This window comes from Athene noctua, chromosome Z, assembly GCF_965140245.1.
Source record: "Athene noctua chromosome Z, bAthNoc1.hap1.1, whole genome shotgun sequence".
Classification (NCBI taxonomy): Eukaryota; Metazoa; Chordata; class Aves; order Strigiformes; family Strigidae; genus Athene; species Athene noctua.
In genome coordinates this window covers 23923242-24169120 of record NC_134077.1, presented here as the reverse complement: position 1 = coordinate 24169120, position 245879 = coordinate 23923242, and the positions used below count along the sequence as shown (strand labels likewise).

Here is a 245879-nt window from a genome sequence, read left to right as displayed (position 1 = left end):
CTAGTCTGAAACTAAAGTCCTGAGCTCGAGAGCTGGTCTCCTTGAAATACCGGGTCAGCAGTCAATACCTGAGACTTCCCATAGTTCTACCTGGGTGTAAAAAACAAGCAGGTTTCAAGTACTAAGCAGAGTTATGTTCTCTTTGGATTCCAGGGGAATTAGGTGCTGTCTTCAGGCACTTCATTTTTGTTTGTAAGGATGGGCCAATGTAGCAAGAGACTACTTCTGCATTATTTTGGTTGTGAGTTGAACTGCTTTCAAATAGGATTGTCCCTGTCTGTCTTCTGCCGTCCTACAGCCTAAGACTAAGTTTGGCATGAGTGATCTGGAAAAACACTTGTAAAGAGAAAAATGTGACATCAGTAAAATCCATGCAATAAGACAGAATGTTTAAAACATGCTTTTCTGTTCTGTCTTCCTCCAAGACAGTTTTTGGCCAAAAAACATACCCCAAAACAAATGTAACTACTTGGTAACAATGACTTCTAATATCAAGTCAGTAAAAATAATATCATATTAGGTAAAAGAGAAGCAACTTTTTCATGCAACCGGTGTATAAAGAAGTAGTGCTCTTTATTTCTGACACCTAGTGATTTGCTCTAAACAAGAAAACAATGTTTTTTCAAGGCACAACAGCAAAGCAGAAATGAGGTGCAAGCAGACAGAGGACTTAGCTACTCTGTTTGAACCAGCATGCGAGGGTTCCCAGCTAACACAAATTGAGCCTCTGTCATATGCTTCTCAGAAGCACAGCCCAGAATGCAGCTCTTGTTTGTGGCTATGTTTTGCCTGACAGGTTCTAAGCTCTGCTTGGGAGGGGAGAGGCTGGTGATATAGTCTGACTCCAGTTCAACCCTTTTCAGTTACGTAAAGATGAACATTTAATCTTTCTCTTTAGACCCCGAGAAAGATTTTTTTCTGTGGATCCTATTGTGGAGGGTTTCAGCCTTCCTTGTCATGTTAAAAGTCTTCTCATTTCAGAAAAATGAGTCTAGTGTGTGTCTTTTCAAAGGGATGCATCCCTGACTGTTGTTTGACCAGCTGTTTCTTATTGCCCTGGGAACAAAAATTTGGAGACCTAAGGCACAAACTATTCTTACAATAGTCACATCTGTTCTGATTAGGTAATGCCCACTGAAAAAGAGTTGTTGAAGAAATGCAGAAGTGTTCAGTTAGTCAGATGAGATTTTATTTGGGTCTGAGGAAAGAAGTGGCTCTTTTAAAGAAGTGTCTGATTGAGGAATGGTCAATATTTTGAGCATGGGATGGGATAGTCCTACAGAAAGCATCAACAGCAGAGCACTAAGGATTATATTGATACCAACAAGTAACCACATTCTAGTATACGTCTCCTAGGAAACAACTATCACTCTTTTTCATTTGTACCTTGTAACAGATTGCTCTACTAATTCCCAGGTTTAGAGCAGTATATGGAAACACTACTCCCCTAGAATGTACTGGTATGCCAGCAGGACAAGAAAAGGCAATTGCTTCCCGGTTCAGCTTACTTTTCAAGACAATACGTATTGTTTTTCTTGAATTATGTTTAATGAACAACCCATTCACAAAAATACGTCCTTTGACCCTGAGAAGATAGCCAAATCAAGCTATCTAAAGTCTCACTGATGTGCAGAAAAAATAAAGGTGCCAGGATCAATGTCTAGATGATAGTAAAGGCTGCCCTGCACAGGACAGATATATTTGAACCTGATTAGTTACAACAATTTAAATAGAAGATGAATCCTAATTATGTGTCCAGTATTTCAGAAGATAAAGACAAAAAATTCATGCTCAGCCTGACTACTTACAGATTCTGTTTTAATTTGCAAAGCTACTGGTCTTTTTAGAGAACATCCCATTATCTCACCCTAAGTCCTACTGGCTTTCTCAAACGTGAAATGCTGTTTTACATTCACAGTCACCACTAAGTATTTCACACACTTAGCATCTCCCTTATCTTCCTTCTCTGTAGCACATGGGCTTCCTCTCAGTGGCAGTACACTTGACTAAAGTGTAAAGAACCATGTGAAAATCAGTCACTTCCTTTGCGCAGGCATCACAGATCACTTAGCAAATGACAGATGAGAATGATTGTTCTGACACTTTAATTCTTTGCCTTTTCACCTCTTTCCTCAGTAAGAATTATAACCATTCATATGTAGACATATATGAAATTAAATTGTTTTAATTATGGCATCTAGATGACACAATTTGCCATGTCAACACAAGGAAGAAGCGTCTACAGTTTCCCTTTTTTCAGAAGGAGCTCTGTAACCTTGCTGACGTAAAAAGATTGAAAAAGCTCAGTAGTGCTTACCTCCATCATACCATCTGTTCAGACCCAGACCTGGCTTTTGGTTCAGTTTCACACATTTATCCAGCTAGTTTAAAGGACTTGAGGCTTGGGGTATGCATATTCTTCCAATTTGCAGCCAGAGGTTATATTGCTAGTCTTCATGACACACCTGGGGAAAAAGACATAACTATGACTGAATGGATAATCAGGCATTAAGCCCCAGCTCCGTGTTGACTTGTTTCATGCTGCTGGATTTAGTGAACTGTGAAAAAACATTCTTTATCTTACATAGACTATATCATATTAAGGATAATATGCATTTCAGCAAATATTTTCCTTACCAGTAGATTTTTTCACTTCATAATATTCTTCAAAACATGATGAAATTGCACTTAGCTTTCATAGCATGAATTTACTTTGATTACCTAATTTATTCTAGTGTATAGTGCTTGCAGATAGCAGAGAGGTAATGTAAATTTAATTGTTTGATAGCTTGACCTGTGTCATATGGCATTCTGATAAGCTCTCTAGGAAGTACTGCCTAGGTGAAACTGGAGTTAGAAGGACCTGCAAGCATGCTGGAGAGTGAGAATTCATAACAATTGCAACTAATCAAAAAACCCACCCCAAAATAGGGTGCAGTTCAATACAGATGAATACAAAATACAACTCTTGGGAATAATCTATTGTTAAAATAAAAACTTCTAACCAGTAGGTTACTAGTAAAGGATTTGAGAATTATAATGGTTCACAAGCTGAACTCATTAAAAAAATTGTGTCAGTGAGGAAGGCAGAAGCAAAGCCCATGCTTTGATGAACAGACAGGGGTGCTGTAAGATAAGATTAATTCCTCTCTTATTACTAGTAAGGCTTTAGCTAGACTTCTGTGTCCAGCCTTCTTTAGGTAGCACAGTAAAAAAGAATGCAGACCAGCTGGGAGAAGAGCCAGAGAAGATCAGTAAGTATGATGTGGCAATATACAAAACATGAACATTAAGGAAGGAACTAAAAATTTGAGATTGTTTATTCTGGAGAGAGAAATGTTGAGAGGAGACATGATAAATCTTCCAACACATAAAATATTGCTGCAGAGGAAAAGGTTATTCATGTAGAGTGGTACAAGAAGTTATAAGCCTAACTACAGCAAGGGAGATGTAGGTAAGATTTTAGAAAAATATTTCTGAAGACAAGAATGGTCATTCATTGGGAAAGACCATGATGGGGAATTGTGGAGCACTGTTTGAGAGAGGTTAGACAAACCTAACAGGGTTTGTCTAAGGTACATTTGGTTATATCCTGTCTGTTCTGACCTGAAATCATGCTTAGTGGCATGTTACGTTATTTGGAAAGCTCTGTAAAAAAAGATGCTCTGTGTAATCACAGAGCCAAGAAAGCATGAAAAGAGAAGCTTCAGGAATATTGTCTTATATGAAGCCCCACTTGCTGTCCATGTAGCTCTGGTAAGGTTCTTGATTAATTCACTACTGTTAAATGAGTCTAGACTTTGTTCAGTCAAGTTTGACCTTTGTACAATATTATCTTTTTTTCTATGATTAGAGTTGCTGTCTGTATTCACCCTTCCTAATGTTGCCTATATTTCTGAGGGGTATGGTGCCTATTTATTCACTAGTCTGTAAATAAATATCACCTTAGCCTCCAAGCTCTCTTTTTAGATGCATCATACCATGCATAAAATATGTACTTTAGGTATTGAAGATGTAAGTCAATAGATAACTTGAGGCACTGATTCTTTGTGCAAGATGTCTTTGGACTTGCCCTTCAGGTGAGTAGTTTAGCATATTTTTCTTCTAAAGCTACATTCCACACAGGGTGACCAGCAGCCACACGCTGTCAGTCCATACCTGTGTCATATTACACTGGCTTGCTCAAATGGATCGGAATGCTTGTGGTTTTCCATGGTCACAGGGGGCCACTACTCCAAAAGCCACATGGTATTATTGTGGAAGTAGCAAATGGTTTATCACTATTGAAGCTCTCTCCTTGCTTCTCCCCCTCCTGTTTGGAACCTGAATGTTTAGCTGCAGCCAGAACACTGAACTAAACCTATGATGTGACAACTGAAAGGCCAACTGATATTTGTGAAATATAGATCAGACTAAACCCTAGAATGGACAAATGTGGGAGAGCTACACTTCATTGTCTGCTGCCAGTCTCTTGGTAATGTAGCTGCTTTGACTGACAGTTCACAAAAAACATACTCAAAAATGAAAAAAAATGTTGCTTACCCTTCTGTGGTTTTTCTCATATGGTAAAAAGCTCCACATTTCTGCATGTTTTGGTGCTGTCAGAAAGCATGGACTTAAATGGCACTGTAACAGAGGAAGAATGGCAGCTATTCCACAGTTCTGTAGGGCAAATAAATATTAATATTCTATAATGAAAGCAGAACTATTATAGAATATTATGTAGTGGATATATTATGTATTGTGATGCCTCTTATGTCATGCACTTTTACTCAAAATGCCTGGCTGGGTTTTCCCATGCCTAGGAACCATGGTTGCCTGATTAAGATCCTTACACAGTTGCAGTAATTTTCCAGCTCCTTCCTCAATCTGTGGGGTCTCCTCTTGTGCTTCTGTTCCTCCAAATCTTACTTACATTATTCTAATGAGTTTGATGCACTGGATTATTTGGATGTAATATTCTGGTGCATATGGCAGTGCTTATCTAGTGTGGATTTTGTAATCTCAGCCACTCACAGCATGAGAATCATGATCCTTCTTGGAGTACTGAAGAGATTGACAGTGAACAAGTGGCCTTCTTTAAGGAATAATGCCAGTGTCTTTGGTAGGAATGATAGAGTCACAGGAACAAACACCTTTTCCAGTTTTAAAGTGTTGACCTTTATGAATAGATAAGTATTTAATGAAAATGCCTGTTACTGCAATAAAACACCATACTTTCTGAATAAATTAGCCTCTTAAACAGCACAGGTTACAAGAATCAGTACTAATATCTAGACCAATTTCACACCATAAAAATATGTTGCATTCTCACCATAATTTTAGTCAGTAACCTATAATGAATTTGCAGTGCTAGTTTCATGCCCCTGAAGAAGTGTAGTTCACCAGAAAAAGTATTACAAATTGACTAGAAATGAAGTCCATGGACTACTGTCTTCTAAGAATAGAGCTTGAGAAGAAACGTGCTTTTTTATTTTACTTTCTAATTGCTTTCTGAGACACTTGGTCTGGTACTAATTACTTCAGTTATGAAGAGTGTTTTGTCTTCACCTCGGTATTTCTAAAAAGTTTTTTACCATAGTTCCTGCTATTCCTCTCCTGTCCATTCCCTGTTCTAAAACTGTAGCTGACAATATGCTGTCCTGTCTGCCTTTAAAAAGTCATATGCCTGTGTTAAAAACTTTCTTTTGAAAAATATCTTTTGCATTTTGAATATCCAGTAGCTACTGAATTCAGATGTATTTCTCACTTGTGCACTCATATTTCTGGTTAAGCTCAGAAATTCCAAAAATAATATCAGAGAGGAAAACTCAAAACCTCATTGCTTTTGTGGCTTTTTTCACTGAGGCCAGTGTTAGGCCCTATTGCCAATGATCAGTCTGTACTTTTTAGTTCTATATTATATACATAAGCTGTGTATGCAACAAATGATATTTTCTTAGTCTCTCCATATAGCCTATTAAACAGTATTTGGAATACTTCCATCCCTAAAGCAAAATGTTTGGCATAAATAATATTGTCATTTGGATAGGCTAGACATACTTTTGCAAAGTGACCTTGTAAAAATATTGTCTGAGGTATGACTGAGCCTAAATTATATGACAGTGAAGTAGTATATTCTGGTCCCTCCAGTATACGAGGTCTCATCTTGTAGCACTGAAACCACCTGAAGTGAAACAAAAACCACTAGTGTGCATCAGATTTAGAGTTTGAAGTAAGCTGGTTTGGGTTTTTTTTTTTAGTTGTAGATGTTTATGTAAATTCTTTGTTTGGCAAAGGCAAACACCGCTTACTGTGGTTTTTCTGTCTGATTATTTTTGTCTTTGTAAAATAAAATTATATAAGACACTGGAAGGAGACTTTTCTGCCTTCATTACAAATATAAGTAAATCTGGAATTGTTGGGTCAGAATTACTTTTTCCTCTCTCTTTTACAGCTCTCAAACATTTTTCCATGTCATTCAGGGATAACTTGATTGTTTGGGTGTTCTAGATGACAACATCTTGTTCTCTATTAAAACATGCATAATTCTATTTCCTCTCAAGGGTCAATCATCTTAAAAACCATGTTCCTAGTCTGTAGGGCAGGGATAGATATTATAGTTGACTATCCCATTTACCAGCTCATCCCCCTGAATCATTATTCAGATGTTCATGCTTACAATAGCATGTTGTCAAGCTGATTCCAGTTCAGAACAACAAATGGGACTAACCTATGCTCTATCATTTGAAATATTCTTGTGCTTAATATGTAAACTTTTTGGTTTGTATAGTCTGTAAATGTAAGGGCAAGTATAGTATAGCTGTAATGGAAATATTTTTTAAAATGACTATGCATACAGTGACTGTTATTCTCTGTCATTCCCATAAAATGACTTCAGAGACGGTACAGCACAATACCCGATAACACAGGTCAGATCATAAAGGCCTTTCATACAGTGAAGCTGCAAAAAAGAAGACATGGAAAAAATACAAGATCACTTGTGAATTAGTGTCTCTTACTGCTTGCCAAGAACATAGAGAGGCACTCAGCCCAAGCAGGTGAAAAAAGTATCCAAGTGCAATGTTGTGTTAAAAGCTGTTTGACGCAGAAGTTACTTCTGAAGAAAAGCATACATAATTTTGGAGCCAAGTTTTCAATAGCTGCTGCAAAAATGTGTTCTTCCAGACTGTGTTCAGTATAAAGATCTTTAGCTTTTCATGCTTTTCTGCTGCCAAAATGAACCTGCCAAAATTAAAGACTATCCTAGGGCTACTCTGTGACTGTGCCCTTTTAGTACTACAAACAAATCATAAAGGGGCGCAAGTGTACTGCTTAAATAACCTCATGAATACTGAACTGGATTTTCAAGTTCATGACTGATGAATATGACTGTTGTATCTTGCTTTGTTCTACAGCCAGAGCATTTTATAAATTAAAAATAGGAACCATAGTAGAAGCTCTTTATATCACACTTGTTTTCTCTTCCATATGATCTTCTAAGTCAAGAACATTATATTTTCCCTCTACCTTCCCCATATTGCAAAATTCCTTCATTTAGGTTTGGAGAGTCTATTCATAAAAATGCAATTTGTTTTTTTTTTTAATGCATTGAGGTTTAAGATTTTTTTTTTTTTTTTAAATTTCAGAAATTGTTCTTTTTTGTAGTCCCATGTCTGTAAATTTAAAGTTGTTAAGGTAGGGTTCTCAGGATTTTTTTTAAACAGTGCTTTAGGAGTAGAAGGTTACAATCAACCAATTTAAAAAAAAAAAAAAAAAAAGAAAAAGGATAGGTTTGAACTTTTTTTCCTAAACATTAGCTTTCAGACTTCTGTACTGCTTTGGAGGAGTAACAGATACCAATTGTAGGTTACAATCAGAAGTTCCTCACTGTGCGGTCATATTTTTCTGAGTAGCAGACACTTCATATTTAAGTAAAGTAACATCAGTTTAGTGTAACAGTCTGGCATATTAGGTATTTCTAGCGGCTTCCAGATTTCATCCTTTATGTATGACTTAAAAGTAAGATCAAGAGTGAACAGAGAAAGCATTTTGGTTACAATGCTAATATTTTGGTATCTGTTTCGGCAATAAAAAAGTCAGTTACACAGAGAAAATGTTTTAAACATAATAAAGTTAAAATATCAACTGTAAGTCCACTCACTGAAGTTTGACTTGAGCTTTTTTTGCATTTGTAGTATGTACAGAAACGACACTACACATGCACATAATAAAATTCAGCTTAAGTGTGACTTTTCTAAGGGTGCATGGATTCTTCAGCTCTGCATCGAGAAGCCAAGCACAGAGACATAAAGATAGTTTGAGAGGACAGTGGGGCAGAGACTAGCTATAACTGTAATAGCTATCTGTTTTGAAAAGTGGAGGAGAAAGCTATAAATCCTTCCTCTGGTCCTTCAGTAATGGTGGCTGACAGGGAAGGCGTGATGAAGACAGGGTGGTGGTGAAGTCTGGAGAGGCAAATAGCAATTCTTACACATCTGAGTGAGATGCATAAGAAAGACCTGCAGAAGTGCAGAAGTGTGCACTAACTTTTTAAGCTCTTCCAATGTGTGCCTTATAAATGAAATTTGAGCTGTGTGAGAGGGTTCTAAAAAAAAAAAAAAAAAGGTATAAAACCAAATGGAAAAACCTCATTGTTATGGATACAGAAGCGTATCTGAGAAATCCTTTCAAGAAATAGAAATCCTTTCAAGACAATCAAGTATTTGTTTCACAGTACTGTGAAAATAAATTCAGAAAGTTGTTCTGTTGTGACAGCAGCTGAGATGCACAGGCTGTCGGCCACAGACAGGCAGGATGCCACCTGCCTGGGGTGCCCTGCAGATTTTGCTCCAAGGTTATATTGACCAGAGAGCCCCACCATCAGTACGAGGTTTTTGTCTGTCTGCACGAGGAATTTGTAACTAGCAAGTTGGAATATGGCATGTCTGACCAGAATAACTGAAGGGGAATGACTTTACAGCATTTGACTGGGCTATGGTGAGCTTATGGCACTGTCAGGACAGGAGTGTGTTATCAAAGGATGATCATCTACATTCAAAAAAAAGGATGAGAGTTGATGGACATGAGCATGCAGTCACCAGGGGACTTCTTGGTCTGAGGTGCTGCCTGAGGAGGGTAAATTAGCTGTTGAGTTGAGCCTGGGTAATGTAGCTTCTGGAAGAGGAGGCCACAGGAGCAGCAACAGCACTGCAGTAAGTCAGTTCCTCCTGCGCAGCCTGAATGACTTCACATGTATGCTGAGTAGGAGGGCCAAGCAGGGTGCTGGAGGCTGCACTTCAGGGTAGGGCTAAATACTTGTTGCCAGGGCTCCCAGTCCTCCTCAAGGATCTTCAGTGTCATCTTTTTTCAATGTATGTCCTGGCTATATAACGCACTCAGCCTCTTGTGTTTAATTGGCAACATCTGGTGGATATGCATGGTTGGTCTAACATTCTATACCAGGATAGAAAACATCAGGAGTTGTGGGCTCACTCTTTGGTTTATATCCTCTGTGCTGTATATAATTGAGCAGGAGCCTTGTAAGTGTAGCCACTGTATGATCAGCTCGTTTTGTTACAATGAAAGGTGTAAGTATCTACTTCTTTGACCAGAATACACATGTAGGAGTCCCCTCATCTTTTAACGGCCCAAGTCTGTCATCATCTAAGTAATGACAGACACACATGTCTCTGCCAGAATGAGGCAGAGTCTGGAGCTATCTGTTCTGTCTGAGGCTAGTTTTATGTTGCCAAAACATAACTGTGTCTCCTGCAAACTTGAGGTCCTCCAGACCAAAGCAGACAACATTGGTGTGCAGTTATTTTAACCATTAGAGTTCAGACACGCTTCTACTGGAGAGACAGCATGGGAACAATCCCTTCCCAAACCTGCCCATGCTGCAAGCCAGCAGATCAAGGAAAGCTACATAAAGTGGCATCGCAGACTACGCCCCTAGGAGCCTAAGCGTAGTGGCTATTTGGCAGAAATAAACCAGCTCTGGGGTTTTTAGCTCCAAAGCAGAAAGGGCACATTGTACTAGATGTTGGTCACTGACAGGATTCGTGAGGCAATCCTTTAAACTGTTCTTGAGGATCTTGCTATTAGCTGATGTGGCCCAGAAAGACCTTATCTACCTGAAATCCAGTTGGTCTGGAAAAAAAGAAGGCAACTTTGCCAACAGAATGCTTTGTGCAGGGATGTAAGACCTTCCCCTGACCCTTTCTTAACATTTAGGAGAGTTAAACTCCCTCTAATGAAAGTCCCCATTACATGAAAGGTACAACTGGAAGGATTCTTTGTCTCACAGACTGTCAACACTGGCCTACTGTGTTGGCAGCAAAGCTAATGTACTGAAATTGCAAATTAGCTGCCACTAAAAATAGGTAGCACTGACCTTTGTGCTCAAGCTCAAAATTCAGTCATTGTGTGTACTTACACCATTTTTAGCTTATTGAAATGAGTAATCAAAAAAGTGGGGCAGGGAGGAAGCAGAGCATATCCTGCCATTTTAAACAGTGACTTTTTCACAGAAATTATTTACATACCAGCATTGTGGTGTGCATCTTCAAGTTGGGTGCTCTGTGCACACAATTAGCATCTTTGAGGAAGAAAAACTTCACAAGTGTCAAAACACTGGTTTTGTATTACTAGTGCACAGACAAATGTTCCTAGCTGTATGTTACAGCTATGTAGAAATTATGCTCATATTTATACAGATGGGTGAGGTGCTAGACACCAGGGTAGAAGATGGCAGCTGATTAATAAAAAGATTCAAGAAAATATATTCAGTGAAAAATCTCACTACCATAGAACAAATTCTTTCTACAGCCACAAACCCTTCCGTTTTCAGCCACTAACCTAGCACAAGACTTCTGCTTCACAGAGATGGGGACACCTGCCCACATTGCATCTCCCACTTGCTTTTCAGTATTGACAAGTAAAAGGTGTTACATCTGAGCATATGTATTTCTATATAGTCTATAAAAAAATACTGCAATCCTGTAGCATTCATCTGTTCATGTAACTATAGCAACACCAGATGATGAATGAAATGTCTGAGTCTAAAGATGCTTTTGCTAGCCTAGCAGTATGGGACACAGGCAGCATTGTTACTGGCAGTACAGGACCTAGCTCTGACATTGCAAACTAGTTGTTGCACAGAACTATAATTTCAACCTCTTTCTTTGAGGTTTTTACTCTTTCGTGTTGGGCTTAAGGAAAGCTACTTGAGAATGTGCTCCTGACATCAGCTTTTCATAACTTTGCTGCATGTCTCCTAAACGAAACGCAGAACTACTTTTGCCTTAGTGAAATTAATAAAATTTAGGCAGCCCATTTCTAAGTGATTTTTGGTTGATTAGCTGACATCATCTGTCTGCTAATACGTTTTTAAATTTTAACACATTTGATTTGAACACATTTCTAATGTTCTCACAGTGTAGTGTGTATCAGTCCTTTGTGCTAGGAAAGTTTTGTCACTGGGTTGAACGAAGACAAAATAAGAACAGGGATGCAAATTAAAATTGTCTTCCTTAAAAATAGAAGGTGACTTTACTGAACAGGTGCAGTTTCTTTCCCACAAGCATAGTTTTGTTCTTTCTCTAGGGAAGCAATAAAGGCAGGTCCTTTTCTTTTCTTGAAGAAATATTTATTGGCATTAAAACAGGTGAACCGAGAATGTTGAGAGAAGCTTATTCAATGAATGATGTGAAATACTATGCAAAGCTGATTAACCCTGAAGAATAGTACCACTTGTAATTACTAAAAACTCTTTAGAGACTCTGTGTTTCTAGGAAGCAAGTAGTATAAAATATTTTAATCACACAGAACTGATAACCAAAAAATGCTTGAATTCATTTATTTGTAGCATTTCTTATTGATGCTCCCTCATGGCACCAATCCCCTGTGCTATACAGGCCTGATTTTAGACACAAGTAATCCAAGTATCTTCATAAAGCATCTAGGGCCTGGCACTTCCAGCTGTCCTCATCAAGGTAAAGTGCATTTTCCATTCACAATCATAATAAAATTGAATGACTTTAATCCAAATATCCTTACCCTTATCTATGGGTTTGGTACAAAGCAAAATGTAAACTACAGGGAAGTTGGTCCCAACTCTAATTTAAAAAAACCCCAAACTGAAACTAAACCTCGCTTCCTCTTTTGTATCCCAATAGACAAGCCTTAGTGCAAAGCACATGCCATCTTACTCTTAGGGAGCTGGGTTTAATGCAGGAAATGGACATGACACCTCAAGTGACATTCATTAGACATAGGAAAAAATGGCTGCTTGGGGTAAGCATCATCCTACTGGGGCCAGTCCTTGTGCTGTCCTAGCACAAAGCAACAGTGTACCACTTAGAATTAGCTAAAAGAGCCAATACATTTGGTTTCAACTGCAGCATTAATTACACAAGATATATTATCCCTAGAAAAATGTTTACTGATTTTCGATACACACTTCACTTACCAAGAAAATGTCAGCATAGCTACATGCTTGTTCTGGTGACATTATCAGTCCTGTATGCATGCAAGATCCAGCATTTCAGACCTCTTCCTGATGAGCAGAGCCTTAATACCCGAGTTAAGCTTTTCTCCCTGTCCTTGTCTAAGTGCTTAAAAATTGGAATCTTCTAATACAGCACACACAGAGCTCAGCTCCTGCAGGTTTTCGGTGAAAAGATTCAGCTAAAAGGGGTGTTAGTCAACTTGCCCATTCATTGACTCATGCATCCTACTTACAGGAAAAGTATGCAATAGAACATTTTTCTATTAAAGGGGCAATAGCTGTCTCCTGGAATTGATGCTGAAGTTTTTGTCTAGCCCTAGTCTTCACCTTCCCCATGCTGACCTGCTCTGCCAACACGCACACACACACACTCATTCTCTCTCCCATCCACATCAGAATATGCTCATTTCCTGTAATGACTGTTTTAAATTTTTCTACACAAAGCAATGAATAGAGATAACAGCATGTGACATTAGATGTTCTTGATTTTGCCAAGAACAGCCCAACAGAAAATTACTTAATGATTAAACAACTTTGACTCACTAGTTTGTGAATTGCTGTGTTTAGGAATGTAACCCCTCTTAACTTCTTTACACCGTGGTACAGTATAATTCACTTGGCCTAAGAGGAGGATAATGACAGCTTTATACAGGATCTCACATCACACCTCCCAAGTTTTCTTCTTATCTCAAAGGTTGCACCACACATTAAAGCAATAGCCTGTATTAATCTAACCTCTGACATCTAGGCCATATTAACCCACCAATGCAGGTTTATGTATCTCACACCTCAGACCCTATCAAGAAATTTGGCAGTGGCAGCTTGATAAGGACACCATACCTTACTGAACTTGTTCTAAAAACATCAGCAAAACACTCCTCTAGTTGCACTTTTTAATGACCTTGCTCACTTCTTTAGCTATTGCCCACAGGGGTAGTCCATGCTTCTGCATCATCAGAAATGCTGTAAGGAAGGAGCATTGAAAACTCCCATTTTTCTGTAAAAATATTGGCACCCAGGGGGGAAAATCTGTGGAAACTCTATAAACTACAAACTTGAGCTGTTCATTTTTAGATGGTAGAATAATTGTTAAAAACAGGGTTACAACCCTTTTTAATGAGATTGATCATATTGTTTTTGTTTCTGTACTGATTAACAAACCAATCTTCATTACCAGCTACTTTACAGCGAGAATTCTACCAAAGGGATGTTTCTGGTATTGCAACAGGTTAAGCAACCATTACAGTACATGCGCATTCTTTTTTTGTTCATGTGGTAGAGCTAGTGAAATAACACTCTTCAAATTGTATATTATTGCAGCTTCCCAGGCTGGGATCTGTATTGGAATATGAATTTCAAAAGAAGGAGAAAACAACAAAATTTTCAAATTAAACTTAATTTAAGAAAGCTGGGACCATTCTAAGGAGTTCTGTCACTGCATCACGCTTAACTGTGACAGAGTGGTTCAGGCAGGCAGTGTTTACTGTTGTAATGTTTATATGCCTTTTCAAAAAATAATAATTAAAATTATACTTTCAGAAAAAAAAAAAAAGGCTGCAAATGGGGTTTCTCTCTTCTAAGTTCATCCTTATTGGACAAATTCTCATTCATTATGTTGATTTTTGATTACCATATGTTACCATATTTCCATGGTTTGATTACCATATGTTGATTAAACCATGATGGTGACATTGTAATTGAAGTACAGACAAAAGTCAGGTCAGCTCTTTTACTAAATATATAATTCTAAAAACCTTTAGAGAGGTTGGATAATGAATGTACTTGACTGCACAACTTAAGAAACAAATGATAGCTCTGCTTCAAAACTGCATGACAGGTTCTTGAGAGATTCCTTTTCACACTTGTCCAGTGATATTTTTAGGAACTACAGCTAACAAAAGAGCCAGTGCTTTATTGCAGTCACTTTCAAGGCAGCTTTACATTCTTTTTATCTCCTTTCCTTTTTTTCTCTCATTATCTTCTTGCTTTCTTCTCTTCTCCTCTTAGTTACAGGATTCCGTGGATCATAGATCTCAAAAGTGTCTTCATCCTGCATGCTTGCATCTTTCACCTTTCTGCTTCTATCTTCAAACTGAAGTACATGTGACATCCTACAAAAATAAAACATAGCTCAAACTCAGCAAAAGAACAGAAAATTAATATTTGTAATTATGACATGCATGGCAAGATTTTAGCACAGTAACTTGGTTTTGTGCACAGCAAAAAATATACAAGTTCTGGTGGGGTTCTTTTGTTGCTTGTGTTTGGTTGCTTTTTTCTTTCTTAATAGATTGATATTATAGGGTAACCACTTTTGTGAAGACCCATTTCAAAAAATAAAGCTAGAGTTTGTTCTGCTGGATTTTATTTCATGTACTGAACTCTCTTGGTCTTCTGTTTCACATATCTTCCCAAATGTACTGAATAATTCTCCCAGGAACAGGGAGTGTTTCTCAAGGTTTCCTATTAGTCACTTTGGACTTCCTTTAACTATTAGGGTTTTACAAAAGGGGGGCAAGAGCTTGCATGGAAAACGCTTGAAAAATGCTTGAAAAAGGTACACAGAAGATCAAAAAGGGAATGATTCACATCCTGCTGCTCCACCTTAACTTGGTTCAGATCATGCTTTTAAATTTTTTGAATACAGACTAAACTAATGCTTTGTTCATCCAATGTTTTTTCTACCATTGATTAAAAATTTTTCCCCAATTAGGTATTTCCCCATTTTAGCAAATGCTAGTAATCAGAAAACATCACCATTACAAGCTTGAGAAGTGGGCCTATGTGAACCTCAGGAAGCGTCAAAAGAAGTGTGGCCAGCAGGTCAAGGTTGGTGATTCTGCCCCTCTACTCCACTCTGGTGAGACCCCACCAGGAGTACTGCATCCACCTCTGCAGTCCTCAGCACAGGAAAGACATGGGCCTGTTGGAGCAGGTCCAGAGGAGGCCACAAAAATGATCAGAGGGACGGAACATCTCTCCTATGAGAACAACTCTGAGAGAATTGGGATTGTTCAGTGTGGAGAAGAGAAGGCTCCAGGGAGACCTTATTGTGGCCTTTCAATATTTAAAAGGCACTTAGAAGAAAGATGGAAACAGACTTTTTAGGTAATGGAAACATTACTTTTTAGGTAATGGTTTTAAATTAAAACAACGTAGACTAGATACAAGGAAGAAATTTTTTATGATGGGGGTGGTGAAACACTGGGACAGGTTTCCCAGAGAGGTGGTGGATGCCCCATCCCTGGAAACATTCAAGGCCAGGTTGGATGGGGCTCTGGGCAACCTGGACTAGTTGAAGATGTCCCTGCCCATCGCATGGGGCTTGGACTAGAGGACCTTTGAATGTCTCTTCCAACACAAACTATTCTATGATTCCTTGATAACCTGGAGTCAAAAGTGGTTTGTTAGCTGTAGTCAGCGGCACAAAAGTCTGAGGCTTATCAACTATGGCCTTAATAGAAGGTGTTACTGAGGTGAGAATTAATACAGAAGCTGTCAGAAAACTACAAGTTTCAGTTTGGACAAACAAAAAGATAAATTATTTATTCTACTTAATGAAAAACAGAGGTGGGAGGAAAAGAAGAAAACTAAACTAAAGATGCTTACAAGTTGACACACTGTAAACCTACTGAGCTTTACTGACATGTTAGCAAGACTTTTGAATATAGTCATAGTAAAGCTGCTACTTATGAACCAGGAGAACAATTATAAAGTTCATATGTTCAGTTAAAAAAAACCCCAACAAAATGGAATTAAAAGATTTTTCACTGGAAATAAATGTAGGCAAAAACCCCATTTACATTTGGATTCTGTATTAATCAATTACAAAAATGACTTTGATGGGACAACTTAAAATAATAAGAACTATAACAAACTAAATCTGAGCATATCAGTCTTTACAGCATTAGATGTCTTTGTCTCCAGTCTTTTCGACAGAAAATCCAAGAAAAAAGCCAGTATCAGAATGAAAGTTTTGTGTTCAATAAAATACTGCTTTATCAGTCTCTTGCAACATGTAAGAGGTCTTATATTAAACAGGTTTTTCAAAGACCTCTAGTGCAAATCTCCATACATAAAGGGAAAGAGAACCAGCCCAGTTACTGTAGATTACAATATAGTACTATTGAAGAAACCAGACAAAATTCAAAACTATAGACTATATGGGACCTGTCTGAATGCTTAAAAAAAAAATCTTAAAAACAAAAATCGAGACTTTTCATCACAATTGATGCCTGACATGTGGGTTTCATGAATCTCTTATTGTACAGCATTGTCAGCATGCCTGCATTTTACCCTGTCCTATGGAAATACTTAAAGAGTTGTTTCCAGTGTATAAAAGTTGAGGAGTTTATAACCCTGTACACACTACTAACACTAAAATGTATTTTAGTCATATCTACAATTCAGAATAACATAATGTACCATCAGAGTGATTCACGATTGCGTATTTGTAGTCTAATTATAAAAACATTGTCTCACAGTAGAGGGACTGAAGTAATTTATTTTAGTTAACATGCTTTCTGAATTTGTCATATTCTTCTCAACTTATTAAACATGAGCATCTGAGTATTTTTTTAAGTAAACATACCAAAACACACTATTCTAGTCTGAATTAAAATATAGGCCTAAGGGGATGGAATCATCCCTTGGTGAGTGGTTTCAGAGTGTGTTACGAGTGTAAGTAGAAGTGCAGTCACCCGTAGCCATTTCAACAACTTGGGTTTTCAAAGAATGTCACAGCACACTTGCAGGATACAACTAACAGGAATTAAAAATAAATACATCTCTAATTCTTGGGTCAGGCCATACTGCATCCCAGGTAGTTTGCAAATTAGATGCCGCAGATTCAGACTAAGCAATATTTACTTCTCTCCAAAAGCTGAAAGAAGTCATAGTCTCTGACTCTTATTTATAACTTTCCACTGAGGTGTTTCCAGCTGTGATTAAAAATAAGCCAATATTAAGAAACTCTCTGATATTTCAGAATCAATTTCAGATGCAGCATCTCATAGGTAAAGCAAAATAAACATAGACTACAGTGAAGATTAAAAAAGTATTTTCCTGATGTGAACTTAAGCATATTTTTTGCAAGTCACACATCTCCACAGGTAGACTGTTTTGCATCTACCTAAATGGTAAATCACAATACCATTAAAAAAAAACACAACCTGTTTTCTTTTTTAAAGAACATGTGAAGTGTTTAAGAATTATTTCTATAAGAATTATTTGAATTTACAGTAATCTTACTCAAGGTTCTCTTAACAAGTTTGCACTTGCATAATTTTCGAAGTGTGGAGTTAGGGCTGCAATTCCACAAATACAGGCTACATGAGACTTTTCTTTGTTCGGTTTATAGCTCTATTCCCTTCTACAAGGTTCTGGGTTCAGTAGGGAGCTGGCTATTCAGTCATGCTTCCGCAGTCACTGCACTGAAAGTTCTAACTTCATCTCTTCCTGTCTGGTCTTTGGTAACCTACTAACTTGTGCTTATCACCACTTGGTGATAGTTTATTTTAAAAGAGTGAGAGATACAACTCTAAGACACACTTTTTCTTCCTAATTTTAAAGGATGAAAGGTTGCAAGTTCTCCAATGCAAAAGGCAAAAGAAAAAAAAAAAAGTTCTCCAGCTTAGTTTTTCTGCTCAAAACCCATTTTAATAAAACAGCTTGCCAAAACTGATGATTTTGTATCTACATGTGCAAATTGTTGACAATCTTTAGAATAGCCAACTCTTTATTAAGATAGTGCTGCAAATCAGAACCAGTTATCTTAGCACGGATTTATTGCTGGACTGATTTTTACTCCAGCCAGATTACAGCATCCTACAGTTTAACCGTTCTCCTACCCCACGTAATGGGGGAACAGCTGTTCTGCTGTGCTGCACTTCTTTCCTTCAGTGTTACTAAAGGACATTCAGCAGTTGGCTCTCTTTCGTATTTCAAAAATGAAAGGTCTTGAAAGATTAAACTGAAATACCTGAATTAATTTAAGATGGTTTCAGAGACAGCACAGGATTTCAAAGGTACATGGATGCTCTCCCGGTCCAGTTATATTCTCAGATAACAATTTTTGTGATAGTCAGCAAACAAGAATGCTGCTTTACAGTTTCTAGCAGAGTAGCTCCTGTATGTCTTTAAACTGTGGTTAACTAATAAATTACCTTGGGTGATCAGTATGCTTACCTTCTAGTAGGTAACAAGTGGGAGAATGTTGGCTGTAACTGAAGCTCAAAAAGAAACTTTAGCACACCAGAAAGCATTCAAGAACTATTACAGTAAAATTAAGCTGTGTGTCTAATAGTCTAGCATAGGCAACACTACATTTGCCAGCTGTGCATCTAAGAATGAACCCCACCTACACAGTGATCTCCAGGCAGTTTATTCAGGAGACAGATCATGTTCTTTTGGACTAATCTAGCGAGATGGTACTTGTAAGAAAAGATATGATATATAGCCATCCCTCTGATTTTGACACTGGGTCTGAACTATATGCCAGCTGTGGAGAGGTGGCAGTTGTGCTAAGTGTAGCATAAACAGAAGTCTGGTATCATAACAGCTCTGGCCTTTTGAGAACTGCCCTTTGGAAGAAACTGAAGTGGCAGTCAGTGAACTGAATCATGTTGAATCCCAGCAAGAGCAAGGAAGCACTATGCTTTTGCACTAGTGATGAAGCTCAGATCTCCAGGTACAAATGCACTGCATGCATCAGTGATTTTTATACTAGCTGAAAGAAGGTGTAAAGCTGCACTGCTTAATTCCACTCTTGCTTCAAATTGACACAGCTGTTGGCTCTTCCAGCTCACCTGCTGCTCAATCAACCTTCCTTGCACAAGTGACTCTACTACACAGCATGCCCTCTGGTGCCTCCATCATTTACTTCAGTGGAGAGCCTGGGATGTTATCTTGCACTCACCTATGTCAGCACTTTAAACAGCTGAGCTTTGCCATAAATCAACAAGTGCGGACAAAAGTTATGTTCTGCCACCTGTGCTGTGAGAGTAGTGGCTTTTGACAGAGGCAGTAACTTCTTAAGCCGTTTTAGCCACAGACATGTGCCTGCATAAAACATGTCAGCTAGCGATATATCCTTTGTTTCTGCAATCAGTAGGCACCAAGAAAAAGTAACACATAGCTTTTCACTTTCCAGATGCAGAACTGTATGTTACTAAAAATGCACTACTTACAGACAGTACATTTAAACTGGTGCTCAAAACACAGGCAAAAATTACATACTGCTGCTAAATGAAGATAAAATGAATTAAGCAACTAATCACACTGCTGTAAAATTTACAATATCAGAATTTTGCAAATTATTGCTATGTTTTATGAAAGTTATAGTTTCTCTCCAGCAGGATACTTAAAATAAACAAACTAGGAGTAAGTATCTGTGTCAAGAAATTCAGTGCTCCTTCTTGTGCTGTACAGGCTGTCTAAAAAAGAAAGAGCAAGCAATATGGACCATAACTATTAGTACTACCATTTGTTTCTGAGTTCAACAATACATGCAAGTAACATGCTACCTACTTTTCTCAATTATTACCAATGCACCATATACTTAAAAGAAAAATGAGAGGTATTCAAGCACTACTGCTTTCCTTAAATTATATTCTATTTGCAATTAATATTTTCCTTCAAATATTGTAAATGTGTATGTAAACTATAAGCATTAATGTAGGAAACACGGTAACACTTCCCTCCCATCACCCTCATGATATGCAGGCAGTGGACAAAAATGTAGATTGTGTAAACAGATGAATGAATCCACGGATCAAAGCAAATGAGATCTCTCTCCCAAGGAAAAAAAATCTTGGCTGTTCTGGAAGAATGAACTCACTGGCACTCTTTACACTTCCAGCAGAGTAGTGGGTGGCACAAGAAGATGAGAAACAGTTGAGAAACACTGAGACAGTTGAGATACTAAAAAGAAAAATAAATTGAGGAAGGTAAAGACTAAAAAGAGGATAGGAATGAGAAACAAAAACAGAGAAAATGAGACTGAACAAAATGTAAATAAAATGAAGAAAAATGTCAAATAACAATTGAAAACAAGCAAAACTTTTGAATCAAGACAAGAGAACAAGAGTACGAACAAGACAAAAAGAATGACAAAACCATAAACAAATGGGAATTTTGAAGGAGGAAGTATGTTAATAAGATCTAATCCCATTTCCACCCTTTTCCAGAACTGAGATGCTACAACCAAAACAAGCATTTTGGCTCAGGCTGCTGTCACCATTCCTTGCATCAGTGTCCAAGAACTTTACTAATAATTTTGTAAACACAGTGCAGCAGGAGAAAGGAAATATGTTTATGTCTCTAATGACACCTGCAACCATCACTAAGTGCTCTGCGCAACACAACTCTTTACGCATTCCCTGGTTCCTGTTTTCCCTGTCTCACCATCCAGCTTTTTCTTTTTGTGTAAGAGATAACCCATCATCTCTCTTTTCATGCAAAGGAGTCCTGTAATACAAGTTTTTCTCTCTTAGAGATCATGAAAAGAAAAGCAATTCTTTCCCAAGTACTTCAGGTAGGTTCTGATTCTTATAGCAATGAGGGTTCATAGCTTAAGTACTGCTATAGACAGTCTCAAACATGGATTCAACTTTTTGTCAGTTTCACACAGCTGCTGCTACCACAAGAAAGATGCGTTCAGGAAACAAGATTCCTTGAGTATGTTTTGTATCATTACATAATAATCTCATAGTATCAGAGCTGTGCTACATTACCTATGGAAGTCTGTACTCTTCTGCAGCACTTGGTATTTGAACCTTCCCCTGCATCACACACTATTCCTGCTTCAGCCTAGTTTGCCAAACTGGGTTTGATTTCACTTTAAGGAAGTTTATAAAGCCTCCTAGTAATAATCTGTGGTCACAGGTTTCTGTAGTGATTGTTACTGCTAACAGTATCACTCTTTCTTGTTTCACTGCTTGTTTCCACCATTCCACATTTCTCTGTTCCTCTTTCCCCATCTCCTTTCCTAATGATCAGACCACTTGTGTCTCCAATTTTTTGTGCTTTCATAAAACCTTTTATTTTTCAAATTTGTTGATTTGCTATTTAAAAGGAGAAATAAGATTTGCTATTCAGGTCTAGCCAAATTCAAATCATTAGTTATTCCACAGAAGTTTCTAATATTAAAAAAATGCTTAGAAGGGTATTGAGAAAATTGCTGTAAATACACATATTTGCTGTATTAGAGTCAACTTCACAGATTAAGTATTTAATTCTACATCAAAATAACACTGTTTCAATCAATATTAAATATGGTACAGATCACAGATTTTAGACTGAAATTTAACATTTCACTATTGCTATAAATTCCTCCATCCTCAAGCACTCTCCTGAGGTTAATTTCATTTCTGCAAGACCCCAAAGCCTATATAACATATATAAGTATATATATGTGTATATATATGTGTAGTATACATATATATACCTATACCATTAGCCTATAATATTTCAGTATTTGGATGTTTACAATGGACATAACATATTACTGCTGCTTTTGCACAGAGCAAAAATTTTACCCATTCTAAGCATGGAAAACCTGATAAAAATATCCTTTTAAGAATACCATACAAAGTCAGGCTGTATACTCTGTTTACTTTGACTAGCCCTCTGAAATTGTATTACAAGTACTGGAGGATAAAGAAGTTGATTTAGCCTCTTCAGAATAACCAGCAAGTTGTGGATCCTCCATAGGCCAGAGAATGAATTGTTTACATTTTCTCTTGCTGTAGGCCTACAGCATGATCAAATGATCAGAAAAGATCTTTTGCAGGTATTTCTAACATGCTACTTTTTTTAGATATTCTATTAGAATGCTATTAGATACATATTCAGTTTTACCCAACACTCACTGCAAAATCAATAAGAAACTAATAGTTTCACTAAGTATGGGATATTCAGGTTGAAAAAACCCCAAGATACTTAATTTTTTTCAAAGCTAACAATAAAGTAAACTATTCTTGGTGAAGATCAGATGTAACAAAGTATCCTTTCATTGTTCAAGACAGTACTAAGACTTATTTTTCTCTTGAAAGATTTAATTGTAAGTAACCTTTAGAGAGAAAGGGAAAAATCAACTTAACTATGAAAAACCTCATCCAATTCCAAAGATAATCAAAGCACTACAGGAAAATGTGATTAGTTCTCATAGTATCAAAATTAGAAATATGTATAACTGTGATGACTTACGATTTTAAGCAATAAATATTTTTCTATTCAAAATTCACTTATCCTATTTCTATATTGCATCTGTTCAGTAACAATTCATATATAGTTACACTATATATATACACACACATATATATATTTACACTATATCCTTTTCCCCTTCACAAAAATATTAAGTAGTTTGATGAAAGAAACTGGGTGCTTTAAATAGACAGCTGCTCATGGTAAACTAGTATGGATGATTATAATGCAAAATCCAGATGTTGTTCCAGACAGTGTACCCGTGTAGAAAAACTTTACAAAGCAGGTACTATAAGGACATGGGAACAACCATACCAGAATAGATCAATAATCCATGCAGTGTAGCATCCCCTCTCTGGTGATAGCTTGTATAATACTCTAAAAGTCAGCAAACTGCCTCCCCAAGTTAACACAGACAGTATGGTGTCACCAGAGCACAGAGCTGGAGTGAGGGGAAAGAGAAGAGAGCATTTCTAGCACAAAAATACTCAGATGTTCATAACATTCAACATTCCCTGGCTACTCTCCCTTTTCTTTTGACACTTTCTCTCCCCATTTTGAATATGTCCAAATCCTTACTGTTTAAACATGTTATTTAATAAGATGAAGTTGGGGTGCTTGAAGAGGTGTAAATACATAGGAACCTTAAGCTAGCCTATTAAAGACTTAGAAGATTATTTCTTCATTCTTCACTAGGTTTGCTGGCAATAAATAAAATGTAAGATTTCCAGGCAGTAAATGAATTATTAGATATCCCTTGATGTGGCAGGTGCATCCGCCCAGTGAAAGCAGGGCTTCTTGGCTGCTGAGGTGTAGCAGCTCCGGGCTGCCTTTGCTCTCAGGGCCTCGTGGCAACTGGGGCTTTTGGCCAAGGGGAGCCGCTATTGACCACAGGTCAGGTTCGGCCTGGGGATCAACGGAGCTCATCCCCTGGGGGGCTACTTTGGAGCTTATGCCCTGGAGCAGCAGCTGCGGTCGAAGACTCTCCCCTTGGGTCAGGACGCTGCCCAAGGAAACTCCTCGAGGGGCCTTGGGTCTGGACGCTGCCCTGAGCAGGTCCTTGAGGGTGAGAGCCCTCACTTGTCAGGTGAGTGATAAAGCATTCTGGGTTGTTGATAAGCCCTAGGTAGCAGGGCTTTGTCTGCGTTTTGGGTTGTTGTTAAACCCTATAGAGTCAACCCTAGAAAGCTGTTCTGTTCTCCTCTCACAGACATTCGAACCTGTAATTTACAGAGAGCTAGTTACCTGTGTTAATAATACATTTTTATTATTTTTGGTGGTTGGCTGTTTAATTGAGAGCATCCATAACAATTGGCATAGTCGGCAGGATGTTGATAGAGGAGATATTACAGAAATATAGTTGTGCCTCTTCTCCCCCAGATGTGCAATGGGCGAAGGAGAGGTGGTTTGATCCAGTGGAAGCTGCGAGAAAACTGGAACAAAGCCGGGGAAGCTGGTGGATAAGCGGAAGTGAAGGAAAAATGTGCGCCATATTAGGTGCCTGTTTGATTCAGGCGCAAGATTACTTTGTAATGGTGGAGAAAGATGTCTTACAGGAGCAGTTGGAAATTGATCATTTAAAGACAGAATTATTACAAGAAAGAGAGATAAGGCAGTTATTAGAAAGAAAAATTGAAATTATGCTGGCACGAGCAAAAAAACCCTCCTACTGTTGTTCACATTCAGAAGTTAATTACAGGTGTAGATCTTGAGGAGTGGGATGGAGATATTTGGGAAGAGTCTGATGAAAGTGGCTCGGAGGAAATAGAGGAACTGGAGGAAAGACCGGTGCGACCTGTCATTAACAAAGAAAGGCACACAGGTCCACAAGGTGGGAAACGCCGAACCACGGTCCGTACAACCCCCTGGACGGGAGCCGAGCTCGGTGAGCTTCAGGTTAAATATTCGCGTAAGCCGGGTGAAACTGAAACTGGGTGTTTGTGGAGTTTCTTTAACGGGGAGGGGGGGGGGGGGGGATCGAATTCTGTGGAGTGATGACGAGGCACATGGTTTCTGTGTCCTGGAGTATTTTTAAGTGATGGACCAGCGGGTAACCAGTCGATAACATCTCGAGTGGCTTACTGGGCTGGGGGTGTGGACCCTAAGGAGAGGGGAGAACCTGTTACCATTAAAGTGAATGGGATGTAGGAGCTGGCGGAGGCAGTACAAAAGGCCGCTTGCCTTCAGGCGATGGATGAGAGGGGGCGGCGCGGAATCCCGCTTGCGGCGCCGGTGGATCCCAGCCACCTTAGAGCTCTTACTAGAGGGCTCCCGGATTCCTTAAAGATACATGTCCTGTCCCTCAGAAAAAGGGTGCAAAGAGCTACTGAATGCAACCAGCGAAAGCCCCCCCAACCCTCATTTACACGTCTTAACGTGGGCAGAAGTGTTATATGATCTGGTTGCTTATGGGCGAGAGATGGGCTGGACTGACCCGGGTGTGGGTGAAGATGGAAGCCGGAGGGTTTGGCAAGTCAGTCGAAAACTTCCCCCCGGGCAGCCTCCTCGTAGAGAGTTTAAACTGCCCCGGGATAAATTAGGTGGATTTTACGATTCAAGAAGGAATCATCTTTGGCGGAAGGTGTTGGCACTGGGGCTACCCTGGGCAGTATTACATGGGCAATCTACTGGTAACATCTCGAAGTTGGTGCAATTGCTGGAAGGCAGAACTTGAGAACAAAGGAAAAATATTGGGGTTTGATGTTTTGGTAGGTGTTTACCAGTGGTGTTTACCAGACGGCAGTGTGGAGTTTTGGAGTTTAGGGGGGTCAGAAACTGCCTGTGTCTCTCAATATCCATTCCCAACTGCTGCCAAACAGGGTATTTTTGAAGTGATTAATGCTACTGAAAAATATTATAAATTGTACACATTTTCCTTACAGTTCTCCGGTGTGGCCAGTCCACAAACCAAAGGTGGCAGTTAACAGCCAATGATGGGCGGCTGAATGCCCATCCGGGCCTTTTGTCAGCGGTAGGGCCTGGCCGAGCTGGGCGCGGCCTGGGCTGGGACCGGCTGTTTGTGGTGCCTTTGTCAGAAACAGAGGGAGCTTTGCTCCTACGTGGGACAGCGGGCAATTTACATTTGTAAATTGGTCTCTCCGACAATTACTTGCTACGCACTGGCTCAAAAGCTCGCTAAAACCATGCCCCGAGAAGGGGTTGAGATCTCTGGAAACACACACACACACACACACACACACCTCCAGTGAGAAACTGCGAGGAAGCACTGTGTGCAGTGAGATCATTATTGCCACACACGGCAGACAGGGAAGGAAACACCCAAATCAATTTAATCAGGTAACAGGAGCCACTTTACTGCCGGGGTGGACCAGGAGTGGGCACACAAGGCATCAAGTGGGTGTTCCATACACCATATTACCCTCAAGCTAATGGCATGGATGAGCGAATTAGTGGCTTGATCAAGAGACATGCCAGTGTTTCATGACCTAACTAAGATATAAGGTTGGCACAAGCAGTTTTTATTATTAATAACCGCTGATGACATTATGTGAACCCAAAAATACGAGCATTTTGTCCTATGGGATTATCGAGTGATGGTGTTACTACATTTGACAATCATAAGGGCCAGTTCCCCCTGAAAATATATGCAGGCAAACCTGCCATGGTGAAGTTGCCCTCAGTTGAAGTGGAAAAACTCACTGAATCAGTGCCTGATGGATAATTCCTGATGTCTAACTTGATGCCCAGGTTTTGATCTGAGGCCTAGTTCTGTTTTTTGTTAGGATCTTGAAGGAAAAGATGACTTTGGCATCCTGCTTGGCCATGGGGATCCATATGGACAATCAAGACTTGGACGACAACATGGTGGTGAATGGATCTTGTGAAATTGGCAGCATTCAGAAGAATGTGATTGAACTTGGTGCTATTGTGTTAATGTCAGTTCAGGTCAAAAAAAAAAAAAGAAGAAAGTAGCAAGAGACTTGAGGCAATTGTTGCCATATTAAGCATTAAGTGATTATCGGATATGTTTAAATCTTCCCTGTTAGAACGGTTAATCAGCTTCCTTCAATGTTTATTGTAATACATTGTATGGTTGGAGGGTTGGTTTCTTTAAAGATTTGATTGTATAATCATGTAGGGTTGGCAATCCACAATGCATATGGGACTCACCAGGACCGCACTCCCTTTTAACCTTGGAGGCAAGAGGTGACTGCACCACCACTTCAAGGAAACCAGCTGAATCATGACTGTAATCATGGGGTGGATTGTGGCAGGTGCATCCGCCCAGTGAAAGCAGGGCTTCTTGGCTGCTGAGGTGTAGCAGCTCAGGGCTGCCTTTGCTCTCAGGGCCTCGTGGCAACTGGGGCTTTTGGCCAAGGGGAGCTGCTATCGACCACAGGTCAGATTCGGCCTGGGGATCAATGGAGTCCCCTGGGGGGCTACTTGGAGCTCGTCCCCTGGAGCAGCAGCTGCGGAGGACTCTCCCCTTGGGTCTGGACGCTGCCTCCTCGAGGGGCCTTGGGTCTGGAGCTGTCCTCAGCAGGTCCTTGAGGGTGAGAGCCCTCACTTGTCAGGTGAGTGATAAAGCGTTTTGGGTTGTCGTTAAACCCTCTAGAGTTCTTTGTTATGCATTCTGGGTTGCCGTTAAACCCTAGAAAGCTGTTCTGTTCTGTTCTCCTCTCACAGACATTTGAACCTGTAATTTACGGAGAGCTAGTTGCCTGTGTTAATAATAATTTTTTATTATTTTTGGTGGTTGGCTGTTTAATTGAGAGCATCCATAACACTTGGGTAAAGCATGGATCATCTCTGAATTTAAGTCAAACAGTAGCCGATTCCAGGCCCAGCTGCCTAGTCCAATTAAACTTCAGACATGAAGGAATTACCAAAAAATAAACAAACAAAAAACTCACACCAAGTACTCTGAGTTTCTCAGGCATGCTGTATAGCTAGAAGGGATAAATACACAACTTCACCAGAAGAACAATTCTTTAATACAAAATTACTGACCGTAGCAGTGGGCTAGCAGCTAGCATCTACATATCAAGGTCTGACTACATTCTAGCAGCAGAGGAGTGAAGGTGGAGAGAAAAAAAGACAGCAGAAGGTTTGGGGTTTTTTTCTTTCTTCCTTTAAATGTTAGTGGGAATACTAGAACCCAAACACTTATTTTTTGACAAAGAGAAAAGAAACCCCTCTTTCCAATGTGTTTTTAATACAGATCTCTGGCATTCATTTATCCTTTGTAACAATCAAGTAAGTATTTTGTCAACTTTTTAAAAATATAATTGGGTAAATCAGTGGCCTTAGCAGGAGAGACCTAATATAGAGCCAGTTTTTCCAGACTAGTAGAAGAACATTGGCTCAAGTCTGGATGGGAGGAGGGGAGCAAACATGGCTTCAATCCATCTTTGTGCCTCACTGGCATAAATTACCACAGACACTTTTTCTTTCATTCCCCAAGCTAGCACCGGCATGCAAAAAAGATTGCTGCTTAGGTTTCGGGAGCTTACTGTGTTTGTCACATTTAAGCTTCTGCAACTGAATCTGCAGAGACTGGTGCTAATCTTGAGGAAGCCATATTTCATAATCTTCAGTCTGAGGTATTATAGCAAAGAAAGAGAATACATTTTAGAAAATGTGTATAAAGGTAGGTTTATGAAAGAAATATAACCAATATTTTTAGGTGTTTATCCAGAGGAATTTAACTATGCCAAGTTTAAAGGTAGATGCTGTATTAAATAGGAAATCCTTTGAAATAAAACATGTAAGGCATCAAACTTATGTGGAGTAGATACAGTGTGTATCATGATTTAGTTCTTAGTATAATCTTGCAATATAAACCCAGTCTGGCTAACTTCCACATTTACCTGATTCTGAAATTGCTATTTCAGTTTAAAAAAACCCCAAACCCAAACCAATTCTAGCCTACTCTCTACAACACACATTGGAAAGGTGGTGCCTTGATACTTTTTTTTTAGACCCAATTCTATCTCTCTCAGCCACAAATTCTTTTACTGGAAGAATACAAAATAAATTAAATACTGTGTGTTCCCACTCCTCAGGCATCCGATTTCTCATGGAAACCAGTGCTAAATATTCTGAAAGAAGTTTTCCTTGTACTATCAACAAAAACATTTTTAATCAGGTGATCAGATCTATGCAAAACATCCCTGTGCAAACCAAAATAGTATGTTGTGACCAAGAAGAAGATATATTTAAAAGCCTTCTATGAGCCACGAGATTTTAAACAGTCTAAGTGAACAGTGGTATTAAATTTCCACTTCATTTGTTTTTAATACTCATCTTAAATGAGGTTTGCCACAAATAAGTAAGATGACAACAGTCATGCCAACATTAGTAATTACACAACATGCACATGAAACAATCTATTAAGCAAGATCTGAAATGCCCTTTTGAGATGGAAGACCTTTACTCACATAACTTTCACAACAAAGGACTGTGAGTTGAAAGGTATTTTCAAGCACTGACTTACACACTTTGATTTTAAAAAATGCCTATTTGTCCCATCCCTCAAATTAACCAACATTTAGAATAGCTCAGACTCAACAAAGGTAGCTAACCATAAGAATTTAAAAACTGAAAAACCACATGAAAAAACACCACATCATTCCAAATTCTCATTTTACTCATTCTTTCTTGTCTCACAGTATATCTGAAAGCTGAATGGATTTATATTACCTCATATAAAAAGAAAGAGTAAGTTTCAGAGTCTAGACATACTCCCAAAATACTTAAAAGACTGTCTCATTTACATTTGTCGCTTAGTTACAGAGATGATAGTGTTCCATGGGGGAGTAAAAAGTTAATCTCTTCTAAAGACTAAGAGGCTTTGTAGTTCACATCCAACACCTTACACTTCATCCAGGTGCAGTGGTTCACTTACGAAGCACTGGCATCATGTGCTATTAACTAAATAAACTATGTAGAATGCTGGCAGTCACAGTCAAATTCTAAATGGCTGTTAAGTTGCATTACTGAGAGCAGACAGAGGCCAGTGACAAGATCTGAATCGAGAAGAAGAAATTCTGAACTTCTAGCTGGGTGTAGTATGAAGGAAAAATTATTGGGCTCCACTCTAAAACAAACTCTAAAATCAACCGGAAAGTCTACTTGCACACCTGACTTGTGTATTGATGGGATTAGTAATAGACCAAACCCCTCTACTGAGGATCATACAAACTTTGGCTGCTTCCCTAGCGGCAACAATAGTTGAAATGTACTTCACATGATCATATTCATCTGGTAATGAATAGCTTTCACATGTTAATACTCCAGTTTCTACACAAATTGAAGGTCCAGCAGGATTAATCTGGCATCTTTCATCAATCCAAACTGAAGTAGTAACAATAATGTAAAACTATACTTACCAGGACTCAGATTACCACCATGGAAACAGTGTTCAAGCAAGAACAGAATACTGCCTCAGTGTAATCTTCATATACCAATACTTTCTGGTGCTCTTCTAGTATTTGCTGCCTATTTGCTATTATGTACTTACGACTAAGAACTTGGTTAGTTTAGAAGTGAATGGATGGGCTTATCTTTTCAACCAATCCACAAAAAATATTCATCATGATTTGCTATCCTATGTGACATCCAGATTTTATAAGGTACTGTAAACTCAACTGGCTCAGAGTATTTGTGGTTTTAGTGGTATGGAGTGCTGATTCTTTTGAGTTTTGGGTTACTTGATCATGACAGTTAAGCTTTAGATTCACGAATGGTACTGGAGTTGGTTTGTAAACTTCCTCATGCATTTTATCTGTGAGGATGCACAAACAATGGTGAGCCTTCATAAAAATATGGTAAGTTGACTTGGCAACTAGGTAAGCGTTGAAGAAGAAAAATGATGCGTTCTTTTGTGCAGAAAATTCTATCAGCTCAAGAATTGTCAGGATTGTAAAATTTATCATAGGAATAGAAATACTTCAGTATGTCAATAAATCTAGCAGTTTCAGGCAAAGATTGGAGAAAGAAGAGCAGAAGGTAGTCCAGAATTTTGGTTAAGGATATGACAGGTGGATTTTCATAGCAGAGAATCTGGTCCTTCTGCAAAGACCAATATTCCATCTGGAAAAGTGTAGATATATATATTTGTTACATTTCATAAGGATGTAAGGCTGGTAAAAATTCAGATGGAGAGCCCTCTTTTTGGGAGTAGAGAGCCAAAGTTAAATGTAAAAGTGAAGATTAATGTGGTTGTAGGGTTGGTTAGTTCACTTCCACTGTGACTTTACTGGAGAAGAACATAATTACAGAAAACTTGTATATTATGAAGTTTTGTGAGCAAGTGTTTTGAAAGTTTACTGGAGTATTTAGAATTTATGTGATTTTGGCAAACAGGAGTAGTATGAAAAACAGGATACAATTCAAAAAGTGTAATGACTTAATTTTAATAAGGGGAATCAACCACATGGGTACAAGGACAGACCTAGGTTAGGTAGGAAAAGATTTGTGGCTTAGAAGGGATTGAAAACCAGGCATGAAAGAAAAAATGACAAATAAAGTAATCTTTCCACTCAACACTGACAAAAGACTTAACTGAGTGTTGTATCTAGTCTCAGAATTCATGCTTTGAAAGAGAGATGAACCACTCAAAACTCTCAGAAATACTTGATAGGGGGGTGTTTCAGCATACTAAGTATCACTTTTACCCTCTTTGAAGAGGGATATTTTGCACAGATTAATTTAAGCAATCCAAATCTTTGATTATACTTGATTGCACCTGTGTTTTTTTCTCCCATACCTGGATTCTTTCTAGGGAAAGTATTTTATGGCGTGTTCACAGGATCTGCATCATCAGTTTTGTTATTTGCAGTGACCATAACAGTTTCTGGACTGAAATTTGGGGTCTACTATAGCTGCAACTGTTTGAGCCCTGAAGTGGCACTACAACCAGACTGGGTGCCACATGCATGCAACTATATGTATAAGCAGTCCAAATCCTAAAGATGAGGATCAGCAGTACTTTGTATAAGGTGTAGCCTGTGCAGTGTTTTCACTTTCAAATTCAGGCCTATGCAGTAATCCATATGGGAAGTACCAAGTAGATGAATTATTCCAGCTGGGTCTTCTGCTGTGACATATTTGGTTTTCATATTGAGATGACACCTCACTGCCACTGTATTGGATCTCATCTACATTCTGGGGAAAAGGCTTCTTTGGTAAGGCTTTAAGCCCAGAATAAGCGACCGAGTTCTGCCAGATCATCTTGACCTACCTCTGCTGCACTCTTGTACAACATTTGTGAAAGAATGAAGTCATGCATCTCATTCTTATCTGGACTGTAAACAAATAAATAACTAATGACCAAATAGTACTGAAGACATCTGACAAATCATTGAAAGAAAAGCATAAGCAATAATTCTCCACATGGAACCACAGGGACAATAATGCTTGTGCCTGGAAGAACTAGGATCAAGCATGTCTTCCTTAGGTACCGAGATGCTGTAAAAATGTGTCCATCTACTTCTTTGCAGACATTTTTATTGTTATGAGTATCCTTTCTGGCAGTACATACTAAGTTTATTTTGATACTTTTGAATTCTGTAGGGGAAATTGGATTTTGATTGCTGCAGACAGATACATATAACTGTTCTCACACAGCAGTAGAATTTGCAATAGAATGTCTCAGCAAAGATTCTGGTATTTCATGTTAAAACAGTATTATGCATTTCTCTTCAGCTTTCTTCACAACACTTCCTCAGATGCCTTCTTAGACAGTAAAATCTGGTAATAATTATCAAACACACTATTTACAATAGCGTCATATTTCTTCTTTTTTTTTGCATAAAAAGTAGAATGCTGCTGAAAAGTGCCCAAACGTCTGCTATGCTCCATGCCAATACAGCAGCTCAGCCAAATATGCAGAGAGAAGTTTGCCAAATAAAAGAAAACATAACGAATTGGTAATGGTTTCTGTCTTGACAGAAAATGAAAATTATACCTCAATGTGTGGCCACTCATGTGGACACATAAAAATGTCTTAGAAGCAATCATTTTACCTCAGATAACACACCCTGACAGTAGAGCAAAGCATACTGGCAAGCTTTCACTTCCCATAAAAACAGCAGCCATGACCTACAAAACGGCCTGGAGGAATCACACAAGTTGTGCACATCATATAGGCATTTGCCATACACTAATTATATTTAATAAACATCAAATAAGGTAGAATTATTGTCTTCTGAGGAGTAGATTCTTAAGAAAGAATTTAAAACTGTAAAGTCACTATAGTTATCTCAAATATTCCACCACAAAGACACTGAAAAGTAAACCCTGATCCCATAAGAAATTTAACTTTCCAAGTGATTCTAACAATCATGAATAGCTTTTAGACTTTACTGATTTGTTAATGTTGTATGTGTTTATAGCCAATTTGTGTAACATGTACCTTTTACAATTTATTTAGCTTCAAAGTATATTATTGTAAATACTGTCTCATCTGTCTGTAAAGTTAACATGCACATCTACTGCGCTGTAAAATTAATAACATGATGTTAATTAGTAGTCTATTATGTAGTTTCATATTTTTCTAAGTCTTCATTTTAGTGCAATTCTGAATGTAATATTTTTCTGAACAAAAACACAAGTTCATAACCTGAAATTGCAATCCTTTTACTTGCAGAAAAAAGGATTACTGCCAATTAGATGTCAGTAGTTACTCAAAAAGGAATAGGAAAGATAGTGATTGGACTTCTGGACTTCATAGAAGTCTGGTTATACTACTGTGACAAGAAAATACCAGACATGAAGACCAGTGCTTCAGACTCATGGAAAGGCTGCATAAAGGAGGTCTGACAGTGTTTAAGAGGCATTTGGACGATGTCCTTATTAACATGCTTGGGCAGCCGTGAATTGGTCAGGCAGTTGGACTAGATGATTGCTGTCAGCCACTTCCAACTGAAATAGTCTGTTCTAGAATTCTTGGAGAACTCAGAAGCATAGTGGTAGCTCAGAAGGAAATCAAAATATCACTTAAATTCAAGGATCTCAAAATTTATGCTGTATGTTATCCTTCATCCTCAAAGAGCCTGAGCTAGGAAAAGGAATGAAGGAAGAGTATGTGGTTTGAAAAAGCAAACAGATAGTGACAGGAGAAAACTTTTAAAATAAGACTAAGTTATTAACAAGAGTTATCCTGAAAGGGGAAAGATTTAGGAAATGATTTTCTCTATTGTGTCAAAAACATTACTCCAAAACCAAGATGTTTGTGTTTTGATTTATCTGTTAAAACAGCCAAAGAACATAAGTAAAAAAAGCAAGGTTATATTTCCAGATAATGGAATTAACATTAAAAGTAGAAAGAAAAACACTTCAGAAACCTAACTTGCATTTATATTTTAAAATATCATGTTCCGTTCTTCTTAGGTCTGATAAATAAATAATGAGACACACACAGACAGAGGGGCTGTGAGAAATGCTCAGTTCTTCCTTGCAAAAGAAGAATTAAATATAGAATATAATCAATACAATAAAAAGCAAAATATTTGAGTTGCTATTGATTTGAATGACAGGATTTTTAATAGCCTACTTTGTAACACTTGGGTATCTGTTAAGACAAAAGCAGACTACATTAATGCCCACAAAGAAACACTGAAAAAAATCAATGCACTCATTACACACTACTTATATAAAAATGGTGTTTTATAAACTTTTTTGCAAAAGGTTTTTGCAAATCCTAGAATCTTCCTTGTGAGGTGTCAGCTTGATTCAGTTTTCACTTTTGAGTGAGAAGGTCTGAAGGTAAACTTGTAGAACATGTGTAGCTTTATCTTACTAAATTAAAATATATGCAATGATTCATTGTGTGTATCATACAAAAAAGAAAGTGTCTAAGAACGATCTAAAATTTTAGTCTCATCAACATAACTGATCTCAGAATTTGCAATTCAGCTTCCCTTTCATGGTCTATGATATTTTTTTTTCAATTTTTATGGAGTGTATATTCAAATAGTCTTAACATATTCTGATTCAATATATAAAGAAATAAAAATTTTTATAATACAGCTTACTGTAACTTGATGTGTAACAGATAGCTGAAGAATCTAATTTATCAATATATGGAAAAAATGTGATGGAAAAAACATTTTTCTTTCTATATATTATCTTCAATCACAACCTTACTTTTTCTGTCTTTTCTCACTTCAGTATTCATATCTTTTTGTAGAATGACAGTAAAAATATTTAAGTTATTTAGACAGTCTGCATTTCCTACCAATGCTACCTGTCTTTTCATCTGACAATAACTTCATTAACATGCTTATTTACAGTTTTGTCTGAGTTCTCTCAAAACAGATGCAGGATACTTTAAGCACATTTAGTTACACCATTTATTTTCTATTTAAAAAGGGTGTCCAGTGTATATTTTCATACATTTTATTTATTTTCCTATTGTAATTCAATTTCTTTCCTGTCTAGTAACTTACTGGTGCTAGTTTGGAGACTTTGGGGAAGACAGGTATCCTACTGGGAGCCTTTAGGAAGATTATAAGGGTACACCTGACATTTTTGCTTAATAATTTTAAGTTATATGATATACAGAAATATTGGTTGTCTTAAAACACTTGCCTTTCAAGAACTTGTTAATGTTTCTATTTCAGTGGTAGTTTTGCTGTAGCTGTGATGACTTATGCACACAACTAAGGAAAAAGTTGTAGGCAGAAACAGCCCATTTTATTAGATCAGCTATATTGCCTGCCTTATGAAAATGATCTGTCCTAACAAAACATTTTTGTTATGATTTTTTTTTTCTTTTTTTCCTAGTCATTTTATGCGATTATTATCATCTAACAGCTTGCAGTCTAGGACTTCAGGATCACACTTCGAATCATACTGATTTTCATCCGCTCCCCTACCTACGATGGATTTTCTTTGGGTGGAAGATGAACACAAGACAACACCGTACAAGTTGCTTCCTTGACTGGGAGACACTGAGGTCGTAACTTCTGCAGTGCTTTATCAATTCCAGTGCTACTTTGGGGTCACCCTACACTTCAGATATACACACTGAATACACTTTTAGTAGGCCATACAACTACGCAAAGCAAAATGTCTTCTACTCTCCAGCGTTATTTTCCAGAGTGATAAAGCAGTACATTTCAGATGACTCCTGCTGTAGCAGCTGTCCTCAGATTTGGTGTTTCTGCTATTCATTAAATTTACATTTAACAGTGAGACTATCTTAGTGCAGTATGATTTCCAGCAGTAAACACAGAAATCCAAATCCAAAAGACTCACCATCCTTCGTCATTATCTACTTCAGGTTCAGAAACCTCATTTTCAGGAGTTTCTTCAATTGCCTGGGTTAACTTTGATTTAAATTGGTCCAACAGTGCCAGTGTCTGAAATTAAATACATGGTTTTAGAGAAGTTAATATATATTTATACATAGAACAGGTATATAAAACTTCTTTAAACTATTATTTTGAAAAATGGAACAAGTGAGAGAGAAAGAGGCAGTCAGGGGCAGGGGAGACCCGAGAGGGCAAGAGTGCATTGAGAGCACCCATCGAGAGAAAAGCAAGGGGCAAGCAATGTTAAGACAGCAAGAGGAAGTGTGGATGGTGCCCCACAGGTGTGAGTCTGGCCATCTAGTGAATTCCAAATGCATATTTAAGGAACAAAAACTTGTGGCTACTTACAGAATAGAACAGCTGACTAAACAACACTGACTGCTGAGAACAAATTTTACTGTTTGTACCTGCTATTTTCTTCTCACAAAGCAATCCATTATATAAATTACAGATCATTCAAGCTTTGAAGACCCAGTTTGTTTGATATTTATATACTTGACTTTGCTGACCTTTTAAATTATGTACTAACATTGAAAAAAATTCGAAGGTTTTGACTCAAAAACATTGAACCAGCTTAACTAATTGTAGATACAGGTTCTTGTGCTGCATACATTAAGCTCATACTGATTTATATTTGGTATTTTATTCTCCAGAGGTGACACCTGAAGATCGTACTGCAGCTCTTGTTTCTCATCACCTGGAATGAGATTTTAATTATACAAGAATTAGATGACTGAGCCTCGTGATAAAGAGAGGACTCTTCAAAAAAAGGGCAGACTGTAAGAGTAATTTGCGCAGCCCACAGCTTATTTCTTGCCGATATTTGAGACATTCCTGAAAAGGAAAGCATCAGGGAATAAGCACTTGACTAAATTTAAATGGCAGGCTACATTTGATCTGTAGGTTATAGGTTGGCCACCTATGTTGTAAAACACCTCTGTATGGCTGTTTAGCTTTGTTTGGTCAAGTTTTTCAAATTTAAAAGAATATAAACAAGAATAGAAAACAGAAATAGGAAATACCAGGAGTGTTCACTGGAATCAAATTTCCTTCTGGGAGCAATCTTAACTTTAGGAGTTTCCTGGCTTTTGAATTCTTTCACAAACATACTTTAGTTCTGCCAAAGGCAGGTTTTGGAGGTTCTTTTTGCATTTATTTTCCTTATTTTCTGTTCAGTGTTCTGTTTAAGATGGGGAAGAGGAAAATTTTAAAGATATCTGGACCTGCAAATGATTGAAGTTCTATAGCTTTTCATACTACTGCAAACAAACCCCATACTTGCAAGGTCTGAGACAGCAAATCTTTGCCTAGGCCGTCAAAAGAAAATAAACTAACCCTTTTTTACATTAAATTGTGACCAACCAAAGCCACATTCCTTGTGTCTTGTGCCAGCATTCTTGTGAACAGACCCAGTGATAGAAATAATTTCAAAATATCTTAGTAGGCACTTTTGCAGTGAGTGATTAGATGCCGTACTGTGAATCAAATAACTTTATAAATTGCCCTGTAGAATTATAAGGTTAGGACTTCCAATATCTAGTATTGTAAGGAGACACATACCTTTCCACCTCTTTAACTCTTGAGGATGGAAAATGGTATTAGTCTATAACACCAGATAGGAGGGATGCAAGGCTAGAAGAGGCTCTCCACAAGTGAAATGCATTATAAAGAACTTGATTAATTATTGTTGAATAGTTCCCAGCAGGGTTACATAAATAAAAATTAAGATCTACTAAAACATACATCCTTGTAATCTCATCTCATTTTCCTGTGATGTCCAGGATAGGGCTCATAGAAATTAACCAGAAGTGGTTTTAAGTCCCTTGATCCACATCGCCAACAGAGCTTTCGTACTCTCCGATTCAAAGTTAAGGGGCTTTTGATCGTACAGTTTCCATAAACTCCTTAGTTTAGAGCTAAATCAGCTTGCTGCATGTATAAAGGTTTGCCAACCTCTGTTTTGAAGTTACTAACCCTCAAGTTTCCAATCTCTTCTAGTTTCAACAGTTGAATATGAACATCTTCGTAGCTGAATTGGCATGCACTTATAAACCAATGTATTTGATGTACTGTACAGATTTTAAGTTAATGGTACTTCCCCTTCACATGCAGTTTCATATATTTAACAGATTCAAACTTTCCTATTTTAGAAAAAACATTTATGTAAAACTTTACTTTGTTCATATTTGCATACTAATGGCTACATACATACTCATTTTGAAAAATAATTTTCATTATATTTAAAATGGTTTTACTTTACAGTACAGTTAAAAACTATTTCTGTTCATTTCACAATAGCAGTAGGTATGGATGAATTTAATCTCTTTTAAACATAATTTAAAGTGTTAAAAAACCCAGTCTGGACAGAGGCCAAGTATGAAAACTTCTGCCCAATGTTATTTTATGGCAAGATGCAGAACCAAGGAAAGCAGTGTATAGAAATGCAAACTCTTGTATATGGGTAGCATTTCCTTTTGGATGATTTTACTGACTAAACTGGTAGCACTTTCATATACACACTGAAATTTCACCTACCTGTCTGCCTGGGTAATCAAAATAGGGCATCAAGGAGTACATACTCACTTATACAAATAAGATTCTTTTAATGGAAAAAAGAAACATAATGGATTTCAAAACTTTAACACAAATGAAGAGAAACATTTTCAGAACTTTTTCTCAGATTTTTTTCCTCTGGTTATCAAACTATTACCTGATCTTCACGAGACACCCCTTTCTTTGGCTGCTGCTTCCGCTTGTCTTCGTATTTTCTCTTCTCCTGAAGGTATTCTTCAACAACACTGTTTGGAGCAGCTTCTTCCTCTGAATAAGGAAACATACTCGATTAAACAAATTGAATTTGGTTTTATGATTTAGTATCATTTTGGAGCTCACTTGTGATTTCTCAAATACTAAGCAAAACACGTCCATAAAATGTTTCAGTTCTACTGCTTTCTCAGGAAGTAGAATGATTTGCTACTTGCTGAAATGAAAAACTTAACATTTAGTGGGCAGATGATGAGTTAAAAAATTTTTGATTCCATTTTATTTTACTATGGAGCCAGGGAAAGCAGGGTAATGGAAATAAAAACTCTCATGTTAAGACGAGAAATGAAAATTGTTGAAATTCCTTTAACAAGTTTACCTTAATTCCCAAAGATCTTTCTTGGAGTAGCTGAACTATTACGTGTATTAATTTTCTGTGACTATTTGTTAGACAGTAGACAAATATAAACAAATACCGCCTAGAGACAAATTCACAGTCTTCCTGTTTTGTAGGCTGAAGTAGCCACAAATCAATTCTTTGATCTTGTAATAGGGAAAAAATCCCATAACATTTTTACTTTAAACAGAGTCCATCTTGTCAATCAGGAAAAAAACTCTAATAAAAAAAGTACTATCTGGACTAGTCAATAGCTACTCTCTTATGTATTTTTTTAAGAGTTTCTTCTCTGCAGAATATCCACTGCCATGACAAATTAACAATCTAACAGGAGAAAAAGTCAGTTTCAAAATTGATCAACACTATGCTTTCACATTTTATTCCTCTTGAATAGCATTAAGACATTTCACATATTGATTTAGTATACTTGAAATTTATTTACAGGATTGTTATTCCTGATACAGAACAGAAGAATATAACCTCCAGATGTCCACTGCAAATGATGAACAAAGAATATTTATAGAGGAAATTGTTTCAAGAAATTTCAGGATATATAGCCTGATGAACTGTGAATTTAAATCAAACCCTGTACTGGTTTTTTTTAGATGTCTGCTGACAGCTAGACAGAGAAAATTTCTGATCTCAAACTAAATTTCTCTTTCATCTAAAGTTTTCTATAAAGTTTATAAACATAGTATTTCATAACAAGAGAAAATAAATTTGTATATCTACATATAAAATATTTGTTTATATGTTTAAACAAAATATCATATTTCCTTTTAATCCTGATATACACATTACATGCATGTATTTAAAGAATACCAGGGGAAAAAATCAAACCTACATAATACCATTCAGAGCTGTTTTTTTCCTGTTTTATAGTTGTCATGTTGGATACAATGAAGACAGAGTATTACAGGTACCAGCAACATAAAGAAAAAGCCATCCTCTAGAATGACCAAAAAAGATAAATGCATATACACAGACATTTAGGGATGATTAAACAGCTGAATGAATGACATCAGATCTGCCATAAAAACTCATGCAGCATAATATCAGATGAACTGAATAATGAAGTACAGTATGGAAGTACAAATCATAGTGGGTCAGCTCCATCTTTTTCCCTATTACCTCAGTTTCTTCTGCTAATAAAACCCCCCATTCTTAATTCAAGACTAACCCCTTGTGAAGGCAAAACACCAGCTTTTGCATGAATGCATGTATCCCATCAAACTTGTTGGCTGTGTAGAAGCAACATACTGCCTTGTTTTACTAACGTTTAGCCTCTACAGAAATAACTTGAACTACAAAACCACTTCCTTATAGAAAGCAATCTTTCAGGTGACATTGACCTAAAGGCGTGCTTTGAAATTAATCCCATTTACCCAGTGATAATTACCCATCTATGGCAAGCAAAGGAACTGAGAAGAGTGTTCTTAAAAACTGATGAAAATGCCAGTCTCAAGCTGGCCACAAACATTTAAACCTGTGATACAAACTTCAATATACATACATTGAATTAAAGAACATGTGATCCTTAGTCATACATGTCCTTTGACTAAGATTTTAGTTTAATCTAGTGCAGCTCAAATATAATTCTCATACAAATAGGTTAAATTCCCCTGCAGTTGTGTGTTTGTGTACTTTTAGCACACTCATATGGTTGTCACTTAATGTTAATGCAAATAATTTAAATTTCAGTTTAAGCCTTCTCTTGAGATTATTGTTTTCTTGAGGCTTTGCCTGTCAGAATTTTTCTAATCCTCAACTTCATTCTCTCTGCCTCCCAGGAAAGCCTTTTCATAAGTCAGACAAAAGATAATCAGAGCCACCTGAACTAACTTCAGAGCGAGTCAACGAAAACAGTTATGCACTTGTATGCATCACATTTCTGCACCTTTCATTAAAATGACTTAAATACATGCTTGTATTTCTCCACGAGGTCTTACAACCTATTACTCACTTCACTTTAAAAGCAAGTAATACAACTGGAAGGATTTTCAAGAGCCCCTAAGTTAGTGGGTTTCTAACACATTTTAAAACATTTGAAAACTCCAATAATTTCAAAACCACAAATAGTGTCTACTTTTTAAAATAAAATATTCAGTTTTGATAAGAAGAAATTATTTGATTAAAATTATTTCATGTCTGCATGAATAAACTCATGTAACTAGCAAGCAAAAAAAAACATCTGGAAGAGAGTTGGTGGGAAGAAACCTTTTAAAAATGTAAAAACTCTTTTAAAATGTAAAAATAGATTGCTGGCTACTACTTCATATCTCTCAGTCAGCATCCCAAAACCCCTCCAAATCTTTTGCAATAGAGTTGGCAAAAAGAGGAACCACAGCACTGTATGATGGACTTGACCTTCACATCAAGCTTGACAAACTGAGGTCCAGCTAGCCAATCTAGAAAAAGTATAAAGATCATTACATTGGTATTAAAATATCTGAGCTCCAAAGTCCTTAATCTGAGGGGATTTATTCAGACAAACATGAATGAAACATGACATGGATGTACAGCAGTGAAATAAAAATTGAATGCTTTAAGTATTGCAGGATAGAATATAAATTACAGGGATCTTGCATACTTGTGCCCTAGACCCATCTCATCGCAAAGTATAAATAGCATCAGGCAAAGAATTTTACCTTAGTTTGAACAAGTTGTGTGTATTCTATCAGTAAGGAAGGTGAGGAAAAAAAGAAGACAACCTTCCTTATTGAAAATACACTTCACCCTATTCTTAACAGAATTTCCAAGTATATTGCTACTTACCTCAGCTAGCTTGAGCTACTGCCAAGAGATCCTTCATCTTACTGTGACAAAAAATTTAGCATTTAAATAATTAATTTTCTTTCAGATAGATTCTTCTATCCTGAAATATTCCTTTAAGGAGTAACAGATGCCAACCTGATTGCTAGTAATCTAACCTAAAACTGTTTTTGAGACATGGTTTCCAATGACAGCCTGAAACTAAGGAGATTCAGAAGTCTTTAAACCAGAAAGGAAGGGATTGATTTAAAAAAAAATACAGAAGGATTTATTTTGCTTACACTTAAATCAGGAACAGTTCAAATGATGTCAGTTTTGAACTACAAAATTGCAGAACCATAACAAAGACATAAGAACTTGATCCAAGGGTGTTGAGCTGAACTGAATGGCAGTCTGGATAGGTTTCGATCAACTCCTAAATAGGAAGTGGAGCAGAAGAGAAAGCTTGATAGTTTTAAGTTTAATTCCTATAGAATCTGATACATTTAGTAGCATACTCAACAGAAGTTGCATCAGTCATACTCTATTTTGGAAATGGCAACTGAATTTTATCTTCTACTTTATGAAAACCAAGAATTATGAATTCTAGGCCTGCTGACTGTGATATATCAAAAAAGTACAATCGCTGCTTATGCTTACATTCATACTGGCTTTAATAACTGGGCTTCATTTCTGGCACTGCAGGTGGGGTAACTTTGGCTTAGCGTGTATCAACTGTGGCACAGGTAAGGTACACTGAGACAAATGTACTTCTGACAGTATGCATACAATTTTTCACAGTGCAAACTTTATTATTTTGTTATTTGTATCAGTCTTGACAAACCATGTAATAATGACTGTCCTTGTAATAAAGGGGCAGAATATGTATAAAATCCAGAGATTTTGTTTCCTTTTCAAGAAAAAGATAATGAAGCTGCACATAAAACATCTGATGAAAAAAGAAGCTTGGTTTGCAGAAAGTATTACCAGAAACATGCTAATCCTCAGAAAGGCAGAAACAATACCTATTGTGACAGAGAAAAAATACATGCTGTTTCTGAAGGTTTAATGTCTATAAAAAAGCCTTCAGTACTGACAAGGATCATTGAAAGAATTCTGGTTTATGTATTTTCTTTGATACGGTACAGCTAGCATGAAAATTTTTACATAAATAGACGTAAGTATCTTATATTACAAAACATTCCTGATATGCTGAACTTCACAAAACTAATCTCATTAACCCTTGTAATGCACTTTGCATATATAATAACAAGTTCATGCAAAACCAAGGTAAAATAAGGAGACTGTACAAAGACATCTGTATTAAAAAGCAACCCAGTTTATTTAGCAGGGTTTGTTAATGTGATGACCCCATTAACTTTTGTCACTATCTCAACTGCATTCTTTAGAAACTCAGATGACACAATTCATATGATGAAAGACCTACTGGACAGAAATTTCAAGCAATTCATGGTATAGGTAGACTAAATACCAAAGCAGACAACAAAAAACTGAAAAACCCTGGACAACTCCTTGCTTGAAATGAAGTTATGACTGAATGTTTCTGTTCATTAAAATAAGAGGCCTAAAAAGTATTCCTGTATTTGTGCAGTACATTCCATTTTTAGCTATTCATCTATATTCATCTTCTATTGCGTTCTTCTGGAATTAGAGAGATATGCAGTACTTTTAAAAAAGTTAATGATACTCAAATCTTGAAAAGAAAAACTATTTCTGTTCCAAAAGAAACAAAACCCTTATGAATTACGAAAGAAATTCTGATATACTTTAATATTTAATGAATTTAAATGGAATTCCTATCAGAAGTGACAGAAGAGAACATAGAGTCACTTTCTATAAATGAGATCTAAGATAGACAACATACTTCTTCCAGAATCTAGGAAAAATTTTTCTTCCAGCATTAAATACTATATGAAAACAAAACCACTAATTTAGGGTAAAGTAGTATAAAAAACCCGATATACCAGAAAATACAATGAGAAATAATGTTATGCTTGAAAGAATTTATAACATACTTTTCAGTATATTTTTTTTAGTACTAATTCTACCGCTAGGGTTTTTTTGCATCTTTAACTACTATTTAGTAACTGCTACTACACCTCTGGCCTGCCCAAGTTCATGAAGAGCCCTGGTTTGCTTACAAGATAGGTGAGAGTCAGGAAATATTTAGCAACTGTGAATAACTGAATAGATTTGCTTACAGAATGAACTTCCAGGGTTGGACCGACTACTGGATTTTCAGTTTGCTACAGTGAAAAAAGCAACAGTTCTAGAACAAACTTACTAATTAGTTCTTTTAGCCAACTCAAATAATACAATCTTAGAAGTAACTCCTAGAGCTTCAAAACATTTATTTGAAGGAGCAGAGCTCACTGACTTTTAAATCAGGGTAAATTTTAATATACAACAGTGGAAGTTTCTAGTGAATCTATTCTGAACTTTGGTAGCTTTCAGACACAGTCCCCGCCTAAAATGTGGTTAATTTTCTAATGTTAATTGATTTTCAGCACATGCTTAAGATTACTACTAAAATTAGGGCTGGCTTACAGTGAGGCTTTTTTGTCCTCTTTTGTTCTGAGACAGAGAGACAAGTAGAAAAAGCATTCACTTTAGCAAGGAGGAAACAGAACAGGGATGCTGGGTATTATTTTATGAGATTAAATGAGAAAAAAAAATGGTGGAAGAAAACAAAAAGTTTCAGAAGTGACAAATTCAAGATGCATATTTTGATACAATGCAGCTTTAATTTATATACTGCAAAATCTTCATACTTAATATATGCTGCAGAGTTCCCAAACGACCAAAATTTGGATTTCGTTGTTTTCATGATGTTCTCAAGGGTGCATAATTCTGTTAGTCTCAGATTTCAAGAAAGTATCTTTAGATGTAAGACAGGACTTTAAATAACACTGACAATACCCAAACTTAATAATAAAACAGAAATAAAATATATTCTTAAATTGGCATCCTTGCTAGGTTTTGGTCAGACAGTGGAATAGGCTGCCCAGGGATGTGGTGGAGTCACCATCCCTGGATGTGTTTAAGGGTCATTTAGGTGAGATGCTGGGGGATATGGTGTAGGGGAGAACTTTGTAGAGTCGGGCTGATGGTCGGACTCGATGATCCCAAGGGTCTTTTCCAACCGGAATGATTCTGTGATTTTGAGTTCTCTAAACACTTCAACCATTTGCTTACCATACCACAATTAAAAACAAAGTAGAAAATACTTCATGCCTCAGTAGAATCCTACACTTGAATGTTGGTTTTTAAACTAATTGTTAGGTTTCTCTGCTCAGATAAATTTTGTAGCTTTTCTGTTTTCTCATGTGACAATTAAATTTCACCATCCACAGATTAGCAGTTGACAAAAATGCTCTAACAAGAACAACTAAAATACTACTTGTTAAATGCTATTGATATTTAAAAAACAACATATAGTTCAACAACTGGACAGATGGTATTTGTCCAAAGCAAATTCACTGAAGTATTTCACAGATTAACCCTACAGAACTTTGAAAAATGTATTTTAAAAAAAATTTTTATTAAGTACTTCAAATTACTGAAGCAATTCAGCACTCAAATTGTAGCATCTGGTGTAATTTCTGGCATCAGAACAGCAATTATCACATCGAAGAAAACCAACTTACTTAGAGTAAGGTCTTGACAGCAGTCTGGCATGGTCAACAATCTTATTCACAAATTGAAAGGCTGATTATAACTGAACATGTACAGAGGGAATTAGGTTTTTACTTTGTCCTCTGGAAACAATGTAAACACTTAAATTTTCACCCCCAACCTTCCTTAATTACTCTAACCTCTGAATACAGAGAATAGTTAGATAGGTGTGAAGTGCTAAGGCTTGGACAACCAGCCCAAGCCAGAGTTGACTTGTAGATGAATCCTGTATATTTTATAACTAATAACCATTGTGCCAGTAGGTATTGTACTAAGTTACAACAGCCCATTTATGCTGATGTAAGAAGTGCTAAAGCTTTAAAATACTGAAGCCTGAGCAACGGGCCCCAAGCCGAAGCTGCTAACTTAGTCTGTAATCATTAACCAAGTATATAAGGTCACTAGTGAAAGATGCAGCTTAGACAAAATATAACCAGTAGTGAGGAGAGAATGTATCCAACTTCCCTTCTTTAGCCTTGTTCAAGGCTGAGAAGCCAAGTGTCTGGCCTTGTTAGAAACTCCCCTGGTCTCCCCCTCTCTGAGCCCTGGCCAGGCTTTGGGTGGAATCCAACAGGAGAATGAAACCAGAAATTTTCCGCTCAAAACAAAGGTGCCAGCTCTTCTGGCTTGCCGATCTCTGGTATATAAGGCTGGACCCGCTCACAGGGGCTTTGGAAGCCTCACCTACGGATGGACGCACCGCGTAGGATTTCCCCCTGGCCAGGACAGGCTCTGCAAACCCTCCCTGCAGCTGGGGCTGCCCAGAGACTGCGGGTCTGGATGATGGTAACGGATGCAAGTGGTGATGTATTTTTCTTAATTTCTGTTCTCTCTCTTGTGTAGTAAAGATTTGATGCATTACCCTGTATTTTACTATTTGTTGCTTTAGGTGCATTATTCTCCCTTTTCTTACTGCATGTTTTACTCTATTGCATTATTTGGTTATCATCATTAAAATAGGCCTACTCCTTTCACTCTGGTGTCTGAGTTTAATTGGTATCCTTAATTAGCAAAACATAGGTGTAATATGTAACGAGCAATTTGAAGTAGTGATATTAAATGTGATACCAATACTAATAAAGATCTGCCAATGGATGTAAAATAGATGTCTTGTGTTGCCACCCCTTCATTAGTGTCCTCTTAGAATTAGCTCAGACCCTACAAAAAGTCCAGTATGACTTAAGCCTTATTCTCACAGCTCTGTGGTCTTCAGTGAATTTCTCCTGCTAGAGTTGCAAGTTTTGGCTCAGATGCAGTGTTTATTAATCAAGAACAGAATCATATCAATGCTGTTACATAGCTTCAGAACTAGATTTTTTTCCTAATGCAGCCAGCTCAGAGCATAGGTAGACACTTTGGAAGTGCCTGCACCATGACACAATTCACTCTCCATTCCACATACCTGTCCTGATCCAATGTTGGGGAGGTTTTGATACGATCCCAAGAGCAAGATTAAGACACATGAGGTCAAATGTCCTACACCCAAACCAAGTTTTTAATATTATAAAGGGAAGAGGGGTAGAAATAGGACAGAATGGAAGGAAAAGACAGAAATAAAGCAAGGATGTGGGATAGGGCTGCAAGAATATTCACCACCATGGATCCAGCAGCGTCCTGTTGGTCCTCAGTCTTCAGTTCTTCAGTGGTGGGTGCACATGATCTGGCTTCAATGGTGGATGCACAAAGATTTTCTGCTACCTTTGTAAGTTCATCGTACCAGCTGATCATCATATCTGCTTGCTTTAGTTTATTTTTTCTCTGGTCCAACAGGTTTTGTTGCATCTGGCTTCAAGGGCAGGAAGGTTTGCCTCTTGTCAGTTCATTAGCAACGCATGCATGGGGTCTGGCCTACACAATGGAGCCACAAACGGCTCCAGGATGGGGCCAGCTCAGCACACCTCTCCCCTTTGAGGCTTGTCTAAAGAGTCCGGACAATGCAACCACAAAGAAGTGTGGGGGGGTGCGTCCTTCAACACACTCCCGCTTCTCTGGGAGACACTCTCCAGACCAATTCACAGGCCGCAGCAGCTTCTCTTGGAGGTTTGCACAGACACAAGCAAGCTTTGAGACAGTCATATGACATTTCAGCCTCTCACAATTCCCCAGGAGGATAGGCAGAGAACAACAGAAAAATCTCCTGCTACATATACATTAGTTTCCTGATAGTAGTCTGTTTTAAATATGTGCAATTTCTTATATCTAAACTAATGTGGAATAGGTAAACTGCATGTTGACAGCTATATTACACTAATTCAGGCCAGTAAACAAAAAATGACTGAACTAAGTGAGATATAATAAATGCTTTTAATTTGGGGACAAAATTACTTCCTCAGGTACAACACTGTTTTAGTACTGTTAGATTTCATTATATTAAAACTACAGTGTTTCTAGAGTGTCTTCTGTTATTCTTCAGATGTAAATGGCTGTTTCACAGTAAAGATATCCTTCATTCCTTTCACTGACCATCTTTACATACTTAAGATTCCACTCTTCCATCCCACTCCCTACCCGAATTAGAGATGTCTTCAAGTATCTCCTAATAAGTCAGTACATATAGTCTCCTGCTAGTTTTGGGGTGGGTTTGTTTGGGTTGGGTTTTTTTGGGTTTTTTTTTGTTGTTGTTGTTGTGTTGTCTCCCCATTTATATCCAGATTGAATATTTGTTCAACATCTTTTCTGCTGGTATAGTACTTGGAAGCGAGTGCAGCAAGACAACTGTGCTTTTACAGTTAATGCCTTTTTATCAATGACCATACAATCACAGCCACATCACAATGTAAAGGCATATTCAGTTAGTTTACTAGAACAAACCTGATATATCTTTCACTATTATAGCTTTCCCAGTTTATTTTATGTTTGTAAGTGAAATTATTTGTCCTTAATACTAAGGAAATAATCTTTTAACATCCCAACATGAATCTCAATTTATATTCAGTGACATTTTTCTTTTTCTTTCCTCCCCCAGTCTAGTACTTCCTGTACTAGAATCTAGTATTTAGTGACATTTACTTTTGTTTCTTGATGATTAATAAATTCACAGTTTTCTAAAAATGTTTTTCTAATAGTCTTAAGATCCAGTGTAAATACTGACTCCTGTTTCAGTTTTGGTAACACAGCAACCATAAAGTACAATATGAAGTTGATGTTACACAGACCAAAATGAAGTTTAAGATACATCATCATGCTAATTTTATGACTACTTACAAATATTTACAAATAAGTATTTTCACAATTAATATTAAGGAAGTTTAGAGGCTTAATGAAGTTATGCTTCTTCAATTACTATTCCAACATCACTACAAGACAGTAATATTATTAGGTTAGCAGTCAAAAGCTGCTACTTAATCCTTCTAACATATATACTAAATTTTAATCTGTATTTTCTTCAAAGCTGATGCTTCAGAACTGAAATGTTCCAACAGACTTTAGATAAAAAAAAATTACTATCTGGCTAGAGTGAAAAAGGGAAATTTCAGAAAACTGCTTTCAGGTCCATATGAACTATGACAGAAATAAAAGCTTTGTCATATTGTCTGTCTGCAAACAGACAAACATTTTTAAAATTTAGACGCTTAGCTCTGGATCACTTTATGTCTTTGGGTTACCTCTAGTTATAAGGCTGAAATTCAAAAGACATGAAAACTCTGGCTATTTCAACATTACCCAACAAAACCATGAAACATGAGCAAAACTGCCATGCTGAGGCCCTGATAATGCTCACTGTCTATTTTAGACTACCAGTTGGAGCTCGTCAGTGTGCTCCCAGAATGCATTTTCCAGCATGGCTTCATCTAAAAGTGCACATCTGGTCTGTGGTAAAAGGTTACACCCACATTTAATGTTTTACTTAAAATTCCTATTAAAATTTCTGCAGGTATTCTTGAAGTCTGCAAATTCTTTCATCTTTACCACAAATACACATATCATGCAACTGTACTTGTTCTTTTCATACAGAGAAGTTTTGTACAATTCAAATGACCACAAATTGATAGGCTTGTAAATGACATATGGAGAATGATTTCTAAAATGCAGTGGGTAGTATCTAGAAGCGAAAACTGACCATTTTAAACTTCATACTAACTTCATAACTTTAACTAACTTCACAACACATACTAACTTCAAAATTTAAATAAATCATAGCAACTAATCAGAAAGAAAGCATTACAAGAAAGAGATATTTAGCAAGTACCAGTTGATACTGCCAGCATTTTAATACTTTTTTAATATATTAGCTGAAGTCAAGACAAAGGCAGACAACAAGAAAATGACAGTTTCATCACCTGATTATTTTAATATTACTATCAATTTAAGCATGTTTTTCAATCATCAAGTGTCAATGTTTGAGAACATTACGTGGATTCTAGTGTATCTGATACATTTTATTTACTTTTAAATAAAAAAACCCCAAACCTTTTCCTTTTCCCTGAAAACTCAAAAATGTATTTCTAGAATCTTAGTTTTTCCTGTATGTCACAAATGTGGACCCAGTGTACCAAGGCACAGAATGTGCTATTGTTATTCTTGATCCTTACTAAACAAATTTAGACAGTAAGTTTATTTACTAAATAAATCTACTTCCTTACTAAATGATCTACTTACTAAAAATAGTAAATAAAACTTCAAATGACATACAGAATGTGACCTGTAAAATGCTGCAAAAGACACCCTACGTTTTAAAATCTCAGTTCCTCCCTCTTAGTGTGAATGTTGGCAATACTGCCAAGAGAGCTGCTGATAAATTAGCAAAGACAATCTAACTCCTGAATTTTTAAGGACAGATTAAAAAAATTTACTTGAGCTTCAGTCCCTACCTTGTCCTGCTTTGATTGCTACTGACTCTGAAAAAATACCCAAACTAAGATCTAGAAATGGATTTAGAAGTAGAAAAAATATTAAAGCATGGATGAAGAAAACCAAAAAAAGTAAACTTTTATTATCTACCTAAGTATTAATATATGGATTTCATTAGTCACCACAGAAATCCCTTAGAAGCAGGAATAGGAGATTACGAATCTTATTTATAAACAAAACCTTTTCCAAAAGACTATTTGTGGTTATCCCACAGGGCCATCCCTCTTGGCAAAACCAGCTATTCACAGATGAGACCATGATCATAACTACATATTTTGTTTACATGTTTTCCCTCAATGATCAACATTTTAAAAATTGTTACATTGGTTTCATAAATTCTGGTGTCAAAATACATGGTATTTATGACAACTTCATGGCTATTTTATGCTACCAGTGTCAACATGCATCCACAGCTAGACAGAGGACCATTAATGATTTTTCAGTTAAATGTCTAATGACAAGACCTTGTGGTAACGCTCAGTAAATTCTAATACTTCACAACGGAGTTTTGATCACTTTTAAATCTCTGGCCTCAAAAACACATCTCTTTCTTAAAGATGTTCTTATATTTCATCCAGAATCCTTTATAATACAAATTATATGCCAGTCATACAGTAAATCAGCCATATGCCTTTCAGGCATCACCTTTAAGAACTGTTCATTCTAGTTAAATGTAGGAACAGTTTCCTTTCCTTCAAGACCATATTAATGATGTTTAGTAAGTATTTTACATTTATTCTTTGGGTACGGATTCTGTAATGGTAGATTCTCTACCACCAGAAATTTTTTTAATTCCTTTGATCATATGGTGAATTACCTTTCTTTATGCAAGACTTTCTCAAAAAGGGAACCGTCAGTACTGACTTTCTCTTTTCAGGGTATAGACAAAATAACATACTAGATAACCAGAGTAAGTTATTTGAAGAGAAAGCGAAGTGTAAAGAGACTACCACCTTACTGAATTATTTTGGCAGACCTACAACCAAGCCTTTATTTTAACTGCTTGATTTAAAGACTCAACAGTGATGGTAAATATAATGCTTTTGGTAATGCTTCCACCTAACTACTATCACCATTAACAGGATTCTTAGTTTCTCCTTCCATTCAAAACCTTATTTTGGGCCACATCTTACATTTCTTTTGATTAAGTTGTGCTTCACAGAATCCTGAAAAACAGAACAGCTAACCGTGCCCATCCCCCCCACCCCACCCCCCAAGGCAGGATCAACCCTTTATGCATCAGTCCTAAAAAGTATTTGCCTAATCTGCTATTGAAAAGTTTCACTTTGTAGGTCAACTATTCCAACACTTTAGGAAGTTTTCCTAACGTTTAACCTAAATCTCTTTAGCTGCAAAGATTATCTCCTGTCTTCTCCACAAGGATTACACAGAAAAATTTCCTCTCTATGGTAGTCTTTAACATTCCTGATGATCATTAATATGTCTCCTTGTTTTGCCAGTTATTAGGCCTAGCATAAAGGACACAGCCAGCATAAAGAGGAACCAATAACCAAATTGGATTTGATACAAAAGGGTCAGTACATGGGTGAGTGCTGGGGGTACAAACAAGTCAGTCAGATTATACATAATCGACATCAATCCCACTGACCCCAACAACGACACCACACGACCAACAATGGATGGAATAAATGGTGACATGCAGTCTCCCATAGAAGGGACGGCAGACAACCAAGTCAACAACCAAATACATAAGACCAAGGAAGCCACACACTGAATCTCTACACAGCCTGTGTTTACAAAGGCCAGACCTGACTGGAGCCCAGTCCCAGGGAGGCGGGAGGTCCTTCCCCAACAGGGAACTCTGCACAGGGCATCCCCCTCACAGACAGACACTGCCCCTTCCTGCAAGTGGTCCCAGCTTTTATCCCTCAGTGGGACACCGGACCTTTGTTTACTTACTGCAGACACCCGGGGCTCATTTACCCAATGGCTCTGTCTGCCAGGCCGGCACCACCCTGGAGGAAGTCTAAAGGCAAACTCACCCCCCTTTGGGAAGGGCTGTGGGAATCATCCACAGGTCAACCTTAATTTGGGGCTTGGGGTTGAAACCCCAGCATTTCACTCCTTTTACAAAGTCATCTCTTTTCTGAACTGAACAGCCCCAGTTCTTACAAGTTTCAAATACTACATGTTCCATATCATCAATCCCCTTTGTTGCTCTCCTCTGTACTCCCTTAAGATGCCTCCTATCTTTTTTTCCAATGCAATCATCAAAACTGGGTAAAGGATTCAGGCTGAAAAGAAAACCAAGTCTGTCCATTTTATGAGTGTCCACTTTAGTTTTCTTCAACAGCATGGCACTATCAGTTTGCTCGCAGCTTTCTACTTATGTTTCCTAGATTTTAAGTTGCCTAAATGCTATCTAACCTCTTGTGTTTGTGCAACTCATAATTTGTGAGAGACATACAAACCACTTACTGTAATAATCTTTTCTTCCCCGAGATGTCCCAAGGTAAACATATTTTCTTTACTTTGACCTAGCTTTTAACTTCAATTAACTGACTCAATCTACCAACCCAGCATAAAACTATCCTACAAAAGAAAAAAAAATACATTTCTTCCAACTTAAAGTGAACCAGATCAGTAAAAGCTCCACCATGGATTAGTGGAAGGGAAAAGAGTGATCCCCTCAGCTCTTCACTCGAACAACTGCTAATGAAAATGTAACCTTAGCATGTAAATTTGCATTTTTCTTTCATTTTCCTATTTCCTGTCCCATATATTTTTGTTGTCTGCAAATTTAACAAAGGTAATCTGTTGTTTCCTCCAGATCGCCAATAAACAGATTCCCAGAATCCCGCTTTCCAGTTTGATTACAAACAATTCTCTTAAAGCATTTTGTTAATGTTTTGTTAAAGTTTCTGAGACTGCTTTAGCCAACTCCCTGTTATGCTTCAGTGAATGCCATCAAGTTCAAATGATATTAACTCACCTAATTTATCAAAGTAGTCTAGTTGCTTGTTCTGTACAAAATGCTTCCTTCTATGTCACTGATCATATGTAACCATATGATCAAAGTTGACCACTATGCTAAAGACGGAATGGAAACAAGCATTCAAGCTTATTCCCAATTTGCTTAGCCAAAGGCAACCATCTTCTTGCTCATTTGTCTCCTGTTACCGTATTTTCATTAAACATTTTGCCCTTCACCATTCGCATCTCATTTAATATCATTTTAATTTTGTCTTAAATTATGGAACATGGTTCTTTTCAGAAGTTTTAGATAGTACTCTAAGAACTTGTTGAATAGGCTCTTTCCTGACATATATCTTTCTCAACATGTACTGAAACAGACCCTTTCTTATGCTCTGATTGTAATCACAAAAAGGAAAACCAAGATTTTTCAAGATTATTTTCACCATTAGCTGTTACCTGCAGATTTTCAACAGGTTTATCTCTTATCTGCTACTGATTTTGAAGAAAGTAAAAAAACCCCAACAACACTGGTATATATAAGCTCCTTTTCCTTGAATAAAAGGTATCCTTCAAACCCCACAGTACTAACTGTGAGTATTGTCCAACTATTAATGTATCACTGTAAAGGTGGATTTCCTCAAATTACTCCATAATAAGTCCTCTGACTTAACTGGCACCAGAACAGGGATAATGTTCAAGTGACAGTATTACAATTGCCATGCACGACACTATTCAAAATCATTTATCATATATTGACATAAGGACTACCTTTACCTCTTCTATACTTCTACTTGCAGTTCTTTATTCACATGGCCAGTGACAGCATTCATTACCTTGCCAATGAGAGCTTATATTCATTCAGTGATTGAGCATGATTCCCAGAACTTTTTCAGAGCCACTACTTTGTAAAATTTCATGCCAGATTTCATATATAAGTTCAAGTTCCTGTATTTTTTATTTCGCCAAACTGGTTGTTGATCAAGCTTACCTGTTATTCAAGAGAATGAATGAGTTTTTCTAAAAATCACCTTACACTTTCTACCACTCTTCTAAATTGTGTTTCATCTGGAAGTTTTAGTGAATAATTTTATGTTTTCTTCCAGATTTCTTATGGTATTGAGAACTGGACAAAGAATCCACTCCAGAAATGTGACTAGCAACTTCAGAGTGCTTAAAAGCCAGTCTTTCTTTTTTTCAGATCAGCTAATAAAGGGTGTTACATTCACTTGCACTACAACACACACCTTATATCCTAGTATAAATTTAGCAAATTATGCACATTCAGAAATAGAATACAAAATTTGTCTGACAAAGAAGTGGGTATATGAAGATCCCATTTTGTTAAGGTTTATAGAAAATAAACATGGAACTGACTTTCTGAGTTTGTGTTCCATGGGTGTCATAAGATGCATGAAACTTTGAAGTCAGTTGAGTTCAAAGTTAATAATCTGCATTTAAGTACCTTTCCAAGTCCAAAAGTCAAGATGACTTTCCAAGTTAGAGGTCAGAACAGGTACATCCTCACCAAAGAATTCAATCCTATGCCATAATATTTCAAATCCAGAAGCTTGCCCAACTACACAGATGTAACTAAAGAACATCTGGAAGGACAAATACTACCTCGCTTGAAAGAATGAATGCTACATGTACAATTGATTTATATATTGGCATCCTTACATACATTCTTAAGGACGACTAATTTTATTGGGAAACACCCCCCCCCCCCCCCCCCTCACCATTTCAACAATATAGTGTTCACATCTATCCACATGAAACACAGACCTACTAAAAAACTTTAAAACTGGAGTATTAACTGGAGATCTACACAACACCTGCTGTAATATACTCTTACCTTCCTTTTCTTTGGGTTTTAAAGCTCTTTCATCTTTTTTCTGCTTTGCTTCCAGCAGTTCCCGTTTCAGCTGTCGTACTTCTTTCCGTAGCTCCTCACTGCAAAGAGGAAAGTATTTACAAGAATTTAATCTTCTGGGAATGTTAAATCACTCAGGATAAACAGAATCAAAGTTAAGGGGTAATAAATCACTGATATAAACAAAGGGAAGGTATTGACTTACTGATGCTAGGAACATGGCTAAAAAATCAACAGAACCTAAGAAAGTTTGTATTTTCATTAGTGGAGAAAACAGAAGAATATAACAGATGTTTTATTTTAAGACCCCATTAGAAATATGTCAAGGAGGTGAATAATAAAGCATAGAACCCTCATTTGTATTTTTAATTTAACATTGTAATATTTAACCATAAGAACCACACAAAGAGAATCTGAAACAGATTCTATTCTACTGACAAATAGATGTTACATGTATTACGAAATTCCATTTACTGAGTAATAAATCTTAGCGTCCTGGATTTCTTAGACAGACTGGCAATGCAGCTGTTAAGTGACAAAGACATGATATGTAAGTAAGCATAAATTATTGCATATGAAAATTAATTTCATTTTACAAATTTTACGAAAAAATAATCAGGTGATAACACTATGAAGAAGAAGAAAGCAAAATTTGCAAGTCATTGTGCCAGTATCAGATGAAATATCTGTCTTCATAGAATCACAGGTTGAAGGGGACTTCAGATCAGCCAGTCCAGCTCTCCTGCTCAAAGAAGGGCCAGAGTACGTTGCAGAGAGCACTGTCCAGTCAGGTTTTGAATATCCAAAGATAATCAAAACTCCACAATCTCTCTGGGCAGCCACTGCTTGACCTCCCTCAGTGCAAAAAAGCTCTTTTGTATGTTTAAATGGAATTTCTTGAACTTCAGCTCATGCCTAATTGTGACAGTCTAATGGTTACCAGTAGAAAATAACTGATAACTGCCTCAAGTTTTTCTGGTGTTAGAATCTGTATGTCCCACTTTTTTTCAAAGCAAAATTAAGTTATGATTGATTTAGTATTCAAAGTCAATGAATAGCAAAAATTATTACGGTGCAGGAACATGGCATACAAGCTCGCCGCAGCTGATTTCTGTACCTCAGTTCTCACCTGTAATACCCTAACTCACAATACAGCAGCCTTTTTTAAGCAAAGATTTGAAATCGTGGGTGATGACTTCTTTGGAACTTAAATTTCATTTGTGCATATGCACATACAGCTTGTGAAAAGCACTAGAAAAAGAAGACTGCCACTGTAAAGGTATTCAAATTATCACCTACAGCAGTAGGTCTGAATTTTCAACAGCATGGAAGAAGCCAGATCACCAGCTTTAACATAAGAGTACAGTTCTACTTTTCTATCCTGAGGAGAAAATCATAGGCAAAGGATAAAGAGACATTTTTAACCCAAGTAGCTCCATTGCTTTTATATAAATTGGGGATAGTATTCTAAGTAAATTGCATTACAACACTAATCAAGGATACTGCAATATTTTCTTATACAAGTTGTACAGCAGGAACAACACACATGTAAATAAAAGTTACACATTTAAAATACTTAAGAGTGCTAGAATGTCGTGACAACACCACAGCAAGAGGGGGTTATGAATGGCACTTATGAGTAACAAAGCCTAGCACATCAGAAGTTTTCCTGTAAGAGGGACATGCTTACTCTTAGTTATGTTAAGCTGTTGTGGAATGAAGAACAAATTAACTAGTGACAATTACTCACCTCCCCCCCGCCCCTTTTTTCCTCCCAGTGGAAAGAGGTTTTTGTACAGAACACAGAAGCTCCTCCTAGAGAGCCTAATTCTAAAATGTTTTTTCAATTCTGTCTACGATTAGCACTAGGTCAGTAAAGGACTTTGATACTTGGCTCCTTATAAACTCCACATTTTCTACATTTTTTATTCCTAGGCTTACTTCAGAAGTTACGTAGACGAGAAAGGTAATCCAAAAAGCCTGCGTGCTAAAGATGAAGACACAAGGAGAGACTGATAGAAAAGCCAGGCTATACTCACAAGCCAGATTTACTGGAACAGAACTAGAAATAACTGACTTTTTGTAAACAGGAAAATGTCAAATTGATAAGGTACAGCAGATTCAAAACAAGGGACTACAGATCAGTCTGTACATGCCCCTACATCTTTGAAGCATAGGTCTTTGCACACAGTAAATCTGCACTCAGGTTTCATATAACATAGCCGTTGGTTTTTAGTCAATTATGCAGTTGCCTCCAGTCCCTGGAAAGTTTTTGTTACTACAGAGGCAGAGCCCTGTCTGCTCCACGCTTGTCTCGGTGCTCTCTCTGTCCAACTACTAGGCTGCAGGATCTCCTCTTGCTCCTGCTCTCTATTCTTCTTCTTGCCACTTCCTGCAGCCTGGAACCTGTCCTCCCTCCTTCAACACAGAGAGGTACTTCCAGAGCATGTGTTATCTCCTCCCCTGCCTATTTACCACCATTTTGAAGGGCCAAAATGCACAAGTAGAAAACAAACAATATGCAATTGCTTTTTCTCTTTCAGAAATAGCATTGCCAATGTTGCATACAAAACCAAAAAGTATTTCCATCCTAAATATCATATTTTGAAAAGTAGCTCATTCTCCAAAATGCTAAGCTTTTATCTCCACAGTTTCTGAAGAATGTTTCAGTGAAATTGCTGAAGTACCAAGTTGGATTCCATGTTGCAGTTATTTCTTCTAAAGCTTGGCAACATGGACCAAACCCTAACCTCTTAGTCACTTCTCTCCAAAATGATATTCAGCAGTTGTACTATACTGCAGCTACAACCTGCACTTCTGATTTCCAATTATATAACCTGGTACTTAGTTGTATTACAAGTTTGTTGGTTTTTTTTTGCATTGTGGCCACTTAGGTATTAAATTAAAATTATTTGTAGTCTGTTCTCATGTACCCTATTATTTTCTTATAAAGACTTAAAAAAATTAAAAATAAGAATGTCAGTGGATTTTAAAGAAATGTTTGATACAAATCTACTACACACTGTATCAAATCAGTTATTCTTATAAACCAAAAAAGTCAACCCTTTTTAAACCCATATCATCCTCTCCCTCCAGGTTCCCCAAGGCAACACAGTTACCTACTACCTACAAAATCACACTAACTAGCATTAGTAACAAATTTATTATTTTTGCTGAAGAGTGTACCAGACAAAGCACTGTGTTACACCTGGTTAGGAGTGAAACAAGGCTAACCTGTCTTTATTTCTCTACATCATATCTCTTGCCATAATTAGTCTCTGAAATAGTAGTTTTGTTTTTTATAATTCTCATAGTTTTCCAATTTTTATTAAACATTCATTCAGTTATACAGATTAAATGAAATGCTGCATCCAGAGAGTAGTGGTCAATGGCTGAATGTCCAGATGGAGATCAGTGACGAGAGGTGTCCCTCAGGGGTCCACACTGGGACCAGTATTATTTAGCATCTTCATCAATGACACAGTGGGATCAAGTACACCCTCAGCAAATTTGCAGATGACACTAACCTGAGTGGTGTGGGTGATATGCCTAAGGGAAAGGGTACTATCCAGAGGGACCTGGACAAGCTTGAGAAGTGGGCCCATGTGAATCTCAGGAGGTTCAACAAGGCCAAGTGCAAGGTCCTGCACCTGGGTTGGAGCAATCCCTTGTATCAATACAGACTGGAGGATGAAGGGATTGAGAGCAGCCCCGCGGAGAAGGACTCAAGGGTACTGGTGAATGAAAAGCTGGATATGAGCTGGCAATGTATACTCACAGCCCAGAAAGCCAACCATGTCCTGGGCTGCATCAAGAGAAGTGTGGCCAGCAGGTTGAGGGAGGTGGTTCTCTCCCTCTACTTCGCTCTGGTGAGACCCCACCTGAAGTACTGTGTACAGCTCTGGATTCCTTAGTACAGGAAAGACATGGACGTGTTGGAGTAGGTCCAGAGGAAGGCCATGAAAATGATGAGAGGGCTGGAATACCTCTTCTATGAGGACACCTCTGAGAGAGTTGGGGTTGTTCAGCGTGGAGAAGAGAAGGCTTCAAAGATCTTATAGCAGCCTTTCAATACTTAAAAGGGGCTTAGAAGAAAAATGGGGGCAAACTTTCAGTAGGGCCTGTAACAACAGGACAAGGGGTAATGGTTTTAAACTAAAGGAAGAAAGATTCAGACTAAATGTAAGAAAGAAATGTTTTATGGTGAGGGCGGGAAAACACTGGAATAGGTTTCCCAAAGAGGTGGCAGATGATCCATCCCTGGAAACATTCAAGGTCAGTTTGGATGGGGATCTTAGCAATCTGGTCTAGCTGAAGATGTTCCTGATCATTGCAGGTAAGTGGGACGAGATGACCTTTACAGGTCTCCCAACCTAAACCATTCTATGATTCAATCATGGACACTACTTGACTGCTAATCTCTAAGCCAGCAATGAATGGGATGAACATATCTCAAACAATTCATCTTGCACCTAATGACTGAGAAGTACCTTTTCTTAACTTCAATACAGCAGAAGTACCTTCATGATTCAGTTGCAGTTTGATGTACTTCATGGTGAAGCAGGCCTCAGACAGGCGAAAGTATTGGTCTGGAAAACTTTCCTCTAATTTCTATGATCCCAAGGTCAAAACATTATTTTCATTTACTGTTTCAATACGTAATCTGTTATCTTTATAACATCATACAGTACATGCTTCAGCTGTCTAATATATTTATTTTTCTTTTATATTTAAATCAGGAATTAATACTTAGTAAGGAATAAAATCAGTTGGAATAAACTCATTTCTAAGTGCCATTACTGAAGGTGTCTTGCTGCAATAAGAGGTCTTCTGAATTTACAATTCAAAAGGACGTTCTATATTCTACTTCACTTTGGCAGAAGAAAACAACTGTTTACAGAAATAAACACTAATCGTGACTTTGGTGTAGGTGACCATATGATTATACTTGCTATGCACAAACACAAAAACCATCCTTCTTTCTCTATACACATATACATGTTTCTCTGTACTTGTACGCTCATACACACACACATATATAAATCATAACTGACTGTGTTTATTTAGGCATAAAACATCTGAAACTAATAATAGATGGTACACAGGCACAAATAAGGCATAGAGGGGCACAGTACACCTTATTTGGTTGTTATTTAGGGAAAAGGTGGTTGCATATGTTCAGAACTGGAATTTAGATACTCCCCATCCAGTGGTGACAAAGCTCAGTAGATGCTAAAATTTATTTGATGCCTACATTTCGATCACAAAATGCCTGAAAATTTCACATTTCCAAGTTTATCTTAACTCCAGTCTAAACTTCACTACATTTCAGAGTGCTCACCAATCCCCCTCTGAATTCCACCTAAGCCCTGAGAGAAGCCCAAACTGCTTAAGGTTACTCTAGTACACAGTCATTCATTGATCCTGGTACAAACAATATTAAACAAAGCCACATTTTTTTCAAAAGTTTTGTACTTAGGTAGTGCCAAAACTACACAGACAGCTTCACAGTCAGAGGATTCACCTAGACAAAAACTGCATTTATAATGGAGGAACTATTGAGTGACTGAACAACTGAAAGATTATGGTGTATTCTGCATCACTGGACCTGGTGATTTTCTAAAAGGTATGTTGTAGTTGAAACAAGAATTAATCCAGGGAAGCGCTGTTCTTTGTAATAATGAGTATTAGATTAAGGTATTATTTCTGATAAAATAGCATGCTATTTCTCTTCCTCTTTTTATGGTATTATAATTACATTGCCTTTTTTTTAAAAAAGGCCATTTCCTTTCATTTGCTTTTCATGTCTTCTCATTCAGCAGCATCAGACGAAAATTACTAGCTGGCTATCCTTAAATGGTAACATTATTTAGTAAGTTTTATTCAAAGTAAACATATCAGAACAAGAAAAAAAAGAAATACTCTTATTCATTCTTATTCATTTTACAAAGTAATTTTAAAATGTTATAAATAATAAAAGCATGTCAAGATTGTCACATAAGTAATTTTTACATAAGTAGCATCTTTTAACGTCTTAATAAAATAAAATGAATGCTGAAGTATTTTAACACCACTTATGTTAAGTTCATAGCAGAATAAATGTTTCTAGTTTAGGTTAGATACACCAAATAAAAATCAAGCAGTAGTACAATATTATCCCTTCATAATGTAAAGTAATAGCCTAGAAAGAAGTCAAGGATTCAATCCCTGACTATTACAGTCAGTCACACTTTCTTGCCCAAATTTATTAGTTTTGTAAAAAGCACATTCCATATTCTTTCTTAAATTAATGATAATTTTCAATGCCTATTATATCCTTATCACCCATGATTTATATGGAAAGGTCATTCTAGAACTGACAAGTGAACAACTTAATAATACCAGGGGAATGAGGAAGAATCCCTAGTTCGATGATAGCTTTTGGTTTCCACTCTTGAAAAATGTGTAATATTCTGTCTGAGAATTCAAATTCCAAGTTAAAATACAAATATTATTTCCAACTAGAGAGCTGTAATGGTAAAACAAAACAATATAAAATGTCATGTTTGTACAACTAACTGATTTGTGGTACATGTTGAAGAATCAAGGGAAGCACCTGCTCTACAGTGTCAGTTTTGAATCCTCTTCTGATATTCTTCCTTCTGCCCCTTGGGGTATCTGCAGAACCTCCAGCTCTTGGAATGGATAGCAAATTTCCCCATTTGGCATGTAGATCTAAGACTTTTCTAGGGTTCAAGAATCTTATTTTTATCTAGATTACATTACTGTTTATCTCTGGTACTGCAAGAATTCTACAATGGTAAAATGAGAACAAAAATTACGAGTCTGGAATATGCACTGTGTCTTTTTGCCACCTGGTTTTGCTGCCAAAGTCAGACATATGTCTGTCTTCTACAAACAGTACACCACAGTCATGTCTCAAATAAGATGATGATATAAAAATGGTAGAAGACATATTCACCAGGTCTTGACATTGGGAACATCTAAACAAAATATTTTAATTTAGTTGTCAGGCCCTCTATGGACACCTGTGCTAATGCTAACATTTAATGCTGGTTTTGACTTTAACAGTACTTGGTATATTACAGTTTGCAATTAGTACTGTAACTCTTTGTTTAAAAAACTTCTACACCGAAAGAGCTTATGGATGAATTTCCAGTATTTATGTATTTCATCTAGGATCACTGAAAGATTTCAATGCTGAAATCTAATAGGACTGGTATGTTTATTAAAGACTACGGGGGAACCATTATGGTCTTTCCATTTCCATAAACCTGAGTGTAAATAAATGGATTGCATAATTAAAGCATTGGATAATTGGCACTCTGTTTTAATGTCATTATGCATAGTGGACTATACATGGTATGTCAGCAGTCTCAGTACTGAGCAATGAATTCTTACAGGCTGACACTGATGAAGAATGTTACCATTTTACTCTGTTGGGAGAAGCTTAAAAAACCAGCAGGCCTTCAGAAGCATGAAGTATAAACTTGTGCAACAAGAAGAAAGATATTAAGGGAGAAGCAATATATTTCATTACAGCAACTAAGACAGAGAAGGAAAAATGCCCCACAGGTTTCAGGGCACATGAGCTCTTCTTCAGCTAGTTTATTTTTCTTCCACAGTTTGCTTAATAAAAGGTATTAGCTTTCTCTACAAACTTGCTTCGCTTACATTGTTCAGCCACCAGCTACACTGCCAGAAACTGCAGATGTATAAATTAGGGCATATATAGAAGCCTATATCATAGTTTTAGCTTAAGGCTGATTTTATGCACTATCTGTACTTTTGTGTTCACAGCAGATCCTGGAACAGATAGGACTTAAATTCTTCCAATATAAGAGAAGAACCTAACTTTGGCTAATGTAAGATAGGCCACACTGCTAAAATAAAACATATAAACAGAAGAATTGGAGGAGACTGCCAGCATCACTCATCCAAATCAGTGGCATATCTATCTGGATTGCATATGCCTATCTTAAAGCTTGATAGAAATACATTTGCCTTTTTTCTTTTTTTTGTAATAGCACACCACATTGGTCATTCACAGCTGTTGTAATTAAAAGGTTTTCCTCCTCCTCTGTCACTTCTGAGTGACGGCCTGCAGGATGAATTCTTGCTTTAGTTCCTTACTGCATGATCCTATGACTGTTAAGTTTCACTTTATTTCTATCATTCAAGCTTTTGAGATCATCCAGCTTTCCATTAGGATATTCCTATCTAAGTTATTCCTATCTCATTAACATTACTTTCTAACTTTGTATTATCGACAAGTTTCTTTAACAAACCTTCTTTTTCCCCATATTTAATGTATTACTGAAAACCTGAAATAAGAACTATCCTCATAAATTTGACCCAAAACAACAGCTCTCTCCTTAATTTTAACCATTTCTCCCAGAATAATCCAGAGTATGTTTTATCATATACCTTTAGCCTAGAAAAAAAAGTTACTTTTGCCCAGGAAATACCTAAAGACAGGTTAGTTTAGCAGAATCTCTTTTAGAAAACTAATTCAACATATTTTTCTATTAGCCCCTAATTGTTGTCTTTAATTGTTTTAACTTTCAAATCTAGACCATGGTATTATATTGTTCTACCATCTTAGAGGAAGCAAACCAAATCCATATGTCACTCCAAAAATTCAGAAGGGTGGTTTCACTAGGTAAGTCAGACAAGTTCTAATGTCTTTAGATAAAAGTACTAAATGCTTCAACATGGATGCTTCCTGTAAAACAAAAAGCAATGCAAAATTCACAAAAAAGGGACCAGAAAGGCCACAAATTAAACAGTGTCACTAAGCAACAAGGTTTTGGAGGTTATCCAAACCAAACAATTTTGTATCTGGAAACCTAAAGCCAGGGCTGCCAGAATAGATTGTAGAAGGTCATATATGATATGTGTAAAAGGGGATATGATGAGTTTTAAAGAGGAAACAGCTGAAGGTATTAATGCTAAAATGATTGAATTAACTAAAACAAGAAAACATGAAAGGAAGAGTTCACTATGTCACATGGGATTAAAGGGAAATACATTGAAACAAAGCCACTGCTGTTAAGATAAATAATTGACTTGTGTCAGCCTTCTCAAAAGAAGATGCTAGGGAGATAACTCTCTAAGAACCTGATCTGATTTGGACATAAAGATGAGACAAGACCACAGACAGAGATGTTAGGGAAAGAGGTATCAATCAATTAAAGTGTGATAAAGCTCCAGAGTACATCCTCTGGAAGGAACTCAGGAATGGCTAACTTTCCACTAACTCACCTTAAAAACAGTTAACGGATGACCAGATAGTAAAAAACATTATATCTCTAGCACAAAAGGGATGACCAAGGAAAGCACACTAAACCTCATGACAGCTTCTGGTGAGTAGTTCTAAGAAACTAATCAAATAAACACCATCTTGAACAGTGAGTCTCTATGTTGTCTCACTTATCTAGTAGTTTCATTCTATTATGTTGGAGAAGGTGTTGATGAACAGAGTAATGAATAACAAGGTGAATAGCTTTAGATATTCAAAAAGCCTTTATGATGAGCATTTTAAAAAAGAAAAAGCAAACGGTGAGAAATGGATTCAAAACAAAGCACATGGTGGAAAAAAAAAATTAGCTAAACTGAGAAGAGAATAAGCAATTACCTTTCAATATGGCAAAGTTAATACTTCAAGTTAAATACCCTGAAAAAATGGTGGTACATGATGGTAACATTTCTGGAAGATGCAAAATCAGGACATCAGTCAAACCCAGAGACAACATAGTGATTTCTCATGTGTTTAACTCAGGAATGGAGAACGGAAGAAACGGCCACAGTTAGGTTCTCAGAAATTCGGATTAAATTCTCTTACAAAACTCTGCAGAGGGAAATCCTTGTACACCTTACACAGCTCTAAAGTAACAGAATGAGATAATGAAAAGCCTCTGAACTTTACTAGTGACTAGCTCAACGAAGACCTCTACTAATATGTAGCTGTGGAAGACAGTAACATAAAATGTACACTTAAGGAGAATAATACAAAAAGTATTATAGTGGTACTGTAAAAGACAGCCAACACTGCTCATTTTAGAATAGTCTAAATGAAACTGAATATCCTATGTCAAATAGTAATACAGGAAATGCCAGAAAGGATGATAAATATTATTCTCACCATGAAAAATCTCCCCTGACATGACAATGGAGAAAAATTGAATTATTCATTTCAGAAAGAATATGAGACACAGGAAACATGAAAAAGGGGAGGAAAACCACAACTACTGCAGACTTCTAGTATTTGAGTAAAGGAGACACTCAGTAGAATCTCAGTAATTTAGAAAAAAAGAGAAAATATTTTTCCCTCTTCAGATGAGATCACATAATTTTTTTGCAGGCAATTTTTTTTGCACCTTTTTAGAAGGTACAGAACTCCAATGCGTAAAAACCTTCACATTATTACAAGTACCCTAGTCATTTACATGAAAACCAGGAACATCTATTTAGAAAAATTAACACTAAAAATGAATTTCGTAAGAAATATAATACTTCATTCTTTGGGACAACCTAATTATAAATCAGCTTATGTATATTGCTGATGGATCCTCTTCCACTTCCCTGAGGCAAATGGTTCTGGCCACTGGCCAGCCAATTGCACTTGCAGATTCCTACATCATCAATGGAGGCAAAGACACTTAAGACAGCTCTGCACGCCTAATGGAGATTTTCTTCTCCACACCTCACTCTGACTCTCTATTTTATGAAAATGGTATCATCAGTGCACGTGATTCCTAAGTACCAAAATATTTATGTCAGCATCAGAGCCTTCAAAACAAAATAGTATGAGGAATGATGGATAGGATATTGTAAATATCTAAATGGATTAAACTAAGAGCACAATACATGCTAATTAGTTATCACCGTTTCTTGGAAACTGGATAAAACACTTACTCTGAGTTTTGCCTGCTGTTTCCCAACATCTGATAAAAATTTATAACAGATGGAAATGATTGCAAAGTAAGCAGCACTCCCTTCATGTTCTCCATTCTGCTGATTTAATCACATACTGAATCTGATAGTAATGAAACAATAGACTTCTTGTTGATGAGATCACCAAATGGCTTCCATAAAAACCTATCAGACACTGTAAAATATAGTCACCACAGACATACAGAATCCTTTTCTGACTCGTCTATACAAAACAGTAAATTCTGTCATAGGAGCAGCCTTAAATAAAGAAAATAGTCAACTTTACTTGATTTGTAATTCTACTGAAAAGTCATATTCAAAAGAGACAATCTTGCCAAAAATGTTGCATAGAGTCAGCTGGCCTAGACATTTCTAGATTTTAGCATTCTTTCCTATTATGAAATGGCAACATTACTCTCAAGTGAGTCTGTTCTGCAGCCTCTCCATGATGCATATTTTAAACAAACAAATCATATTCAAATGTTCTGCTACGACAAAGTACAACCGAGAACTCTGAACACACAGTAGTAAGTAGTTCTAATAACGTAAAAAAGGGCTTGAAGTTAAGCTTATGTGCTGAAGGTGTTTGCAGGATCAATGCCAAATTGCCTGAAAGATCAGCCAAACATTCTACCCAATCTACCTGTTGTATTCCTCCACAAGCAAGTACAGATTCTTTTTTACTAAGACTCAAAATAAGCAGATCTCTGAAGAGAAACAAAATGAAATTCTATAACCTCAACAGAACACAAAGTTGCTTTTCTATATATAAAAGTGTCATCAACTTAATGTAAGTTTAGAGACTGATTTGCAAAATGCTTCCAGTCTAGAAACTGTCACTGAGCCTCACTCAAAGCTAACAAAAACGTCCTCTTTCCAGTAGTGCTATTTAAACCTCAAAGGATCCAACAGGGTGATTCATCCAGCCTGAGATCCTTCCCGGCTACCCCCTCTTCTAGGGGCTCCTGTGATCCAGACAAGAGAGGGCAAACTGGAAAGAATTTTTCTGGCAGGAAGAAAAAAACCCTAGCTGGAGCACTTGCTTTCCCAAGCCATCTTCTGTCACATGAAGGGACCACATGTACATGATGTGACAAGGGAGGGATGCAGGACTCACTGGGAAAGTCAAAAGTGATTTCCACTGTCAGAACAATTTCACTGACTTACATTATAGTTCTTGTCCAGGTGTGAGGGGCTCCTGAAGACAAAGAGTGCTAGGTAGGGGCTGGATGAGATGCTCTAGCAGCAGCATCTTGCTCATTGTTTCCCGTTTCCCGTTTAAGGCAGAAACCAGAAGTATACACAGTAAATACAGCACTTCAGAAAATCGTCTTTAGAGATTCACTGTACAATGCATTCACAATAAATGGAAAAACTCCAGAAAAACTATGTAGCTCACTCACCCGACAAGTACCATAGCTCAGTCTACAATTGCTTCTGTATCAACACAAGGGTGGCGAAAAGAACCTTTGCCTTATTTTTATGATTTGCTCTATCTAAATATGCATACAGAAGGAGCAGAACACTTTCAATTAGGATTTCAGCAAGAATGAGCCACAAGTCTCTCTGTCTGTCCACTGAAAGAAGAGATCCCTCATGTCTCACCATTTCCAAAATCTGTTCATGATTCAGAATCCAGACATAGAGACAGGATGTGATTAGAGATGCTGGATATGGACATTTCATACGGAAGGAAAATTAGAATGTTAACAAAGATCTGAATGAGTATGAAAATTATATCCAAACAAACACAGGACACAGATGTCTTTAACAGAATGTAAGGTACAGATATTATTCACTATTTTTCATATGACATGGATTTGGGGTTATAAAGTGAAACTGCAAGACAGCAGATGTAAAATAAACAAAAGGAAATATTGTCCATACTGTTTACAATTAAACTGAGGAACGTACTGCCACAAGACATCATACAGACCAAAACCATGAACAGGTTCAAAGAAGTTAGATCTATTCACTGAAGAAAAATACACCAAGGAGCATTAAACACAATAGGCCAAATGAACTTTCTGACTCAACAAGCCTTAAACAGGATTGTGGGAAACGGGAAACGTTCCCCAGTAGTATCTTAGAACTACGAAAGACAGGATATTTGGCAAAATGGATTTTTGATCTAATCCAGCATAGTTTATTCTTAAATCAGTTGTGACTTCTAAAAAACTGACATTTATTACTTTGACTTAGCAGCACACAAATGTGGAGTGATATTTTCCATACCAGAGAGGTCCATGTCTAGAGGTGCACAATTTTTTTGTTTTTTGCTTGATTTTTGGATAAAATATCTCTTATGCAAAAACATTCCTCAGAGAAAGTAATATCTCATTTTCTGTTTTTGAATGGAGGGAAAGTAAGCTTTTTCACAGCTCTAAAAAAGATCACTGGCTTTTTTATGTAACTGGAAAAGCCTGATATAACTTCAGAAGCAACAACTATGAGATATGTAAAGATAAAACAAAAAGAAAAGTTTCTAATTTTTATATAATGCATGAATGGTTAAATAAGGAAGTTTAATAATCATTAGATGGATTTTGAAATATAATCAAAGCCTGACTCAGTATTTAGAACCTGCGTAAACTTCTTCCGTATTGAACAGTTAATGCATGACTGCTATGCCACTGCTGATGTAGAGTTAACTAGCAAATGTCTGATGACTATACAATTAATTACACAGATGAATGCACAATCAGGAAAACTTCCCCAGCGGGTGATCAAGCATATATTTCAGTGTGCCTAAAATAATCTGTGCATCTGATTTTTTTTATTTCAACCATAAAATTAGTCACAAACTTCACCAACATATTAGCTTAACAGTAAGACTTTTAAAAACATTCAGTAAATTAAAGTCCATTAACTCAGAGTTACAGAAACACAGTCTAAGCTCTAGGTTATTTTACAGCAGAGTATTTGAGGACCTAATCTGCTCCTTACCGCAGATGGATTTCACATTCTTATAAAGTATCTTAATCTCTAAACTCTTCCCTTTACCCACTCCCTTCTCCTGTGAAGAAAAAATGGCTAGAAAATGCCACTTACATTAGTTTCCCACATCTGTACATCAGTTAAGTATGGACAGTATGTGAGCCAGAAAAATAATTCTGAGACCTCTTTAAACTGAATAAAAAATATATCTAAATTGAGCTAAAACAAGTCTCATAAATTCAAAGCAAATAGCAAAGATCTTTTATTTTTGCAGTAGATCTCAAACTGGACTTGAATCATATGATAGAAGTCCACTTCAGATGATCATCTCACCCCCAGATGTGACTGAAAACATCTATTCTGATTTAAAAAGCAAAACAGGTAACTGACCAATAATGAATGATTTGTATAAAATCTATTTTATGATGATCAACATTATTTTTTATTTAAGTAGCCATAGCAACAGAGATAGTAGACTGGCATAATTAAAAAAGTTATTTATTTCTAAAGTACAGTCTCCAATTCTGCACGTTTGCGTTTTGCTTTACATGTAAATAATTCCACTGTGTTATTCAAAGTACAGTTTAATTTATTATACCTGTATCTCAAAATTAAATAAAATGCTAAAAAAAAATTTGCAAGACTATTAATCATGTGTTACATAGACTTGATGTTGAGGCTGAAACACTTCTGAGTAATCAGCTGTAAGCATCCAAGTTATACTTGAGCATCTGTAAGACAGGTGCAAGTTAACATGAATTTTATCCCATGTACAACTGCATCAATCAATAAGTATCCTGCAATTTTCACCTTTTTAGGTTTCAATTAAATTTTTGTCCTTACTAGTTTATTATAACATAATAAATAAACTAATAAATAACATAACAGTTGCCTAAATTTTATATTTAAGCTGACATACATAGTATTTTTACAGAATCACAGAATCATCAAGGTTGGAAAAGATTTTGAAGATCACCTAGTTCAACCATCAGCCTAACACTGACAGTTCCCAACTACACCATATCCCTCAGTGCTGTGTCAACCCGACTCTTGAACACCTCCAAGGATGGGGACTCCACCACCTCCCTGGGCAGCCCATTCCAACACCTAACAACCCCTTCTGGAAAGAAATGCTTCCTAATATCCAGTCTAAACCTTCCCTGGTGCCACTTGAGGCCATTCCCTCTTGTCCTATTGCTTGTTACTTGGTTAAAGAGACTCATCCCCAGCTCTCTGCACCCTCCTTTCAGGTAGCTGTAGAGGGGATGAGGTCTCCCCTCAGCCTCCTCTTCTCCAGACTAAACACTCCCAGTTCCCTCAGCCGCTCCTTGTACGACCTGTGCTCCAGACCCTGCACCAGCTCCGTTGCCCTTCTCTGGACACGCTCGAGTCATTCAATGTCCTTTTTGTAGTGAGGGGCCCAAAACTGAACACAGGAATCGAGGTGCAGCCTCAGCAGTGTCAAGTACGGGGGTCAGATCCCTTCCCTGTCCCTGCTGGCCACGCTATTGCTGACACAAGCCAGGATGCCATTGGCCTTCTTGGCCCCCTGGGCACACTGCTGGCTCCTGTTCAGCCGGCTGTCAATCAACACCCCCAGGTCCCTCTCTGACTGGCAGCTCTCCAGCCACTCCTCCCCAAGCCTGTAGCGCTGCTGGGGGTTGTTGTGGCCCAAGGGCAGCCCCCGGCATTTGCCCTTAGTGAAACTCCTCCAGTTGGGCTCAGCCCATGGCTCCAGCCTGTCCAGGTCTCTCTGCAGAGCCTCCCCACCCTCGAGCAGATCAACACTCCCACCCAACCTGGGGTCATCTGCAAACTGACTGAGGGTGCACTCGATCCCCTCGTCTAGATCATCAATGAAGATGTTAAACAGGAGTGGCCCCAAAACCGAGCCCTGGGGGACACCACTCGTGACCGGCCGCCAACTGGATTTAACTCCGTTCACCACAACTCTTTGGGCCCGGCCATCCAGACAGTTTTTTACCCAGTGAAGTGTGTGCCCATCCAAGCTGCAAACAGCCAGTTTCACCAGGAGAATGCTGTGGGAAACAGTGTCAGAGTCCTTACTGAGGTCAAGGTAAACAACATCCACAGCCTTTCCCTCACCCAGTAAGCAGGTCGCCCTGTTGTAGAAGGAGATCAGGTTTGTCGAGCAGGACCTGCCTTTCATAAACCCGCTGACTGGGCCTGATCGTCTGGTTGTCCCGCATGTGTTGTGTGATGGTACTCAGGATGAGCTGCTCCATCAGCTTCCCGGGCACCAAGGTCAAGCTGACAGGCCTATAATTTCCCAGATCAACCTTCTGACCCTTCTTATATATGCACGTCACACTGGCCAATTTCCAACCTGTTGGGACCTCCCCAGTCAGCCAGGACTGCTGGTAAATGATGGAATGTGGCGAGCACCCAGCCAGCTCCTTCAGCACTCTCGAGTGTATCCCATCTGGTCCCATAGACTGGTGTGTGTCAGTGTAATGCAGCAGGTCACTGACTATCTCCTCCTGGATAGCGGGGGGGGGTTGTTCTCCCAGTCTCTGTCTTCTGGCTGAGGAGGCTGGATTCATATTTAGTATCACAAGAACAGTTCTTGTAGCAATGTCACCACTGGCAATAACTTGATCAGTGCTGTAGAGGGCACTTATTTGTCAAATACAAATGTTTTATTATGGAAGTAAAGTAGTATTTTTATCCTGTGTAAATATAGTACTTGATTTAAAAAAACCCTTCTGAATGATGTAACTGCTTTTCTATTGCTTAAGTAATATAGTACACAATACATCTCATATACTATGAACATCATACACAATAGTCCTCATACACTATCAATATTTTAAGGTTTTACACTCTACAAAGTAACGCAAATTATTCTTAGTACAGATGAGTTCCATTAAACAGACAAGAAAACCAGTTCAGCTGTAACATGAAATATTTCTATGACCTGCTGAAGACAGTGCTCATTTGGGTTAACAAACAAAAAGTTAGTAACTGGACTAGTGCATCCCTACCTGCAGAATAGGATAGGCATATGGCTTCATAAACAATGTTTTCAACAGTGTTTTAAATATATAATGTTAAGGGTGAGCTTTTTCTGGGGACTAAATTCCCACAGTTGATAGGAGTCTATCTGCCCAAAAAGCTCTTGGCATCAAACTACACACTATCTCTAAACATCTTTGAATTTACATTTATTTAATCAGCTAAAAATATTAAAGTCTACCAGTAACCAAGAAGACTTAGTGCTTAAGAAGTCAGAAAGACAGCTGAAATAATAATGATATCTGCAATTAAGATACAAAGGATACTCCTTCCTTTCTAAAAGTTTTAATTTTCTTACTAAAATTACTGGCAAAGAACAGATTGCCAGTCAAGATCAACAAAGAAAAAAATGGCATAAAGGAAAAGATAAAGAGATCATAGCAAGAATTAGTGTTACCGAAAACGTAAAATTAAAAATTTTACCAATACTCTTTTCCTAGGGTGGATCTTCTACTTTAGTTTTTACATTGCACCTGTTATTAAGAATAACAAAGGTCACTGGAACATGGAGAACAGGTCCCATAGTCCTCAACACTACTTCTCCCTTATAATAAAAAAAAAGAAAGCATTTTTAATAGGATTTCTCCTTTCTGGCATAAAGTAAATGCATAAAAAAGTAAAAAACAATACATGTATAGTAATTTAGGGTTTTTTACTTAAAATTTCATAGCTATGCACAGGAATATTAGTTACTTCCCTTTTATTTCTATTAGCATTTTGGGATCTGGTTTTCATTTATTCATTAGGCAGTAAATCTTATTCCTGTTTTCACTGTTCTACTAATGATTATCACTAAATAGTCTCAAATACAGAATGCCAGTTGAATGTTTTATATAAAACTCTCTCATGGCTTTTAAATTACCACAAATCAAATTCTCACAACAGTTATTTTTTTAAAACTAAAAATACTCTGATGGTTGTAAAATAAAATCAACAGTCACTCCTCACTAAAGATGTGTACCAAAATTTTATCCTAAAATTTGTTCTCTGTAATATCCTTGTATTATCCCCAAGACACTTAATCTCATTCTTCTTTATAAAGATGTCAGATAAAAATGGAAAGATACAGCTGTATGCTCAAGAGTTCACATTCTAAAGAGTTAAATGCAGAAAAAGAAAGTGGGTAAGACTAAGCTGAGGGATAGCAGTCATTTGACTTGAAGAAAACAAATTCATGGATTTAAGGAATACTTCAGATTTAGTAGACTACTGAGAAGAATAGAGGTCTATTCTTGAAATTAACAAGTAAGTATTAGATGATATTCAAAGAGGGAGTTTGTTGTTGCTTTTAATTTGTAAAAAGTTAGAAATATGTGGCAGACAGCCCCAGTTAGAAGCCTGCAAATGGAGAGCAGGGGATTCAGCACATATTTTATTAACTCGATTTTCTTTTCAGCTTTGCAGTTCACCTTTAAAATAAAAGCTTAGATTCTGCTGAAAACAGCAAAATTTGTGGAAAATCCACAGGGAGGCTCCAAATCCTTTGGATTTGTGGATTTTCTGTTTGAACAGATTTTTTTTTTTTCTCTGTTGATTGCCCTAACGCTCACTTTCAGGCACCAGGCAGCGTGAGTTATATTATCTGTGGGCATTTAAACAGTACCAGCAGGTAGCTTAACTTTCTAAACTGATTTGTCCTAGCAGGTAGAATGTCAAATAACTGTTTGAAGAGACATGAAAATGTAAAAAGAATTATTTGATCAGTTTTGTTAATTTAACTTTGTTTAATAATTGCCACTGCCTTGTTAGATATATTAAGTTATAAAAATATTTTTGTATGGACTGACACCCCTATTTTCATTCTTTTTGTTATTGCCTGGTTGCATACTATAGGAAAAATGGCTCTGTCTGGGCTAAATGCCCAGAATGTTTGAAGCATCTCACACTGAAACAATAGTGGTCTTTGTTGGACACCATCTGCTAGCAGATTTTTTTTTTTAAATAATTGTGTGTCTACTAGTACAGATGCATTGCACTTCCACAAACTGAACTACATTTATGCTCCAACTAAATACTATTCACGTAAAAAGTGTTTCATTTCACATTATGACTGAGTTGGAGTTATACTGATGCAACACACATGAGATAAGCTTGTTTCACGTGGCCAGATTACTTCAGAAATATTTGCTCTTTTGGTTTTTACAGTGTCTGCCATGCTTTCAGTACCACAAATCTTACCTTTCAATGATCATCTGTGCTTTGGATTTGCTCATCACTCTGTTTCTTCACTAGCTATTAGAGATGGGTGAACTGACTTGGCTAAATTATGAATCAGACAATAAACAGAACATAAATAAAATCTGCAGACACTAAATAATTGTTATGTCCAGTAAGAACTGAAATGAATTAGCAGACATAAAAATTAAATATGGGCAGAAATTAACTCTGCCTTGAAAAGCACAAGAAAAAACAGCTGGGCACATAGTTAAAAGTACAGATAGTCAATCTGAAGAACTAAGTAGTAACATGAAACCCACAGACAACGCAAACAAACCTAATTAAAGCCAGCTTGTGGCTATATTCACAGTTCCCTTCAAAAAAATGTGTGGAATTAATATTCTGGTCATAACAGTCCTGGCTGAAATTTCACTGTGAATGACATGACAAACATTAAACTGATTTTTGGAAGAGCTAAAAAGGGATACTTCAAAATTTATAGCAAGCAATTTTTAAAACTGGAGGAAGAAAATGCAGAAGATATACTAGGCTACTTAGTTTACCTGCTTCCTCATTTCTACAAGACACATACCATGTTGTGGTACTCTTAGTTTAAGTATCTGAAACAGTAATTTCCTTATGCTTTATAATTTGGAAAATATACCTGATATCCAGTTCAAATATTCTGATTCCCCCTTCCTTTCAGTATCCTGAATCTTTTCTGTACTTACGCTTTTAAAACTCCCATAGGCAACATGCTATTTTACACTCTCAGACCTGAGTAGATACCAAAGCTTCTGAAGTGACCTTCTGTTCACTGACAAGTTATGATTGTATATACACTCAGGCAATCACAAATACAAAATAAGGCATATTACCTCAAAATTAAATTAAAATGTCAATTACAGCTACTGGAGGCAATTAATCTTGTAGTTGCACCATATCAATTCTATTCTTAACACTTCTGGCAAGCAAAGATATACAGAATGTGCTTGGTTAAGAATATTCAATTGTATTTCTAAAATGAATGGAATCCAAGAGATATCAAAAGATGCACTGGTACTTTCCCAAAAGATTTTTACACAGATTGGTACTTGAAATGCATTAAAAAATCTGAATGGATAACCAGCTCCTTCTGAAGTTTCCTTATTCCGTAGTAGGTTCTGTACTTTTCAAAAAATAAAAAATAAATAAATAACACAGTTTGTAAAGAAAAGCTAGAGAGCTGTTTTCATGAGGTTAAAGCAATTAATATTTCTAGTGAATAGAAAGAGAAGTTTCATGATCTACAATTTTGTGTGGTTATGGCCACTGGAAGACGAAAACAGTAATAAAACAATAGCAAGTAATGATTAACAGTCTATATAAATGCCTTCCAAAACATAATCCCAAATGAGTTTACTATTATGCCATCACATCCTTAAAATTCTGACTTCAAGACAAGGCTGGTAATTATATTTCATATAATTAGGTGAGGAAAACAGCTTCATGGTATTCTGAAGTAATGTATTAATAAACAGACTACAGGCCTACAATTGTCTCACCAGTAAAATATTACACATACTTTTACAGTACCCTGTATAAAATAATAATTTCACTTGCATATCTGTTCCCAGAAATGACCAGTCGTGAACCATAGCACATTTTGTTTAAAATAAGTCTCACCAGGACAAAACACAGAAAGGAAATATAAATAATTATTTGTATTACTGACATTTATATTGCAGAAAATGTCACAATTAGTAAAACTAAACTGTTAAACAAAATTTTAATAACAAAGCAATAAATGCAGAAACTTCCTAGTAACTCATTACTTTCTAAACAATTGCCCTACTTCAGAATCTTGCTCAACAAGGTATTTGCAGAACAGCCAATATTGTTTTCAAATAATACAGTAAAGCAATCACTATAATAGAAAGCACTAATAGGAAATCTCCAAGTTAAAAACCTGGAAAGTATTTTTTTGAAACCGTGTATAATACAAGGCCTTAAAACCCAGCAATATTGGATTTTGGTATGCATAACACGATCAAAGTATTCACAAAGCCATAAAAACATAGAACCATTAATCGTATGTTCAGAGCATTTTTAAAGTACACTCCAAGTAAAAAGCGTGCATGGAAAATAACAGAAGAATTGAACTGCACACTTACATGGAAGCTGATGTGTTTATGTCCTACTGCATAAATCTGTCCTTTATGTAGGTTGCCTCCACCTCCTCTTGAGGTTTTGTTTTGGTTTTAAAGTTTGTTCACAAGTTATTTTGCAGGCTTTCTTTACTCAAAAATGTATTTTATTGTGATTATGAACTCTGCACTAGGCTGGCTGCTAGCCAGCTACTTTCATGAACTCTTTCTGTAGGCATTTAACATCAGCTATGTGTAGCTCAGATGCAGAAAAAGAATTACAGTTCTCACAAGAATAGCATTGATTGTCTTAACAGTCTGTCTTCTGCCTCAATGCAACTGCAGGAACTGCTCAACCCTTCTATCTCACTGTGTTAGATAAGAACAACATCAACCAGACATTTTTGACATAAATACTTGAGTCAAAAAAACCCATGCGAAAAGTAAATATTGATTCAATCTAGTTCTAGACTTATTTTAGGTACAAAAGTGCTTGATACTTACTTGGTTATTCATTAGAGTCAAGTATTGATGTGTCTGACACCAGTTTTGGCTAGCAGCTCATTAGTTTTCGGGTAGTTACTCTTGCAACAGTTTTTCCTGACTTTCTATCAGTTATTTTTCTTTTCAGATTGTTCTACTATCTACTTTTTCCTTTTAACTGTTCACCCTCAGGCAAACTACTGCCAAATACTGTCTCTTATACATTTACCTTATCTTTCTTGCAAGAAGATTAAGCACTTACTAGAAGGAATGGTGCAATCTTAAATTTACAAATTATTGCATAATTTGTGGTGTGGTATAAAATACATGATAAAAAAGAGAATGTATTCATTTAACATTTATGATTCGTATATGAGATACTGAGGAGCCATACTGCTTATACTTTTATCAATGCATTTATTAAAACTACTTTAAAGGTTAAAAAGAAAGGTTACTTCATTAAGAACAATTTTTTACACAACTAGTTGAAGGTATAGGGAAGAATGAAAACAGCAGGATCTTCCTGAAGCGTATCCATGCCTTTCTCTTGCCAGGCTTCACATCTGCCCTTCCTACTCACCCCTGACACTAAGCAGATATGCCAGAATGTAATGACAAATGAAAATAATTTCTTTAACATTCTGGAGAAACCAGAAACTGTTTAAGAAGGTAAGGCAAAATATTTAGAGGGATATTTAAATATAATTTCTTAGCTACATTTTATATAGAATTAGAAAAAGAAAGTTTTCTGATTACTTCTGCACTTTCCTGCAGTTTACAATATTCAGCATTGTCTAGATAAAGGATGTGATACTAACAGAGAACACTACCTTAAAAATTCAGGTGTTAAGTTCCTCTAGCAAGCAAAGGAAGTATAGTGAGGGCTAAACAAGGAACAGATTTCATATAAATCCCACTAAAATAAAGTATCAGATCTAACCAAACAAACTAGAGAATGAATGCATTTGGAAAGAAGCATAAATAATAACTGCATCTCACACCTCCGATAGTACATGGTAAGTACTACCTTCAGGTTCAGTAGACAATATATAATCTGCTGCAGAAATACGGCCTGTGTTCAGAGCACATGCTAGAGCATTTAGAAAAGCAAATATGAGTGGGTATATTGAAGTGGGTATATCTGAATATATATTTTTAAAACCTAAGTTTCAGAGAAAACTGACTGCAACTGTATTCTTAAAGTAATGGAATTTAGTGCTTCTGGAGAGGACTGATGAAGTTACAGAGGTATACAGAAACATTAGATGTGAAAGAAGTAAAAGAATTGCAAAATTAAGTTTACAGTAAGCAACGATTAAAATCTTGTCCTGCTTTGTGTTAAAAAGGACAACAATCAGAATGAGAAAATAATGTCAGTTCTTACTGGTTTTCTTCCCAAGGATATCTTAACTGGTACTACAGAAACCTACAGAGACTGCCCTGGGTATAGGTAATACAAACTATTAGCTCAAAATGCTGCCCTGGCAGTTTTTCAGTACTCATAAAATGAATATAGAACAGTACATGTTCAGTGCTGATAACATTTGTACAACAGGGTATCAGTCCTACACAAGCACTGTGTTTGAACTCCAATCAGACTATATGAGCACCAGGAATATGAAAATTTGGGTTTACTACAGAGAAGTAAAAAGACTTCAGGCAGCTGCCTTTCATGTATCTACTACAGTAAAATGATACAGTTAATCCCTTTCTCACATGGTTTCTGTAATAGCTGTACCTAGCTCTGTACATAAATACTTGTCAGCTCCTCCCTTAAATATAATTTTGTTTTTTCTTTTACTGCCTCTTTTGTCTGGGTTTAAATTCTGTGATAAAATCCAGACAGAGACTGACACTTCTTCCTCAAAGGCCTCCTGTGTTACTCCACATCTGCCAAAATAGCCACAAAACCCCAACTGATGCCACGGGCAAACAGATGTCAGCCACTATCTGTCCTCTACTTTTTCCCCACCGTCTTTCTCTACTTCCACTTATCAAAATAGTAAAAAAGAAGAGAGGAACTCCATTACTTTCTAAAGACAACCTTATGATTTGGTGCTCAGTATTTGTCTGCTGTATTCCTCCTAATACCTACTTTTCTGTTTGCCCATAGCTTGGAAGTACACTAGTGAATATTGTATCCTTTCCTGCTAACAGAGAATCCAGTCTGAAACAACCTAAATCCAGTTACATATGGTGGCATCAGTACCTTCACTGTCAATACTCATCAAGTCTATTAAAAATAATGGAGAATAAATTACTTTTTTTTAAATAGCAACTTTGCTGAGTGCTTCGAGTCCAGCAGAAATATTTAAACAGTATTTTAAAAAATATTATCATGAAACCACCTTCCAAATGGATAACAGCATCCAGAGGCAGCAAAGACAGAACAGCAATTTACAGTTTTATTGTTAAAAATGAGCATGATCTACCATCAGGGTTGTTTTCTCTCTAGTATTTAATTGCCAAGTGCATTCAGATATGAATACAAATAAAAAGACTTCTTTCTACAGAGTTGACTATGTAAATGGAAAAAAAAACCCTGCAGTTCAAATATGCATCACAAAAGTAAGAATATTACATGGGCCAAATTCAGTGCAGTATTAAGCTCATACTTAACAAACCTTTATGTTGGAACATTAACTGAATACAGCTCATGGTGTTAGTCTGTATGAAACCGCTTCTGAGATGACTGGTAATCTTGCTTTCCATGCCAGTACAAACCAAACTGGTTTATGCAGGCAAGGAATGAATTTAGGACTCCTGTAAAATTATTCCAGTTGAGTGAAAAAAAAAAAAAGTAACTTTGAAAAAACCTGCATAGCAGATTATTATACTGATTATTTTAAAGAATTAAGCCACCACATTTCAGAAGGTGCTACATACATACAGAATGTCTAAGCGTCAGTTCCCAGGGCCTCTTGGAGCCCTTGAACTTTCTTCACTAAACCACAAGAACCAGGTTTCAGCCACGGCAATTTTGGCATGCAATCACAACCAGTAATTAAATAGCAAAACACTTGATTTTTGGTTTGAAACTGTAATGCTATCACATATATAATCTCAATTCTTACGTTCCCCCCTGCCTGCTCCCTCTGACTTTTTCCAGCCTTGCTGAGACACTTCCATCCACCTATCCAAACCATGCGCATCCTGTTTTGCCTTAACTCCAGCCAAACCAAATTGATGGTACTCTTTCTTTAGCTACTCCCTCCTATTCTGCTGTATAAATCCTGATCTGATCAGATCTATGACACTGCCAGAGATCTGGAGCAGGGGAAAAGAAACATCCTCCAATTGCAGTAAGGGTGGAGATGACACACAACTGCAGCACCCTTGCTAAAAGATACACTCACTCCCTTTAACCTTAAAATACTTACTGATTTCCTTTAGAATGTTTTTCTGAGTGCCTAAGAGAGTTAGGGGTGGAGACACACTTGCTATGTTGAGAAATTCAGTAATAATCTTGTTTGCGAAACTAGCAGTTGCAAGGATGGTTAGTTAATGGCTTGACATCGAATCGGGCTAGTAGACAGAACAAGAGGAGATGGTATATATGGTCTCTCACATATACTTAACACTTGAAAATGTTTACATATTAAGTGATGGGTAGAGGGAAATCAAGGAGAAAAGGTAGTAATTCATTAAACAGTACTTCCTAACTGAGTAGTCTGACTTATAAACATATTCCATAAAACATTTTGAGAATACTGCAACACATGCATTTTGACTCATGTTTCAGGGCTTGCTTTGGGTGGGTTTTGATTTGGTTGTGGGTGGTTATTTTACATTTAGTAGCAGTAATATTACAGGTATTAGGTATTTGCTCATGAATCATTCATGATCCATGATACCACTTGCAGGTGATTTTTACTGCTTGGGGTGTTCTCTGTTCCTGAACTCAGAAACTAAAATTTAAACTGAATTAAACTGCTATTACATGTTTAGCATTTTTAAGCACAGAAACAACAAAACAAAACATTTGCTGTATGGTTGTTTGCTGTATTTTGAAGTCCTAAAAAGATACATTGGGAATACAAAAAGTGATTAGTTGTTAACTGTGAAGCTGCACCACTGCTGTACAGATCAGTAGCATGTGAAGTGCTGGGATGAAAGGAAGAGTCATCTGCTGGATGTAAAGGTGATTCTTTTAATCTCCACTCAAAAATAGTAATTAAAAAATCAAAATCTCAAACTCAGAAGTATCTCTGGTATCACACTGAAATGGAAATTTTTGCTGCTCTGACATTTTTAACATTGCAGGAATGGGTATGGGATGTTAAAGCATTTAGAACTGAACAATCTGATTTTATGGCCTGAAAAACAATGACATAACTTAAAAGCACTTTGACATAAAAATAAAATTCAATGTTGTTCTGTGTCAGCTGGTTGGTGTTTATGGGTATGATCTTCTCAATGCAACTTCTAAGTTTTACTCTTAGGAGAGCAAGTTTTAAATTTTGCAAGAAGTTTGTTTGATGGGTTGTTTGTTTGTTTGGTTTTGTTTTTTTGGTTTGGTTTTTTTTTTTTTGTATTTTTACCTGCTTCATGCATGCATTAACACAATTCTTAAATATCTGGTAAGAAAAATCAGAAGAAAAGAACTTTGACAAAAAAGTATGCCTATTCCTTGTTCTATACCCAAAAATACAGAATTTCCCGACAGCTACCATTTTTCTAAAGAATAAGGGTAAGAAGGAAGAAGATGAATAAAAGGCTGTTCTCTGACATTTTAATGTACTATTTAACAATTCTTTTATTCTCCCACAAAAAAGAATATTCTTGTTCAGATGAAAGTTTGATCCAATGACAAAGAAGTTTATTATATTTGTACCTCTACATATTTTGTGGGGCTTTTTTCTTCCTATAATAGGCTTATGAGATCATTACAGTTCAGCCAGTTAAACAATCCACATACTTTTAAGACTTCATACTGAAGACATGCCTGTCCTTGTTATTTGATACAAAAGTAGCCTACCCCTTATATGTTAAATATTTATGCTAATTAAAAACATAGGTAATATATGCTATCTGACCACAGAATTAAAGACATGACATTCAACCACCACTGTACTGTCTCACAGAACAACAGATGTAAAACAGTATCAAACACATAGACCTCACTGTGCTCAGCAACCCAGCTGCAATTCTGAAAGAATTATTTTCTTGGTCATACAGTAAATGTGCCTTTGCTTGTCTTGGTGATCAAACTACTCGAAATTGGTAACTTCTGGGTTGTCTATGTTCTTCTTCATGCCAGTGTTAGATTAACTCAATATCCCATATTTTTTTCATGCTACCTTTCAATACAGATAGGCAAGAATTACATCTACAGAACTTCAAGTCAATAACCTAAAACATAGCAAACCTAAAAATCTGACTTTTTTCTTTTTTTAAAATAAAAAGGGAAAACACAAAAATCATTATGTTAACTGTTTAAGTAAGCTTTATAAAAAAATGTTCTGGAAATATGTGCAAACATAACAGCGAATGTCTCGAAGCATTGCTCACTCAGACTCCCTCCCTGCAGACAGCATTAGCAGTCTTTTTCTGACCACACCTGTCCCACAGGAGTCTCCAAGTGGAGTAGTGATGTTATGTTTTGGTCTCAATTCATGAAAAGAAAAAAGCACCCTTTCATCTGCTTGGGGGGCATATAAAAGACATTTCCAGAACACATAGTGAGTTTTCATTAAAATGTATCCTTTCCCTATAACTTAATTTCCTTGAGATACCTCCAAACTCCTTCTCCCATGTCCATTCTGTGCTACATGTTTGTGTATTTCACAAGAAGTTCGACACTATTTTGTCTGCCTCCTGTTTCACAGTCCTAATAAGCCTCTACTCTTACCCATAACCCAGAGCCTAGCCTCTTGAATTGAATGAGTCAGCAGCTTTTACTGTCCAAGCAAAATGTTTGAGAGCATTCTAGGTCTCCACCAAAAGGCAAACTGTAGACACTACACATAGAAACAACTATTAAAATAATTTTAAAAGATGCAAATACAGTCATTATCTACTGCCATTTAAGATCACTGAATACGTAAAACAATTCTGTGAACCGTCTGATTTTTAGAACTCAAGACTACTACAGCTGTACTGTTGCAATTTCTTACCTGCTACCAGGGTATAAGCTAGTGATAAACCATGCACAGAAACTGCCAACTTTTCAAGCAAACTTGATGCCTAGCACCAAAGGAAAGAAACAGACAATGACCAACTATGTAACTTCTCATTACAATATGCCAGGGTTTTGCACTGAACCATTCATGATTAACCCATAATAATTTTTAACAATAAAAACTGTAATTGTTTAGGTATTTTAAATATACAAAACCAATTTGGACCAACAACCTAATGAATAAATTAGGATTTGACTGTAGGGAAAAAGGAGACAAAAACCATTCCAAATATGGGTATATGAAACAACTTTTATCCACACATGTATAAATTATTTTTAAAATAAATTAAAATAAATTAAAAAAATAATCACACACACCCCCCCCCCCCCCCCCAGCATGTTAAACCCCTAACTTTTTAATATAATGGTATTTTTGATACGTGCATGACCTTCTTCTTCCTCTCCAGGAGTATGATTACATATTGATGTAAAAAATCAGTACACTAAGAAGAATTAACGATCAACAGTGAGAGACATAACGAGGTAAGTAGAGTTTGACATTCTAGTGGAAAACATAGTGGCTAAGACACATGAACTCACTTACAGAAGTACTCTTCATAAAACTAGAACATGCTATGAGAATTGCACAAAAGATTCCTGTTTAGGAGAATCCATGTAAGCTGAATTTTAGGAAAGGGCACACCAATCTAAAAGAAGAATAGGGCAAAAAGTAAAAAATATGCAACTATACTGCTGAAACAGTTCTGCTTGATCAAGACAATTGCTAGTACTTTAAAGTTCAGTTACTTAATAATCTATTAGGAACACAAAAACCCAAAGAATTTTGCTGACAGAAGAAATATTTGTCTGTGAAGTAATTAAGAGAAGTGATGGAAGTACAATTACTCTTAGTATTTTGTCCTCAACACAATTTTAGGAATGTGTGAAAGAGTATAATCCCCCATGGATGACATGACAGACTAGATGACCCAATAAATCCTTTCTGCCTTTAGATTACATGAATTTACTATAATGCCTGTATTTTTAGTAGAAATGATTCCACATACCAAGTGCTTACTGAAATGACACTTGGGTATTATTGGCTAACTGATGCAACTGACTCTTCTAAAACCTACACCCATGGTTGGAGTGTTGAAACTCTGGAAGAAATTTAGTGAACAGAGTTCTAGTTAAGAAAGATATGTTAAGAATGTTAGGAGGGTGAAACCAGTTTAAAGACTTTTGGAGCTGGAGAAATCTTCAGGCCTGTACACTAGTCCACTAGCTAATAAAAAAGGAATGCCTTGAAAAAACAGAATCTTGATAGATACGGTCCACAAAACAAAACCAAAAATCAAACAAAAACCCAAACAAAAGAAGCAGAATACTTTAAAATTATCTGCTAATGAGACAATGAGGGGAAAAACCAGAAATTGTATTGGGAGTTCCAATGAAAGCAAAGTTTAACAAGTATCATATGACCTCTTAACATCATGATACTGGATCCACCACAAAGTATTTTGGACTTCACTATGAGAGACAAAAGTTAGTTGGTTACTGAATTGTGAGTGACTGCTTCGAGACCACTGATTACAAAGAAAACAAAGAGAAAATAAGAGCAAACTCTTTCACAACCATATTGGGCTAGTTTTCCAGTACTGGTAAAATTTATGGGATTGTAGACTTACTACAAAACAGAGAACAGTAAAATGCAATGAAACTGTGATTGCAATTAAGTCATTAAAGACAGCAATTTAGTTGGCCCAAAATGACAATTTTGCAACACAGAAAAAAGGACAATATTGGTAGAAAACCCAGCCAGGTTCACTGTCATGGTGAAGGCAGCAACTGGAATTGAAAACCACTTCATGTAACAATGAGATGAGCACATAAGTATTTTTCTCTTGCAAAATCAAGAATTGCCTGATCATACCACACAAAAAATCCTGCAATATTGTTCAGGCCATCACTTTTAAAGGAAGTTGTTAGACTTGGAATAATAAACACATCTTGATCTGTCAACTTCTATTTAAATTTCTAAAAGACTTAGTTGAGAGACTCTCTGTCTTCTCATCTTTCATTGTATCATATGAATATTAGAAGACTGAAAATTCCATGTCAATCTTTGCAAAGTGAAGTTAGGATTATTCAGGGGTTTTATTGATCCATTAGCTTGGTATCAACAAACTTTTAAAAACAAGAAAAAATAAGTGGGGAAAAAGAAGGTATTTTGTAAATAGTAAGTGGTAAAGTTTCAATTATTAGAGAAGGTTATGGAAAATAGATCTTATTTAACAAGTGCAATTTCTTAGACAGCACAGAAGTGAGCCAAAAAACTGCTCATCTACTGGAGAAAATACCTTGTATAAAGAGTGCAAGACCACCTACTCCAAGAAAAAAAAAAATAAATTATAAGATAGACAGTATAAGTTTACAAATTAAATCAGAGGAAATAATACCGAGAATTGAGAAGGACCTAACCTTAGCAGCAAAAAGCAAAAAGACCCATTTGCTGGTACCAAATTGGGCACAAATGCTTAACAGGAGGTATACCAAATCACTAGAGGAAAACTACAAAAAGAAGTAGTACATTCTCCACATTTTCTTGTCTTTGAATCAAGACAGTCACTTCTCCAAAATATGTTCTGCAACAGAACACAAATTCTGCCTTCAAAAACATGGATTACTGGATTTATAATAAGGGTAAGCGGGAGAAACCATGGTATACAGAACTTCAGACTAGATGATCTAATAGCTCCAAAAATCCATGCTACTTTTTTCTAATTCTAGTTTACATGATGGAAAAAAGGAATGTTTCACATGTTTCCACATTCTTAGCCAAAATAAATATACTTCCTTGCCAAGCATTCCAAAATTTCTGGTGCCCCAAATTAACTAAGATTCACAGACCTTTGCATAAAAATGAAATGTGCAAATCATAGACTCCTAACCAAAGTCTCCATCATGTACTATTCTCTTTGAACTATCATTAGTATGAAGGTGAGAGAATCAGGCACCATCTATTACTCACTTACACACCGAGACAGCATGGTCTACTCTAACACTGTAATTCTGGATAGTTACCTACAAATAACTGGAAAGAAAATAGGGTAAAAATCCTTTGGATCTACTGTACTTTCCAAAACCATTTTAGAATATTTGAGCTCAAGTATTTGGGCAAATTTAATAAACCTGCTGGCTACTTGAGTTAATGCCAGAATCATGCAGACAAGGAAATACTCTCTTCCCAGTCTCTTCCAGGCTCTGCATAATCTTTGAAGGATATATGAAAAGTATTTGGCTTTGTAACAATGACTGCAAGTAGATTTCATTTTCTTAAATTGTTAGATCTCACTCCTGATCTACATATTTTATGGATGCACAGTGGACTTTTCTAAAAAAGACAGATACAATCTTTTTAATAAACAGATAAAACTCCTATCCTCTTCTGCATGAATCTGATGTACTTAATGGCAGAAATATCCTGTCTCTAATCATAACTCTGAGTCAAAGAGGACCGCTGGACTTTATGAAAACAAAACAGTCGTTGTATTTGTAAAACAAAAGAATGAAGATAATCTCCAACATGTAAGCAGCAAATTAAGAAAGCAAGTCTGCTTTCATTTTTCTTCTTTTTGTTCTTATACTATCTCTAGTTCACAGATGTCAGTCATATAAACGAAGGATATAATGACAAAGTTGGAATAAAACCCTAGTCAATTTTTTCAGATATTCTGAAGAAAACTGTAGACTTCTGGTCTACTACTACTTCATGGTAGTAAAGAATGTATTTAGAAAAGCATGTATAGCCAAGTGAAGAGACAAGCAGCAGAATAAAAGACAGCTTTGTAAGCACATTACGGAAAGAGAAGGTAGCCAGCTGTCACATTTCTAAATGAAAAAGTCTGAAGAAGTCTAATTATATATAAATAACTAGTTTCTGAGAGTAGACCAGTATTTCTCCAGAAAATTATGTTCAGGTAAAACTCTGACATGACAAAAAGAAAAATATCCAAATATAATGTGAAAATATGTGTACGTGGTAGTACCTATCCACATTAAGGGAAAAAAAGGCACACTCTTAAAATAAATCTTGATAAATTAATGAAAGGGATCCTATGATTTGGTACCTGTGATAGCAGGGGCCTGTTCTGAGTGTCCTCAAAGGTGGCTTTCATATCTCTCTAGACTCCTAAATGCTCCTCTGCAAGCAGAGTAGGATAGGCCTTTGCTTACCCAAGGATTTCCTGGTAGTGAGCATATATTTATTAAAAGCACTTCCCATGGAACAAAAGAATAAGCACAAACTTAACTATCCTAACAGAATGTTTGCTTCTGATCTATTTTTACCACTCACTCACAAACAAATGGCACCACTTTCCCTGAACATACTTTACAACATACTTTACAGTCTATTGTGAAAAGCAGAAGGTTTGCAGTTTTAACATGGTCATGACATTAGCAATTCTGAGTTAAGACAGTAATAATAATCATATATGACACTACACAAACAAGGCCAAGCAAGATTTTTATCCAACTTTTATACAATTTGTTGTTATTTTCTTTCCTTTATAGGATCAATGAGTGAAAAAGAATGGGGATAAAGTATCAGAGGGGCTATATCACTTTTCTCAGATAGTTTAAAAAAAATTCCTATAAAATCTTGAGATAAAGACTCAAAATGTCTAACTGGGTATCACAAGTGACTTTCTTCACAAGTCCAGCTGACATGAAATTTTGGGAGTTCATCTTGCTATGGACTGCCCACTAATATGAGCAAATCTTAATACTTTCTCTAGTATACTATCTGTTTGAGTCCTGGTGATATATCTCTCGCTACAACCTTCTGGCTGTGACATATGACAATTTAGGGATATAACAATTTACTAACAATAACTGCTTAATGACTAAAACATTAAATAATTAGCTTCAGTACTGGTTAAATGTGACAGTGAATGAGTGGTATGAAAGAAGTCAAGATTACATAATCTATTAATGGTTTCTGGCCTTCAAAAACTAGCAACAAAAATATTAATTCATGTCCCTTTATAACAAGTCACTTCTGTCTGAAGATTTCACATATTTCTGACACACAATAGAGTCTTGTATGTTATCTATGTATGCTGTACTAACAGAAAATTGAAAAAAAAAATCTTATTAATTTAATACACTGAACAGAACTTCCAAAATTAAAATTTGAAAACAGGGTTCTTCTCTGAATGGACATGGTGCCTTAATGATATTGGGCCTATCCAACAAGTAGAACCTGGCCTAACCTTCCCATACTCTGTTGTGCTGAAGTTTTGCAGTTGCAAAACTCCATTTACCGAGACAGAGAGACAAAAAACTAAAACAGACTCCTTCACTAAGAGAAAGCATGCATGGGTTAAAATAATTCCTGATTAAGCATAACTGGGTTTGTATCTCTTTTCAATCATAAGATTAGACCATTTGAGACAGATTACAAAGTGCTGCAGGTCATCAAGAGCAAACAGTATTTATCATAAGCATTTCATACATGTATGTAAACACCTCTCTTCAAGACCAATCTGTATTACAAAGCTTGGTTGCATATGTTGCTTCTGCAAAGCAGTCTGTCCTGTCTAAAAGAGTTAGATATCAAATTATGAGACACTGGCAATGTATATAAACAAGTGGGAAAAAAGGAGGCTTTTAAGGTAAAAACAGATTAAATTTCTAAACCATTATTTAATCTAATGCAGTTTTAATTTATGTCCCTGAAGTTATTTGAAAACCTTAGTTCTAGCTGAATTCAGGAACCACAAAACCCACAGTGTTTTTGCTATTTTAGTTTATCGTATTTTCAAAGCAAAATAGAAAACAGCATTTATTGATTGATCATCTGTTTAGAATCAACAACCATGTATGAGGTCTTTCTTAGATAATTTTTAAAAGTTAAGAGCATGAGCTGAAGTAAAAGGTTAAAGATTACAGAAATGCAGTGCAAAGTGTCATAAGACATGGTTTTTTGTATTAAAAAGTTCAAGCACTTGACTCCACCAAAAATGTAAAAACCCCTCAAAAAACAGAGTGGAGTTTGCTCTGAGAACCACTGCATGATCTCAAACAGGAACTGCTATATAGTTACTGACCTTTCTAAGGAATAGTATAAAAAACTTCCCATTCTTCTGAAGAAGTGGAAGCATAACTACCTCTAGAAGAATTAGGAAGTTCTCACTGAGAGTTTGCGTGCCGAATGCTGTGTGTCACTTCCCATGGAGCTTAAATCTTAACTTGGCAGCTATGAAAGTTCTTACTGAAAATGGTTCAAACTGTTTATCATCACATCCTCCACACGCACACGCAAAACCCACAATGTCAAAAGTCACAGACATTTTTAAAAACATGTTAAAATCATGGAATCTGTAACTCTTATGACAGTCATGACAAAAATGCAGTTTTATTGATGGGTCAGCAAAAAGTTTATGTAACGCTAGACTCTCTTCTGCGGAGGGTGAGTTGAAGGGCACAGTACAGTTCATCTTGCATTATGGGATTTTTTCCTGTTTTATTAGTTAGAAGCACTTAAAGCCTGAAAAGAGCACTGGGTGCACATGAATTCCATTTTGGCATATTTTTCAAGAAATCGATATGAAATAAATCAGGTTTTTAGATATCCTGCTATAAAAAAAAAAAGACTTTAAAACAATGGAAATATTTAGAATTTGTGGTAGCACACATTTAAAATCTTAAATCAGTCTAGGCAGTGAATAATACAACTTAGCACCAGCTGGAGAGAAGTAGGACAAAACAGAAGAAAGAAACGAAGAATAAATCAATCTAATCTGTGACAAGGCTCAACATGAGGTCAAAGTAAATCAGAAAAATTAAGTAGGAAAGAGGAAAAACTAGGGGAGAGAGAGAGATGAACTATGCAGATATGAAAAACAGGATAACAAGATCTCACAGTGGCAGATTGCTACAACAGTAGGTATGCCACAGAAAAGAAAATATAACTAACGAATTTCTCTAGCTTTCTGTTCAAAAACTTTCAGGGAAAGAGGGAAATCTACTTTCAAAAATTTCTTCTTCTTCAAGTCATTTTGAGTCTTATCTGAACCCAACAAAATGAGCAGAAACAATGTTAAGTCCTAGAAGGAGAGAAAGCATCTGATGATGTATCTGAATTTAGCATGTTGGATTCATCAAGTAAAGTAACTTCCCAAGGAAACAATGGGGAGAAACCTGCTGTTCTGCATTAGGCTATTCTCCTCACTACAGAAAGAATGGTACTAATGGAAGAAGTGACAAAGTATAAGCCATATAAGCTTCACTAATCTATCCTTTTATTCATACTGAAGTAGAAAACTTTGTGGTTGGCAACATGCTATGAAAGAATGTAACGTCTCAGGTTCTTACAAGTGTGTCCCTCAATTTCTAATGGCAATAAAGCAATAATTTTTAAAATAATTGAAAAATATTATTTCCACACAACTTTCTATTTCAACTTTCTATTGAGAAACTGAGGTTTCCTGTCCTTCCCAGTACATACTATTACATCCTACTACTGCAGGACTGGCAGACATAGCAGGGAGAGAAAAATATACAACTGATCTTATATGAGGGTTTTCAATACCAAAATAACTTTGGCATTCCTCTTTTTTCCAGGGTGAGTGCTCCAACAGTACCACTTCTTACAGAAATCACACTATTTCATGTTCTTTCAAAAAGTATTTTCTACCATAACATCACAACAGTCCACATTTCTCACTCACAGTTAAGTAACAACTCTACTTGTAACTCTAAGTAACTAAGAATTAACGGAAAGGTAAAGTTCAGAAAATATGAAAATACTGAATATGCTTCAATACAAATTGAGAGCTGGAAACTACTATCACAAAATACTATAGAAACTGAGACTTAGCAGTATGTATAGATGAAGGTCTCATGAATAGCTCAGCTGATTTAATAGTCTGCTTACAGTGAAAACAGAAGTACTGCACTACTGTTCCCTCCTAATCTGCTCCTCCTTGCTCTACCATGACATATAGTTTAGGCAGCCTTACTCCCTGTCCAAAAGCATATTTATGGCTTTTGCTCAGTTAATTTTCTTACAGGAAATTGAAATAAGTCAGCGGGATTCTGATGAGGGCTGGAACAGGTGCACACAGTAAATGGTAAAGATGCACAGTACATAGAAAGAGCCATTAAAAAGAGACAGGTAAATAATCCCATCTACAAAACTGCAGACCTGCTCAGTGTTATTTGGAATTGCCAAATAAATTTTCATTTTCACTAAGTAATGAGGTCACCCCTTTATCATTTAGGGTTTTAGGTCATTCTTTAAATACTCAATATCAATAAGTTAGTTAATGGCATTTGCCAGATTTTTGTCTGTTTTGCTTCTGTGTACCACCACTGAGGGAACATACCCTTTAGCATACAACCACAAGACTCAGAGACAAAAGAATATGTGTAATTAATACTTAGAATAATACATATATGCTATTGTGAAGTTCACTTAATTGCATGTATTTTACATCTTTAACGGTGAAAAAAAAAGTTTATATTTGAAAAGATCCTCTTCTTTTTCAATAAATATAAAAGACCTCATGTCAATGGAAAACCTCTTTCCTTTAATTTTAGATCCCTAAGAATGCAGTAAGAATGTTTTACATCAGTGCTGGCACAAAGTAAGTTTCATGGCTGATTTGTGAGGAGAAAAAGGATAGATTGTAGGAACAGACCTTATGATATGAAATACATTGTTATACTGTGAAATAAGAGCCCTAGAAACTAATACTTCTGTTGAGAGTTCCTTAACACACACTTCCAACAATAGTCCTCTGTAATTCCATGTAAGAACCCATTCTGAACATTAGTTTTTTCCTTTTGTGACAACTATAAGGCTTCCAACAGGAAACTGATATAATCATGACTGAAATTAAGCATGAAAAGAAAGTGCAAGGGAGCATACTTAGAGGGCTTGGAAATGATGGTGCCAAATCTCTTGTATCAGAATGACCAATTAAAGATCTCACAGTATGACACTGTTTTTTTTTGTCTCAGAGAGGAATGAAGCCTGTATATGGCAAAAATTTTGATTGGTGTGGACAGTATGCATTGTTCAGCTTGCAAAGCTTAAGATGTTTGACCCTCCCCTTGCAGGGGATGCTTCATACAAAGAATCTCAGCTGATATGCAAAGGTATAACTGTAGAGTCTCATCTTCTAGCAATAAAAAACCCTACAGATTTGAGGAAAACAGGTCAGAGTTCCCATAACTGCAGTTTTGGAGAGGTTCTCCTGGCAGATCATAGAAACTTTTAGGTTGGAAAGGACCCGTAGCGACATCAAGTCCAACCATTAACCAAACATTACCAAGTCCACCACTAAACCATGCCCCTAAGTGCCACATCTACAAGTCTTTTAAAAACCTCCAGGACTGGGGACTCAATCACTTCCCTGGGCAGCCTGTTCCAGTGCTTAACAACCCTTTTGGTGGATTTTTTTTCCTAATATCCCCCTGGCACTACTTGAGGCAAATTCTTCTTGTCCTATCTCCTATTACTTGGGAGAATGACATCCACCTTGCTACAAACTCCTTTCCGGTATTTGTAGACAGTGATAAGATCTCCCCTGAGCCTCGTTTTCTCTAGACTAAACAACCTCAGTTCCCTCAGCTGCTCCTCATAAGACTTGTGCTCTAGACCCTTCACCACCAGATCAAGTGCACCCTCAGTCAGTTTGCAGATGACACCAAGTTGGGTGGGAGTGTTGATCTGCTTGAGGGTGGGGAGGCTCTGCAGAAAGACCTGGACAGGCTGAAGCGATGGGCCGAGGCCAAGTGTATGAGGTACAAAAGTGCTAAGTGCCAGGTCTTGCACTTGAGTCACAACAACCCAGTGCAACACTACAGGGTGGGGGAAGAGTCGCCGGAAAGTTGCCTGACAAAAAAGGGACCTGGGAGTATTGGTTGACAGACAGCTGAATATGAGCCAGCAGTGTGCCCAGGTGGCCAAGAAGCATCCTGGCTTGTATCAGAAGCAGTGTGGCCAGGAGGACTAGGGAAGTGACTGACCCCCTGTACTCTGCACTGGTGAGGCCACACCTTGAATACTGTGGGCTTTGGACAAGGAAGTAATGGGTGATGTCATTCTAGTCATACAAATGACAGAATAGCAGGAGGTGCTTTATCAGTACTACATTCAGACTAGTCTTAAAAGTCAAAGAAAGACTGTGTTAGAGCTTCTTTCTGCTTAGCTAGAAAAAAAGGAATTAAAAGATTATGCACAGAACAGGGGCTTAGTCTACAACTGACCACTATTACAACATACATTCCCCATGCGGATGCAGTAATTTTTTGGAAAATAAAAAGTTTTGTCATGGTAAGGCTCAAATTAGTTTCAAGGAACTTCCCTCAAGCAGAAGACTTAAGAATTACTTGAACCCTCAGGTTCAATTCTGAACAATCTTTAGTATTTAATAAATTAAAGGTATGCAACCCACACACTTTAAGGCTGGGTCCTGAGATTCTGAGTTATCCAAGAAATCAGCATATCTGCAACAATGGAAGCTCTAAAATACATTCACCTGCAAGTACTTACAAAAGGTAATTTTCACTACACTTGTTTAGATTACAATATGCATTATTTGGATCTCAAAGGGGTAGCCTCACAAATCTGATGGAATTTCACAAATGTAACCAAATAAATGTCTACGAAACTGACCCTAGTTGGAACTTAAAGTGTATGAGATTAATTCTGTTATTCATTCCATGTGACAACAATTTCACTCTTGAAAAACAACCCTGAAAAAGGGAACATCTGTACTTCACTGATTTCAGTACAATATACATTTAAGCTTATGATGATAGAAATGAATGAACAATGTCTGATGATTTTACATGAGACATCACTCAAGACAAAAAAAAAGAGAAATAAAAGGTTATTTACCATATTTTCTTCTTCAAATACATCTGAATCACAGAAATACATCTTTAAGAATTACATTAAAATCTTAGTTCCTAAGAGTCTGGATTTTTATCTCATGTTGGTTATGCATCATTGTATTTATGGACAAGATGTGTAGATGTGGCACTTGGGACATGGTTCAGTAGTGGACTTGGCAACATTAGGTTTATGGTTGGACATTAGGTTTATGGTTGGACTCATTCCTCATCCTAGACCCAACCTAAATGATTCTAAGATTCCAAGTTAACAGTTTCAACATCCGTTAGAATATTTCTAAAAGCATACATTATGTAAAGATGAAATATCAGTCTCTGTGAATTCCAATCTTCAGTACACACTAAAATGTCTCAAGAATCACAGAATATTTTAATTCCAAAGGTATTTAGAAGCATGTATTTTTATAACACTATATTAATCACAAAAAATTCTGTTATAAATGTATTTAAATCAAGTTGAGTATCTTTTGGAGCATTCTAGCAGAACCTGATGAAACAATGATGGCACCTACCCTTGCCTACAGTTAGTCTGAATGTAGGAATTACTCAAAGATTTGGAGGTATGAGAGAGGAACTTACTATTTAGTCTTTTGGCATACAAGTTTGAGTAAGAGTACCAGAAATGTACCTACTTTAATAAACATCACATAATTCCTTGCCTTGTAAGGATTAAAAGAAGCCTTAAACATTCTGGCATCAAAAAAATAACATGAAAGCAAAGAAATAGAAATAGAACCTCATGATTTGTAATTGTTTCAAGAATTATTTTATAAACCGTAACAGTACAAATCAGTATAGTGTGCAAGATGCACTTCAAAATCATACTTCCTAATAGGCACTAATGGACAAATCTGCTTGTAAATAAGAGTTCTGCTGACCAATACGTGAAGTTTAACATAGCTTTTTGCACCCTTAAGGCTTTTTCTACTGTCATAGTTTATCAGCGAGTCATTCCCATGAACAGGCGACAACACTGTCACTTTATCTTAGCAGGCATTCTTGCTGATCCTCTAGCCAGAGAGGTCTAAGGTTAATAGAACAATAGCCACTATTCAAAATCATACTTTTCTGCCAACAGGACACAACTACCATTTCAGCAGTCATTGAAAAAAAAAAAAGCACAAAGGTTACTGGTCAGTGAATTTGTGGAGGAAGTGCTTGAACAAAAACAGACAATCATGAATGCATTTTCCCCCCACCGATATCCCACAACCTTATTGATTACACAGCTATGAAAACAGCTGCTTAATCCTTTAAACCTCCCATCAGAAAATGGCTAGAAATACAAAGCTTTGCTATAACCTTATAACATACCTGCAATGGACAGACTGCAGATACAACTTTGCAGATGACTATTTTGTGTGCCTTTGAACAAGTTAAACTATTTATCTAACAGTCAGTAACAGCTAATGTTTTGTCTGGCCACTGGAAACTTCACAGGTGAAATTTCTGATCATACAAATTATGAACAGGATTTAAGGGATAGCTCATAAAACTGACGTGAAGGGCAATATGTGACGCAAAAATTATCTCCTGTTAAGGATGATCATATTATTTTGACGATCTTTGTTGAAGAATTGCCAAACAAACCAAGAAGATTATAACAGTTTTAACACTAACAATAGTCCTTTAAAATATCACTGGATTGTGATTCATACATAAAGCAGTATTAATACTGTTTTCTTGGTAGGCATAAGTCTTTTCTCAAGGAGGTTTGAATTCAGTTATATAAGAAGGATATAAGATGGTGTTTCAACGTTGCTTTAACATCCTAATAAAATTCCACCAACTACAACATTTTCTTTTGGGCAGTGGTGGTATTAAAAAGACAGCAGCTTCAATTAAAAAGATTGTTTTCACTGGATCATGCAGCTCTTTTTAAAAAAATGATTTGCTTTTAGTTAAATTTCTACACTTTTATAGCAATTGAAGATTATTGCCACATTTAATTCAATGACATTTTCCACTAAAAGTACTTATAATGATATCATTCTCAGAATGAGCTATGAAAGAAAACAGGACATAAAAGTTACAGCTATTTTAAGTAGCCAAAGATTTATTTTTCATTTAAGCAGCTACTTTTGCAAATGAGAATAATACACTTTGTTGTTGAAAGGTTACTTTAACTTCAAATATATTAGAAACCTGATATACAAATCGCATTTTATAGGGCTGAAGTGATTTATTTGTTTGGTTTAAATCTTACAATCTGTTTTTCTTTGGGCAATTTAACAAAATGGCTAGTTTCAGATACCATACATTCTAATCAAAACATCTGAGTACAGGCTAGAAACTTGAACATACCTAAGTAATAGTTTATTACCTATCTGTCTTGGGCAACTGTAAATGAACAGTGAATTGCTCAATGTTGAATTGCAAGAAAAAAAGCATAAAGCATCTATGAAACAATCTGAAACCTGGATCACATTTTCATTAAAAATAAATCACCAGAATACTCCAAAGTAAACTGTAATTAATATCCCTAAGTAACTCTTCAAAAAGCTATCAGCTTGAATGTTTCAGGCATAATATGCACTACAAATGAAAAAAAAAAAAATTTGCAGATCAGAGTACACTGGACATTTTAACTCCATCCTCTTTTCCTGGAAGTGATTATGCAACTGTTGAGCTCAATTCACAACAATTTTTTTTTTTTTTTTCCATTTTGTGTTGCAGTCACTGAAACAGCCACACAAATTACTTGTTTATGACTGCTATCTTAAAGAGGGTAAATATTTCCATAAAATTTAGCATGGGCCCTATCTTCTACCACAACAAACACATCAATAAATGATTGATTCGCTATTATTGTTTCCATGTACAATAAATTACAGTACACATATACTTTTAAAGGGAATATTATCATAATGCCATTTCTGTACCAATGACATGCTATATTTAAAGTCACTGCTATCTCTTGCTGAATTTTTTTCAGAAATAGTGAATCACAGACACTGTTACTAGGGTAGTATTTAATGTACATGCATTCAGAAATATTCTCCATTCCATATACAACCAACCACTTCCAAATTAGATATTATGATCTCACAATTAATATTCAAATGTTAATTCCATCATGAAAAACCTATCAACTTATATCCTTATATGAAGAAATATGATTCCTGTGTCCCATAGTGCCATGAGACTCATCTCAGAACTGTGCATGTGAGAAACAGAAGGAGAATAAACTCATCCTGCCCTCAGTCAAACTGTCCATAATCTACCCATTCTCATTCTATCCTGTCAGTCAGCAGATTTTCCTTTCTCATTCTCTCACAAGCCCCTACCTACCCCAGTCTAATCCTGCCATTCTCATGTGCTCCTCGCTGACCTGGTCTTCATATTCTTTTCATGTCTTCAATCTTCCTGGCTTTCTCTACCATGCTCTTCTGACTCTTCCCTTCCTTGCCTAATTTCTGTTGGCATCCCCCAACCACTGTCATTCCCACCCATGCTCCTCTCCTGTTTCCTGAGAAGATGAAGTCATTTCAACTTTCTGGAGAAGACAAAGAAGTGACATCTTTTCTTGAAGAATCTTCATTTGCACCATCTCCATACATTAAAGGAAAATGGGGACCATTTTGGTCAGATCAGGCTATAGTTTTAATATTGTTTACAGTGACAGAATATGGCAGCCGATCTTGTTCCATAAAGCTTCAAAATTTGAGCAAAACCCATTAAAATTCCTGTGGAAAAGTTTAAGGAAAAATTCAGATTCTGCAAAGGGCCTACACAGAGGACAAATCACGTCCTATGCTCTAAAAAAAATTATTACAGATTCATCTGTTCATTGACTTTAATTAGTGGCCTAAGAACACTGTATTAAATTTTTAAGGGAAGTGGCCAAGGCACAGTATTTGAAGACCACTCTGGTTCAACTTACATACATTACTTAAATACAATAATAATGATCTACTGTAGGCCATCTATATTAAAGTGACAAAATCCAGTTTCAAAATCCAGTTTCAAAAATTGCTCTGAATTCTGAACCACACCAATTGAAGGTATTAATGAAATACATTCAACAACAGAAAAAAAAAGGGAATAAGAACCTAAACAGGAATCACCAGTCTGGAGTGAGCTAGACATAACATCCCATACCTATTAATGTATATTACACTACTATGCTGTGGGCAGTTCAGGGGACTCCTGGAGTGCATCAAGGATAACTTCTTGAGCTGGGCAACAGACAGGCCTACCAGAGGGGATGCAATACTGGACCTGTTGGTCACCAATGCAAGTGAGATAACCGGTGACATCAAAGACTGGATGCAGCCTGGACTACAGTGATCATGCACTGGTGGAGTTTCCAGACCTGAGGAAGATGGGACAAGCAAAGACTGAAGTCAGGACCCTGAATATTATGAGAGCAGAATTCCACCTGTTCAAAGAGTTAGTCAATAGGACACCCTGGGAAATGGCCCTCAGGGACAAAGGAAGAGTTATCAATGGTATCTATCTGGACTTATGTAAGGTGTTTGACACAGTCCCCTACATCATCCTTCTAACTAGGAGCGACTGTTCGATGGATGAAGAATTGGCTGGATGGTCTCATCCGGAGAGCAGCGGTCAACAGCTCAATCATCTGCTCAGATCCAGATTTGCAATGAGTCGTGTCCCTCAGCGGCCTGTACTGGGAGCAGTACTGTTTATTATCTTCATCGATGACACAGACAGTGGGATCGAGCGCACTCTCAGCAAGTTTACAGATGATGCCAAGCTGAGTGGTGTGGTTGACATGCATGAAGGTCGGGCTGCCAGCCAGATGCAAACCTGAGAAGTAGGCTCATGTGAACCTCACAAGGTTCAACAAGGCCAAGTGCAAGGTCCTGCACCTGGGTAGGGGTGACCCCTGGTATCAATACAGGCTGGGGGATGAAGGGACTGAGAGCAGCACTGCGGAGGACTTGGGGGTACTGGTGAATGAAAAGCAGGACATTGTCCTGGTTCAACTAGGACAGGGTTAAGTTTCCCCAGCAGAGAAGGGGGAAGGGATCTCCAGCCGGGTTATTCATACCATACTGACGTCAGGTCCGGTTATGGGAGTGCGGGAACATTTTCCTTTGTGGCTTTGGTGGTAGGGAGCACACGGCAGGCTTGTTCCGTAACCACTGCGATATTTCTCTGTATATCTTTTGTCTTGCTTACTGTTATTGCTGTTTATTGTTTTTATCATTGCTACTGTTGTTGTTCGGGTTGTTATTTATCACACTGTTGTATTAAATTTCTTCTTATTTTAACCCGGGGTTTGTGGGGGAGGGGCAATGGCAACATGGTCTCTGGTCCTGGCAGGGCTTAAACCAACACAGACGTGAGTCGGCAATCTGCACTCACAACCCAGAAAGCCGACCACATCCTGGGTTGCATCAAAAGAAGTGTGGCCAGCAGGTTGAGGGAAGGATTCAATAGCTCTTTCTGTTCTCTGAGGAATCCAGATAAGACGTCTGAAGACGATACATTTTTCTGTCTTCTTGAGTTATCCCAAAATAGAAGGAATAGCTACTAAAAATTATGCAGTACAAAAAAAGCAACAGGGTCAGACAGTTTGCATCCAACTGTTTTTTAAAAGATGTTTAAAGAGATTTCTGAGCCATGGGGAACACTGGTTGTGAATAACAGAGGAAGGAAATTCTAGAGAAGTAGGGGGAGAAAGAAGGTGAGAAAACATAATGTTGTATCACTATTTATAAAGAGAAAATATAACCCAGATAATTATAAGCCTGATAAACTGTTCTTGAGCAAAAATAATGGAACCATTAACTTAGAACCATGAAAAAACGACTTTATTTCTACTTATGGACATAAAGAAAACAGAGACTGTCCAACTGCCTTGTGTGAAAGAAGACATAGCATAGTTTACACATGACAAAGGCTGGGGAAACAGTAAAAAGCCACAAAAGAAAGGTTAACGCTCAATCTACTTAATTTATCAAGCAAAATTCAGGGATGATTTGGTGACAATTTCCAAACGAATGCCTTAAGAGAAGGCTAGCAAATGAGTGAAAAAGTGTCTAATGGCTCTAAGATGAGCCAAAAGGCAGATCAAAAAGAAGCACCACTTTTATTTACTTAACAAGAATGGCAGTTACCAAAGAAAAGTTTAGTGAAGTATCGTTCAGCATGAATCTCTACATTAAAATGGGATTATTTTCCACCAGAACAGTGAGACAAAAGAATTTAAGAGAGTCTTGTGCGCTCCATTAGGTAAAACACTGTATTAAATGATCATAGAAGTCTTTTCTGCCTTATCCCTACAAAGTCCAGGCTTTTTGGATGTTTTCCATTTTTATTAGATAAACAGCTTCTTTTCATTAGAAGCATATATACCATTATAATGATTCAAGTTGGTTTTCTTTATTCTTGCTGACATAAATTCTGTTCAGAACCTTGATTAATACATCTTAGATTTTTTTGCAGCAAGAATGAATGCAAATGCTTATGATGATAATTTTCAGGAAATACATTTCTAATAAAGCATCTAAAAGTTTTTCAGGCTTGTAATTATTCAGAAACTCTACCATGTTCTCCATGCCTAAATGTACTTTAAAGTAACAATATTAATAGTATTACTATTTAACTACCTATATAAAGGTTTAAATTGTTCATGTGAAAAGCAAAACACCATGTCATACAATTACTCACCCTTTACAAAAAAGCCCAATGCAAAAAAACCCCAAACAAAACTAAATTGAGTAACTTGAATTTCTTTGAGATATTCTGAAGGAGTACCACATAAATATAAACATGATTGTGAAAAATCCATCAGCCAGCAATAGAATATCAACAAAACATGTACTGAAATTGCAGCTACTACAACAAAAACTATGCTGTTTATGGGAGAAACAGAACACACACATTGCTTTAACTACTACAGAATTTGCTATATCATTTCAATTTAAAACACAAGTGTAGCCTTCTCATTCCAAGAGTTCACAACGGTGAGGAAACAGTACTATTATCATGCAAGAAATCAGAGAAAACAACTGAACAACTTTTGCAATACTGGATTTGTAAAGTTCACTGCAGAACTTAGTCCAGGAATGCTAACCTATGAATATGGTCCACAATGATCTATTCAGAAATATTTTACAGTAGTAAAGATTAAGACCAAAAGAACAGTGCAATGCTCAGGTTTTGGTTTGTTCTTCTTTTTTAAAAAAATATTAACAATAAAGAATAGATTTCCAAGAGTAAAAAAGCGTATTTTGCAAAGCATCAGCTTGAAAAATGAGGGTCAATGTAGTGTATTCTGGTCTTCAGTTCTAGAAAATATCACTTTTTTTTCCTTTCAATATAAATATCAAGTTGTCTATTACGCTAGCACAATGAATTCCTTCAACAGAATTCTGAATTTGATTGCTAGAAACACTGAAGATTTATGAAGAATCATTTAGTCTGAAAGAGCGTTCCCAAAATCACATCTGTAAGATTCACGCAATATCCCCTAGAAGTATGCAGGTAGCAATACAGCTAACAAACTATAATTGAATGTATCTGAAAAACCTTGAAAACACCCCCTTAAAAGAAGCAGACTAAATGCAACTATTATCATTAGCTACTAAAGTTCCTCTCAAATTATTTCCATTATCATTTTTGAAGAAAACAGCTTCAAACATGAGCATATTGACAAAAAAAAATTTCTTCAAATATTCTATGCCCAAATTCAGAAGAAATATGAGAAAAAATACAATTAAGAAGGTAAATTATCTAGATACAAATGTATTCATGAAACAAACATTTTTATAGAGAAAAAATTATTATTGTACTTAAGGAGTAAATATTCTGCAGTAGAATTCACCTCTAATTTAATAACAGACTGCCAGCAGTAATTGCGCCCCATATAATGTAAATTGCTTTGAGTTATAACTAGCAAAAAACTCTGAAAATGAAAACTTTACAAAGGAATTGGGAATGTAAAGTGATCTTCAATAGGCCCAACTGTTAAAAACAAAGTGACAGTGGAATGAAAATAGAGTAAAAGCCTAACAACAGTAGGGAAATGACTAAGAAATTGACTGATTAAAAACCAGCTAGTGGCAAATAAACAGAAAATGATATTGCTGTACATACACAGCAGTAAAGGAAATGTCCTCCTGTTAAAGGTCCTGTACAGTTGCTTGCTTTGGAAAGGCTGCTTATACACCTGTGGAAGAACAACACAGGAAAGGGGAAGAGCACTTTCAGCAAAAAACTCCAAATCAACAAAAATAAAAGATCCAAAAGAAACAGTTTATTACCTCACACAGCACAGCTCTCAGAGAAAAGAGAGCTGAGCTTCCTTGTTGGCCAAAGTAGAAGAAAAAAGAAGCCTTGAATATCACTGTTGATTTATATAGGAATTGCATCAAACTCATCACTAAGCTAACACTACAATGCTCATGGTGCTTTGATTAGAAATTTAGTATTTCAGACTGAGGAGGAAAAGGGCTTAGAAAGGCAACAATTTGTTACAATTCCTCCCTCAAAAACGTGATGGAAAATCTATTATCCCACTTGACAGCAAAGATAAGTGTACTTGCAGACAACTTGGTGAAAACCTGTAATAAAAAAATTACCAGCATGCTAAATATTAAAAACCAGGATAGATAATAATATGAAATATGGCTTTTTATCTAAGACAACATAGTAGGTACAATCTTGTAGGTAAAAGTGTAGCAATTAATTTAGTAGCAGTTTTCTTCACGATCTGAAATACTTCCAGACCAAATCTGCTCAGCTCACAAAGTCTGTAATTTATTTTGTTTTGTTATTACCAAGCTACTAACTACTTTTAACTACTAACTGTTAAAACCAACTTTTTAGGCAGGAATTGAATTTCACTTATTTTTATTCATGAAACATTATTTAAAATTCCACAATTGGAATCTGATAACCAACATGACTTGTTCTACACTGTATTAAAAGTATCTATTACTTATCTGGCTCTGTAGTGACAGGATCAGAGAATCATCTAGGTTGGAAAAGACCTTGAAGATCACCTAGACCAACCTTTAACCTGACACTAACAGTTCTCAAGGCACGTAAAATAATAAAAATATTTAATTATACCACAAATTGACTGTTTAGAGACAAACAACAGATGTGATGAATAATGAAAATGTTTGAACATACTGTTGTCACCCTTCACTGTAGTGCCACTTTAAGATGTAATGTTCATATTTATGAAAAGTGTATTCTAGAATAGAAACAAAAAGCTCAGAATGTCTCTTCCCATGCTACTCAAGTCCACTGAAACAAAGAAAGGAAATGGAGCATGAACATTTAGCAATTAAAAAGTGCATGGCTATACCACTGTTAAATTTGTCTTGTTACCAAAAAATCCCTCTCAAAAATAAAATCACATGTACAGCTAAACAACTGAGAAGATTCCAGACCCTTGAAATGATACCTTACCCACAACATAGTGATAACAATTCACTGTATAATAAGGATTACGCATTCTCACTTTCCATCATGCTACCCGTATTTTCACGGGTCATCTATGCATCCTTTTTTCCAGGTGACTAGACAAATGCACACATAAACTTCACATAAAAATACACTGACTCTTGCCAAGTAGCAGCAGGATGAAATACAGCACAGTAACAATCCAGTCTTTGTCCCAGGCTAACACTATACCTATTAACATGCTTTGATGCTTAGCCAAGAAAAATCTCAGTGCTGGGATTCTGGGTTTTGTGTCTAAACAATCTAGGTTTGTGTTTAATACAATATAGTCTGCTTTTAAGTTACTGTCAATCATTAACCCTACAAAGAGTATGTCTGGGATTATTTTTTCTTTACAATGAATGTTATTAAGGTAAAGAATACAGGAAAATCGACATTATTTTAAAAAGAATAAATGAATCATACAATCCTTAGCACTAAGTAAAAAGTCTGATTCAGAAAAATAAAGTATCTCTAAAACCAATTCTGAAGTAATCTTTCTTTTCTGTGAGTTATACATCTCTGAAATATTGAATCTCTTGAACAAAACATAAAAACGCAAACAAAAAGGAACACACTAGCTTCTTAAACTTATAAAAAATTTAAGGATTAATTTTTGCCAAAGGAAAAGATTATTCTATTCATTTTCTGAGATAATTAGAAAGAGATTCTCATCAGTCAAAAAGTAACTGATCAATAGTTTTAAAGAACAATGGATGAAATCTGAAACATTACACTTAGCTAAACCAAATATTATTGCTTTTCTTAAAGAAAATTAGTCAGGCTGGAGTAATCCCTCATGCTTTCAGGAAAAGTAGTATGTAAAGCAAAAGAAACTATCAATTAAGTGTACTTTAAAAGCATTAGTACTATGATATCACTTGAGAAGATGAGAAAAATCCTAATAACCAAATAACTTGATAAAACATACAAGGATTAAACCAAAAGTAAGTATCATTCAAAGTTCTAGTCCCAGCAAGATGCTGTACCCATTTCTCTCCAAGACTGATGTCTGTACCTTTTATGCGTGCTGCAGGCAGAAAGTCATGCACACTTTCTACAGCACTAAAACTTACTCCAAAGTCTCTTGTCTTTGACAATTTACTTCTGCCCCTGGATTTGTAAATGACTTTTTAAAAATAGATTTGCTGGGATTGTATAAGGAATGAAATTTATGAGGAACTCCATAAGCAACTGTAACACTCTAATTGAGTTTAAAATGGCAAGAAAAAGTGGCCAAGGGTATAGGAAAGTAAGGCGATCATCTCATGAGATAGCCTTTTGGAAAAACAAAAGGAAAAGTTACTCAAGCCCGAGGGTAAGAACTTTTCCTGTCATCAGCCAAAATACTCCTTCCCCTCCTTTACCTTTCACACCATACAACAATTGTTAAATTCTAGTCCAAAGGAATTTCAGTGGTTCTCAGGCTTACTTCTATGAACTTATACTAAGTTTTACTGGAATCACCAAGTCACGTAAACATTTGCAGAAGTGCATATTTTCCATGTGACTGTGGATAAATGGCACTTTATAAATTAGCACTTTGATTTCAAATCCCTATTGAATTTACATGCCATGAGAAGTCACTCAAAGCATACAAACACACACAAATTAATGTGGAAGCCTATCAAAACAAACATCTGACATGTAGGTAGGTATGACTGTAAGATAATATATGGCCCATGGGTGAATCTGTATAAGGTATCATTACAAAGTTAGGATATCAATACCACAGCAAAAGGTTCAGAAACCATTTCCCTTCTTTCAGACACTTGTGAAACATATAGGACTAAATCTCTTTCTTTCTTTTTCCTCTTGTACTTAAAGTGAATTTTTGTGTGTGATTTTCTAGTTTAACATTAGTCATAGTCAAGATCAAGCAAGGCATCTTAAAAGTATCTAACATCATTTTCTGAGGATCTAATTTCAGAGACATGAGGAAATAAAAAGTTCAGTTTATAAATTTCAAAGATATGAAAGCTTACATATATATTGTTTTCAAAAGACAGAAGCTTAAAACAGCTATTACATTAATCAGACACACACTCAACAAAACTCGAATTTAAACCAATTAATTCTTTTGAGCACTAATTGAAAAGAATACATCAAAAGAAGTTCCTATTTCAGATTTCTTCATGAAAGCCACATTGACTTAGCTTACACCAACATCATTTCCACTGGTTTTTTTATACCTAGACAATGAATTCCCACCAATTTGTGTCTGTGCTTTTCTCAACATCACAGGTGGGAAAAAAAAAAGGTTTTCTATCAGGTAGCTCCAGCTCACACACATCTGTTTACCACAGCTGCACAGCCATGGCGATAAAGCACAACAGACATGTTCTCTCAGGTAACACAGACTTACAACTATTTAGGATTCCAGAGAGTCCCACCTGCAAATCACAGGAAGCATGCATAAATCAGGACCAGTACAAAGCACTTTCACTGTCAACCAGCTTTTATGCTATAGAGTATTTCATAGACCATTATTCTGTCTACGTAATTTCTGACATAATCTCTGAATTCTTCAAAGGTAGTGACTCACTTAAGGCATGTCACAACTCTGAGTTTGAGCTGAGTCTGGCATATCTGTGGCAAGGACTATATGTTGAAGCACCTATACTTACAGAGTAAAACCAGGAAAATGTGTTGATCTTGACATGTGGCAGCAGCAGTTTTCTGTATTCTCATGCTGTAAAGTCAATTCATAATTAATGGAATAACTTAAATCCTTCCCTCACAGCTAATACTCCAAACTCTTTATATCTTTATTTGCACTGAGTCTTGTTCATATTCCTGCAAAGTGCTCCTCCAGTGAAAGAACACTGTCCTCATGTATACTGAAAGTACTTAGGTAAGTACTACCTGCATAATATATAAATTATATCTCCCATGTTTTTGCAGCCAAGTTCACATGCTTGAAATAATACCTTCTCAAAAACTCTTATGATGAACAAGTAAAACTGTCTAATTCAGCTAGTGTTCATGATGTACTGTATCTAAGGCAAATAACTAACCTAATGAAATTCTGCTTTGGCACAGGTCGGTCAAGTTACAGAAAAAGTAAGACTGAAATACTGCCATACCGCTCTGTATCAACATATTTCATATGCCTACTACTTTCCATCAGAGAGGTACTGCTTCTCCAAAGAGCTTTTCAAATGACGTTTCAAGCCAAGAGTGAAAGAGCAGAAATAAAAATACAAATCTATTAGCTACTGAAGAACAACCAGTAGAACACTTAGAACAGTCCTAACTATGTTTAGTGTCATAAAAGTCACTAAAGCATAAGATTTAAGAGAAACATTATGATACCCTGCATTGAAACAGGACTAGTACAGAAAGATTTGCTGCTTACATGCTCCCTTGAAATTCAGCATTATATAAGCTTTTACACTTTTCCAGAAATATTGGTTAGAATTTTATAGATTATGAAATAGGTGCTGCATTCTAACTGTAAAAAGATTCAGGGCAGTTCTGAAGAGCAAAATAACTTTATTGGGAAGTTTATAGGCTTTCTTTTCCAGACAGTAATTTTAGACCTTTCTGTCAGCATACTACGGGACAAAATTGCATAAAAGCAGGTGAGACTACAGAAGATAACACGTAACTTCTTTGATCTCTAATTGCAAAAAAATTCAGTATGTAAGATTCTCCCATAACTCTTCATTCTCTTGCAAGCCACAACAGCTATAAGGACAAGAATGCATAGGTTGCCTCTCACTATCTATATTCCACTCTAATATTATATATTAAAATATTTTATATATTAGACTATATTTTAATATACAACATATAGTACTCCAACAGATGGAGCTCTGGAGATACTGATGGTAAACCCCAGCTAAGTACCCAGCATTATTTCCAAAATGTTATGTTGATTACACTATACCTAAAAATCAGAACTCAAGAGGGTAAGGAATGTTAGAGACTATTCAGTTAAAGCTTTGTGTATAACATAGTTTTGCAAAGCACAGCACAGAGTATCATAACACAAGGAAGCACTGAAGAACAACAAATCAGGGGTATTCAGAAGGAAAGTCAGGTTTTTTTTGTCATGAAATACCTTCTCGCCCTACTCTGAAAAAAAATTACATCTCTAGTTACCATCCTATTTGAAATACAGGCTACACAGAGTACAATGAAAGTCAAACGAAAGTGTTATAACTATAGCTGCTGTTTTATGGCAGTATATCACACAGATACATATCTAACTTTGTCATGTGTTATGTAATCATTACCTGCTCTGTTTTCAAATCAACACAAAGAACTTTGAATATACTCCCCTATCTAGCATAGCAGAGATAGAAAAAAAGACTAATTTCACGTCACCACTCATTTAGTAATTGTTCTATTTCAGTATGTGATTAAATAGCTACTTTTGCATAAAACTAATTTTCTCAGTAATTTAATTTTTAATAATATTTGATTATAATATCAAAATGATGGATAAATTTAAACAATAATTTCAATTGTTTAAAATAGCTTTAGCCACTTATTTCAGTGTGGAACACAAAATGGCCCACTTCAAGGAAGTTAAAATGAAACAACATAAACTACTTTGCTGGTTTATAAATAGTGATGGTTCTTAGTTTTAAAAAAAACCCATACAAATGAAGCATAATAATCACACAATAAACATATCTTTTTTCAAGTACAGAATGAATGACTGAATAAAATACAAATATTTACAATTAAGCTTCCACCACCAGATGAAACACAGCATTACTCTTAACACTTATAAATATGTGAGAATTCAAAATTTCTAAGAAAATGAAATTCAAAATGTAGGCAGTATAGTAACAAGATCTGAAGGTACCATAATATGAAAAAATACAAGAGCAGGAAAGATGAAAGACCGCATGTGTCAAAACAATCTCATACAATAATCTTCTGTAGTAGTATAGTATATCTAGTGATACATAGTGGTTCCACTTGACAGATTGTTTTGTTTTTTCTTTTAGTCTTTTAACACCTAATAGATGTTTTACATTATTCTAAAACATGGTACTTTGTGGATTCAGCAAAGACTTTTGGATCCAAAGTTAAGAGGGCAATGTTTGTCTCTTTTACAATGAGCTGCTGCTAAAGCTAATGAGATTACATGCACTCATTTCAACAGTTAAATGAATTTTACCTCAATTTTAATGGCAATGTCTCTTAATACAAAAAATAATCTGGTACTAGATTACATACACACAAAAAAGTACTTCTTGAATCAAGCTAGAATAATCCAACAAAACTTTCCCACAGAGAAAGAATAGAAGTCAAACCCAAAAATGTTTCAGAGTAGCATATCAATGCTGACATAATGCTATTGGAGAGTTTCTTAGTAGAATTCAGCATGAGTGCCTGACCGGTAGCTAGCCTGGCTAATTTCAGAGTCAACCCAAATAATACCCTTAACTACATGAAATCAGGAAAATTTGCTTCATTACTTTCAAGTAAGAAAGTCCTTAAAAAAAAAAAATCATCAACACAAACAGGCTGAAAGAACATCTTGCTTACATAAGAATTAGGTTATGAAGTTACTGCTTAAAATAGTTGCCAATGAGATCTTAATCACTGACTGGAAATATATCCTTTCACTCCAGGGAACCTGGTACTAAATTCACTATGAGTGAATCACTCGAACTGTCACAGTAGCAAATTCTCCTATCAGGACTGCTGGGCAAGTGGCTTGCTGAATAACATAAAAGCTGAAGATAACTAATTGCTAAAATCTAGGACGTAAAAAACAGAATAGGTGTACAAAATGTGAAACTAGTTCTTAGAAAGTGATAACTGAAAATAATCTGGGAAGCCTCAGCAACATAAGCAATCTTGGTGAAATATCATTAAGAAGGGCTGATGTAGACACTGCATGAAGAAACAGGGAGGTGGAAGAAAAAAAAGTTGTTGCTCTCTGTATACATTACTAGTAAGGCTAATAAGAGATTACTGATCAAAGCTTTTTAAAGAATGTTGAAAAACTGGAGAAGGAACAAGAAAAGCCATAAAGTGATTTAAGGACTGGAAAAAATGTCTTACTGTGAGAGACTGAAATAACTCCATGGATACAGCTTATCAAAAAGACAGAAAGGACTCAGCAAAATTTAAACAGTTGAAGTGAGAGAAAATACAGCATACTGCAGTGAACTTCAGAAAAAAAGCATAGCAAAAAAATTAACTGGCCAAACCCAGACAAATTAAAATGTAAAACTGGATGAGGTGTTTTTAGGAGTAGGGTATCCAAATACTGGAATAGATCATACTCAATGGCCAAATATGGACCAAACTACACTCTCTTAATACAAAATATGTTTGAATGCCTTTCCTGTTCAGCTGTAGCCAAACAGTGAGCTCAATACAGGGGTAGCTGGCAGTAAATTATAACAAGAGGTACACAGTTCATCTAATGGTCTCCTTTGGCTTAAAACACTATTAGCAGAATACCTGAATTTGCTATAGGAAAACAGCAGCAGTTCTTTAGATATAGTGAAGTTTGAAGTCAGTTGCAAAGAGAGTTTGTATTCAAGAACTCAAAAGCCAGTCTTACTAAAAATTTATACTATCTGGTGTTAAACTGAAAAGTGAGGAGACAAGATGTATTGTTGGACAAGGCCTGATAGTAACAGTTATGGTTTAAGAAAATGCTAGTAGGATTAGAAATAGTTATTAAATTGGAAATAGTAATTATTGTGAAGAAAGAATATCACGGTTCTATACAGAAATAGATAAACCTTACGTTCCAAAGTGAGTAAGTAGCTCTAAGTCTATGGTATTACATCACATTTCCACTACTTACAAACAAACAACATCCACAGAAAGGTATAGAAGTAGCTTGCTGAACACAAGATGAGATACTAGATTAAGTCTAAATGAATAGAAGCATAAATAAAATACTTAAATACATATACATGTAACTTAAAAACAATTTAAGAAAATAAAACAACTAAAGAGCTGCTGGACTTGTTATTCCAGACCTCAGCAGAGTCTGACTGGGGACAAAAATAATAATTTAAAAACACAAACAAAAACCAGATCACAAAAGCACTGGGGTCAGAAGGAAGTGCAGAAACTCATCTACTCTACCTCATGCTCAAACCAGATGATACCCACTGCTCTCCTCACATCTTGCCTTTGCTAAATCCACGCTGACTACTTCTTCACATGCCCAGAAAGAGCTTCCAAGAGGACCCACCCCACGATTTACCCAAGGACCAGAGAGGCTAACTGGATTAATTCCTGTGATGAGTGCCTTTTTTGAAAATGGGTGCAACATCTGAAACAACCTCTAGTCAGAGGATTTCCACAGTGTTCCAAAGATTACAGACAGGAGCCTTGCAATGACAACAGCCACCTCGCAAGGAAGACTAGAGACAGCAGACTTGTATGACATCAATCTCAGTCCCCTTGAATACATTTCACAGATGCACAGAAATGTTAACCATCATAAATAACAAAGTTACAGATTTTCAAGTTACAAGAATGACAAGAATTATTCCACTTTATAATGAAAAGAAAAATAATTTTGGAGACTCACATAATTATAATGCCTGCATTATAAGCACGAGGTAAGAAGTACACAGTCAATTTATTTAGAAGAAAATATTCTACCATATAATATTAATTTATGAACAAAAATATCCAATTCTTCATTTATAACAACTGCAGATTTACAAAGTGAAAAATAAGTTTTGATTTAAAGGTCTTTTAAAAGACTTCTATGAAATCACACACAGAAGTACCTTTGGCTTATACCACAGTACAATGAGAGCACTTTAGGAAAGTAATCTTGCATGCTCAGTGTGTCAGTATTTATTCAGATGCTCAGAAAGTGTTAGTGTCTTAACTATATGCAATTTTTACTGCATGATCTGAAATGGACTTAGCATGAACCTGAGCATGTCAGCCTAGCATGAATTATTTTTCAATACTATTGTGCCTAGATGACAAAATGACAGTGTGGATGCAAGTCATTTGACAAAGTCCAGATTTTATTAAGTAAACTATTTATTTAATCTTGTCTTTTAACAAATGGAGAAAAAGAAGCCAGAGGAATCACACCTTAAAAAGTGTGCTTTGAGGATGAAGCAAGTAATTTCTTATATATACACACAGTAGAGGTCTAAAGTTTTATGAGGTTTTTTTATCCATGAGACACAACATGCATATAAAAAAAAGATAGGAATGCAAAGGAACAGTAATATAGCTACTATTAATTACAATAGTAGTTAATAGTAACTACTACTATTACTATTCATCTCTTTATGATAGTGATGGCTTAAGTCAAAAGAAATCTGATTACTTAGTTCAGCTGCAGTTCATAGGGTTATCAGGAGAAAAATATACAATGGGAAATACAAACACAGACTTAAATTCAAGTGACGTTAACCACTCAGAAAGAAAAATCAGTTCTTCCTCAGTAGTTCAGCTATTCTAGACACCTATTTCATATTGCTATGTAACAGCATATCCTTTAAAATGATGCAACTGAAATTGTTGACTGTACAGTTTTTCACTGTACAGCTGTACTCTAAATGCACACTGCATGTCTTGCAAACAAAAAGCAGTGAAAATTTTTAAAAGCTGGTAACCAGCAATGGGTAGCACTCGAGCTCCATCTACAGGACGAAAACAAATGTAAAACCAGTATTTTTAATTACCAAACTAGAAGAGGACTGTCCACGCTGAAGCCTTCAAATGATCATCTCAAGCCACTGCCATTTTACAAACTTGATGTAACGCTGATAAATTTGATTACTATTGCAATGATGGCAAACACTCCTTCTATCTGTATACATTCCTTCCTGTAAACAGCTGTTACACGCTGTGAAATTTAGGTTTAAGCTTTCTAATAAAAAACAAAAGACCTGTGGAATTTCTCCAACAACTTGCCTGAATAAGCAGGAAACTCTTTTTCCCGAGGTTTCATACCTAATACAAAATTTTAAAGTGTCTCAAATTATTTTTTAAAACATACACAAAAGGTTGAAATGACTAAAATTAACTTCACCATTTGAGCACTCCAAGTATGATTGCATTCAGAAATGGTATTGGATCTCACTACCATGAATGTGAGAAGGTGTCTATTGTTTCCATATTGTTTCTCTGAAACAGATGTGCAAACTTCCGACTTCACAAATGGATTTGTATTAAAAGAAACAGGACTGATACAAATGAATACACACTTTCAGAAAAAGTCATTCACGCTAGAACACAGTACCCTGAAAATGTATTTTTAGAAGTTCAGTTATTCTATTAGCACATTTAAGTATCTGATGATATGAACAATTCTAATAGATATCAGATGTTTCTTGGCCCTCATGTTAGTAGACATTACCTTTCAAGCCATGTATGGTGGATCCAACTTTTTGTTTGATATTTGCACTTCCAACATCTCTGCCTGCTACAGTGGGTGGTTAAATTCCATGACAAATTACTAATCATCTCCAGTATACTTACAAAAAAGTCACTATTCCAGACAATGAAACTTGATAATGTTTTATCTTAATTTATCTCATCAGACCTCGAAGTTAGTAACACCTTATTTATAACAAACAATATCATCCCTTTGATTTTCATGCCAGAGGATGCCAGACAATTATTTGGAAAACAGTAAGCAGAAACTGATGTTACTTGTGGGACTAAGCAGTGTCTCCCAAGGCTATGGCTCCCAACTGCTAAAAACACATCAAATAAAACCCTCTTCCTAGTTAAGATAACCTGTTTGATTAAAATGCTATTGCTACTGCCCTGAAAGAGTGAAATAACCACAAACACAGTACGCTGATCACCTACAGGTAGAGACAGAAGCTTACGAAATGCCTACACAGATGTCTCTGGAAATGTGATACAACCCCATGAAAGCTTGGGCACAGAGAGAGTATCTCAGTCCTAAGGGTATGCTCTAGCTTTTCGTTCCCTTCATGCTACAAACTTGCTATTATACCTTAGGCAAATTTGATTCTAGCAATGCAGAAGTTAAACAGATTGGTAGACAGTAGGTAGGTAGCAATTAAATACAAGAGTACAGTATCTTCTGCTATTCTAAAGATTTTATTTGGCTGCCATATATTTGAACGTACTTTTTCAGAAAAAGCTTTTCTTGGAGAACTTTTAAACTTCTGAATCCTCGCCTCCACTATCCGATGTAACTAACACATTCGTATTTCCATGATCAACAGTTCATTGATTCCAAGAAATTTATACTTATTCTGTATTGAGGAATATTAAGGGTAATATCACAAAAATTGTTAGGGTGCAGGATTAATCAGTCCCTGAAGACAGACTACTGAAAACCAAGAATTACTTCTTTCTGTAGTCAGGGAACCACTTCAGCACAATGCTTCTGCAGGATTTGAGACAGAAAATTACCTCATGTACTCTTGTCCCACATACTGACATATAACCATTTCAACTGACACAAGATAAATATTCATGTAATTTACCACTGGAATCAACTATCAATCTCAGCCATAGGACTAGTAACCAGATTCTGGGATCCAAGTTATCCATCATCCTCCTTGATCTCAGTATATTTCATGTGGACTAGCTGTCTACAGCAGAGATAGTACAGACACCAATTTCCAGAGCAGCCACACAGCACAACTTCAGATGGCAGAAAGGAAAAACAGGAAATATGTTTTTAGAAGATGTCTTGTATATGTCCTCTGAAACAATACCTAGTTATAATTAGCACAGCCATTGAAACATGGCACTAAATTCAATGCACTGTGATTTAGGTGGTCTTACAGAGAGAAAAGAAGAAAGAAAAACAGAAAGCCAATGCTCATGAAGTATTATGCTGGTGTACATAACACTACATGGTTCTACAATGAGATCAGATTTATGCACAGTTCCAAAAAAAAAGTATTAACATCAGTTTACAGATTTGATGACACAAATCTTGTTGACTGCATAAAGTTTGCCAGAGCATGAAAGGTAGTTGTCTTGCCTCTAACTAAAAGTAAAATTGGTTGGAAAAATTAATGCCCATTTAAATTACAGATTTTGTTTAACTATAGCCGTTTATGCTATATTATACATATATTATATTATTATGCTATTTTATGCAATTGGAATGTTGATGTTAAATGCCATTGCTTATTTATCTCCAGCTGTTAAGTACACTGGGTCTTCTCTTCAGCAAACACAAAATTACAAGAAACTTCAGAAGTAAAATCATCTAGGCCTGAAACAGAACTAACTGGAACCTGCTCAGATCTGCTTAAATTACAAAGGCTTCTGTACTGTATCTGGTGTGCTTCTCAGATTGAAATTAATACTGGAGAAGATGCAGAAAAGGACACTGAATTTCCTATTTAAATTCCATGAATACTTCATTTTCTGGAGCTATTCAAACTTTTTAAAGTGGTTAATAAAAATTGGGTTTTTAGCAATGTTCTCACTGGGCTTTTCACTGCTCCAAAACAGGTAGACAAACAGTAACACTTACAGTTAGTATATTTTAATACACCAATATTAGAAGGTTATGCAAATGTCACAGTATGATTTCCCTTTTCTCTTAATAATTAGTTTTGTTTTACAATTAAGATAATGATTGAATGCCGTGATAACTGAGAACAGCCTCTTCTTCAACAAGATATAGCTGGTTTTAATTTTAGCACATATAGATAGTCATATTAAACCAGAATAACTTGCAAGGAGTAAACAACTGATTTTGTTTCAGTTATTCCTTCTGTTTCCCAACCAGAGTTACAAAATGCATTTTATCTCAAAGTGTATTATTATTACAACAAATTTCTCTTCATGTGTCTTGACCAAAGCCTTTACTTCCCAGTTGTTAATAGGGATGGTAATTGCTACGGAACTTCTGAAGTGTTTGTACTGACTACCAGGTATTCTTCTGTCACAAACAGACTGTCCTGGATTCTTCCATGTTGGCAATATGCCTTGGCCATTACATATAAAACCATATCTGCAGTGGGGGTAAACAGGGGGAAAAAAAAAGAAGTATGAATGGCTCAGTTCAGAGGAAACTTTTGTGGGAGAGACTCTAAGACACCCGCTACATATACAGAATTTAGTATAGGCAAAGCCTGAATAATTCCATCAGGCAGTTATTTATGACAACTGTGCAGAGTCAAAGTACAAAAATCTAAATTACTTTTTTGATGCTTCCTTCCACTACCCCTCAGTAAGTTTCACTGAGTAGAGTAAATTCGCACAATGAACTTTGTAAGTGCAAAGACTTAATTGTTCAGTAATTTCTGGAGCCCACACTTACCGAAATACCGGACAGTAATTCCTAGTAAGTTTCCCATCAGCTTCACTACACATCACTTGCATACATGACAAATGTTTTTATGTAATATAAATATTATTAAACAGAAATCCCAAACAAGTTCTAGAAGAATGACTGCCAAAACACAAGGTTCCACAAAAATAAATTAAGTCACTGAAAATGGAGTGCTAATCAGTACAGATGTTCACAAAGGCTCGTAGAGTTATATCACATGTCTGTAAAGGGCTGAATACTGCTACAGAAACATAATAATTTTTCTTGAGTTAGTTTAATAATAATTGGAATGCAATGTTATGCTACTAAACACAGTCATATTACAACTCTCCATGAACAGCCCCAGTTATTTAAAAACTGATGTATCAACTGCAGTGTTGAGAAACTGGTACACGGGAACGACTACTGTGTTAAACCAGACTTTAATGGATGATTGGGAAGCCTTTACTTTCTGTAAATCTCAGTGGTGGATGCCCACCATGTATTATCACAGACAAAGAAGCTACAAAACTCGATCTTTCAACTGTGTAGAAATATAACATAAACCATGATAAACACATATAAGCATTCTTCATTTATAACTTACAGGGAAAAATAAAACTCCCATACAAGGTATCAATTAGTGCTCAGTGTAACAAAATTCCAAATGAAACTAAGAAATGAGAAAGCAATAGGCAACTTCATCTTCCACAGCTGGAGATGGGCAGGGTGAAATAATTTTAATTTAATACTAACCTATCAGTGAAGTAACTGCAAAACTGAAATTGAGCAGAAAATCTAACTGTAAACAAGATGAAGAAAAAAAAAAAGGCAAAAAGCAAACAACCATTAAATTTACCTGCGACTAGTTGTTTTCTTTTCTGTCTTAGTTTCTTCATCTTGAAGTTGCTGTTTAGCATTTTCACTTGTATCGATTTTCAACTTCTTGGCAATGCGTTCTTTTATGTGAAATCTCTCACTGCTAGCAGCTTCACCTTCTACGCTATCAGCATCTTCATCAGGTTCTTCTTCCTCCTTTATTGATTTAAAATGATAAAACTTCTCCTTTATCTTTTTTATTTTTTTACTACAGAATGCAGAATATGGAAAGTTTTTCTTACAAAGATAATCCCTTACAGAAAAAAGAAAGAAAATTATTTCATTTCAAAGCAAACTTTTCAAATAGCTTTCTCCTGATTTGCTTCAGAGAGAACAAAAAATTCGAAACATGATAATTAAATATTTTTTCATACACAAATTTAATCTTTTTTGTATGGCTAAAAAAATGAAACCAGGCTATTTTAGACTGTAAATCCTTACAGGTCTTCAGCAGACCTCATAGCAATGTGGTATCAATCTGGTCATTATTCATGAATCTAAAATTTGATCAAAGCAATATATTAAGCATTTCCACTAAAAGAAAAAACTTACTAAGAACTTCATAACTTCCTGATAGAACTACAGTCATAATGGGATGGAAGAGGTTTGCCCATCAGTCTGTGAGGGAAGTTACAAATACTACATTGATCAAAAGAGGCTGTGAAACCTGTGGAACCAATCATCCTGACTTGGTCAAGATTTGGCTAAGGCTTAGGTAAGCGCATTTCACTGAAACACACAGAGTTGGACAGGAGAATTTCTAGAATAAAACCAGACAATTCTAGACAAACTGCAATTGCTAAGTAATAAGCCAATTAAAATTTATAGAAATGTGAGTAACAGGAGGGGGTGGTCCATGGATGGTATTTTAAAATGGAAGAAACAGAATGGTTCAACTTGTCCAACTCAGCTGAATCCCATATTTCCCCAACCTTCCATTCCCTCAATCTGCAAAGGATTTCACCAGTTTTCTTCTGGAAGAACACTGAAAAAATTGAATACAACCTTCCTCCTCAATCCCTTCCCTCCTGAAACTGTACTCTTTTCTCCTGTTCAGTCTTCTCCAGTTCTTCTTCTCATCTTGTATCTTTTAGACTCTCATTTTTCTGTACAACTAATTAGATTTAATCAACTAATTAGATTATTACCAACTAATAGATTTAACACATTTCCACCCAGAGTTGGCTACATGACACCTCAGGAGGGAAGCAGCTGTTCAGCTGAATGATGATGTTGCCCTAGTGGCACAGAAACACAGAACTGTCTGCCTGGAAGCTGTACTAGTTTTTGCTGCCGTTGTTTGCTGAGTGGAGTTGCCCTATTCCTCTCTTTGCTCTGAAAATAAAAATGTAATGAGAGATTGTGTGTCAGAATGACTAATGGCTACTGTATATAGTATGATTTAGCTATTTGAGAAAATTACTGAATTAGGGGGAGGATATCAAGCCACAGTACTACAAGAAACTTACTGTTTAGTAACTAACTGACAAACAGGTAGAGGAAAACAAATTATGCAAAAAGCAGAAATGGAGGAATGTCACTGGTAGGGAAAAAAAAAAACCAACCAAACAGTCCTGTGAACACATTTCCTATAATGTTTTCCTTAATCAGGCACAGAAAGAGATTCAACAAGTAGTGATGAGGTACTGTTAATACAAAGGATCCAAGTCTCTAAGCATGGAATGTATGACTTCAAGGATGCAGTAAGAGAAACAGGATGATATTTAATAGCATGAACAGCAATGTCAGGTCCTTAGGGAATAATAAAAAAGAGTTTGTCTTACACTTGTTATATGAGTGAGGTGGGGAGATCTGGAAGAATTATTTTCTCATAGGATGGCTATAAAACTACCAATGTGTTGCAGCCCTGTAAATGTGAAAGTGATGCTGTGATGTGTTAAATGAAATAAAAACAAAGGAGATGATGAAATACTAGTATCACTGTACAAGGTTCAGGTAACTGCCTGAAATGCTAGATTCTAGCTAAAATCTTTCGATGAAATGAAAATAAGGAGATCACCTGCAGAAAAAAAAAAAATGCCTTCCTATTTCCTACCTCATGACATTATTATAACAGCATTCAGATTAATTAAGCTGAAAAATAATAATTTAAATAAATATATCTAACATCCCTGTTCTATATTCCCGAAATTCAGCTCACTTAACAAATGGCTTTTTGAACACCTGAAGAATTATTTAATTAAATACCATTCTCATAACCCTCCTAACACTTAAATGTTCCTGCACAGCAGGAACAAAGAAGAGTAAGAAAACCTGAACTCATACTATGCTTTGTGGAAAAAATCAATGGGAAACATGGTGGAAGCAGACTGTTCTCCTTTTTTTTATGCACAAGAATGGGATAGACTGTGTCTTTCCTTCACTTCCACAGTGCATAAACAGGTAACACTGCAGCACCTGTGCAAGGTGGATACATATGCAAAACAGTACTTTTCCAGATTCAGTCTGGGGAATGGCAGATTACATTCCTCATCAAATATTACATCCTTGTCTCAATAGCAACTCAAAGGGGTATCGCTATGACCTATGCCTGGAGGAGGCAAAGATACTTCAGTTAGCAACCTCACCATGTATGACAATTTCCTTGTAATTAAAACCACCTTCATGCCTGGTTGAATGTCACTGTTTGGTTATTCAGATTTCCTGTCTTGCAGAGGTGACAGTCTTCATCATAATTTAAGTGATAAATATTCATTGAACTTTTGTTTCCTTGAAAAAAATCTTACCAACAGGACTCACTCATACACAGATTTCCCTCAAACATTAGAGTTACATCATTATTCATGTCAAACTTAATTTTAACTTTTTTTTTTTTAGAAGCAATTTCAGGGCTTTTATCAATGGTTTGTCACTCTGTGGTAGATAACCTCCCATATATGTAATCTATTGACTGAAATATTTGGTAAGCAGTTTTTATAAAATGCAGTAGTAGCTCTGCCCCTACTATGAATGTTCACAATGGTCAAACCTGAGAGCTCTGAAAGGGTCTCCAGCCTTTTCTAACCTGAGCTAGTTTTCAAAATCCTCTAATAAAGCATTTGTTCCCCTAAAAAAATGTTAATTCACACACAGTAAAAAACAAAGACTTATTTGTAAAAAAAAAATAAATGTTACTTACCTCACTTAAATCCCTTTCTTCACTTGCTGCTTCACTAAAAGAAGGAAAAATAATCGTAACTACTTTAAAGTACCAGAGGAGATTTAAAATACTGTTTAAAAAAGCAGTTCTTGTTTGTTTGGTTAGCTACCTGAAATTTTAGTCAACCTAGTCATTTATATCATCCTCACATTCATTTTAAAAGTATCAATTAGTAGAATTTTCTATCATTTGATGGTCATAATCCTTTCTATTTAGAAATGTTTAAAACCATAGGATAAAACCACTAACTTTCATACAACGGAAAAATTCTAGCCATATCTTGAGCTATCCAGGCAAAACACTAATGTATACAGCTAAAAAAACCCCCAAACAAACAACAAAACTCACTTAAGATTGATGGTTTTGATCTCACATATCAAACAATTTCTAGCACTTCATTGCAAATAGTCTATATTTCAGAAAGCCTTCTTTATATAGGCATGTTCCACATGCACTATACTGATAACTAAGCTTAACATCAAAATTTTCACATTATACAACTACAGTTTATTGTATTAAAAAAGGGAATCTATTTGAATATACTAAAGCTAAAATATCCACAGTTAATTGTCACAAACTAATAATAGAGACCCTTGAAGATTTTTCCATCCCACAATTTAAAAAAGAAGTTATGTTAAAGAAACAAAGCAAGAATATTAAAGAAGTCCCCGAAGTCAAGGCTTTGATGTGTGCTCTAAGCCATCAATAAGTAATCGATGTCATCATTGATTTCCTTTCAAAAAATAATTGAGAAATCTCTCTGTGAAGTATTTCTTCATAGAAGATTATAATAAAAAAAAAAACCAAACCCCCATATTTATAAGTATTAAAGAAAATATTTAGAATGCATCCAGGTCTGTAATTGTGATGTCAGGCCCAAACAAGTATAAGTGACAGTAAGAGATAAAATAACCTATTAGGTATTTATGACATGGCTATAAAGGGAACTGCCTTACCAACCTCTCAAGAGGGTTTAGAAACATGGATGATCTGATATATTTGGACTCAGAGAGAATCTCTAACCAAAGGTTTTTAAGGAAAGTAAGTAGTCCTGGGGTGATGGGAACATGAATGAATAGATGGTTAAAAGACAGGAAACAGAAGTTAGAAGCAAACAATCACTTCTTTCAACGGAGGAAGATCATTAGTATGTTGGGGCTTGAGCTGTTCAGTGAGCTCAGTAACAAAGCAGGCAAACAGCCAACTCACTGTTTTTTGAAAATACTGTTACTCAGAATAGTAAAGCCAAGAGCAGTTAGAAGAATTGCAGAGGACCTGAATGATGAGACAATAAAATAACAGATTAAAACTGAAGAAGATAAAAGTAAAGCTATGCACATGAGGAAAAGGAGTCCCACATACAGAACAAAGAGCTCTCAGCTGAACATTATTAATCATGATGTGTTCCTCAGGGGCCTGTATTGTTTAATATTTTCATCAGTGACATAGACAGTGGGATCAGGCACACTTTGCAGGTGACACCAAGCTGAGTGTGGACTTGTTGGAGCAGGTCCAGAGGAGGCCACAAAAATGATCAGAGGGATGGAACACCTCTTCTATGAAGAAAGGCTGAGAGAGTTGGGGTTGTTCAGCCTGAGAAGAGAAGGAAGACCTTATAGTAGCCTTTCAGTACTTAAAGGGGGCTTATAAGAAAATTGGTGACAAATTTATCAGTAGGGTCTGTTGCAACAGGACAAGGGGTAATGGTTTTAAACTAGAAGAAGGTAGATTCAGACGACAAATACAAGGAGGAAATTTTTTATAGTGAAGGTCATGAAACATCAGAACAGGTTTTCCAGAGAGGTGGTAGATGCCCCATCCCTGGCAACATTCAAGGTTGGGTTGGACTTGTCTCTGAGCAACTTGATCTAGTTGATGTCTCTCCTCATTGCAAGGGGGTTGGACTAGATGATCTTTAAAGGTTCCTTCCAACCCAAACTATTATATGATTAGATGACAAGCAAATTCTTTGAGTTGTGTTTTCAAGGAATTGCCTCAGCTCAATATTCAACAATGGTTCAAAAAGCAAATCTGAAGTTAAGAAGTATTAAAAAGAAACAGAGAAGAAAATGGAGACTGCCTTTATACAAGCATACAGATATATGATTCACCTCATTTTTAATATGTTGTTTAGATTTCAAAAAAAGTTATATTTTATAACATAACCAGGGTTGGGAAGAGCAACAAGAATAATTACAGGTACAGAACAACTTCTGTGCGAAGAAAAGTTGAGTAGGCTTTAAAAGTTTAGGCTAGAAAAGGGATGACCTAAGAAGGCATTGTTAAAGTTACTGAGTGCTCACTGTCACTTCCAGCGTTAAGAGTTAGAATTTATCAAATGACATCAGTAGCAGACAGGTTCACAACAAAAAGTGAAGATACTTCTTCCTGCAGCAGACAGGAGGGTGTGACTGTAAACAATATTATAAGAGACTGAATAAGTACTTTAAAGAGAGGTCTATTAAGGATTACCAAACAGATGAACCACATCAAATTCTGACAGTCATCTGAGCTGAAAGTAGATGGAGGCTGGGAAACTACTCAGGTAAATATTATGCTTGCTCTGTGTTTAATCTTTGTTGGGGATCCACTGATGGCCAAGCACAGCGTTTTTAATTTCTTAAAGAGTAACAGACAAACAGTGAGCATACATGATGCTAATCAGGTCTAAAATCCTGAAAGTAAATCTGTTCTGGAAACTGGAAATCATGTATTAACCTTTTGACAGCAGGAACTGAGCTTAGATGTGGATCATCCTTCAGTAGATCATGACTACTTTTACTCTTTCCCTTCATGCTCTGTTAAAAAAAAAAAAAGAAAAAAGTTATTAAAAATTTTGGGGTTTGGGAAAACAGATGGTAAAAAAGGATAGTGGTAAGAAAAAGATAACTGGTTTCTTGTTAGGTTTAGCCTAACCAGTAAGCATAAACACTTTTAATAGCAGAACAGAGAAAACATTTCATAAAGAGGAGCAAACTGACTGCGTGAGTTTAAAGTTTTTGCAATAGCAATGCACTTGATTTTAAAGGAAAGAGGGGGAGAAAAAAGTAGAGAAAAAAAAAGAGACTGAACAATTGTCATAATCATTACACATCATAAAGATACATATACACTTGAGTGAATGAAGAGGTAAGAACTTGACCTTCCAATAATGGCATAAGACAACTCAAAGAACTACCATGTACAAAGTAGTACTTATCAACTGGTAGAACATTCATTAGATCCCTAGGGAAAAACAAAAGAAATTAACAACCTGTAATACATCATGCAGGAATCATCTATTGAAGCAAGCAGTCAAATAAATCTAACACCACATAAAATCTCCATGCAGAAAGACTGCAGTAAGAAAGCATTCCCCATGCTAATCCAAAAAGTACATTTAAATTTTAGACTGAAATCAGACTGAAAATCTCTTGTTACAGAGCAGCCTGTACTGTGACCTGAATGTCCGCATTTCAGCCGCATCTTATCATCTTTTCAGGAAGACAGTAGTTGTGTGGATAATAAAATCTTACTCATTTAAACACAACTTCATTTTTTATTATGTACAGAAAAGAAGACTAACACATTCAAAAACATGAAAAATTACTTCCTTAACAAGTAATTTGTGTGTGTGTGTGTTTGGGAGATAGATGAAACATAAGACAAGTGCTTAACACCTTTGTAAACTGCTCCAAACAAGTACAGACAATTAAATGAGCAGTCTGGACACTGAAGGTCCAATTTAAACACTAATCAACAACCACTGGGGACACCACTGTCAGGTCCTCAAGTGCACTGATAGCTTTAGTGGCCTTAAGGAGTTTTACCTGCAGCTCCTCTGCCCATAAGCACCACTTCAGCTCAGGCCTGAAATTCCAGTCACTGTCTATGTCAGAGGTGTACCTGTGTCTAACCCTGTCTTCTGGTTGGGTCTGTTGGACCTGCACCGTAGACTTGTCCTGTCTCCTGTCCCATCTCTTGTTGCTCCTGTCTGGACTCTCTGGATGGGGACCTTGGTCTTGGTTACTACTTGCCATAACGAGGACTGCTGATGGACCCTTGCTAGCAGCAACCAACTCTGCCTGCTGTATCCAGACGCTGTAGGATTGTGCCCCTATTGGTGAGCGCGCTGTCTGTGCTGGAATCACTCTTGCCTCCTTGTTTGCCCTTCCTTATGCAGCCATTCTGCTTTTGCCATTCCTTGACACAACTACCTTAATCCTGTGATTTCTGCCTTCTATAACCTCCTGGGGTACACAAACTTTCTTTCTAAGAGTCATACTTTCTATAATATAATAACTATTTAGAGACTCTCCTAATATAGTACACCCAATTTGACCAATAATGTTTAAAAGACACTAGTGGCCCTACTCCCTTGTTTTATCTCTTTTTTTATAATTCTCACTTTAATCATGTTCCATGGCATAAATGTTCACAACCTAAATTCCAAGAGGAAAAAATACTTTGTATATTTATTTGTTCATTTATCTTTGTGTCTCAACTTTCACATTGATTATTCCCTATTTTTTTACATTCTCAGACTTTCCTCCATCTCTCCCTCTTTTTAAAGTTACCATGACCCATATCTCCGGTTATCCTTCTTGACCTTCTTTGTACAGTCTCTGGAACAAGAGTCGGGTGATAAATTGCAGCAAAGGCAAAATATATTCCCTCACTTACTCTAAGTGTAGTGCAAGCTGAACAAATCCAGAGTAGAAAACTGTTCATAATGGGGAAGATGGAGAAAAGACTTAGGGACACATTCTTAAACTCAGTACTTAGTTAATATGATGTGACTAAGACAAGAATTCTTATTTGACACATGTAAACATTAAAACATTAATTACTGTAAAAATTTCATCCCAGTACATGGTGCTTTCATTTAGTCTTTACGTAATTTTAGCCTCAGCCTCACTGCACTAAAAATTAATAGAAAATGTTTCCTTTTCCCAGATCTGTTAGAGGATTCCTCAGTTACTGGCAGACTTTCCTCTCAACCACTATCCTTAAAAGTATACCTTTCTTACATTGAAACATACAAGACTTACTGTATCTAGCAACCAAAAGAAGTTCACAGAAGGATTCTGAATTTAGAGATGTCCAAGAATATCATTATTAACTTTGGCCTCAATTTTTCTTATCAAAAACAGAGAATGAAAAGTTGGTGCTGAAGTTCACATACAATATTAAGTTCACGATATTAAGATAGTGTCCAGAGCTACAGAGAGACTGATCTAGAACTATCAGAAACAAGTAATGACGTTCGGAAAAAAGGTTTCATTCTGTTGTAAAGAATTAATAGAAATTCTTCATAAACAGTTGATTTGGTTTTTTTCCCCAGATACAGCTAGTCCAGAATTTAGTCAGAACAAATATGAGGATGAGATTTTAAGACTGAGTTAAAGACAACATGACAACACTGAAACTGGGCTTGTCAGGGAAGAGGTGTTCTATTTAGATCATTTTAAACTGAAAATAAAGTATTTGGCATAAAAGGGAAGAACATCAAAGCAACCAACTTAAATGCAGTATTAAAAACCAGACGTATACCAAGAGTAGAACTGCAGATTTGCATGTTAAGGTAAACAAGTATAGTCAGACTGACTGGTAAATTGAAACAAGAAAGAAAAATAAACTACTGTTTTGATAAACCTCTGCTATCATCCTGACTGATATCATCTCACTGTAATATTGCCCAACATTATTCACTGTTGTCTTTTGTATTTTAACTAAATCCTAAGTACTAGGGACCATTTTTTCACTTACATGGTACAGGACTCAGGAGCATGTAGTCTGATTACTAACTGAAGCATGTAGGTAGCTGAACAGTACAAATAAATAAGAAAGTCTAGGGCTCTAGGGAAATAATTTAGTCAGCAGTAGGAATGACAATGCTATGTAAATATGGTTAGTTTAAAAATTTCTTTAACTTGTCAAAGTCAGGTAAGGAAATGTTAGATCAAAGACAATTCACAGTAGTGCAATATTTAATTATGATAATGTGCCTTTTTCCCCACAATAACCCCCCTTCATTTTGTACACAGAATGCATATCTGCAATAAAAAGGAGCTAACAATGCACTGGCAGCAAACAAGTTGGTCTATTTCAAACCTCAAGTATTTTACCATCAAATCACACTCTTATAATTAAGGTGGTAAAGAAGAATAAAGTACCTCTCACATCCATGAATTTTAAACAGCAGGCATAGATTTATACTATGAAGTATGAAACTTTATGTTTATGGAAATGTAAAAATACCATGCAGTAACTGAAGGCACATTAAAAGTTACAAGTTAAAAACCTCTTATTTTTCAACATGTTAAAATAGCAGAATCATAAAAACTGAAGTAATTTCTAGTATTATTGTTCAAAACTGAAACATAAGATTAAGGACTTTAAAGCTTTTCATAAACACACATAAAAGGTAATTTTAAGCTAAAGAGAAAAATGGGGATGATTTGGTACAGCACCTGACTAACTCTACTGACTTCCTCCTCTTCTTCTTCAGCTTCTTCCCCAAAGGAAAGCAGGTTAAAATTTCTTTAAGAGAGAAAACACATTTTCTAGTAAAACTTTAAATACTTATTAACATTCCATAAACTTTAAACATATTACTTTCACACTGTGTGCAAGGACAAAAAAAATCCTTTTGTCCTGCTAAATGTACCAAATTTAAACAACAAAAATATGTTGCTTTGCAATAAACCATGAATATTTAGAGAAGCATGTTCTATTCTATTCCTGAGACAAAACAATCAAGATAGCTAAGCATCACTTAGAAAATGGTAAGATGGAATTTAAGAAATTCTGCCTTGACTAACTTTCACAGACTGTTAAATGCTGACAGCTCTGAAAACAGAGCATTTACATTTTTGCAAATGTTTTTTTTCAACAGAGCAACACTGAACTACCAAACAAAATTTCCAAGATATGATGGCTCAGAAAGGCATCAAACGCACACACATTAATAGAATGTAATTAAAAGACATAATGCTTTTTTTTTTTTCCAAATTAATTGTTTATACTATGTTGGAACCAGCCAGTCACGTTTTATTTCTGTCCAACAGAACTAACAGCATACACACATTTTAGATTTCCTACTACTTATGACTATGAAATTTCACTCACAGAAACTGAAATTTCCCATGTCAAAATGCCTGCCTCTTGCTGAGTATTTTAGTGGGAGAGAAGTGGCAGCTGATAAAATAAGTTCAAAAACCTCAAACTGACCTATGAACCAGTTACTAGTCCATGTTAACTTTTGTGTTATCTTGGTCACAAAAGAATGCTTGCATGTTCTTGCCCATGGGAAATGGTTAAACTACCTTTTACCTCTCTTTTGCCACAAACTATCAGCATGCAGACAGCCACAGATCAAATGATGTACAGTAACCACTCCAGTCAGAGCAACTAGATTTGTATGATCTCTTCAGAAACAGACAAGTAGGTTTTGCCAAGATTAGAGAACATTCCTCTGTGCATTTTCAGAAAGCCTTGTGTTTCAAATCCAGAAAATTACCAAGCTGCACATTAAAGGTAAAAGAAAATTAACCATTTATGTTGCATATATTTACTTTGTGCCTTTTACTTTGGACTTTTTCATTTCTTCTTCTGGTTTGTCCTTCTTCAGCTTTCTATTCAGTCTTGGAACAATGTCATCAAAAGGATTAAACAAAACCTGTTAAAAAAGTAGTATTTTAGAAACACCTTTAATAAGTAGTTTAATTAAATGATTCGATATTTTAAAACAACACATAAAGACACACACAAGTTTTCATACTAGAACACAGTTTTCTGAATAGTATGAACAAAATAATTTTAAAATTTCAAATTTCAAATCATTCACTCACCTCACTGCTATTTATTTTGTGTGGACTGAGAGGTCTCTCTTCCTTGTCAACTTCTACTTCAGCCAGACGCAACATGTTATATATTGTATCCCCTGTAACCTGCCAAATTTATAAAAAAGGTTTGAAAGTCCTTATCTATAATTTTTGTTAATTATTCCGCAAAATGCAAGGCAATTATTATGTAAAGAGTTTTGAAAATACAAATGATATAGGAAATAGTGTAAGCACGTAAGGTTTCTAAAAGACAGCAAGTATAACTTACAAAGGTTTGGGGTTTTTTTTTATTTAACAGCACAAGTTGAATGAATACAGGTAACTAAACCTACATTTTGAGAGTGTATGCAGGGGAAGATGTCAAACTCTTACTGTGAGCTGTGAAACAGGAAAATAAAAGACACTGAGAAATAAAAAATAGCTGGTTTATTTTCTTTCAAGTAAATCATTAGAGTGGTAAATTCATCTTGTTTTTCATTTTCCTGATTCTTCTTGGGTAACTAGCATTTGCGAACGGAATTTTCTAAAAAGTCATCAGTATTAGATGAACTGATTGTAAGACAGAGCTATAATATTAGTAAGATTATTCAAACGAAACATAAACCAAAAATATAATTCAGAAAAATAACAACAGCAAAGTAGATATTTATGGGAACAACCCACTGAAACATTTCTGCCAGAAATGTGAAATAAGAGAACAGAGACAGCTTAGAAAGCAGTTAAATAAATTTCAAATGCTCATAGCAGCAAACAACACTAAAACAGTCTCTGAATACAGAGAAACTTAAAATAGCTTCTGTCAAACTCAAACTGGGACACTAGTCCATGTAGCAGACCTTTCCAAAGATTGTATGCTTGTTATTAAGTTCATCTGCACGACCCAACGTAAAGAAAAACTGACTCCCATTATCATGGGGTCCAGCATTTGCCATAGCAACAAGTCCTCTTCGATTAAATCGCAATCGTGAGTGGAACTCGTCCTGGCAAAGACAGAAAAGAACATGATTTAAGTATGTAACTATTTTTCTACTTTAGACATGGCTTATTTACACCAACATGCACATTCAGAAAACATGCTGTTAATTTTATTTTAAATTGAGACAGTACTAAAACGGAAACAATGCAACAATACATTGAAACGATGTATTTAAAAGCTTCTGTTTTCAGCAGCAAGTATTATTTTAGTCAATCTAAGTTTTTTCTTCTTAATACCTATAATAATGTAAATAAGTGAACAACCTCCTTTCAGAAGAAACCATAAACATATAACCAACAAACACCTACATAAAGAAATTAAAAAATAGTATACTAATAATAGAAGGACATGTGATTTAATAAAACTCTAAGTTCTGTCTTGTTAACTTTCTTTTTCCAATCATTGCCTAATAGATGTTATTCATTATTTTTGTTGGAATTTATTACCCCCCAATATTAAGAAAATTCAAAGCATTTCTAAAAGTAACTGCATTTCATGTGTTTCTTGTAAACCTATCATTCTTGTTAACCACTGTACTTAGGAGAAAAAATTCTAATTCATTTAAAGTAACTCGAAGCTCAATAACAGGTTTTAATGGTACAGTACTGCCAAAATCCATAGGGAAAACATTTTCTGGACTATATGAAAATAAAATAGGACAGAGTACTCTAAAAGTCAGGTGAAAGCTGTGAGTAATATTAATACCATGGCAGTATCACAATTCTAAATACTGCAATATTGAGATATCGTTAATTTTAAGCAGCGATGCTACTACAATATGGTAGTAATTGTTTTGTTCTCTGCTCAAGTACCAATCTCTTCCAGAAACTTTCCATTCATGATACAAGTCTACTCTAGAAGCAGGGAGATGGAAAGCCCAGAGACATGCTACACAGCATCAGTCACAAAAGTGCCTGCCCCATCTGAAATAAAACACCAGACAGAACACAGCTGCTGTATGTGTGTAGCTTCACTCAAGATCTGAGCGTCCTTGTAAATAGGTGAACCATGCCAGTATCAATAATACCAATTAAGACATATATAATGTTCAGAAACCTTTGCTAAATGAGATACAATGTGCGCAATGTACATTTCTGCATCTGTATTTGCCACATATCAACACATACTCTTCACTCTTCCCCTCCCCTATTCTTCCTTGTGAAGTTCATTCTAGTAAGACTATACATTTATTATAATATCAGAACAGCTAGATTTAAGAACTCTCAATTCAAAAAAGCATATTCAAAAATACTGAAGCAGAATTGTGGCAGGTATACCCACCCAATGAAAATAGGGTTTCTTGGCTGCTGAAGTGTAGCAGCTATTGATTTCCTTGTTGTGTGCCCTTGTTCACAGGGCTTGACAGTAGTTGGGGCCTTTGGCCAATGGGAGCCGCTACTGACTATATCAGATTCAGCTGGGTATAAATAGAGTCACCTGGGAGAGCCATTTCTGAGCCACTGTTACTCCCTGAAGCAGCACACTGTGGTTGAGGACCCTCTCTTTGGGTTGGGATACCACCCGAGGAAACTCTTTGAGGTGACTTGGGTTGGGATGCTGCCCTGAGAAGTTCCTCAAGGTTGAGATTCCTCACTTGTTAGGTGAATGACAGAGCGTTCTGGGTTGTTGTTAAACCCTAGGTTGTTATGGGTTGTTAAACCTTAGGGAGTGGTGTTTTGTTCTCTCTCACGGGCATCTGAACCTGCTGTTGAATGGTTGTGGAGGGATACTTAATTGTGTTGATAATAAGTTTTTAATTTTTGGTTGCTTATTTGAGAGTTTCTGTAACAAGCATGTGAAAGCAATTACTGTACATGTATAATGTTGCATTTTTAATATAAGGTTTTCTTACAACCTAACACAGGAGGAAGAACAACTGACAGAATAACCAAAAATTAATGCATAACATATATAAATACCTTGAAGGGAGCTCCATAGATTGAATCTCCACCTGATCCAGTACCAGTGGGATCACCTCCCTGCACTATAAAGCCGGGTACTACTCTGTGAAATATTGTGTTATTGTAATACTCTAAAAAAAAAAAAAAGATAGTATTAAATACATGTAAATGGTCTCAAAATCAAACTTTCATCTAAATTATGCAGAGATGTCCAGAGACTTAAGTTCCAGAAAGCAGTTACTATAACTGGATTCTGCTATTTCTGTTATTTCCACTGGTTTCCCTCTTCTTCCACTGTTTTGCTCAGAGCGACTGTATTACAGCTACAAAGTATTGCTGATGAGGTGAATAAAAAAACTGCGGTGTCATGTTTCTACAGCAAGACTGCGCATCACTGACAATGACATTAATGAATTATTTTCTTTTCAGCTTTTATCACTGGAATGATACTACTAATATACATCATTTTAAAAGGTGAGCTAAAACTACTATGCTCTGTTCCATCAACATATCACATGCATCATTAGCCATACCCATACCCCAAGTGATTAGCGTTTTCAGTCACCAGCATGGACACAGGTGTCACCCCTTTTACTACCTACACTGTACCCAAACTGATCATTTTCACAGAATGAAACATGTGGTAAATTAAAGATCATCTAGTTCCAACCCCCTGCCATGGGCAGGGACACTTTTCATTAGACCAGGTTGCTCAAAGCCCCGTCCAGCCTGGCCTTGGACACTGCCAGGGAGGGGGCAGCCACAGCTTCTCTGGGCAGCCTGTGCCAGTGTCTCACCACCCTCACGGGAAAGAATTTCTTCCTTATATCTAACCTTTTGCAGTTTAAAGCCATTACTCCACTCCTATCACTACACACCCTTGTAACAAGCACCTCTCCAGCTTTCCTGGAGCCCCTTTTAAGTACTGGAAGGCCGCTGTATGATCTCCCCAGAGCCTTCTTTCCCCTCGGCTAAACAACCCCCAGTCTCTCAGCCTGTCCTTATAAGGGAGGTGCTCTGGCCCTCTGTCATCTTTGTGGCCTCCTCCAGACCTGCTCAAACAGGTCCGTATCTTTTCTGTGCTGAGGAATCCAGATCTGGATGCAGTGCTCCGGGTGGGTCTCACCAGAGCAGAGTAGAGGGCTAGAATCCCCTCCCTCGACCTGCTGGCCACACTTCCCTTGATGCAGCTCGGAATACAGTTGGCTTTCTGGGCTGCAAACACACATTGCTGGCTCACAGTCAGTTTTCCATCCACTGCTACTCCACTGAACTCTCAACCCACTCTGCTCAGCCCCTATTTGTGTCCCGCAGCCGGGTCCCATGAATCTCGGCCCGCCCCGGCCAGTGGCATCTCCCTGCCCCCAAGCGCCGCCCTCCCGCGGGAGCCGCCGCGCCACGGCCCGTCCGCAGCGCCCCTGGCGGCCGGCGCTCCCCGGGGCGGCCCGTGGTGGGCGCGGGGCGCGGCCGCCGATGCTCGTGGCCCCGCCCGCGCCCCCTAAGCCACGAGGTCGTAGTTATGTCCTCTGTTTCACAGAGCTGGCATAAAGACTGCATATGAAATAATTTCAACAACTCCTCTCCCATTTAGTCATTACCTTCCATACAAAGCTGGATGAAGTTTCGACATGCTTTTGGTGCTTCTTTTGACCATAATTCTATATCTATATCCCCTGCTGTTGTTCTCAACAAAACCTATAAAATTATAAACACACCAGTTGTTTTATTGTAACTTGGTCACTGATCAAAGAATATCTGAGTTAAAAAACCTTTTGAATTCATTATATTAGAAACAATAGTAGACATTCAAATACACCAGGTAGCTACTGTTAGTTCTAAACAGTATTGCCCAAACTTAAGATACAGTTCTGAACTGGTATGAATAATAAGACTTCAAGGCCAATGACCTGGTACATGATAAAAAAAATGAAACTACGTGGGGAAAAAAATATAATTATGCCATAAAACTTCACATGCATATACCTCACTCACAAGTAATACCATTAAATTCAGTGAGAGACCATAATAAAATTAAGCACCTAAGACATAGTCAAGAATAGAAGAAACGAAACGCTTCAAGGGCTGCTCTTCTGTTAGGTATCCACCCAGCACCCGTCATGCTTCGACCCAGGTAACGTCTTTAAGGGGCTATATCGCCTCAAACTAACTTTAACCAAGCCGCCACCACCACATATACCGCACATCCCCCTCACCTGTCCCCCCACTCCCATGCAATTTCTTCATACCGCCCCACTCAAAAGCGCCCCCAGTGCACCCCCCTCCCGCCGAACGCGCACCCCTAGACTCCCCCCGCACGCACGGAGCGCAGCCCCGCCAGCCGCGCTCCCCACGCAGAGCGCGCAGCCCCCTTCCCCTGCAAGGCCCCCACGGAGCACAGAGTTCCCTCACCCGCAAAGACCCCACGGAGCAGTTTCCTCACCCGCACCCCCCGCAGCAGCAGCCCCCTCACCTACGCTGTAGCAGAGCTCCCCTCCACCCAACGGCCTGCCCTGCCCCTCGCCCACCGCAGCCCCTGCCCTCGGCAAACCTCACCTTGCCGTTGGTAGGGGGCTCCTGGATGTAGATGTTACTCATGGTCGGGAAGGAAGCGTCCCGGCAGGTGACCCACCGACTACCCGTGCTGCCCGCTCGGCTGCACTTCCACTCGCGCTTCCTACCAAGCCAAGCCTCCCGCCATCTTGGGCGCCTCTATAAAGCCGAGGGAGGTAGGGAGGTTGCCCAAGCCAGGAGGGAGAGCAAAGGAATGAGTGTCCGGTCGGGAGTATCTGTGGGAGCCACGAAGGACAGAAATAATTTCAGAAGAGTCTGGAGGCCTTTCCAGATACCTGCAGTTCCTTCCCGTGGCTCCCGCCTGGTACTGAGGTCCCCCGTCCTCTCTGTAAGTGGGACGGCCCGAGAGCGCGCCGCACAAAGCCTTCCGGCGGGGAGAGGCGCCGTCGCAGGCCCGGGCCCGGCCGGCGAGGAGAGCGGTGCAAGGAGCTATGGCTCTGCCGGGTAAGAGGCTGCCAGCCGGGTCTGCGGGGAGAGAAGGGGCAGTAGCCGGCTGGCCCCAGGGCCGGCATGTTGGGAAGGGGGAAGGAGGGGCGGGTTGATGGAAAATTACGTGGGGGGGGGGCGCGCGACCGCGCATTACAGTGGGAAGTGTGCGGCGGGGAGACGCGTCTCCCTAAAGCAGCAGGGGCTGCCTGGGCAGGAACATTGCTCTGGTCCGCACAGGTGGTTTTCTAAACCAGCTGGCGTGAGGGACACAGGGAGGGAGGGAGAAGGCGGTGGGAGCGGGGCGGGAGGTGGGGCTGGGGTGTGAGGCCAGCCGTTGATGCGAGGCCATGCAATTGCTTCCTTCTAGGCCTGCGGGGCCTGACCTCAACGTTTTGGATGTGCGGTGACCAAGCGCTGTGTTGCTATCGTCTGTTAGTATAGCTAACAAAAAAGTTAGCTCCACAGCTAAAAGTTAGATCCACAGAATGGTTGTTGTCAGGCTTGGTTTCCCTCCTCATCTTTTGTTCTGGATTAACGTCTGTATCACACTAGATTTTTGTTTAAATACACCCGCTGAGAATGATGGTGAGACAGGACAGGCAGAAATGCTTGTGCTATTTGCAAAGTATTTAGATCTATTTTAGCTAAACGTACAGCCGTTGCTTCATAACTTTCTTGATCCTGAGACATGAGGAGCTGAACAAGCCTGAGCTTTGGTAAGCTGCTTCTCTTAAGAAAAGAGAAGACCTTAATAAGCTTGCTCCCATTCTAGAAGTTCTTATAAATACACTTTGGTAAGCTGCTTCTCTTAAGAAAAGAGAAGACCTTAATAAGCTTGCTCCCATTCTAGAAGTTCTTATAAATACGCTTGTAGTGCACAGTTATGGATCACTGGAATGTCAGATAGGTATTACCATGTTCATACTGTTAAGTAAACAAATGCATAAGCTTTCAGAGAAATTAATAATTATTAGAATTACAGTGGAAAGGTCATAATAAATCAAATGATGATTTGACAATATGTGAAACTAAATGTTCTGTAGCAGTTTATACAAGCCAAATTTGTTCTGATAGATTACTGCACAGAAAAGTGAACTTAGAAGTGCACTGTTTCACTTTAAGATTTTTTAAGAGATCTTAGTGTACTTAATACTCTGAGGAGTGATCAGTCCTGTGTATTATTATCAAGCCAGATTTAAAAGAATCTTGAGAGTTCTGTTTACCAACACCTGGTTGATGAAATTTTCCCTTTCAGGTGGAAACAAGGATAACATCAGAGCTGGATGCAAGAAGTGTGGCTACCGTAAGTCTGTAGTAAGCAATGTGAAATTTTCAACTTGTGATTCAACTTATGACATCGGAACTGCCGTGGGGGGTGTGTGGGGTGTAAAAAAACCCACAAACCAACAACAAATAACAACAAAAATCCCCAACAAAAAACCCCAACCCTGTTCTGCCTTCTTGGCCAGACATTTCTCAGTTTAAATTATTATAATTTTATTTATTATTTCCTATTCATTCTCTTACTCCTTACACCTATTGCTACTTTTGAAAACACTTGAGTTTTTCAGGAAGAAAAAAAAGTATGCTCTTGTATTCATATATACTGCATGTGCAGTGTAATTACTGGAGAAACTTGGAATTGAAAGTGTGATCCTTGATATCTACTGAGATTAGCATTTTTCCTGCTTCTGGCTCTCACTGCAAATTTAGGCAGGTCTTTCAGCTCAAGTTAAGTCCAGTCTGGTTTAAAAGAAAAAAAAGTTAAAATGTGTATACTCTTCTGCGTTAAGAAAACATACTTCTTTGTGCATTCTATATTTCAAGAAACTGTTAATTTTGTAACTTACAAATTCTGTAATTAGCACTTAATGCTTATGCTTTGCTTTGTGCTCTGGATTATGTCTGTGTCTACTCTCCAGATGAATGCAGACAGGTCTTAGCAAAGATTGTAATTTGTTAATTACTAACTTATTTTTAGAATAATGAAGGAGTGGACATTGTTTTGCAGTGAATTGTGTTGAATTTTTAACAGTGATTTAATCCATTTTTTTAATGAGCATTATGTGGGGTGAAGGGGCAAAAAACCTTGTTTCATTCTTTCACTGTAGACTTTGTCTCCAACAAATTTTGTCAATGAATTGTTCTGTGTATCTGTTCTTCCAAAGGAACACAGATATCAGTATATATTTAGTGCTTCATTTCTATATACAGCAAGTATCAGAAGCTTTCTGGAAAAGAAGGAAACTTGTCAAATCATATCAAACCTGATTTCTGTTCCTAAAAGCTCTGTATTCAAGATGTAGGTATTTTGTATGAATGAAGAAGATGAGTTTATTTCAATTGCTACTTGAATTCCTGCATCTTTAGCACAGTTTCTCCTAAAACATATATTCAATTTGTTTTATTTTTCTCTATTATTCCAATAGATGTATTCAGCACAAGGTTTCTAACTCTGGTCATGAATATTGCAATAACTTAGAAAGTTAAAATACTAGTAAAGTAGTAGCTTGGATGGTTAAAGATTATGTCTCACAAAGAAATAAGGATTCTGCTTCACTAGAGGGAGACAAAGAGCAATATAGCACACTAGCTGTTGATTTTTAAATATTTTAAAATATTTCATGCTTTTAGGTAGTTTCTTCAGGAAGGGTGAGAGATCATTAAAAAAATAGAAAGTAAAGGTTCGACAAAATCTTTTAAGAGAAATAAGAGGGATCATAAAGCACTATTAAAGGGAATAATAGTGCACAACCTTGTTGAGGCTTTTTCAAAGTAAGCCTTCTCCCTCCTTATTCACAGATTGCAGCCTAGCCTTTTTTTCACTTCTCAGAACTGAAATAGATGTTCTTTAGATTCTGATATTTTTTGATAAATTGTAATTTTTAATTCTGAATGTTTGTTTTGTTCAGCTGGTCACCTGACATTTGAATGTCGAAACTTCCTCCGAGTAGATCCTCAAAGAGATATTGTTTTAGATGTCAGCAGCACTAGCAGTGAAGACAGTGAGGAAGAGGAACTACAGAGATTGCAAGCCATGCGTGAAAAAAAGAGTAAGGTGTTGCGGTTTTTTTCTCTTAAAGAGTAAATTGGATCATGGTCTTTTGAAGTACTGGAATTCTCATTTTATCCTTTGCAATAACTACTACTAGTTCTTCAAGCCTGTGCTTTAAAAGTAGACGTTTTAGTTCACGTGTTCAGACTTCAGAGATTTGATATACCCACATCTTTTTTTATTATTACTAATTCCTGTTTTAGGAAATGAATAATGTACCCACTTGGAACATCTCAAAAAAGGCTTCTAAATACAAAAGATCATTAAGACTGTTACTAAGAAGCTGCTTAGGAGAAAATGACATGGATGTTCTGAGTTAATCTTTTGATTATGGCATGTAGTTTAAACATTTTAAAGTTGATAGTAACTCTTAAAACTGATGACAGATATGACAGCTGAATTTCTCTCCAGTTTCTAAGTTGTGTTTTGACTGAAACTGCTAGTGAATTGAATTTAAACATTCATATTTGGAGAAGTACTGCTCTCTGTTTGGATGATCTGAGCATCAACTGTTTGTCAGAGGGAGAAGAGATGAGTTATTTAGCAGATAACGTGAGTTCATTTGAATTTGGACTTCAAAGAGGCTGTTCTCCTAATTAAGAAGGGGAGGTTGTTCCACCATAGCATGCTTTAAATGAATTAATGTTCTTCCCCTCTGCCCCTTGAAATGTCCTATTTTGTTCTGTTGCTCTCACATTCCAGACTTAACATTCAGTTCCTACTAAGGATGCTATTTAGGAAGGAGAAGGGATAGATAGCACCCTGTAATTTGCTGAAACACTTCAAAAGAAATGGGTAGTCTGCTTGTCAGGAGTGCTGAATTGGTACTGCAACAATACATTCTTGGAACAAGTCTCTGGAAAAACCTGTTCCCACTTATAATATACTTTTGCATGTAAGGGATGTTTTTGGCCCTAAACTGATTAAAGATGGATATCTGCAGGAAAAACAGCTGTTTCCTTGATCTTGTAATATCCCTGTTCATTATGTGTTCTTTCTCAAATGTGGTGGCTGTGTGTACTGTAAGGAGTTAAGTATCTTTATCTGTCAATAATCTAAGCAGGATTTTGCCATTTTCAAGTGTCCTCATCTTCTCGAGATTTTTGCACAGTTTGCACTTAGATTTTTGCACTGCTTTCTTAAAAAAATATTGAGTACTTGTTCACACATTCTTATTCATGGTTTTTAATTGCTCCAAAAGTAATCTGCTTTTTGTAACTCATTGAATTCTTTCATATGTTGCTCCAGAAGATTCAGACCAGTAATTTCTATTTGGGGTAGCAAATGAATAACTGCACTAGCATGCAGACTCTGTGGTATGGTATTTGATAGAAATAAGATGAAGTGCTCAAAATCAGCTATCTGTTTTAATGATAATCTGTAAAGCCAGTGTTTTCCTGTTAGCAGACATTTTAATGTGTATTTATGTAATGGATTTGCATTTTGGAGAATTAAAAAATACTTTTTGAACTGGCATAGAAAAGACTTAAGGTCAGAAATTTCATTCAGTGTCATAAAACTATTGCTTGTAAGTGAAATGTGAAGATACTATACAATACTATACAGTGTTAGGGCAGGAAACAAACAGGACCAGATGAGAGGTGACTGCTGCCGTTCTTTGTAGGTGGTATATTTACAGTTAACTGAAATTTATCTTATTTATGGCATAGCTATTTGTGAAGTGTGAAGTGAGGATGTGTGAAAATAATTCAGGTAAGCCCTAAGGGAATATTCTTTTTTTTTTTTTTTGTACGTTTTAGCTAAATGATCTATTTTCAGACTTGGGCAAGTCTTTAAAAATACAGAAGAATGGATGTAAACATACAGGAAAAGTCACAAGTTTCTGCTGTGTTTTGTGGGCCTTCCTTCATTCTTAGTGCTTAGATCAAAGTCATTAGAATGTAAGTTGTATAATAAGTTATGCTATGCTACAAAATATTTCTAAAATTACTGTACTAGACAAGGATTTGGAGGAAGGAAAACTTTTAACAAGAATTTTATAGTAATTTTACATTGCAGTTACTGTAATAACTTTGGATATTGAAGCCACGCTTTTAATTCAGACAAGTGTTTTGTAAACTGTAATTTTTTAATCCATAGATTTAAATGAGGAGGAAGAAAAAAAGAAACAAAAAAGAAAAAGCAAAGAAAAAACAAAATTAAAGAGACCAAGAAAAAGGTAACTCTATCACACCTCTATTTGAATTTCAAAACAGAACTTTACAAAGTTTCTGATCTGTGTGTTGCTTCCCAAGAAACATTGCTTCTTTTGATCCAGTTCTGTTTGCAAGTACATCTTTGGTTTGAAAAGCTTCCTGTTTTCCAGTGAGAACTTGTTTGTTCTTTGGGTAGTGGTAAATCCACAGGCTTTCTGCTATGGAGTTAGGACCGTGGCAGTCTAGAAAGCTCTAGCAAGCTGTAGGTCTGCAGGTCTGAGAAAGCAATGCTCACTCTGACTATCCAACACTACACAAGATGTGGGGAAAAGAACAAGAGGTCAGAAGGATAATAGGGTTTGTCCCCAGCTTGGCTCACATGAAAAAGCCTTCCTGCAGTTCAGAGACCCTAAGATTCTGTGCGTGCACACATGTTTGTGTAGACACACACACACACGCTGAGTAATGTAACTATCAAAAGGAACACTGCTGTAGTTTTAGTTAGCATGTGTTGAGTTTTAATCTTCCTGTTACTGTAGAAGCCTAAAACAAGTGTTATTCCAGAATCACAGAATCATCTAGGTTGGAAAAGACCTTGGAGATCATCTAGTTCAACCATCAGTCTAACACTGACAGTTCCCAACTACACCATATCCCTCAGCGCTATGTCAACCCAACTCTTAAACACCTCCAGGGATGGGGACTCCACCACCTCCCTGGGCAGCCCATTCCAACACCTAACAACCCCTTCTGGAAAGAAATGCTTCCTAATATCTAGTCTGGCACAACTTGAGGCCATTCCTTCTTGTTCTGTCGCTTGTTACTTAGTTAAAGGGACTCATCCCCAGCTCTCTGCACCCTCCTTTCAGGGAGCTGTAGAGGGCGATGAGGTCTCCCCTCAGCCTCCTCTTCTCCAGACTAAACACCCCCAGTTCCCTCAGCCGCTCCTCGTACCACCTGTGCTCCAGACCCTGCACCAGCTTCGTTGCCCTTCTCTGGGCACGCTCGAGTCATTCAATGTCCTTTTTGTAGTGAGGGGCCCAAAACTGAACACAGGAATCGAGGGGCGGCCTCCCCAGTGCTGAGTACAGGGGTCAGATCCCTTCCCTGTCCCTGCTGGCCACGCTATTGCTGACACAAGCCAGGATGCCATTGGCCTTCTTGGCCACCTGGGCACACTGCTGGCTCCTGTTCAGCCCGCTGTCAATCAACACCCCCAGGTCCCTCTCTGACTGGCAGCTCTCCAGCCACTCCTCCCCAAGCCTGTAGCGCTGCTGGGGGTTGTTGTGGCCCAAGGGCAGCCCCCGGCATTTGCCCTTAGTGAAACTCCTCCAGTTGGCCTCAGCCCATGGCTCCAGCCTGTCCAGGTCTCTCTGCAGAGCCTCCCTACCCTCGAGCAGATCAACACTCCCACCCAACCTGGTGTCATCTGCAAACTGACTGAGGGTGCACTCGATCCCCTCATCCAGATCATCAATGAAGATGTTAAACAGGAGTGGCCCCAACACCAAACCCTGAGGGACACCACTCATGACCGTCCGCCAACTGGATTTAACTCCGTTCACCACAACTCTTTGGGCCCGGCCATCCAGACAGTTTTTTAACCAGTGAAGTGTGTGCCCATCCAAGCCATGAGCAGCCAGTTTCACCAGGAGAATGCTGTGGGAAACGGTGTCAGAGTCCTTACTGAGGTCAAGGTAAACAACATCCACAGCCTTTCCCTCACCCAGTAAGCAGGTCGCCCTGTTGTAGAAGGAGATCAGGTTTGTCCAGCAGGATCTGCCTTTCATAAACCTGCTGACTGGGCCTGATCATCTGGTTGTCTCACATGTGTTGTGTGATGGTACGATGAGCTGCTCCATTAGCTTCACAGGCACTGAAATCAAGCTGACAGGCCTGTAATTTCCTGGACCATCCTTTTGACCCTTCTTATATATGGGTGTCACACTGGCCCATTTCCAATCTGTTGGGAGCACCCCAGCCAGCTCCTTCAGCACCCTTGGGTGTATCCCGTCTGGTCCCATAGACTTGTGTATATGTACGTGATGCAGCAGGTCATTGACTGTCTCCTCCTGGATTGTGGGGGTCTTTCTCCCAGTCTCTGTCTTCTGGCTGAAGAGGCTGGATTCCCTCAGTACAACTAGTCTTGTTATTAAAGACTGAGGCAAAGAAGTCATCAAGCACCTCAGCCTTTTCCTCATCACTTGTTACCATGTTTCCTCCTGTGTCTAGCAGGGGATGGAGTTCCCCCTGGTCTTTCTTTTGCTGCTGACGTAGAAACATTTCTTGTTTTCCTTGATTGCTGAATCCAGATTAATTTCTAGCTGGGCTTCAGACCTCCTGATTTCCACCCTGCATAGCCTCACAGCCATTGTGACTCACCAACCCCTGCTTCCAAAGGCTGTAAACTTCCCTTTTCTCCCTGAGTTGCAGCCAAAGCTCCCTGTTCAGCCAGGGTGGTCTTCTCTGCTGCTGGCTTCTCTTAGAGCACCTGGGAACAGCCTGCTGAGCTACTAAGACTTCCAGTTACAAAGGAAAATGTTATAATACCCACATTTATTGTGAATCTGAATTTTGGCCTGCTGATGGATTTTTTTTAGATGTGACAAAATCTCGTTAGTCATTAGGACTGTTGACAAGACAATATCCCAGGAACTGCACTGAGAACTAGGAAATGTGTACTGAATTGGAGGCCACAATAAGATTTTTTTTCAGAAATAAAAAGGATTTAACACTGGTTGTATTAGTATTTTTCCCCTTCCTTATTTACATAGTGGGAAGATAGTAGAAAAGAGTCAGTCTGCTGGCTGTAGTCTTTACATTCATTTAATAACTAATCATGTAAACAATAGCACAGAACTGTCGTCTTGAGTATAATATTCATGACTTTTATTGTCCTTTAATTCCTGTAAGTATGTAATCACTCGTCACTGCTGGTTAGAGACCGATATTACCAGCTGCCAGAGCATCCAAATTTGTCATACCCATTTCTCATAGATTTTTGCATGAGAGAAATACATTGAGATTTATTTGAAGGCATTACTATAGCATTGTTACTGATCTTGTGATACTTCAAAAGCTGAAAGCTCCGTCTAACTGTTGTACCTTCAGTTTTCTGTCGGTCTGTACTCTTAGTCTTGTTCTTATTGAAGGTTGAAAAATTCCCAACTTGCCTATTCCATTGTTATTCTGTATTATAAATATACTGCTTTTCTGGCACAATAGTCTTAATTAGAAAAGTTGTCATTCAGCTGAACATGGGGAGTGAGATTGTAAGCATTCCAGTGAATGCTATTGTATGAATTCTACACCAAATTTGATTTGTGACATTGAAATACTTAATTTAAAACCCCCACTTTATTCTTGTGGAATACTTAAATTAAAACCCCCACTTTATTCTTGTGGAATACTTAAATTAAAACCCCCACTTTATTCTTGTGGAATTTTTCTTCTTTAATTATATATCAATCTGGTTTGGTTTTTTTTTCCCTAGATCTTCCTCATCAAGTGCAGTTGAAGAGGATGGGCCAAAGTCAAAAAAGCAAAAATCACACAAAAAAGAAAGGGAAAAAGAAAAAAAGAATAAATCTAAGAAAGGAAAACATCATAAAAAGGAGAAGAAGAAGAGACGAAAGGAAAAAAGTTCATCTTCTGATAGTTCAGGCAGTTCTAGTAGTGACTGAAGTGCTAGCCTATTTTTGCATTCACTGCTACAGAGAAGATGATCTTCCCTTCAAATCAAGTTTATTTATGCTTTGCAATGCTGTTGTTTTAAAATACAATCTATATATATTTTTAAGAAATCTATCTGTAACTATCCAGTGCTTCAAATTATTAAATGGACCATATGGGAAAAAATACGCTCTTCTATTTCAAGTTTATCAGTACTGAACCATGCAAGTTTAATTGATTCTTCACTCTTAGTTCAGTTGAACTTAGTTATGTTTGGAATCCTTTACACTAGGATATGATAAGCTTCAGTTTGCAAGTCTTTTGGTAAAAAGATTCGTACTTTAATACGACTAGTGTCAGAATGGTTAAATCAAATTTGGAAATTTAGGTGAGATTTTGTATTATGTTCTCCTTTAAATAAATGTATGCTTTGCATAACACTTTCTCCTTAACGTACATTGATCAGTAAGTGCTAATATGAAATACTGTTTGAGTCCAGAGAAGGGAAAGAATGGGCAATGAGAAGCTAAAAGAGATTGTTCCTTCAAAATTATCTTCTAAAATTGATCTAGTCATAGGCTGTGAAACACAATTACACATTCTTTTGGCAGGATCAGTGTGAGCAAGCTCAAAATAAACAAAAGCTATTGATTTTTTGAAGACCTTTCTGCCTAGGTTTTGTTTTTTACAATTATGGCCATTTCATCTTTGACATAAAGCACCACTTCCTAACACTAGATGACTGTTCAGCAAGATTGTTTACAAAGTTCCAAGAACTATGTTAATATATTATGTGATAATGCCTACGTGAATTAAAATGGGAAATTCAAAGACTGACGGTTGACAAGAATTGTGAAGCCTCCATTCATTCTAACAAAACTCCTGTTGAAAAGTTAACAAAGACATATGCAAACCTTTTGTGGAATATAAGCAATTTGTCATGTTGAAGTCTATAGCAAAATTTACCCTTTTCTATTAGGAGCTATGTTAAACATGTCAAAATTTTATAACTGGATTTTGGGGTATCCAGATCATATCTTGTGCTATGATAGGGTACAGGTTCAAGACAAACTGATACTTTTGAGTTGAGCAGATTTTACAATCTGTACAATCCTACCTAAGAATTGCCTAAACCTTGAAGTGCCTACGTTTAAAGCTACTTGAAAATGCTCTTCATGTTTCTTTCATTTTTCTTTGCTTGGAAACAGAATTGCTTCCACCTGAGCTGCTTGGCATACAGTTTCACTCAAGGGACAACACCTAAACTTTCTTAACTATAGTGTCTATTGCCTATGTTTTCTACACTGGGTTAGAGCATTGAGTCAGTACAAAATGTTTTATGGTATTTAGTGATTACTGCATTTGGCCTGAAAGGGACCTAGATCTTTTGTCTTTCAGACTTTTATGTCTCAGACTGGTACCCTTATTTTTGGGCACCTTGTGCTGTATATGCTCTGCTAGGGAACATTAAAGATCTAAATATTCACGGAAGCCTGTTGTGGTTTTAACCCAGCTGGCAGCCAAACGCTACACAGCCAATTTCACCTCTGCAAACTGATGATTCACCTTCAGTGGCTTCTGTGACCTGTCATGTGGGTCTCCACACAGCTGCCTTCCACCTTCAGTGTTTCCCCACAATGGTGACAGGATCCATCAGTAAACAGGGCATATTGCTTTTCATTATCTGGTAGTTACCCCATATCATCAATGTATTGCAGGTGTTCTGGGGCTTCACCCTGTTCCAGTGCAGTCTGGATCAGTCCACGGCAAATGGTGGGGCTGTGTTTCCACCCCTGGGGCAGTTGATTCCAGGTGTATTGGACAGCCCTCCAGGTGAAGGCAAACTGCTCTCTGTTGCCAAAGGGACAGAGAAAAATGCATTGGTGATACCAGTTGTGGCATACCACTTCACTGCCTTTGACTCCGGTTTGTACTGAAGCTCTAGCATGTCTGACATGGCAACACTCGGGGTGAGTTCATTCAGGTCATAATAGTCTACTCTCAATCTCCATTAGACTTCTGCACTGGCCGTATGGAGCTGTTACAGGGTGAGCGAGTCTTTCTGATGGCTCCTTAGGTCTCTAGTTGATGGATCAGTTTATGAATGGGAATTACAGTGTCAGTGCGATACTGTAGTAGCAATTGGCACCTGTTCAACCCTCAGCAACCCCACAGCAGAAGGGTCCTCTGAGAAACTGGGCAAAGCAGACAGCTGTTTGACTATTCCATCTCCAAGGCAGCTATATTGAAAGCCCACTAATACCCTTTTGGGTCCTTGCAATACCCTCTCCTCATACAATCTATACCAAGAATGCATGGAGCTTCTGGGCCAGTCACAACTGGGTGCTTTTCCCACACATCCCCACTTAGGCTCACCTCAGCCTCCAACACAGTCAGCCATTGACAGCAGTTTCTGTTGGGGTTGGAGGGGCTGCAGTGCCTGTCATTTTGTTACCAGATCCAGAGACTTTCTCTTCCCCTTGGGGATACTGAATAGTGTTGAACAGGGCTCGGTAGGCATGGGCCAGGCCTCATCACATTTCAGTGATCTGTGTCTCTGAAATTATCAGGGTTACAGCATACTTCTTCCAAATATTTCACTAGTTTTTAGGGATTCTGCACTTGTTCAGGGGAGACGTTCCAAGACATAGGGGGTGCCCACTGTCCTAGGTACTTGCCCATGCCATCCCACTGCCCCTGCCACTCATAACTCTCCAGCCTTGGGGTACTGAGCGATACTCTTAAACAGTTGCTTAACCCTGAACAAAGCCTGAACCGCATGCAGGAACACACTGGTTCCCAGCAGTAAGACAGCCGTGTTTGTGTCAACGTTCCAAGGATATTAAAAATTATCAAAATTCTCAAATCCTCCTGTAAGTGGCCTGAAGGAGAAGGAGAAGAAGGAGAAGGAGGAGAAGGAGAAGGAGAAGGAGAAGGAGGAGGAGGAGGAGGAGAAGGAGGGAGAAGGAGAAGAAGGGTGTCTCCTCCATGGATTGGGTCTCCAAAGAGAAAGGGTAATTGTTAACCCTTTCCAGTAGATGACCCCCCAAGTACAGAGATGACTACAGTGCTAGTACAGATACCAGACTAGTCTCAGGACAGATAACTTCCTGGTACCATAAACCAGTGTTACATAGTACAGCAAAGCAAAAATCTTAACCACCTCCCACGGGTGATGAGCAGCAGCACAGGGACTATATACGGCAAGTGAGCTGATCGATTGCACAACTCTAGCGCCCCAACTGTAAGGGCCAATAAACTGAACATTATGACCAGCAACTGATAATCCACTATAACAAATGCTTCTAACAAATTTGTTGTAATACACTCTGGCCATATCTGTCATTACCTCCAACCTCCAAGCTCCATGTTGGGTGCCAAAAAGGACTGTTGTGGTTTAAACTTGTACAGCATTTAAACACCATGTGGCTGCTTTCTCACTCTCCTCTGCCCAGGGTATGGGGGAAAGGATTGAAGGGGTAAAGGCAGGAGGACTTGTAGATTGAGATAAAAACAGTCCAATAATTGAAATAAAATAAAACAATAATAGGAATAGAAAGTACATGTGTGTAATGCACAATGTGATTACCACCTGCCGACTGATAACCAACCAGTTCCTGGCTGGCAATCTTGGAGGAGCCACAATCCCAAAACTTCAATCCCAGAAGTGAGAGAGAACCCTCTGTTTCCCAGTCAACCCTCCTTTATGTACTGAGCAGAATGTTACATGATATGTAATATTTCATTGGCCACTTTGGGTCTGGTGCTTTGGCTCTGCTCCCTCCCAGCTTTTTTGTGCACCTGTGCATGGGCAGGACGTGGGAAATGGAAAGCACTTGGTTTCTTAGCAACAACCAAAAATATCTGTATTATCAACATTCTTCTCATAGCAAATCTCACTGAATCCAAAACACAGCATGATTCTAGCTACTAAGAAGAAAAATTAAGTCTATCCCATCTGAAACCAGGACAAAGAGAGCAAAGAAAAATGATCTGTAACCTTCTATGTAGGTCTCCCAGTAGAGGATGGCAAGAGTCCTTACATCTGCTATTTCTTTTACTGGCTTTGGTCCAATCTAGTTTTTCATGGTTTCTGGGATGGGCTTGGATAATATAACTGGATTGCTTTATTAGATAATACCAGTGTATAGTACAATGAGCATTTATTTTGTAAGTACCGATTTAACAGATTCTGCCACCCTGTTCATTCTAGTTTCCTCAGTGTTGCTGTGGCTGTTACAGCTGATTTTTGACTGGGTTAATTCTCTAAACCAGTCATTCTGTAGATAGCAACAGGGGAGTTGTGGGCTACTTAAATGAAAACTGTTGCCAAAGGAAATATTTAATCAAGTCACATCTTAAGACACAACTCATTGCTGTTTTTTTCCCCTAAAATGTTCCTTACTTAATGATATTGGCAGGGTTATTGGGATTAGGGGAATTCAGAACTCATATGTAATTCTCCCATGATCTTCCCATGATCTTCTGATGATCCCATGATGCCAACTCTGGGGAATGGGATTTTGTACCTTATTAGTTTCTTGATTTTTTGAAAGCTTCATCTGAAGACAAGGGGCTGAAGGAAATTTTACTGTGCTTTTTGTACCTGAATGGCTGAAGTGTTTATTAAACAACGATTATTAGAGTTAGTATATCTCTAGGCATAATTCATCCATCAAACTGTATTTAATGACAAATTAGAGAATGGATAGAGGTTTAAAGGTCAGAAAAGCAGCTAGTATATATTTTATTAGTGTTCCTTATCCTTTTGTGTATATTCAAATAGCCATTTTAAATTCTAGTTCTAATTGTTGAAATCAAAACATTACCTCTCTAAATGGTAGAGCAATTACCTTCCATGTAGCATTCAGCAGCTATTTATGGTAGTTACAACTGTATTTTGTACAAGAGTGTAAGGCATGAATTTCAATGTTCTACCTGAATTTTCTACTTGTTACTAGCATACATAGATTTTCATACTGGAGAATTTTCTGATTTGTACAATTTAAGATTTGAACAATTTAAATAACACTATGCTCTCAATTCATGAATCTATGTAACAGAGAGAGTATCATGTCTGAGCTTACTTTTCAGCCCATATTCCCATTTTATTTACAAATACGTACATTAAAGGAAATTTTGCCACAGAAGTGCTCAAGATTTCAGGTATATTAACCAATATAAAAGGAGATGCTGCAGAGAACAATTCTCTGCCAAGTTAATATTTGCTAAAATCTAGTAAATCTAGCTATATGGACATAATTTTAGTGAGTCTGATATGTTGTAACAAATGTTATTGTTTCACGTGAGTCTCAATTTGAACCAAACTGTTTCTAGAAAAAGAAGTGATAATCAGCAGGTTTAGGTATTGAAACAACATATCTAATATTAAAAATCAGGTATTTCTTCATTCCTATCAATTGTTATTAACTTCAGTTTTCATGAATCACACTTTCAAGGACAATGCCTAGACATAACTGCTGCTGTTGTGCAGGCCCAAGCTATTGATTGTATGCCTGCTAGTCAACAAGCACCGAAGATCTTACAATATGAAGATGACACCAGTACAAACAAGGACCGTCATTCCCTGTCAGCTTGTCTCAGTTACAGAATGAAATGCCTGTTTTCAGAAAGAAACAAAAATTATGCATGTGAGTAGTATGTGGGGTGGGGTGAAGTAAAGAAATGAAGGCAAAGGCGTGCCAAATGGATAGAGTAATGAAGAGTCAACAACTTCCATATACCTTACAGTAAGATTTGAAATGGAAATTAACCTCTATTGTTAGGCACCAAGAACCAAGTAGGTACCTGGTGTTTCCTTCAGTATTCTTTCCAAGATAGCGGAAGAAAAACGTGCACGTCTGCAATCCACCTACTTGCTGGGGAACAGACTGTGCTGTAAACTGCACCAAAGGCTGGAATCACTGAATCAAAGCTGAATTAAGCTACTGTTTTACAAATAGCTAATAGCAAATTCACATTCACCATGCAAAAATTACAGCTTCACCATTCTTTGCAGCATGCAAGACACCACAGAAAGCCCTTTAGTCTCTTTCATGGTGTGGAGTATATATACTTTTTTAGGTACCTAGAGTAACGGAAGGTTATTTTCAGCACAATCAAGTAAGTTTGTATCACATGTTTTAACTTGAGTACAGAGCAGATTGGCAAGGGGCTTGAACAAAAATGCACTAATATTTTGCTCTTTAGACTTTGCTAAAATTGCACTTCCGTGCTTAGTAGTTTTCCTGATATTTAGAGGCATTTTATCAGAGTGAACATGCATGTTATCTTCATGCTCTCTTAAAATCTGAAGTATTTTAGTTGCTATTGCCATCAGTTTGCAGCATGAGAAAAGTGATGTTTACATCACTGATCATTTAACAATTTAATTTTATTTTTCTGTTTTACCATTACATGCTCCTTTACCATCAAAATTTGTATGACTGTTACACCACTGCCTGTTAAGTTTACATTTTTATGTTATGGCATTCAGTAGTGTCAGCTTGTGTTCTTTCCAGGAGTTTTTCTTGAGTATTTTCTGCAGGTTAGTCAGGTACTTACTCCGTTGTATTCTGAGCTCTTTCCAATGGTCTATGTTGGTTCTTGTGCAGGGAGCAGAAATGAGGGACAAACAAAAGTGTTAGCCACAGGTACCCAAGAGGTAAACTAAAAGAAAAATAAATTCTGAGTAATGCGGTATTATTTTACAGCTCTACAACTAAGAAATGCAACAAGGCAATTATAGCTAGAAAAAATTGCAGGGTTTAACTATGAAATTGGAACAGACTGAACAACCTTACATATTTGATCTTTAAGGACATCAAAGCTGCTGAGATAATCAATGCATATTGAACTCTGTATTTACTCAGAGCTTTTATAGTTGACAACAACAAAGCAAGTCATAGCTGCAAGTCACTCTGAGGAGTATCATGAGTACCAAATCAGACATGCCTTGTTGCCTGTTTCATACAATAATCAGTTCCAGGAACTTCTGAGCTGCATTTTCAGCAGTTCATCTTTGGTAGTTCCTCACATCTTCTCTCACCAGTCAAAAAAGGGCACAATCTGTACGTATGCAGAACAAAATGTGAAGTATCAAAATCTTTTAACTCAACTGATAATTCAGTAACGCCCTGAAGTCACCACAGCAGAGCCAGCAGTGAAGCTGTTAGAAAGTAGTTCTGACATTGCCATGTCCTGGGCACTCACCTATCTTAATGTGTCAAAATTGTACATCAGAGATGCTTTTAGGCGAAACACACACTTGGTGCCTCTTACCACAATTTCTCTGCCTCAAGGCAGAGAAGGGCACTAATGGAGATTCTGAGCAGCAAATCACGGCAAATAAGAACAAGGATGGATAGGAAAATGTGCCAAAAATGCTAGAACACCGAAACTGTTCACAAGAAATTCTAGTATAACAATCATGAAGATGAATTTAGGGAATAAAGAAGGATACAAGATGAGGTGGTGATAGCAGAAAATAAGCAATTGCAGAAGAGGTACAAGAATGAAGAAACCAAAGGGATTAGAGAAATGCAAGTACAAGGATGGAAAAGATACAATCAGTCTAAACCAATGATTATCCAGTACAGGAAAATCCTTTCCTGTCAAGAATATGATAACATGATAAAAATATTGATAAATGATTTGAGAAAGAAGATCAGAGGGAAATGTTTGTCTAGAAATACAAATATTCTCCTAAAATGTTGTAGTTTAAATCAGAGCATAAAGGACAAAAGTCTGTAATAGAAACCGGCTACTTAATAGAGTTCATTTAAGCTCTAGCAAAGTATTCAAAATGTGACTAACTGTTGTTAAATATTTTTTCCCACTGAGAAGGTGTACTGTGAAGAAGAATCATTAATTCTTATTTATCTGTATTGTACATAAATATTCCTGAGGCTTTAACTTAGTGTAATAGTTTATAAAAAATCCTGGCAGAATTTAGACCATCAGAGAATTTCAACAAATAATTAAGGAGAGCTGTAAGAAGCACACTGTGTTGTAACTTTAAAGCTTAGTAGTTATAAGCTGCCCTTATGGATCTTCTATTCCAAACTGCCACAACAACAGTATGCAGTGATATTCTGAAGATACAGATTGCAAATTACAATGCCTGTTTATACAGCACTCCTACACTTAGCTAAAGAAACCCTAAACTGTAGCTTATTTTGGGGACAACTCTACTACAGTAATTTAAAACTGAAGACAGATGGTACCTAGACAATGCAAACAAGAACATCTGATCAACTTCATTTTTTCTGTGTACATCTATTTCAAAATATTTAATCATAGTTTATTATGATGTAGCCCAGATCTGAGAAGGGGGTTTCAAGACTGTTTTAAATATAACAGAAATACTAGTTTAAAGTATAGTCTGTGCTTGTGTTTATTTTAAATTCCTACTGATTAATCATTTTCCTCTAAGTCATTTGTCCTCAGGAAATTCAACAAAGACCATAAAACCCAGCTCTTTTGTCAGCCAAGTGTAAACAACTTTTCAGACTTATGAACCTGATGGAAATTATTTTGGTCGTAGAATCAACTAATGTTTTAAATGAGCAAAATTTTGGTGGTCTAGTTTGCAGCAAAATTTAGAGTCAGTTCACAAAGAGACATTTATGCCTTAACTGATCCTCACTTTATGCATTCCAGAGGACACCACCAAGGAATACTTTACAACTGTTACATCCCTCCTGTTTCTCTCGCTTTCCTTTATCACTCATTTCACTCATCACTCTTTCCACTCTTATCAGTCTTTTCTTCCATTTGCAGGGAAAATATCTATTCCCAAACAGTTGACATGTATTAGTCTGAAAAGTATGAGTTTTCTATGATTTGGCACTTAGTTCTACATATTAAGAAAAACAGATTAAGCTCAATATTAATTATTTGATCCAAATAAATTAAATTTTTAAATTTTACCCTAACAAACATTAATTTGATTCTAAAATATTACAGAAAAAAAAGGGAGTCAGCAATGCAACACATATTCCCCCCCCCCCCCCCCGACTTGTAAAAACCAGTGCAGTACAGCAAAGTTTTCCTTTTCTATAGATGTAAGAAATATATGGGACTCTGTGGTATATGAAATTTATTGTACAGGCTTCAGTTTTCTGTGTTATGTCTAGAAAGGAATGGGTTAAACTCTTGACTTGGGCTTATGCAAGGAGTCTGGGGATCTTTATGCTTGTAAACCCTGTTTTTTACAAACTTTCAAGAAAATGAGGTAACCCTTACAGTGAAAACTATTTTTGAAGGCGACAGGAAGCCTCCAGTACTAGACACTAATAATGACCTGTGTCAAATAGGCTTCAGATAGTATGTAACAGAAACCTTTTAAAACAAAATGTAAGAAACTCAGATGCTGGTAGGTGTTTCACAGACCTTGGAAGTATCTGTTCATTTTTCTTTAAAATTTTCTTAATATGACACTTGATTTAAGAATTTTATTTCTGTATTTAGATAACCAGTACATGGTGGTTTGTTGTAGAAAGGCTAACTTGCTAAACAATTACTACAGATGCTTAAGTTTCCCTTTGAGGTTCTTCCTCAATTCAGATCAGCCCACTAGTGAGGTATTGAAATTAAAGAAGTTCCTGTGGTATTAAGCCCAACTTCCGAATAAAAGAGGTAGGGAAGATTAAGAGGATGAGGTTTTCTTTCTTTCTAAGAGACTAGTTTGCTTGTGCCAGGGACTAAGAATGCAAGGTACTGGAAGAATGATGAAGGATTGGGATCTAACATGTAAAGTCTTTTTTGTGGATTTGTAGTGATGGGAACTTGACTATTTATTTCAAAGGAGAAAAAGCAGACTCTTAATCCTCTGAATCATATACATTTTTTAGATATATAACCTTGACTTCCTTGAGGAAATCTTTTGTTATATTTAAATTCTTTGCCAAACCTTTTCTAATCTCTGAGGTGTTCTGAATCTTTAATAGTGCTCTCTTTCTAGAACATCTGCCAGATCTGTTCCATGTGCAATTGCTGTTTCTGCTGTTAATCTGTCTTCTCCTGCATGAAAGAAATTAATGTTTTGAATCTGGAAAAAGGCAGCCAGAAAAGTGTTGCTCTAGGGATCAGCAACTTTCTCTGCTCTCCCCCTACGCCAGCTTCAAAAGCTTTATTACTTTTCTTCTAAGTTGCAGCACAGAAAAAGTGAGAAAGCCTCTTTTCAATGCTGACCATACAAATTATGTCTTTAAATTTTCCCAGGTGTCTAAAGAATAATTTTCCAATTTAATGCAGAGAATACAGGAGCTAAATAAATTAAAGGAAGAAAAAGCAGAGAGGAATAAATATTTGTCTTCTGTTGTGAAATGTGTGTGTGCAGATTACATTTCATTTGATGGCTAAAAATGAATAAGCTATTCCTATTATGAGTGAAAAAAAATCACACACTTTATATTATTAAAGGATGATTTTGCTCTTTTCTGGATGCTTGAAACAGATCTTTTGTATTCCTAAACAAAGCTTCCATTTACTAAGTTTTTCCCTCTTAAATTTGATAAATGCATTGTGTTAAGTCTTGTTTCAGTAAACTGTTACTGAAGGAACTCAAAACCAGAAGAAAATTGGTATTTAGTCAGTTTTGAGGAGGGAGGCATTTTCACTCTAAAGACATTGCTGTAGGAATGTTTACACGAAACTAGAAAATCTCAACTTTTCAGTTAGCAAAATGCAAGTTGGTAAGGGTATAGTCCTCCCTAAATATTAGAGGATAAGATGTAAATAACAGCAGCAAGTTGGTGCTAGTTGTTCAGGAGTAGACTTAGGCTGGAAATTTCCATATATCAAAGAACTGCAGTCCCTGAAGAGCAAGAAATACAACTTCTGAAAGAGGGCACTTGGTATATATAATGGCTCAAATGAAGATGCAGTTGCATGAGACAGCAATGGACTGGACAAATAGAGCCAGATGTTCTTCTGGGCTCCAGAATTCTCAGTATTAATGGTACTTAAAAAGAATCAAAGGGGTATAGACATCACACCAAGAAAATTTACAGATAATAGGAAATAAAGTGAAGTCTCAAGTAGCAGTGAGGAGGAGACTGATAGTTCAAAGCTAGATGAGGTCAGACAGGAAAATAAAAATTTAATGTCTGAGACTGGCAACATAAGGCTAGATCTGGACAGCAGATTATGCATACTCTGGGAACAGGTTATGTTGGAAAAAACACATTAGATGGTACAGCTGCCAACTATGAAGTAAAGGTATACCTCTTACTTGAGATATGACTGAGACAGTAATTGAGATTTTAAAAATATTACAAGGAGATAGAATCTCAGTAAAAAGATTTCTAGACTGAATATAAATGGTTGAGTTGTGGAATAGTTTAAAATCAGTGTTTCAACTTTTGCAACACTGTGATCCCTAGAAAATGTCTCCTGTCCACCTGTATTTAACCTGGCTCAGCTCTTTCTGAAGCAGAAAAGGAAGGTTCTGCTGATAAAAAGTAAGTTTTACTGCCTGTCAGTCAGTGCCTTCAAAGTCCTGGAACTTAAACAGGGTGGCGAACTTTCAAAAATAATGCTACAAATCTCTTCTGGGACTGAAGCAACTCAGGACTGAGAATGAGTAGAAATGGATGCCTCCTTAGCTTCTCTTGCCTCTTCAACTTGAAGCTGGGTAATAGATAGGATACCTCTTACATAGATAATAAGGAATCCCAAAGTCCAGTTGGCATTTTAAAAGGAGGCATCAGTGCATCACTATGCATTTATTTCTGAAATGCCATAAAAATTTGTTATTGTATTTTTCCCATTTTCTGATACAGATTTTCTAAGTTGAATATCAAATCAAAGTAAAAGTACAATTTAAAACTGTAACTTTAGACTTTTCATATGATGGCATGATGTACTGGTTTAGGCTGGGTGTCATGGTTTAACCCCAGCTGGCAGTTAAGTCCCACACAGCTGCTTGCTCACTCTCCTCACAGTGGGTTGGGAGAGAGCATCACAAGAGTGAAAGTGAGAAAACTCATGGGTTGAGATAAAGAGAGTTTAATAAGTAAAGCAAAACAAGGAATTCATTCACTACTTCCCATCAGCAGGCAGGTGTCCAGCCATCTCCAGGAAAGCAGGGCTCCATCACACCTAACAGTTACTTAGAAAGACAAATGCCATCACTTCAAATGGCCCCACTTTCTACTTCGTCCCCCAGCTTCATATGCTGAACATGACATCATATGGTATGGAATATCCCTGTGGTCAGTTGGGGTCAGCTGTCCCAGCTGTGTCCCCTCCCAACTTCTTGTGCACACTCAGCCTCCTTGCTGGTGAGGTGGCATGAGAAGCAGAAAAGGCCTTGGCTCTGTGTAACCACTGTTCAGCAATAACAAAAACATCTCTGCATTATCAGCACTGTTTCTGGCACAAATCCAAAATATCGCCCCATAGGAGCTAATATGAAGAAAATTAACTCCAACTAAAACCTGCACACCTGGACAGAGTTAATTTTCTTCATAGTAGCTCATATGGCGCTGTGTTTCAGATTTGTGACCACAGAAATCTCTTCTGGTGCACAACATGGGACTGGAAGGGTTAAAGATAACAACAGATGCAGTGGCGCCAGCCTGGCCTTCCTGCCTGCTGTTCACCTCTTCTCTAGGAGCCATGAATGGGGTGGGGGAGGTTGTGATACTGAGGCGATCTCAGTGTCTTTCCTGCTACAAGAGTGTCTAAAAGAGGGGGAAGCTGTGACTGGTGGAAAGCTTGTCTTATATTTGACCTCTGACCACTTTGTTGCCTTGCTTTAGAATCCACCTTTATCATAGGGTGCAATCATAAGATACTTATATTCCTATCATAGCTGATTTGGGGATGCTGTCTGTCTTTATAAGGAAGCTGGTGGAGCAGCTGGTTGCTGTTCTGGTACCAAACCTCCTCTCAGCTGTGCCTGAGCAGTGTGGCAATCTCTGTGCACTAAATGTCCCTCAGGCTTCCAAAGATGTGTTCAGATCCTGACAGTATACAAGATTTTGCTCATTGGCTTGTTTTATAGAACTCTTGAGTTACTCAGACTTCTGCGATGTGATTGTTGAAGCAAAGTATTTCACCAATTGTTTTTACTACTCACTCTTCTTCATAATGTGTGCTACTTTTCTTATTGTTTGGATACTTCCACAAAATAGCATTTGTAACAATTTTTATTTTAAAGCTTTTTCAGGCTTCACAAAATAGTGTTCTGTATCAGTCTAAAAGAACATATTATGGTGGTAGTGAGGTTGGTTAGTAATGTGTCTGTTCTCATGCCTTCTGTGATCCAAGGAAAATGTAAACATGGTGCAACAGTGATGTGGTCTTGATCTGAGGAAAGAAAAAAAAAAAAAAAAAGCCAAAGGAGTGCTAGCCCTCAGGCAATGTTAAGTAGATAACATTCTTACAGAAAACAGGATAGATAGTAAACTAATCCCTGTCTTTGAGATAAAGGGGGAGACATACCAGCTAAAGGACTTACTTCCTGGGACATCTTAACAGACACAAAAGTTCCAATTAACAAAACAAACAGGTAAAAGGCCGACTCTACAACCTGGAGAGGAACCAAAGGGCCAGAGAGCATGCACAGGAAGCCAAGTTGAAAAATTCATGAAGAGGAAGGAGACATCTGGACTTTGCTTAACAGCGGGACACGGCAAGAGGACCACATACTTCTCTCCTTAAATAATTCTAAGAATCACACCTATTCCCCGAACTAATTGTAATAACCCAGCCCTTCCAAATGAATATGTATGATTTGTTGTAATAAATAGCTGGCTACTTGCGAGAGACGGTGTGCAAGCTTTGTGGAGAAATCCCCTTGCACCCCGGCCGGAATAAACATGCCTGCTTTATAACTCTTTCTGAGTTGTAGAGTTTGTTTCCGCGCTTCAGTCTGGGCTGGATAAAAAGAGTATCACGCCTGAATTGTTTCTATTCTCTGTAAGAGAAGATCTGATCCCAGATATCAAAGATGATGCATTATATTAATGTGTTTGTGTTGTTATTTTTTTAAAAAGTGAAACAACTACCAAATTCTGTATCCATCTGGTTGTCTTTCTTAGAAGAAAAGAATGCTAGAACAGAAAAATCTTCGTAGAGAAGGCATGAAAATCCTGGGGTTTTGGAACACAGAAATACTCAAATGGCAGAAGAGTGCTCTTTGCCACACCCACCAGCATTTACAAATGTTATGATTCCTCTTCCACCAGGAATAGAAATTTTGAGCAAGTCACAGTAGACATGATTTCTGCAGTCTTTTTTAATAGAAGGTGTTAAAATGTTCCAACTATAGGGAGTGTCATGTAGCCTTCCTTGAAATTACAAAACCCCCATGAGTCCGTAGGAACTTTATTCAGAAATACCTTGCAATTCTCCAATACATTATCTTCTTTTGGAAGCTGTATGAAAGTCAAGTGAAAAGATCTTCCTTCAATCACAGAAATGCTTAAATTGTAATATAGAAATGAAGTACGTGAAACCAACAATAAGAATTATAGTATCATTTGCCAATAACTATGGGGTATTTTTTGTATTGTGGCTACCTGTTACCACCTACTTGCACTGAAAGATGAGAATTCATCTGGCATTTTTTTTGTGCAAAAACAATGAGATTAAAAATTTCGAGAAATAATATAGAAGACTTAAAATTAGATTTTGTTCTTGAGAGATGACACAACATTAGAAATCTGTTATATCTGATATTTTTTCACTAGCAAAATAGTGCAGCACTAGTGCAGATTGTCCAGGGAAGCTGCAGCATTTCCATCTTTGGAGGTTTTCACAACTTGGATAGAAAAAAACCCACTTGGAATGGGAGGACAGATTAGGTGATGAGGCTCTCCAAACACCTAGATGTAACCTGTAGGTAATCCCTCTTTCCATGTCTGAAAGGCAGCAGTGTTTGTGTTTCATGCAACACTGAAAAATCATTGAGTGATGCCAATTTGAATACTTCTGTTCATATCGGAAGGTTTAGGACTAAGGCAGAGGGCAAAATTATGTTTGGTGGTTTTTTTGTGTTTTGTTTTTGTTTTTAATTCAGGTAAGCAGCTCTTACATTTGGGTGGTATTCTTTTTGTAATGAATTCACACATCAACATCATAGACCAGCTTCCAATAGTTAGGACCCCTGCAACATTAGTACAGGTGTCTCTCCATGTCAGTAAATCAAATACATCAGTAAAGTTCAATGTGTTGCTGCACTGTCTGTCATGACCAGGTAAGACTAATACTGTACTCTTTCTTGGGACTTGACAAGGACCTAGAATCTGTTGCAGTTACATTTCCCTGTTGAGTATGGGTTAAGAGGCCACTTTCTGGAGGATTGTTTTGTAATACCTTGATCAACCTTGACTGGAATATTGATAATCAGGTATCAGCTGGGTGAGCTGAGCTCTGCTTTCAGGGGAAGTCACACCCTGGCAGCTGCTTTACAAGTCATATCTAATTTAGTGGTGGCAAAGAATCCCTGTAGCAGGAACCCCCTTTTTGCAGGATGAGGCTGAGAGTCAAGACACACACCAATATGGTTAACAGGCAAGCTCTAACATTTATTAGAAAAACAAGTCCTTATATATTCTTGTAACAGCAAATCTGTGTGTTGCTCTGGCGCATAATTTCAAAAACCTGTTCCTCTCAGCACTTTCAACAAGGACTACTAAGCGTGCACAACTGGTAGATAAATTTCTGCTTTGTTGTTCTAAAGATTCCCTTCTTATCTGTTTCTTCCCTAACAAGCACAAATTCTTTTGCTTTTAGCGGTCGTTAATCTAGACACCGTTAGTCTTCTAACACAAGTGCATCATTAATTTAGACATCGTTATTCTTCTAACCTGAATGCTGATGATACTTTTACATTGTCAGTGACCCGGCATACGCACCCACAAATCCCAAATTTCAAAGCATGACATTTGTACCATTCTCTGCTGTCTAGACCAGATCCAAAATAAAATTTAGTGTGTCTTAAGCAAATATAGGTGCCACAGACCAAAACTTAAATTCTGAAAATGATCACTGATCAAGCATCTGTGTCTGCAGTCTTAAACCACCTCCCATGTGTCTTATGTTCTGCTACTGTCCATACCTTTAAGTGATAGGATTAAGCAGCTCACCTCCTGTTTCATGCTTTCTTCAGGCTTTGAAACCCAAGTGCTTACTTGTAGGATTCCAGATTCTACTTTGAGAGCCATAGGTCTTGAGCTGGGCACTGCAATACTCAGTGCTGTGAGAAATCTATCTCTTCTGGTCTCTAGTCCCATGGAAGCAAGTCAGGTTAATTGCTTTTGAAAAGGAAGGAAATGAAGGTTTCACTGACTTTTTTTGAAAACACTGTCACTCACTCTTAGCTTTCTTAAAGGCCTCAACTCACCTTCCATTGAAGTCAATGGTTGCTTTCCATTTACTGCAATTGGACTTTGAGTGGATATACACAGAACTGTCAGGGATTCCCTGTCAGCTGTTCTTGCTCTATTAACAATAGTACATCAGTTGAAATCAGTTTGGTAATAAGATTTTTTTATCATTAAGAACTGAATAATGCTACTCTTCTCAGCCACCTTGAGTGAGTAACCCCAGGCTCTTAACAGAAGAGTCTATCCAACATTCTGCAGCCACCTCTTCTCCTCTTCGCCTTTCCTCAGTCAGTAGCTGGGATTCCATCACTCTCCATATTCCAAGAGCCCATGTATAGGCAGTTCTATATGAGCATGACATTTTTAATGAATTACTAATGCCAGTGATTGCTGGGGCAGTTAGCTGATTGTGGTTCTAGTTATAATGTAAACTGTATCAATACTTTAAAATCGATTTAGGGCTTTATTAAGTCAATATACATTTGACATAGGCTTTGTGTACTGTTTCAAAAGCATCTATACATTCTATGCTTTCAATAACGAATAATTCTGCAAAGTGTTTCTGGAGTAGATGTCCCCTTCATAAATGACATGTAAATAAATTTAGACTCGGTTGTACCTGTACTTATAGAATACTGCTGTAAAAGCTAATATATTTCTACTCCTAGAGATATCTGTCAGATTGCATGAAAAATATGTTGTATTTATAATTTCCTTGTCAATATTTGCAGAACATCACTAGGCACTTCTAAATCATTGAAGTATGTATCTCTTGCTGACTACTGCTTGTTTCTGGCACAGCAGGAAACTAAAAGTGTTTTTTCTTTAAAGTATTATTAATGTTATTTGTATTTTACCAAGGCCTCACAGCTTTTTATCTTTTTTTTTCCCTGCTATTACCCACTTTTCAACTACATTACCACTAAATTCAAAGCCTTGACCCTTTTACATTCATGATGCTTGTTTGCATGTGAAGAAGCCAGTGCCTCATTGCATGCTGAATTTTCCTTGCTTGCATATTAACACCTTAATCCCAGGGTTTAAATAAGCATGATGTGGGTGTTGTATTAGGTTTATGTGGCAAGATTTTGGTAGCAAGGAGACTATAGGGGTGGTTTATGTGAGAAGATGCCAGAAGCTGCTACCATGTTGGACAGGGCCAATGCCAGCTGTCTTCAAGACAGACCTGCTGCTGCCCAGTGCTAAGCCCATCAGCAACGGTGGGAGTGCCTCTGTGATAACATATTTAAGAAGGGAGAAAAAACCTAGAGAGAGGAGTGTGAATATGTGAGAGGAACAACTCTGCAGACACTGAGGCCACTGAAGAAGGAGGGTGAGGAGTTGCTCCAGGCACCAGAGCAGAGACCCCCCCTGCAGCCCCCGGTGCAGCCCCCGGTGAGGCAGGCTGTGCCCCTGCAGCCCATGGAGGTCCACGGTGGAGCAGATCTCCACCTGCAGCCCCTGGGGGACCCCACTCAGAGCAGGTGGATGCCTGACGGAGGCTGTGACCCTGCAGGAAGCCCACACTGGAGCAGGCTCCTGGCAGGACCAGTGGACCCGTGGAGAGAGGAGCCCACGCTGGAGCAGGTTTGCTGACAGGACTTGTGACCCCATGGGGGACCCAGGCTGGAGCAGCCTGTTCCTGAAGGACTGCAGCCCATGAATGGGACCCAAGCTGGAGAAGTTCAAGAACTGTCTCCCGTAGGTAGGACCCCATGCTGGAGCAGGGGAAGAGTGTGAGGAGAAAGCATTGGCAGACAATAGGTAATGAGGTAGGTAATGAACTGACTTCAACACCCATTCCTCGCCCCCCCCTGCACCACGCCAGGGGAGAAGGTAAAGAAATTATGAGTGAAGTTGTTCGGGAAGAAGGGAGCAGTGGGGGGAGGTGTTTCAGATTTGTTCTTATTTTTCATTAGCCTACTCTGTTGCTAATTAGCAATAAATTAAATTTCCCCAAGTCATGTCTGTTTTGCCCATGACAGTAACTGAATTGTTGAGTGATGTCCCTGTCCATGTCTCATCATTGAATTGTTCGGTGATGTCCCTGTCCGTATATCAACCCATGAACATTTTGCCATATTTTTCTCCCTGTCCGGTTGAGGAGGGGGAGTAATAGAGCAGCTTGATGAGCATCTGACATCCAGCCAAGTCCAACTCACCACAGTGCTCAACAAAAAAGTTCTTTAAGATTGTGTTTATGTTGTCTAATGTTTTTCTCATATCTTCATTTGCATTTAGTTTACTCTATTCCCACTGATTTTTCACATCTGTGGAGTCTCTGTACCTGTTTCAAAGAAAATAAATTTTGGGCTATGTAATAAACATCTCTTACAGTAGTCCTAGCATTACTACAGTCTAAACAGCTCTTCAAACTCTTGAAAGTCCTTTAATTTATAGTTATGTATCTACCTTATACTGAAAAATTAATGTATTTATATTATATCTTACCCCAAGTAAGCCTACTATGAGTTGAACAGTTAATAGGTCACAGAAACAACCTTTTATGTATTGCATAAATTAACATGCAGATTTTGTATGCTAATTTTTACATATTGGGTAAGTTAATGCACCCTGCAATATACTTATTATTTCTATATGCTTGTATTTTGCTTCTGCTCTGAAAACTTTACACTTGTCCTGGTTCAGCTAGGATAAGGTTAAGTTTCCCCAGCAGAGAGAGAGGGGGAAGGGATCTCCAGCCGGGTTATTCATACCATGCTGATGTCAGGTCCAGGGGCGGGAAACTTTGATTTTGCTTTCTTTGGCTTTTTGGTGGCGGGACCCATGTGTCAGCTTTGTTCCTTGACCATTTTGAGGTATTTCTCTGTATATCGTTTGTCTTGTTCACTGTTGTTGCTGTTCATTGTTGTTATCATTGCCACTGTTGTTGTTCAGATTGTTTATCACACTGTTGTATTAAATTTCTTCTTATTTTACCCCGGGGTCTGTGCCTCACTGCCAGCCCGACCGGCTGAGGGTGGGGGAGGGACAACGGCAACGTGGTCTCTGGTCCCGGCAGGGCTTAAACCAACACAGCCTTTATGGGCGCACCAACGTGGGGCTGAAATAAGAATAAAAAGGGACAGACCCTGACCAGAGTGTGATTGAGCAATCTGTTGGGTGTAATTTTTCTGTTTGTATTTGTTTGATAAGAAAATGTTTGCAACGCTGGCCCACTTGCTTGTGTGGTGGGGCTGGATTACTCCTTATATCCAGTGTATGATCCCTGTGGTGGCGTTTGTTATCAGTGGAAAATGTATAAAGGGTCTTATGTTGTTATACGGGCTATTGAATGCTTATGCTGCCTTTGTATTGCTGTGGGGGGGGGCTGGCCGGTACCTGTTTGCCGTTTGGGCTTTAGTTAGGGGTCTCACCCCCTCTATGGGTGAGCCAGGGGAAGAGATCCTCTCGGCTTTGGGGAGTTTCAATTATCCTTGGAGCCTGCAGGCCAGTGTGATTTTGGCACAATGCTTTCTGAATGTCTGCCTGATTTCGGTTTTGGCCATGCAGCACTTCTCTAACAATAGCAGTGCCCGGAAACCTGCCCCGAGGTCAGATAATAGTGAGTGGCAAGGGGTGTGGGAAAAGATGGGCAAAGGCCTGAGTCAGTGGGCACCCCCAATGCTTTGGAATTTCACTCCTGGACAAATGCAGAGCCCTGAGAAGCTGATGGAGTGCTTAGAAAGGGTGTGTTACCAAAAGGGCAAAACCCAGGAGACACAAATCGCTGCAATGTGTTGGGGACTTGCCCATGCCTACCGTGTCCTCTTTAATACCACCCACTGCTTTCAAGGGGAAGAAAAGGCCACAGAAGCTGAAACAACATCTGAACCGGGGGCACAGGCAGAGCCAGTCTCAGTTGCCTCCACCAGCACAGCAGCTGAGCCAGAGAGCCAGCCAGTGCCAGTGTCAGTTGCCCCGATACAGAAAACAAAATATACCAGAAAGTCAGTTCACAGAGTGAGGGATGAGGATGAGCCAGGCCCATCACGGGAACAGGAGGAAGGGCCAGAGGTGATTGTCCGATCTCTATCCCCGACTGAGCTGTGAGATATGCGGAGAGATTTCAGCCACCTGGGAGGAGAGCAGATTTGCACCTGGCTGTTCCGATGCTGGGACAATGGAGCCGGTGCTTTTGAGATGGAAGGGAGAGAGGCCAAGCAGCTGGGATCTTTGGCCAAGGATGCTGGCATTGATAGGGAAATAGGGAAACAGACTCAAACCCTCAGCCTTTGGATGTGACTCCTGCTCAGTGTAAGGGAGGGGCACCCCTACAAGGATGACATCCTATGTCAGCTAGGCAAATGGACCAGCATTGAGAAAGGCATCCAGAACCTCAGGGAACTGGCTGTGTTTGAGATGACCTATGGTGATCTGAATGATGAGCGATATGCCCTGTTCACTGATGGGTCTTGTCATATTGTGGGAGAACATCGACGGTGGAAGGCTGCTGTGTGGAGTCCCACACGACGGGTCACTGAAGCTGCTGAGGGACAGGGTGAATCGAGCCAGTCTGCAGAGGTGAAAGCCGTTCAGCTTGCTTTGGATATTGCTGAGCAGGAAAAGTGGCCGAGGCTCTACCTCTACACCGACTCGTGGGCAGTGGTGAATACCCTGTGGAAATGGCTGCAGCAATGGAAACAGAACAACTGGCAACGTAAGGGTAAAACCGTCTGGGCTGCTGAAGTGTGGCAGGACATTGCAACCCGTGTGGAAAACCTCGTTGTGAAGGTGGCCATGTGGATGCCCATGTACCCAAGAGTCGGGCCACTGATGAACATCGACACAACCAGCAGGCAGACCAAGCTGCTAAGATTAGAGTGGCTCAGGTGGACTTGGACTGGCAGCGCAAAGGTGAACTGTTCATATCCCGGTGGGCCCATGAGACCTCGGGCCACCAAGGTAGAGATGCAACATACAGGTGGGCTCGAGATCGAGGGGTGGACCTTACTATTGACACCATCGCAGAGATCATCCACGGATGTGAGACGTGTGCTGCAATCAAACATGCCAAGCGGGTGAAGCCCCAGTGGAATGGAGAGCGATGGCGGAAATATAGATATGGAGAGGCCTGGCAGATCGACTACATCACACTGCCACAGACCCGCCACAGGAAGCGCCACGTGCTCACAATGGTGGAAGTAACCACTGGATGGCTGGAAACTTACCCAGCACCCTACACCACTGCCCGGAACACCATCCTGGGCCTTGAAACCCAAGTCCTGTGATGACACGGCACCCCAGAGAGAATTGAGTCAGACAACGGGACCCGCTTCTGAAACAACCTCATAAATGCCTGGGCAGAAGAACACGGCATCGAGTGGGTCTACCATATCCCCTACCATGCACCAGCCTCTGGGAAGATCGAGCGCTACAATGGACTGTTAAACACCACATTGAAAGCACTGGGAGGTGGGACCTTCAAAGACTGGGACATGCATCGAGCAAAGGCCACCTGGCTAGTCAACACAAGGGCATCTGCTAGTCGAGCTGGCCTGGCTCAGTCGAAACCTCCACGTGCTGTAGATGGGGATAAAGTCCCTGTGGTGCGCATGAGGAATATATTGGGAAAAATGGTCTGGATTAGTCCTGCACCAGCAAAGGTAAAGGCAAACCCATCCACGGGATTGCTTTTGCCCAAGGACCTGGGTGTACCTGGTGGGTGATGCAGGACAATGGAGAGGTCTGATGCGTACCACAGGGGGACTTGATTCTGGGTGAGAACATGCCGTGAATTATGCTGTGCCTTTGTTAATTGTTGTTTTGTTATTGTTAACTGCTAAATGACAGCTGGACATGACGCAGATGGTATAGAATAAAGGGGTGGATTATGTCCTGGTTCAGCTAGGATAGGGTTAAGTTTCCCCAGCAGAGAGAGAGGGGGAAGGGATCTCCAGCCGGGTTATTCATACCCTGCTGGCTTCAGGTCCAGGGGCGGAACCTTTTTTACTTGCTCTTTGGCAGGCTCGGTGGCAGGAACCTGTTTCCGTGACCATTTAGCGGTATTTCTCTGTATATCATTTGTCTTGTTCACTATTATTGTTGTTTATTGTTGTTATCATTGCTACTGTTGTTGTTCAGATTATTTATCACACTGTTGTATTAAATTTCTTCTTATTTTAACCCGGGTTTGTGCCTCACTGCCAGCCCGACCGGCTGCGGGTGGGGGAGGCGCAACGGCAACGTGGTCTCCGGTCCCAGTAGGGCTTAATCTACAACAACACTGTACATGAATAACTGACTTTTTAAACAGGTATTTTTTATGACATGAAATGTCTGTGAAAACAAGAGAGGTACTACTGACTATAAAGAATTTGGTTTTGCTCTGGAAAGCTGGACCTGCACAAAGTTTTAGTAAAACAGAGTTGGTGGAACTTGACATATTTGGTGGATACAGAAATTTTGCACCTTGCAAAAGAATTGTGGTGCCTTTAATCTATAGCAATTTCACCTAAAATGTTCAAGCCCTGTCAAAAATTAGAAAGCAAGTACTCTTTTCCTCAGTGTTTTCCCTAATTTTTTTGTTTGCATGCATTCAGGCATTTATCAATGTAAAGTGGTATTTTCTTTGTAATAATTGGAAAATAAGCAAATAAAAGAATGGTTCTAGATCATCTCTAAGTGATCTTTGTATAATTTAGATACGGGAACTTTTAAACTTTGATCCTTCATTGCCCTATTCCATTAAACTAAGATATAGTAATCTCATTAACATTTATCCTTCTTGGACCTACAGGATATTCTGGAGCTTAAAAAAAAGTTTATTTTGTTTCCTTTTGAATTTTGGTGAAGTATAATCCTCTGCATTCCTAACTAAGCCAACTTACCCCTTAACACCCTTTCAATTCAGATACTTATCAGGCCCTGGTTCATGGCCACTATCTATTAAAAGATAACTGGAGGACATTCCATTCACTCTTGATCACCAATATTCCTTAAGTGGACATAAAGCTTGGGAATTAAAGCATGTGTCCATTAGGATTAGTAAAAGGTATAATAAATATAAGTGGTTTGAAAGAAGTTGCAAAATTAGTTTTGCATTTTTGCAGAAGTATGGAAACTCTTCAGAATGAGCAGAGATTGAATTTTTAATAGTCTTTAGTTCAGGAAGAACAGGCACAACTAAAGTTTCCAGAATAACAAAAGGTACAAGGATGTATATATTACTGTATACTTTAAAACAATGCAAACAAAAAGAACTTTAAAGACAACACACATAAATCTGTTCCCATTACAGAATGTGATAAAGTTGTGCAACTCATTGTGATATGACTGATGTCAAGAGCTTTGCATAGTTAATTAACATGTATACACTTGTCTCACTAATGTATATTCCATTGCAACAGATGTGATAAAAATACAGAGACATGAGCTGTCATGTAACTTCACATGTTAACTTCCATGTGATGGTATACGGAGGTACTGCACTAGACACTTACTGCTTGATCTGCCCATCTTCTTTTGAAAGTAGTTGTTAAAAAAAGACATCATACTGACCCAATACAGCAGTTTCTCTGTGTGTACCAGTATAACAAGATTTTTAAGAGAATTAAGTTTGCCTGTGTGAAATTTTCCTTCCCCCTTTCTCTCTTGTAGTATTACTGCATATTCAGTCTTGTGCTCATACACTGGTTTTCTGGCATTAGTGTCTACAGGATTAATAAAATAGTATCAGTCTGTCTTTTTTAACTTATGCTGAACCAAAACTAATTACAGATCTTCACAGACTATATGTTTTAATAGCCATTAAATATCAGGAGTTGTTTTTCCAAAGTTTTAACAGTTGCAAAACTGTTTTGTGTCTGTGGGGATGAAGTAAATCCTAGAGCAAGTCTATTGGTCTGCAGGCTTTTAATGAAAACATGTCAGTACTGCCATCATTTGGACATTCTTTACTTATTACAGAAAACTAGGATCTGATTAACAAGGTCATTGTTCATGAGGAATGTGGGTAAAAAGCCAAAGAACTAACTTTTTAAAAAGTCCTGTTGTGGAGTTTGATTCCATACTTAAAAATGCATTCATGCTCACACACACAGAGTTTTGTGTGTGTAGGGATCTTCCCTCATTCAATGCTGTGTACACTGAAATCTTGAAACACACCTCAGTTACCTTTTTCTGTGCCAGTTAAAGAATTTAGTCATGCATTCCTCAGATCAAATTAATTTTGCTTATGGAAACACACAATTTCCATGAGGCCATTTTAGATTTATTTGCCCTCATTGCATTTAAAGTATTTATTTGTGGGCCTGATCATTCAAAAATATATTTTCTGTGTGGGAGACTGAAAGGTGAACAGATCAGTCCAACCTGGAAAAAAACAAACCACTCTGCTTTATCTGAGTGAAAAGAAACATGTCCTTCCAGAGAAATGCTGGACACTCAGTTACATGAATGTCTGAACAGGAGTGGTGTGCTGCTTCAGGAAGAAAAATTCCTGCCTTCCATTCTTGGGAATTAGATCTGAATTTCTGGTCCTTGCTATAGACAGTACACTAATATTTCTGACAACATAGATGTTCCCTTCCTTTCTCAGCAAACAGCATTCTAGGAGAAAAACTTTAGAAAAATCAGTCAGATCAAACTTTGCAGGTGCCAGATATAGTTCAGTAAATAGCTATTCCTAACAAACTGCTTTGATGGATCTACTAATATCCTACCAAGAACCTAAAGAGAATTTAACTGTATGGGTGTTTCTTGTGACAAGGAAACAATCCCTTCTTACTCACCACTAAGCCCTTACACCGTAAGAAGGAACTGGGTTCCTGTTGATGTGCTGGGTCATGATGGAACAGCAGTAGGGTTCATAGTCACCTTCCTCATGTATTACTGACTACAAGGGTATGGTGACTTGCTCTGTACCGTTTCATAGCATTGCAGTCTAACACAAGTTTAGGTCTGTTGTCATGCCTATCATCCTGAAATATCACTACAATGAGCCTGACCTATTCATATCTATTGCTGCTAACAGCTGTCATTTTAGGACTTACATATTCATCATGACTTTTTATGTGTCTTTGTAGACATACATCTTGATATGGAAAAATTATCAAAACATTTTGTAGTATTCTAACAACAAAATTAGAAGAAAAAGACATATTCTAGCAATATAACTAGAAACAAGACAACTTTTAATTTAAATAAAAAACTTTATTAACAATGTAAAACGTTTAATATCTTACAGTTTCAGATTATTCTGGCATGCCCTATAAGAGTTAATACTTAGTGATATGCAGACACCATGCTTTAAATTCTATTGGAAACAAAATGAGTTGGTATTGTGTTTTACATTGTTTATTTTAATACACCTTCTTTTAATAATTTTTTTTTCCAAAAGCTTGTAGAGATACTATCAGCTTAAAAGAAAATCTGTTGCTTCTATGCATTGCACAGTATGCAGGTACTATGACTTCTTTGTATTTACATGGTCTAAGTATTTTAATATATGGTTTGTGTATCATAAATTAAGATACTTTTCTATGAAGCTTTTAAATTGAGATACAGTGGAACACTCAATGTGAATGAGAGCACAAAAAGCAACTGGGATTTGTGCGAATTCTGTTACAATATTGTTTAAATGTTTTAGAACTTTAATACTTTTGCTGTTAAATAGTTTTCTATGCTTCAAGACTGTTAAAATATGATCAAGTATTTTAATGATACTAATAAGAGCACTGTACTATGCACAAACTTTTAGCTGCAGTTCAAACAATAAAAAAAATTTAAAATTATCTATTAACCATAGTTCATGTGTCTTTTCTGTGAGTGGTTGAAAGTAAGCATGCAAAACATACTTTTAGAAGTTTTAAAAACATTCTGTTATGCTAGATCTATTCCACAGCTGGTTTTTGACCACCATAACATTAAACTATTAAAACCCTTATTTTGAAAAGGGGGATGGAGGAAAAGAAAAAAGAAATAGGCCAGTGTAGAAAATGTACTTTATAATCAAAAGTAGCAATGTTCATCTTTTTGGTGGTCAAATAATAGTGGTTTACACAAAGTTATGATTTTCTTGGTGCTTCTGTGCTTAGTCTTCTAACTTGAGACAAGACAACACAATCCAAAGAATCTTCGCTTTCGTCTTCTTACCAATGGATACGGAGTCAAGTTTAGGAGGCTGCTATCATCTGTGATGAAAAACACCACATTTTAATACAAGCATGTACACGTGCACACACACAAAAGGGTTTATATCATTTTTGTGCTCTAACAGCACCTACGTGATCAAGTAGTAGATCTCATTGTTCTAGGCATAGAGCAAATAATATCCTAAGTTTTGTATGTAAGAGTCTTACAATGGTAATTATCAGGATCTCCATGATAATGCAACAGAAATTTTGGCAAGAAGAATACCAGTTCAATGACGAAACTTAAATGAAATTACATCTCCAGTACTGGCAGACAATATTCATTCATAGATGAATAATGTTAGGGTCCCAAATAAAACCTAAATAGAAGCAGGTTGAGACCTTGCAGACATGCAAGTTTGGCAATGTCAGTCCTAAGGTTAAATTCTGGCTTAATATAAACATAAAACCCCCCCATTTTTGGGTGGCCGTTTGTGCGTATCAGGGAGCATTTACATTTAAAACCGAAACATATTAGAACTTCAAGAGAAAAAGCACTTGTCTGGAAATGTTAGCACAATATGCTCACCTTATTTCTGTTTATCTTTCTGTTATTTATATTAACTCCTTTTAAATTCATTCAATATGTATACACTGGTGTCTATACTTACATTAACTCACTGTCAGCAAGCTATCTTGCAAAGTCTTTAGAATTCACTTTGAATTTTTGCCATCTTCAGTCATGGTTTCAGGCTAAGAGCTATGACTTACTATGTTCCTATTCTGGTTACATCAGGGACCTAGTTTTGATTGTGGGCTCTAGACATTAATGTAATACAAATACTTCACTATAAGAACATAGGTAAGAGATCATTTAATACTGTGACTCACACTTATGAACTACATGAACAAAATCTCTTAGCACAGTAACCTTCCTGCTGTCACTTCAAAAGAATTTCATATAGAAACACAGGTCTGTGAGCAGTCAGTAACATTATGTAAATTTTTTGTGGGCTTGCAATCTTAACTCTGTTCTGGCTGTCACTGAAGTCAACAGCAAAAGACTCCTTTATTGAAAGCAGGATCGGGTCTTGTAAAGACCAACTCATTCAATGCCATTCATTCATTCATCTCATAATCATTCAAACAGTGCTTGTAATTAATTTACATTTCAAAGTTACAGTCCAGATCATACTAATTACCTGTAATGTTGTTTGTTCTATTTATTTATACTGTTATCTAGCTTTAATTAATTAAAGGTCTTGGAATATTTCAAAAATGTTAAGTGCTGTATGAATAATGAATATCTGACTGTCCATTCCTGAGGCATCCATTCTCAGAGGTGATCTGTAAACTATGATCAGAGCTGGAGTCTGTAGGAGTCGCAAAAACACCATTTGTGATTACCTGATCCTGAGACATATCTCAGAGCTTTTAAACTCTAGCTGACATGTTCCCCATCCTGCTGCACAGGTGATCAGTGATTTTCTGGTCAGTGTTGAAGGGCAGCGTAGACAACAGACAGCAGAGAAGAAATCTGTATGCCTTCATCTCTGTTCTGAATTCAAGTTTCTATATGCTTTATATGCCCCAAATTTGTCTTTTCCTTATTTCTACCACACTTCTTTCTTCTAGGCTATGCACAGACTTTATGGCATTTTCCCAGTGTCTACAATGGCACATCTGTATCATATATCACAAGCAATTCCCCTTCTCCTTTCACATAGTTTTCCATCAAGCCATCCTGCTATAAACTCTTACGTGTATAATGAATTCATCCATTTTATATTCATCTCTTACCATATTATGATGAATGCTAGACTGCTTAGTTACTTGAGACAAGATCTAGCACACATTAGGCATACTTCATCAGCCGCCAATGTGCAAAGACTTTATAGCCTTTAAGAAATACACATTATGAAGAAGAAATCAAAAAGGAAAATTATTATCTTTTGAATGTTGTTCATATGAAGAAAGAGAGTCCCTGTAGATGTGAAATATTTAACACTGCTGGGCCACAAAATGAAGGTCCATTTCTAGACAGATGGATAGGAGAGAGAGCCTGACTCCCTGTGCGTTTGTATGGGGTGTCTAATAGCTGGCTACTGGAAAAAGCAGGCTGTTAGCAGACTCAAGACAAGGGGTTTTTTTCTGCATAGAGTCAGTGTTACATCACAGAAGCTACTAGCCTTGTAGGGGTAAAGCAAACCCATCACTCAGTAGTATCCCTATCATAGTCTGTGCAATTTACACCTTCATCACCTTTGAAAAAGAAAGCCTCCTGACAAAGTAAACTAGTCATGCTGCTACCTTCATGTCACCAGAAAAAGTATATTATTTTATCTACAGATATCTGATCTATAAAATTCCAGAACACCTCATGTGACATCTGAGAGGTCAAAGTTCACATACTAAATTGTGGCTCCACTGGCTCAGTAGGGAAGAGATTTCTTTTTGTAACTTCTATGAAAAAACCTAGATTTTTTTGGATCCAGTGAAAGGCAAACCCTCCAATTATCTTAATTTTCCTTACATGAAGAAAATACAAAACGTACCTTGATTTTTCAGTGGTAAAGGCATAGTCTCCCTGAGTTTACTTAAAAGGTTTTTCATTTCTCTCATATCTCTGTGGAAACAAAAGTTGAAAGAGATATAATAGAACAGCAGTTGAAGACTGAATGGGGAATGGCTCAGACTATAGCTTTATTAGTTTTAACTTTTTAAGTCAGCAAATGTGACACCCATCTACATAAAGGGCTGAAGGAGATTCCAGGGGACTACAGGCCTGTCAGTCTGACCTCAGTGCTGAGAAAGGTTATGGAGCAGATCATCTTGAGTGCCATCATGTGCCATGTACTGGACAACCAAGTTGTCAGGCCCAGCGAGCACAGGTTTATGAAAGGCAGGTCTTGCTTGACCAACCTGATCTCCTTCTAGAACAAGGTCACAGCTTAGTGGGTGAGGAAAAGGCTGTGGGTGTTGTCTACTTAGACTTTAGTAAATAAAGCCTTTTCCCACTGCATACTCCTTGAGAAACAGGCTGTGCATGTCTTGGATGTGTGTAGTCTTTGCTGGGTAATAAACTCTCTGCATGGCTGGGTCCTAAGAGTGGTGGTGAATGGAGTCAAATCCAGTTGGAAGCTGGTCGCAAGTGGTATTCCTCTGGGCTCTGTATTGGGGCCAGTTCTGTTTAATATTTTTATCAGCGATCTGAATGAGGGGGTTGAGTGCACCCTTGGTAAGTTTGCAGATGACACCAAGTTGGGTGGGAGTGTTGATCTCCCTGAGGGTAGAAAGGCTCTACAGAGGGATCTGGACGGGCTGCATCAATGGGCCAAGGCCAATTGCTTGAGGTTCAGCAAGGCTGAGTGCATCTGAATCACAACAATGCCATGCAATGCTACAAGCTGGGGGAAGAGGCTGGAAAGCTGCCGGGTGGGAAAGGACCTGGAGGCGTTGGTTGACAGACAGCTGAATATGAGCCAGCAGTGTGCCCAGGTGGCCAAGAAGGCCAATAGTATCCTGGCTTGTATCCAAAATACCATGGCCAGCAGGATTAGTGAGCTTCGTACTCAGCACCTGTGAGACTGCACCCCAAATACTGTGTTCAGTTTTGAGCCCCTCACTACAAGAAAGACATTGAAGTACCGGAGTGTGTCCAAAGAAGGACCACAAAGCTGGTGAAGGATCTAGAGAATTCCTGTGAGGAGTGACTGAGGGAACTGGGGTTGTTTAGTCTGGAGAAAAAGAGGCTGAGGGGAGACCTCATCTCTCTACAGCTACCTGAAAGGAGGTTGTAGCAAGGTGGGTGTTGGTCTCTTCTCCCAAGTAACAAGTGATAGGATGAGAGGAAATGGCCTCAAGTTGTACCAGGGGAGGTTTAGATCAGATGTTAGGAAAAATTCCTTCACTGAAAGGGTTGTCAAGCATTGGAACAGGCTGCCCAGGGTTGAGCTTTAGTCACCATCCCTGGAGGTATTTAAAAGATACATGTATGTGGCACTTAGGAATATGGTTTAGTGGTGGACTTGGCAGCAACAGGTAAACAGTTGCACTCAATATTCTTAAGGGTCTTTTTCAACCTAGACGATTCTATGACTCTAAGATTTTACATGCTGAAATAATGGAGCAATAAATACAAAAATCTATCAAGCAAGCATTTGGTTCACACACACATATCCAAAGACACATATCAAAATAAAGACCAGTAGATTTAATAAGGGAGCACTTATAAACCATCTGATATTAACTAATTGCATCTGGTCCTAATTTATGATCTAACTGAGTATTCAATATTAAATGAGTTGGTGGGCACAACTGATCCTAGTGGCAAAATATAAACAATGCCTTAAAATTAGAACAAGCTAGTACTAATGTCAACTTAATACCCCTTATCAGCATCTTGTAGCTTGTGCCATGAATGCGCTTCATTTTTCAGAAGACAATTATAATACATGCAACTAATCCATGACACAAGCTCCCTGCACTTTAAGTGAAAATTTCGAAACAGAGCTGTCACTCATCCCTTTTAGAAGGACTCTGGCAAGAAATTTTCTAAAAGGCAGAAGATGGAAATATAACAAAATATCATCTCATAAAACAAGGTACATTTGGATATGTTTTGACAGAATCCAGAATTTGCAAAAAGGTTCCTGCTTTACAGATAGGGGGCAGACCAGCAATTTTGTGTGTAGGCTTGTAATGACTTAAGGCTTTCAGGAGTTAAAACCAATGTGGTCTTGCCTCATTCATCTACATATAAAATGGTCCTTAGAAATGAAGCAGCATGACTAATACGAAATAGTTCAGCTTTATTCTCTAAGTTACTCTCTCAGTAGAGCTTCATTTTATGGAAATGATAATCATAAAATCTCAGCAGCAGCTTAATATGCCAAGCCATCAAAATAGGTATTTTTTGCAAAGAAATGATGGCCATCAGGATTACTCCTTACTAAAGGATCTCATTTTTTGTCTTTCAACTGCATAGTTAAGAGAGTAAGAGAAGTCCACATTGACAAACCTGTGGCTGATATTCCCTTCCCCTCCCAAAGGTTCCACGTTCATAACTATGGGTAGAAACAATTAAAATGAACTAGATGCTGTCCTTTTGATTTATGGATGCAGAATGCAGGCCAGCAGATTTCAGGTACAAAATCAGAAACTACTCAAGGTGAGAAAAAAGCTGCCACTTTTAGAGAACCTGACCCACTAAAAACATAATTTCGCACCCTTTGTTTTTGACAATTACCCTCTGGTAATCAGCCTAATTAAGGATGTAACTTCTCTCTGCCCTTCTTTTAGGAGCTGACCTCAGATATGTTAACAGAAATGTTAATAGGTTATTTAATTTACTAATACCTTTCATAGTAGCAACACTGGCTCCCTAACTGGAAAAGACTAAACCCTAGACAGAAATTTATTTTGTTTAGTAATGAAGTGCTACACATACCTTTCAGTGTTTTCAATATCTGTGGAAACCTGCCATAAATGCTGTTGAATATCTGTTGGTGATGATGATGTGTCTTCTAAAATAGGTACTTCAGAACTCTCCTCCACTTTAGAATCTAGGATCTTGGGTGGGGCAAAAGGTTCTTTTCCTTTAAAATATTTAAACAAAACATATATCCCCATTATTTATTAATTAAAACGTATAATCAGATTATATATTGATGTTTTGAGCTTGATCTTGCACAGTATAAATGACAAGAGTGGTGAATGCAAACTCTGAGTAAGAACTGTTCAGAAAGGGAGCAGACCATGTCAATCTGCTAATCAGAATGCTGTGATATGTTACACCTACCAAACAAAGCTAAGAGAAGTCCCACGCAGGCACATGTGGAGCTTAGAATTTTACATACTGAGTATTATGAAGGGTTTCTGTTAATCTCCAGTGGCTCACATGTGACATAAAATAAGAGCCAGAGGACAAAACAGAACAAAGTAAGGAAACGACAACATATATTCTGAAAGCAACTTCAAAAACTCTGACACTGAAGAACGTTGCAATCCATGTCTCCTAGTATTACAGCAAGACTAAGGGAAAGCAAAAGACAGAAGTGTACAGTTTTGTACTTGGTGATTTTAAAAGCATTACACAGCTGCCACCACTCACAGCCCAATATGGACTATATTCTGAATTTCCATGCTTACACTTGTCTCATTCATGCTCACTATATAAAAATGAAATGGAGTGTTGGAATTGAATGGGTGCTTCATGACAGACCTGCCAGGGCTTTTGTCAGGGAGAGAATGGGATAGAGAATGTGGATCATGATGGTGGAGCATGCAAGAGAGTTAAGTACTGGTGGGATTTTTTGGTATCCTTGCAAACCTCCTGTGGACTGTCTGATGGTATTCCTTTTCTGTAGTGGCAAGTACAGTCCTGGCACCAAGTACACTTAAATGAGTAAATTCAAATTGGAGTGCATCCCAGACACGTTACTGAGAAGTTAAAGTGTTTCTCCCTCTGAGTTCTCTCATGAAATGGAGTAAACAATCGCAGAAAGAAACAAATAAAACTTTCTAAGAAAAAGAGAAAAAAAAGTCAGTATTTGAAAGTGGCATGAGGACTTGAGAAGAAAATGTTTTTTCATCTCATAATTTTTGCAATTTGAAAAATTTTTACATCAGGACAAACCTGAGTAGTTCCTATAAGGTTTGACAGTGAACAAGAAAAACAAGAACAACTAATAGAGTATTGGTCATTTAGTCCATTTTTCTGAGATGCTAGAGATCAAGGCTGCAGACCATGCTTTCCACATCACAAATAACTATCCCCATTAGCAGGCTTGTAACCTTGGTTTTTTTAAAACTAGAAGTTCCTGTATGTTAAGAAGCTCTTTTTGGATAGGTTCTCTAAACTGTTGTATTCTGGTAAATTATTCATTTGCTGAAAAAAAAAAAGAAGTACTCTAGCTACTTCTCTGAATGTTAAACTAGACATTACTTATACAGAAGATACTTGCTTCATGTTTTCATTACTCTTTAAAGCCTGTAGGAAGACCTTTTCCCTGCTTCCCCCACAAGTAACTCATCTAAGATTCCAAGAGATTGCATGACCTGACACAAGTTTAACATCTATAAAAAATTATGCCCTGTCATTTCTCTGATGCTTACTTCAGCATCCACTGCTAACTTGTTCCTTGCTAAATCACCGTGAGCCACTTTAACCCATTGAATGGTAGATTACCCCAATAAAAGAAAAAATTGTTTCCGATATTGCAGTGATTTATTTCAGGTCAGTTTATTTCAGAACCCTATATGTTCAAGAGCAAGTGCCAAATGAGGAGGATGACCATACAGACAGAAGCAGTGGAAGGGAGAAAGAAGTGAAGGAATGATAAGGGAGGGGAGACAGAGGGAAAGGGATCAAGACCCTTCTGGTGGTAACAAGCTATTATGCTGACTCAGTTGCTTGTGGAAGAGCAGCCTAAGCAGACTTCCCAGATTGTATGTTTCACTCTCTATCACCCTGTAGGTATAACTTTCAAATTTTTCTATTTCTTAACTGCAGCTTATGCTCTTATTTTAAGGTAGACCATATTGTACAATTGTAATGTTCATCTGTGTAAGTTTCATTATTCATTACTCTTCCCAGTACAAGAAGCCCATAATGCAGCATACTGTTACCAATATCTCACTTACCACTTCTTTGTAAAAGAGGGTTGCCCCAGGGAAACCATCCAACTTCCCACGGATATCAAAATGTGCTGGAACTGGGTATTAGTTATTCAAAATAATTCTGCCATTATTTTTAAGTTTTATGTTAGAACTCTGATTTGACCTTTGGTGACATGCTGTGAAGAACAACCGTGTCTATAGATGCATCCTTCAGGGATGTGAAAGGTGTTTTAATGGAAACAATAACAATACTAGATGAAGTAACAGTAAAAGTTATTTTTTACAACTTGATAACAGAAGCACTGAGACTGTAACGTTCTTTTTGTTAGCACAAAGGCAAGCTCTTGTAGATTTAGCAGAATGGCACAAATTTCTTTTCAGTTGAGAAGAGCTCTTTACCAGTAACACTGTTGTGTTGTTAACAATTTGTGAAGCCTTTCTTGAATTTCAGAGCCCCTGTTCAATCACTCAAGAACAGTTAAAAGAGTCAGGTAATAATAAAGGCTTTTCTTGAATAATGTATATGACTCAGGCATAACATTTCTACTACATGGCACAACCTGTAGAGGAACAAAAGCTCTTTAATCTTCTAATTCTCTAGTGGTGGTAAGGATATCTTTTGTATTACACATTCTTAAAATAGGGATACGAACCTTAAATTTTACTTTCATTTTAGTCAGTGGAAAGACCTTCATTAACTTAAGCTGGAGTTTGATCATGCACACAGTGTTGTCAGGGGTGTTCACATAAGACTTGCTGTTCTTGCCAGTGGATTAGACAGACTCTTAATATAAAGTGTGATGTATTCTTTGTCTTCTAGCCTCTAATTCGCTTTTTTTTTTTTTCTTTTTGAGAAGCAGAAAATGCCTTGGGTATGAAATTAAATTCCTTGAATTAGATAATGCTGAAGACCAAATTTGGATGAGGATAAATAAGAGGGTAGAAAATTAATAGTTCAGTAAGGTTCCATACATCATCTGTGATCACTGTGTTTTATGTGTCTCACCTGTTGTGCTCCTTAATGTTTCTGTGGTGACTTCTGTGTTTGCTTCTGTCATACTATCCTATGCACCTCCTTTTAGTCATCACCTGCTTTACAAAGAAACTTACATAATGAAAAAAACATCTATTATAGGTCCCTCAGAGCTAGTCAGATTTCACTGGATATAAATTGGAAAGATCTTTGAGGGGAATAACAGAATTTAACAAAGCTGAGAGAACTCCCCTCTCAAAAAGAAGGCAACATTTGCATCAGGCTTCTAACCTGGCGATTAAGAATAAATGCACAAGCTATAGATCACAACCAAAGTAAATGGAAAGGAGAATATAAAAAGGGGAATAAGAAAGAATTATGTAGGAAGTAAAAAAGAAATATGGCAAATATGGCTAACAGCCTGATGACCTTCATTTCTGACTTATACTCAGGACATGCAGAACTCAGAAACTCTCTCAATGGAAATATTATTATTAAGGAGAATATAATAGGAACAACAGGACTGCGGTAGAAGTTGTGTTTTCCACCTTCCATGCCTGTTTTTGTTCTCTTCATTGTGGCTTCTTCACAGTGCTCACAAGAGAATGGGTGATCCTCTGGATTTTTTAAGTGCTTGTTTCTCCACATCTGTGTGCTTCCCTTCTCTTTCACATCTTATCCCTTTTGTGTAAGTAATGTGTGAAAACAATTACCCATATCCACCAGTCTTTAAATAGAATTCTGAGACTGTAGTACATCCATTAGACAATCCCTTCTTTCTCTTTCAAAACTCTAAATAGCATGTAATTTAAACAAAGTCTAATAAAACAAAAATCCCTTCACTGAATTGAGGGTTTATTTTTGTAATCTGTAATATAAGTTATCACAGGCTTTTATATACTATTTTAAGGAAATATATGTTGTTATCACAAAACACGTACTGGAAAAAAACAATTATGCTATGAACTTCTTTTATGGTACACAATACAATTATCTGTGATCTGGTATCATTCTGATGTACCAACAATGCAGGAATGAGTTTTCTGAATTTACATCACAAAAGCCTAATGTTTTCTGTACATAGTATGCACATGTGATTTTCCCCTAGACTCAATTCTTCCCTTTTTTACTGAAGTATTCAGGTACCTATCACTACAGCTAGTGCTGGTATCATTCTGCTCTCAGCTGTGTTTATATATGTCAGATGGGGCCCACACATCTCAAGTACAGTGACAGAACTGTAATTTTTTTCTTCAGGGCTTCCAAGTAGGCATGTGGTGAGAATAAACTATGTATATTTTGCATCTTATTCTGGAAAACATTAATGTATAAATACATCATATAGAAACAAAGACATGGGGAAAAAAAAGACTTTGAGACTATTTCATACAAGAAACTGCAAGATTCTGGGAATCACATGTATCCTGGATTTGTTTTTTTCCCCACAGATATTCAAATTCTACTGAAATGACTAGAGCTATGTGTAAATACATGATAGCAGCAATGTGTGCACACTTCTTTTTTTTCAACAAGTTACAAACAGTATGGTAGGTTGAATTGACTCTAGACAATAAGAATAATGTATTCTTGGAACTGTACATGAGCAGTGACTTATTTTGCTCAAAATCAGCATAAACAGCTACCAGTTTCAAACCCTGTATTCCTCTGACAAGGTAGCTTTAACTAATTTTTACAGCATGTTTTGAACCCTGGAAAACACCTCCAGTTCATTTTAACTGTGCCCTCTTGCCTTTGACTTTTTATATGGGCTTACTCCTTTAATTATTAAAACGAGTGCCTTGATCAACTGCTACATAGCTAGATCATAGAATGATTGCAGTCTGCAATTTAAGGTTTCAAAAAATATTTTCTAATATATATCATAAAACCAAACAAATCAATTACATCCGTAGATGAGCCTAAGAAATTAATGTTTTCTATTTAAACATGTATAGTCATTAAACTTCAGTAATGTGCACTTCCACAGTGACATGCTATAACAATCCAATGATGATAATAATATTTTACGGTTCCTAACAATGAAAGGCATATATTATTATTGCGGATATATGAATCAGCAAAGCTCTCTAAACTCTTTCATCTGTTTATATGTTAAAAACGTAATGAAGTTCTTTATAAGGTATCAGTGAAAACCTTTGACCCCAAAATATTTGTGGATGAATACAGCAATGTATGCTAAAGCATACTTAAGAACTCTGAGGTAGTTCTGGGTTTTCTCAGTGCAGGACCTTGACGACATCAGTATTCATTTGGAAAAAAGGATAAGCACATCCAGTAGCTTCCATGGACAGAAATTATGTCAAGTACTTCTTCCAAGACCTTACTAGCTAAGCAAGGATTTGTTTAGTTAATCAAAAGAATAGTCAGTGTTAGAAACATGCAATGTCAGCAAAGTAGACATGCAATGTTTAAAGGAATTAAAGCTGAATTTTGTAAACTATTCAGAGAGGTCCTTCAGAATATCTTACTTTCCAGTAAAATTTATTTCAAATTTTAAAAAGTATTACTAAGTTTAAGAACTGTGTTTGACACTGCTCCCCAAGGCACAAAGCTGTATAATTCAAATGATGGAGGGAAACAAATAAAGCGAAAGCCAAGATTAAGAGAGAAGCTGCAGGTCCTAGGTAAGTGAATTCATCTGTTGCTTGACAGAGTCTGAGAAAGATGTTTCTATCCAGAGAAGTTCTGCCAGAGCGTGATAATGATGCAGAAGAAAACTAGGTGAACAAATTCAGTGAGAAGTTGAGCTGCCATCTGCTATATCTGCCATCCCCCCAGTAGGTGTTTTCTACAGTCACCCCCAAAAGGTATTGGCTAAGTCAAAAAGGACAACAAGATCCTTAAAATCACCATGTTAGGGACTGCAGGAAGACACAGGAGAGTTTCTCAGTGTTGCCATGAAAACTGGACTCTATACCTAACCAAAGTTTTCATGTGATCCTATTAAAGTTGCTTAAACCCAGATCCTCGAATTTGTTATTGACAAAGTATTTCTAATTGGTTGCTCCCCCCAGAGATTCTTTGCACTCAGCTGCAAATGAAGCTACTGAAAAATTAGAAACACACAGAGCACTGCATAAAGCATGCTGCAATCTCAAATTCTAAATTAGCAATCTTTAGCTTAATTGCTTTGTTCCTTCTTTACAATGGGAAAAATTTCTACTACCTCACCACTGAAGACACTCTCATCATTGTATGAGTTACTGAGAAAGGTCGGAGGAACAGAAGGCTTCTGCCTTTAGAACAGAATTGTGTGTAATAAATACAAGGTATGACACAGAACAGATAGGATAAAAGGAAGATGTGTGGACAAGTAAATATTCAACACGTGTATCAGTTAGCCAGGACCCTTGGGGCTGTGGAAAAGAGGAGTAATAAAATACATAATCAGCTAACCAAAGACTTAGTAACTACAAAAGCTTGAATTAAATCTACCTGGGCACGTTTCACTTTGTCCTTTGCAGAATTTTTGAATGTTGAACTTTGCAGTCGTAATGTATTTTCAACACTGGGCTTTTGTGGTGTATGTATCTTAGAAAAATATGTATTAGACAGCACTTACCTTAGTTTACTTACTGCATAACACAGCTGGAAATATTTATGGCTTTCAGCCCCACTATGACTGTTACATCTTAAAGAAATAACAGACTATCTGACTTTTCTAGCAGAGGTTGTATGACAGTAGTAAGTTAATCTAAAGCACTGTAAATATTCAAGAAAATACCGTATTTATAGGAATGTTCAGTAGGACAGGAAGATACGGAGAGATTAGAAGATCAGTGCTGCAAAAGACTGAAAATAGAGAGATCTCAGTCTTTTAAATTGTAGTGTGGTGTTTCATTAAAGATCATCTGTTTCCCAGTAGGGAGCATTGGCTGAGTTTCTCTTGGGAAAAGAGCATCAGCACCAGCCCACTCCTTAACTTTAACAGTTCTATAATTTGTTTGATAATGTCTGGTCAAGACACCAGTACCCACATTATTATTTATTAGCTGCAGGCTGCTGAGAACAACCTGCATGTCATTCTACTTGAATCTCTGCTGGCTCCCAAGTAAGAATATAAACTGGTGTAATCTCACGGAGATTAAAAAACCTAACAAACCACTTATCCAACAGGTAAGAGGACTAGAAAATGAAAAATAGTACATCCAAATGGAAAGTATTACCTTCAAAAATGAGCTTCAAGACACAGAAAAACATCAAATATGCACATTTATGAATTAGGAAAAGTTTCTTAAGGTAGTACTCTTTGAACCCAAGGAAAACTATTTTATTGTTTGTTTTTTTTTTTTTTTAATATGGTCACTCAGATAGTGAAAAACTGGTGAAAAAGCTATATATTAGCAAGAGCACAATATATTTTATAATGGTGAAATTACCACTCTTTCATTCCTAGAGATAAATTTGTGCATGTGGCCTACACTGCAGTACCATTCTCCATAAATAATTAAAGCAAGCTATGGGTTCATTCTACTCCTTCGAAAATAGTATGTTTTGGCAGAACATAGAATAAATAGGTTGCAAGGTCATCTAGTCTAACACCCTACTGAAAGCAGGGCCAACTCACATCAGATTGATCAGGGCTATTCGAGTTATCAGTATTTCCAAGGACAGAGATTTCACAGCCTCTTTGTATAGAACAGTCATATACTGTTCTAGCATATGACTACCTTCACTGTGAAAGAATACTTAACATGTAACTGGAGTCTCCCTTGTTGCATGATGCTTTTACAATACTTCCAGGTGTTGTAAATACCAAATATTTACTATACAAGAGCGATGTTCTATGGGCTATATTCCAAAATTCAAATTATTTCAATCCCTGTAATTATATAATTTTTGCCTATGTTACGGATGCTCTCAAATAAACAACTAACCACCAAAAAAAAAAAAAAAAATTTAAAAATGTATTATTAACACAATTAACTAGCTCTCCGTAAATTACAGGTTCAGATGTCTGTTAGAGGAAGACAGCACAGATTTCCAAGGTTTAATGGCAACCCACAATGCTTTACAAAGGGCTCTATAGGGTTTAATGGCAACCCAAAATGCTGAACAAAGCACCAGTCCCTGGGGTTTAACAACAACCCAAACCGCTGAACAAAGCCCCACTCCCTAGGGTTTAATGGCAAGCCAAGACGCTGAAAAAAGCCTCACTCCCTAGGGTTTAACGACAACCCAAACCACTTTATAACTCACCTGACAAGTGAGGGCTCTCAACCTCGAGGACCTGCTCAGGTCCCTCACCCTCGAGGACCTGCTCTCCACAGTCCTTCAAGGAGTTTCCTTGGGCAGCGTCCTGATCCAAGGGGAGAGTCTTCGACTGCAGCTGCTGCTCCAGGGCATAAGCTCCAAAGTAGCCCCCCAGGGGATGAGCTCCGTTGATCCCCAGGCCGAACCTGACCTGTGGTCAATAGCGGCTCCCCTTGGCCAAAAGCCCCAGTTGCCACGAGGCCCTGAGAGCAAAGGCAGCCCGGAGCTGCTACACCTCAGCAGCCAAGAAGCCCTGCTTTCACTGCGCGGATGCACCTGCCACAGCCTATTATGACTTTTTCTCAAAGAGTATCACAGAAACTTGGAGCCAAATTACTGTGGTTATCTCTATATTGGGCAGAGGACAAAGCCTACTCTATTTAGCAATGGCAGAATAGCTACCATGACTTCCTGTATGGTAAGAGGAGGAACCAGTGTTTATCAAAAGTACTGACAGATAAGAACTAAACTGGCCTATACTGCTATGCTGTAATTAATTTTATCCAAATTTAGACATCTAATGGTTTGATGTTTATTTATTACATGATTACATTATTTATTAATGTAGATTCCATTCAGAGGCAAAAGGGAGAGACAAGACATATTGGTGTTACTTGAGTCACCTCAAGCTACTTTTCTTCTGCAAGTACAGAAGGTGGTTTGACAACTGTAGCCTTTGCTAAGAAATGTAGTACAATCTCTCTTTAAAAATGATGATTCATTTTAGCAGCTACTGGCATCTTGTTATATGATGACTCTGTTAATTCTTTCTCTTCCTATTTTATAGATTTCTCTTCAACTTGAGAAAATCACTGAGATGCGCAACTGAGCAGTTATAAACTTCTAATTCTTACTTTCATAAGAAAAAATATCGTTGGCTTCAGCTTTATCCTATAGCTAGATGTGAAAAATACATTAAGGGATCTTTCAGAATGACAGCAAATATATAAGGTTCATTACAAGACCTTCATTACAGTTCATTACAGAACTTCATCTTGTCTTTACCTAGGATATTCTGTTGAGGTATTATCTGGGGAAAGAGTACTTACAATCAGCACAGATACAGTCCCAATCAGTGTGTGCCATCACTGAGTAATGAGGTTACTAAGTAACCTGTTCCATAAATTATGTGCATTTCTACATTTTCCCTTCAGTAGGTGGCTAATCAAATGTGGAATCATTAGAGCATTTTCACTGAAGCAATGACATCTCTGTTGTGTGTAGTAGGAAATACTCTAGATTTCAGTTCGGAACCTAGTATCCAGTTTTACAACTATATACTTTAAAACCATATTTATCTGTTTTTTGCTATAAGCTGGTACTGCTGGATAAATAACAGGGATAGTAAGGGATCAGTTTAGTACTAAAACCATGCCATATTGCTCCACCAAACACTTGCCCTCAAGTATCATTCCCAACAAATACCTCTAATAAAATGACTAAGATAGGTTGCCCACTGATATGATTGACAAAAGCTAAAAGTTTTGGGACCACTCTTTTGAAACAACACTCAGACTTCTAAACTGCAATGACATTAGTGATACATGCCAGATATGACACACTTCTGTAAGAATAATGATAATAAAACAGAAATAGAGCTTTTTTTCAGCAGCTGAAAAGTCTCAGAGGTATAGTTCATTTTACAGTTTGGTGCTTTGTCTTTCATAAATACCCATACATGACCCAAAAGACTTTTTTTTTTTTCAGATCAGCACCTGTATATTTGTGCAATTCAATACCTTTCCGATGAAACTGCAGTGATCCTAGCAGACATATGGACTTAAGCATTTCTGTTGTGTACATTTCTAAACAACACTGCAATTGGATGTATAGTCTACAGATTTCCGGATGAATTTCACCATCTTCTGGGCTGCATTAAAAGAGAAAAAATTTAGTTAGGAATGGGAATGGAGGATGTCAGAATCATAAAATCCACTTCCCTGCTGCTGTAAGCAACCACATCATAATCTGCTTCACAAACTATGAGTATTTGACAAAAAACCTGTCTCTACCAAACTGTATTTACAAACAATTCTTTAGCTCTATAAAGCTCTACGTTTAAAAAAGCTAAACTCAGGTTGTTGTTGGTAAGATTAAATGTCCTTATTTTCTCTTCTACATATTTTTGGAAAAGGAGAAAATAATTGACTGAGATGTTTTCTCCTCTTTAAAAGCTTTGGATAAGTACTTTCTGGCAGACTGAAGTGTGTTGTTGCCATCCAGTTTCAGTTACCCTTGGTTCTGGTGCAGATTCAAGAGACTGCAGGGCCACCTTCACAGTCACAGTTGAGGTTACAAATCCTGGATCAGGCACAATCAACCTTACTTCGAAGATACTCATCAGAAACAAGTCAGTTGTAGCCTTTGGGTTCTGCAGTTTCTGCCTGAATTTCTTTTCTCCCCCTGTGCTTAAATTAGTAGTCATGTGATACCCCACTGTGAGAACAGGATGTTCAAGATTTCTTTCAGGAATGTAGTAATTTTTTTTTTTTTTTTAAAAAAGAAATCAAGAGTAATCCTACACCTCCAATTAATTGCTTAGGACTCTAAGAAGATTATTTACCCAGATCCAAGAACCAATTCTCATTCCTGGCTGTAAAATCAGACATTAAATCTCACTTCTGTGGGCTAACAATGTTGCACAGGCATAAATGTATATTTTTATAAACCTGTTTCTTTAAGTAGTAACAACGTGATTTACTCAGTCATAGCTGAGAATTAGGTTTTCAGTGCTCCTTCTAAAGGTACTTTCAATAGGGTAGTTTAAGACTGAAGACTTTGGATTTCAGACATTTCATTTTCAGATATTCTTGCCTTTGGTTTGCTACATAGTGATGTTAAATGGCAAGATAACCCTCAAAACTGGGTTTTATAACAACTGCAGAAACCTGCTTTTCTAAACAACCTGAATCTAATGGCATTTCTGAATACTAAGAAATGAAAAATATTTTTCAGCACGCTTGCAGATTTCTAGCCTATGAATAATATAAATGAAACTTTCACAATAAAAAGATTGCTAGCATTCTTTACAGTGATTGGCTTTCCTGTGGTTAAACTGATGCTTCAAAAGACCTTCCTGTATATGAATTGTGGATTTCTTCATGGGAACCAAAGCGACTTACCTGAGAAATTATTTGCAGTAACACTAGATCAGGCTGCTATGGTCAAATACTTTCTTAATACCAATCTAGACCAAAGACATACAGCAGACAATATCTATTTAAAGTAGCAAAACAGGTTCTGTCTGACCTAAGGTAAGAGGTCATTATATTTAGACCTAGATCCAGGGTTCAGTCAAAATGTTAAGTCCAGCTCTTTTGTCAAGAACAAAGCTTAAAAACTCTATTTTAAGGAAAATCTTATCAGTTTGTGCTGACACAATCTTACTGAAGTTCAGTTTGAAAGAATACTCCATGCTAAAATCTGTTAATTCTTGTCGTGCTGGGTTTGTGTGGCAACGTTTTTTGGTAGCAGGGAGGGGGCTACAGCAGTGGCCCCCTGTGAAAAGCTTCTCAAAACCTCCCATGGCTCCAAGTTGGACCCAAATCTGGTTAAGGCCGAGCCAATTAGTAGCAGTGGCTGAGCCTGTGATAACGTATTGAAGAAAGGAAACCTGAGAGGGAGTGGGGGCTTGGAGTTATGAGAAGGACACCGATGTGAACACTGAGGTCAGTGGAAGGAAGGAGGAGGAAGGCGTGGAGGTGCACCACAGCAGAGACCCTCTCTGTATCCCATGGTGAGAGGGCAGGATGACCCTCCCTGCCACCCATGGAGGTCACTGGAGGAGCAGAGATTCACCTGCGGCCTGTGGAGGACCCCAGGACTCTGTGGGAAGAAGCAGCCCCTGCTGTTGCAGTTCTGTGCTGGGAGGACTGCACATGAGGAGTGACCCATGCTGCAGCATCTCGAGAAGATGTATCCTGTGGGGAGAGTTTGTGGAGGACTGTCTCCTGTGAGAGGGATGCCACGTGGAGCAGGGGGAAGAATGCAGAGGAGTGATTCCTGCCCTGACACCCTGGAGGAAGAAACAGCAGACTGACTTCACCCCCCCATCCCCTGCCCCTCTGCTGCTGGGGGAGGAGGTAGAAATACTGGGAACAAAACTGAGCCTGGAAGAAGGGAGGGGTGGGGGACATGGTTTAAGATATGGTAACACTTCTCACTGTCCCATTCTGTCTGTTCAGTGTCATTATCATTAGTGTTTTGAATTAAAGTGATGTTCTTTTCCTTCCCCTAACGAGCCTTTCTTTTGTCTGTGATCATAATGGGTGAGCCACCCCTCCCTGTCCTTATCTCGATTCCTGAGCCTTTTGCTTCATTTTCTCCTTCCCAGCACTGGAGGGAAAAGGGTTGAGTGAATGGCTGCATGGTGCTCAGTTGTTCTCTGGGCTCAAACCATCTGTATTTGAGATTCACCATTATTTCTGACAAAGGAGACCATACATTGCCCAGAAAGTGCACAAGTTCTGCCACTGATTTCAGTGACACCAAGGAAGAAAATACCTAGTCATATCTTGGGGTAAGAAAATAGGGCCAGTATAAGGTAGGCCCTGATGCATGTGGCTCAATGAGCAGGAGAAAGGAGTGTTCTCAAAGGAGTATTTGATGCAAGGACTTGCCATAATCTCCCTCCAATGAGGTGTAAACTGTGTGGTTTTACAAGGTCCTCAAGGGTTCCTGTCTCTCCAAGTGACATCAGAAATCAAATGGGACCATGAAGGTTTCACAGAAATGTCAAGAACCTTCCTGAAAGGAAAGAGCAACCCTAGAACTTCCACAGTATATGAAGAAGGACTACTGGTACATGCCAATAAAACTGGTGAGAATCACAGCAGTGTTAAAGCTGTACCATCAAGAATGCTTAAACAAGCAAAAAATGCAGCAAAAAAAAAAAAAAAAAAGACAAGATTGGAAAAGACTGAAGACTGAGAAGACATCATGCTGAACTTAGAAGGGACAAAGGAAGATTGTTCCCACCTGCCAATTCATTACAATGTAGATCTTATTAAAAAGGCAGGAAATGACTGGCATAGAATTACAATTGCTGTGGTCTGTGTTACTTCAGGAGAAATACCCTACACATGGTAATAAACCGTTCCATTCTAGGAACTTTATTTCTTTTGGCTAGACTATAATATGTGCCTTTCAGTTAATCCACATCTACTTTTCTACTTTTAAAGTGAAGTCTGTGTTTGTTGAAGATCTATACCATGCACAATGTGGTATTTCCTGCAACTTATAAATACAGAATAAAGCTATGGTGGCAGAACAAAAAGGGTTCACCCCAAATACTCTGAAGATGTCTTTTCAGATGCTTCCTATTTCTTCCTAGTCTCAGTGATTCAAACTCAGAAAACATTTCGTTAGATTTAAGATTCTGAATAATTTTTCTGAAAACTTAGCTACCTGACAGATTTTTTTTTTTAATTCAGTCAAGTCCTTAACTGCATGTGAAACCACATATTTCCTAGACATGGATACACGTTGAAATCTCACATTCTTTTCAAAGCATAGGAACATAAACATTTTTAGTGAGTGTATAAACAGTAGTAAAACAAAATAAAGAATTTTAGCTCTGAAATGCTGAAAATTATACTTAGAAGACACACAGCATTACAACACACATACATGAACACAAAATTGTGCTGGGGTAAACCAAATTAGCTTTTTTAAAAACTGTACTTAATTGCAGACTCCTCAGACACTTAGAAGTTCTACATTATATATTACAAACTTTATACTTTTTTACCTTGCATTAAGTATCTAGTACTTTTTATCTTGCATTAACTCATAGTATCTAGTCCTGGTTTGACAAGAGTTAAATCTTAACATTCTCTGCAGTTGTGTTTGCTTTTTGTTTCATTTTTAACCAATTTATGGTTATATGAATTGCAGCTGTTAGATCTGTGATCATTTAGGTGATCAGAAGTGGACTGTTCTCTTTGCATAAACAATAACCATAAATTTAACAGCATTTATTTTCAAATTGGTAGATGGCAAGGGTTTTTAATGTAATCATATTTGTATTAGCCAAAGAAGATAAAACACATACAGCCCATATAGAAATTTAATTTGCTTTAGTATATTTAGTATAAATCAGCAGTAGGTCTTCAGAAGTAACTTCTTTCTAAATCATACCAGCATTTTCAAGATCAGTGTCTAGTCCTTCATTTTGCATGTACTCCTCCTAATGATGTCAATATTTCCTGTAAAAGAGTTACTACAAAATTGGATGAATTTTACAGCAGATGTTTGATATAATAGGCAGTTTCAGGTGTCAATACAATTCATCTAGCCAAATACAGCAGAAGTACATCACACTACATTTTCTTCTTCTGAAACAGTAACTTTCTGAACTTAGGGTCTTATTTACCTTGGTTTTATTTACATGATAGCTAAATTTAAGAACCATGCAATACATATTTAAATAATACATGGCCTCTTAGAGGCTTTTACTATCCTCATTTGTCTAGCCTTTTATCTTACAAATGAGATTTTTTTATACCCCTTAGTGTCACATACTCCTACATGTGCATTGAATGTTATTCCCAAATTCAGCACCATGGAATTACTGTAGTAGGTGGATATACAGCTTTTTTTTTTTCCCCTCCATCATCTGCATCACTTACTGTTGCAGCTTGTTGCCCTGTGAGCACACATACAGTAATTTCCTTTTGAGATTTAGGAGTGAAAAATTCCATTTATTTTTCATATTTAGCACCTATGTCCAAAATCTAGCTCTCCAAAACTATTACTAATTTTATGTAATACCCAAGTCCTGGAGCCCCACCAGTATACACACAAGCATATTCTGTTCCTGCTTGAGTTTCCTAGATGACTAAACTTTTGTTTCTGAGCATGTGTCCTGAAGATGAACAGTTAAACAACTAGTAATGGATAAATGAGTCATTGATTTGCCTATTCCACCTGCAATGCACTGACCCATAAATGTTCATGTACAAAGTGGAACCTGCAAAAAATAAAGTCACCACAGATGGTAAGGATGTCCTTTTTCTGTTCAGTGAGGGGAGCTCTTTATGATAGGGAGATACAGATCTACTCCACCTCTTATGCAAGTAAAGCTGAATCTGTCTAGCTCTTCTGAAAGCTAGACTTCTTTAACCACAAGTCTATCACTAACAGGAGTACTGAAACTTAGATCATGAGAAGATAATTTCCTTGTAGCAAATTTAGATAAAACTGGATTATGGTTGTCCTATTTTTCTCTGCATTGTTTCAGGTGCTAGAAATCCTTAGATTTTTCAGAAGACATGGCCATTACAGGAACTTTATTTACCATGTTGAATATATTTCTTCCTTTTTAGCTGTTTTGGGCAAAAAGATTGAGGTTCTGCACACAAGTGTAAGAAAACAGTATATTCTTCATACAGCTATTTAATTTCTAAGAAGCAAATATGGTGAAAACATTTATTTAAAACTTTTTGGGGCTTACTGACAGAATTTTTAATTGTGCAGGCAATTAAGCACGTTGTATATAATTGATTGTGCTAAGCAAGCAGCAATTATATACAAGACAATTGGCTCATAAGCCAGTTTGAATTTACCCTTGGCTTCCTATTCACAAATAATCTGGAAAAGTAATTGGAAAACATAGTAATAGGTATTTTAATTGACTTTTCGGTTGCAAATCTAATGTATTTTTCTTCTAAACTATATTTTTGAATAGCATGAGAATAAGAACTAGAAACATCTATGATATATGCATTTTCTGACCCATTCTTGTTTTTTCATGAACACGGAGCATCTGTAATTGGGTTGTGGACAAAATTAATCTCTCATTTGCAAATCCACAGTAACTGCAGTAACATCCAAGAAAAATATTTTAATTAATCAAAGTTTATATGAGAATTATTTCCAGGCTACTACCCTCATTAATTATCTCAAACTGTTTAGTTAGTGTTTAATTGCAATAATGACCACAAGAATTCCATTAGCTTGCATCCAAACAATTTTTTCCTATGTATGTATATAGGCCTCATTTTAATATCTGAAAGCCACATGCTCTGATGCCAATGCACATAAAGATTTCTTTTATAATCCCTGAAGTACATTCTGTGTAGTGGGATTAAAATTCCCCTTTAAAGGGAACAGGAGATTAGTACAGACATAACTTTCTGAATGCTGACTATGATACATTTATTATTAAATAGCAACATACCAAATTAATATTTATTTACAAAGTTCATGCAAACTTGTATTATTATCCCTCAAAGGCAGCTGCTTCTGTTTCAGCTACTCCAGCTGATTTCTTTATGAAGACCAGTTAGTCATTCAAGAGAAATCTCATATGGCACAATCTCACACAACTACTGAACTAAATCCTGTTCTCAACAGAGCTGTTTGATAGCTTATGTGCAGCTGGGCATATGAGAGCTAGCACAGAACTGAGCACCTGCCCATGAACTGAAGACCGGTTCCTCACTGATGGCTTCTGAACACAGCTGCCACAAGGCTGTGAATAGGAATTGTGCTCACTTCCCGCATCCATTGTGGAGCAGAAATTTTCTTGCTTCTCCCTATCCACTTAGGTAAGACAAATAGGTACTGCTAACCTTTACAGAATTTGGATACACATGTTGTGGATTTTTGGGGATACTTCATCTGACAGGGGAGTACTGCTGCCTTTCACAAGATGAATGCAATGAATGGCCTGTGTCGGAAGGGACTAAAGGTGGAATTTATGGGAATCTACAGCTCCGAGAAAGCCTCTTATCTTGCCAGTGAAGCTGCAAGATGCACTTGTTCCCATACATGAGGGAGTGGGAATGGTGAGATGAGTGTACATGTGCCTATATTTTGCATGTAGGGTAAAGATAATAGGTCCATACAATCTGGCATATTGTTTAAATAACTGTCAGGCATCACTACTGTCTGATCTTCACTAGAAAACAGTAGGCTTTGATTAGATAGAACTAAAAAAAATTGGTTCCTTCATACAAAGATTTTTTTGGTTTTGTTTTTAATAATAAAAACTGTATGAAAGAAAGCCAGATGGTTAGTTTATTACTACCAACAATGACACTTGCCATCATGAGGTCTGTAGGATTACTTATCAGACCTAGAAACACTTGCTGATGTCTAGGGAAAACTGGCAAATTATTTGGTTCCAACTTTCCTTTTTTCTCTCTGTTAAATTATGCTGATAGCTGTATATTAAATATTTTCAGATAACCTGTCCCTCCCTTACTAGGAATTTCTGTAGTTATCACATGAATACCACACCACTAGGGTGCCATAATGGGTAGAAGTCCTTATTTAAAGACATGAATACTAAGTTGATGAGAAACTCATACTACTGTGTGAGCCATCCTTCTGCAGTCTGAGAGCTCTGATATCTACACATATTAAAAGTAGTTACAAAAGAAAAAATGCTGGTTTATTCCTTTATATAACAGTACCTTAAGTTATGCAGTTTATCAGGTTGCTATTAAAGTTAAAAGTATACATTTTTGTAAATAAAACTCATTGGTAAAATCGATGGTTTTCTTTCCATAAAATCCTACTTTTAAAAAATCAGGTTTATGAAGCACTGACAAGAGGGAATTTACTTTCCTTTGTATTTTTCTAAGCTGATAATTAAAATAAAACCTATAGAGGGAGCTCTTAGACCAACCACAGAGTACCCAGTGTACTTGAGAAAGGTGAATGCAGCTCTTTAGACAATAATTTTTAAATGCAAGAATAAACATGATTGAAATGCCCCTCCTTAATATGAAAAGGTAAAGAGTGAAAACTCCATTAAAATTTTGATTTTTTTTCCAAAATATTTTATAGATTATTTTACTGTACTGCCAAAATTTTGTTGACAACTGAAAAACACCTTCAAATTTTCCTGAATTCCCACAGGTGTCCAGCATTCATAGTTACACTGAAAATAGTGAAACTAAAGACTACTAAACTAACAAAGATTGAATTTAACTTAAAAATTTTAGTCACATATTTACATCAGAACAGCATTTTACTATTACGATTAAAAAACACATAGTGATATATTATCTCTGGTTAAAAGAGTAGCTAAGTTATATCAAGGGTACTACTTTTTGAAGAAGTATTATTTTGACAAATTCTATGCATAACTCATTTTTATGAACAGTATCAATATTTCTAAAATACAAGCTGAAAGAACTATCTAGACATATAAGAAAGACTGCTTGTCTTCAAAAGCTAAAGGAAAATAAACCTTCAGCAAATCAAAAGTGAAAATGAATTCATCAAATTCTGCCTTACACCCCATATATGTACTTCCCATTAAAAGGAATGTAAATTGGCTTGATAAACTGGAAAAAACTCTACTTTTATTTATTTAATTTATATTACCCTGTAGATGGTCTTTTAATTTACTATCAGAAACACGGTCGTTTAGAAATCTACAAAGATGATCTGGAAACAAGATCTATGTCAGATATCAGGGGTTGGTATTGGGATCAGTGCTGTTGGTATTGGGACCAGTGCTGTTTAACATCTTTTTTGGCAACGTGGGCAGTGGGATTGAGCGCACCCTCAGCAGTTTGCCAATGACACCAAGCTGTGTGGTGCAGTCGGTCCCACTGGAGGGAAGGGATGGCATCCAGAGGGACCCGGACACGCTTGAGAGGTGGGCCTGTGCAAACCTCACGAAGTTCAACAAGGCCAAGTGCAAGGTCCTGCACATGGGTTGGGGCAATCCCAAGCACAAATACAGGCTGGGTGATGAGTGGATTGAGAGCAGCCCTGTGAAAGTCCTGGGAGGAGCAGTGGATGGAAAACTTGACTATGAGCCAGCAATGTGTGCTTGCAGCTCAGAAAGCCAACAGTATCCTGGTCTGCATCAAGAGAAGTGTGGCCAGCAGGTCAAGGGAGGTGATTCTGCCTATTTAGTGTACTCCCATTAGACCCCACCTGGAGTCCTGTGTCCAGCTCTGGGGCCCACAACATGAGAAGGACATAAGCCTGTTGCAGAGAGTCCAGACGAGGCCACAAAGATGATCAGGGGGCTGGAGCACGTCCAGTATGAGGACAGGCTGAGAGAGCTGGGATTGTTCAGCCTGGAGAAGAGAAGGCTCTGGGGAGACCCTACAGCAGCCTTCCAGTACTGAAAAAGGGACCCCAGGAAAGATGGGGAGGGACTCTTCATCAGGGAGTGTAGGGATAGGATGAGGGGTAATGGTTTTAAACTGAAAGAAGGTGGATTCAGATTAATTATAAGGAAAAAACTCTTTCCTGTGAGGATGGTGAGACACTGGAAGAGGCTGCCCAGAGAAGCTGCGGCTGCCCCCTCCCTGGCAGTGTCCAAGGCCAGGCTGGACGGGGCTTTGAGCAACCTGGGCTAGTGGAAGGTGTCCCTGCCTATGGCAGGGGGGTGGAACTACATGATCTTTAAGATGCCTTCCAATCTAAACCATTCTATGTCACTATGATTATGGTTCTCCTTCTGGAAAGAAAAATGTGACAAATACTGCAGGGGAGATACGCTCAATCCCCTTAGATACTGAGGGCGAGAGGCCCTTCTGATTGTGGCTCATGTGCAACAGCCTACTAAACCTGCCTCTGTTTTTGTATCTTAAATACATCGTTTATTTCTTCATCACTTAACCATTCATCTTTAAAGGTAACAAAAGACTTGCTGATACATTTTGAATATAAGTAGAAAAATCAGCCAGTGACAGTGTTTTCTTCTAACCAGATCTTGAGAAAACATTCTTATTTGTGTTCCTCCCATCTGCTGGGGTGATTTTTTTCTTTAATGTATGTGTTTCACACAAACTACTGTCAGTTTCGGTATTGTGTTGTTTTTTTGTTCACTACCAATGCGCTGCAATAGTGTGATACAACTGCCACGCAACTTTCCAGTCCAGCCAGAGGAAAAGCAGGGCTAGTTCTTTCTAGTAGTCCTGTAAATGGTTGCAATTCTGTTTTTGTTAAATCAGATTGTTCTTCTGAGGCAGTTACAACAGTGCTCTCACTTACAGAAGACTTGTGATCATATTTTGTTTAGTTAGGCAAGTGAAAATCTCCAGTTACTCTGATAAGGTTGATGGAGTCAACCTGGGTATATGATAATATAAGCAGAATAAAAGCACAATGCAGTGACTCATATTGTAGAGGCATTTCTAACTCCAAAGTTGATGATGGTAGTTTAGATATATCCATGATAGAACAACTTAGCTACAACTGTAACAGTAGGAAATATACTTTTCTTATCCATTCAAGAAAATCTCACTGACTTCCACAGAAGTTATCTGACAAATCAAGAGCTATGTATGGTTTGCAAATTACAGTAATTTTGAATGTGGTGTTGTTTCCTTTTTCTGATGGGCTCCCCTCTTTCAGAAATACACTTATTGAAGTCTTCTACTTTTTTTTTTAATGTTGAAGTTCTAAAATTCTTTTGGAAACTTACGATACGAGATCATTACTACAGATGCAGTAACCTTACCTTTAAAATGGATTCACTAATTACTAATTAATACTGTGATTCTTCCACGCCCCTGACTTGATGTTCTCAGGAGAACAAGTATCACACGTTGTTTCTAAGAGCTGTACATGTACTTAGCAGTGTATCCAGTATTTGCAGGGTCAGAAAACATTTTTTTGAAACAAGCAGAATCACAGCCTGGAATTTTCTAGACTTGTTCTCTCAGAAGCGAATTTTACTGGCCAAATTAAGTCAAGTCTGGTCAAGAAGTAAATTACCTGAGGACTATCCAAACTATTCCACTAGAGGACAAAACCAATTACAATCACTTGGTAAAACTTCTTGGACTTCAGTAAAATGGTGCCAATGTTAAGAAATTTTATTCAAACTCACTCCACTTTTGGTAGGACTAGATGTATTGGGTGTAGGTGGCAAGGTTTTGTTAGTGGTGGTGGCTACAGGGTGCAGCCTGTGGGAGGAGGTGAGGGGCTGCTCTGTGCTGGACACAGCTGCTTCCATCGGGTTCCTGCTAGATACACAGGAGACCCATGGCAGGACACAGCTGAGCCCATCAGCCAAGTGTGTGGCACTCCTTTGAGCAGGTATTTTGAAAAAAAGGGCAAAAAACGTCACAGGGAGAGAAGAAGAAGTAACAAGAGAGGGAACGTCAAGGTCAGAGGAAGGAGCTGGTTCTCCAAGGCAGAGCAGATCTTCCCTGCAGCCCGCGGAGAGGAACACACCAGAGCAGATGGATATTCCTGAAGGAACTGCCACCTGTGGTGAGCCTATACTGGAGCAGATTTTCCTGACAGGACAGCAGCCTGTGGAGGACCCGACCTTCGAGCAGAGGAAAAGTGTGAGGAGGAAGGAGAGGCAAAGTGAAATTGTTATGGACTGACTGTAACCCCCATTCCCCATCCTTCCTGCACTGGCCGGGCTGGGGGGTTGTGTGGTTGTCTGGAGTAAAGTTGAGCATGTGAAAGGGGGCAGAAAAGGTGTTGTTTTAATGTTTGTCTTTTTGCTTCCCATTACCCGAATTAGTAATTATTTTTCTTTTAATTGGCAATAAATGAGGTTAATCTTCCCCAAATCAAGCCTGCTTTGCCCGCAGCAACAGTTGGTAAGCAATGTTCCTGCCTTTATTCCCCGCCCCCCGCAGCTTTCTCATTCCTGTTCTTCCTGGTTTCTCCCTGTGTCCTGCTGAGGAGTGAGCAAGCAGTTGGGTGGGAGTTTGGCTGTTGGGCAAGGCTGAACCACTACATAACCAAGCTTAAAATCCCCAACAGGATATTTCTAACCACTCCGAATTCCAGGTGAAATTGCATATGTGTTTTTAATTATGCTTTTGAGTTATTATAAAATAAAAAAAAAATAAATGCAGGGTTTGACCATCAAACCTTTGCAGAAACTAACTCTAAGTCCCCTTTCCATCATTCTTTCCTTCAGCTGGTTGTCCCTTGCCTTTACTCTAGGGAAATCTGTAAGATGCCTGGACTAGCCAAAGATGAGCTGAACAGGGCCTGTCTCTCTGCACATTATCAGGCTCCCTGCTGCGATGAGGTGTCCAGCTAAATGAAAGAAATCTGTGGCTCTAGCCACAGCTGGACAAAAAATCTCACAGCCTCACTGCCTCAAATTATATGACACTAAATAATGGATAAACCCAAACCATGACACAGACCTTCCAGAAGAGATCTGTGCTAACCAAGGAGGCAGTCAAATTAATTGTATATGCAACAATTTTTCAGTTATCTGAAGAAATTCCTATTCAGCACCCTGCCTTGTCAGCACGTGCCGCAAGTTGTTCTTAAGTAAATTTCTCTGATAAACCAGTAATAACAGCACAGGCAGGTCTGTGCCAGTCAACGGGCTCAAGCTCAGTATACCTCCATACTGCCTCTTATAACTTGACTGCAGACAGCTGAAACTCATGCTGCCTATGGATTTCCCCTTTGATTTTCATTTAACTTCCAAGTTCTTTAAAATGTTCCTTAATCACTTACTACTTGTTAATAAATTATTTATAAACTATCTTTCAAAAGTCCACAAAAATGAAAGGGTAATAATTCATGCCTACACTCCTGTGTATTTCCTTTGGTTAATAGTCGGAAAGATAATGTTTGAAAACTATCAAAACAAGTATCTCATGTGGGATGATCTATGAAATTAGTTCTGATCTGTATGGACAAATAAGGTCAGACTTCCCAGAAAGGCTTGAAAATGAATGAAATGCTTCAGGTATTTGGTGCTGTAACATCTAGGTTACAACAAACTACTAACATACGTGAATTAGAAGGAACTCTGCTGCAGGCAAGTGATGCCATCTGCTGTTGACCATCCACGGGACACTAAACCAGATGACTGCTTTGAATATAAATTTCAATATAAAAATTCTTCCAAAGGGCATTCCATAAAACACTTGTGTGATCTGGGTACCTGCTATCTATCTATAACTCAAATTTCTGATTTTCTGTATTTCAAAGTTGGAAAAACAGAACAGAATGTGAAGAGATGGTAAAATGAGAAGTGGTAAGGAACAATGTAATTTGCATTTCCTCAAAAGTATGACAAAACATTAAGTCTGAGGACTACTGTAAATAAAGGGAAAACGTTCTGTAAGCTTCACTGTGATTTGGATAAGAGCTATACTGCATTAACAATTACTGAAAAGATCCATACATTCTCATAATCCATTTTTTCTACATTCTCATAATCCTTTTTATTTTTTCTTTTAGTCGGACAGTATGAATGCTACAGTTCTGAACTAGAAGGAAAACAATCCACCAAACAGATCATTACTAGGTTGCTCAGAATAAGATAGTATTTGGGATTCTGGATGTAGCAAATGCTTCTAGGATGCTTTGAATAGGTCATTCTTAAGCCCTGGAATATTTTTTACCTTTTTAAAAACAAATACCCAAATACCTCCATATAATAGTATTCCAAGTGAAAAATAAATTGTGGTATAGTGTCTGTAGAAGTATTTCACACAGTCCCACCAGATATTTCACAGATCAAATCTGTATGAGTGGTTAAGTTAAAAATCACAGCTGAGAGACTGTGACAAAACTTGAATGTGTCAAAAAAAAAAAAAAAAAAAGAGAGAAAGAGAGAGAGAAAAGAAATAGATTAGCCTCCTGAAATGTTTAAATTCATATATGGAGAAAGAAATTTTTAAAACCATCTGTTGATAAAATGTGTTCAGGAAGCAGTATTTTAGCATAAAGAATTTTGCATGTTTTTCACTTCAGATTTTTGAATCCTGCTCTGGTCTCCACTTGACATTGTGAACTGGTGTTACTTTCCTTCCCTTTTTGAAATATCTATTTTTGCTTGGGAAGCAAGGATGCCCCTAGAAATTCTTCCTTGGGCATCCAGTATCCTGTATCAGCATCTGCACAGGCATACTACTAATTTCCACATGTTAAATGATGTAAAATGAATAGCAAAGCTGTACACACACTACTTTGGGTAGGTCTGCAGCTAAATTAAATGCCCACACTTTGGAATGTCTGTGGCTTTGGGGCTCTGGTGTTCTTCAGCCTGCATGAAGAGGCTGTTTCCTCAGCACACAGCCTCACATTGTTTAGCCTGTGTATAGGGCTATGGTTGCAGTTGTCATTCTATCCCAAAATATAAATCTCTGTTTTGTTGGTGTTGGGGTTTTTTCGAAGGGGGTGTAAATACATATGGGTGGGTAGTTCTGCGTCACCACAATAACAGCTCCAGAACTTATGGAAATAACTGGAGGCTGATGTATAAACATAGCACTTTCAAATATTTTGCCACTTAATCATTTGCCATGCTGACAAAGTTACCAACAGTGTATTCGTAATGATCTGTATGCCATGATAGACAGAGATACAAAGCCTAAGCTTTTCGTTGCTCACCCAGTAATGCAAACTTGTTTTCTTCTGCAATGGGAAAGCAGTTTCTTCAACTTCAAGCACATAATTTAATGTAATATGACAGTATTTGAATTTTTATGCCAAATCTGCTGGCAAGAAATGTTCATGCAGAAAGTATTCATATGAAAGATAAGAATAGCAAGGTAAAAAATGGAACGTAAGAGGGAAAAGAAAGAACTACAGTGAATAACTGAGTGTATTATTTCTCTATATTTAAAAATGATGTAGAAAATCTAAATGTAAATCTGCAAATGTATCCGGCAAAGAGGAAATAGCATTCAATAATAGCCAGCACTTCAGTATGTTTAATTTAAAACATAAATTTAACATTAATTAATTGATAGTACTCGGCATCTTACTAGTGCAAACCTCCATGCACCAAAGTTCATGATAAATGCAAAGTCTTTTCTTGGATTACTCTGCAGAAAGTCTAGCACTTGGTCATGACAGAACATGGGTTATGAGAATGATATGCATTTGATTGCATGGTACTGCACAATTAACTTAGCAATGGCACTTGCTGATTTCAGCGAGGGGTATAGTATCAAAGCTGTTTTTACTAGAGAAAAGTATTTCAGAATGTTGAGAACTACTCAGAATTAGTAAAAATATTTCCATTAACAGAAAAATTTAATTTCAAAACTTAAAAAAGGAGTTAAGAAATCAGAAGCAAAAAAGGCAGTATACATGGAATTCTAAGAGCCCATGTTGAAGTCTTTTTCTAATGCACAACTTCATTATCTCATGTTCTCACTTCTCTTAAGATATAAGAACATATTACTAACATAGTCAGTCTAGATTTATAAAGTTCAGTGAGAATCAGAATTTTCTGAAAACAGTATAACCAAAGCTATACAGAACCAAGGTAAGCAGTGTGTCTAACACTAAGAAATGCAGCCATGTGGGACTTCTTAATCAAACAGTATTTAAGAAAATTATCAGGAAAGAAGCATGTAAAAGAAGAAAGAAGCACAGGGCCATGAACATGACAGGTCTGGAGCACCTCCCTTATGATGACAGGCTGACAGAGTTGGGGTGGTTCAGCCTGGAGAAGAGAAGGCTCTGGAGAGACATTACAGTGGCCTTCCAGTACTTAAAGGGGGCTACAGGAAAGATGGGGAGGGACTCTATCAGGGAGTGTAGGGATAGGATGAGGGGTAAGAGTTTTAAACTGAAAGAGGGTTGATTTAGATTAGATCTAAGGAAGAAATTCTTTCCTGTGAGTGCGGTGAGATGCTGGCACAGGCTGCCCAGAGAAGCTGTGGCTGCCCCCTCCCTGGCAGTGTCCAAGGCCAGGCTGGACGGGGCTTTGAGCAACCTGGGCTAGTGGAAGGTGTCCCTGTCCATGGCAGGGGGTTGGAACTAGATGATCTTTAAAGTTGCTTCCAACCCAAACCATTCTATGGTTCCATGATTCTGTGAAAACTCATGACTGAATTGTTAGCTTTGGTCTCAGATGTGTTTCAGTAGAAATCTAGAGAACATTACTGAAATATGCTGGTGAGACAGATCTCAAAGCAGTAGGCCTAAAGGGGACATAAAGATGCTCTTCTTGACTGTCTTGGTTATAGATCAGTGCAACTGCAACTTTTAATCATATCTGTGAAGCCAGGCATGAAACTTCAGTATACTTTTTCTTTTTTTTTTTTTGCCAAACTTCACCAATAAAGACATTTTCTCTCAGAAATGCTGAAATAAAAAAACATTTTGGACTGGTCTAACATTAATTTTGAACCATGTAGGCTAATTTTTGTGGGCACAGGGTCATTAGCATGACAAGACTCATAATTAGCTGCACTTAAATACCTTATAAAATTTAGTTCTAAATCCCTTTTTAAAGCACTATTTACAGATTTAAGTTAGTATCAGGTTTTTGCTCAGTAACAGCTTGTTAACTGATTCCACTTGTGACGTGCCAGGATACATACAGGAGTTGCTATGTGCTGTGTTATGTGTTAGGGCCTAAAATTCCAGCGAATTGACATTTAAAATAAAATTTTTAAGAATTAATTTAAGGAAAACAGTATCATAAAAATATAATCTTCACATTCTTTATTAGGAAACACTATAACAAGAATAAAATAGAGTATTTGAATATTATGCCTTACCTTGAAAGTCTGAACTATGATGTAGAAGCATTAAATAATATACACAGTATTGTTCAGAAATTAAGTACTGGTACCCCTATTAAATAAATGGTTCACCTAAAACATCAGTCAGAGGTTGAATGAAAGATTTTAAAGACTTTTACCAAACATTAAAAAAAAAAATTAAAACCATTAATTATTCTTGTTAATCATGTTTATTACAGTAATGCCCCAGATCTAAAGGTAAGTGGATTCCAATGGGCTTGTTTTAAACACATTCAGGTCTCTGCCCTGAAGAGTTTCCAAATAGTTAGTGTGATAGCAGCAAATCTGATGTTAGTTTCAAAACTGTTTGGAGATGAGCTAAGAGAAAAAAAGGCAAGAAACAGAAACACTGAAGAAAAGGGATGACAAGGGAGAGGAGGGTATGAGAAAATTGGGAGTGAAGCAAAGGTAACAGCAACCCTCAAAAAAGAGTCAACAATTGGAGGCTTTTCAAAATTCCCAGAGTTCCTGCCTCTATGTATGTGCCTAACAGCTGGATCTTCTGGCTGATTACTCACTGAGAAAATTGCTTTTGAAGAAGTAGTCTGAAAAGCTTTTTATGTCCAACAGTGATAGCAGGTATTTTGAGGGAAGGACAAAATGGGGCAGAAGGGCATGAAGTTAAGAGGATGCTTGCAGAAACAGAGTTATCTGAACAAGGTCAGCTCTGATGCTGCAGCAATTCTAAAGGGATCCTGACAATGTAATTCAGTCCCCATAACTCTCTGGCTACCTATGTTGTTTTCCTTCACTTCAGTTTCTGATGTAAAAGGTTTATATACCTCAAAATAAAACAGAGTGGTTATTTCAACCATTGCTACAGATAAATAGGTTTACCTATTGCTGCAATACTCCATTATTCCCGAGTTAGATTTTGAGAAAAAAACTCCCTGGAATCTAACCATAGAGGAATGCTGCTTGTGCATAGCAGAGAGGAGCATTCCAGTGAAGGACTTAAAATACAGCTTACTTTTTGGTAACCTCTTCCAGGCTGGAGTTTGGGACCCAGAATGGACTGCTGAATGCAGAATGCATGTCAAAATGGAAGCCAAACCACCCTAAATGTGCAGCCTACTCCAACCCTAGACTAAGGCAACCTGTAGATGAATTTACAGTTTACGAGGTTGAAGATGGAGAACGCTGAAGAATACTCAGCATTTATGTGAGTTCTGAATCTCTGCTCTCCTGCATCTTTTTGCATTTTATCTGCTTAAAAGACAGAAAAAATCATGGAAGCAAGGACTAGAATAAAAGTTCTCCTTACCACCAAGGAAGTTCTTAAACAGTCTTCAATGTTTACCTGTACTGGCACTGCTTGAAACCCAAGTACAGTGCAGACCTAAACACCATTTTGCTCCCCTGTGCACAATACTCTGCCCACTGAGTCAGATAATGTCAATGTGCTCTCTCCCTCCCTGCAGTTACCTTTGAGCTTCAGGTCATGTCACAGAGGAAAAGCTACACTGCTCTATGCCTGCTAGGGAGAATACGGCTATTTGTGGTGATCTCCAAGCATGGGGCAGAGTCCCTGGTTGCTGGGACTGGGATACTGCTCTTCTTTTTAGAGGACCCTTCACATAAATGGCAGGATTACCTATCTGGCCTACGCAGCACGTGCAGTCCTTGAGTGTCTCGGCAGTGGCACTGCTGCACTGGAAGGTGCTGTCAATGTGCTAGGTGAGTGTGAGATGGAAGAACGGGGCAAACAAGTGACTGACAAAGATGATGTCAATCCTACTCTTGGCTCTCACTTTCCCCTGTCTGTAGTCAGGGCATTTTTCTGTGAGGTATCTGCAAGTGGTCTAGAAATCAAGTTACACACATTCAGCTTTGGTTTAAAAGAAAGTGGCAGGTGCCATTGTGTTTTGTGAGGAGTTTGAAATTGTCAATGTCTGTTGGGCTCTGAGGACACTCTGACAGGACCTATGGGGTCACGCTTGTCAGAGTCTGGACAAGCAAGAATGCCTCACTTCTGCCTGCTGATTAATTTTACTGCTAAACAAGGTGCTAAGCTCTTCCACTTTGCCAAAACCAAATTACACTGTGTCACCCTAGATGTAGGAGTTTCAGGCTTTTCAGAATTGCTGTTTTGAACATAAAAAAGTAAATGCAGAATTCACTTTTGAGTATGTTTGCCCTTTACTACATCTGGCCTCCAGTTATGGAAAGCAGATATATAAATGGAGATACTTGTATCTTCAAGTCCCAACTGCGTATGAGAGCATAGTTCCAAAGACAAAGGTACATAGGAAAAGTGAGTCTGTAGAGGCTAGCTATTTTGAGAACTCTGGCTTTAGTAAGTAACCTTGTTTTCTCCTCCATTATTTGATTTCTGAATTCGCCTATTAGAACTTGAGGTATCTGACTTAAATGGTTTGTCAGCTTGCAAATTAAAAATTGAGTAAACAGGTTTTATTCTCAACAATAGAATGCACCTTAACTCAGTTCCACAGAAAATGGTCTTAGCTTTTCAACGTTCCTTTCCATCATTTTAGATGCACATGGCTTGTATAATTAGGAAAATTTTTGTAAAGGAATCTAGCAAGAACAATGTATGTGTGGCTTATTTTCTTCAGAAAGGAGTAAACTATGGTATACAATGCATTATTGTACACTAGTTTGTCCATAGAGTATGTTCACAAAATATCCATATCTGAGCTTCTCAAAACATTCCCATTAGACAAACTCCCATTAGTTAAAAATGGGATTTGAGTTATGGTAACAGGTGCAGTCTCTGATAAAAAGTAGTAAGTCTGGAATCACTTCATGACTGAGAAATCAGTGAAGATATTCCAAACAAAGTGGAACAAACATAGTCAGAATGTGCCCCTAAATTTTATATGCTCAAAATCAGAAAATTGTAAGCATTTAAGAAAGTTACAGTAAATGTTTACAGAAGCTGAATATAAAGGCTGAGGGAAAATGAGACTTTATACGATAAGAATGCTCAGAAACTAACTTGTTCCAGATCCTGAAAGCTCTTCTTTAAGGAAGAGAGATCTCCCTGACTCTTCTCATTTAGGACAGTCCCAGTTATGTCTTGAGGACAACTTGCTGAGTAAGGTATTATTCAGTTATTGTAAGAATTGTGGGATCTGGCCCTCCAGACTGGAACAACTTACTGACATGATTTCAGTTTTGTGAGTGCAAATGGGAAGTTTTATATTTTCAAGTTTTCAGAAGTGAAGAATCTCAGCACTTTGTACTTAACAGGATTTTTAAGGTCTCACTGTTTTAAATATCTGTATTATTTTGGAAAAAAAAAAAAGATCGTATGAATTCAGGGGGCTTTATGCTGATGGTATTATATGTAACAGTATTGATTCTTGCAGTGAATTTTGACTGCTTTCTTTGTTTTCTTACACGTTACCACATTATATTTAATATTTAATTATACTCTCATGAGGCTGCATTCTGGTTATCATGGTGTAACCTCTGCAAAGCAGCAAAGCACTTACCTTATCTTTCATCTGGTTGTTGAAGCAATGCTAACTCTAACTGAGGTAGGATACAGGGGCAGTGCCTGTAATTCAGAACTCCAGGGATCAACATTAGTTGATTTAATGATCGCTCTCCCCACCTCTGTCACATACGCTTCCAGCAGTACAATGACAGTGATTATAAAGACATCTAGGAAGGGCAGAGGTCTCCATACATGCTGCTTGATTGGTATCTAGCTTGGGCAGAGATAATTTGTTGCTCTGTCTGCTGGCAGTACCTTGGTTTTGATTCACAATTGTAAAAATTGTTGAGCTAAGCGTTGATGTGTTTTGTTTCAGCTCAGCAATACTGCCTGCCAGCAGTGCTTTATTTATCATCTGAAGATACAAATGGTTTCTGTTACCTGTCTTAATGAAGCTTTCATTAAATTATAAGCCTGAATTCTCCTTTTCTCTTAATTTGTAAAATATTTTGGAGCAGTCTTTTTTGTTTGCTTGTGTGCATTAGAAAGCAGATAATAATTTTAAACTGTCATAATTTGGGGAAAATTCATACAGTTTAATAAAAATTTGGTCACAACTGGGTGTCAATAGAATGTTTTAACACAACCGTAGGAACTGATCTACTATTAATCAGGTCCAAGAAATGATCCTCTACTGCTTATTGAAAACAACAGAAATCTACTGTAGATTGCAAAGAAAAACAAAAGTAGTAATTAATCGAAACTACATTCTTAAAACAACATTATGGTAACATTTTTGTGCACTGAAATAAAGACAGGAATGCAATCAGGATGTGAATTTTATGACTACTTCCTTAACTTTTCTTGAACTCAGGGGAAGTTACATCAACTGTTTTATAAAAGTAACAGATGCACCTCAATGTCAAATAAGGAAACTTATCTTGGAATTTTCCCAGTGAGAGACTTACAGTGACTTTTGTCACAGGACAGAACAGACATCTAGAACTAATCTATCCAACCCTCTTGCTCAAAGCAGTGTCAGCTAGAGCAAGTTACTAAGGACCATGTCCATTTGAGTTCTCTAAGGATGGAGACTCCACAACCTCTCGAGGCACTTGTTCCAATATTCTACCAACCTTGCAGTAAAAAATGGGTTTTAAAAAATGCTTAAACCAAGTCTTCTGTCTTTCAATTTGTGCCTGCTGTCCTGTCACTGCCTGTGATAGGAAGAGCTTGACTCTTCTTTACACTATCCCATCAGGTAACTTTTATGCACATTGGTAAAATCCCATTCTAATCCTTCTTTTATACAGGCTGAACAGTCTCAGGTCTGTCAGCCTCTCCTTGTATGTCAGATGTTAATCATCTCCATGGCCACTGACTAGACCCACTCCAGTATGTCCCTTTCTCTTTACTACTGCGGAGCCCTGAACTGGTCACAGTACTCCAGATACGGCCTCAACAGCACTGTGTAGAAGGGAAGGATCAACTCCTTCAACCTGGTGGCAACACTTCCTAAATGTACCATAGGAGGCTGCTGGCTCTCTTTGTCACAAGGGCACAGTGCTGGCTCAGTGTTCACCAGATTTGTTCACGTCCTTTTCTGCAAAGCTGCTTTCAAGGTGCTTGGCTCCCTGAGTGTACTGGTATATTCCTCCTTGGATTCAGGACCCTGCAACACCAATCTGAAGAACTGAGGATGACTACTTTCAAAGCTATGTTCACACACATGTACATTGCCATGCGCCCCTGAGCTCCTCACACAGTTTCATTTCATAAAAAAAAAAAAAAAAAAAAGCCACTGTCAACATATGTATCAGACTGTCACAGAGATACTGCCAGTTCTGGTTTCAGTGTGCCAAGTGCACACAGAAGTACTTGCGTTATGTAAGCATATCAAGTGCTTGAGAATATGAAAGGGACATTTACAAAAGTGTGTACACAGTTGTGCAGACCTGTATCTTACAGTTCAGTTCTTTCTGTTTATATCCCAGACTTAGTGTACTTCACCTATAAAGCTGTCCCTCTATTTGATGACTTCTAAAGTATCACCAGTCTTTATCACCTCATAAAGCAGTCCCCCTTCCAAAACAGAAGATTTGCACTTTTTCACGCCATCTTTCTACTGTTACAAGTATTTTTCCTTTCAAAAAAAATCATGGCATCTCATTTTCTTGCTGCTTTACTTTCTTCAGTTTTGACCATGACAGCTGATACTGCAAGGGTACACATTGTAATTACTTTGAGATATTTAATTACTGATAAATTAATACAGCAGAAAAGGCAATGAAAGGACCAAACCTTACTCACTTTCTTCAGAAGACAGTTCATTAAAAATAACAAAGAGTGTGGTGAGCAGGAATTGTCCTGAAGTCCTAAGAAAACCAACACTGGAAGAAGAATTTACTTTGACTCTCATTCCTAAAAGATCAACTAGAACTAGGATATTTTAATTAAAATTATTTCTAATCTTTATTCCCTGAAAGCCGTGATAGTGTTGCCAAACTCAGGCATGTATGTGCTTTGATAAAATTTCAGCTATTTCTACAAGAAAATTACATAAGAGAGAAAAACAAGAGGAGGATGTAATAGCTATGAGGCCCTATTAAATTGGAGATTGAATGTGAAGTTTCCTTTCTCAATAATGGGCTTTTTTTGGTAAACTAATTATTTTACATTTTTGAACACACCACAGAGTAAAGATGTCATTATTCATCCTCAGCATGTTCTGAGTAAAAGACCTTCCTATTTAGGTAAATCCTGAAATCTTCTGTGAGAACTCATATTTGTCAGATACAAATAGCTCACATGCAGCCTTTGGCTCAGGAAACCCCTAAACTGATTGCTGGGTAGTGACAAGTATACTTGAGAAGGCATCAGTCTAAGTACAGTCCTTTATCATATGCTTTTATTTTACAAAATCTCTGCTACTGGCATCCTTTCTACTTCTTTATCTTTGTCAGCATCTCCTTTGTTTTTCTTTCTCTCCATTTTGAAAATGTAAGTGTGGCTTTCACTTCTGCCATTTCCCTCGCTGAATCTCCTGGTTTTTGGCATACCAGTGTATACTTTTTCTACAGCTACACCTGCAGTCTTTTCTGCTTGTTTGTGTTACACTACTGTCCTACTCTGATGTCCATCTAATATTCCAGAACTGATATGCCCATGAACAAATTTTTTTCCTCCTCATGACTTCTATCCTGTTCAGTTTCTAATGCATTATTGCCAGATCAGCATTTCTTTCCCTTTCCACAATTCCCAAATTTTCTTTCAAAGCTGTCTTTCTCAGCACTAGTGGATCTGCTCTTGTTTCTTTCCTTCCAAGTCTCTGCACCCTTCCTCTTTGTTACCTTCCCTAGTCTTGTAGGACAGTTGAGTTAGGCAGAGAAATAGGTGCCTCTTCTAGCCACCTGAATCAGGAGTGCATTTAAGAGTCTCAAATCCTGAGGTATTCAAACAGGAAGCATAAAATACAGCAGTTTGCTGATTTTCCAGTCAGCACAAACAAGATTAATAATGTCATAGACAGTGATGCCAACTTTTTGAAAGAAAGAGTGCTCTGCAACAGCTGAGGTCACTTAGAGACTAACTGAACATTACTGATTACTTTAATAGAATGCCTATACGTAATGAAAATTTATAGTCTAGTAACATAATTAGCTGATTGCTACGATTCTCTCTGGGTGGGAAGGCAATAGGCTTTCTTTAACAAGCTTTGGAAGACAGAATTGGTTGTGTTACCCAGAGCACAGTGCAGTGCTGTGCATTTTGAACTAAAGCTGTGAACTAAATGAGCCTTTGTCCCATCTGCTGACTATCCATGGTTTCTGAACAATACATTACCCTCCTGACTATTTAACACTGAGAATGAATTAATATAATACATTTCCGTCCCCGAGTATTTTTCTGCCTGGCACTTTTTCTTCCTACCAAATTAGGTTCCCATTCCAGACCTTATGCCATATGCACTACATCACTCTTCCTGCTGAATTAAGAAACTATTCTCTTATTTCTTTTCTACACTGAATCCTTGCTATACCTTCATCTCCCATCTTTCCTCACAGATACACCAAACAAGTTAAGTTGGCTCATATGGCTTTCCTCAGCTGTAGGAGGGTGGGGATGTGAAGCACATCTTTTAAAATGTCTGTCAAACCAAACAAGTAATTTCCAGAGGGTTTCTAACACCTACCAGTTGTTATGGATATCACATTATTATCACAGTTATTTAAAACAGTTTTAGATTAGCTAAATGTCAATCTCGCTGCAACGGCACAACCTTCAGGACATCTCTGTGTATATGACAGACTCCCAGTTGTGAAACAATTACTTAAAAACTCTCCAAACTTTTAAATGAGTATGTATCCATGTATTGATGGGTTTCTTCATGGGGGGAACAAAAAAAAAAATTTAAAAAATCCAAGTTCTGTTATTCAGACTTACTATTTTGGTTTGTATTAGTCTCTCTTCTTAGTCTGAAAGTGCACAAGATCAATTTCACTACTGTTTGCTTACACATTTTCAGTGCACTGGTTTAAAAAGAACTGTGTCTTTTGGCTGGTTGTTTTTTGTTTTTTGTTTTTTGTTTTTTTTTTTAAATTTTCACAGACTTTAGTGACTTAAAAGCAGGTATTTTATTTGAGGAACAAATCAGAAGTCACAATATCAACTTAAGTGTCTTTGCACAAAATCACATCTGAAAATGTTGGCAGTTCTACTAAAATGACCAAGTGTTCCCTTTTGTTTAGTTTGTTCATGCAGTCTTCTCTTATATACTAAACATACGACATATTTCTCATATACATTAAAGTGATGAATGAACTTCAGTGGGGACTAAGCAGAGCTGCAAAAAAAAAAAATTTTTTTTTTCCAGTGGTACACAATGATTTATGGTGGATAAAGCAGGCGCAGAAAGTTCTGACGAAGTGTAGTCAGGGAGACTCACAAGGTACATGTGTTAATACAAATGCTCCAGTCACCATACTGTGAAGAACCCGCAAAATAATTAGACTTTGTGTAAGCAGCATGAATTCCCATTTTGTAAGACACAGCTATTTATGCTGGTTTATCTTGTACTGAGGCATAGTCTCAAGCATGTGATGATACATTCTGTCACCATGGAAAGGGATGTATATAATGTAATTTCAAACAATAAATGAAAGCATTATATGTTGGAAAAGCTTCAATCCTTATTTCAACATAAACAAGGATTTAAAAACAATTAGAATGTAAACACAAGTTCTCACAATAGTTTTTGTATTCCCCTTCCTTATGTAATTTTCACCTAATTATTTTTTTCATCCGATATTAAGTCTCTAGTTGAGCTGAGCTGGTCATCTTTAACTATTCAATCAGCTATACCCAATGAAGGGCTGGACAGAAAGCTATTGCTATTTCACCCTTGAAAGGCAAGGCTTCTCCCTTGATCTTTTCAAGTTGTCTAGTGATGCAGAGTAAAATCCTATTCATTTTATATAAAAGCATCCAGTGAAATCAGTAGGATACCATCTTTGTAAGGGGACCAGGATTTGACCCAAAATTCCACTATTGTAAGGGTATGAGCACTCTGTAGAATCTGTGGTCATATATCTCTATGCCTAAAACAGAAATATGTTAATGGTTTTGCTGAAAGTTTCCATAATGTTGTATTTGGCAAAGATGTGCATGTAAGTACAGCTTTAATTAAACATAAGTCGACTCCTACCCAGAAATTGCTGCTAGTTTTTGATGAGCCTGATAGGCCATCTCACATCCTCGGGTTCGAGTTTTGTGCATTTCCGCGTGCAGAGATGGACAGGTGACTGAGACATCCCCAATGGAAATTACCAGCTCCCGATACAGAGCCACCTGGGTATTAAACTCCTGGACAAGCTGAAAAACAAAGAGTATTTACTTACACAAGACATTTAACTACACTGATAAAAACAACCAAGTTTTTAAAAAACGTGCCCAATCTAGGGCTTGTTCCTGCTGCTCCCAGTTTCATGGTATACAGGATCAAGTGCCCAATATTTAGTAAATGACTAAGGCCTCCGTGACAGCTGCCTCTTCTGTGAGCTATAAGTGTTCATTTGCAGGAAAGTAGTGTTTCTGCTTTTAATGTCTGAAAATGTTTGAGTTATTAGTCTTAAATATTAAGCAGACAAAGAACCAGCTGTTTTACTAGTAGCATGAGGTTATTTTTTGCTACCATAAAAGACAAAAATATCCCCAGAAATTAATGCCTTTGCTCCTCCTGCTTCCTGACTAACAGCACATTTAGGGATTGGAATGTAGCATTTGCTTTTACACTGGTGATTTTGCTAATTTATTTTGTAATGGCTTCTGTCAATGGCCTCTAACTCATATTTCAGACTGAAAATTGATCTGAAGAGGGTGAAGAATGATTGGCTGAGAAGATGTACCAAGCACTTTACAGTTAGGATTCTAGAAAGCACTTCTTCCAATGTGTGTGTGGGAAAAACAGACAAAGAAGTAAATAAATCCTTCAACCTTTACAGAAATCTAGTATCCAGCAGATACACATGGATGCTATTGGATAAATGGGTAACTTTTAAAGTGATGGAAATATCATTATTGTTTAGTTCCACTGATCACATACGTGGGATTGTATCTTAAGAAAAAGAAGCATTAGCTGTCTTCTGAAATAGAGCACATCAGACCATTTGCTCCACATGGTGGCGGGGGTGGAAGGCAGGGAGCAACAGAACAGAGTATTTATTTATCTGTGTTTTGCTAATTTGACCTCAATTTCCAAAGTACATAAAAACAGGCAAGAGTAACTGTTCATAATTCTGCAGCCATCATTAGCACCAGGAGTTCAACATATCCCAACATACAAGCATGCTAAAAATGTGGATTCTATCAGATCCACCAAATTCTAAAGTCAAGCCCTCCAATTTTCATACTCAGAAAATAAATGAGTAGCTCCTCCTGCAGTAGTACATTCTGACTCTTCATGCATCCCACTTAATTACTCTGTGTAACTGAGAACTAGTATCGGGACCTGTTCTTTGGCTATGCTTTCTTAAATTTCATTGCAAGAGTAGCAAATAGGTTTCCCTCCTTCTGGAGCAGCAAAACAATCCCAGTGCATTCCAGTATGTCTGTACCCTCCCACACTCAAACCCCAAACAAAACCAAAAGCACACATCAAACGAAGCCCTAGGCATAGTATTTGCTAAACATGGCTTCAACTCTCTCATTCTGTTGCTTAAGAGAATGCATGAAAGCAATGGAGAGAAAAAAAATTTTACTACGTTGTGTCATAGTGTAATTATTCTGCATTAAGTAAAAGCAGAATGAGTCTCATCCTGCAAATGGTAACTGGTTGCGCCAGACGCATTTTGCCAGTTCTCACCTGACATCCCGTCTGAACAGTGGACACGTTCAGCCACCTCAGCATTGCCAAGGAAAACAAAACCACACTGATGTTGCAGCTTTGAGACAGAGAACAAGGAAAAAACCCATTGGTTTTATCTCCTGAATCCTACTGCATCCTGACAGTGCATCTGTAAATCGTGTTTTATTTTTATCAGTGAATTCTACAAAGCTAGCACTACTGTTTAACCACATTATACTGCCAGGAATGACAAAAAAGGCAGGACCCAGTAGGATCCACTTGTTGGGTATATTTATAGAGCTACTGTGGCAGCTTTTGTTCTCGGTGCACTGGGAGTTGTTCCCAATTTTGAAGTATCAGAGTGGATATCTGCCAGCCCAATTTGCTGTATTAGAGGAAAAAAATTGCCAGAATCCAGCAAAACAGAAGTAGCAGGTACATTTCCAATGCTACCAGACAGAGCTTTAGCAAGATACGGACTTTTCAGGTGAAGTAGCAGCAACTTCGTTTGTTTTCTGTCATTGGTTAGAGGAGCAATTTTGGGGCCCAGTGTCCAGCTGACTGTAGCTCAAGGAGCCAGATAAAGGGTATGTGGTGCTGGTTTGGTGGAAAGTGTCAGGATCCGAGCATTTTGAACATGAATGGAGAAAAATGTCACACCCTAATGTGACAGTCTGAAACAAAAATAACATGGATGCAGGTGCTTGATCTGAGGTTTTACAATTACAACCAGCTACTCTGGGGAGACTCGGAACGGGTACCACGTATGTCAGGGACAGGATTTCAGGGTCCCCGTTTAGCAGGTTTTTAGGGCAAGAGTGTGGTTACTCCACAAGACAGCAAGCAGAGCGTGCAGTGAGGCTGTGGAGGCAACTATTTACCTATTCAGCCTCCAGTGCGCGCAAGCCTGGGGACGGATTTGGACGGATCTCGCAAAACGAGACTCCAGCTGCTGGGCAGCGCCGCGACGGCGGCGTGTGCTGCTGGGACCAGGGCTCCTGCTCCGGGTCCTGCAGGACCTGGCGCCCGGCCCCAGCCCCTGCCCGGCCGTCCCGCGGAGCCAGCCGGCTCCCCACAGCTCTCGATTTCCCTCCCCTCTCCCGCTGACGAGCCGCTACGAGTCAGGCTACGGGGCAGCACCCCCGACGGGGACCGCAGTTTTAAAAATAGTGCAACTGCACGTGATAGGAATAGGCAAGCTGGCGGGGTAGCGGCACCGCCGCCACCGCCGAGAACACCCCGGAAAGATACGAGCGCAGGGAAGCCCACCCGTGGTACCCACCATCTTGCAGTCATCCAGGGCTCTCTGGGTCTGGTAGGCGCTATCGGAGCCGCTGCCCCGGCGGTCGCTGTCGCGGCCGTGCGGCGGGGTCTTGCTGCCCTGGAAGATGGAGGCGGCGGAGCGGGGGCGCTTCCTGCGCCCGCTCGGTGCAGCGCTCATGCACACGCATCCGCCGCGCGGAGCCGCCCGCCGCGCGGGGCCCCGCGGGCGCGGGCAGCGCCTTCCCCCGCCGCCGCCGCCGCCGCCGCCGCCCCGCGGGGGGGTGCGGACCCGCGCCGCTCCTCTCGCCTCGGCCCGGCCGGGACCGCGCCGCTCACGGCAGCGAGCGCGGCGGCCGCGGGTGGTAGCCTGGCGCCTGCGGGAGAGCCCGGCGAGGGCCCTGCGGCATCGCCTCCGCTACCGCGGGGAGAGGCGGAGGGGCTGGCGCCTTCCCTCCTTCAGCAGCATGTCAGTCCCCGCGGAACCGCCCCGCCGGCGGCATGCTCTGCCGTCCTCCTCCCGGCAGCCGGCGGCGGGGGCGCGGCGAACGCGGCCGTGCCCGGCGAAGGGCTCCCATCCAGCGGCCGCCGGCACCCGCCCGACGCTCCCGCCAGGGGAGCCCGCCCCGCCGCGCCACTACGCGCTCTCCCGCGGCGCGTCGGGCCGGGAGCCGCTCGCAGGGGCCGGTCGGGCCCGGCGGGGCTGACGCCGGCAACAGCGCGCCGCCCCCACAGGGCGGGAGCGCGAGCGGCGGCCGCCCACCCCCTCCCCGGGCCTCGCCGCCCCCCGGGCCTCGCCGCACCGCCCCCCTCCGAGCACGACGGCGGAGGCGGGCCAGCGCCGGGCGGCGCGCCCTCGGCGCGTGCCCCGGGGAGAAGCCGGGCAGCGCCGTCCGCGCGGGTGTCCGCGGCCGCCGCGGCGCTGCCCCTGGGCCGCCGGGGCAGTTCTACGGGCGTTAGGACGTCGCCCGGCGAGCTTCTGGCGAAGTTGGTGCTAATCTTCAAGAAGCTTGCTCAGAAGATGGTTTTCTCTTTAACAAAGACGCGGTGGCTGCTCAAATTTGTTTTCTTTCATAAAAAGGACTTCTTTTGGAGTTCTTAGAAAAGTGTTTGGAGGGCATCATGCAACCACACCGTGGATGGTATTTGCTCCCCATAGAAAAGGTTGAATAATAATCGACTGGAGACGTTGTTCCCTCTGCACTCCAGCAGGATGGTGCTGTCGCAGGTCACCTGGCCGGTGCTCACAATCCCCCCTGGCCCTGGGCACCAGCCCCTCCAATGCCATCACCTGTGGGCCTGTGCCCGCACTGTGACTGTGACCACATCCCTGTGGCCCCTCGGGGACTGGACTGCCCAGGGGTGAGCTACGGCCTGGGCCAGCTTCAGCTGCAGGACGGGTGCTATTCCTTTCTGTAGCCAGGTAGCGATGGCTGCTTAGCTCACTTCTGGTATAATTTGCTTTCCTCGGGACATTAAATAGAAGTTTTATATATGTTTCAGTAATGTTCGTGATACCAAAGGAACGCCAAGCGCATCACACACAGAAACCAGTCTTGCTAAGGAGCTTGAATCTGCCAGCGACGGGTTGGCAGTCTGGCAGGCAGAGGGCCTCTCTTCAGGCTGCGCTGAGCATTAGTGTAACAGAGACCCTGGTATCGGCCCAGGTTTGGACATTGCCCACTAGTCTACTTTGAAACTCTTTTTAGACATTTCCTGGTTTTTTTTGTTGTTTTTGTTTGTTTTGGGTTTTTTTTTGTTGTTTTTTTTTTTTTTTTTCCCAGAAATGGTTGCTACTGGACGTGTGTTAGTGTCCATGGATGTGCAGTGCTTGCAAACACTGTCATCACTTTAGGTGAAACTGAAGTGACCTTGTAATTACAATGTTACCATTGTAAACATGCTGCTAGATCTTCAGCATCCAGAGCAGCAAGAACTTGCAGTTCCAAGGTGCTATCTGAAGGACACCATGGGGGTTTTTTCATAGTAAAATGAATTCAATTACTTATAGAAAAGAAATTCTTGAATTTGATGATGCCTGAACTAAAGGTTTGAGCCAGGGCATCATATTGCTTCCATATACAGACAAACCATTACCTGATGACAATGAAAATATTTTAATACTGACAAAATGCAAAATGAGCACATTTTCTCCTCACATCTATATGGAACAAAACATACATTTGCAATGGGAAATTAGAACAGTACCATGGCACATGAATGCTAGCGTTATAATTGCTGCTCAGGTATCATTTTAGTCATATGTTCTAGTCTTATTTCAGCCTACTTCTAGTCTAATTAAGAGCTAATGTAATAGCAATAATAAAATAATACTAATTCTAAACCCAACAAGAATAACAATAAATCTACCAAAGAGTGCAGCATGTTTGCTTGTACATTACCTGTCTTGTCTGAAGTTCTGGTCCCGTGAAGTCAATGCCAGAAGTCCCACTGACTTTTTTAAAAGGTTAGAGTTTAGTTCCTCGTGATCTATCTGCTCTGTATAAAGCTAAGTCACAGCTGAGTTTTGCCCTTCAGACAACATCTGGAACAGTTTCAAAGTCCCAGTGAACTACAGCATGTTTGCTCCTGATTGTTTGTATCTTCAGTATGTCCACATTTGGATGGTGATGCTTTCTGCAGTTTATAAGACTGCATGTTTTCACCATTCTTCCAGCCTACCTCTGAAATCACCATGGAATGTGATGAATTTGATGGCACCCCAGGGTTATGCTGGAGAAGTGGTAGTGACAGGAAACAAACCAGTCTAGGATGCATAAGAAACAGTGATTTTTGTAGTCATCCCAGTTCTTGCGCTGGGTGGAAAAGCTCCAAGGCAAGCCACCACATGCTGTTGCAGGGTGGGCAGTGGGATCAGTAAGACTGAGTTTGGAAATACATACTACCAGGAAACAAAACGTTTTTGTGAAAAAAACCCCAGACATATATATGTTGCAATGCTTTCCTAAAAAGAGAAAGATGTGATTCTTTCCTTTTGTTTGAACTAGAGTTCCTGTCACAAATGGCTTTCTAGCTTTTATTCTAGCTTCATGTCCTGATGTTTAATGGATTGCAACAAGAGGGAGCTTGCTGCTCCCTCCTTCGGCATCCTCTCAAGACCATAGGTAGGTGACCCTGAAATAAATTCAGAGAGTACTTTTCCTGTTACATAGTCAAATTTTTTGTCAACTCTGCATCTCACAATGAAATAAAACTAAATATGAAGTCTTTGCTATAGCTAGCCTATATTGTAATTCTAAAAAATGAACCAAGATAAACTTTTTACTTGGGAGTCTTTCTTGTTCCATTTTGTTGTAATCTTTGTCTAAACCTTTTCTTTCTCTGGTCATTGGCTTCTGGTAATACTTCCCAAGGGTGAGTAGAATGTAATGGACTAGATAAGTTATGAAAGGATTAGCTGAGAAATGTGGGAGATGTCTTTGGAGAAAAAAAAAAAAAAACACAAAAAAAAACCAAAAAAAAAGAGGCAAAGAAATAGAGAAGGCAAAAAAGGCCATTTCCATAGAAAGAGATACAGAGACAGAATAAGAAACCAAGAAATAGGTACTGATGAAAATAAAGGAAAGTAATTCTGTATGATCTTCTTAGGACAGAAAAGTAAAATATGGGTTTTAAAGGTAGATTGAAAAGAAAAAGTTAAAAATACCAACAGAGACTTTTTTACATTTCCTTAATACACTTTTTTAAAGGAAGTGAACTGACTGTCTTTCTAAGTAAATATGGTACATTTTTAACAAAGCACAAATTTATTTCCTGAAAATGCAGGGTCAGATCAATGTCTGAAAGTAAAGTACTCATTTTTTGTACCAGATTTCCTGTGGAGTAAAACTGTTTAACCCTTGTAAATATCAATGTAATAATGCATTTGAGAATCACAACTTCAGTGGCCATTACTTTTTTATTAATGATTTCCTACAGTCTGGGAAGTTAGGGAAAGGAGTGCCACAGGAGGCACTATTCTGGCCTGATTGCATAAAAAAGATTTTTATATATCCCAGGTGTTAGCCCTCCTGACTTCAGAGATCCTCCATCGATGGCAGCTTCCTGCACCCCTTTTCCTCAGCCTGTGCTCAGTGCAGGTCTTACCAAGTCAAGTAATTAAAAGATTGCACATTAGTATATTTTTAGTGTCTACTAGTCTAATACCAAGATACAGAAAAATATTATTAGTCTCTTTAGACGTCAATGCATTGCTTTTGACCCCAAATTCAGTAATTGAATCTCCCTTTAAAATGTCTAAAAATAATTTACATAGCTACCCCTCAAAGCAGTGACATCTCTGTCCTGTGAAATTTATAGCCACAGTTCAATAGTCTAGCAATATATTAAATGAGATTGTAAAGAAAACAGGAACATTTTTATAAGTTCTGTTGTGTCAGTCTCAGCAACTTCAAAATTTACTTAGGAAACTAATGTCCATGCAGTGTATTGTCAGTGGAGATGCTGAGGAAGAGGCTTATTTTGCTTGCAGTCACTGGTATTAAACAAATGCAGTCATTAATGAGTCCTTCTGTAACTGTCAGCCCAGTATAGGCATGTTGCTCCTGGTTATGAATGCATGAAACAACATGCTTAAGCTAGCAAAAATGTCAAAATAGCTTAGTCTGCTTTACTTCTCTTCTCTGCAAGTGTTGCAGAAGACTGACTGTGACACTTATTCATGCCCTGAGGATACTAGAGATTATTGTGGTGATATTTTTGGCACTTAAGAACTACTGTATTCCTTAAATCACAGAACAAAAGAAATTCTAAATAAAATAATCCAGGATATGTTCTCACCTTCTCTATTTCCTTTACAACATGTATTTACACATGTAATTCCAACATAAATTTATAAAGAAATTCCTGTGGGATTACTCAGGGAGCCAGATAACTGTTTCATATTTAACCAGATACCAGATTTGCCCAACACAATTCAGAATTTAATGACAAGGAAATCTAAGAAAATGGCCTATATGACCAGATATTATTTGCTTTAATCTCTGTAATTATTTTTTTTAAACACAATATCATTGCTAAAATAATTCTAATGTCATCAACACTTCTGTTACTATAAGAAAAAAAACAAATGTCCACTTTAAAAAAATAAGCATTAGCATAACAAATCTTCAAACTGCAGAAATTAAGAATTATTTGTGTAAGGAATGAGACTAACATCAGCTCCTCGTTATAAAAGTATCAGAGGAATAATTTACCTTTAGCTCTAATGAATAGAATGCAGAATGATTGCAACAAACAAACAAACAAACAAACAAATAAATAAATTGCCTTAATATTATCTTGTTTTATGATAGAAAATCTGGCATAAAAACAAAGCCACACAACGAATTGAAGATAAAAAAGACCACTGATACATTTTCATGTTGTCTGTTAAGAAGCCAAGAAAAATTATCTTTATATAAAGCACAAACCTCAATGTAATTTAAAAATGCTTATGAGAACTAACAATTAAAAGCTAAGTTGTATCATATCATTTAAAACTGTATGAATCACAAGTCCAATGACAAATTTCACAAATGACTGAGGAGTACAATATTAGAAGAAAGTGTTACACATAATAAATCTGTACATTATTTATGAATGGTGAAGATTAAACTCTTAAATCAAAAACACTGCTATTATTAAAGGCAGAATAGGAACAGCTATGGAATGGAAAACACCATAGATTTGTGAGGAGCTAGCTGTAAGAGAGAGGAGTGAGAGAATACAGCTCTAGCCAAACAGATGTTTAAGAAATTAATGTCTCTAGATGTATCAGGGCTTTTCTATGAAGAAAATGCAATGGTTGACATATAGTGCTTTGGAGACTGCTGTATGGATGCATAGGAGAAATATGTGGAGTTTGTGTTTTTATATTAAATGTATAATTTGCAGTCCTCTGTGTATGTAGAGAGCATATACTTAATTCAAAAAATCAAATATAGTCTTTGGAGTATCTGAGAATAATGCATAAAAACCAAAACCAAATAATCCTTAACCCCCTTACTCCTGCAGGAAAAATGCCTGGACCAATACAGAGGCCCTCCACTACATCTTCAGGAAAATTTTTAAAAGTCAGATGTTCTGTAGAAGTGGAATAGATGGCAAAACTTCTAGTCATTATCATGTCTACGGTTGTTTTGTAGAACCATGTGATTACTAGAAATAAAAGTCCTAAACAAAATTTCTGGTTTAGTCAGTATGAGAAATGGTTTGCCACTGTGTCTATACCGTCTTCCAGTCACATGGTTCATGTGCTCAGAAATGGAATAGCAAACAGGATAAACTTTACCACTGAGAGGAATCTTGCAAGTAAGCTACTTGCACACAATTTTTAAAAGAAATATTATTTTTATATGTTGGCTGCTCTCTTTTGAGATTTTAAAAAGCAGATATCCGATAACATTTAAGGAAGAACGAAGAATTAAGAGCAATTAAGGATAGTAAAACTTCACTATTGTATTTGATGTGAGTATAGCACAAGAATTATGCTGTTACAAGGAATAATCTAAATGTAACTCTCAGAGCTAGGGATCCAATGAAAATCTGGAAACTAAAATCAAACTCCACACTCAGGCTTAGTCAGTTTGTCAAAATTCTTTTTGTGTGATAAGAAAATGAGAATACAACTCAGAATCAGTAAACTCATTAGAGGCAGGGATATAACGAAACCCCTTCTGATTTGTCCTTTGTGAAAAAGCCTTTACTGGCTACCTGGTATCTGCACTCCTCTGCCTGTCCTGATAACTATTCACTAGCTACATGTTCCAAAGAGATACTGTAGCCCCACAAAGCAAACTTTGACTTCAATATCAGGTATTTTGTTGTTGTACGTTTCTGTTGGAAGGTTGGAACAGGTACAACATTGATTTTTGAATTATCGTTATTTCATTTGGGAATCAATGTTTTATTGAAATAAACAGAAATGGATCACATCCTCTTAAGAGCTATCATCTGGACTGTTACGCTGCAGGTTCAATACATTTTCACATTTGAAAGATTATTTTAATAACCGCATATTCACGTTTTCTTTAAATGAAAGCTTAAATCACATGGAAAATGATGTGGTTTCCATATAAGTGTTGCTACAACACACCACAAACAATGACTTAATCTACTTTTGGTACATAGCAAGTGCAGCACACTTCAATTTTACATGAAAATGCAGTGTGCGTTGAATCCAATGATCAGTGATTTCAGCAGGGAACCCTAAATTCTTATTCTGACTTACAAGCTTTTTAGCCTTGCTGCTCTGAGTAACTGCACTGAAATCAAGACATTCTTAATAGAAACATATACGGCCAAGTGCCTTTGTTGTCCTTAATCAGTTATCAACCTGCTTTCACCAAGCTCATCAACCTACTAAATTTATTTTTTTATTTTATTTTATTTTATTTTATTTTATTTTATTTTATTTTATTTTATTTTATTTTATTTTATTTTATTTTATTTTATTTTATTTTATTTATTTTATTTTATTTTATAATATCATGGGTATAATTTTCAACTCAAAAGAAAGCAAACAAACCCTGTAATTGTTCTTGATGAATGCTGTGCTTTTCTGAGAATCTTGCTGTGGATGTGAGACATACAAGGATGATAATAAGGACCTTCATTTTTTCCTTTTCTTACTTTAAATATCATATTATATTTTTTAAAATCCAGAAAAGGATTAGGAATGATGGTGCTTCCTGATGCTATTCCAAGGATATTCACTGAAAGCAGGGAGACTTTTAAGGAAAACTATAGCTGAATGAGCTAAGAAATTTAAGAATATGAAAGATAGAATGTGAAGATCAATCAAAAAAACCACAACCCAAACCCAGCCAACATCCGACATATGATTATCAATATGAAAGCAAATAAAAATTGTTTGTTTGTTTGTTTGTTGTTTGTTTGTTCCCCCTGGTGTTTCAGAATGGTAGAATGGTGGCTTCTCAGAAGATGCTGTCCAAGATTCCCAGTTTTGTAAATTTATTATATATATTTTGCAAAATGTAGCGAGTTGAAGATTCCTCTAATTTTCTCTCTTTACCTGTGCAGAAAATTTGGTAAACCTTATTGTGGTGTGGTTGTGCTGGTTTGCTGTTGTAGGCCTGCAGTTTTGTCTCGTTTATTGGTTACTGAGGCAATGAAGAGATTCCTAAACAAGAGAAGGATGAAGGCTCTGTCTGGCACCTTCCATCTCCTGTAATTCTTTCTCCTTTCTGCTTTGTAGATGACAGAAAGAAGAACACTTTCTAATAATTTTTACTTGGGCTTTGCATGATAGTGAAATAAATAGCTTTGTAAGAGTAAAAGAATAATTAAACATGATCACGAATTCTGAAAAGGTAGGGTTTAGCAAGACATATTCACCAAGACCAGTGTTAATGACAATGTATTTCAAAGCAAAGCAGCTTAAGTTTTAATGAATCTTACTTAGATTGAGAAAAGGACACAGCATGTGGGAGGACCTGCAAAGATTTGGAAAGATATAGCACATCCTTGTCTTGAAATATGTTTTTAAAATCCTGCATGAGGCTGTTGTGCTGCCAGTAAAGAGCTAAAGATTTGAGAATGTATGACTACTCTCCTAAAAATATAGGACCAAATTATTTTGTAGAGGCAAAGAAATAAGTGCTTGGTTTCAATGCTGTTTCATGGATTTGCATTTTCTTTCTTGACATTTCTTTGTTTCTGTTCTATTAAACTTTGTCCTACTGTTTCTTTGCTTTAATTTCATCACATGTTTTTTTAATTGGCTTGTTTTCATTTTCTAGTTTTTTCTTCTAGTCTTATATTACCCTTCTACTTTATATTTTGTCCTTATTTTACCCATTTTGTTTCTCACTTGCTTCTCTGTTTTCCACATTCCCATCTGTATTTTCTGTGTGATCAAAGGACCGTTTTCTGTTCTGTTCTAAATGACAAGTGGAACTATAGTTTGGAAGTTAGAATGTCAGATGTCCAAATATGAGCTGACTTCAAAACTTACCCTGCACAGGCTAACACTTACTATTATAGGGGAAGTTTTATTATGCGAATGAACCTTGAAAATGACATGAAAATTCATACCTAGACACAGACTGTACTACATGATAGACTTACAGGGCCAGATCCCTAGTCCTGCCTTTGTTGACCATGAGTAACCATAGAGGACCGGAGAAATCCTATGGAATGTATGCTACATATATATGGAATATACAAATATATATACTATGGATTAATATCTGCTAATGCAATATTTCTTCCTCTTCTTCCTGGGGAGTGCCAAAGCTAAAGGAGGACAAAATACACTGAACAACAGCTCAAGGTGTAATCAATGGGTTACTCTTAACATGGAGTTAACATGAATGGGTTAGCATATGCCTGTTGAGAGTTCAGCTGTGTTCAGTGCTTCCCATATACCCCAGGTGACAGTTCTGGGAATATGATTGTTAAACTAGATGACATGAATGTGAAAAGTATAGCTGCTAGAACTTAGACATATGAGAGTTCGTTGTGATCCTGACAAACTGAAGATGCCATCTTTTACAATGTTGTGAAATCATGTAAGGGAATGTATAAGATACTGTACTTTGGTAGAAGTTACCCACCATACAAGTGTAAGATTGAGGTAGGTAAAACCCTGCAGAACAGGATCTAGTCATTTTTGTTGTTGACTTGAAGATAAAGCTATTAGTAAGAAAAATCCCTATCATACCAGGAGGTATAATTAGCTTTACAGGTAACCAATACTTGAAATAATAATTACACTTAATATTTACTCAGTCTTGGCTTTACCAGTTGGTAAAGGCCTATCCAGTCTGGTGCCTTGCACTTCAAGCAAGATGTGGGCCACTTGGAGAGAAGGGCAGGGAGAAAAAAAATTGTAAGGTGGGCTAGAAAACATGAACTCCATAGAGACTGAAAGTACTGGAAATAGATGACAGAGAGAATACAGCAATTCTCAAGTACACAAGGTGCTACAGCATAAAGAAAGGAATAAGCTGGTTTGGGTTTTGTTGGTTTGTTGGATTTTGGTTCTGGTTTTTTTTTTTTTTTTTTTTTTTTTTTGTCCCCTGGCATCATAGAAATATATAATACATTTCAGCAAGAGCATTCAGGTTAGACTGAAAATTCTTCTTAATGTTAAGGATAGTGAAGGGCTGGATTAGTTTTCCACAGGAGACTTTAAATGAAAGTTTTTAAGAAAAATGTAGGCAATCTTCTGCCAGAAACTATGCATGTGTTGTTAGTCACCCCTTGGGAAGGAAATTGGATCATAGACTCCTCAAGGTCCTTTTCAACTATTCTTCTGTGACTTTTTGGAATTACAAAAATATCATGTCAGCTTCATAAAAAAACATTAACTTACAAATATTGCTATGGGATGTAAAAACTGCTTTCACAAGCTTCCCCAGTCTTATGAAAGGTTTTGTCATTTCATGGAAGTTTATTAATCCATAAGACAATTACTTTCTTCCACTGTATTTGACACTACTTCAGCATCTTTTCCACTTTTAAAATCCAGTACTTCTTCAAGCAACATTTCTTAATATTCAGTTACTGGAAATGCTCTTCCCCAGTAGAACACTGCGGAAGTGATTTAATGACAGCAGTTATCAGTGCTGTTAAATATTCCAAAAATTTGTACAGCTGTTAAAGATAAGGGTAATGAAGAAGTTGGGTAAGAAACAATGGACAAGAAAAGGAGAAACATACTAATATAAAGAAACAGGATGGGAAAAGCTGAAAAGCAACAGAGAGTGCTTATGAATGATGAAATAAAGTGAAAGGGAAAGTGGTAAGAGAGTTATTTAATAGAGAAGGCCAAGTGAGAAAAAACAAGTCAGTGAGATATAGAAAAAGAGCAAGTCCACATTTTGCCTCTAGCCTTCCTTTATTTTTTTTCCCTCCCTTTCTATTCACAGAACACCTGCTATTGACATTTAAAAAAGAATGGAATGTTCTAAGCATTGCTCATCTCTTATATTTGTAAATATTTTCAGTTATTTTGAGGAAATGCCAAATGAAACCTTTATTAATTCAGCAATGAAAAGGAAGATACAAGTATGGATGAACAGCAAAAATAATATGTCAACTGGACCTGGGTTTTATTTTTCTTTTCCTTGTAGAATTGCAACCAATATAAAAAGTTTGATTCTCTGAATCTGCTTACTATTTTTAGTGGAGACTGCTTAAATCTATCAGTTTTATGTGTAGGAAGAAAAGAGAAAGCCACATGATCCTATTTTCAACGTGCTTCCCATTTGCAGTCTTTGGTAAATAAATCTAAGATAAGTTGAATTTTGTAATACCTGTGGTTGGTTTGATCCCAGCTGTGGGTGGTCATCTGCAGCTTTTTGATTATAAGTTGTCTCAGGCAGGACCTTGTGTTCTTACCCTTCATGCAGCCTGTTGTCTTTGCATTGTCAACGCTGCCTGTATTCTTGATGTGATGTGTAGAAAGATGTTGTTTTGATCCAGTGGCTAAAGTAGTGCTCTGCAAGCCTCAGCACAGTCCTTGTCACAGCAGGACAAGCACACAATCTGTATAGTAGCAGCATCTTTGTGTTTTTTCCAGTCCCTGTTAGAGGTGTACCATAGGATGTCTGTGCTCTGCAGAGCCCAGCTTCATAGGATACATAGGGTGTAGGGCATGCACTCTTGCAGACTCTTGCCCAAAACTCCTCTCTACAAGTAGAATATCCTCTTCAAGCATGAATGAAGAGTCAAAGTTTGCCTCTAAGGTTGCAGAAATAAAAGGAAAATCTAATCCCAGAAGTATGGGGCTGTAATATAAAATCAACAGTAACTTCTTTAAAAAAGAAAACATCTCATCTGTAATCTAAATGCTACTTGTAGCAACTTTGGGACCCTTACTTCAGGGGAGAAGTAAATCCAAGATCATTTAAATCTATGTAAGATTTCTGGTTTGATTTATAATCTGCTTTGAAGTTAACAGAAAAAACATACAAAGTGTGCTTTTGTAAATAAATACTTCTTAATAAACAGAGTAATTGACTCTTAGGTGAAACATACTTTACTTCTGATGTGAGCAGCAAGTATTCAGACTCCCAAATGAGATTGTGACAAATAGTTTCAGAACCAGAAGACAACAAAACTGTCTACCAAAGCCAGAAGTGTGGTAACCCAGGAAATTATGAAACACAAGCTAGTTTGTTTGGCAACTACCCATATAAATAAGACAAAGATACTTTAGGGTTGTTAAGACAGCACAAGCCTTCTTATGAGCCAAAAAAAGGAAAGCAAATATATGTCAAGTAGATGATTCTTTCTCTTTATGGATTTTTTTTTGTTTGTCTTGCTTTGTTTCCAAACATACCTGTCCTTTCAGCCATGGGTTTAGTTGGGTGGAAGGATGAAGTCTTTTTACAGTCCTTATGGTTTTTGGTTACTCTTTTGCAAAGCTCAGGTGCTAGTTAATTGTTAGGAAGTGAATTTAATTCCTTATAATAAAATTTGGTTTTTTGCTCTCATTTTACATATACTTCAAAACAGAAATGTATAACAAGTATGTTATACAAAACATGCACAAAACATGAAAATATCATATTTTTCAAAGAAAAGTACCATAAGTGCTTACATCTGTAAAAATCTGCCTGTGTACACACTAACAGACACTTCCATATTAAACAGTCCTTCCGCTCATGCTGGTATTATTTCAAGTTTAATAACTATGTGGAATTTTGCCCTTAGCAAATAAATCCTCTGCAGAATCATCTTAGCATCCAAAACCCTCTAGGATAACTTGTTGAAGAGGGAGCTTTTCAGGGACTACACCTATAGTAGGTCCAGGATTTAAGCTGAAAGCTCACTTAGTGCTGCCTTTATGTGGGATTTTGTAACATACACAGATTTGAGAATGCTGTGGCCAGTATTTCTTATGCCTACTGTTATACTATTAAATATTTTTTATAGGCTATTGAGAATGATTTTTTAATTTCCTTCATATTATTTAATGTTTAATACAGAAAATAATATAATACTAAACTGTTGTGGTATGGTGTGGTTTGTTTTTTTTTTTTTTTTTTACCTCAACTATCTGTCAGGTCATTAAATGCAACATTTTTTTCTTGACACTTCATTAAAAAAATGCTCTCATAAGGATGATTTATGATTTTTTTTGGCTTAGACAAAGGTGAATTGAAACTAATAGATGCAGAAAAGTGTCCTTTGCAATTGTGTCTAGAAGATCTGCAAAAATAAATTAAATTGATCCAGATATTTTTTTTTTCTATAAAGGATAAATGGACTTAGTCCCCCTATCAAGTTATTTTAAAGACAAGGTGCAATGTATGTTTCCTCTGTCTCTACCTCACAGTAAATGATACATAAAACTGTCATTTGGCTAAAACTTATAGTTATTTGTAGTAACTTAAAAAAATTATTTTCTGAACATATGTTTAGGAAACCATGAATTTGATTCTGGAAGAATATGTTAAAAAAATGTAGTTTTTCAGGCTTCCTCAACAATGTATAAAACAGATTTACTTTGGAACCATTAGGTCTCAGCACAGTCAAAAAAAAAGTTAAATGGAATAGTATAAAAATTGGGCTAACCGGCTAGATAACTTCTCTACTATAAAAAAATTAACATAAACTCTACAAGTTATATCAAAGCAGTGAATGAAATATCTGCAAAACTTAAAGGAGAAGGAGCAGAGTTTATCACAGTTTATGACACAAATGAAGTGTCAGGCTTGCACAGAATACCCCTGGAGTAGATCTGATACTAGTTGGCCATGACAATGATTACGAAATGAAAAAGATCAATGGAACATTCATTATGGAAAAAGACTGATTTTAGATATTTCTCAAAAAAAATTTAAAAAAAGGTTCATCCTTTCAGTATAATTTTCAAAGAACTGACATTCTGGGAAATCCAGAAAAAGATCTATGTATAAAATCAGTGACCAGTAAGTGCACTCACAACCATCATGTGGGTATGATTTTCTTAATGATTTATTTAGAAAATAAACAGCTAATAAGAATTAGGTTCAAATTTATTAAAAAACCGTGGCCATATCAATAATGCCAGAAAGCATCTCCATGTTCCTGGATGGAGCGTTTTATCACGGCTGCCTCCTGACTCCATATCTGTGTGTGAATTTAGAGGGTGGGAAGCTGTGTCCCATATTCTGTGTCCCATATTCTGTATTATTCTAGATATAATTAACTATACTGTGTTTACATTGTGGCCATGGGATTCTCCTGCTTTTATAAATACTTTTTATATTTATTTTTAACAGGAATTGTGGATTAGTTTGCTCTTCTATCTTGAAACAAGATCCATATTTCTTCTTGATACAACTTGACTTCAGTAAACAGACCACAGAGGAATGTGGCACTTTTTTTTTTTTTTTTTAAATTGTTTCTCTAATTTCTGATGGAAGGTTACACTAGTGCATCCGTGAGTTGATTACTATTAAAAGACACCACTTTATCAAACTTAGTTTTAAGCTCACCTGTGAAAATGACATTTAGAATTCTTGTCATTAATGCAGTTCCATTCTTAAATATTGCTGTATCTGAGAATATAGGAAGGCTCTTGTAAAAAACAGCACCCCTGACATTCCTCTATGTGCTACTTCCTGAATTCTTGACAGAAGTAGTTGCTAATAGTATATGAATTATGTGACATATGAATTATATGAATGATATGTGGATTACTATCAATTAATTTATCCTTGACATAGGTACTTGTTCAACAGTTAGACACAATGGTAAAGTGAAAGAATGAAGCATTCAGTAACATTCTGGTTTATAGATGCTGGGATTTTCTAAATGAAAGATCACCATCCACAAGAATTTCCTTTATTATCGATATTTATTTGTAATATTACTGTAACACTCCAATCTATAGAGCTTTATCCTTCAATCTCTTATGTGGTATGCACAGTGCATTCCTAATGTGAATAAAGTATTTCTGACAAAATATTAAATTTAAATAAACTATTTTCCCCAATATGCAGCACTAATACCACTTACAGTCAACAAGAGGTACATTCCTACAAAGCAGTATTTGCTGTGCTGTAGTAACATGGCATCTGCTATGTTGTCTGCTCCTGAGGGGACTCTGGAGATCATAAGACAATTTTAATTAGATCATTGGCATTCACAAAAGATGCTAAAAACTAGCACACATTAGAGTAGAACGTTGAGCCCATTACAGTTAGGTTGACTGTGAAGTTGTTTGCAGTCCCTGATTGTCTTTAATGATTTAATGATCTATCTTTAAACTGCAGAAACATTTCTGTTGTTGACCACAGGCGAATTTGTTTTGAACACTTAACTGGGAGAATAGTTAAGAAAATTGCTCAGAAAATGCATGTGGGTGATGATGGTTCCAAGAATGGATTTAAGGAACAAGCTACAACCTGTTAATTTGATGTACATGGTTATCATCTGTTATCATGATTCTCAAGTTCTGGCTAAATTCTCAATCTGCTTATAGAGTTTAGTACAATCATTTGAATCATTTTACCTTCTCCTATTTTTAAAGGCAACATGAAACTAAAAAAGGGTAATTTTGACTCTTGAAAGCTCACAAGTAAAATCCCAGGTATCCTTTGCATTTGAGAACTGATTCCCTTCATGAGAACAAACTCCCTTAATTCTGTCACTTGTAGAGTCATCTCTTGCAATTCAGTCAAGCATTCTTTCTATGGACAATGATGGATAGAAATGTATTTATTACTATTGTGGAAATGTCTCGATTTTATCATTTTACATCAGTTCTTGATCACTTCTGCTGTCCACTATCATTATCTGCAAATCATTTATATCAGACATAGTAAGAAGAAATGCTAGACTGGAATTCCCCCTGCTTAGATAAACTCTAGAGATGCATTTTGTAGCTTTGTTGGTATTGTTAAACTTCTCATAAGCATGGATGTAGAGTGCAAGCTGGCTGGCTTTAGAAATGTTGGTATTAATTAAGGCCAAAACAAGTGATGTTATATGTCTATTCAGATTTATGTGACTGAAGAAATAATACACATTTTTCATGTTTTTTGTTTTCTACTGAAAATTATAAAAAACATCTGATTTTTGAAACAGACTTCTAGAATTAAGGAATGTTTGTCACAAATAAGTATATTGGGAATCTTATTATTCAGCATCTTTTAGAAGTAATTCTTGGTCCAGCTGATACAGAACTAGATGGTTCTATAAATACTGTGGAAGGAGCAGAAAGGAGTCTAGGAAATCCTACTACCAATGTAATATTAGAAGCTGCTTATGCTGATGTAGCACTAGCTACTTCTGGTCATCATTTAAAATATTTTTGGTAACCCAAAATGTTTTGAATAGGTTGGTATTTAATCTTGGAAATGTGTCTTCATTCAGTTTGGAGTAGCCCTTCCAAAATATCTGAGTAAGAACAAATCTAGAAGTCAGTCATTTGTAATACACACACAAAAGCATTCAAAGATGGTTATATTTGAAGGAAAAGAAACCTCTGAAGAAATTAGGAACCTAAAATTAGTAAAGGATTTGGAAAAGTAAATCTTAGTGCTTCATATATCAATGCACATATTGGAAATATCAGCATACTAACATGTGAACTCATCACATAAGCTCACTGCTTCAGGTTATGACTGAAGTACAATAATATAAATACCAGTGCATATACGAATACATAGCCTTATGAGAAATAATTTTAAAATTGTTATACATAGGTTAGATTGTATTGGTGATGCTGTATGCTCTCTGTCTCTGTGTTTTGGTTTGCTTGTTTGTTTTAGACTTTATTTAAAGTCTATGTTATCCGAGGCAGGAATCAAGCATATTCTGTTTGTAGAGCAAATGTGGTAAGAATGAAGAATGATGCTTAGTTAAAGTACAGCAGTACTGTAATGAGACAAAATAGCTTGGGTGAAATCCTGGTTGTAGTCTTGAAAGCAACATATTTTTGCAATTATTTCCACTCCTCAATCAAATAAGAAGCAATTTGAGAACAGATTTACCACATATAAAACCTTGATCTTACTAAATCTGCAAGAATTGGTATTGCCAAATATGCTTTAAATCAAAATGCTCCCAAACTATTTGAGAAATGACAGCTTCTGCAAGTTTTCATATACAATCAATTTTGATGGTGTTGCTATCTCCATTTTCCTGTTCTTCCTAGCTAATAATTACTCTCTTTACCCTGTTTTGGTTAGTTTTTTAAAATCACTATTTTACCTGGTGTCCAGATGGCTTTGGTTTTAAGTTGGTTTCATCATTATTTTATGATGGAAGGGATTACTATTGAGATTTGGCTTCTCCATCAATCTATGTATGCAATATTTAAAAAAACCCCAAACACACATTTAACTATGGATGTTATTAAATCAACATTTGTTTAATTTTCTAAGACTATTTACTGCACATAAAGTATGTGTATACATCTTTACAGTACTGACTCCTACGTCATTGTTATTTGAACAACTTGTTAACACACATTCTTTCTTATTTAGCATAATCTCAAAGCACAGTTAACCTCAACTTTTTCAACAAGAAAATGTATTATTTAGCCAAATGTTTATGGAAGAAAAACATTACAAGATATGTCATTATTTTCTGTTACGATTTTATATATACACTTTGTTTAAACCTAGTATACCCAGAAGAGGGTTTTACTATGGATGACCTTTTTGCTAACCTTCCTGTTGTAGATCCACTGCTAGTAGTCAGAATTCCAGGGAGACAACTATTGAAAACTTTTTAAAGGAGATACACATCTCTTGATAGAAAGTGTGTAGAGTGATCATCTGGTCTGTTCTACATGCATATGAAAATATTAGATGTCTTAGACACTTAAAATGCTTCTTTTTGTCTCTGAGTCTGGCTCTCACAGCATTGATCTGAACAGTTCATTAATTTGATTTATTCATTTTTCCTATCCAGTATTTGTATTCTTAACTTCCAGATTTCCTCAGGTAGCAAGAATAGAAGTTGGACTTCATCCAAATGCAGAACCAGAGCACTGTAGGAGACTCAGTGAAAAATCAAGGACGGTATCTGAAGGAAAGCAATGTCTATCAATTTGTCATTAAGAAATACTTGGCTAAGGTACATGGTGATATGTTTATTGTTTTTATTCATGCCTGTGAAGCTTTATTTCCATAAAGCACAATCTGATTTATGAATTATGAGAGTATACTGGATTATAATTCTTTCCTGTTTTTTCCCTCCATTTTCAAATTTGTTCATTTACTGATATGCTTATGTGTCTTTAGTTAGATATTCCTGCCATCCTGCAGATTAGAAAACAGAGATATCAAGCCTGTTTTTTAAACTCCCTTACTCGGCTTTTAGTAAAGTTCACAGATGCAAACACTATTTTTGCATATTCAAATTAAGTACAGCTATTTGTAGCCACAATCTCTCAGTCTTATTTGCATGCAAAATGTACATGTTCAATCTGGAAGTTATTTAAGAAGGTAGCTCCAAGCAATTTCAACTCACTTTTCCAATGAATAAAAAATTCATACCAAACCAAAAATTGAATAGTTTTATTACTAATGGTTTTGCAACCTTACAGTTCAAGGCAATTTTGAAATAGGCACTTAAATGTGTACATTGACAGAACTGTCATATATGAGAATGTGACTACTTATTTCTCTCTGACACTTTTTTTTTTATGGTCATCTTTTAATCATCCAGTTTACTGGGAATTTTAATAGTGCAAATAAAGCTATGTAATACACAAAATACAAAGTACTAGGACACTAGTCTATGAGAACTTTACCAGAGTACAGCTGAAAAGAGGCAGGAAAAGATCTGTGACAGCTTCTGGCTACCCAACCCCGTAAGTCCACAGAGCTGCTACTTTATGAATATGGTAACACTTCCTCAGGTACAAGCTGCTTCACAGATTACTCACAGTTGATAATTTTGGGGTGACTGTTCCTGCAGGCATGCAGAGATGGGTTTCTGAAGGGACATGGAAATGGAGCAGGTAGAAAAGACTCTTGAGGTCAAACCCTGTTTTGAAATTCTAGTCCCCTTGTAGGGAAGTGGATTTAAGATAGAGAGGCATTGGATATAGCATATAAGGTTTTCAATGGAAAAAAGCCTTTCTGATAAAGTCCTCTCTTTACCCTTAGAAAGTCTGTGACAGAACTATTTTTGCAGGATGTAGGTCTACTGATACATCCTGGCAGTGTCACCATCTATCTTCTTTTTTAGCCTCTCATAAACATCACATAAACTTCCATAAACGTCTGGAGAGAGTGATGACTGTATCACTCTATCTTCTCACAGAATCATCTAGGCTGGAAAAGACCTTGAAGATCACTTAGTCCAATCATTAACCTAACATTGACAGTTCCCAACTACAACATATCCCTAAGCACTATGTACACCCAACTCTTAAACACCTCCAGGGATGGGGACTCCACCACTGCTCTGCGCAGCCCATTCCAACACCCAACTACCCATTCTGGAAAGAAATGCTTCCTAATATCCAGTCTAAACCTTCCCTGGCACAACTTGAGGCCATTCCCTCTTGTCCTATCACTTGTTACTTGGTTAAAGAGACTCATCCCCAGGTCTCTGCACCCTCCTTTCAGGGAGCTGTAGAGGGCGATGAGGTCTCCCCTCAGCCTCCTCTTCTCCAGACTAAACACCCCCAGTTCCCTCAGCCGCTCCCCGTACGACCTGTGCTCCAGACCCTGCACCAGCTCCGTTGCCCTTCTCTGGACACGCTCGAGTCATTCAATGTCCTTTTTGTAGTGAGGGGCCCAAAACTGAACACAGGAATCGAGGGGCGGCCTCACCAGTGCCGAGTACAGGGGTCAGATCCCTTCCCTGTCCCTGCTGGCCACGCTATTGCTGACACAAGCCAGGATGCCATTGGCCTTCTTGGCCCCCTGGGCACACTGCTGGCTCCTGTTCAGCCGGCTGTCAATCAACACCCCCAGGTCCCTCTCTGACTGGCAGCTCTCCAGCCACTCCTCCCCAAGCCTGTAGCACTGCTGGGGGTTGTTGTGGCCCAAGGGCAGCCCCCGGCATTTGCCCTTATGGAAACTCCTCCAGTTGGGCTCAGCCCATGGCTCCAGCCTGTCCAGGTCTCTCTGCAGAGCCTCCCCACCCTCGAGCAGATCAACGCTCCCACCCAACCTGGTGTCGTCTGCAAACTGACTGAGGGTGCACTCGATCCCCTCCTCTAGATCATCAATGAAGATGTTAAACAGGAGTAGCCCCAAAACCGAGCCCTGGGGGACACCACTTGTGACCGGCCGCCAACTGGATTTAACTCCGTTCACCACAACTCTTTGGGCCCGGCCATCCAGACAGTTTTTTTACCCAGTGAAGTGTGTGCCCATCCAAGCTGCAAACAGCCAGTTTCACCAGGAGAATGCTGTGGGAAACAGTGTCAGAGTCCTTACTGAGGTCAAGGTAAACAATATCCACAGCCTTTCCCTCACCCAGTAAGCAGGTTGCCCTGTCGTAGAAGGAGATCAGGTTTGTCGAGCAGGACCTGCCTTTCATAAACCTGCTGACTGGGCCTGATCGTCTGGTTGTCCCGCATGTGTTGTATGATGGTACTCAGGATGAGCTGCTCCATCAGCTTCCCAGGCACCAAAGTCAAGCTGACAGGCCTGTAATTTCCTGGACCATCCTTTTGACCCTTCTTATATATGGGTGTCACATTGGCCAATTTCCAATCAGTTAGGACCTCCCCGGTCAGCCAGGACTGCTGGTAAATGATGGAAAGCAGCTTGGCGAGCACCCCATCCAGCTCCTTCAGCACCCTTGGGTGTATCCCATCTGGTCCCATAGACTCATGTGTGTCTGTGTGATGCAGCAGGTCACTGACTGTCTCCTCCTGGATTGTGGGGGTCTTTCTCCCAGTCTCTGTCTTCTGGCTGAGGAGGCTGGATTCCCTCAGTACAAAAGTCTAGTTATTAAAGACTGAGGCAAAGAAGGCATTAAGCACCTCAGCCTTTTCCTCATCACTCATTGCCATGTTTCCTCCTGTGTCTAGCAGCGGATGGAGGCTCTCCCTGGTCTGTCTTTTGCTGCTGACATAGAAACATTTCTTGTCCTTGATTGCTGAAGCCAGATTAATTTCCAGCTGGGCTTTAGCCCTCCTGATTTCTGCCCTGCATAACCTCACAGCATCTTTGTAATCATTGTGACTCGCCAGCCCCTTCTTCCAAAGGCTGTAAACTCTCCTTTTCTCCCTGAGTTGCAGCCAAAGCTCCCTGTTCAGCCAGGGTGGCCTTCTCTGGCGCCGGCTTCTCTTATAGCACTCCAAGCACAAGTGGCAGTAATTTTGTTGTACTGCATTTTCCATGGTTACAAAATTTGGAATTAATTTAAAATAAATCAATGCCAAAAAGAAGGCTGTAAAGGAAGCTAAGACCATACTGTTATGGGAAGATCTCATTCAGTTTTGATATACCTGAGATTAAAGTGCAATATGTGGTTTTAAGATGTGATTTACTAGAGCACGTCTGAAAAATCCCACCTAAGATTTTATTCTTTACAGCCGTGCATATGGCCCTTCAGGATCTTTTTAGATTCTTCTCAGTGATGCTTGAATAAAGCTATTTCTTTCAGAACACTGTTTACTTATGAGAAGGGACAGAAGGCGATCCAAAGAATTCTTTAGATGACTGCAATAGTAACTTGCAAGTCTTCTCTGAAAGAGACTTTTGCCACCTATTCATGAACATTACAGGCTGAAATATATTCTTCTTATTTTCACACCAATAAACCATGTCCTCGTCCCAAGTTTGAAATGCAGAAGAAAAAGCTAAAAAATGGAATTTACTTACAGGTAGTTTAATATAGTGAGTAAAATCCTTTTAATTCAGTTCTCATATAGTTAAAAACATAAAACCACTCAAGAAGTGTGTCATTATTCTTTGTCATCTACATTTTTGCACTTAAATGAACAGTTTATGGCATATCCTAATACTGGCTATCTTGCATCTTGTTCAATTTTTCCTACACTCTAAAGACTGTGAATAAAATGCTGTATTTTATTGGTATTATGTCTCACCTTGTGAACTTGCAATGATGGCTCTTATTTAAAATATTTATTGCTTCATAGGCAGGAAATGCACAATATGGTGTATGGTTTTTGAACCGCCTGTACAGAGGAACAGAAAAGTCACTTAGTACTACACGCAATACCAAATATGTTTTAATCTCTTCCAGAATAGGATAGGGAAGTCTGCCTGGCATTTTGGGATAAGCACTTGGTAGATACATACTTTTGATCCTATGAATGGTGCTGAAAAGCACAAAAAAGTCTGTCTCAAAGCATTCACATTGGTTAAACCCTTCTATTTGTAATTTCGCCAAAGTAATTTATAACCCCATGCCTGTAAAAGTTTCAAAAATTCTATTGGGAGTAGATGGCTTTGTTTTGAGGAAGTGTAAAGGAATCAGGTTAAATCCACTAGAAACACTACTAGCATTTCACAAACAATGGAGACCTTGAGGTAATGCAATGATGTTCTAATTTATGATGAAAGTAGATGTTTCAAAGTTCAGTGAGAAACAAAAGTTCCTCATTTTCCTTCTAAATCTTTTCTTTCACTGTTCTCCCTTAGGTTCACTAGCTATGCCTCTTTATTACCATACAGCTGTGTGAATTGCTTTATTCTAATTTTTTCTCTCTTTGAAAAACCAATGAAAAATGTCACCTTTTTTTTGTCAGACCTGCTCATAGCACAAGTATCTTTTGATGGATAACAAAAGTGGCCTAATTAATGTATTCCTTACCTTGCCTTATTGACCCTGCTGCAGCAGGCATGCTGGGTGCAGGAAAGAGTCATCCTATTCACAGCCTGTCTAAAACTAATACAGCCCCCACATTACTTTAAATGGCTCATGAGAACAGGGGGCTGGAGCTCTCTAATGGGCTCCCTGATACATGCATACAGGTCAAGCAAGGTTCTTCCCACTCTCTGAATCCCATACTGGCTCCTTCCTTATCACCACATCATATTTAAACTCTTTCCTCACACAGATAATTAAAAATAAATTACTCCTTTTCACTACTCTCGTCTCCTTGTCATACTATTCAAACTCACTGATGAATTTCTTCTATTAGAATGATCAATCAACATGTTAAATTTGCATATGTACTGTTCTCAGTCCATGGATCAGAGTTTTTAATCTTTGAAAACGGGTACTACATGCTGGCATACACCATATGCATTAGACTTGGCATGTACATAGATCACTAGTGCACTCACTGCACACTGTGTTAATGGTATTTTTGAAGGATCAGATAGGAGATGTAGTACTACTGTTAAGATCTTCTTTCAAGCTGTGGATTCAAGGCCAAAGTCTTAAAACTGCACTATGTGTAACCGGCATGTAAGAAGTCTCTAGCAAAAAGCGGTAGTAGTTAAATTGAAGCTGAACTTTTAGCTTCAGCTCATCTGCATGAGATTATTCTGTGCTGCATCAAGAGAAGTGTGGCCAGCAGGTTGTGGGAGGTGATCCTCCCCCTCTGCTCTGCTCTTGTGAGACCGCACCTGCAGTGCTGTGTCCAGCTCTGGGGTCCAACAGAAGAAAGACATAGACGTGTTGGAGCAGGTCCAGAGGAGACTATGAAGACGATCGGGGGACTGGAGCACCTTCCTTAAAAGGACGGGCTGAGAGAGGTTGTTCAGCTTGGAGAAGGCTCTGGGGAGACCTTACCCTGGCTTTCCAGTACTTAAAGGGGGCTACAGGAAAGACGGGGAGGACTTTAAATGCTTTAAACCTCAGGTTTTTATTATAACCTATAATTTTGATAAATAATCCAGACTTCATGGATGACAAAGACCATGACTGTGGAATTTGTTCAAGTTTATGTAGGATGAATTATTCATTACCAAATCTCTACTTTCAATCATAGAATCATTGAATGCTTTGGGTTGGAAGGGACCTTAAAGATCATCTAGTTCCAAGCTCCCTGCCAAGTCCCCAGGGCAGGGACACCTTCCGCTAGACCAGGTTGCTCAAAGACCCGTCCAACCTGACATTGGACACTGCCAGGGCGGGGACACTCACAACTTCTTTGGGCAGCCTGTTCCAGTGTTCACAGGAAAGAACTTCTTCCTAATACCTAAGCTAAATCTGTCCTCTTTCAGTATAAAATCATTACCCCTCATCCTACTGCTATATTCCCTGATAAAGAATTCCTCCTCATCTTTCCTGTAGGCCCTCAGTAAGATCTTCCCAGAGCCTTTTCTTCTCCAGGCTGAACAACACCAACTCTCTCAGCCTTTCCTCATAGGAGAGATGTTCCATCCCTCTGATCATTTTTGTGGCCTCCTCTGACCTGCTCCAACAGGCCCATGTCTTTCTTATGCTGGGGGCCCCAGAGCTGGACACAGCCCTGCAGGTGGGGTTCCATGAGAGTAGAGCAGAGGGGGAGAATCACCTCCCTGCTGGCCACACTTCTCTTGATGCAGCCCAGGACATGGTTGGCTTTCTGGGCTGTGAGCACACATTGCCAGCTCATATCCAGCTTTTCATTCACCAGTACCCTTGAGTCCTTCTCCGCAGGGATGCCTTCGATGCACTCATCACCCCAATATTTTTACCTAAGACTTGAAAAGAGAAGTATCTCCAGAGTTTTTATCAGGTATGTACTCGGATATACTGTGGTTTTAATATGCTTAGTATTGTAATTATACATTCTCCCTATATATAGCAACATAAAAAAAATGTAGTAAGCACATTATATATACTACTGCATTAATTATATATTAAGAGGTTTTAAATAGACAGTGGTTTTAGCTGCATTTAAGTGTGTTTCATTTTTACAGGACCTCACAGAATGTACTGAAAGTAGCCTCATCAAACTGTTGCTGCTTTTAGAACATTGAGATTTTTTTCTCAGAAGTACGAAAAACGGTTGTTTTCTGGAAGCTGGATTAATGAAGGATCATGATGAAAAAGGGCTCTAGGTATCAACATAATCAGATCTTCAAGTTAGGCATTTACCAGGGGAACTGAAATTCAAAATAGGACTTAGAGAGAATTCCATCTATCTAGAAGAAGGTTAGATGTGGGAGAATGGGATTCACAATAGTCACATGGTGACTGGAGGACACATCTCCTAAAATATCAAAGGCATATCCAAGACTAGCATTTGCTTCTCTTCCCCTTCTCACCTATACCTCCAACGAAACCATGTTACTTAAAGATTAAATTTCTGTAAAATAGGAACTCAGAAACTCCATCTTCTGCATTTAATAATATATTTAAATTCAGATAGAATCATTCAGGTTGGAAAAGACCTTTAAGATCATGGAATCCAACTGTAATACAGTATCTTCCTATCACTTGACAGTAACGTGTTGCTGCCCCTTCTTGTGCTTACATAACCACGTAGTGCTTAGGGCATTTCTGTGGACAAGGGAAATTCTGATTCTAGGATATGTTATAACCCTTTTCCTGGAAGCGCTCTGGCCATTAAACTGTAGAAAAAGATTACTGTGACCAATGCTAAGCACACGTATCATTATACATATCAGATACTGCTATTCTAAGGGGATTTAGGTGTCCAGGACCTTTGGAGAGCATAGGCCTAATTCATTCTATGTTAACAGTTCCTTCCTGGGAATAAAGAAGAAATATTTGGAGAGCTGCAGCCACTCAATCTCCACTTTTTAAACAGTCACCTGGAGTCTGTTCTGGCAGCGCATGGGCAGTTTGCAGTGTCATCTGCCTGTGCTCCCTGCCATCTGTATGATTTCCTAATGCCAACTGGTACTGCATACGGCCAGCTATGCTGGCTCTAGTCCATGTGAGGATTCCTGCACTAAAAGGGGAGTAGAGCACAGCAAATTCAGGTGCACTATGGCTGTTGCAGCAGTACAGAAAAGGACTAGTAAGAGGCTGGATTTATCCATAATAGTAGGTCAAAAACAAGGGGCTGGTGGACAATTTTAATTGTTGAATCAGGACTTCATCCTTTCCTGTTTGGAAGACTCTCTTTTCTAGGATTTGACAAGGACTAGGACTTTTTATGAGAACATGTAGTGACAGGACAAGGGGTAACAGTTTTAAATTGCAAGAGTGTAGATTTAGATTAGATATAAGGAAGAAATTCTTTCCTGTGAGGGTGGTGAGACACTGGCACAGGCTGCCCAGAGAAGCTGCGGCTGCCCCCTCCCTGGCAGTGTCCAAGGCCAGGCTGGACGGGGCTTTGAGCAACCTGGGCTAGGGGAAGGTGTCCCTGCCCAGGGCAGGGGGTTGGAACTAGATGGTCTTTAAGGTCCCTTCCAACCCAAACTGTTCTATGATTCTATGACATTTTGTCCTTCAAATCCTTGATTTTAGGTGCACTGTGACTAGGCTACTGTGCAGTGGTTGGACTTACTGCTTTACTTTTCAGGAAGATACAGAAATTAATCACAGTTGTTGCATTTGAAGATTTTAAAAAAATCTAATACCATTTGTTAAATTTGAAAAAATTTGTTACCCTGCTTTTGAAATCTACCCATTATTAATAAGAAGTAATTTCAACATATTTAAAAACATTTTTTGTTGTATTTGCCATACATAACAATTGCACTGTTTTTCTAATATAGTGCTGAATTGTGCTTATATATAATGTTTTTCAAAGAGACAGCTTAATAGTCCTTACAAGCATCCTTTTGTACAAAAAAAGTTGTATGACTACTATAATCCCATTGCTGATCACTGATGATGCTAAGGATGGGAAGGTTTATGACTCTTAGGTTTGTGCAATAACTACTAGATTGCTTTACTTGTATTTGTTAAAAAGTTTAGTTGTGAAATATACTCACCTTTCTTGTGAGTAACAAAACAGAATCACATTGTGATTTGTATCTTGTTGCCTGAAGCAACTTGCTATCTCCACTATTTAAAGGTTTAGAGAATGTCTCCTTTTCCTGCTGAGGGTACTTGGTACATGGAGGCTAGTGGGAACCTTCCAGAAATCTCCTTCTTACCAGTGGGTCACTGACAAATCCTGAAAAACTTCTAATGTTAAACTTCCTGTAAAGCAGTATATGCTAAGGCAGTTGCGCTTATTTTAAAGTCAATAAATAATTTAGTTAGTATCTACACAAGCCATGCCTTTGATTTAAATTATGGTAATAATGATAATTTAGCTGCTGTTGCCAAAATATGTGTTAACCTGTTGGATTAACACTGTAATACTTGTATTTAGATATAATTTGGTTGTAAAAGTGCCTTTCACTTGAGAAGCTGTAGTGCTTTGCACATTGAGCATTGTTGTTACTAGACTGAATGGAAAATGGAAGTCCTGAACAACTTAATTTTAAAGATTAAAAATAATGACAATTTGACCTGTAAATCAGTCTGAAAATAAGGCACTCTAGGAATAACAGATAAGGAAAGAGAAGTGATTTATGATATTGTTATCATTACACTATATTCCTGATTTAAGTGAAATTAAAGAAAAATACCAGTACAACTTGGTAATTTAATGCCATTATGTCATTTTTTGTAGTTAAGGATTTAAATCACAGTCTAGATGACAAACAAAAATGACTTCGGGAGCCTTAACTCCTAGATGAGTATAACAGAAAACCATCAGAAAATTTTGTAAATCATGCAATTGCTGTTCCTGTAAAATTGCACTATATGCATTGGAAAAATCTGTGATCATATATCTAATTATTAACTTCTATGTTAATTTAATTCACAAGTGTTTAAAAAGATTAAAAGTGGGGTCCAGTTCTTTTAAGAAGGAATCAGATAGGACCATAAATTGCCTGTAACTTTAACTTCTTGCAAACACTGTCTGCATATTCTTCTACCCCTGAAGTCTAATTCAAATTATTTTAGAACTAGTTTAACTTCTGACAGCTGAAATGCATACATTAGCTAGCTAGAGCCATCTGCAAGGCAAACACATTTTTACCTCATATGTTTTTAATTTGAATGTGTTGTCTTTCAGGCATCATCAGATGACATGCTATGACTGGTAATGAATTCTGGAATCATGTATATCCCCAAAGATTTCTAATCTGCATGGATTAAGGACAGTCTCTTGTAAATTTCAGTTATTTTCACACTTTGATTGTAAGTCTAAACAGTATTTCCTGGGTAGCAATCTAGTTACAAGAAGAGTTAATACCCCCAAACCCGGGATTATTTTAGGGAGATTGAGATTGCATAGGATTCTTTAAAGTATTATTTTTCACTTTTCATTGAAAAGGATAGTCATCTAGATTTTTATGTCAGTATCTAACATCATTTATTTTATACAGGTAATACAGTGAGGCTGCATGAGATTTCCTTTCTGCTCAGTCTGAATTTCATTCTCCAGCTCATAAACGGTGGAGTACATTATATGCTTAGCATTCTAATACTAATTTTTAATGACAGAGTAAAAATTATTTAAAATAATTAATTTTTAATGCTTGTATAAATATGAAATGACTTATCACGATCTTTTTATTGGTGGCATTTACTTTTTTTCTGCTTCATTGTCTTGTTTGAGGATAAAAGATTACATGTGGAGTATATTTTAAGTGATTGCTTGATTATGTTTTAATGGTTTACTGGAAATGTAGAAATATTTCAACTGAATGCTGAGAATATTTGATGGAAAATGAAATAGAATATTATTAAATTCAAATGATAACTATAACTTTCTCATCCTAAAACCAAACTGCAAATTTAAATAAGCCATCACTAATACAGTATCATAGTGATATGTATCACTTGTATAATGTCAATCTAGAAATCATGGAAACCCTTTTATTTCACTTGTAAATAAGTATTTAGATGTTGAGGGAATGAAGCTGGAGTCTTTCCAGGTTTTATGAAGTAGAATGGACATTAAAAAATGTGGCTGAGGGAAGGCAGCATTGCTGATGAGTGCTAGAGGAGTATCTGGTTAGTATATGCTGTAGTACTGAGGTCTAGAGTATTACTGAAACTCAAAAACAACTTAAGTATACATAGTATACTGACTGCTGCTACAGTATTAAAGGAAGTGCTAACAGATATATTTAAAATTTCAAACAATCCTGTGTGACTTTTTACAGTAGTAACACTTTTCATGTATCATGAGCAATGCTGAATGAAGAAGCATTTCTTTCCTGCCCAAGGATTGATGTGTAAAGGCCTTATGCCTCCTTGGGAAAACAGGTCCAGGCAGGCTGAGCCAGGACCTTGAGGACTTTCATTGTCACAGATAGGACAAGCAGATAGGTCATAAGCCACTTTTCTGTTCCTGGTCTCATTTCCTACCAGCCTTGAACAAAGCAGATATCTGTTTTCTAGGCAGCGGTCAGGAAAAAAATAACTTTGTGACATTAACACTGACCTTCCTTTCAAGGCCAGACTGAAAGGCAATCAGTACCTGCCACTGCTACACAGTACCTCCCTGGCAGTGGTTGCTTTGCTGTCATTTGCTTATCTGCTACTTCGCACCTTCATGACTTATTTCTTGCAAGAATTCTGGCTCCTGGTATCGTTTACAGACAACTTCTATACAGGGACCCCAAAGTCACTTTGAAAAGATCCTGGGGTTTTGTTTATATCTAGTGCTACAAAGTGTTTTATGAGCTTATTTGGCAGGTTATATATATTCCTTCTGTTCACATTTGCCACAATTTTAATTAAAGGTTGTAAAAAAAAATTAGGTCACAGATTCTTACCTGGGTAAAAGTTCAGAGTTTCAGAGGGGTATGTTACATCCCAGCACATCAAATGATTGAAATCAAAGATGCACCCCAGAGGACAAAAAGTAATGAAAAATAATAGCACATCACCTTGTCTCCATTGGGTAGGGTTCAGCAGTCACAACTCAAGCAAAAGACTTTAAGAAAACCGGCAATATTCAGGAATATTTGAATGAAGAAGAAAAGGAAAAGCCATGTCTGCCACCAGATGCCCTGGATAACTCTCAAGGACTTGCATGGGACACCTGTGCATTTGAGCACAATAGCAGACCCTAAAGTGCCAGGGGAGACTGTGTATCCAAACATGTACAGAGTGCCCTGCACAGCATTCAAAGGACAAGAAAAGGCATTTGGTCTCCTACATAACTTTGTCCTGCTGTGAGCCCTTCCTTGAGAAGCCTGCCCTGAGCTTTTTGTTCTACAGTGTCAACCTGCTGAGTTGCCCAGCAGCATTCCTCAGATCAAATTTGTCAGTTTATTAAGCACATTTTCTCCAGTGTGTATCAGAGATGAAGCTAGTCCTGTAGGATATGTCTCTAATAAAATAATTTTAGTGAAATCACAACATGGAATTACACATACCTTCAGTCTTTTAGGAACTTTTTTTTTTTTTAAATAAGAAATCACTCCGTAAAAATAGAATCAAATGAAAAGTGAAATGTTCTAAATAAAGATTGCATTTTATGTTAAACTTTCACAGAATAACAATGGAAAGTACTTTCAAGTAGGATTATAATTTAATGCCTTATTGGAAATGTAGAAACATTTCAACCGAAGAAAATGTTTGATAGAAAATGAAATAGATTATTATTTAAGTTATTTTAAACTGTTTTGTTTTATTAAGTTCATTTTGACAGTATGCATTTTACAGGATTACATCACACCAACAAAGAAATCCTAACATGTCTAAGACACTGGAGGTTTAGTTTACTTTCAGGCATAGGTAATCAAATGTAAGTAAATATAAAATTTGAACTTGTTTGTGCCATAAGAAATTCTGAAAACTCATTTCAGAAATTCCATCAGAATATATTTTACAGGGATGGAAAAAGTTTGTAAGACAAAAATCCAGCAGCAGTTATATATGAGAAACTGGATCTTCACCATGATGGCTCCTGTTGATTCTGCTGGGATCTGGATCATTGCTGACATCCATCATAAACAGGTGTATTTAAGGCTTATCAGGCTTTGGCTCCCAATGTAAGAAATCCTAGAGAACATATTTTGGAGAAAGGTGATCTTCAGCTCTGCATCAGGTCCCTTTAGAAGGAAGGCCTCATGTTGGGAATGCCAAACCGAGGCACCCAAAATTAGGAGGTGCTTTTGGAAGTTTGAATTTAAACCCTTACCTGTAAAATACCAGATTTTAGACTTTAAAATTTAAATCATAATAAAAAAGTTTAAATAACAGATTCTGAATATCTATTTCTGACAGATGACTCATACTGGAATAATACAACTAGATTTCTTGTGATTCTTTCCTTGGTACTCTTCTGAACTTTACTGAGGACTGCAACAATCACAGATTTCAGTAAGTGGAAGGAAAGATAACTCCTTAAAAGTTTGAAATGGTACCCAAAGAGAGATTGGTTCTCAAGATACCAATGACATAAAAAAAATTAAAATTAATTGTTCCAGCCAGGGAATTACAGATATGTATAGGAAAGAACAGAAATGGACAAATGTGGGCCAAGTTCTTCCAGCACTGCACTGACTTATGTTATTAAGGGAAACCACGATGTTCTACTCAGAACTTTCTGGTTTATTTGCACATTATTGAAGGATCCACTTTTTCTAGTCCTCAATGTGGTAAATCTTGTGTGATGACTTAGATTAATCATCTCAGTGGCCCTTTGTTGGACTGTCTCTAGTAGATCAGTATCTCTGTTGTACAGGGGAGTCCAGAACTGGACATAGCACCCCAGGTGTTGCCCCACCAGTGCTGAGTAGAAAGGAAGGATCACCTCCCTTGACCTGCTGGTCACGCTCCACCTCATGCAGACCAAGATACCATTAGCTTTCTTGATTCAAGGGTGCATTGATGGCTTATACTCAACTTGGTTTCCACAGGTTCTCTTCTGCAGAGCTGCTTTCCAGCTCGGTAACCCCCAGCATGTACTGGGGCATAGGGCTGGTTTCCAGGTGCAGGACTTTGCACTTCTCCTTGTTGAAGTGTATGAGGTTCCTTTCAGTACGTTTCTGCAGTCTGTCGAGGTCCCACTGGACAGCAGCATAACCCTCTGGTGTATCAGTCACTCCTCCCAGTTTTGACCTCTGCAACTTGCTGAAGGTATGCTCTGCCCCAGCATTCAGATCATTAATGAACATGATGAACAGGATAGGACCCAGTTTTGACCCCTGGGGTACACCACTAGTAACTTGCCTCCAGGTAGACTTTGTGCCACTGATCAAAACCCCCAGAGCTTGGCTGTTAAGTCCACTTCACTGTCTGCTATCACTGTCTGTCTTAGTCCTTTCTGCTAAATAAAGGCCATCTCTAAAGAGAGCTTGTTGTCTTGCTCCACATCTAGCCCAGAGCACTCCACAGCACATCTCGCCTCCTTTCTCTCAGCAGCTCCCTGGGTGCAGGGCTGAGCACCAGCAGAATGCTCTTGATGTCCCACTTTTGTCTCTTTCATCTACTTATGACTCCCCTTGTACAGACCTGGAATTCCCCAGAGGGGACTGTGCATCCCACATTTATGAAGTGGTCAGGATTGCCAAGGACAAAAGATGCTGAAGACACATACACAAATGCAACACTACACACCATCAAGATGGTTATTTGTCACTTGATAGCTATAATAGTTACTATTCCTCCCAGAGGTTCACTATTTTTATCTAAAAGTAAGCGAGTAAGTCTAAACTCTGCTTCTTTATCATCCTTTTCCATCTCAGTATCAGCAACTGTGATAATGCTGTTGCTGACATACGGTAAATATTTCACATGTGTATGTAGTATACTGGTAAAGGCTTAACTTAGATCTCAGCTTCTGTGAGCAGGCACACAGCTGTGAAAGAATCTATTCTGCTTCACAGTGGCTACTCCCCGTGTAGCTATTGCTTGGGAATTTTTTTTCAAATTGCGTAAGGGAAGCAATATGACTGGACCTTTGGCAGGTAGAAATGCTAACAAACATACCCACTGCTAGGCAAGAAACTCACACAGTTCTGAATGTGCACAAAGTCCCTTTGCTTGTGAAAGCTAAATTTAGTCTTGTCCTGGATTTCTGTTGCCTTCAACAGTTAACTGGTCTAACAGCACCAGGTCTGTTGCCT

At 37.7% G+C, this 245879-nt stretch overlaps 3 protein-coding genes across 5 annotated transcripts; 1 reads left to right on the top strand and 2 right to left on the bottom strand.

Moving 5' to 3' along the window:
• Positions 1–11593: 11593 nt before the first annotated feature.
• Positions 11594–133062, bottom strand: CWC27 (CWC27 spliceosome associated cyclophilin). Of its 3 annotated transcripts, none has more exons than XM_074931303.1 (14): positions 132910–133062; positions 131955–132051; positions 130375–130487; positions 128316–128459; positions 127486–127584; positions 127210–127313; positions 126106–126175; positions 122372–122451; positions 119633–119654; positions 116474–116646; positions 55218–55321; positions 38687–38796; positions 35921–36024; positions 11594–14601 (listed from the first exon to the last, which is right to left on the bottom strand). In XM_074931303.1, exons 1-14 carry the CDS (start codon positions 132949–132951, stop codon positions 14439–14441), a joined length of 1425 nt encoding a protein of 474 aa, XP_074787404.1. In that variant the 5' UTR covers positions 132952–133062; the 3' UTR covers positions 11594–14438. The 3 variants fall into 3 exon arrangements, with proteins under 3 accessions (XP_074787404.1, XP_074787403.1, XP_074787401.1); XM_074931302.1 differs by having other exon boundaries at positions 55224–55321; positions 132910–133061; XM_074931300.1 differs by having other exon boundaries at positions 11595–14601; positions 55224–55321; positions 116474–116649; positions 119633–119666; positions 132910–133059.
• Positions 133063–133250: 188 nt separating this feature from the next.
• On the top strand, positions 133251–142902 carry SREK1IP1 (SREK1 interacting protein 1). The gene is made up of 5 exons (XM_074931304.1): positions 133251–133371; positions 134612–134659; positions 136269–136409; positions 138512–138590; positions 142061–142902. The coding sequence occupies exons 1-5, from the start codon at positions 133359–133361 to the stop codon at positions 142248–142250; spliced, it is 471 nt and encodes a 156-aa protein (XP_074787405.1). The 5' UTR covers positions 133251–133358; the 3' UTR covers positions 142251–142902.
• A 24794-nt stretch (positions 142903–167696) lies between these two features.
• On the bottom strand, positions 167697–213704 carry RGS7BP (regulator of G protein signaling 7 binding protein). Its single transcript, XM_074932420.1, has 6 exons — positions 213002–213704; positions 210082–210248; positions 184259–184389; positions 174102–174249; positions 171208–171278; positions 167697–168712 (listed from the first exon to the last, which is right to left on the bottom strand). Exons 1-6 carry the CDS (start codon positions 213158–213160, stop codon positions 168621–168623), a joined length of 768 nt encoding a protein of 255 aa, XP_074788521.1. The 5' UTR covers positions 213161–213704; the 3' UTR covers positions 167697–168620.
• Between the last annotated feature and the right edge of the window lie 32175 nt (positions 213705–245879).

What these genes read in the sequence shown, in the direction of transcription:
- RGS7BP (XM_074932420.1), bottom strand. Translation starts at nt 213,160, where the DNA reads ATGAGCGCTGCACCGAGCGGGCGCAGGAAGCGCCCCCGCTCCGCCGCC. An exon ending in CCCTGGATGACTGCAAGATG is followed by an intron (nt 210,249 to 213,001) that starts GTGGGTACCACG and finishes TTTGTTTTTCAG; the next exon opens with CTTGTCCAGGAGTTTAATAC. An exon ending in ACTGCAGTTTCATCGGAAAG is followed by an intron (nt 174,250 to 184,258) that starts GTATTGAATTGC and finishes AATATTTTAAAG; the next exon opens with GAAAAGAACCTTTTGCCCCA.
- SREK1IP1 (XM_074931304.1), top strand. An exon ending in AGCCATGCGTGAAAAAAAGA is followed by an intron (nt 136,410 to 138,511) that starts GTAAGGTGTTGC and finishes TTTAATCCATAG; the next exon opens with ATTTAAATGAGGAGGAAGAA. An exon ending in TTAAAGAGACCAAGAAAAAG is followed by an intron (nt 138,591 to 142,060) that starts GTAACTCTATCA and finishes TTTTTTCCCTAG; the next exon opens with ATCTTCCTCATCAAGTGCAG.
- CWC27 (XM_074931300.1), bottom strand. Translation starts at nt 132,951, where the DNA reads ATGAGTAACATCTACATCCAGGAGCCCCCTACCAACGGCAAG. An exon ending in AAGTCAGTAGAGTTAGTCAG is followed by an intron (nt 122,452 to 126,105) that starts GTGCTGTACCAA and finishes TTTTTTTAACAG; the next exon opens with AGCATGAAGGGAAAGAGTAA. An exon ending in AAGAAAGGGATTTAAGTGAG is followed by an intron (nt 116,650 to 119,632) that starts GTAAGTAACATT and finishes AAATCAATAAAG; the next exon opens with GAGGAAGAAGAACCTGATGA.